The sequence below is a fragment of the Camarhynchus parvulus genome, chromosome 3, assembly GCF_901933205.1.
Source record: "Camarhynchus parvulus chromosome 3, STF_HiC, whole genome shotgun sequence".
In the NCBI taxonomy this organism is placed as follows: domain Eukaryota; kingdom Metazoa; phylum Chordata; class Aves; order Passeriformes; family Thraupidae; genus Camarhynchus; species Camarhynchus parvulus.
This window is the reverse complement of record NC_044573.1, coordinates 102,129,687-102,418,044: the sequence shown is the minus strand read 5'-3', so window position 1 is coordinate 102,418,044 and position 288,358 is coordinate 102,129,687. Positions and strand designations below refer to the sequence as shown.

Below are 288,358 nucleotides of genomic sequence, written 5' to 3'. Positions count from 1 at the left end.
TAATTTCAGAAAAGAAAAACTTTATTTGAACTACAGTTCCTCTCTCTGTTACAGTCTTGTTTTAAATTAAGAGTATTTTTGAAGTATTTTTCAGGCTTCCTGCTTCAAAATGAGTTGTGTGATAATACTGACAGTGTTACAGGTGTAATGGTAAGATAGGTCTGTTACTGGAAATTATTTCAGAATGTCTGAACAGAGAACTGTGGGTAGTAGTACTTCTAGTTGGTTTCTTTTCAGTATTTGGGTTTAATTTTTAATATTTTGATACTCTCCTCAGGACTTTGTGCAGTTATCCTGAGTCCATTTCACATCTCCTGATCCCATCAGAAAATTTTAACTGAGGTGGCACCAACTCAGCATATGAATATCTGCAGCCAGAATAACAATTTTACCAGTTTGTCTTTGCTTCTTTGTACTTGAGCCTGGGTGAGGACATGCTCAGTGAGAGAAAGTGCATTTCTAAAGCTGTGCTAGATAATGGAAGACATTGGAGGAGTTGTCCTCAGTGAATGCTTTACACAATTTGTTGAACTTTGGATTTTATTTTTTTTTTAATTTTTAATAGCATTGCTAAAAAGAATTTTAATGATCTTTGCATAGCCAAATTTTGCCATCACATTTCTAAGATTTTCTAAATTATCTGTATTCTTTTGATATATTTTAATGAAACACTGTGAGCTGAAAGAAAGATCCAATTTAGTACAGCGTGTGGATGTCTCTTCCCCAGTGTCGGGAATCCATCAGCACTGGGAGTCTGATTAACTAGTGGGGTCTGAATTGTATGAAATTATCTGTTTAGGGTCAACCTTTAAGCTTTAATTGTTATTTCAGCCATCTGTACTGTGTAACAAATTACTTTTAAAAGTGTAAACAAGAGTTTAGAGAAGAGGTGAACCTGTCCCGTCATTCTAATTCTCTGTCAGCTAAGAGTCCCACAGAAGAGCTAAAGGCAGGATTTTGGAAATTACCTAAAACTGGATTTCAGTGCTGGCCTTTCAGCACCATTTCTTGGCATTCCAGTCACACTCTATAGCTATTGTTTCTCATAACATTTTTTTTTTCTGATAAAAAAAGACAGTAAGGAATTGGTAAAAAAGACTTAGCTTGAAAAAATTCAGAAAATATGTTGTATCTGAGTCTGGGCTGTTGTGTAGCTGTAGACAGCTACATTTCATTGCCCTCCTGGTGTTCTTCAGGAATACAGTTCAAATAAATTATGTTGTATAAGTAAGCAGCATATTGGGTTCTCAGTAAAAGAAAAGCATTGACGTACCAATTTAAGTTGAGCAGAGGATGAACAAGATCATTAGGGGGCAGGAGCAAATGCTCTTACAAGGAGAGACAGAGAAAGATGAGTTTTTCATCCTTAGGAAAGGAGAGTAGTAGGTAAGATGGAATCAGATTCGTCACAAAGGTTGTAGGAATCAATGGACTGAGATTGTGAGGAAAGAAGTTTTTATTAGAAATAAGGATAACATTTTTACAGGCATTGGAACAAATTTCTATGACAGGTTGTAGATTTTCCCTACTTAGTTTATTGAAGATTGGCATTGCTTTGAGCCAAGGGTTGTACCTCTGGGGGTCCCTTCCAAAAAGGGTTTTGTCTGTGACTTTAGCTTTTAGTAAAAAATGCACAAAAGAAAACCAACAAGTGACAAAATTCAAATGGAAATCCTGTTTAACACAATGTCTAAAATGTGATGAACTTTAGAAGTACTGCTTAAATGGAAGAGTTTTATGAAAGATACCTATTTGCAATCTGCAGTTTGTCTGTTTATTAAGTAACATTGCTCATAAAAGCACTTGCTCCACACTTCAGCATTTCAGTTTCTCAGATAATCTGGCATTCTGATTCTCACTATAAATTATATTCATGTATGAGTCATTTTATGGTGATGTGGAAGGTTTCCATATGCCTTCATTGGGGATTTCAGCAAGAAATGCGCCCTTGCTACCAAGAATCCTGGTGGCATCCTGTGCTGCAGCAGGCAGAGCATTACCAGCTGCTTCAGGGGGGAACTCTTCCCCTCTGCTCATGGTGAGGCCACAGCTGGGAAAGCTGTGTCTGCTTCTGGGCTGCTCAATACAAGAGAGAGATGGACATATTGGATAGGGTCCAGTGAAGGGCTGCAGAGAGGATTTTGGGACTGGAGCATCTCTTTTGTGAGAAAAGGCTGAGAGAGCCTGGACTGGTGAAGGGGGATTTTATCAATAAATAGAACTGAGGGGAGGGTGTGAAGAGGATGGAGCCAGGCTATTACTGGTGCTCAGTGACAAGACCAGAGGCACAGGTGAGTCCCTCTGAACACAGCCAACACTTTTATTTTCATAGTGAGGGTGACTGAGTGCTGGTACAGGTTGTCTAGGGATATTGTGGAGTCTCCATACTAGGAACTATTCAAAAGCCATCTGGACGTGGTTGTGGGCAGTCAGCTTCTGCAAGCAAGGAGTTCACTCAGAAGGTCTTGATGGGGTTGAGTGGGTCTTTCTTTTGGTTATTTTGAAGGAAGATACTTTTTAACAGGGAACAAATGGTGCTAAACATATTAGCTGTGACCCTTGAGTCTTTCATTGTAACTGTTCTGCTCTGATGGCAAGAAGGAAGAATCATGGTACCAGCAGTGATGTGTTATTTTCATATAAACACATAACAGTTAACAGTTTCTGTTCCCTATGTGGCAGATATTAGAATTTATGTTCCTAATAAAGTCTGAACTTTAATAAATATAACCTGAAGTGATCTGGGCTCCCAGTTCTTTCAAGTATAAAATAGCTTGGAAACAAAATATCCTGTTTAAAAAACAACAAAAAAAAAAGAACTTTGGTCCATGGTAACTTAAAGTTACAGAAGTGTAATGACAGTTTCTCAGTTCTCTAAGAAATATTTTAGATAAAAGATTACTAGTGTTTTTTTAAACAAAGAAATTAACAAAATCTTCAAAACCAAAGGCTGAAGTGTCTCATGGTCAGGGGAGATCTTAGAACTTCCAATGATTTCTGTAAGCCTTCTCCTTCCCATCAGTGGTGAATGAGTATTTCTTTTGAACTCTAATTTTGTGAGGTGACAGAGAATTTATTGGAGAATTTTTTTCTTAATAAAGCTGATTGTAACGTTGCAAAAGATTTCTATTCAAAATAAGACTTTTAAAAATTGAATAGCAGCTATTTTAAGTTCTGTGATATGGCGATGATTTATAGATACTAAATTTTGTTTAGGTGGGGATTTTTGCATATATGAACTAAAAAAGGGGAATACAACAGCCTAGAATGGTATCAATTTCAGTGCAGCTTGTTACATTTTTTTTCTTTATTGTTCTTTGCTCTTTCAGTGGATTAAAAAATTCTGTGTCTGACTTATACTGAAAGTCTGCTTAGGGAAACGAAATGTCTTTTTATCTCTCCTTTTTCTGTTGTTTCTTCAAAAGAACTGAGCAGGCGCCTGTTCAAAGCAACAAGATGACTCCCAGGGCCTTGAATAGCGCGGAATCTAGGAGAGACTACTTGGCTGAGATCTGTGAATGGCTAAGCCCTTATGTTAAAATGACTACCTGGACACTCTCTCCTAGGACTTCAGATTTTGGTACAGCAAAGGGTCACTTTGTGTGCTTGTGCCTTCCAGTTTGTATTTTGCATTGCAGACACAAAGGAAACTGCAGTCTTAGCATATGCCTGTATAGTATGGGGAGAAGCTAGCATGGCTGAGCACCAGTGAAGGTAATGAAGGAAAATTGCAGTTGGGCTCAAATCAGGTGTCTGTTTTTCCCAACAGTATTCCACAAACTGAAATGTGAACTAGTTGCACTGAATTAACACAAGGTGCGTTGTCTTTGCTGCTCTTGCAACCTTATCTTTTCTAAATGTGATTAGGAAAAGAAAACAGCTCTCTAACACAAATTTGCTAGGGTGGCTGTGGCAGATGTAATATTCCCCCACAGCAGATCTAGACAAAGCAAGCTCAGGCTCTGTTGCTTGCATTTAAATTACGGTCATAACAACTTGTCTTTTCAGTGATGCAGTTAAACCCGCTGAGAACGGTTAAGGAAAAAGTGCTAAGTAATATTCTACAGCTTTGAATGTTTGGCTTTTCTGTACCTTTGTGTTTTAGAGCTGTGTGTCTGTTTTTGTTAATATCTTTACTTTGTCTTTGAGAATGGTAAGGATGTTGGGGATTTCTTGTTCTCCCCATGTATTTTAAAAGTATTACTGAGCACACACAACATGCTGTCACAGTGAACGCAGGGTTCTCTATTACTGTGCTTTGCTATAGAGAGGATTATATTAAACTCTGTAACCTTGCTGGAGCACCTCTGTACATTGCTGCTATATTGATAATCTTCACATGATTCACTTGCAGTTGAAAATATTTTATTCACAGCATTAACACTTTCAGTCCCAGTGAAGATTAGAATCCTTTATATCAGGAGATGAGTCCCTTGATGGGCAGATAATTTTTCTAATTTTTAAAATTTATTTATTTATTAGTGTGGTCTTGCAACTGTTGCCTCAGACATTTCTTCACTTAGGCATATAGAGGGAATAATCATCAAGCCTAGCTATTCAAAAATGGGTAAGACAATTTATTGATGAATGAATTAGTGGTTAACTATGAAGTTATTATACTGTTTAATTGTTTACAAAATAGTGAATATTTTGGAAAATATATGTGTTCTAAAAGAAATACACAACAACATTTTGGAGTAACTAAGAAAAACATTTCCTAGTGTTCCCCATCCACAAATTATATATGAATCAGTGGATTGAAGGAGCAACATAAGATTTGTTGACATTTTCTGTCATTAATGCATTAATGAATAGCTTTCCTCTAAAATCTGATGTTAAATGCATAGAAAAATCATTGGAACTTCTTGCCCCTCATCTTTATTATGACACATTATAAAATCAGAATTTTGGTGACACTTGTACTTCGTATCTTTAAAGTAAAGAGAATCCAGTCAATAGAAAAGAATTCCAAGTTTGATTTCCTTTAGTTTGTCCCTGATTATATTATGGTAGTTCTTTTCCAAATCCTTGCTGTTTCTTGTAATTTAGTAGGAGTTGCTTCAGGTAGACTGCTGACCCATTTCTCCATGTTTGTAAGACTTTCATCAAGCAATCAGTGGAAAGTTCTTCTAAGTGTTTATATTCATTTGGATCTCATGATTACGTCATCTCTTTGGCCTGCATCATTGCAAGTCTCACTGAGGATCCAAGTCTCTTCTGTTGTAAGTGCATGAGGTAAAGGTCACTGCAGGAAGAATGGGGTAAAAGAAGTGGTATAATACAGTAGGGAGAACAGTCTCGGCTTGACACTTCATTTGTGTGTTTTACATTTTTTTTCTTTCTTAGTTAAATTCTACTGAATTTGCTGTCTGTCCATTTTCCTCTTTGAAGAATAGCCACATTTCTTCCTGCAAGTTCATGAGTTTAAAAATACTGTCTTCTTTTATTCTCTTGTCTCTGCCAAGTCTGTAGGTGATATCTTGGGAACTTTCACTGTTGCTCAGTGAAGGGCAAGAATATTCGGGCTAGTACCACTTTGGCCTTTGTGCAACTTCTGCCATCCAGTAGGAAAAAAGTCAAGGAGTCTATATGAATGACACCTAGATTTTGAGTCTTTGTCACACCAATGTGCAGTTTCCTTCTAAAAGTCCAGAAGGTGAATTCCCAAAGAATATTTGAAGTTTCAAGGGATTTTCTGTGTTCAGAAATATTTCAGTTTGACAAACTAACATCCCTTACTCTGAATGCTTGGTTTGAAAATTTTGAAGAGGATTAGGTCATGGCTGCTTTTGCCAGTTTTAGTGATTCCTTGATTGGGAAGATCATTTAATCAGTGAGAACTTTGCTGGTTATATATCATAGCACATTATTGTTTTCCTATTGCTGTGGAAAAAATGACTGTCTTAGAAGCCTGAGACTTCCAGTTCAGTTTTTTTCTGTGGTACATACTGTTTGCTCTGTTACATCCAAATATAAATAATTCAGTGAAGAACATAAATATAGCAAATTCCTCTGTATTACTTTCAGACAGAGCCCCATTTCTTGAATTGTATTTCTGTAAAGAAGTAGCAGTTGTGTATTAAAAAATTTAGGAACTTGGACTTAAAATTTAAATAGCGTATGTTTGCCATTTGTTGTGTATTATGGGATCAGTTGCAATGGTTATGTTTAATGGGGGAGTTTTTTGTTTGTTTTGTTTTTGTAACCTTAAAGTTGGAAAATTATATATACTGGTTTTGATTTAATTTTATGTCAAAATGTAATCAATTTCTTTTAATTGTGTAATCCATAGACTGATTTGCAGAGGATGCATGAAACAAAAAAAGTTAAAAGCAGTAAAAAAACTGCTTATGAGAATATTAAAAAAATCATAAACACTAGATTCCTTATCTTTTGGTAGAGCAATTCATTAATTACTACATCTTGCATCATCTGTTTTAATGCCCTCTCAGGTAATATGAGAAAATATTACTTCACTATAACATGTAAAGGGGTCTGAAACATTTTCTCCTCTCTTCCCTATGTTTTAGTGAATATTTCAAGTAATGTCCAAGCAATTAAATTTGGCCCTAGTCTTCCAGTCAGCAGAAGGAAAAAAGTAGTGGTTTAAAGCAGTTAACTTCTTAAAATGTGTATATCTTCAAAGGGCTTTACGTAGTTTCTGGAATAGGTTTAGTTATGAGTAAGGATCATTTTGTTGAAGGCATTTTCTGTTGGTATTATTTAACTTGGGAAGGTGACCCTGAGCTAAATTGCAATGTGTAATTTGAATGCCCATGGGCTGCCCTTCATTGGCTTGATTGGGAGAGATTATCTGGATTTCTAATATACTTTAATTACTCTGCTTATATAAATTGTCACATTAGAATCTTCTTAACTGTTGAGTCTGTTCTGTCAATGATTCACTAACAATAGGAATATACTAGGCTCTTCCACTGAGATTTGAAGATTTATACCACCAATGAAAGAACTGGAATGGCTCTATTTAAACCTGCTGTATCTTCGGTGAGAAAGAGTATGTGATCTGCTTCTACACAGGCAATGATTGATGTGTGGTAAACTGAAAGGATCTGTAGCCTTTTTTATTTTGTTAAAAGACATTTTTTCAATTAAGGCAACACAATGCAAAATATGTTTTAAGATGTTTGGGGGTGATGTATTCCTAATGTGTGTGTGGCAAAAAACCAAACAAACACTGTGAGTGGGAGTTTTGGGTGGAGAAAGGTAGAGTGTCTTTTAGCTAAGGTTTTACAGGGAAGCAGTGGTAATTGAAATCATAGACTGGGTCAGGTTGGAAGGGACCACAATGGGGTTATCTGGTCCAACCTCCCTGCTCAGGCAGGATCATTGTAGAGCTTATGGCGCAGGATTGTGTGCAAGCAGTTTTTCAGTATCCCCAGTGAGAGAGACTCCACAACCTCTCTGGGCAGCTTGATCCGGTGCTGAGTCACCTATACAATAAGAAAATTCTTCCTCCTGTTCAGGTGGAATTTTCTGTGCATCAGTTTCTTTCTACAGTGTTGTGGTGATGTTGGCATCTTTTGACCTTTTATTCTTGGGTATCTCTCTGCCTGACAGCTCTGTTCAGGTGAGCTTAAAGGTTGCCAGCACTTGGAAGAACCCTGCTCTCAAGTGGTGTAGGGGTCTTCCAAGATACAATGGTTAATGACCTACAGTAACAGGTCCAGCTCACCAGCAGCACATTTGACACATGTAGTATGTATGTCTTGTACAGCAAACCACTCTTGCCTCCTCTCTGGGATTTTGTTTCCTGTTAACCTACAGAAAATGTAAAGAATTGAATCCAGCGTGTGTGTGGTGGGCCCAGAGACATCTGATTAGTGTCATGAAAACAGAAATCTGTATGTTTGGAACCACTTTTAGAGCCCAGCTGCTGAAGATGTCTGCTTAAGTGTCTTGGGGTTTTGTTTAGTTTTGTTGTTTGTTTGTCATTTAAATCACAGGCAGCAGCTGCAGTGATAACTGCTCTCTAATGATTAGTATGTAATATTGGGAGAGAAGAGTGTCCATTCCTTGTTCTGGGATTTCACATTTTTATCTAGTAACTGATTTAACGTAGAACTCAATCAAAAGCAGAGCCCAAAATAGTATCAAAACTGGACCCAGATGCCCTCCACCCTGATGCTGTGATTCATTGGTTGCTACATAAAGAAAAGTGTATTCTGTGTTTGAAGATACAAGTAGCTACTGCTGCACCTTATGCGAGCTGCCTGGTTTTTTGGTTTGGATTAGTAGCAATCAAATTTCTGGGCCCCAGTAGACAGAGATTGAATCAGATGCTTAGCTCAAGGCTTTTGTGTAGATTAGTTGCAGGCATCTAGAGAACTTTCTGGTCAAAAGAGGGTGATCTGACTAAGTGAGCCGTTTGGGAATTATTATTCAGGAGTCTGATATCTGTTTGTGCCCTGCTTTTTAACCATTACATCCTTGTATCCCTCTGGATCTCATCCAACATCACTTTGTGTATGCTTCCTGTTCCTGGTGAAGGTGTGCTGTAGTGCTGATACTAAGGGTTTTGTACAAATCCACTATGAAGAACTTGAGCACCATGAGTGAAATTAAGCATTTGATAAAATTCCTTTATAAGGAGTTGTGAGAAACATCCCTCTTCCCTACTTAGCCCTCCCTACTCTGTTGCATAAGTTAGTAATCATCATACACATTCATAACCAGGCATGTTATTTGGACTTCCTTTTTTGAGTAAACATTTAAACAAATGGTTTATTGAAGCAAATTAAAATGAAGGGTGAACACTAAAACATAATTTAATAAATACTGAACTGATAGGGGTAAGTTGATCTTTGATACTATTATATCATGATTTTTCCACTTCTGCTTTTACACTGCTGTACAGCAGTACAGCTCTGTGGTGGTGGTGCTTTTGTTATGACTTACACAGCGCTGATACATTATATAAACTGTGGGATCTTCTACCAAATGTTTCTTTTAATGGATGGGAAAATGTGGGTTTGGTCTTAAGTTTCTTGTCTTGCTTAGCTTTTTGAAATGTAGTTTTAATTCGACAAAGGTGGGTGAAAATTCTGTGCACTTTGAGAGCTCCTTCTGCAGTCATACCAGTCTCAACATACTGGGTGCTATATAAAAGGATATAAAATATAAACTGTATCCCAGAGAGCTTAGAAACAGATTTAAAAGAAGGCTTGGATGTTTGAATCAGACTTGGGTAGAATTTAGTCACCTTCCTTCATGCATGTCTCACTGAAACAGACTGAATATGGAAGTGTCTGACAGCATGTAGGTCACTCTGTTTTAAGCACCAGTTTTCCTAGGTACCAAAATGTGTGCCCAGAGGCATTAAGGCTGTTTTCATAGACCTTAGCTGTTTAGCATCCAGCTTAGGCACTTTGAGGCCATAAAGTAGATGTTCTAGCACTTAAAATTCTTGTAAGCATGCTGTCAGTGCCCTTACTAAACATGCTGATAACCAGGAGTTCAGTGTGGAGCTCTGCCACTTGGCACACCTGCATTCATAGCCGGGGCCAAGAGAAAGGAGGTTCACCTCTTCACACATGAGGTCAGATGGCCACAGTCATTCACCAGGGAAAAGAAAGCCAAAAGCCTTTATCATGAGATGCCTGAAACCCACATCTGTGACTTGCCGCCACTCTCTGAGCTGTACCACCATGCAGTTAGTGTGCCTTTTCTGTGAATCCAGATCCATTTCTTTTGCATGAATCTGCATTTGTAAGAGGTAGGATCCTACAGTTTGTTACTTGTATCTTGGCACAGTGCTATGATACTGCATTGAAAGCAGACTTGAACCTAGATGCAGCCATTTTGGTTTTGCCTTTTTGAGTGCCAGTACTATACTTAAGATTGAAACTAGCTTTTATTCTTTAATGTTCTAAAAAATCTTGTATAAAAGTATTTAACTCGCTCTAAAAGTATGTTTTTCTTTACACTTTGTATGATATTTTATGGTATCGGGAATGGTTGTAGTTCAGAAATGTTACATGTATTTGGTGTTAACTGCATATTTGAAGCACAGACAAAAAATAAATGCCTGTGAACAAGTTACTAAGAAGTTGAACAGTGAGTTTGTTAACATGAGAGCTGGTATCCATAGGCATCGATGAAATAGGTGCTATAGTTGCAATTTTCTATAATGTGTAATTAAATTACATAATAGTCAACTAGTTGAATATTCATACTGGATTTTTAAAGGTGTATGGAGGGCACACAAGGACCTTTTTCAGCTTAATCTTGGATAGATTTAGTTACTGGAAATGTGTGTGGCTTCTGCTGAAACCTTGCTTGCGGTTCTGGTCACTGTAAATAGCAGTTCTGGTGGTATGACAGGAAGAAGTCAGTAGAGGTATTAAAGAAGTATTGGTGTTTTATGGCATTTGAAGAAAGTGAAATTGAATGAGTAGTTTTTAAGTAATTCTGCAATGCTGTTTGCTAAATATTGTTTGGTTGCTAAAAGCTGAGTGTACTGCTTGTCAGAAATTGGATGTTATGTGTCTTGAAACACCTTGGAATCCCAGTGTCTCTGTCTGGTGGGAGGGGCGGGCCAAACTTTGCTAAAGGTGAGGCAGCGCCCTGCTCCACCCCCAGGCCCTCCCCGAGCCCTGGTTGAGCTGTCAATCATGGCATCATCTGAGGGCCTGAGCAGAGAATAGATACTGACCTATGGGAGCAAGGGCAGAGGAGGCCACAAAGTTGACAAGAGGACTGGAGCACCTCCCCTCCAAAGGCTGAGCAAGTTAGGGCTGTTCAGTCTGGAGAAGAGATGGTTTTGTGGAGACCTCATGGAAACCTTCCAGTATCTGAAGGGGCCGACAGGGAAGCCAGAGGGACTCTGCATCTGTCCTTGTTGTGACAGGACAGGGAGTAATGGGTACAAACTGAAAGAGGGGAAATATAAGTTACCTATTAGGAAGAAATTCTTTATTGTGACAGTGGTGAGACACTGGAAAAGGTTGCCCAGAAAAGTTGTGGATGCCCCACAAGTATTCAAGGCCAGGTTGGATGGGGCTTTGGGCAACCTGGTCTAGTAGGAGATGTCCCTGTCCATGGAAGGGCGTGGGAAATAGGTCATCTTCAATGCCTCAGCCAACCAAAACAATTTTATGATTCTGTGAACTGTGTTGGTAATCTTAATGATATAAAAGAGGGAGAATGTTTGGAAGGGAAATCTCAAAATTTAAAAATTATGCAAGTTCCATTGATTTGCAGAGGACACAAAGCACTTACTGCCTCTCTTTGAATCTGATTGTGAGGGTGCTTTGCTTCCTTTCACATTGCCTGAGTTTTTCTGGAAATAACTGATGACTGTAGTTGAAATTCTATGTACCAAAACCATTCACCATTTTAGAAATACTCATATATCTCTTCCCAATCTCCCTAGTTTTATCCAAGCATGTTGATCCTTCAGGTGGTGGGTTTTCATTATTAATTTGTTTCAACATCAAAAGATCATTCAGGTGCTTTAAAAAGACTTTCTTGAGCTTAATCTAGGCTGTACTGGGCAGCTGAGATGTGTAGATGCTGTGGCTGGCTTGCCTTGGACTGGGAGTCAAGGAACTGGGAATATTGTCTGTGAAGAAACCAGTGTCCGTATTCATAGCCTGTGAGACCCTGAGGGTGGTAGCCCCTGGCAATGCTGGTAGGAGAGAGGTCTTCTCTCATGCTGGGGAGTCTGAACCCTTCTAGATCAAACTAAATGACATTGCATCAAGTCTGGGTGCTATTATGCATCCAGTACAGATTACAGACTAGTAGTGACTTGAAAGTTTCCATTATACAGGCAGGCTGATGAGTTTTGTGTTTTACTCTCTGGCTTGACCTAAAGTTTGCCTCTATTTTAGTAATGCAGGCTTGCAAGGGCATATTTTATGATTACAGTATCTACATCCAGATAAATGGCTGCAATTCCTTACCCTAGGTGTAGAAAATAATCCTGTATGCTACTATTATACCTACACATCCAGCACAATCCTCATTCAGGTAGCACAAGCATTCCCTTCTTTAATAAACCCAGGGTTTATTTGATCTGATGGCAAAGTGAAAAAAAAAAAAAAACACCACTTTTTTTTTAAGAAATAGAAAATTCATTATTTAAAAAAAGTAAAAACCACACCAAGTTATTACCAATGTAATAAGGCAACTGGTGGTTCCAGAGTTCATAGCAGAATAGAAAATTAAATGTATAAAGTTTTAGAAATTGAGTAATGTTTTGATGGTATGTTTGTCTAGTGTTAGAAAAAAGTAGAAACCTCTATAAAAAGTAAAATTGCATTTATTCATATTTTAGTAGAGTTAAAAAATGTGCTAGTTTGTAGAAGTAGCTGGCTACTTCAGCTGCAGCATATATTGATGCGCCATCTATTCCAAGCGTTTACCTTATTGCCAGCATTTGTGTAGGTTACTATGAATAAACATAAATACTGATTTGTACCTGTTGCCCTTCCACTGACACAGAGATATATTACCTTACTTTGGAAGTCTGTACACCCTTCTACTTTGCATAGATGGCTAAAGGAGATGCAAGGCACCCGTCTTTGGAGAGGCAATTTAGAGGAGAGAAAAAGGTCTTTGTGCAGTTTTTACAGTGTTGTCTGGGTGTAAGTAGGGCAGAATTTGGTCCCAGAAGTTTTATTCTCTGCATTATGAGGCATCATGTTTCCTTTCCTAACAAAATAGAACAGAAAAGCCCTTTGTTTTTACTGTTAAACTTTTTCTTTTTGCAATAGACAAAAATAATTTTTTTAACTTTTGTCTTTCACCTTGCTTTTCCCTTCTCATCATTTGACCTCTACACCTCACTGTTTCTACACCCCTTTCTTTGCCCTTTTTTTCATAAGGGGATGCTTCCAAAGAAGTGTTGCTTGACTTTTTATGCTAATCTTGCTTCTATTTCAGTTCATGTTGACTTGGAGAATATGCCTTGTAAATAGGAATACCAACTGGCATACTGAATATAATCCTCAGTTTCTAAGCACTGATTGTTTTCACAGCATCCTTAAAGGGTAAGCTGTCTCACTATCCAAATATCATGGCTGGGAAACTGAGGCTAACAAAGGCTATATGATTTATGTGAAGCCACAGAGGGAATAAATGTTGGGTTTAGAATTCCTGGCTTCTGCTCCTGTGTTTGGACTCATGCCATCTCTCAAAGAAATCCTTGATTCCTCCTAATGCTGCATACCTTTCCTTGTCTGTTAAATGTAGCCATTCAAAAAGTAGCTGGTACTCAATTCTCTCTGTCTGTCCTATTGAAACTAATGAATGCCTGCAGGCAGGCATAAGGTATCGTTACCTTTGACAGCCAGTATGTTTTATGTTTTAAATTATGTGTTGGGCAGAATTTTTGGATACTAATTTGATATAATGAGATGCGCTTCTAATATCAACCGTAGTACGGGAAGGCCTTGCAGCCAACCTACTCTTTATTTAAAATTATTCCATTTCAGATGTCCTAATGAGTGCTGTGAGTTGTGTAATTCTTTCATAATTTTCCTCTGTTCCCAGAAGGGAACTAGGAGCTGGAGTTTTTTTCTGTTTTTGTTTTGGTCTATTTCAAATTAGGGTAAGCATAAAATAAAGATCTAGGGGAAGATTTTTGTGAAACACTTGCTATTGTGAGAATGGCAGTTAAGAAAAAAACATTGTAGTCTAGAAATGTTAGTGTTAAGGCAATTCTCGATGCCTCTGCGGTTTGCCATTATCTTATAAATATCTTGACTCTGACTTTACAGTGCTGTTTATAGAATTTAATAAAGCAAATGTAATAATGCTGCTTGTGCTTTAATGCACAATCTCAATTGGGTTGACCAGAAGATAAATAGGAACAGGAATGATAGTGCGTTCCTACAGATTGTTTTTAATAAGCATGTTATTTAGTTGATCAGCCTGCTACTATAATGCCTCCTATCCTGCTCTACCAGACAAATTTATTAATGTCCCCCCCCATCCCATTTCTCAGAGAACATTGATTCCCTGAAGACATATCTCTATTAAACCTCTAGAAAGTCACAACTTCCAAATTAGATTAAGTAGCAGGAATGGTACTAGAAGAATCAAAGAAAATTGAGTGTGTTATTGAATTCATGCCACATTGTCTGAGGAAGAGATGGGAGTTATGTGTAGTGGTAACTTTTGTCTTTACTGTACTAACAAAGCTGTGGGCATTGCTGTCAAACCTAATTGTCTGCAGTGCATCAGGATAAAATGAATCTTTTATCTAAACTCGTACCTAGTGAGATTGTACAAGTGAGAAGTAGATTTCAGAAGGAAGCTTTACAATTGATCAAAATCATTTGCCATTATTGGCTGTACACAACTCAATCCTAAAAATCCTAGTGACACAGTTTTTAAAGAAGCACCTGCCTTTCAATTGGAAGCAGACTTGCTTGTCATGCTAACAGTTGCAAAATGCAGATATTAATTTTAAAGCTGCCAATTTCTCATTTTGATCTGACATATTAAAAAGCATATAATTAATGGTTGACATTAGTAATTAACATTAACTTTATGGTGCTTAATATGCCATCATTCATCCATCAAATAACTGGTATGCATAATGTCTTTGCATAAAGGTTTTAATTGCTCAAAATGATCCTTCTCAGACTCTACGGTTTAAAGTAGCTGTAAATACTGCTTAAAAAGATGTGAATTTTTCATTTATTGTACGTAAACATTGTTTTTGTTTCTCCCTAGGTGCGTGCACGAACGCGTAAGCCAGGGACCTCAACTGGGAAACACAGCCCCAGATGCACAGCTTCCATTAGTGGCTAAAGAGCACCACCTTGCTGTTGCCAGTGCTCTCTGGAGAAATTTCTTTCCCTACTTGAAGAGCCAGAGAATGTCACAGATGCCGCCTTCCCCACAGCTTGCTGATACAGCTGCAGGTTAGCACTGACCCTGCCTGCGACCTACTGGGCTTGGTGCTATTCTCTGGGTCACAAACTTTCAAAGAGTTTGTACTTTGGGATATTTCTCCTTCCATGTAGTAACTGAAGTGCGTATAAATGAAAAAAGTAGAATCTGTGCTAAATGTTTTGACTGAAGGAAGTATTGTAGTGTTGAATTCCTTAATAGGGTACAAACACATGGAGAATGCTAAAGGAATATGAAGCTACACAAACCTGACTTCTTTTTCACTACTAGTCACAAATTATAATCAACATGCAAGTGATATACAGTATAAGTAAGGCTACTGTTTTTCATTATATTCAGAATTTACTTTTTTATTTGTGTTGAACTGTTCATAATGGTTGAGATTCAAACTAAATTTTCTAAAATATTTTTCCTTTGAAAGCAATTTTTAAAAGGTTAGTGAGTTGACTGTTGCTTTTTGACAAACTCTTGTGTTTGTGGTCATAAAACTGTTTCATGATTCATTCTAATTATTTGTCTTGCTTTACACTGAAGGCTTTTAATCTTGAAGTACAACATTCCATATGTGTGTGAGCTCCACATGCAACGAGTCAGCTTGGCAGTGAATAGAAAGATATCCCAGTTTGATCTTTCACATCAGTAGCTAACATGGCATTCTGCAGTTACAATGAAATCTTGTATCCAGTTAACTAAAATTCAGAAGAGTGAAACATAAAATATTTTTCCCATCATGATATGAATTAGATAAAGTTACAAGCTCAGGAGTACTGAGCTGGTAATAGAAAAGCTAAAAGACCCTTCATTTGAAGCAGCTCTGTGGTAGTTAGGAGGCAGCATTAATGAAAGAGGCAGTGTGCAACAGTAGTGGTCTCACACTGCTGAAACATGTGTGAGAAACAGCAATACAAATCAAAGGAGAAGGTTGTTAATGTCAAAACTTTCATTCATTTCCTACAGTGACATAGATTTTTTTCTATTTTATATTAGCACAGTGAAATAGCAAGAGCAGCAAGCTATTATAAACTCCTCTGAGAAGGAGGGGAGTGCAGTTGTGACCTGCTTTATAGAGATGTGTTAGGTAGCACTACAGAGACAGGCAAACCTTTCCCTGGCTGTTTGAGCTTCTTGCCTTAAGGTTGCAGCCCAGAGGAGAGAGCGAGCAGCTGTCACAGCTCTCCTACTCCCCCCTGCCAGGCAAACAGCCTGGGCCTCACAGCACTGCTCTGCCTCCCGTCTCTCCCCAGCCTCTCTTAAGGCTGATGCTGCAGAAACGAGGTGACAATCTGGAAGAAGACTGGCACAAATTGTTTCCTCACCTAAGGCAGAGTGGGGACTCAGTATGACCTTATTGTTTATTCTGAGGCACATAAGGAAATGGGAAGTCCTTCATGGCTGAAGGTAGTCTGTCCCTGTACTGTTAATTAAAACAATTTTATTGTTCTTTCTGAAAATTAACCTTTTCTGTCTAATTCAAAGTCACTTTGTCAATGCAGGTAGGTTTATATTTATTTGAATTGGAGAATTTGGGAACTAATGAGCCCCTTTTTCATTGCCCTCCGAAGTCAGTTTTCCTGACTCATTTTATGCTTCTCATTTCCTGTAAACCAATAACTGCTCAGCATTTAAGATTACATCAGATTTCTGAGTTTTTGTGCACTTGTCATTTACAGTATTAATAATGCATTATATTTTTATTCTGGTACTGTTGGGTACAGAATCTACAGTGGAATTAACAGAAACAGCAAAAGGTTATACTTCATTAACAAAGTTCTGCACAAAGTACTGCCCCAGTTTCTAGATCTGCAGCAGTTATATGGAGATCCTTTTCAACAGTAAATTTTTTCTGTAGTGCTTTATTTATATGGTAGCTTCTTCTAAAAATAGAGAGGTACCAGCTTTTACTGAGTGAATTCTTTCCAGATCCAGTTTTTCACTGTGAGAAGTGTGTAAAAACAACAAAACAAATAAATAAAACTCAGCCCTGTAAAGCACAGTAATACTTAAGTGTACAGGGCAAGATATAGTGGATGGAGGTAAGAAAAGGAAGTCAAGAAGATGGAAAAGCAGGTTTTAAGACATTGCAGAGGTGGTAAAAGTATGCCTTCAGGATTTATAAACTGTGGTTTTGTGAATCTGTTTAAAATTGCATGTGTTAGGATCCATTTTTCCTCCTTTGCCACCCATGTGTCTTCATGATTTACAAACTGCTTGGGATAGAGACTATATTTTTAACGTGGATACAAACAATCACTGTTAGAACAGTTGCCCTGTTCTAATTGAGATTTCTGATACTTCCAGACTGCACATTAGTAATTGTAATTAATTTTCAGTGCTCTTTGTGGAACAGGGATTATACTGAGAAATTATTAAAATGGTGCCATGTTTTTCTCTCTTTAAAAACAGGTTTTACTCTCTTGGCTTTGGATATACCCAGCAAAGCCCTGTCGGATCTGCAGCCACAGCCTGTTCTGTCGATGATGCGGCTGTTTGCGTGGGATGACATGGTGTGGCCTCAGCTGGTGTCAAGATACCTAAGTCATCTAATTGAAAACAGGTGAAAAGTTGTGACTATTTGTTCTTCCAGTAACTTTTCATCCTTCATTAGGCTTGAGGGAAATCTTGCTTCAGAATGTAATGTTTCATTATAATAGTGCAGATTCTTTGCATTTTCTCAAAGAGGATCACCTAGTCCAGATTGCCCAGGACAATCCAGTAAAATTTTTATATACCTGAGAAATTTTATTTTCACTAAGTAAGCCTCACTAAGTGAACCTAAGATGGATGGGTGGTGGTTGTTTTTGTTGTGTGCTTTTTTTTGCCTGCCTTGCCCGCTTCTGAATCAGGTTTTGGAAGCAGGGGAGGTGAGAAATGAAAGAGGGAATATTTCTGTGTTGGACTGTATTTGAAAGTGAAAAATGTTGCACATTTTTAGGGAACGTAGTGTACTAAGGACAGTAACTGTAAATCAAGATACGGTAAAGATTATTTAAGTGTGGTTGACAAAGATGAGGCTATGGCCTGCTTGCAGGGAGGTGTTAGAAAAGGTTGAATTTAGTTCCTTGTGTGTCAGTTTGGGACTTGGGAAAGGAATGTTCAATCCTCTGCTAAATTTCTCTTTTATGATTTTTATAGGGCGAGTTTCGTTCAAGGTTGCAGATACCTTGCATGTGCTGAATGAAATAAGAGGCACATTAAATTCCTTTTATAATTTGAATTTTATAATTTTGGATTTTGTTGGTCTTTGTGCAAGATCAAGAAAAAAATTTTGACTCCTGAACTTGAATTTTGGTATTATTTAGGTCTTAAGGTTAATTACCAATTCTGTTCACTCAAGTAGGTATCTGAAAGCAATTAAGTATTTGTCACCAATATTCATTAAGCACCTGACATATTGTTAACAATGTATACATAGATACATTGTTATCCTGGCTCAGTTTACCTTGTGTGTACCTAAGGTAAGATATTTTTAGTAGAATATAGAGGTATCACTGTTGTCTTGAAAGCACTTTTTTTTTAGCATGATTCAGGTACTTAATTACCTTACACAGTTTTATAGCAAAAGTTATCAAAGTATCCAAATGCTGTGGTCTTAAGACTTCATGGTTACTGTGCTCTGATAATTTTCCCTTCAAATGTTCTCAGTTAAAAAGTAAAAATATTCTTTTGTTTCCAATACTGTTATACCTTGCAAGCTCTGGCAACATGCACATGAGCTTTGGAATTTCTTCTGCAGTAGAGCCTAAACCTTCCTCTCCAGATCCATGTTGTGTAGTGCATGATAGTGTTATAACCTGTCCAAACTAACTTTGAGCATGTGAATAAGCTCACTATTTTAAAAGGACCACTTGCCATGCTTCCAGCAGGTAGTTATTGTTCCTTTCTTTCTAAGGATTAGGAGCATATTCCTTTCCAGTTCTAGGAAGATGCCTAAGTGGCCCACCTACCAGCAAGCAAGAGAAACAAGAGTGAGACTACAACAGAAAGTGGTTTTGTCAGCCTTTGGGACCAAGTACACTAGCTGTGTACATCAAGATTACACGAGACTGAATTTCTTTACATGATACTGCAAGTAGCATTAAGTCCATAGGAAACCTATTTGTTCTCTTTTGGTGCTGGAATTCAGTGTTAATTTTTTTATTTTATTTGCTTTCAATTGGTCTCCTTACTTATTTTGTCAATAGTACTTCAGCAGGAATGTTCAGACAAAATATACACAACAGATATCACTGGTTTTAAGTAAGTGAAGCAGAAAAACTCCTCAACTTCATTAATGTTGTTTAGTGAGAAGTAGAAACCAGTTTGGTTTCCATCTGGACCTTTGTTGACATTCTGTTGTAAGCATGAGTAAAAATGAGTTGAAAATAGGTAGATTTACATGTACACATATCAAGAAAGAGTACAAGCATTTTTCATTAAAGCTGAAGTATCTAGGACTGACCAGGAAGGAAGTCTCTCAAATAAAAGTGTAACTATTTTCAAGAAATATCTCTGACCTGAAGCACACATGCACCTCATTTGATAGTAATTGGGAACAGAGTGCAGCACACACCTGCTGTCTTTTAGCAAGGAGTTTCTCCAGAATTAATGATGCAAGGTTGATATGCTTGGGAAAAATGACTACAGCAGCTACTCGTGGCGGTGAGGCAAATAAAACTTTGGGAATACAGAGCAGTAGAGTACAGGGACTGTGCATTGAGTGACTCTGGTCTGACACCTGACTGGTAGAATGGTAGCAAGTGTTTGAAAGTATATATAGCATGTTTATGTGGGAATGGATATACCTGTGTGTGTGTACATACCTGAATGAATATGTAAGTGTACTGCCAAGTACAGCAGTTTCCTTTCTTATCTCCAAGGTGCCCTTTTATGTTTCCCTTTTGCATCTGTTTTGAACATGGCATATCTTTATTTGCTAAAGCAGACCTTCTCTTCTCCATCTTTAATATAGTTAGAACTAAGCAGACTAAAGAGTAGCATGGGACACCTGGGCTGGCTTTATATGAAAGGGTGGAGCAGCATGAGCACTGTCAATATGAAGTTCCAAGCTGATTCAGATGAACTATTTCCAGCACTGTACATTGTCAGTTTAGATAATACAGTCAAATCATCCATTGTTACAGCTAGGCATTTCCCATTGTGCGGATTTTCCTCCCTCTGTTTTTTTGTAGCCAAAACATATATACACAAGTATATGTGCATCGACAGCCAAATGAGACACTGTCACCTTTCTGCCTACTTTTATTAGATCTCTGTACCTTTTTTCTTTCTCTTCCACCTACACAGTTCACTGTGTGAAGCTTTTTCTAGCATGGGCTATACATCCTACGAAGCTTTGACAGTGCGTTCATGGTTTCGCTGCGTTTTGCAAATGTTCCTCGATCAACCAAGTGGCGCCTTGGCCAAGACAGATGCTGAGAGAACAGTTGGTAAGTGCTCACATTTCCCTCATGTTTGCAGTAACGGGGCTATATTGCAAAGCTGGCAAACATTTTCAGCTAATTACAAAATGTATTTTTGTTTGTATTCCTTTACTTTTACCTAATTACAAAATGTGTTTCTTTACACTGCTTGTGCTATTTATTGATAGTTTGCCTGCTCTGCATATGACAAATTTATCACAAACAAAGATAAAAGAGCTTGTTTCCTTGGAAGCAAAGAATAAAAACTTGCTCCCAAGGAGACAAGTTATTTTTCCCCCATGGAGAAACTGCTCTAAAAAAAGTGAAAATCTGAAGTAAACAGTCAGAAATCATGCTGTGAATGGCCTAAAAGAAAAAAAAAGGGAGGGGTGGGGGAATCTAGCTGCAATTAATTCTACCCTTTTTTTACACTGGATACTTTGCTTTCTTAGAGCAATACTTTATCCCTTCTTCTAAAACCACTGCAGTTCTAATTATCTGTAGAACTTGTCTTCCAGTCACTATTTCTCATACACATTTTGTGGATTTCGAAAAAGAAACCCATCAGCTTGGCTAGCCATACTTAAAACTCTATTTTCTTATAAATTATATCAGAAAAATAACTGGTTTGGAATTGTTTTATTTATCTGGAGAGATGCAGTTGGCTGCCAAATACTTGTGTTTTAGATATTTTAAAATAATGCTTCGCTTCATGATTTTGGGACTAAATTAAATACTGTATGCTGTATTTATTGATGTGCTCTCTTGTAATAATCAGGAAAAGCCTACATGGAGCAGCTGATGGAAATGACAAGACTGATTTTTAAACTCTCAGAAGTAGAAAACATTCTTTTAAAGGCTAATGTTGGACAGTCAGTTTTCAAGCAAGACCCAAAAAATGCTCTGGTCCAATTCATTAAGGTACTGTACATCTACTCCATGTTATTTTCATAAGACAATTTTAGTGAAAAGAGACTATGTATCAGATTTAGAGTGCTGAAAAAGAAATTACTCACAAAAGTCTCATGAGAGACTGATTTATATTTATTTCAATGTTTTTGTTTTCTCAGGCTCTTGGTAGAACTTACAGTGGTCTTCAGACGCTCCCTGAGAAATCTGCCATGGTAGCGAAGACTCTGGAGTATTTGGGTGATGTGTTAAAGTATGTAAAACCCTATCTGAAGGCAAAAGGACCTCCAGAAGGTCTGCAGCTTACATACTGGATCATAGGTAATTATTTTACACATCTTTTCTTTTAGGAAATTATTTTACTGATTCTTTAAAACTAACTTATGATACTTTTTTCCCCTCTATGCTATCCACACTTTTTTTCTCTATACTATTTAATGTTCAAAAAAACAAAGTCATCAATGCTGCAGTTAGATTTTTTTTCCCCCAGATTTTCTCTAGATCCTGATGTCTAACCTCCTTGTGGTTTTTGTTTATGGGGTTTTTTTTTATTACCTCTGCAAATCAGTATTTTCAAAAGTATGATGTTTTTGCATCTTTCATTAGTGAAAACCACCTGTTCTACCTAAACAAACCCAGAAACAGTGACAAGAACTGGTTTCTGGCTCTTTAGCTGTAGTGAGGATTGTTGTAAGTCATAGCAGTTCCTGAAGCTACTGCAATTTGTACCCACAGCAGATCTGCTCTTCCCAGAGAGGGTCACGAGATCTTTTTGTATGAGGTCTCTTACTGTTTCCTTCCTCTGCCCACTCATTTTAAACAGAAGTGATGAACTCTGAGTTCTTCCTGTGGAACATAAAAGTAGGCGTACACCCTTCTGAAAGAATTCCAAGTTTTGAGCCATGTGGATTGAGACAACGTGCAGCTTTGGTGTTAGGTATCCATGCTATGGGGCATAGCCTGACTCACCAAAGAAAACACTGTAGCAGTCACTTATTTGAATGGGTTTTTTCAATCACTGTATAGTTATGGTAGAAGTGGACGTGCAGCCAAGGAGTTGCAGAATTCAGCAAACTGTAGGTTTTGTTAGGGCCGACGTGGAGGGGTAAGGTAGAGTCTAAAACTATGGTTTTAGGGAGTTTAGGAAAAGGTTTTTCACCCAGAGGGGGATTGAGCACTGGAAAAGGCTCCCCAGGGAAGTGGTCACAGCTTGGACAATGCTCTCAGGCACATGGTGGGACCTTTGGTGGGTGTCTGTGCAGGACTGGGAGTTGGACTTGGTGATCCTTGTGGATCCCTTTCAACTGAGGATATTCTGTGATAAGCAGTATTATGACAGGCTACATCCTGTGTAGTGGAGTTATGTTAGTGGCCAAATTGGCTTAGGTATGTACTTCACTTCTTTTTTGGAACTCCTTCGTTGACAAGCACTCTGTACTTTTCTAAAATGCATTCTAGCATTTATTCATTAAATGTGGAACCACTGATAGGGTGGAAAAAGAAGAATGCTTTAATTCTCAATGAATGTGCCAGTCTGACCCACTTACCTTTAAAAACAGAGTAAACCTTATGTATCTTAAAACAGAGATAATGATTTGCATGCGCACACAATTTACATCATGATTCTAAGGAGCACAGGGAAAGCATGACCAAGATGCAGAAGATGCACCAAATGTACTGGAATTAGAGTTTTTAAAAATACTCAGTTTTTATATTGTGAGACCAGCATACTTTGATACACAGGATGTATATAAAATTAAACATTTTTAGATACCCAGATGTGGGTTGGAGCCTTGGAAAGTAATTTTAGATTGGTATTTTCCTTTTTAGATTGGTATGTTCCTTTTTGTTCTTTGCAGTAGGAAACGATTAATCTTCAGTCATGCTGGTGTGTGGAAGAAAATGTCCTTTCTTTTTATTTAAGAAAACATAAAGAGGGTTTAAAAGGAAAAAAAATCAAATATATTTCGATCACTGCTTCACATTCTGTGAGCTTGTTAAATTATAAGGACAAAGCACAAAACTTAACAAATCTAAACTCCTCCTGTCTGTAGTCAGATTGTGTCTTGTACTGTCCCATACATCACGGCAGTGATAATAGAAGGAGTACTTTGAGCTGGAATGACCATGTTTCTTTCAAAGCAGGAAGCTTAGACAACAATTATTAGAAGTATTGTTAGGTGATCATTCTCTTTCTCTATGATTGATCATTGTGTTTTCTTTCACTCCACAAGATTAATGTTGTTTTGCGTTGTTTTTAGAGATGATAATGAATGACGTTTATAGATTAATAATATCTTGTAACGGCCTACTTTTGATTTTCCATTATTTTCAAAGTCTTAAACATGTTTCCTCGGGATATTCCTGTATTTTCAACCCAGAAAACTTCCTGCCTCTAATAATATGTAAAGTTGAAAATGTCTACATAAGAATCTTGTTTTATTTAATGTGCTTTGAGTATTAACACTTCTGAGTACGGAGTTAGTTTTTCCAGAAAAATTACACCTCGCCTGCAGTAAAGATGTTTTTCAAAGTTGGGGTATTTACACATCAACACCTTTTTACTTTTTTTTTTCTGAAAGTCAAAAGAACAATCTTAAAACTGGCTCAAAGCTGAGCAAGTGATACATTATTGTGCTGAAAACAAGAAAGATGTTCTCTGAGGCTCTCAGTTTGTGAACTGAGAGCCCACAAAGACCTGGCAAGACTTAATGGAGTTGGCTGCCTCTTGTTCTTCTTAATCTGCTGAAATTAAATGCAATTGGGAGGATATTTAATGTTTTGCTAACATTAAATTGCTATGTGAGTAGTTGCTGACGTGGTGTTGCTACAGTGGTGTTAGACAAATGTAAAGGGAAGGCAAAGGCAGCATTTCTCTGCAAAAGGGATGAATGCACACAGCAAGGTAAATGTTCAAGGGCACGTGTACTGATTGCAGTAGGGTTATGGATCAAGTTTAATTAAGTTTTCTGCAGGGATCTAAGAGACTCATCCTATCTTTAGCATTGCTGTACTTTTCCTAAAGCATCTTCACTTGCCTAAAAACTTGTAACTGTGTTGTGTTGAATCAATATAGTATTTTATTTTGATGAAATGTAAATGGACTTTTGAGTTGTTTTGACTGGGATTTTTTAACAGGATGCCATGGAATGAGTATGTAGGAGTGAGACAATTCAGTTGCTTTTGCTACTCTCAGATTATCTAATTTAACATAACTGCTTCTTAAGGCTTCCTTAATTTTTTTACTAACTGTAAATTGGTTTGGGCTTTTTTTGAATTTTTTTCAACAGGATGTCTGGTAAAGTTCTGTGCACCAATACTGGCTACTTCCAAGGCACAGCAACTCCTGTTTCGCATTGTGGATTGCTTACTGCTGCCACACTCTGTGCTCCAGCAGGACAAGGAGCTGCCTGTGGCTTTGCTGTCTGCCATTCAGGAAAGCCTGCCTCTTTATCTCCAGGTAAATATCTCAGCTCTATTATCAGCCCACAAATGAATCTTCAGGAAAGGTTAATATTGCAGAGTATTTTTTCTTTTTCCCTAGTCAAGAAGTATTGACTGAATTTACTGAAGCAGTAAGAAAAGGTTTTTTCTCCTTATAGAAGTGAAAGGAAAATTGCCACCCATTTGGCTTTCCTCATTGCAGGCAGCTATGCTGTGGTACACTCCAGAGCTTCTGGTCTCATCACTGCTTATGGAAAACCTTTATCCAACCTGCTGGTTACACCGGTCTCCAATGTGACAGATTTCTCAAACAGTACATCAAGTAATCATAATATGGAGTAAGAAAATTGTTAAGTTGACAGAACAAATATTTTAAATCATCCTTGACTTGGCTAACTGTAGATAGTTATAAATAAGATACCCCTTTTTTTGTTGCTCTTGGGAACAAAAGAAAATCCTTGGTGTATTATGCCACTGGTTTGTCTTAATATTTGGAGAATATGTTTTGCTAAATCAGGTTCCTGCTGCTTATGATTGCATAACTAAAGCCTTCTTCCCTGTTATTCATCCTACTCTTTTCTCAGTTACCCTGTCACTCTTGAAACTCTGTAAGGCTTGTTGATGCTGTAGAAAGAGACTAACTTCTGCTGGTGAGAAAGAGAAAAGACTATATTTTGAAAATAAATAAGCTGACATGTTTTCCTTGTAAATCTTTGTGTCTTTTTTGCTTACCATTTTCCTTCTCTCTTAGTCTTCATTTTGATTGCAGTCTTAACTCACTCCTTTGCAGGATTGTATTGTGAAACAATGCAGTGGTGACGTTGTAAACATCACTTGAATTTATTAGTTTCAAAAGCAGCTCATTGTGATCGAAGGCATGTCATATGGAAGTGAATATGGTTATGCAATGCTCTGCACAATATGTTTTGCTTTATTGCTCTGTAGGTATTTTCAGAAGCTGTGTACATGTAGGGCCATCTGGACAATGGTATTAGCATGGACTGTGAGTGTCTGTTTGCTAATTTGGTGTTTCTGTTGTAGAGCCAGTTTCTCTGGAGTCTGCAGAGACAGATGTAGCCTTCAGATGAAACCACTTGAGTTGGTTTTGAAGTCTTGAGTGTTGTGTACCCTTGTTTCCTGTTTTATTTGCCAGTTTCTGACTTCCAGACCTCACTTTTGTACTCTTCATCAGTCTGCTGCATTGTCCATGTACTTTCCAGCTATGCTAGATGATCTTGTGTGACAAAATATTTTAGACAAACACTGCTTCTAGAAAACGAGTAATTCTTTAATTTGATAAACACTTCTGGAGAGAAAAGAGGAGATTTTGTGAGTTATTTTTCCTGTTTCAATATGACACTTTTTGTGTTTTATTACTTTTTGTTTGTATTTACAAGGTTCCAATATTTTTAAGTGTTCTAAAATGCTTCATTTATTCAAAAAAACTTCCTTCTCTTTTATGTGGAAAAGTGGGAAAATTCCAATTTTGAGTCAACTCAAAACAAAAATATTTCAAGATCAATTTTAACACAACAACAAAAAAATAACTCTTCTGAGATCATTTGAGATTGAATGGATTCTAGGCACTCTCTGACATCTCAGGTTATTGTTTCACAGTTGGGTTAAAGTTACATTCATTCCCTTTCACTCCAATACACATTCTCATTTAATTTGCTTTAATGATTCTGTGAATAGCAATTTGTTACTTGAATTAAATAGTAACTAGCCTCACAAAACAAACAAAACCCAAAAACCCAAATGGGCACATCAGAAAAGTGATCAAACAGTATATGTGGAAGGGAAGATGGAGAAAAGGAATTCTTTGGGAATAACCTCACCTTGACTAACCTAAACTGCAGGTGAAATGTGTGATGAGGCCACTCCTGGGGAGCTGCCCTGTGCCTGGTGCTCATTTGTGGAGATAGAGCACTGGTATGGTAGGGCAGGAGTCTTAATTCACCCTAATGTTAGACAAGCATTGTTCTATAGATCTGTCCCTGTTCATACTCCAGCTTACAACTTAATCCTTTCACAGTTATGTGAAAATACAGAAACAGGAATTTGGAGACCATGCAAAGCATCCTCTTATGCATGCGAGTTCTTTATTCATGGTCAAAGTATAAAAGACCTTGAGTGGAATTTCTACTCAGCAGCTTTTCCTTTTTAATTTTTTTTCTTTTGTCTTCTGAAAAGTTCCAGGCTCCATCTTTTTTTCTTCTTCAGTTCCTACAGTGTAGGCTTTTCCTGCTTTGCTCAAAAAAACTGCTTCAGATCTCAGAAAACATTTTCATTTTGCTAGCAATGACCTGGAAAAAGATTCCCTCTTTCCAGAGTATTTAACAGCTAATCTTAATCTGGTTTACGTGATCCATTTTTTGGGTTTTAAAGGGTTTTGAAGTCAGCCCTAGTAGCAGTTTATTTTACATATCCACTGATGCAACAATTTTATTAAATACTATAGAATTCCTGAATATTTTAATCTTTTAGGACAACATACAAAGCTCCTTCTCTTCACACAATGTGGTTTATTACTACACAATTCATCAGAACCAGTGGCTGTATTTCACAGTCCTTCACTACCCCAACCCTACAAATTTATTTGCTTCATTTTACACAAGCACACATAATTGTCAAAGGCACTAATTAAGACTGAATGTTGCATTTCTCTCTCATCAGTTCAGACTGACTGTGTTTACTTGTTATGTTTGTCCTTATATAGAACTTTGGGCTATATCCCTGCCTTTTGACAGTTTTTGGGCAGCTGGTCTGGTCTCTACTGTACAGGGAGCTTAGCAAGATTTTTTTTTCAAACTCAGTCACTGATACTGCTTTGCTAAAATAGCTTAGCTCTAGCAACTTTTAAGCTATTTTTTGGTTTTTATCTTGCCTTAAGGGTTACTGTCTGGGTACTATTCCTTTCACTGCACATGTGTTTTGGTAATACTTGATGACCTAAGAAAGATTTTTATTGAGATATAAAAATTGCCCTCAGATATGTTTGAATTACTGACTTTGGAAAGTAAAGCACAAAGAATATGAATGAACAGCCATTTTAGAATTGTATGGGACTGTTCCTAATTATGAAATAGTGAGGTATGTAAAATTTAACTGTAGGTATTTCACTACTGCAAAAAGAAGTTGAGTTGATTTGTGTGGTTGTGGATTGCTAACATCTATCATAGGAAGTTTCAGACCAGTATTGCTCTTGATGGATTTCTTGGAGAATGATTTGGAAGAATTTTAGTACACATTTACCAGTAATATGGGAAAAGACTCAAGCAGTGTAAGAAACTTGTTTTGGAGAAGAAATATTAGTTTAAATGTGTCTTGCAGAATACAGTGTGGGTGCATGGAATAAGCACTGTATACATAATGACAGGGAAGGTAAGATTTATCAGTATTAATTACTGCTTGATTTATCAGTATTAATCCTGTCCAAATACAGAAGATTTGTTGATTTCTGTCTAAATACTGAGAATGGCAAAAGAGCTTCATTCTTAGTAGTGCTTGGCCCATTCACTTCCCAGTGATTTTAATGGCTCTGTGCAGGCTCAGCATTTGTCAGAGATCAGACCTTGAAAGCCCTCCCATGAGCCACATCTGTGGTCCGATATTTGAGCAAGCTTATTAGTACATTTTGTGAATTATAATATGTGTTTAATAGAAATTGTACAACATTAATTGGTGGACAGCAGATTTATTCCAACAGCAGGACTTGCAGTGTAAGTCATCATTAGGTAGCTTGGCATTTCTGCAGTGAATAGTTCCAGTAATCCACACTAATCGGTTCTTTGCTCTCCACAGGTGATTTACAGATATACAGATAAATCAGAAGAGGCAGCTCTGGCCACAAAAGGTTCCTGCAGTGAACACACACAGGAATCCATTGCCTTTCTGCTAAAATGAAGAGCAGATGATGTCATGCTCCTCTGCTCCCCTTAAAATGTCCTTTTTTTTTTAATCTTAACCGCAGAAGATGGCTGAAGAGCATAGTTAAAGAAAAGAAAGCAACTCTATCAACCCTTTAAAGTCCATCTGCTTTGTAGGGATTGTCCTGGGGGTCTGATGTGATTGATTTCAAATCTCTGGTCCAGAATTGCAGTCCAGTTGCATGTGTGTTTCTTTTTTCTCTCATTTGAACAGCAGCTTCCTTTATCTTGCTTAATTACTGGTGGGATTTAAAAGAAGAAATTTCTGTGCGATTACCTTGCAATCACATCCCTGGCCAGCACTGCTTAGGGTGTTTTGCCATTGTAGCTGGAGATTTGCACCTACTGTGCAGTGTTGGTAATTCATGCCTTGTGCCACTTGGGATGTGGTGTTGTCAGACCTTGTGCAGGTCTGTTGCTCTCTGCACTTTGTAAGGAAAAAGAGGAGTCCAAAATAAAGAACACAGTGCTGACCTGAAGTCAGTAGGCCTTTTTGTCCAAGAGAGAAATCCAAGTTCTTTTCTAATTTTTTGGCATGCAGTTTCCAAATCAATTTATTTCAACCCAAAAAATTAAAATGCTTTTATGAAGGATCAGTGTAGGTTTGTTTGAAATGAAATTATTAGACCTGCAAAAATTAGTCAGCATTCCCTCAGATATCTAAATTCTAATATTCTTTTCTTTTTATTGCAACCATTTAATAGGATCATTCTTAAAAACAGTAACTCTTACTAGTTACTAACTGATGTCTTCTTGATACTGTGTATCATTTGTTGATCCTCAGTTTGAAGAACTGTCTCATTTTAGCAATTGTCATTGTGAATTCTTCAGAGAAGAATTAACAATGTATTCTTCATGTATTCCTGCAGGTATCCTCTGTAAGGTTGTGATGTTCTTTGTGTCCCTTTTATACAATAAATTAATACACTTTGTCATAGATGTCTGGGTTCTTTTAGTGTTAAAAACAGTCTAGAGTCTTAAGAGTGCCAGTTCCAATATTTGGATTATGGAGTACATTCTGTCTTTCTGTACGAGCTTTACTACAGAAAGCACAGGCAACTCTTTTTTATGCCTTCTGCAGTATCTTACTGAAGACATCAAACACAAGTTTACACACTAAATAGTCTGCATCTCTAACAGTCTCTAAGTCTGCTACTTGCCAAGAAGTATCACTTGACTTCTTTTTTTAAGAATTCCGATACAGCAGCAGCAGCTTTTTCCTACAATAACTTACTCTATGTGCACAAAAGGAGAAGAAAATGTGAAGTTTTACTCAAAGCCTCAGTTCAGAAAGTGTGGTTTTTTTTATCATTGAGATTTGCCAGAATTATCAAGGAGCCCCAAAAGTATGTGAGGTAAAAACCCTTAAGCCAAATCTGCATTCAAGAGACCCACCAAGTCTTCACGCACCTCATTTCTTGAAATCTCATGTTTCCTGTATTTGTTTACTGTGGAACCAAAAGTAGGAACTCAGCATTTCAAGACCCTCAGCTATGCCTCAGCCTGGTTTTTTTTTTTTTCTGAATGTTTTGTCATGTTCACACAGACAGGTATAGACGAAAATGGTTTTGGGGAGTCAGAAAATAGGGTTTTTTGACTCCTATACAAAAAGCAACAGAAATACTCCTTTTCCATAGCTGGGGAACAAAAGCAGCTTGACTTGATCTGTTCATTCCTATATTAGGGGCATTAGTTTACCTCAGCAACCATAAATATTCAGACAGATACTCCTCCTACCAAAACCAGAGTCTGGATTGCAATGCTAATGGAAATTTGAAGTACTATTGAAATTGCTGTCTAGGGAGCTCTGTGCTTGACCTTGTTTTACACCATTATTCTTGTTGGACAAAACTATTGTGAAAACTGAGTTCTCAAGAGGCTTCTGTTTGTGCTGCTGACTGTGACCTTTGAGATAGGAGATCACGGGACCTTTTTATTTTTTTCTTAGTGATTTGTTCTTCTTGCTCTCAGTAATCAGAGGAGGGGGAAGGAAACAAGATCTTAACTTTCTCTTATGGGAACCCATTCCAGTAAGAATACTCTTTTTTTCAGGGACAGACCATATATATGTTCTATAACTACAGGTAGAGTTCAGATAAGCACTTTCTGGGCAAGTACTTTCATTATAGATTTTTTTTCTGGATCAATATAGCTTATATTGGATAAATCACAGCAGTTTTAGCCTTATCTTAAACAGAGTTTAAAACCTCCTCTAAATCCCTTATAAATGGTGCCTAATTTACCCTAATTTGTTCATACTATGAGCAAATCTTCTCTTGTTGGAGCTCAATTCTCAGTGCTCATTTTTCTGCTGTAGCATTTATACAAAAATTTCACACAGTCCTTTACAAGCAGATAAGATTTTTACTCTTTCTGTCCCATCTTAAATCTTACCTGATTAACATACTTTGTTAGACCATGTACAGGACTGAAAACAGAAATGAGAAGCTTTTGGGTGCAGAAGCTTTCTTAGGTCTGAAATGCCACAGTTTTATTTTGAATTTGAAGGGGAGCCTGCATGTCCCAAAGCTTATCTTCCAATATATTAGTCTAGTGAAAGATTTTTCTCTGCTTTGCAAGCCTTGCCTGCCTATGTCTTCATTTGCAGATCATCATGTCTGCAGCAAATCAGCGATGCTTATTTGTCAGGCATAGTTACTCTGTGTGCAGCAGTTTACACAGCATGTAGTGAGTGTTTACCATACAATTGTTAAAGATTTAATCAACTGTATTGCTAAAAATCTATTTAATTCCTTTCTAAAATTTTCTTCCACAGGGCCTGTCCTTCATATGTTGTCAGTCCCAAACACAGGGTGCCTATTTAAATCAACTCCTTGGGAGCATTATTCGCCATTATTTTGGACGATTCCTGCCTTCCTCCCCGACTGTGCCCGGTGCTGGGCAGCATCCTCTGCTCACTGCCTTAGGCAGCTCCATCACCGCCCCCCAGCTGCTCCGCCTCCGCAGGACCACCTTGCATGTCATCAGGTAAGGACCAGTGGGGTATAAAGCATCACTTTCTCAGGTCTCAGATTCAGACTTCACAAATAGCTCATGAGCTCAGGCCTCTGATGGTGCGGCTCTTGGAAGAGCCTGGGAGTTGCCGGGCAGGGAGCAAAGGAAGGACAGTGTTTATATATCAGAAGAGTAAAATCAGAAAGATTTGTGAGAGATTAATTAAGGATAAAAGTCCTAGGCCACAACAAGAAATACTGCAGGAGGTCATGTGAAATGCAAGTCCTTTTCTAGAAAAATTATGCTCCAAGAGACATCATCATGTGTGTGTCTCAGGCTGTATTTAGGGGTGCAGTTGTAGTGCTTTAGAACTGCCACAGGTCCGTGTGCATTGGGGGCCTTGTTGTTCTCTAAGTGTCAGGGCATACACAGGTGTGCCAGCTGCCCAGGGGACATGGAAAACTGGGAAGTGGAAGACAGAGAGGCAGGGAGACAGTATTTGTTCACTGCGCTGTCACCACTCGCATGATGTCAACAGCAGTTACAAATCTCTGTCCCTGCTGCTGAGAGGCTGACACTTGGTTTTATGTACTGCAGAGTAGTGAACAATCTCTACTTTTTTTCCGTGTTGGGAAAGGATTTAAACCCCCTCAAATACAGGCCTATATCCATGGTAATTGTATCTTTATTTGTTAAAGAATGGGTATACATGTTGATCAGAAAAATAATGTCAGTGCTAATCTTGGGTAAATATGATAAGCAATCCTGTAAGTAAAGCCTGTATTATCACCTATTAAGGGAGTCAATTAAGATTTCATAATCTTAGTTCTGACATGTTTTTGGATACCCAAACTTTGTCATCTTATTAAAGTTATTTTTGAATGTGTGCATGCATGTGTGAACATGGGGATTAAGAGTGGAAAGTTCTGAAGGTGTAATGGCACTTGGTGATTTTTAAGATGTGCAACATTCCTTAGTGATCTGGGAAGAATGTGTTAGAACTGAGTAGCACTCGGGTTTGCAAAGTGCTGGGTGGTCATGAGGCAGTCACAGGCTCTGTACACAAATAGGTGCAGTTTGTTCACCACTTTGCCATATGAAAGCAGTGAATGCATTGCTGCTGCAGAGGGGAAGGGAAACCTCTATCAGGATTGTATTACCCAGCTCACAAAGCTGTGTGTTGTAGTGGAAGAACACACACAAAAAAAAACTGTGGGAAATTTTCAGAGTAATTAATGTGACAGAAGATTTCAGAGTTGCTAATATTAAAGTTAGACCACATGATACAAGAACTGTGGGTCACAGCTTTCATTGCACAAGTCACACCAGTGCTCTGAAGCAGTGCAATGAAGTACACAGAGCTCTGAAAGTCACATTTCATTTGAAAGTTGTAGAAGCATTCTTTACTGAGTTTTTAATAAGGATGCTGGTTTTTAATTGATGCATTGCTCAGCCAACATATGTGCCTTGTTTGAGTAGGTAACAATACCTAATATTAAATATCTTTAAATGGTTTTTTGAAGGTTCTGGGAGTGCTCTTGCTGACTGATAAATAAATGCTGTGTTCTCTTTCACCTGCAAAAATTATTGTCTTCAGATTCCATTAATTTGTGGTGCCAAACCAACAGTAGTTTTTATTCTTGTATTCTTTTGTAGAAAATTAACAAATCAATGTGTTAAAATTGGAACACTGCATGTGTCTGATGTTAAAATTTGTTCTTGTTGCAGATTGACAGGTCACCTTTTATCCTTGTGCCAGATTTTATATTGGAGATGTTTGTGTTAATTCTGACAGAACAAAATCAGCCACTGGCTGTCCTGTTACAACATACTGTTTACAAAAATCAAATAACAGTACCAGTGTAACAGCAGAGCTGTTACCACAAGTATGATTGTGAGTTTGCAAAAGCACATAAAGCTAAATAACATAATTAAATAACAGCTGTATTATGCATGTTGGTTTAGGATTTTAGAATCTTGATTCCTTCATTAATTCAATTATATTATGAAGCTACCTTTGTATTTAGCTTTTAATAGTCACACCTGGATTTTTAACTGTAATTATGATGGCTCTTATTTCTCACTCCTGTCTGAACAGAAGAGATCACTGTCCTCTGACAAACTGGGAGTCATTGCTACGACTAAGATAAATAGAAGCCATTATTTAAGCCTAGATAAAGATAGAAATCTATGTAATAGGCCTCCTGCTGAAATATCACAGTTATTTTAAGGTATATGGTCCTTGCATTACATGGAAAAAAAAACCCAAATCATAGACTTTGTTCTGGCTTGCTTTGTCTTCCCAGGGAAAACTACCTGCAGTTCAAAGGGCATGCTCCACCTCCTCGCTTGGCCTCTGTTCTTGCTTTCATTCTTGAAGTACTTCAGAGGACCCAGAGCACTGAACTGTGTGACATAGACTTGGTTCTCCCAGCTGTGTTGAAGTGCTTGGTGCTGGTTAATGAGCTGCAAGGTGAGCTGTTTGTTTGCATTAAGTACATCTCTCCACGCCTGCAAGATTTCTGCACTGCTGAGCATCTTTCATCCCAGTATTTAAGACTCTCAGATGAGGTGAATAAAACAATCTGGCCAGATAAACTGGATGAGGCTTTTTTTTTTCATTAACTGGTCTGGGACTTCTGCCTCTCAGGCAGAGAAATCCTGCCTCATTTAACTCTCTAATGAACTAATCAGCTTCTCAGGAATCTGAAGACATTTCCTTTTTTCCCTATCCTTGCCATATAATCTCCTCCATTAGCAATTGTGGAACTTTTCTTCCACCTAAAGTTTTGAGACCAAATAAGACTAGTGTTATGTTCTCCCCATAGAGGCATTATAAATGGATTAAAAGTAACATGTTGCTCTCTGAAGGTATCTTTGAGTCTTCTTTCAGCATGCTTTGTTTTGTAGCAAGAACATCTTTATTTTTAGGTACTTACAGAAGGAAGCACTCTTTTCACCCCACCATTGTATAATGAATGTACCTGAGCTCAAAATTTCCATTTCTTGCTGCTAGAGAGGCGTTAAGCAAAATTTGGATTCACCTCTGACTTCTCCTGGGAATTTTTTCTGATAAAGTACTGTTTGATTCTGGTCTATAATAGTTTCAGGGATAAGATGTGCTTAGGAAATTGGCTCAGTCATCACAAATGTTCTTCCCCCTTTTGCCATCACAGCCATATCTGCTAAAAGCTGAGTACTCACCTTGCAGTGTGTCAGTGCAATGAGCTGGAGGTCCTGTGCTGCTGTAGCCACCAGCTCCCTGACTGCCTGGACAGGGCTCTGCCACACCCTTCTAGAAAAGTCCTTGCAGCCCAGTTCCACCTTTATAAAGAGCTGTATCTTGGCAACTTGGGTATTTATTTGGAAACAATTATTGAGAAAATAGTGGGAGAGGTTGTTGGGGTTTTTTTGGGTTTTTTTCGCTTAATAAAAGAGTTAGAGTGCATTTCAGAACAGTCTCCACCACTGAAATTACGGAGTAGATCCACACAGCTTTGAGCACAATGTAATGCTGTGACTGCCTTTCTTTTGAATCAAATAGGAGTGCTTAAAGAATGTAAACAGAACTTAGATTTAAATAAAACCTCTATTTCCTCTAAATGTATATCTCTTGGCTTTAACTTAAAAAAAACATAGTGTATTTAAAAATCTGTTTAAAGGATAATGGTGGTGAAAATAAGACTTTTGCATAAACCCGTGACTCATTCTGTTCTTTGTAGCCAATCTAAGTGCTCTCACAATCATTCCACTTGCCTCAAAGAAATATTAAACCTTTTTTTTTCCTTATTTAAAATTTTTTGTCTTCATGAAAGACATTCTCCAGATGGTCAGTTCAAGAGCTCTGTGTGAATCCTGTGATTTTTTCTTTTGCAGTTAAAAAAATATCTACAGACATTGTACAGTACATGGTAGAAGGCTGCCAAGCAGGGTCAGGAGGAGAACATGCCACCCAGCTGACTTCTGTATTTAGGTAACCAGAAAATATGCCAACTGGCAGCAAAGCTGCTGCAAGCCAATTGACAACAAACATGTTTTTTTAAAATAACTAATTATCTAAAATGCTGCATTGTTGCTTGTTGATGGTATTTTAGTAATGGTACTTTTGGCACTGGATTTGAACATAGCTTTGCCAAAAAGCCAGAGCAGAAAAATAGAAGTGAGAGGCATACCTGCTTCCTCATGGATGAGGTACTATTTTGATAGGCATATAGTTTTTCCTGCGATGGGAAAAACTCCTCAGGAATGCTGATGGTGCTGTGAAAGATGTGTGTGCCTAATTTGAAATGCAGCTAATATTCATATAACAAGCTTAGCTTTTTTTATTTGATTTTGTGACAATAATAGATTATTATAATGCAAATTATCCTTATTTCATAGCTCTGCAAAATGAATCCTGTGTCTTGCATGGATACAGTAGAAGAGCTGCATGACCTGGCACTCAAAGACATTCTGCAAACCTTAAGCACTGCTGCTGTATTGGGCTAGGTCTAGGTGAAAGCCTTGAGAGAGATTCGCTGAAAAAAGGATGGGTGTTTGTGGAAATGCCATATATGTGATAGATCAATTTCATGGGATGTGTCATCCCTAGGGTGCTAATTTTGATTTGAATGTTATCTGTGGGCCTTAAAGTCCTCAAGTCTTCAGGATGGCAAATGGATATGCTTCCATCTAATGGTTTGCCCTATTTAAGATCCAGGGGAGCTTTATAAGAAATGCCAACATTGTTTCTGCAAATTTGAATCTAAAAGTCTTGTTTTGTTAGTCTTTTTATTACAATTATTATTTATTAAATAAGAAATGTATGGTTTAGTTTTGCATTCACACACATTAGGAACAAGGAAGTCCTGGTGAAACAGCAGCAGAATCTGTCAAATGACTTGAAAATAAATGTGTGGAAATTTTAGCATTAGGCTTCAAAACCATCCTTTGTTTAGAGAAAGTATTCCAGGTAGAGTATTCCAGTGTAACAAAATGAAAATTGCTATGCAGCCAGATTGTTTGTTCTGATTAGACTCTACAGTTGTTGATGGCATGTTCTCTGCATCTCGTTTTGACCCTGCATGAAATGCCCCTGTATCCCCCTCAGGCAGTTTATCCAGGACTACACTGCTGTCTATGATCACCGGGTTTTCAGCATACTGGAAACAGTGGCAGTCTTGGATCAGACTTTAGTTACCAGCCTGATTCCCACAATCACACAGTCTCTGAAGGATTCCGAGCACAAACAAGGCCTTGGAAGAAATGCTGCACAGAGGTTTGATTTTCATTTAATATTACTTTTGACAATGACTAGTAGAGGTTTATTCTGTTGAAGGAAAGCATTGTTAAGACAGCAGCACAGGCACTCAAAAATGAGTGATTTTTAAGTGTTTTCAGCCAGAAATCTCCCTTAACTCAAGCCTTTCATGGTTTAAAGCCATCTATATTTGCTAAATATTTCCAGAGATGTTTTGATACTAGGGTCCACAGACTAGAGTAGAATTTTTGTGAAGCCAGGTTGTCTCTACAATGTATGTTGCAAAACAGAATTAAGAATTCCTTATCCAAAGAATTTTCCTGTTAGTCCCTGTTTTAGAGGACTTTTTGGGTCATATGTGCAATTATACTATAATCAGGTATGGTCTGAGATGCTTGGAAGATAAATACCCCCAACTGAATATCAAGAGCTCTCTCATAATCTAAACTTAGAAGAGTTGTGGGTGTCTGGGACAGGCTGGCTCTGATAGGCACAACAGGCTCACACTTCCTCTGTTTGCCCCCCAAGAACTCAGGACAGAAATATTTGACACTTGAATCCAATCTGGCATTAGGAGAAAAGGCACAGGAGGGGAGCAGCTCTGCAGGGATGGTGGTGTCTGGGAGCTGCATTTGCACCCAGACACCACCATCCCTGCAGAGCTGCATCCATGCAAGTACTGTTACAGAACTCCGGGAAACTCTGCCTCGTGGGGCACCTGAGCCAAAAGGGCTCTTCTGTTAGTGCTGCTCACTGGAGGGCTGCCCATGACTCTCCTGTGGTCTGGGCAAGGAACTGGCCCTGGCCCCAGTGTTTGCATTGCTGCACATCCTGGGACTACTCCAAGGGGAGAATCCACTCATGCCTCACACTGGGGAAGTTTTGAGGTGTGTGTCAGCAGGGTCTGGGCTATAAGAAGTCCAAAAGACAGAGCTGTGCACGAATAACTTACGAGACACTGAAGGGTACTCACAGGGTATCCATCTTCCATTTAACGAAAAATGTATTTAATTAATTTGTAATTATATTATTCAGTTTTTACTATCCACTGCCAACAGCTGCATTTGCTTTTATTTAAGAGAATTTGCCCAGGATCAGCCTGAGGTACTGTTATATGTAGGATTTCCACACAACCTGCTTTTCATCCTTTGATAATGTGTTTCACAGCTAAAATTTTTGCTTGTTTTTCTTTTGCTAAATACTGTTAATATGGTAACATTCATCCCATTATCTACAAAATGCTGATTGCATGCAGGTTGTTTGAGCTTCCTGAAATGCAAGCTTGGAGATTACTGAAGAGCTCCATTTCCTTTATCCTCATCACTTAAACCATATATATTAGCTAATCTGTTGTCAATGTTTTCTATTAGTAATTTGTATTTAGAATGTGCTCCATTACCCAGCAGCCTGAGGTGATCCATGAGCATTTTATTGTAAGAACACTAATTTTCTCTCTTCAGTCCCAGACTCTAAATAACACGATATTAACATATTCAGTGCAATTACTGTAGACATTAAAGTGCAAATCTGTATCTGTAAAAGAAGTAAGGTTCAGAAGTTGCATTAAATGCTTATAGCAGTGATGTCCAGTGTTGTAATTGCAAAGAACTAGTACAAAAACTGCAGTTTGGTTTGCTCAAGTTAATATTTCATGACAAAAATAGATAATCAGAAAAGACCTAAATGTCAGAGGCGGTACTTTAACAATAATTACGTTGTTTGGGTTGGAGAGTATTAGAATGAACTTAAGGTGAAAAGTCTCATCAACACATATGCACTCTTCTGGAAAATCCACTTGAGTGACAGTTCTCTTCTGAAATTCAGGTTTATTTTAACAGTCATTGTCCTTGGTTGAGGATGGTGGTCTGAATCTGGTTGAGTGCTTGGGCTGCACCCAAGTGTGAGGGGCTCACATCCACATCATGTGCTGTGGTAAGAGTCACAGGGATTTGCTTAGGGAGAAATGAGAGAGCAAACATCCTCAAGGCTGAATGCTAATATCATCTGGGCCTTGGAAACTCCACATTTTTAAATAAGGAACTTGTATTTTACAGCAGTTTACTAAACAATTAGGCTTCTAAGCAGCTCCACTACACTTCTGGCTGTAAACAGTGCAGTCCCTATTCTTCCTCTGATCTGGCCATGCTGAAGAGTCACAGCAAAAAAGCAGTTGAATGGGGGGAAGTTAAAATGTTTTAATATCTCAATATCTAAACAATGTGTTTGGGAATTACACACTTTTACTCCTAGGATGTGTGAGATTATTAAAGTAACATGTTATATGTTTTGGTTTTTTTCCCCCAACAGGGAAGCGTATAAGAGACTCTTATCTCACCTTGCAGAGGCTGGACAAAATGAGATACAAAAACTGGAAAATGAGACAGATCAGTAATGTGCTGGTGATTAATCCTTTCCTCTTGGACATTATGACATTGTTGGTACCTAAAACTACGGACTACAACACACTAGACAAGTTCTTTATCTTTACAATGGAAATACATGTATCAGCTTTTGGTTGTTGTGGTTGTTCCACAATTTTTCCCCCAATTTATGTATTAATTAAAAAAAAAAACCTTTGGTATTTTATTATTGTCATGCATTTGAAGATTGATTCAATATTCTGATGAATAGCAATAGAAAGATTGGAAGCTATTTTATTCCAGATTCAAATGTCTGTATAAACAAAGTCTATATTGCAACATACAAGACAGAATTTCAAAGAATTTCACAATTTAGTTCATATTGGATGAGACCTGTCCCTCTTAGTAGTGTACTTTTGAAAATCTTATTCATTCTGTTCTTAAGAAAATAATAATTTTGTAATTTCTAATTTATTATTTTAGTAGATTGGGAAAAACATGTGCTCTCTAGTACTCAACTTGTTGAATGCAGTGCATTTACCAGGGGTTGTGCCAGCGTGATAAAACTTGTGTTAAGAGAAGAGAGTATTTTTTAATGTGTTTATGTTGCACAGAATGTATATAGCTGTCTTTAACTTTCACCTGTATTAAAACATTTCAGTATTTCATATTCCATTGTAAAATGTCCCTGTTTTCTTTGTGGTTAATATAAGAAAAGGCAGGTTTAGATTTCCTGTTCCCTTCCTTTTCAATGCTCTGTTCTTAAAATGGATCTATATTTTCCAGGGGTCCCAATGGTCTTTTAATTAGTCATTACATTATTAGTTATACACTTATACTAGGTGTGAAAGGTGGGAGGGAAAAAGAAGAGAGGACAGACTTCTAATTAAAATCATTTGATGATAGGCTAGTAATTATTCCTGTTTGCTGGGAAAGCTGGATCTTTCAAATATTTTGCTGTGTTATGGGTCTTTGCAGGGTGGATGTAGCTCTGTAACTTTTTCTACATTTTTTTCCCAAAGTCCTCAGGAAACTATGGCTATGTTATCCACACTTTTCATTTCCCTCAATAATCTGAAGCTTTCTGAAAATTTCTGAAACTACTTACTGGACTTTGGAGTGGGTTGGGTTTGCCATTAATGGCAGCACCAGTGACCAGGCTCTTACTTCTAAAGTTACTCAGATTTTAATTTTACAATGTTAACGGGAAGGAAAAAATTATTTTTATGTCTAATAGCTCCACAAAAATCCCTAAAATCTTGTTCAGAGCAGCTTCCCTTTCATTGCAGTAATCTTATCAAGTCGAACTAGATAATCTTCTTGCCTAAATCAGCTATCAGAACTTCAGATAATGCAGTAACTAAAAGCCTCTTTAGGCTACTTAATAGTGCAAAACATGGAGGTTCTTTTCATTATGAAAGTAACTTATTGAACTTGCATTGTAGCTTCTCGTAAGCTTATGTACCTGGGAGTTTTATTCATCCCAGGAGGATTCTGCTTCTGAAAAGCTTTTTTGAAAAAAATTAAAAACACCCCTCTTCAAGATAAATTAATTGAGATGCTTTTGAAATTTGAGTCCTACCACACAGTAGATCCCAGAACAGATGTCTGACTGTAGCATTACTTCCTGAAAGTAAAAACCGTGATTTTAAAGGATAGAACAGATATTACAATGAAGCACTTAATGATGTGTTTAGTAGGTTATTAAAGATATATTTAATACTATCTGTAGTGGCTGGAAGTTTCTGAAAAAGCAACAGGACTTTATGTAAATGCATAGCAGCTCCTGGCCCATGAGAAACTAATTTAAACAGTTTGGAAACTATCATTCTTCTTTGTCACAAAGTTAATGCAAACAGAAACAAGGCATTTTGCATCTTAGTGATCAGCCAGTGCCAAATGGGGGATCTGATGGGTGGTACGGACATTTGCAGATGTGATTGATAGTTCCAATAATATTAATGAGAGGAAGACTTGCAGAGTACTAGTTTATGCTGACCTACCAAGCATACACCAAACAGCAGTCCAAAACCAGTCAGAAGGAATGAAGAAAATGCTGGTTTTAACTAAAATATAGAAAAACCTAAAAGCTAAAAAAATATATATATATATATCTTATTAGATGCTGTCTGTATAGAGGCTGCTTAAGGCAATAAACATTTAAATTAAAAGTTTCTATAGTATTTTACACTGAACAGTTTGGTTTAAAAAAGGGTAGATTCAGACTAGATATATGAAAGAATTTTTTTATTATGAGGATGGTGAAACACTGGGACAGGTTTCTCAGAGGGTTGGTAGACACTCCATCCCTGGAAACATTGAAGGGCAGGTAAGGTAAGGTTCTAAGCAACCTCACTCATCTGAAGATTGCTACTCATTGCAGGGGTGTTCTACTTAGAGGATCGCAAGGATGTCTTCCAGTATGTTGTTTAAAAATACCACTGCTGCATGGATGAACATTTTCTGCAGCTGTAAATTCTGCAATGGATGGTGAAAAGATCCTGAAAATAAAATTGTAGCTAGAGTACCTAATTCAGAGAAATTTCATTGTTCATCTATATAATGAAAAGTTGGTGGTATTAAGCGGTTTTGAATGTTGTGATGGTTTAACCCCAGCCAGTAACCAAGCCCCACACAGCTGCTCCCCCACCAGTGGGACTGGGGAGAGAATTGAAAGGGTAAAACTTAGGAAACTCCTTGGTTGAGACAATTAAATGGGGAGGGTGCAAAAGCCATAAATAGGAATGGCATGCAAATAAAGCAATGCAAGGAATAAATTCACTGCTCTCCCAGGGCAGGCAGGTGCTCAGCCATCTCCAGGACAGCTGGGCCCAATTACACGTAACTGTAGGCATGTAGCATGGGAAGATGAAAACCACCACTCCAAATGTCTCTTCCTTCTTCCCTCACTTGATATACTGAGCATGATGTCACACACTCTGGAATGTCCCTTTGGTCAGTTTGGGTCACCTGTCCCAGCTGTGTCCCCTCCCAGCCTCCCAAGCACTCCAGCCCCCTCCCCAGCCTGGCAGTACAAGAAGCAGAAAAGCCTTGGCTCTGTGTAAGCCCTGCTCAGCAATAACAAAAACATCTCTATGAAGATAGAGTGAAGAAAATTAACTCCACCCCAGCCAAAACTAGCAGACATCTTAATTAATTACTCATTACTATAGGATCACTGTTTGTCAGTGGAGTTTTAACAAAATGTTTAATTTCAGTATGCTTTTCTTTGCCCTCAGTCTGTGACCAGAGTGTCCTTTCATTTGGAAATGCTAATACTGGTGATGGGGGACCTGTCTGAAACTGAGCCATCATGAGCCTTGCCAGAATCTTGCACACTTACCTCCTTGGCCAGAGGACTGTTCCAGAATATAAGAGGACACATTTTTGTGATGTGTGTGTATATATATATACTAAGCACCCTTTTTTTTTCTGCAATGTATAGAATTAAGATCTAAATAGACAGTATTTAATCTTTGTATTTCCCCTATTCCAGAATTCAGGATACCAATCACCTCTGACCCATATCACCCTTGTGATATGAAACACATGTCCAGCACATGATGAACAATGGCAGGCAGAGGGAAGACTGGCTTATCTTTCCTTTAGTAACCTTAAAAAGATAACATGAAAAAAATACCTTCTGTTCAGAATTCACGTGTGACTTCCATTAGTCCCACAAAGCTGTCCCTCTGTTTCATAAGAATTCTAAATTTGTTATTGTTATTGAAGAGCAGAAACATCCTAATTACTCTTTGCTTTCATTTTCAATGAAAAAAAAAGGGGGGAGGATACATGTTTTGATAAAAAAGAGGTTCTGAAATAGAAAAGTTCACGTCTTTTATGCAGGAATAGAGCAGCAGATCCATGGAAAAAACAAGGTCCTGGCCTATCTGTTGTAATTGAGCAGAAGAGGAGCTGCCAATAGCATAAACTGCTTGGTCATCTAAGGAACTTTGATAACTCTGCACTTAAGTGCAATATAGTTCCCTCAGGAAACAAAAAAGATGTTTTACTGCACTCTGGTTTTCCTTCTTTCAGAAGCTTTTTGAAAATTAGGTATGCAATGGGTATTTCCAGTTTAATCATATTTTAGAATTTTTAACTATTACTTAAAACTCAAATTCAGTGTAATCAGCCCATCTGTTAGCAATGGTTATAAAATTATGTTGAAGATTAAAAATCTGATGCAGTGTCAATATGTCCTAGCATAATTAAGCTTGTTTTATGATGAATGACTAGGATATGGCTTTTGTCTACTTGAGCAGCTTTAAAGTGATAAACCTTTTGTAAGCCTAATGTACAAAGTGCAAAGGTATGTACAGAATAAAAACAACAACAACAAAAAAAAAGCAAAAGCTCAGATCCTCTATTCATAGATGTGCTATCTTTACAGGCCTTTGGAAATGCCAGCAGAGTAATTCCACATTACAACCAAATTCACTGCATTTGTCAGTCCATCAAACACTATCTTGGCTCTACCCTTCTTGCAGAATAACACCAAAACAGGCATTAAAAATGCAAATTTGCTAAATTCATTATTTGTTTTAGAAAGGCCCAGCATGACCTGCAGAAGCACCGGTGGAAAAATTAGCACAGCATTTGCTTACATGAATTGAGGGTATTGCTAAAAATACTTACTCTGTTCTTCAGCACTTGAAGCATTGCAACATTAACATTTTAAGCATTTTAATTCTGGCATTACTGTGAAACTGCTATATATAATCATCTCTATTGGAAAACCATTCTTTATGTGGACACTTTATCCCTTTATAACGTGTCCTTGGAGGGGAAAAAACTCTTCATTTTGCAAAAATAGAACTGCATAAGTCCTTTATACACAATCTATGTGCTAAACTTCCTGCAGTCTTCTTCCCCTACAAACTCTGTCTGCAGATGAAGTGTTTTAACCTTGCCCTCTTAATTTATTCTACATTTTAATTTTCAATAAACAGATGCCGCCTCTTTTCGCGCCTGTTTCCACATTGTTCCACATTCTGCCTGGGTTGTTTATGCATGTGTGAATATTCAATTATCTGTTTCTCCACCATTCTGCAACTGATGTACTAAATGTCTGTACAGGTTTGGGGGAGGGTAACTGGGAAAGGCAAAATTCAGATGAAAAAGTGTTACAGAAGTTTCAGCTCTTCTGAAAATCAGGAACTTGGCTCAAAAGCTGCTAAACTAAGAAGAAAATCATAAACCACAACTAGAAGTTTAAGGATTACAAAAACATTACTGTACAGAAGCAGAACTACTGCACACTGGCTTATCAAATGTGAGTGTTTCTTTAGTCAGCACTTGGGTGTGAAATGCTCAAGAGACACCAAAGTGGCAGAAGAGGCTGTTAGTGCTGCTGCTGCTTGTGAAGTATATATTTATATACTTTAATTAAAGCTATATAAAGGATAAAATATTATTCTTTATGGGTGTGGCATGAAAAAGATCAGAGAATAGCTCTTCAGTACAGCTCTTCAAGACCTTGTGACCCAAAAGTCTTAGCTGCAGATATAAATGGCCTTAATGTGTAAATCTGAGGAATTCAGGGCACAGAACTGCACATTTTTCCGAACAAGACAGTCAGTGACTGCTGCATTATTCACTGGTAAGAACACCTCTTTCCCTGAAGCAGTAGTGAGTTCTCACTGGTTGTAACTTGTCCCCTTACCTTGCACACTCCTAACTGGATAAATGACTTGTGCTGGTATCTGCTCTCCCACTGCGATGATCAGACTCTGGCAACAGAACCGGCAAGCGTGGAAATAATATTCTTGTCCTGGACAGCTTTAAGGCTGTGTGGAAAAACTGAGCTAAACTGTGTCAGAGGTACGTACCAAAACCAGCAGGCTGGGTAGGGATGAAGGTTGGGTTCAGAGTTGTATGTCTGCCCAAAACAGTACAAACTTTAGAACATCACAGGTGGATCAGGAGGTCACGCACAGGATTCTGCGACCATGGCAGTTTGAGAAGCCAGAGACATTCAATGGAAGGATGGCAGAGTGAGGACATGATGATTCAGAAACTTCAGCTCACCAGGCAGCCTTTGCAGGAGTCCTGCCCAGCTGGAGGTGGCAGGTGAAGCCAGCCTTGCTCTCCCATCCTCACTCATTCCAGCTGAGATCCCTCAGCCACACAGGGTGCTCTCTGTCTGCTCTTTGCACCCACACTCCTCCCTTTTCTTACCTGGCAATAATTAACTGGGTTTTGCTCACCTGGCAAGGGCTATGAGGCATTTTCTGACTTCAGGTGCAGCAAAGCACCCTCCATTTGTCCTGTAGGTCCTGCAACAAAAGCAGAAAGACCCAGATAGGAAAGTGTGAAACAAAATCTTAAGTGCCTGAGAGGTTGCTGTGAAAGACCTCTGTAATCAGTGGAGCCTGATGATTAAGAGCCAGAGCAGGATCCTGACACTAATAGGAGCATATGTGTTGTCCTGAGGCTCTGTGGCAGACAACCCCTAACCAATATAATGCAATTGCACAGCTGTTTAAAACTGCCATTCACAGTGCAGACAATTGGTGACAACAACCAGAGCAGTAGAAGTGTCTAAAGGGCAGAACAAACATGATAAACAACCTTCTTGCCTTTCAGACCTCGAACCAAGAGGCACATGCTGCTTTGCATAAGGAAGCTGCCCCCCTCTGTTTCTCAAACCCAGGCCACTGCTGCCACTTTCTGCTGCTGCTCAGCAGTTGTCCTGATCCATCCTAATCCCTCCCCTTGCTCTCCAGAAACAGCAGTTTAGAAATGATTCCACAGCTACAGCTGTAGGAAGCTATGAGACCTAGGAATAAAAGTCTCCGAACTAAGCTGAGACACAGAAAACACACTTTGCACAATTATCCAGAAGTGTCCTGGGCTTTACAAACAGGAAGTGTCAGTTCTGCCCCCAAAACAAAAGCAGATCACTCACCTGGTGTGGTACCTCTGGGATGAGACTCAAAGCCCCTGCACAGGTTTTGATTATTTTAGCCACCCTCCTCTTGAAAATGAGACTCCGTTTGTGTCCCTGAAAGTCACACCTAAGTCAAAATTTGTACACTTGCCTGGCTTGGGCCCTGCAGCCCACACAGGAAAATAGTTTCTCTAAATGGACCGTTCAGAGAGCTGTCAGAGCATGCAGATTTCCAGGAGATCAAACAAACCAAGAAATTAAAATATGTCTTGATGTACAGCCTATCCAGCTCCCACATAGCATAGAGAAAAGTCCTGCCTAGATACAGGCGTGCTTGGTGCCCAGAGGGAGATGGTGTTAGCAACTCCAGCCAGTGTGCCAGGCAAAGACTGTGCAGCTGCAGCTCTGCTTGAGGCAAGGAAAGTGAGGAAGCTCAGCAAAAAAAGAAAAAACCAAAAAACCCAACCATAAAACATTCTAAACTGATAAGTATAGAAAAGGAAAGGGGATGTTCCACCAGTACACTGCTCAGCGGGAGACAGAAATGATAATAAAGTTACCTCCCTGTAATCAGACCCTTAAAAGATAGTTTTGATTAGAAAGTGCTGCTCACTGGACGAAGTCAAACCTGTTCCTGTCCAGCAGGTACGGGCTACTGCTGCAGCACATTCCTCATGTGGAATAGCAGGAGCATCAGCAGGAATTTGATAGGTCTGCTCAGGCAGCACAGTGGCAGGGAGCTGATCAGTAGGTAAGGCAGAGAAGTGCAGAGTATCCATAAATCAGAAATAGAGAAAGATTTAATTACATGCTTGGTTAATATTTACAAACATTGACATTTTTGTTCAATATGTAAATAAAACACAGAGATAAGAGACAGGGACTGCAGTAGCCAAGCAAAGCCAAAATACACCAGGTTAGAGTATTTGCTGTGAGCTGGCATATGCCTGGAGAGTGGAATGGAGACACGCTATATAAACTGAAAGAATAAATAAATAAATATTGACATTGTTCTACACCTGTTTAGCCTCTGGAGACCAGTGATTTGTGGGACCATATGTTGGACAAAATGAGACTGTTCATTGATAATTGTAAATGTGATGACCCCTTGCAAACTGGATATTAAAAATATTAAGTAAATGGCACATTTTAATTATGCAGTAAAGAGGCTGATCTCCACCATTAAAAGACTGCAGCTGTCAGGAAGAATTGATCATATGACAGAAGGTAACATTTATTTGGTAGTAGACCTTGGTAATGACATCCCAAACAATCTTTAGAGTCTCAGACAAACACATTCAGTTCAGACTTGAGTTTAACCGTGAGGCTTCATTTTCTTTGCCTTTCAGCTGAGATAATTTTTTATCTGTTCCTCATATCCTATAGGGCTTGTTTGTTTTTTATTTTTGTTTTAATCTGTTTTGGAGTATTTAAATTTCAAATGAAGTATTATTAAATGAGAAACTGTAAACGATGGAGTTCGGAATTGGAAGTCAACACATTTGTTATTCTTTTTGCCAAAGGTATTGAGTAAGTTGCATAATTAGCACAGTATTATATCATCTTTGCCAACATAAACAAAGCTTTTCTATTGTCTTTGAAAGCGCCACTGGTGAACAACTGAATGTGCAGACTCCAAAGAGCAGCGGCCCAGGAAGAGCTGAGAGCATCCACAATGCCTGACGAAGTTGCATAAGGAAATGAAGGAGACACATAGCCAGTGGTCACCGGCAGAACTGCACAACGCGCTCACGCATCCGCCGCCACCTCTGAGCCCAGGAGAGAAACCGCACACAGCCTTTGGGACTTCCTTCCTGCCTGCTGGGGTCTGGCCTTAAGACAAATGTGTGATGGTAAAGCAGCAGCCCAAGTGGATTGACTCTTCTCACTGACCCAGAGAAACCCTTCTATCAAACCCTGTGGGGTTTGATGTTTTCCTCCTCCACTTCCGATTCCGTGAAGCGCAAGGAATGTGTCACATTGTGCCGATCCTGTGGTGAGGCACTTGCAGAGTCTGAAGGTTGGGGCATGTGAAATAAGGAGCTGGAAGAAAGCAGGCTGCTATTCCATTGGAAGCAAAGGGGAGCGTAGGCCCATAGAATACCTCTTCCTTCCCCTCCTTGCTAACATCCAGCACCTGCATGGCAAAGCACACAAAATATTTTTGGGATCACAGAAGAAAGCTGAAACAAATTTGCTGACACCCACCTCATGTATTTACCATTAATCCCAGCATAAAGGTAGTTTCAGATAATTTTTAGATTATTTATGGATCTGGTGATCCATTTGCTGTTCTCATCACCCAACCCAAAACCTGAGTGCTCAGACACTTGGAAGCAAACAATGACATTGGATCCTGCTTGCTGGCAGGAGAATGTGCAGCCATGCACGTGGGTTATTCTGCACAGAAGGGCTCCTGTTAGCACAGAGTACAAATCGTTTGTCAGCTCCAAGGTATTTAGGGGGCACAGAAGGTCTATGGAAGATGGGAATGCCAAAAAATGAGTGACTTAAAGTAAATAAAGAAATGTAAAGAAAAAATGGAATTTTTTCCATTCCAAAGGAGAGTGCAACCTCAGATTTCCTCAACTGGAAGATAAAAGGGCTAGTTTTGCTGGTTAAAGCCAGGCACACTGCCAACAGCTGAGAAAGGACAGCACACACAGCTCTGCCAAATCACTCATTATATTTCTTTTCCCTTTTATGTGGGGACTGTGTCAGGCAGGCTGCCAGTTCACAACCAGTCTGGGGATGTGGACAAATGTTCATTTAAGAAAGTAAGATCCCAGGATTATTTTTGCTTGTCACTAAGCCATATTAAAACCCAGGTGCAATACTGCAGAGTACCTGTTGATTATAAACGAGCCCACTGGTGGAGCACAGCTGCTACCTCTACACGGTGCTATTACTCCATCAAAGCATTATATGTCAGCTATATCCAAGCCAGCCTGAATTACTTTTTCCAAGATTTTTTTTTGTGTGGTATCCAACAACTAGTGAAAACACAATTATACCAGTGACCAGAACATGCTTTTAACTGTTTATCTTGTGTTATCTTACTCTTTACAAATTTAATGCTACTAAGTGCTCAATGTAAGACCAGCAGCTTGGCAACCTAATATACTCCCTTCTTATGCTAAGACTAACTTCTAGTCTTATGGGACAGTTTGGAGGTGAAATTCTAAAATCCAAAAAGTTGGAAGCCAATAAAAATGTTGTTTATCAGCAAAAGTGCAGAAACTGAGATATAAACAGGAGTTTCTGCCTTTAACTGCCCAGCTGGTGACAAACCAGTGGCTGTGATGCAGAACTACTTCACTCAGAAACATGCAGAAAGATAAGAATTCCTAATTTCTTTACCAAAAATTTCAATACCTGAAAGCCATGGATCTGTGGATGAGTTGCTTTTATAAAAGATGGGAGAGCAGATGAGTTTGTAGGAGAACCTATTGCCTAGGGCAGGGATCAAAAAACTTCCATTGAAGCTTTAAGGCAGTAAGCAGTAGGGCAGGTAGCAGGCTGACTGCACTTGGTCAATGAACAACTCGTTAACTCTGGCTGCCCCTCAGAAACACAACTTGGAAAGAAAAGAAAAATCCCAATATGGGCTGAAAAATTCTTAGCCTCATCATCCATCTCTGCAACCCTTTTAATTTTGGACTTAATTGTGTAACTGGTGAATATATACATATTATTTTATCCAAACCTTGCCAAAGGAAAGACAATTCAACCCTGGTTTACTGGTATATCTTACAGGAATTGCATCTATTGGCTCATCTGGAAATACTTTTAATTTCTACAGTATTTCCTCTCTGTTTATGCAGGTTCAGTGGCTGCATAAGAAATATCCTTAATCTCTCCTCTTCACACATATTTTCCTTCTTTAATAACAACTGTGCAAAACTTATACTTGCAAGATTATTGGAAAAGACTTTAAAAGAAACCTAAATCGCTCACCTGGATACATGCCAAAGGCTCATTTGTCCAAATCGAATAGCCACCAACTAAATATATTCTACCATTGTGGACAGCAACTCCAGACTCATTTTGACCTAAAGCAAAGAAAGAAATAGAAACCACTTTCAGTGTTTAATTAACCCTTTTAACACCGAATGCTGGAGTTCTGAAATGGGATGCAAACACTCCTGGCAGTGACTTGACTGTTTCAGAATTCCCATTGTGTCGGGTGAAGGTGAGGCGTGGGGGCAGTTCCTTGCTCTCTACAGGAGCCCTGCCTGGTGCTGCCCAGAGGAGCATTAATGTGGCTGTGCAGGGGACCATCAGCTCCCTCCCCATGTGTGCCACAGGAGACAGACACCGAGTGCCCCTTCCTGTGCTGCCCACACCTGTGCAGTCCCGCTCCTCCAGGTACAAGGACGCTGAAAATCACAGGAGCTGCTGTGCAAGTTCATCCCCATAGCAACAGTCTCCCAACAAGTTTGGAAGTTTTGAAGGAAAAATACAGCCTAAAAAAAATCTGCACTACACAGTTCACCAGGCACATTTACTGCCAGTTGTACTGACAGAAAGGAAGGCTTAGGTAGCTTCTTAAGGCACAGGTTGTGGAAACAACCTGGAGGCAGTGGAGAGAGGAGGCTGGCTCACAGCATTCGGTGGGACAGGGTCAGGTCCAGAATGAGAGGGCATCTGCAGTGCCAGGGTTTTGCAGTAGCAAACCAGATGACATCCTTCTCAAAGGCTGTCAGTTTTCCACAATACAAAATAATTAACTAGTGAGCAAAAGACTCATGAAAAACTACTTCTGTTTGACCATGTGCAATTCCTTTTTAATTTATGCCTCTCTCCCTAGTGTCCATCAAGTACTCTGATGGGCTGACTTAGAAACCAAGCAACTCCTCTGTTGGTGCTTCTCTAAGAATGCATGACATGCCTGTCTGGAAGTGTGGCCAGCAGGTTCAGGGAGGTGATTCTGCCCCTCTGCTCCACTCTGGTGAGATCCCACCTGGAGTGCTGTGTCCAGCACTGGGGACCTCACTACAGGAAGGACAGTGACCTGCTGGAGCAAGTCCAGAGGAGGCCACCAAGTCAATTAGAGAGATGGAGCACCTCTCCTAGGATGAAAGGCTGATAGGATTGGGGTCTGTTCAGCCTGAAGAAGAGAATGCTTCAGCCTGACCTAACTGTGGCCTTTCGCTACCAGCAGAGAGCCTACCAGAAAGCTGGAGAGGGACTTTTAGAAGGGCATGTAGTGACAGGACAATGGGGACTGGCTTCAAGCTGGAAGGGAGTAGGTTTAAACTAGATAATATGAAGAAAGTCTTTATTGTGAGGGTGGTGAGGCTGCCCAGAGAAGTTGTGGATGCCAAATCCCAGGAAGTGCTCAAAGTTGGATGGGGCTTTGACCAACATGGGTGTAGTGGGAGGTGTCCCTGCCCATGGCAGGGGGTGGGAACTAGATGATCTTTAAGGTGCCTTCCAACCTAAACCATTCTATGATTCTATGTTTCTCCCTGACATTCAAGGGGATACTACATCTGGGAATTGTATCAGGTGGAGGTGAACTTTGGTGGACTGGGGTCAGTGAGCTGCAGTGTTTTGCAAGTTCCAGCTGTAACAGTTCTTCCTAATAAGTCAAGAAGTACTTTACAGATCCCGTAGTTAACTAAGCGCTCAATTAATTTCTGACTTGATGGAATTCTAGCAAAGACATGTCCTTTTGGGTAATTTATTAAGAAGATACTGTTTAGAAATAAGCAAGAATTAACAGATTCCAATGAAAGCTTTGCCCTATAATGCCAGCAGAAACCACTACAAAACAATCCTACACACTAAAGACACACCAGTCTCTTGTACACTCACACAGGGAGCTAAACCGATACCACAAGCAAGCTTTTGGAGAATTATAAATCAGTACTGGTAATATTATGACAAATTATTTTTGACTGCTTAATTAAATGTGATTTATCTGCAACTTCTTCAAAATTTAATGTACAATGTATGAAAACAAATGTTTTGTAGACCACGGAATGCCAGAACTGTAATGAAAAGTGTCTTCTTGGCTAACAGTGGTCCCTGAATTGGAAGCACTTGTCACAAAGTCATGCAGATCCACAGACTAAAGGCATCTAAAGGGAAAAGATGTTTTAGTTGCCCTTCTGTACAGTGCTCACCTGTCAGCATGTTGAAGCTGCAGCGGGTCCACTGGTCGGTGTCGATGCTGTAGGAGTCGATGTGACGCACCAGGATGCGATCGTTGTTGTAGTCGAGGTCGTTCCCCCCCAGCACGTACAGCTTCCTCTGCACGGCGGCCATGGAGTGATACACCCTCCTCTGCAGCATCGGGCTGCGGCTTAACCACTTGTTCTGGAACGAGAGAGGGCTTGTCCATCACTGCTCAAAGGCACACCTACAGCGCTAGTGCAGTGAACAGCGGCACAGTGCTGGTTTCTTCTTACCCTTAGTCAGGAACCATAAGCGCATATACTGGTTCTGGTCACATGCTAGACGTGGGTTGGTTCTAACTCTGAATAAGGATAGTGGACTTTCAACACGTGGTTGGTATAGTTCTCACATTTAAGTTCATTAATTTAATGGCATTTCTTGCTCTATTTTTTTTTTTGTCTAGCTCATCAGGTTTCAAAGGGTTTTTTCCCCTTTACAACTCAGTAGCAAATTCTCCTTAAACAGACTATTAACTGTCTCCTTTGTATACAGTGCTAAAATTATCTGTACCATTGAGCTCTGCTATGTGAGAAGAGAGATTCTTCTGCCTTTTGTTATTCAGAAGCTTATTTGATCTTATCCTTGGGGAATAAAGCAACAGGAAAAATAATTTCCTAAAGAATCTTCTCAAATGATTCATTTGGTTTAATGCCAACCCTTTATTTGTGGCAACTTACAAAGTTCCAACCCTTTGCATATTTTTCTTACTCATTAACAATATTCAAGAATTTTACCTTTTTAGGGGAGAGGCAGGAAAATATGGAGGACAAGGGATTAAAGCAGAGTATTTTATACCTGAGAAAACAATTGCTCCTGGTATGCCTACCAAATCAAACAACCTGGTAAGGGATAAGATTAATTTAAGTGGAGGAAGTTAAAAATCCATGAGGAAATTTTTTGCTGTACATGTGCAGCAACTCCAGAGTCTCTAAGCCTTCTGCCTTTTAACCTCCACAATATATAGCTATACATTTCAATGTGTAATAGTTGAATATTAGGCATTAATGTTTGCATTAGTAGTCCAGTCCCTTAACACCAGACTATAGACACCATCTGCTTTGCAAAGCCCGCCTGCATCCCCTGATTATATCTTTAGCTTCCTCCACTGCAGTGCCTGCCAGGTGAGCCTCAAAGCACTGCAAAGGCAGCGAAGCAGAGGGGCCTGGCAGGGTCATTTCTAATAAGGCGGCGTGTGAATACTAATGAGCGGTGGGGAGGCAGAGGTCAGTGCAGGAGGCTGGCTGGCAGGTAGCTGTGTGCTCGCTGGCAGATGGCAGGCATTATCGACGCGCCACAAAGGCCGCGCGCGGCAGCGGGCGCTGCGGCTCCGTGATGGAACTATTGAGATTCCGCGCGAGGTGCGAGCAGATGTGATGGTTTCCAGTACCCACCGTAAACAATATGCCAGCAGAATTTTTAAAGAGAGCTTCTGTGTACAAACACGAAGCAGACATCGTTTGAAGAATGCAAGTGCACAGTTCCTCTGTAACTCTTTGCACGCCGGGCTGGGCTCCTCGCCATCAGCACGGCACGCTGAGGCAGCCCCAGCACTGGTAACTTGGGGGGCAACTTTCACATCAGCAAGTGAAAAATCCCAAGTGAAAGGCACACAATAGAGACAGGGTATCCAAATACGTGTCCCACTCACAAGCAAAGTAGGATTGCTGCCTGTAATTGCTACTTGGATTTAGGACAGTCAGTGTTTGTAGTCAATGACAAAACTGCGCCTTGAAAAGAACGAGGCAGGTGTGTCATCTGCTGCTTTCTGCTTCAGGCCTCATATGTGCTATGCTTTAAATAGACAGTGGGAACCACATAGCAGCATCTCCTGGCACAATTTTGTTCCAAATACAGCAATCAAAGCCCCTATCCTACAATCAGAAAAGTCAATACTCTTCCACGTGGGTGTAAATCAGGCTATGCAACTCTGATTGCAAGCTTAGGACTTTTAATTCCTAACACAAGCAAGAGGGCATAACCATGCCCTAACCCTCTGAAATGGTTAGTGAGCCATGCTAACCTAATCAAAACACATACATTATGTATGAAATAATCCCTAAAAGATATTTTAGGTGCCTGGGTAATGAAATGATAGGCACCCTTGCAGCCAGCAGAGTAAGTCACAGCCAGCTAGTACAGTTCTCAAAGTACTCAGGAAACAAAAAGGCCCATATATGCAATTCAAAACAGAAATGCCAATGACAAGGAGCGGTTTTGGAACACTGACTTTGAGTATACATTGCCCAGGGCTGCTGGATTACAAAAAAAAGAAGAACAAGCAAAATAAATACTGATAAATACAGGGGATTTAAAGCACATTTCTGTATTTAACCTAGGATGTTTCTAATTCCTACAGGCTTAAAAAACATAATAAGTTGTCAGGGTCTCCATCACTCTGTTAAACTCATGCATCAGTACAAAGTGAATTTAAAACACCACTAATACAAATGGTCAGGACTTTTAGCCTCACAAAATCTTTGTATGTATTTGCCAAGAGATCTGTTTGAAGCAAAACAAAACATTTAACACAGATACTCACCTGCTTAGGATCATAGACCATGAGTCTATTTTGATATTGTGCAGTATTTGTTACTCCTCCTATAAAAGAGTTTATACAGGTTACATTTTTTCATATAGGCAAAGCCAGGACCAAGATCAGGTACAGCAGAAAAACCAATTCTAGAGTTCATCTGCAGATAATAATTACATTACATACCACCACTTCTGCTTACATTCCACTGCACTTCTTAATCTGGTTACAAGGGGAAAAGCAGCCCCATTTGTCAAACATAAAGCAACACAGAACAGCATCAATAAACAGCCCCCATATACTTCCTTTGTAGAGCTAATTCTATGGGCCAAAAATGAGTAAAAAATGGATCTCTTTATACATAACTGTGCATTCAGCCTTCATCAAGACACAAAGACAAAACCCATTCCTGTTCAAAGGAACACCCAGTGTGTGACAGGGTTTAAAGGAGGAGGAGGTGGGCTTGCATCAATGAGAAGGAAGAGGTCACAGAGAAGCTCTGTCTTACCAAAAACATGACAGGGGATAGCACTGCCAGCTAAAAGCACAGTTCAAGCCTGTGCAACTGTGCTTATCTGTACACTTGAAAGAAATTCTGTACTTAATTTGTACTACAGAGAACATCTCATTTAGTTGTAAACTTAGGTTGGAAGGTCCCTCCACAGTGACCAGAAACAGCCCTACCGTTAAGTTTTCAACACTGGTCAGGAAATCATGGTGTTGAGCACCTCAGAAAAGCTCAGAATAGACTGACCCAACTGGATGCTGCAAACCAGCTGTTTACTTCAACACAGTAAAGAGACACTTAATGCCCAATCATCCTCTTGTTTTGTTTAAAATGGCAATTTTCACTAAGTAAATATGGAAAACTCCTTCAGTCTGTAATCCTACCTGTGCAAACATGTTTTTGAATGTGCTCAAGCCTCCTGGGGACATGGTGTCACTGCAGCACTGCCACAGTCCCCAGTCCCCCTCTGTCACCATGCTGGGCCCATGGGAAGATGGAATCAGAAATAAGGCACAGGCAAACTGTGCCTCACCTTCATCCTGCCACGAGGTCTGGGCAGAACTAGGGCATGTCAGTGGCCATACACCAGTGACTGACACACAAACTATTTATATTACAGTTTTAATGGCCTGTACCAGAAGTGGACAAAATTCGCAGCAATGAGAGGAAGGATTTTCATCTTTTTACATTTCATTTTGTTGATGTTTCCCTTTTTGTCAGGGCACACCCTGTTTCAGCCAGGATAGCAGCACAGTGACTTACATTCCTGCTGGCTGAGCTATGGCCTGTCCCACTAAGGTTGCTGGGTTGGTTTCTTCACTTTTATCCCCAAGCTCTGTGCTTGGGAATTCTCATTTTGCCAGCATCTAGCTAGGCTGAGGGCAGCATTTTGGTTCAGAGCCCTATTGTGATTTTGAAGCAACTCTGCCACCTCCCCCATGCCATTTTAGGCTGTAGGCTGGGACTGGTGTGCATTCAAGTTAAACCAGAAGCTCTGCTCCAGATGTGCACCAGCTGTGCTCCAGTTCCTAATGGCAGCATAAGGGTGTGAAATAATAACTGGTCTTTTGGCTTTGTACCATCTGAGCACTGGGAACATTTGAGCCAGAGGACCAGAACAAACCTAGCCCAAAGCAAAAAATGTGAAGGGTACATGGAGTGAACACAGAGAACTTGGTGCCAAGGTTTACCTGCTGATCTGCTCCTACTGGGCTGACATAGAAGTACCCTCTGACCAGTCAAAAAAACTTGAGTGGGGCCAAAAATCTATAGCAGAAACTACAGATGCACCTATTTTAGAGTCTTTTCTTCAACTGCAGCAGCAAGGAGAAATGATGCTGTTACTTGGGTGCATCTCTGCAAGCACCGGCCTGTGCTGGGCACCCCAGAGGGATGGCAGCTCAGACTCCCAGCTCAGAGATGCTCACAGGCTGAGACAGCTGGGATGAGATGCAGTCTCTCCAAACTGTTTCCATCACACTATGCCACACCCTGCCCATCACAGCACATGTGAAATGCACACACAGGAACAGGCATTGGAAAGCAAAGACTGCTCCTGTGTCTGATCTCACAATCTGTTATTTGTCCCTACACTGTTATGCAGCCTTCACATTCCTAGTGGTCATCAGTCAGACAGACAAAACAATCTTTTCTAATATCTGTTTTGTAATTTGATTTTTTTTTTACATGTAGTTATTTTCACTCCCAGCACAATGTCTAAAATGAGACATCAGATTAGTACTTTGAAAAATAAAAATCATAGTTATTTGGATTATTACCTCCACAATGTTAAACTACAGGAGACACATTTGAAACACAATTTTGGGTCATACGTTTCCATTCTGAAAGGACACCTTAATTTGGGGGGAAAGATGTGAAGGAAGAAGAGAAAGAAGAGTGTTGTTTCCTCATAAAGTAATAAAACAAGCAAAATTATTTCCTTCTCTTCACAAAAGGCCCCTCACATCAAGTACACAGCTTACATCTTTTCCCCTGCAATATTGCTCATCTCTGGTGTTTTATCATTACATTCCCTTCACATACCGCTCTTCACTTTTAGATTAATCTGCCAAAATGAGATGCTAAGGATTTGCATACAGATTTGACTACACAAAAATAGATCTGGAATTAATAACAGTCTCTATATGTTTTAATTTCTTCTAGACTGGAGTACCCTTGCCTCCAGCAGTATTCTTGGCTTTGAAAGTCATCAAGCTGATTTGTCTGCTCTTAGGTTATGATGCCACATGCTGCTACACTGTCCCCTGCAATCAAAGTGCTCGCAGAGATAGATTCCATGCCTTCCCCTAACAAGTATATTTTATAGATTGGCAGTTTTGATCTCCCCTCCCCAGGGGGATAATCTGCATCTTAACAGGTTTCTATAGATACATCTGTCATTAAATATGCCATCTTATATCTGCATCAATTTTCAAACTCTAGTTCCTTCTAACTTTGAAGTGCTATAGCAAAAGTTTAAGATTTTCTGCCAAAATTCAGACTTAACAAGTTTGCAATGTCCTCTTGAACTATTTTTTTTAAATATTACAGACAGCTGGGAAAGGGCGAAAGAGCAGCAATATGTCTCTTAAAAATAAGAAAAGGAGGGGGAAAAGAGTTTAAATGGTACTAAAAATAATACATACGTTCTCAGAAAAGAAATGGGGTAGTTCTGAGAGAATTTCTTACACTTCTCTGTTGTGTTTTCTATGAGGAAAGGATAGAGAGCCATCATAATGAGAGAAAGTAATTAAAAATACAAACTATGCCATTAAATTTGATGTCAAGCAGTAACAGCTAAGGTGGTAGTAACCCAACAGTTAGAGAAAGAGAAAAAAAAATTCTGTCTGGTTAAATGACAGAAAATTTACAGTTTGGTCAGCATTTGCTGTTTTTATAAACAGAGTGATGATTACACCACTTTACATGAGCAGCTTGCTTTGAGGATTCCATTTCCTGGGAGGCAAGGAGTACCCTCAGGGCAAGACTTTCTTGCTCTTACAGACAGGAGCAAACCCTTCATGGAAAGGCCATCATGCAACCCATGGGCTCACAATGTTTTTACACTGCCACAATAACTATCTCTCACTCCCTTGTAGGCTGTAAGTGTTGCTTTTTAAGCCTTCCAAGACCTGTAAATTCCCAACTCATGCAACAGTGCCCCTCTACATGAGGAAATTGCTCAAGGATTCCAAAACACACCTCGTCCATCCCTTTCCCACACTTGATAAACAGTTTGAATTATTACAGTCCTCCCAAACACTCCACAAACCACATTGAGAAACACCTTCAAGACACACTTCTAAAAAGAGAAGGGTAGGAGGCAGTAGATTCAACGTTTTCCTCAGTGACAATTTATAAACTATACTTGTAACGTGGCCTAGCAAGGCCCCCATATGACTTGAGAAACCTGATCCAATCCAAATCCCCAGGAAATATCACAGCTCTCCCCGCAGTCCCCAGGCGCAAGGCTGCGTGCGGGGATCTGAGTTCACTGGGAGATGTGTCAAACTACACACAGGCAAAGAGCTCCCATGTGGGCTCCTTGCAGCAAATCCAGGGAATATATAGAAACCCACCCATGTACCCTAAGGTGCTCTGCTATTTTAAACGAGAAATCTCTCCTGTCTTAGGTGTCTGTGTGTTAAACACAAGATAATCCTTCCTCAACATGCAAAGCAAACCTGCTGCCTCTTAATGCAGCCAGCCCAGGTGCAGTGAGCACAGCTGAGCTGGAGCACATTCTCCCAAGGTAAGGAGTCCCCTGGAAGAGGCCAACAGCAGCTCTGCTTAGCACTCCTTGACTCCAGATGCAATCGAGCCACAAACAAGAGGCGCAGAAGCCCTAGGTTTGTTTAAATCATTAAAGCTGGATGTTTATATTCAGTCTAAGGAGAATCAATGGCATCAAACCAATAATGTCCTATCACTGAAAGGTATGAGATCGTTAATTCAAACACAGTAAAAATGAAGTTTGTATATATATGGAACATATAGAGACTAAGACTGGGCCACTAAGGCTATTTTTAGGCACTTGTTAACCTCCCATTCCCTGTAAATCCTGTGCCAGACACACTATAAAACTTGACTTGGATAGATTCTTGAAACTCCTATTATTCTAGATCTATTTTTCATAAAATAATTTTATAGACTTCTACTGCTGAGAAAAAATTCTTTACTTCACAACAGCACACTGATAGTAAGGCCACACTTTTCATCCCAAATCCCTTGCAAAATCAGAATTCTTCAAGCTATGTTATCACCATCATTTCCTTGGCCAAAATCTCCACCATTAGGGAAAAAAACCCCAACAGTTTAAAAACTAAAATAATGAATCTTGAATCTTGAAAAAAAAATTATCTCCTATATTAAGTACAAAGCAACTGTAGAGGGATGGCTTGTTTACCCCCTACCCCCAAGCTGAGTTTCTATGTGCACGTCAAGATGTTATTTTAGCTGACACATTTAAGGTCAGACAACTTGGGCCTCTTCAAAACACCAGTGTAACACTTCGTTTTAAACAAGACTTTTCATGTGCTAATCTCTGGAGCACCTAAGGCAAGGGGAAATGTCATTAGCCCAAGATGCAGGTGCAGGAGCTGGAATGCCTGGCAGAGGTTCCCTGTCCCTCGAGGTCCCCAGGGGCACTAGACCTATACAGGTGGAGGAAGGTTAACATGGATAGAAAAGGAGGTCTCCAGATTTGCATGTGCACTCCACAGAGGATGCTGGGAAATGGGCAGAGTTCAAGTCCTGGCTCTTATGGAAAATATCTCCTCGCTTTTATAGATAGTGATTGCTAGTCATGTTGAACTCCAAAGTGTTCAGTGTACTTAGTTTTTCTTTCACTGAAATACTTCACTTTATGAGCATTGTGGCATACAATTCATTTGTGAAATTGGTCATAGCACCAGATGTTAACTGGGGCCTGGAAGAATCACCTTTCTATAAAATTTCCAAACCATCTGCCCAATGCAATGTCAGTATAGAGAACTTATTTGTTGTGGTTTAACCCCAGTCAGAAACTCAGCCTCACACAGCCAGTCATTTGCTCCCTCAGAATGGGATGGGGAGACAATTGGAAAAGTAAAACTGAGAAAATTTTTGGGTTGGGATAAAGAGAGTTTAAGAGGTAAAGTAACAGCCACGCACACAAGCAAAGCAAAACATGGAATTAATTCATTGCTTCCTACAAGCAGACACCTGTTCAGCCATCTCCAGGAGAGCGGGGATCCATCAAGCACAATGGTGATGTGGGAAATCAAACATCAGCCCTATGAAGATCCCATTTCTTCCTTCTTCCCCCAGCTTTATCTGCTGAGCATGATCAGGAATAGCCCTTCGGTCAGCAGGGGTCAGCTGTCCTGGCTGGGTCCCCTCTCAAACCCTTGCCCATCCCCAGTCTCTTCACTGGTGGGGTGGGGTGAGAAGTAAAAAACACCTTCACTCTGTAGAAGCACTGCTCAGCAATAACAAAAACATTCCTGTGTTACCAGGACTGTTTCCAGCACAAATCCAATACACTGCCCAGACTAGTTATAACAACTTCTCATGTTTTCTTTTTCTTTAAATAAGAAAATAAAATGAGGACTGTGGGGAAAAAACAATAAATAATGACATAAATATGGAAATATGGAGCTCGAAAAACTCAAGGGCTGAACCCACTTGTGCTGAGCAGAGGGACTGACTAGTTCCAGTATGCAAAAGGCTCCCTCTTTTATTCTGCTTCTGTCAGGCTAAAAACCCCAAAGAGCTGGTGGCAGCTTAGGAGTCCCTCTGTCACCTGAACATGAGCCACCCACCTACTATTTGCCAGTGTGTAAGCTCATAACAGTGGCTTGTTTTGTCCATTTTCCTTTCCTGCTGCCTTTGCCATGATTTTATTATCTATTAGTTTTGAATCCTTGTCATATTTGTCCCAAAGGAGCATGAAAGCAAAGCTTAAAATTAATCCCAATAATAATAGAAATCCCTTAAGTCTAGTTAGCTTTTGATCAGCAAAGCCTTTAAGAGGGCACAGGGCTGCAGGAGAGACACTGAGTAAGTAAATGGTCAGTGTGCAGATCAAGCTTTGATGATGCTCTCCACAAATAGAAGGGCTAGAAACTTCTATTATCCCTATTTAATTTATTCCCTCACTAAAAAACTGAGCACACTTCCATGGTTCCCTTGCCAGCTGGTAGCAGCAGACTGACTTTGAGAGCTCTTTGCTGATGACCTGTATTCCCAGAAAAAGCAGCAGGGATACAGCTCAGAAACATTTCCAACTCAGACTAATTTTTTAATTACTTAATTTTAGGCCACATACTTCAAAATTAGGTTCCCTCCTGCATTACTAATTACTTTTATGCTAACATCTTATATTTAAAGATGAACAGTGGATTTTCCAGCAGTGACTACGATACAATAAAACATCTCTCTGTACTATTCCCCTGCCCCTGAATGTACATGTACCACAAGCTACATTCTGGTCCTAAGCAATTAATTAATAATAGAAAGCTAGCTATAGTTATTACATCTCCATCCACTTTTCTTTCTAAAGTAACTCTATTCAATACACAACCAGGTTTCAGTGTGAGAGGACAAAATTCAGACCAATATCTACTGAAGTGTAGCACAGTAAGTGCACTCTCATACTTCATAAATAACCTGTCATAATTAAGCAACTCAAAACTTTCTAAACATTTTCTCAGAACCTATCAAAATGAAAAGCTATGTCTACCTTATTCCACTGTTGGCAGCATTTTCAAATATAAATGGAACCATACTGATAAAATATATTTTGTTGTTTTGCCCAGTTTTAAAGAATTCATCCAGTAGGCTTCCACTTACCTCTTCCACTGATTCTACAGCTCTATTAGAGGCATATCCCTGTACACAGTATCACACTGCATCATTCTCTAAACAAAAGTGGAATTTAAAACACACAGGCATGCATGCATTTCACCTACATAACTAAGCACATGAATTAATCCTCAGGATAATTTCCCCTTTCCTAGCAAATCTGGAAAGATTAAATTTAATCTTCAACCAGCCCCTTGTTTGACTTAAAAACTGCTATCAAATACTTTCTTGAGTTTTGATTGTTTTGTTTTGTTGTTTAGTTGGGTTTTTTTTTCATGAGATTAAGACAAAAAATATTACTTTTTTCATTTATTGGAGGAAAGATTGCACTGATGGATTTCTAGTGCACATTCAATGATTTTATGTGAAAATGTGTAACACCATTTTTTAAAAGGTCCTACTCTTCATAAATACTGACAAATGTAAACCACAAAACAGGGAAAAAAAACAGCAATCAAGACACAGCAGTAGTAACATCCATGTATTTGAAGTACCCTCTGCATACACACATCCCTCTCTGCTAATAAAATAGGAAAAGTAGTGAATAAACACAATAACGGTCTGAACACACCCAGCTGGTAGCCTAACACAGAAAGCCTGTTCCTGTACTCTGGCTGGGTCCCACCTCAGGATTCACACAGCACAAATTCTACAAGACTCGCTAAATGATTGTCACTAAAGAAAATGACCCAAAGTACCCGCCAGGGATCTTGGTGATGTGCTGTGTTGTGTCCTGCTTTTAATTCCAAAGTCATCATTCATGACTTTAGTGCATATGTATTAAAAGAGATACCTGCTAATTCCCCTGCCAATGCTTGGGAATCCGTTCCCATGAGGCACTTAATCCATAGGGACAGAAAGGTGAATCCACCAGCCTATGTGATACACTTTGAGAAGCACTGAGCAGGCCTAAGAAGCTAACTTAATCTTCCATTCATATTCCTTCCTTTCACCACAGGCATTCCAGCCCATATTAAATTCTCCAGAGGGTATCTACGGTGAAGATGCCAATCACTGAACATTTACCTCAAGGGCTGGCCCCATTTACTCATTAGCTTCCTCAATAAATATTATAACTATATAACCTTCCGTGGCACACTTCTTAGTAAAGGGGGAATATTTTTCTGTCAAATCTTCTGTAGACAGCATTAGATGTATTCCAAAATAACTAACACCCACTATAAGGACTGAGGCAACTAAATTCTCCCACCCCCTACAATGGAACTCAGCTGTAAATGACACGTTCTTTTAGTATTATAGGGTCTATACATTCATCTATCTGTGCCGTAAAGCCATGGTTACATCCAGACAGCCTTGTGCACTTACTATGGACAGAGCCACGGATGATTTCTAAAAAGTCATCTCAGCATGTTTCAATATTCTGAAGAGCAAGTGGGAGCAAATCATACATTTGCCTTCAAGCCCCGGAACAACACAAGCTAACAAGCACTTAATTTTCCATTTCAGCATCAGGAATAAGTGAATCATAGAATATTCTGAGTTGGAAGGGACCCACGAGGATCATCAAAGTCCAACTCCAGGCCCTGCACATGCTCAGGAACGACACCATATGCCTGAAAGCATTGTCCAAATGCTTCCCAAACTTTATCAGGGTGATGTTATGTCCACCTCCCTGGGGAGCCTGTTCCAGTGCCCAATCAACCTGTGGGTGAAGAACCTTTTCCTGACATCCAAAACCTTATCTTGATATCCTAAACCTCCCCTGACACACTTAGGCTATTCCCTCAGGTCCTGTGACTGTCAAAAGCACCAGATCATATTACAATGTCCTTTTTAGTTTGTTTTTAGGAAGCACACAGAATTTATCATGGGAAATTTGTCCAAAAGTGCATTATCATTCCAGTTCACTGTGATTTATGAATGGCAACTGGAGATAGCACACATGGTATCAGCAGCTCTGGAATACCAAGCGTAATGTATAAGATACATTACGCTCCTATACTTCCAATGAGACTTCAGTTCTTTGTCCTCTCTGCAGAGAAAAGTTATCATGACATATAAACCAAAGATTTATTACTTTAATTCAAGACAGTATTTTGTTAGTACCTCAAACTGTGTGAAACGTTTTCTACCTGATATCCAAAGAAGACCATCCACCACATATCCTGCGTGGCATGAGAGCGACCGATCAAAGGACTGTACAAAGGTCCACTTGTTCTTCTTGGGGCAGTAGCGTTCGACCGTGGGCAGCACTTGGCGCAATTCGTTCCTGCCCCCTACGGCATAGAGGTACTCGTCCACAGCTCCCAGCACAAAGTGCTCCCGGCAGTTCTTCATCGGAGCTATCTCCGCCCAGGAGTTGGTGCGGGGGTCGTATCGACAGACAGTCCTCACGGCACACGTGCGCCCCGTGGAGTGCTCCACCTCTCCACCAGCCACAAAAAGGAAGTCTCCCATGACAGCAACGCAGTGGTGGCTCCTCCCCACAGGCATGGGCGCCAGCTCGCTCCAGTTAGCGATCCCCGCGATGTGGACGTTCTCCTGGTCCACCGGGTTGAAGTATCGCAATTCCTTCACTTTACAGACTTCTCGTTTTTTCCCACCAATGATATAAAGAGTGTCTGACTGGAAGCGGGGTTTTGTCCTTGCAGTTTGCCAAACGGGCTGTGCATAGACACTCTGGTGGTACGCCAAGGCCTCGTTAATGAGCGCGGTCGCAGTTTCACTGGCTTGGACGAGAGGATGAGTGAGAGCTACAGTGTGCAGTGTATCCACATCCATTAGGCCAAAGCGGACGTACTGGAGAAGTTCATCCAGATACTGGTAGCGGCAGTTGTGTTCCAACCACCTCACAGCCAGCTAAAAGTGGGGGGAAGGAAGGGAAAAACAAGACACACGTTATTTGCACACTATTCTGTCAAAACGTGGTCTTCTGAAATTTGCTTGCATTCCAAGAGCAGATATATATACTTGCCTCAGTCGTGGTATCTATGCATCTAAAAAGCAGCTGTGAAAGCCTGTTAGTCCACATAAAAAGATACAGTGTATATACAAAAGCATTGTACTGCACCAGCTCCCCAAAACAATTTCCACAGCAGTGTCAGCTGCTATGCAATACTCTCATTGTGCAATCTGTTGGTGCTGCTGGAGACCATATTATCCCTGAGTCAAGCTGCTGGAAAAATAATATTAACACAGGGGCTATAGGATCACTGGACACTAGAAAGAAGACTCATGTCAGAAGACTACAAAGAAAAGCCTTTTCTACCCTCCCTATTTCATCCTATTTATGACACAATATTGAAGAAATGTAACACATTACATACTGAATCCTTTAATATATTTTTTTCTTCTTCATTTATTTTATTTATAAAGTGGAGAAAGGTGTAAGGGGACAAAAAAGTTAAGTCAGAGAAGAGAGAAGCACAGAAGAGGCCCTGCTAGTTTGGGACAGGCAGAAAGCAACAATTCAGCAATTGCAGCTAGTATCAACATTCAAAATTAAACATAGCATTCAAATCACATAAAGCTTATTGAATCCAACTGGTCCTAAAAAGAGGCTAAGAATGGCCTAAACCATTTCAGGACTTGCTGTGTAAGTTATTTTTGAAAACGTCCAGTAATGAAGATACCAAAACTTCCTCAAGAAAATTATTCCCATGCTCTGATATCCTTCCAGACAGATTTTCCTCTTACATACGCAGACGCTTTAAACCCTTAAACTCACCACTCCATTTTCCACCTTTGAGTTTATATTCCAGAGCAACCCTTCAAAATTATTCATTTATAGAGGATGAAAGGTATTTTGTTACCTTTTTTTTCTTCTCCACCTCAGATGCATTTTAATATTGGTGTGAGTTTCGTCTTCAGTGAACAAAAAAAGTATTTCAATGCACCATAGGTCATATTTTCTAAATCTCTGCTGCTTGGCTCACAGTTCTCTGTTACTGAAATCTTTAATGTTTGCTGTTGAAAACTGGACATAAACTTCCTCTTAAGGCTGTAGTAGTAGTGAATAGGTTGGCAGAATCTCTTTGAATTAACAATCTATGCCATTCTTGCCTGTACATCACCACATAAGACTGTCAGGGCACTGTGATGTTGCTGATCCATATTTAAGCTTATGCCTGAGTACTGTTGTCACCTCTTTCTCTTTTTCTTTTTTTTTTTTTTTCTTTTTTGTGGTTGGTTGGTTGGTTTGTTTGTTTAGGATTTTTTTCTGTAGAACTTCCACAGAATTCATGCTTTCTCTGCCATTACCCAACTCTCTACTATAACTTTGGGTCACTGCTCCAGTCAAGATCATTCTCAAACCAAGTTGTATTTTCAAAAGTGCTAGAAAACCATTTCACCTTCTGACTTTCTGGAAACATAAATCCCTTATTACTCTTTCATACAAGTTATTATCAAAGACATTGACCAGTTCTAAATAAGGACCAACTCTACTTGATACTTTAACAGAACTCGTGGAGCGGGCATTTCTAACAAGCTGAGTGATAAAAAAATTTTCAGCTAAATCTTACGGCCCTGTACTGTTGTTGGGAATGTCACATAAAAAAGCTGAAAATAAAGGCTGCTCTAATTCATGGCTTTCATATATGATGCATTAATTTTTTTACTGTTTTTTTATTCTGTCAGAGAGGGAAGATGAAAAACCAAAACCACCTTTTTGCTAAGATTAATTTGAAACACTTTTTCCTCACTGTGAACCCCTGTGAAACAAAGAATCAATGAAGGGCATCAAAAATGCAACAGCAGTTCAGTCAGTTAAATGCTGTATTGAGTTTCAAATACATGCATTAGCTATATGTAATTTGATTTGCTAGTAAAAAAGACAATAATTAAATGCATTTGAAAATGTTTTTGGACTTGAAATCATTGAGCTTTATAGTCAGGTGTTCTAAATCCACCAAACCTATGTGTCAGGTGTCTCCTACTGAGTTGTATCAGGCAACTTCCTATTCCATGTCTTTAGCCACGTGAATGATTCCTGAAAGGCACTTAGCTGTCATCATTCAGTCACTTGAAATTGAGGAGAAATTCAGGCTATCTTCAGCATACATCAACTAAATGATATGTGGGTTACTATATTAAGATAGAAGAATTTACAAAAACTGAGTTCTTCTCTGTCAGCCCTTGCATCCAACAGACTGGTTACTTTTGGAACTATAAGTTCATGACTTTGCTCACATCTAAAATGGCATCACAGAGGTATCACTTGGGCTGCAATGACAGACATTACAGACTCTGTAAAAGACAGGCAGTAATGTAAACCGGGACTTGGTAACCACAAGCCTTTTAGAGGAAGTTTAATATTAATGCCTTATTAATATCTTAGGACTTCATCCATCTGCTTTTGTTTTATTGTCCTGCCTTTGGTCCCCCAATAAATACTGTACAAACACACGAGCAACACCACATACTAACTAACACCACATACACAACTTCAAAGAAATGGTACCTGCATTAATTTCTGGATATTGGATGTGTGATGATCTGCACAGAAGGCATGGACATCTCTGCTACAATACATTTTCTCTGCTGTGGGAAGTTGGGCATATGCAACTTGGTTCATACTGTTATGTCTCTACCGAGAAGAATCCTGGAATTGCAAAAAACTGTTCCACTGAAATGAAATGCTTAACTTGTCCCTAAACCACTGCAGCAATGGTTGTAAAGTGATACAAAGATTCTGCTGGCACTCCTATGAGATGTACAATCTATTCTGAGTGTTGAACCTAAACCTTCTGTATCCATTCCATACTATGTTATCCCCACTCATCAGTCCTGCATCTTTTGTTATGAAAACCTTTGAACCTTTCCAAATTAAGTTTATTGCAGCCTGCTTGGAATTCTCTATGTGTTGCACCCCAAGGTATCTTTGGAAGGGCTACTTCCCCCCTTTCCCCTCTGACAAGCAGCTGCAGCAGCAATGGGGAGGGCAGCGTGAATCCCAGGCTGTCTCTTGTGTAGGGTGCTACTGGCTCTTACCAGACTCCATGTCTGAGGTCAGCTTGCTGTGGAAGACTTCATTTTATTGTATGAGTTTAGAAAGCAGGGCTAAGAACTCTGCACACCACCTGGATGTTCTGTAGGCATTTGACAGAATGCAGAGAAGCTTCACTGAGTCTTAGGGAAGCAACAGAGGTCTGTGAACCACAAGGTGTTTAGAAGCTCCTGTCCAAATCAACTCATGCTAGTTTTTGAACACAATCTGACCACAGTGCCCTATGTGACCCACACCTAATCTGTGACACTCCAAGGCAGAAAAATGGCCTTAAGAGATAAATGCTATATCGTTTTTATCACCTTGTCTTGCTATTTGTGGCAATTACCGTTTTAAAATTCATTTTGGGTCACTACTTAAAAATAAATGCTAGGAATTTAACCTACAAATGTAGGTATCTATATCTATATTTAGAGAATACAGGACAAACTCCTAAAATGCGACACAAGGCTATGGAACAAGTCACCTGGTTTCAGGAACACTAACCAACTGAGCCTTAGACCTCTACACTGGTTTTGCAGAACATTGTTACCATGTTCTCTAGCAGAACGTGATGTCTCATTCTACGGAAGCATGGAAGAAAACTGGGTGTGAGTGAACAGTCTAGCAGCTATTGGAGGGCTGAAAAAGTTCAAAAGAAAGAAAACTGAATTCCCAAACACATCTTTCACTTGTAGCAGAAGTAGTCACTGGTGGACTGTAACACAGTTCTAACTTTCCTTCAGTGCAAAGGAGGCAAACATAACTCTCATCAATACATGGCAGACACAAACTTCCATGTACGAGACCAGCACACATCTGTACATTTATCAACACAATTTCTAACACCTTTACTCAGGTTTTGTTTAATCTAGACCCAAAAACCTGGTGCCTACATAAAAACTCCAGAATTCACCCCACCTATACACTGATTATTGTGCCTATGTTTATGCCTCTCTGGCAGCAACAATTAGCAACTATAATCAGCATTGACAAAATAAACTCAAAGCCATTACAGGCTTTATGATGCTGCAAGAAAAGGCATTCTTTAAGGCTTCTCTAAGGAAATACCAATAGCACTTGAAATTACAACTGTGCTTAAAATGCTAACAAGCAAGCAAACAAAAAAACCCCAACAACAACAAAAAAGACGATTCACAATTTTGAGGTTTAAAATATTTGTATCAGTACTAAATAATTTACAAAAATAAGGAAAGACTCCTACCGCCATATAGGCAAATTCTGTTTAAACTGCTAGAAGCTTTTTTCTATTAATTTTAATGTATGAGTGTGTGAGTAAAGGAAGCTACAGCCTAGTGCCTATATCAACTTTAATAAATAATATATTTTGCCATATTCATCTTCTAAACTAAGTAAATGACAAAAGTAGACCCTCAGAAGGGCAGGATTTTCAAACCAGAATAACTCCCTTATTCTAACGCCCTAACCCAAAGGATTTTTCTTCTCCAAGGTTACATTATATGATTTAGCAATGGAGTGCATTCTCAAAACAGCAGAAAAGAGATGGAAAAATATGTTGTGGCACAGTTGGAGCACACATCAAAGTACATCTGCATGTTGGATAGCGAGTTCGTTGTTTTTCCAACACCTGCTTCTGCTTCCAGCACAGTGCTTGAACAGTCCAAGTCACACAGGCCTGCAGCACAGTCCTTCCCTCCCTGCTGCTAATGGTGAACACACCACATATATCCCACAGCCACAGAGGCCACAGAAGTACAGGAAGTTAAAGCTGAACTAGGAATTTCTCTCCTGTTGAAGATAATCCTGCAAGAAGTGGCTACCTGGTCCTTTGGGCTGCCAGCTATCCCAGGGAGCAAGAGAGCCCATCGCGCCTGCGCCTCGCCTGCTCAGCATCCCCTGCAGTCCCTCTCAAGCCACTCTGCTGGGAAAGGTGCCAGACCTGCACTTGACACCACACCAAGTCCTCTAATCAGAAAAGCGAAGCCACTTCATGAGTGCAAAAAGCCTGACATACTCGTATTTATTGGACTCAGGTTCACTTAGAAACTAATCTAAGTCACAAAGCCAACGTCAGGGAAAGTTTCCGTTGACAGAGTTCCAAGAAAGAAAAAACTTACCTAAACCTGGGCTCTGTGAGGAGCCACAGGAACTCTATTAAAAGTCATCTTGGCCTGCTCTTTAGTTGATGTATTCACGTTGTAGCCCAATGGACTGCAAATATGCTACTTTATATCATCCAAGGCGTCTAGCAAATGAGATAAAGTCAAAAAGTGACAGCAGTGGAAAAACAAGGGGGTTGGAGCGTTGGGTTTTTTTGTGTTTTGCTTGTTTTAGCAACAACAAATAGAAGAAAACAAATTTTCCAAGGTTTTAAAACAATTCACACTGTCTCATTAAATAAAATGGAAATCCTAATTATAATAACCTAGTGAACGTTCTCATTTTAGGAGAAAACAAAATTTTAAATATGGAAACAAAAGTGGAAATATGCATTTTCCTGGACTGAGATCAGGTATGTGCAATACAAATGACTCAATTTGTGTGTGACAATCTGACGATGATATTAAATCAGGGGAAGAGAAAGAACTATAAATCTCACCTGAACAGTTCTTCTGTTCCTTAACAGAAGCAAAAGGTTTTGGCCAAAAAAAAAAACCCAAATGAATACCTTTGTATCCTTAGCATATTGGACAGTGCTGATTCTATTGATTTTTGAAGCCAAGAAGAGCCATGAAAGCAACACAGTTGATGCAGTAATCACCTTAAAGAACCACCAAGTGAACTTCAAAAAGCAAAACTTGGACTTTACTAGTTGGGTGTTTGAAACACAAGGAATATATATTTTGGCTGTAAACTCACACATAATTTTGCCTTTTATTAGATTTTATCTAACTCCGCAAGTCTGAGGTGCTCCAGACTGAGATCTCCTGTCTCAAAGCCACATTTCAGTTGGCAATTGTCAGCAACACTCTGACTCTTCAAATTTCAAGTAGAGGAGCAGAATCTATGAACAGACCAGGACATTTACCAAAGGTCTGAACAAAGTCCATGGAGGGCTATGGAGAAACTTTCAGCTAATCTAAAATGAACAGGGGTTTCCAAAGGGCCTGAATTTGGATCTCTAAAGGGTCTTTGTCATCCTCTCTCTGTCTCTAGAGGCTACAAGACAAAATCGAGGGGGTTTAGGATATTCATTGAAGCATTTTAAGCATGATGAACTAAATTTGTCTGTATCATTCATTTAGGATGAAAAATGTAAGAATTGTTGCTGAGTTAAAAAGTCCCACCACACAACAAAACACACGCACACAATTTTTCAAAGCCATGAGTTACACAGGAATATTTTTAGAAGTTAGTAACCATGCAGGCATAGCCTCTAGACTCCTGCAATTTTATCAGTCAGGTACTATCTTACATAGTTGTGGACAGCAAGAAAAATAAGTGTCTTGAGCCTAGATGCAAGACAGCCTTAAAGATAGAAATCTTTTTCTTCTTTTTATTTTGAATTTAAAATGTGCATAAAAATAAGACTCTAATGAGCTGCATGTGGAACAATCAAAATTATGAGGTATTTGCATTTCTTTTGCACCTTGAGCCAAACAACTACAAAATCATGCATATGATTCTCTCAATCTGAACACAGTAAATATTAATAATCTATGAATCAGCAATGAAATGCCTTTTGCCCTGAACCCTGAAGAGAGACTTTCTAACGCAAAAAGTTGCAGTGCAGTGACTGAGACCACATTTACAAGGCACTGAGCTAAGGCATATGCATGCAGCCTGTGAAAATAAAGCTGTGCCATCCCCCAGCCTCTTAACACAGAGACATTTTTAAATTACCTGTTTGTCAGTTTTACAAACGTGTGTCTACGTAAGCAGCTCCCTGTGTGGTGCTGTGTTAGCAAGCAGGCGTGCTTCCATTTGCACATTTGGATTCTACAATCAGAATTAAAACATTTGCTCTGTTTAGGGCGAGCTGATAAACAGGGATTTTAAATTTTACCTTTTTTTTTTTTAATGTGAAAAATGAAAGAAAAACGTTCCTCTAGATGTATTATGCCTTTGGGCTCCGTGTGAGGGAAGCGAAAAAAGACAGAGAAAGCTACTGTGAAGGTCACAGAGTGAAAGAACTTCCTCAGGGCACAGAATAAATTAAATCCCAAGGAAAAAATAAAATGTGATTTCCAGAGTGTGAGGCACAAACTCAAAATGACAATGATTGACAGCCAAACTATATCCGTGCAATATCGAAGACTGCACGTTCTCATTTACCTCAGTGTAGCCAGCAAGCGCCCATTAAACATCCGTCTGATGCCCAAATTAACCTTCTTGGCAAACTGAAAGAGGCACAAACTATCATAATCAACCTTTCATTATCACAGCAGCCTCTAGTTAAAGGGTCAGAATAATTGTGCCATCAGAGCCCTGATTGTTTTCAATCAACAGACGACTGGAGTGACAGCTCAGTGATGGAGTAGTTTGATGAAACCGCACCAGGCCTAATCAGAGCAGATGAAAGGAAGGCATGATTGGTGCAAATGAACAGTCGTGCCTCTCTTTTTCATTTACAATCCGAAATTACTCTTGAATTTACAGGGTTTTTTCTCCCTTATGAGTACCTCTGAAAGAATGTTTGACTTATTATGGGTTCTGACAGTGCAGAGTTATAAAACACAGGTAGGGTTTTCAGCCCAGGCTTTAAGTGGGTATTCAGCATAATTTTAACAAATTCATTCTTGAAAAGCACAAAATGACTAAAGACTTCCAATGACCTAACCTTTCAGTGCTGTTTGATTAGCAGAACAATTTATCACAGTTCACATTCTTCATGATAAGAGAAGATTTAAAAAAGATGGGCAGGGATCATTTTCAAATGTTTTCTCTTAGCCAATATATTTATTGTATTATTGCTCTCCTGTTTTCTCTCTCACACACACACAAAAGAAAAATATAAATGAAAGAACACTGCATTAATAACCCTTTTCCTCTTTGAATGAATAATAGAATCCAAGCAAGGGTTTGTTTGCAGATGAAAGCAGAGACCAATTATCATGCCACTGACAGCATCAATATTTAGTTTTCTGGTGGGTTGCGTTGTTCATTCCCACATTTTAAAGGATGGGAAATTAATCAATCCCATGAGGTGTTTCTTACCTTACTTATCAGCACTGATTCAGTGTCTCGTAAGTGAACAGGGAGAAAAAAAAAAAAGAAGGAAAAAATGTAGGGGCTGCTTACAGAAAATTTGAAAAGAATGAAAGATTCAAGTGTCCTGCACCTCCTCTGCTGGATTCACTTCCTCTCCCAGACTCACCCTGCTCCATCCATAGAGCTTCCCCTTCTCACAAGGCTGCTGCAAGGAAGGTGAGGTAAATAAAAATAATCTAATTGAATTGTACCTCTGAAAGAAGCAAGTATTTCAAGTAGTGAGGGGTAAATCTTTTGTTCTGTGGTCTTGGTCATCATCAGATGTTTTCTAGTTTGTTACGTATTCATATCAGTGTTCACGTCAGCACACCAAAGCACGAAACAAACAGCCTAGGAGCAAAGATTATGATTTGTCTGAAAGATGAGTGGATAGAGAAGTTTTGATTGAAACATCAAAGACTTTTAAGAAATTTAATGTTCTGTATCTCTTCTTACACTACAGAAGAGAAGTTTTACTTCCTTGAACGTTTGGGACTGTAGGCAGAACATTCACCTAAGTGGAAGTGCCCTCAGCAAAAGAAGCCGTGAGCAGGCTTGCACATCCTTACTGGCACACAGGGTGCTATTTACAATTATTGAAGTCTATACTTTTCCAAGTATAAAGACATTGTTTATGAAATACATACATAGAACTCTTGGGAATAAAACCAAAACATTCCTCACAAACCAGTGAAAAAGGGAAGTAAGAGTTTGGAAAGCTGCCAACATGTGTTTTGTTGGATGCAGCAGAAAGAAGACTCCAAAGCAAACATTTCTCTACATAAAGAGAGGTGTCTTAGATTCACATTGCCCCACCACAAGGGACCACTGCACACAATCTAAGATCCTGTCATCTGCAATTTGTCCCCAACTCCTACCCAGCCAAGTCTGCACTACTGCTAGAACTCTGCTTCAGCAGTGGCACTGGCATTGTGTACAGGGTGCCCCTGAAGTCTGCTCCCAAACTGAAGACTGAGATCACAGCTGGCAGGAAAGAAAAAACATGCATCTTTCCAGACCCATATATTATCACTGTGATGCAGTCAGACTCTCAGCTTCACAAATGGACAGGGCTTGGAGGACTGAGGGATTGGCTTAGGCAATAAAGAGGGAAGCCAAATATAAATGAATTGACTTCAGGAAATACACAGCCCCAAAGGAAGATTAAAGAACACCAAGGTTCATTGTCTCTGGAGAGTGAAAGCACTTGTTAGAGTATGTCCTCCTGACCTCTGATCAGGCTCCACAGAAGCTGCAGTGGATTTGTCCAGAGTACTACACAGGGAACTGTTGGCCTAAATAAGAAATGCTCTATCTCTTGGCTGGTTTGCTGGTTTGGGACTTATGTGATGTCATGGTGACAACTTCCTGCAACTTCCAGAACATGAGCCCTGCAGTCTGTAAGCCGCTTTGCAAGAAGCAGAAATTTGATTTTGATCTTTCAGCTGAAAAACACTGCAGCAAGCAGAGTTATTGGTCAAAGTCTCTAGCACCAAAGATTATGCATTTCATGATAAGCTGTAATTAAAGCAGAGACAGATAATGCAGGTGTATTAAAAACACACATTTATAAAACATTCACAGCATTAAAGCGAATCACAATGTATTAAAAATACTTCTCAATTTTTCTCAAGTGATAAAAATAACTGCTGATAATATCTACCTCCTTAAAGCATTTAAGCAGTAAAGTATCCATCACCAATTGTTGCTGGACAGAAATGTTGTCCTGCACAGTGTTTCAATAGGTGCAAGGAGGATAACACAACATACAACATCTTTGGCAGATTTCCTACTCATAATCAAACAGCTTCAGGAGTAACAACTTTAACACCTGTATTTCTGTCTCAGAAATTTTTAATAATTGTTTCTGCCCAGCATCCTTGTGAGATAGAGAGGAATTCTTTATCAAAAGACAAACTCTCCATCAACCCAGTACAGTCCCTTGCATTGTCAGTTCAGTGCTTTACTGCAAGCTTCCTTCGCCCCTAGTGCTACATAATTATAGTGGCCTTTTCAAAAGGGACATTGTTTTACAAAAAAGTTTTGAGAGAAAGACAATGCTAATTTCATCTTTTTATGTATGTGTTTCCTATGAAACACATAAAAAATTGCCAGTTTTGTAATAAAAGTAAATAATAGAATTTATGCATTCAGAATTGCATTCACTTCTTTTGCACACTTTCTCCATTTCTTATATTTACTGGTCATGAGAGTAAAAAGTTTACCTAGAAGACATCAATTAAATTCAATAAAGATATTCCATCTTTTTAGACTTACAATAAAATAACTCTGATAGCAAATCAGCTTTACAAAAGGCTAGCTGAACTACATTAATATATAACATTATATATGGTAAGTAATCCTATTAAAGCAATGAGTTTCTATAATAGAAAAACTGTTCTCATCTACTGGAGTCAAACTGGAGTAAGGTATAGACAGAAGGTAAACTCTCAGCTGTTGCAAATTATCACAGCTCATGAAAGCTTTCCATTTTACACCTTCTGGGGAATCTGAACTTCAAAATTATACAGAACATTCCTTCCAAGTATCTAAAAGCAAATTATAAGTAAAATTCAGGTTTCCCCAAGAGAAGTTTACATTTCAACCACTTTCTCAAAATGGGAACTAAGAGAAAAATTAGGTGTCTTAATCAAAATCTGTTCCCTCAGTCTGTCCAACTGAGTCTCTTTATTCCACTACCAAAAATCCAGTGGAAACTTTGGTGCTCATGCAACAGAACAAAGTCTGGTGATACGCAGGTATCTGAAAGTGGGGACAAAACAATTCCCAAAGTATCATCTGCAAAAAATACTTGAGATATTTTTGCAGCTGAAAAGTGCAAGGCAATACAGGCAATAAACACTGCATCCTTTCTTAGCCTTGGAGCAGCAAAGACAAAACTGTCCCACAGTGTGCTTCAAGAGAAGTCTACTCTTGTGTGATCAGGTCCTCAAACCACAGAGGAGTTTCCTCTACAGTCACTTGGAGCTTCTCTACCAAGGCAGATTTACAAATGGGCTTCTCACACCCAGCTGATTCTTCCACTGTGATAGAAGGGGCAAGCAAGGCCCTGTGCAACCCCTCTCAGTGACACTCCACATGTTCAAGAATGTGTTTAAAAGCTGTATGGGCTTGTGTGCAGCTCCTATTGCAACAGACTTCAGAGCCACCCCACCACTCACAGCCACTGTTTTCTGTGCACTGCAATGGCTGTCACACCTGGGAGTCTACACACATAAAATAAATGAGCTGGGAATGATCACATGGGAAAGGCTCTGCTTACTCTTGTAATCAAGGCAAATTTTGTTTTAACAAGATCATCAAAAAAGAGTGTGGAGGGTGACAATGCAAAGCCAACGAAACCAGAGCTAAGCAAAGTAATAAAACCAAATCCAAAATATGGCATCCAGAGACTCAATCTTGCTTTTTCCTTTGAAACAAATCAAGCCACAGCGTTAAAAATGACAAGGAAATCAATTTCCTCACCATAAACATGTTGCATCTAGGTAAAACCTTACAAAAGCAAGACCTGGTAAAACCATGGCTTAGGCCTGTTACTTTGGCTAAACAGAAAAGGGAAAGGGACTCAGCTGAATTAGAGGTAGAAAAACAAGTTCTGTAACCATTGTGAGTTCACATCATGGTGCATGGTGCTTGCTGGAATTGTGCTTGTTATGATTTAAAACTATGTAGCTGATAAAGGCCAAACTGTTCAAAAAGGCCAGGTTTTTGCAATAAAGCAGCTCTCCTTTGCACTGCCTGGGGACTCTGTGTCACTCTGCATGGTCACATCAACATTCCTAAAATGTAGCTTCACAGGTCCACAAAACCTGCCTTTCTTTAACAACTGGATAAAATGGCAAGAAGCTCTGGGGTAAAAACTTCTTGCTGCCCCTTTTCAAACGCATCAAAAAATGCTCAAGTTTGGATCCTCCATCATTTGTTGTGATGGTAGAACCAACATTGCTAGGTGCTTTATATCTGATAAGTTTTGTGAAGCTGTAAAGAACAGAAGCTCATCTCTTCATAAACACAGCTGTTTAACTAGGGCTCTTAACTGTGATTTGATCTCAGTTTAAGGAGATTAGGGTTTATGATAGCATTTGTCTTTTCTGAAACAGGGTAAAGACAGAGAATATGGGAGGTTGAAAAGGACCTACCTCCAGCAGACATAATTTCAAAATCTAGAATTGCTCATTTTTACTTTTAGAGAAAACACTCAGGTTGACATCAAATGCATTGGAACTTTACATAGCCACATTTAGCACTAAAACAAGTTGCTGGTACATAATTAATAAGTGGAAAAGACAATTTTTACAATCTGATACACACTGTTTTTATTGCTATTCCTCTCTTGCTATTTTTCCCTCTGAAATATATTTTAGAAGTGTAGCAGCTCACTCCAGAGACAAGAATATACAAGCTTTCATCAGTAAAAAATTGTTAGAAAATGAAATAGGCACAAAATTGACAAAATTCTATAAAAATGCAATTCAGCTCTGTGAAAATTAGTCTAAATGGTTCTCGAATGTAAAAGGATTCCTATTCCTTTCTTCCCTATTGTTAGGCTATAATTTTCTAGGGATTTAATAGGCAAATCCAACAAATCACAAAAAAATGTATCATTTTCTATAATAATCTTTATAACAGCTATACAGGACTTGTATGTCATCAATATCTTTGGTCACACACAAAAAAGTACTTCAAAGTACACGCTCTCCTTAGCTGGTTTATAAATATACATGTGTTCCACACACCGTGTTACTGCAAAACCTCTGAGGTCAAATTTTCCAACCAAAATCACAGAACAGTTTGGGTTGGAAGAGACCTTAAAGATCACCTAGTTCCAACCCCCTGTCATGGACAGTGTCCATTAGACCAGGATGCTCAAAGCTGCATCCAACCTCATCTTGAACACTGCCAGGGATGGGGCATCCACATCTTCTCTGCCAGTGCCTCACCTTGCTCACAATAAAGAATTTCTTCTGTATCTCTGATTCAAACCTACCTTTTTCAGTTTAAAGCCATTTCCCCTTGCCCTATCATCACATGTCCTTCAAAAATGTCCCTCTCCATCTTTCTTGTCTACCCTCTTAGACCCTGAAAAGCTGCTGTAAGGTCTTCCTGAGGCCTTCTCCAGGCTGAACAATCCCCACTCTCTCAGTCAGTTTTATTGACTTTGACTTAATCCCCACATGATGGACTTCAGATTAGCTCACTGCTTAAACAAATGAGTCCTGCATTAATTTTTCAAAATCAACTAATTGTTCTAAGAAAGCCATTTCTTTCAAAAAGTGACTTAAACACTTTGAACCACATTTGTAATTGCATTTGAGATCCTAAAAGCATCTAATGAATTGGGAATGTCAGAGCTTCCCCACTACAAGATTAAAACAAACATGAATTTATTATATAAACCTACTAAATAATACCTGAAGCAACTAAAACACCTGTAACTGCTAAAAGATAAACCTTGTAAAATTATGACCTATAGTTTCACTCAAACATTAAAACAGGCTCCACCCTAAAGGAGCACTTTGAAAGCTCTTCAGCACAGATTTTCACTTCAGAGACTGTGATCTTTGAATCTGTCATTACTATCCCACATAGACCTTTAGCTTGGAAGCCACTTCACAGGAAATCTTCTTAAGATCTTTTTGACAAGTGTATTTGTTGTAATTTCTTCCATTCCTCCCTGGTACAAGGGAGTCCGAAGTGATCAAAGGAGTAAAAGGAACCCTTTGTCACAAGGCAAGGAAACCCTCAGCTCTGCAGCTCACTTGCACATCTGCAAGCTGCCAAGAGTGTCCCAGCTGGAGTAAGAAAGGCTGTGCAGGAGGGACACAGCTTTTCCATCTCCTTGCCTCCTCACCTTCCTGGAGCCACCAGTGTCCTGATCCTGGGGCAGGAGTGGCAGCAAAGGGCACCAGCTATGAGATGTCAGCAGTTGTGCTCAACCAACACACCTGCTGCAGGTCTAGACACACAGGTGAGACTTCTCTACTTCCAACTGGGCACACTTTGGGCACTTGACCCCAGAATGAGATTCCAGCTATCTTAACACATTGATGACCACGTGCACGGGTTCAGGAAACATGGAATTCAATTTTCTTCCACCATCTTCTTTGGCTTTGTGGTTACAAAGTAATGCTTCTATCAGCTCCTAAAGGAAAATTTGTTGAAACACAGAGCTGGGAATTCTTAGAAGAGTTTCTAATTTCCTATCATTTTCCACAAGCTTAAACCCACTGGAAACAGTGTTAAACAGTGTTAAACAGCTTTACTAAGATTTTGAAAGAGTAAAGATTACTAACATTTATATTTCCGAATGGAAGACATTAACTAAGATAGTAACAACAGACTGCCATATTTGATCATCCATGGTATCTGTGGATATTAGACTTCATGTTAGTTTCTTAAACTTAAAAATTGATGTGTATTTTCAACCATATCTGGCCTTCAAAACAGCTTCAGCAATTTTTTTTATGTAACCGCATATATCTGTATGTTTATACAGTTATACTGCAGATAGTATCCAACAGATCTGAGCCACAAAGAGGGCAACAGCCAATAAAAATCCCCCCACAGCAGACAAATTCAAACATAGAATGCAGTAACACAGAAGAAGTCTTGCTGTGTGGACACCTTGGTGCCTTTCTAAATCAAAATGCACATCCACTGCTTAGCTGAAGAACTGACCTAAATCCAAGAGCTGTGAGTACAGCAGGCTTCCTAAATATGGGTGTGATGCTCTGTGCACTTCTGAAGGTAATCTGGGATAAATAAATTGAGGCACTATTACTGTAGGACAGCAAGACCAAAGTAATGCTCTCTAGTAATTCTCCAATGTTCACAACAATAGCAGCAAAATAATCAAGTTTTCTGACAGGTATCAAAAAGAACATTAGAAGAACACGCAGTTGCTCCTAGCACAGCTTTAATACTGGAAATCATTTTCTATACTGTTACACTGGATAAATATATTAGTAAATATATTAGCTAGCGTTCAAAAAACAGGAAACTTTTTGAAGTTCAGAACAAAAGCATATATAAAATTCACAAGATACACAAGATATTACTCTAAAGGACAAATTAAGAGCCCATTTGAATTAAACCAAACTAGACAAACGGGAAAGGTGTTTCATAAAATAAGGCAACAGGGACAGCATTCATTTTCCCTATAAGTCAAAATGCCATTACTATTACAAACGATGCAGAAATTATATCAGGAAAATAGCATGTGACCTGAGCACAGCAGCTGAACAGTGTCAGTTCCTGCTGCCTACATCCACTGCTTGACCCTCTGTATTGTACATGAACCCTGGCCAGTCTGCAATTCCAGTGGACACCAACCTCCTTGCAGACCTTGGGCCACAGCTACCAGCTTGGCCTACCTATAATGGATGTCCTACCAATTCTGCACATTCCTTACAAAAATTAATCCCACCCAGTCTGGAGAGATTGTGAGAGATACACCATTGCACAGAGTCAATTAAGGTGAGATACCTATGTTTACCAGGATTAGACTAAGGAAAAGGAAACCTGCAGCCCATCAGAGGTTATGTTTCCATACTAATTTTATTTGAGGGTAACTGTGTGATTTTGCTTGCTCAATGTGTCATGACACACATAGCACAACTATCACCGAGGTAGTACACTGGATACTGGTATTCACAGGTGGCTCTCTGGCACTTTTATGTAGATTTTCATGAAAAGGGTACAAAAGAGGAGGTAAAAGCACAGCAATATGCACATGGGTAATATGTTAATTTTCTCATTTAGCCCCACCAATTCACCTCAGCCTTGATATGCATCAAGCCCCTTTTTTCTCTTCTATGCCTTTCTTGATGAGAGGCTGACAGCCCCATTTTAGAGAGGTAGTTTTCTGCTTAGGGTAAATACTCACTAGGAACAAGCATTAGAGTAGACATTATTTCACTTATTGCCCAAGAGAGCACTTAAGCTTATTTCTGGAATAGTGAAAGGCTAATATACTGCTTAAACACAACATTGATAACTGAGATGCTTTCCTTCACATATATTTTATGTTGTTACTTGTTTGGCAGTAAAACATAAGTTCATATTTAGCAAGGCACTTAGGCCACATTTTGTTAAAATATATATATACCCCTGAGAAAAATGACTTATACTCTCTCCATATGAAAAATTGCTCTGCAATACCAAAAAATTGACAGAAGCAAAAATCAAGTACTGATCTGAAGGAATGGCAAGCTTGTACCAGAACATGACAATCCAACTTAGACACTGCTGTTCTGCATAGGTAAATGTGTGCACTATTGGAGGTGTATGGAAGATGTCTTTGGACCTGTCATCAGCACAGAACTGTTCCATCACAGCAGGCTGCCACAATGTGTACACCACCAAATTTCCTACAGCATTGAGCTGTGGGATTTCTGCAGAAGAAAAATTTAGGTCCTTCACAAATGCCATCAGGAAATCCAAAATGGAGCTCAAGCCTAACAAAAGGCTGAAAGGTTGAAAATAGGGCACAGAAGAGGATAAACAGGACTGTAATAAGAAAACTGGATTTGTACACTTATTATTTTTATAAAAGATACACTACAAGCTCATATTGACCTATAACACTGCAGTCTTCTTGTTCTTCATTTTTCTATTTATTCAAGCAAAGACACTTTTCCAATACAGAGACCAAATACTGTTTCTGCACATCCACAGGGATAAAAGGAATAACTAGCGTTACACTCTGACAAATGGAACATATTACTCCATGAACACAAGTTCAGAAGTTACACACAAGGAACTTAACAGGGCTAGAATATCTTAGGAATGCCTTGGAAAAGGCACAACACATTTGCATGCATCCTAACTGAATAAACCACTCAAGCAGCTTTATCTACCAGCTTTTCCTAGATTGCTCACTTATCAGTTGATTACCAAGTAACCAAATGGCTTAGCAAAAGGGAAAAAAAAAAGAAAAAAAAAGAAGCCAAAGAAAGCCAAGGGAAAACTTCCAACCTTGCTTCTGAAGAAGTACTGGCAAATACTGAAATTGACTTGCTTTTATTGTTAGCTGCTTAAAAATAATATGTATCCATTAACAACCTACTTAAACAGAAGCAGGGATGGAAGAAACTAATCTGTACTGATCACACTTAGGATTTTTTTCCAAATATGATTTAAGAGTCCACCTTGGATCGAGTGTGGTATTTAATACAGAATCATTTGACCAATCTACTGCACAGAGACAGAATAATCCAGTAAATATTTTTCTGTCTAAGCATTAGTAGGATATTTGAAATATGATTATTTAAGCCTCATGATACTGAAGTTTCTAATAACAAATATAAGGCATAATTATATCTAAAGCTAACATTAATTTTGTACTTAAATCTGTGGCTTGCTCTCTACTTGCTAAGGTTCCAATATCGAGCCCTCTACCACTATATTTCTCTGGCAAACTTGTTCCATCTTACAGGGTTGGTTATTTTTTCAATTACCAAGGCAAAGAATTCACCTGCTTCCTTAAAGTACAGCCAATGAATCTTTCTTGTAATGGTCAATTATGAAAATATTCACTTTTCATTTCATGATAAACTAGACATTTATGTCCCTGTCATGACTGCTTCCTGTGGAAAAAAGAAGGGTGCTTCACAGGTTGTGATGAAGAAGAACAAACCAGAAAAAAAAGTTTCTTTTCCTCCACCTTCTTCATGATTCTTTCCTTTGTTTTCCTCTTTTTTTTATTTAATTCTTTTTTTCCATGTCACTGACTTAACCTTACACATTTTAATGCAGCTGACAAATAAAAAATTTCTTATGTAAAAAATATTTCATAATCTCATGTGCTAATAAAATGTAAAAATCAACATGAAAACATATCTTATGTCAATGAATAATCATAATTACTGTCTTAGCTTACCTAAGAAAGACCTGATTGAAGAGGGTCATAAATTGATCCAATTTCACAGCCTACACAGGCTTTCTGGTGGGGTTTTTGGTTTTTATTTGTTTTAAGAAACACATCACTATAGTCCACTTAAAATAAGACCCATCAAGCCAAAGAGTCTGAAAAAGCAACAGGAATTTCTGCAGTAGTTGGCAGTAACCCACAGCCTAGCGCACTGCCACCAATATTAGCATTTAGCTTTCTCAGACTTGGTTTGTTCACAGTTGTATTTCACCATACTCACTAGAACTAGCCAATTGTGAATTGGTTGCCTAGAAAAATCTAAAGTATGACAGGTAAGAGCTGCAATCACTTCATTTAAATAATATTCAAGCGTCACTCCATGTACACCTTTTGATGCATTAAAATAACAACCTTAATCTTATGTGCACTAGGATCAGATCACCCAGCGGACACTGGGAATTCAAACTGCCATAAAAAACTGTGCTCTGCAGACAGTGGCACCCTTTCCAGAGGTTCTCTGAGGGAAGTTTTAATTTGTGCTTTGGGCCTCATGGCAGCCCTACTAGCAAAGGTGCCCTGGGGACATGCTGAATTCATATTGCTGTGACATGCAGCCATGTGTGTGTGCAGAGGCCACACTAGTCACAGGTAAGATGGATAAATCAAATGGTAGCATCCCCCCATCAGCTTTTCTATTATCTGCCCCACTTTGTGCAAATTTCCTCCAGCTTCCCCAACACCTCTTGCTTTGCCGTTCTTCCTCAATACATGGGATGGGGATTTGTCAAAGTCAATGAGCACTTTATTATAGTGAGAGTGCTCAGTAATGAACAATTCAGCAATTTAATGAGATTCTGTAGATCTGTCTCCAGCCTGTCCATCAAGTTTCACTTCTATAAAGCACCCTGACACTAATCCTCTGGCATACCCAATCTTCACCCTGGGCTGAATATTAGATTCTTCCATGGTATATTGCATTACCACTATAACCTTAGTAAAAATGATGAACTTAACTACACTTGAGGCAATATAGTTGGTCTGATTTGATTTTCTTCTATTGGGTTGACTATGAGGGAATTACTTATTTACTAAGATAAAGAAAGAAACCAGTTTCTTATTGCCTTCTGAATGCCCAAATTGGTAAATATTTATATGTGTCTTTTAATCCATTCTGGGAACCTGGAATATTTATAAATATATATTTATTCCTGGTTTTACAAACTGAATTAAAAAGATGCATGCACATTTTGCCTGCAGCAGAAACCTAGTTTAAAAAAATTCTTCGGAACAGCAGTAGTAACCTTTAGAGAGGCTATTATGATAACACTCAAATGGACAGTGTGGAGTTTGTTGTCACTCAGAAAGCAGCATACTACCTATCTCTGCCCAGTATACCCTGCAACAGAAACAGAGGCTTTGTCACATTTGCCTCATGAAGTGTTCATTGACTGGAGTGCACACAATTAAGAAAATTACTTCAGAGTCTGAGTCTTGCAGAACAGGACAGTTAGGATTTGAACACTCCCACTTCCCAAACATCATTATAGCAGGTTTGGAGCGAGTATTAAGTTATATTTGTATGGATTCCCACACAAACTCTTCTAGCAAAAGTATACCCAAGCATGTAGCTAGGGGATTCCACTGGCTCTGCAGAGAAATGATGATGAAACCCAATCAGCCAATCATCCATGCTCCATGCATAAACTTGTACATCAAAATTTACTTCTGATAAAGGGAATATGGGCTGGGACTCCAGAGTAGTGTGCCTTAAAAACCTAAACCAAACACAACCCATCATCATGTGTAGTGTCTTTCAGATTCTGCTGTACAGGCATCCTCCAGGGACTAGGAAAGGAAAAAGTCAAATTTCATTTGGGTATTTGCAGAAAATATCACCTTTGTAACATACTCTATAATGTAAAGCCTCAAAATTTTGGAAAAAAATATGCCTGCTACATAACTGAAGGGTTATGTTACATCTCCATGCTGGTTAACCTGACAGTTTTATTTTTTAAAGAATAAATATTTTATTCTGCATGACATTATTCATCCACAGAATGTAAAGCATCCCACTGATGAATATACACTTTACACTTGGAGAAATTGATAGCATCCAAATGTAGTTATCTCCTTAGAATAATCCAAAGGATAAACAGATAATAAATAGGTAATAGAGGTTGAAAAATAAATCGGTTTTCTGAATCACAGTCTTTTCTGTTGGACCAATACAACCCACTTCCTAAAAGGAATGCAAAGATTTCTTTTCAGCAAGTTTCCTTCTACCTTGAAATACACTGAAATACTTTCCTCTCTAAAACATGACAGCAAAAACGAAACAGAAAGATATCTTTGGGTAATCAATATTACAGAGATTTCCTTCCACTCCACAGTGAATTTTTATAGACATACGATGGGAACATTTCCAAGCACAAATTTTAGTTCAGTTTTTGTGTTTCTCTTAATAGGTTATGTGTTTTCCTCACATTAGGTTTTCTCCCAGCCCATATGCACTAAAGGTCACAACACAATGCTTTTATCTTGTTAATACTTTATGGCTAGCAACTTGGTCCTTTTCTAGATCCAGCTTTTTAAAAGGAAGTGATCTCAGGCTTCTTGCCACAAACCTTCCATAGAAGCTTCCATTCATCTTGGAGCAGTGCTGCCTGTGTGATGATTCCCTCATACACTTCAGGCAAAGTCAGCTGTGGTGGCCCAAACAATTTCAATGACTATTGAAGTTATACAGCTAAATTTGCCTGAAGTGAATGAGAGAGACTACAGAAGCAAGTTTGCCACCAGACTCATGGCACTAGCCTCATCAGTGGCAATTATAATTGAGCTGCATGCATCAGCCATCTCTTCCTATCAAAGAAGTTGGATCTGGAGGAAAATCTCTGTCTGTATTTAAGTAGCAGAAGTTAAACAGCATGACAAATTTCTCTCTCAAACAAAGTAATTGCATTAACACAACACAACATTTTTAGAATTTCGTTTAGAAATTTCCCTCAGTTGTTATTCACAGTTTTTGCTCAAGTGCTTATTCTCCCTCGAGATTGCTCCAGGGTTTCAAAACAACAGATTACTGCTATGGTTTATAGAGTGTCACACATTCTGGTTGTTCACCAATCCCCTTACCTGCCAGATTTGTTCTTCACTGAGTGAAGTGAGTCTATCGCTTTTAAAAACCTCTCGAAGAAGACAGTACGGGAGTGCCAGAACTTCTTCAGGATGACTCTTCAATAGCTCAGAGAGATGTTTTACTAAGAAGCCAATGACTGCATTCTCCAACAAAGTGAGGTTGAAAAGATCCGCAAGCTTGTACAGGTCCAAGTAATTAAAACTATTTAATTCCTAAATGGATGAAGCAAACAAAATACACGTCACAAAAATATCCCAAACATGAAACAGAGAATATAATAATACGCAGGTCGCAGATAATGAAAAAAGGTTATTTTTTTGGAGCTGTGGAGGAAGGAAGGCACTATAACTTGAAGTTAGTTAACACAGCCTCATTCAAAATGTATATGTGGTACTACTGCATATGCAAATATATATGATAGTACTAATTTATATTGCAACTCCTGAGGTTATATATGCATAAAGAATCTGTAAGAAATATGAATTAGTACATAATATAATAAACCAGCATGATTTACACTGTATGACAAGAGCTCACAGGAGCTAACAAGTAGATTAAAAAAATGCATTTTTTTAACTACAATGATTTATTACAAAGCAATTGTTTGTTCATTATTTACTGTTTTGATTGAACTAGAGCATCTGTACCACAACTTTTTGTTCTATGAAACCTCCCAAAATACAAGATGTTGAGCTACATTTTATTACGTATGAATTTTTCTTCATTGAACGAATGAACCCTTTTTTTTCTGCAATCACTGTCATCAAAATATAGTGGACTCTGGCTTCTCTCTCTCCTTCTAGCAGCTGAACATGTGTAGCTCAAGGCAGAAAGCTTTGCCCATCCTGCTAAGAGATGACCAATATTTATGGGCTAACGTTTTCAACTTGGCATCCCTCATAAATTAGTACCTAGACAACTAAGTACCGCTGTTCCAGACCACACTGCTCCCTTCAGGGAACAGGCCAAGATTTCACCTCTATTAGACAAAAGTACCCAGGGCACCTGGGAAATAATAATCATGTTTACCCATTTTCTCTGTTCTTGCTGCATGCTCACACCTCTATTGCTCTCTCCTCCGCAATCCCGGTTCTCATCTTCCAATTTAGCGCATTGCTCCCTATCAGCCGCCTTCCCCTTGACCAGCCCCATGTGTGAGAATGACAAGGAGCCTCGTCAGTCTCACTTTGCTGGTGAGTTAACACGGGGACTGGAGCAAGGAAGAGAAACAGACTAAATTAAGTCAATTTCACTTTCACTGCTCTGCTGGATGGAATGGCAGCACCAAATGAAACTGACAAGAAATCTTGTAAATGTCAAATGAGCTGCACGGCTGGCAGATAGAGCAGAGCAACAGGGAAGATGGGAAAGTGCGAAGAGGGGTTTTTTTGGAATGTTTTATGGACTACATCTTGAACGTGTGAATTGGGTGCCTGTCCCGATGACTGTGGAGCTGTTTATGCATATGCAATGGAGAGTGGAGAAAGAATTTTTTAACCTGCTTAGAGGAGTCAGTACTAGAGGAAATGGAATCAAATTCCTGTGGAGGTTCCTGCTTGTTACATAATCTCCCAGTCTGAACAGTTCACCTTCCCCAGCAGAGTTGTACACTAAAGATAAATCTTACTCATTATCTACTTAGATTTCTGCATAAGAGCTTCCCATTGTTTTTCTTGGAAGAACAAAGTTCTTTACATTGTCAGAACAAGCACTAACAGCCATCATCCCAAAAGCCACAGCTATTCTAGGGTCAGCCCCTCCCCACATTAACACAGAGGGGGTAAGAATAAATCTGCAGTTGCAGAAAGAAAGATAAAAGAATGAATTCTACACAAAAAGTATCTGGTCTTTATGCATGCTTGGTGATTTAGTATCTTCAGATCACAGATGGCACCTCACAACCCCACTCCTGTGATGGCCATGCTATGGTGACAACAACGCATAGGAGTCTAATCCAAGCAAACATCGCAGTATTTGACAAGCAACAACCATAGTTTATTGTCTCTGGCTCAGAAAACTATCTTTTCAAAGAACTCACTGATTGAATAAATCCCAAATGTCAGAAAGAAATTTAGAAGAGCTCAGCATGTATTTATTGAGCTCTTTTGTTGTCAATGGCTATGTCTAGGGACATAAATAAATAAATAAATAATCAAGCACTGTGAGCTGAGGATCAACAGTCCCAGTAAATATGTGCCTGATCAAACCCCACTAAGTGGTGGTTGAGAAGGAGAGGTGGCTTTTAGCAGACTTCAGAGGAGGAAAATACTGGAGATAACATAACAGGATCCTTATTAGAGAGAATCAGCAATGAGACACACAAATGCAATCCACCCCTGAAAAATCTTCACATTTTCAGTGAAATCGGAAAGACACTGGTATGCCTTCATTTTAGGTTTGGGTATTTTTCATGAGCTCCAAACTCCCCTATCCTCTTAAATCAGAAGCAATCAAAGTTGTTTTTATGAAAGCTGTCTTACAGTTGAAGAGGTCAAATATACTTATGGATGTATAAATAAAATTTCACCAGTTATTTGTACTACATGTAGTGACTTATTTCAGATGCTTGTTTATGTATGTGGGTTGGTTTTTTGGGGAGGGGGGGTTATGTGTTTACTTATTTTCATTGCTGCGTTTCAGATGATTTTGATGCTTCCTAACATAACATGTTAGTTACCTGCTGAAATTACAGTCTACTTGTCAATGAATACTGAAAGTGTGTTTTGTTAAAAGTGGCCTTGGCCTGGAATCAGTAATGTTCATTTCTGATTTTGTAAGGTTAGAGTTGATCTACAGGTTTGTATTTCACAGACAAAGAGGCAAATATTTCATTAGGTTTTACAAATGAAAATCAGGTTCATACAATACTATACACTACTGCCTCAGTTATGATCTTAGAAGGCAAAAATGTCACAATGAGATTGTTCAATGTATACCCCAGATCACATAACTTTGCTCTTACAAGCGGTAAAATTTCAAAAAACAGTCTAAAATGAAGTATATAAAATTAGCTGCAAGAAAAATGCACCTTATCTTCTAGCTTTAAAAAAGTCCCACAGGAAGGATCAAAGCAATCACTGTCAGCTCAATCTCATTTGAATAAATTTTTCATGCTAAAATCTTAATTGAATTAAAAACTTTGGTAAATGGTGAAATAGGTTACTAAACAGGAAATTTAGGTGTGTTCATCAGTAAGAGTACTGGCAGTCTCTGCTTTCCACAGATTTTATTATATTGCATTAACTGAGCAACTACAAAATTTTGAAGTAGTGTGTGACTTTCTTGTGGTACTATATTGCAGTATATGTTCTTTGAAAACAGGCATTACAAACCAGGCTTATGTAAATTTTTGAAACTTTTAACCCCCTTTTTATTAACTTTTATGTGTATGCCGCTTTTCTTTTTTGAACTGAAGGATGAAATATGGACACAAGCAGAACTGTCACTAAGAGCTGAAGATAGTGATCTTATCTTTTCCAATATGATGCATGTTACACTGCTGAAACACATTCAGGCTAAGAAAATATGTATAAATTTACAGGTACAGCGCTGAAAACTAAGTTGAAATAGTTCTGAAATCTCACTGTAAACTCAAACCAATTTAGTAAATTGTCCAAATTATTTATCAGTGTCTACTTCTAAAATAAGAAACTACCTTAGATCCCCCATGCATTCTACTTAGTGTGCATCCCCCCACTGAAGCAAGGGAATCTATAACTCCACACTAAGGGTCTTCTGATTCAGTAGTACCAACCTTTAGATGCCAAACCAATTCAACAATGAGCTGACATTTAAAAGCCTCATAAAAGAAAATATATTCTACAAACAAACATAATCTGAAAGATGACAAACATTAAATATTCAAAATAAATGATGTGACATGTGATATTTTGATACAGAGGTGTATTTCAATATAGAGATATGATAAATTGTCAAACAGGAAAAATAGATATAAACATTGTGTTTAAGTTGCTTCCAAAACCATCTTTATTTGTTCGTTTCTTAAAGAATAATTGCCTTGCACAAGCCACAGAAAAGGATGTAACAGATTGATAAATTAGAGTTAATCATAACCAAGTACACAGCAGACTACAATACACCTCTATTCCTGTGCTTCGTGTTATAAATAGCAGAAAAAGCACAAGGAGAACTAAGGGGAAAGAATGCATTTCTTTATGACCTTATTTGAAAGATAAACTCCTTGGGGAAATACAATTTATTCAGATTATCAAGACCCTGCTGTGCAAATCTACAGTCTGGGAGCACACTATGGAGATCAAACAATATTTACTTTATTCTGTTGGGTATAAAAGCTTTTAATGAATGCATAATTAAAACAGCAAAAGTATATACAGCTTTAGAATTCCACTGCCAAGCCAAGCCATTAATATCCAAAGTACCGTAACCAGTTGTAACTCCACCTGCTTCCTAGATTACAATACTGTTATAAATCAAGGAATTAAATGACTAGCCCTGCTGCTGTAGCAGGGAGGAGTTGCATGGTGACACTATTTCCCCCTTTTCTAAAATGGGTTCAGCCTCTTTAAAGCAAAAAAAAAAAAAACCAACCCCAAGCGTGAGGTCTCTGAGAGAGGGACATATTCAAAATCCTTAAGCAGCATGGGTCTTGACCCTACACCTCCAGGTTCTCTGCCACATTAAACACTATGAACCAGCTGCACCATTCAGAAAAAATCCTTGACAAAAATCATAGCAAAGATGGACCCTAAATAGATCAGGCATAGTAACAAAATGAAAAATTGTAATGAGAAAAAAGGGGATCAACACCATTTTAAGATAAAAGAAAATCAGTTCTGCTCGGTCTAGCTGTTTCTTTGTATATCAAAGGTTTTAGTTTTGCAAAACCTCACACATTTACTTAAGAACTAACAGACCAGGCACACACTCAACAGCACAGCAACAGACACAAACATTGCATAATAAGCATAAGCACAAAAAGTATATTTTAGATCTTATTTGAAATTTGTCTCTGTTAAACACCAAAGTCATCCAAGTGAGCCATTAGAAGCATTTTGCTGAAGGCTGGTCACAGTGGAACAGCTGGCCCAGAATTTTTCGATGTACTAAACTGATTACTCTTATTATGAAATAAGTGCAGGCTGCAGATGTGTTTATATACAAAGTAAAAGATGGCTTTAAGTGACTCATTTATACAATTAATTTTTCTGATAGATCACTGTTTTCTCACCACTTCCTGTAATTCTTGAATTTGTTTTCTCCTTTGAGCATGAAAAGGTAATTTGCATCCTTGCTGCTATTTCAAAGTAGGTCTAGAGCTAAGTAAAAGACCAACAATATCAAAACATTTCAGCCCTATTATTTTTCCTTTATCCTATGAGAATTCATTTCCCTTCTCACTTATTGTTTTTCTATATCCGCTCAGTTCTCAGGTTTAATCCTGCTGGCTGGTGCTAGTGAGAATCCACTTTGAAGGCACAGAGGAGGCCTGTGAGCTTCACAAGCACAGAGGAAAGACATGACATTCTCAGATTGCTCATGTGACGACACCAATGTGTGGTATTCAAAAAAAGAAAGTGAAACATGCCATATGTAAAACTAAAAAAAGAAAACATTTTCTAGAAGCTCAGCTTGATCTACATTATTAAATAGTACAAATATCTTCAACTGCAAATCCAATTAAATATTTTAGGTGACACTGATTATATATAACTTTTATAATCTGCATACACAATTATGTGTATCATGGAAAGAAATAAAAAAATGGAATATTAAGACTACACAGTTAAATTAGTACCAGTGGAAGAACTACAGGTAAGGTTCTGCAGAGGTTTCAATAGCTGCTTTCTCTTGGTTATCAGATGCTGCAATAAATTTTTTTAAAATTATTTTAAGTGTCCCTGGCATAGGAACCCCCTAAATGAAAAGTCTGACATCTTACCAGCTACTCCTGGTAATATAATTGTAGCCATATATTGTATTTAGCAAATAAAAGTACAGGGATGAAGGAACATGGAGACCCTTGACCTGGCACTTTTCTATCATTTCACACAGTAGAAGCACAAAGCAAGGATTTGACGAGATTTATCAACACTTACCATTTTTGCCAATTATGGGAGCTTGCTTCTTCTTCAAAAATGTTGTGAGGAATAACATTTCTCATACACATTCATATATTCTTTACTCCAGCAGAAATCACAGAATATAGTCTCTACAGATGATTTATCATTTTACATTTTTGCTAGCTCTTTGGAATTACTACAGTGTAACATGAAAGCTGAAAACTACTTGGCTAATGCATCAACAAGCAGTAGTTTTTTATGGTAAGTGTTCTCATTTCTTTGTTTTTGTTGCTAATATTGACAAATCCAGAAACTGTTGTCCCTTAGAAACCCAAAGCTTACAGGAGAGCAGCCAAAATAAATAATTACAAACCAGAAGAAGAAAAAAGCTAGGACTGTATGATACTATGACTTCCTTTTTTTTTTTATTTTTGTTTACAGGCTTCTATTTAAGGCCATGAGAATACAGAAGTGGGAGTCTATTCCTCTACTAGGCCACAAACTCATCAAAACATCTTCAGCATAAATTAAGAAAGATCCATCTTGTTCCAAACTAGTATTACAAGAAGGCTCCGCTGATTTTGAGACTCCATCTCCTAATTTCATTTAATTTACTCAAACAGTTTATATACCTTTGTTTCTGTGCCAAAATGATCTTTTAGATTTAACAGCACAATGTTTCTCCCTGATCCCTCCACTCAGTATTTACTCCCTTGACATATTTACAGAAAACAATGATATTCCTCCTCAGCCTTCATTTTAGTAGACTAAAACAAGAAAAGGTCTTCTAATCTCCTCATGTACAGTAGGCCTTCCTCATCATCTTAGCTGACCTTTTCTACACCTCTCACAGTTTTGATTTCACTTACTCTTCTGCATGGACAAACTCTTCCCAGTACTCCTGATTTTTCAGCAGTACCTTGTAAAATGGCATTAATACTTCCTTAGCTATATAAATTAACTTGTATGAAAGTCAAACTGCCTTTTTCTTGATGCCATGACATTAGTAGCTCTTAGTAGCTCATATGATATAATACATGAAAAGTCTCTGTGAACTTGGTCCTCAAGTGAGACACAGAAACAGTCACTCAGAAACAGCCACTCTGGCAGGCAAGACAGAACTAATGCAACATATTACAAATGGGAATTATGATGCAATAGATTCTACTGAGGATGCTCAGAAACTATTTTCCAATCACTTCTTTAATTGCATTCTGTCTTTGAGTAACAGATCTTGTAATTGTCCAGCTCCATACCAGTTACTGGGGGGAAATTATTTCAATGATTATTAAAGACTCGTTTCAAATTGTATCTGGATCAATGGGCTGAGGCTGACAGTATGAGATTTAACAAGGCCAAGTCCTGCACTTTGGCCACATCAACCCCATGCAGCACTACAGGCTGGGGGCTGCAAAACTGTGCAGTGGAAAAGGACCTGGAGGTGCTGCTCAACAGCAGCTGAACATGAGCCAGCAGTGCCCAGGTGGCCAGGAAGGTCAATGGCATCCTGGCCTGGATAAAGAATAGTGTGGCCAGCAGGGCTGGGCAATGTCCCTCTGCTCTCAGCACTGGTGAGGACACAGCTCGAGTGGTGTGTCCAGTTCTGGGTCACTCACTACAAGATATTGAGGGGCTGGAGAGAGTCCAGAGAGGGGCAACAGAGCTGATGAAGGGTGTAGAGAGTGACTGATAGGAAGAGTGGTTGAGAGAGCTGGGGGTGTTTAGCCTGGAGAAAAGGAGGCTTGGGGGTGACTTTATCACTTTCTACAACTGTCGGAAAGGAGGGTGTTGCCAGGTGGAGGTTGGTCTCTTCTCCCAGTGACAGAAGCAATTTCCTCAAGCTGCAGCAGGAGAGGTTCAGGTTGGATACCCGGAAGAATGTTTTCATAGAGAGGGTGGTTAAGCATTGGAACAGACTGCCCAGGGAAGTGATGGAGTCACATTCTCTGGAAGTGTTCAAGAAACAACTGGACATGCCACTTAGCGCAATGGTTAATTGACATGGTGCTGTTTGGTTAAAGGTCAGACTCGATCTTGAGGTATTTTCCAACCTTAATGATTTTATGATTCTATTCTGTGAAAAGCAGGTAAATAAATCCTCCTTAATATACCGAAAACCAAAGTCTTAAATCAGTATTAAGTATGAAAACTTTTAGACATAGAAAATAGAAAAAGAAAAATTATTTCTAATTCACAGTACATTAAGGTGCAATTTTTACTCTTAATTCATATCTCCATTACCAGCATGGAGGACAGATGGAGACAGAAAAAAATTAAAAATCAACATTCCTGATATATCTGTTAATAGAGGTATTAGTGTACCTGACAGTTTCCCTCTCCAATGGCTTTTTAAAAGTAACTTGCTATTTTGCCAACATTTAATAAGTCAAGCTGAAGTTTTCCAGCTTCAAGATGAATCACTTGAAACCTCTTGAAAACATCCCTAAAAGCATATTATACATTATTAAGAATGAGCCTGACAGGAAAAGACCATTGCTCTTCCATATTAAAAATATCCAGAATAGAAATAGATCATAAGAGTTGCCATCCCTGTGAACAACTTCTACTGGCACCCCTCATTAAGCCTCTAGAAAAATATTTTGGATATGCTCAGTAACACCTTGTTTGAACTTTTCAGTCCAAAATCCCATCACATTTTTAGAAAAGGGTAGCTATAGTGAGTTGGTCATCTAATAACATCAGAGAATTAAACAAATTGCCTAAAATACGTGGAATAACAGGTTATTTAACGCAGATCAATTCAAGTCTCAGAAATGTTTGCAAAAGAACCCAAAGCAACAAAACTTCCTTAGAATTTTAAGGCAGTATTTGACAGTCCATCTGTTGAAACCTGAATCCAATGCAGGATAACTCAATAGTGAGTATAACTTTGATAGACAAAAGTCCTCAAGGAATCCATTTTGATCCAATACTGTTAACAGTTTAATTGAAGTAGTGAATGAAGTTTGGTCTGCAGAGTCTGCAGAAGACTCTGCAAGGACAGCATGAGTATTGTCAGGCTATCTGGGAACCAGTAACATAATATAGAAAATATACCAGGCTCTATTTGGAACAACACTGACAAACCATCAGGAGGCACTAAGAAGCAGTCATAAATAGTAACATCAGTTCTCAGAACAGTGCTGTGGAAAAAAAGAAAAGAAAAAAAACTCACATCATAAAATGCACACCTAGTGCTGCACAATAAAAGAAACAAGCCCTCTTGCTGCTTCAATATTACATTTTAAATCTAATCTTCAATTATTGGTCCCAGTTCTGAAGTCCAAACTTTAGGGATACTTAAAACCTACAGGTTGGAAAACCAACCTTGCAAGATTTCAGGTGTTCAACTTAGTTTTTTAAAGAAAGACTCCTGGAGGATTTGATCTTGAGCAAAGATATTTGTAACATGGAGAAAATAAATGAAAGGAAAAATAGCTCTGACTAAATTTTCAGAAAATAGTTTCTGGTGCATGAATGTAGGATCAGAGCTGCCCTGGACAAGGAACTAGAAAGTACAGGTCTGTTTGCATTGGCTTCATGGGATTATGTACATTTTGCAACTCTGCATTAAAAAAAAATGACTGCAATAAAACTAGTTTTTTTGACAACTGTCTGTACAGGTAAAGAAGGAAATATTTGTGCAATTTGACTGCTGGGATTATAATGGTTTCTCATTCCTCTCAAAAGCAAGAGACTTGTTGCAGCTGCAGGAAGATATGAGAGTACTCAGCAGTTAAAACAACCTGACTGTAAGTATGTGAATGATAAAAAGGCAACATTTCCATTTTATTTGGAAAACCGTTATTTGTTCAGGTATCTCTGTGCTCCTGCAATATCTGACCTCAGCTCAAAAATCACTAAGAATTTTATTTTTGTTGCTCATAGCACTAAACCAAGGCAAATTCTCATTTTACAGAGGAGAAAAGAAAAAGCAGAAGAATAATTTAAAAATATTTCCCATGATACAGAATATACAAAAAAGAGAAACTCAAATGCCTGGAACCTACTCCAGTGCTCTAGTAGCTTGATAATTCCTGTCTTCACCAACTTTAACAAAATTTTAGCTTACATATATCGTTTAGTATATTAGCAAAATGTCTGCAACGTGTATTGTATAGGCATTATACCCCAATTAAAAAAAAAAAAAGCAAACAACAATTCTTTACAACTCTTTCCCCAGATTTATGCAGCGAAAAGAGCATCTATTTTTCCCACAACTAGGAGCAGTGTTATTAGTAGGTTTACAATGTATTAATCAGAACCGATTTCAGGAGATATACAGCATTAAAAGGGATAGTGGTAGGCCATAAATAGACAGAAAAGTAAAAGAATGAGAAAAATCTGGAAGAACCACTGAATTTAAAAAAAAAAATCTGGACATGTGAAGATCAAGAGGAGTTTGCTTGTCTTTCACAGAATCCCAGCATTAACTAGGCTGGAAAAGACCTTTGAGGTTATCAAGTCCAACCTATGAATTAACACCACCCTGTCAACTAGATCAAGGCACTAAGTGCCACATGCAGTCTTTTATAAACACTTCCAGGGACAGTGACTCCACCACCTCCCTGGGCAGCCCATTCCAACAGCAAATCTCTCTTCCTATGAAGCACTGTTTCCTGCCTAAACTTCCTCTGGCACAATTAAGACCGTGTCCTCTTGTCCTGTTGCTGATTGCCTGTGAGCAGAGATGGACCCCCAGCAGGATACAACCTCCTTTCAGGTAGTTGTAGAGTGTGATAAGGTCTCCTCTGAGCCTCCTTTTTTCCCAAGCTAAGCACATTTTAAGCATTATTGACTAGGGATTTATCTGTCATTCTTTTAGTCAGGAATTATTTTAAGTCGGACTTTCAGAAGTAGAAAACCTGGAAAGGGTGAAGGCCAAATGAAAAAAAATGAGCCATGACTCAACATCCAGTTTGATTTCCAACATCTGACCTTCAGTAGTGCTAAACAAGGCACAAGTGCTCCCAAAACTAATACATGTGAATGTTCACATGCTGAAGGTGCCAAGCACAAGTAGGAATGCCTGAGCCTTCAAAGATCATGATAACTCTGGTCCATTTGTTTCTAGCAGTTCTTATCAAGAATAAAAAATAATTCAATCCCTCATTTCCAAATCTCAAACAGCTTACAGTCAGAGTCTCTTGTTTAGCATAAGGCCTTTTTTCCCCACAAAGATAAGAACACTTAATCAATGCACCATACATTTAATACAACCAAATGACAAAATTCTGACTGACATCAAGATTTCACCTTAAAGACATCACCTTTATAAGCTGAACAACTCATTGTAGGCTCAGTTTTAAATATTCACAAGTTCAGATACGCGCCAGGACTTCAATCCTGTAGAGTTTGAAAGGCACCTCTCCAGCATTTCCCTTTAAACATAAAAGAATCAAGCAAAGCAACGCTCTGTGGATAATGACCTGGGAGTCCTGGTGGACTGTAAGCTGTCCACGAACAGCAATGTGTCCTGGTGGCCAAAAAGGCCAACAGTGTCCTGGGGTACTTCAGGAAGATCATTGCCAGCAGGTCAAGAGAGGTGATCCTATCCCTCTACTCTGCCCTGGTGGAGCCACATCTAGAGAGCTGTGTCCAACCCTGGGCTCCACAGAACGAGAGAGACATGGAGCTCCTGGAGCGGGTTCAGCAAAGGGCTACAAAGATGTTTAGGGGACTGAAACATCTCTAGTATGAGGAAAGGCTGAGGGAACTGGGTCTGTTCAGCCGCAAGAAGAGATGATTGAGAGGGGACCTCAACAATATATCTGAAGGGATAGTGCCAAGAGAACGGAGCCAGGCTCTTCCTAGTGGTGCCAAGCAATAGCGCAAGAGGCAATGGGCAAAAACTTGTGCATAGGAAGTTCCACCTGAATGTGAGGAAAAACTTCTGTACTGTGCAGGTGACTGAGCACCGGAACAGGTTGCTCAGAAAGGTTGTGGAGTCTCCATCACTGGAAATATTTGAGAACTGTCCGCACACAATCCTGTGCCCTGTGCTGCAGGATGACCCAGCTTGAGCAGGAAGGCTGGACCAGACAACCCACCACGTTACCTTCCAACCTGACCCATTCAGTAACACTCTTCCACAGAACCTTGGAAGGGCATTTAAAAATGAGACATGGCTGAGCTGCTCCAAAAAGCATGTACTTCTGCAGAAAAGTCACCGCTTTCAAAAATTAACTACAGCCTACTGAAGTAGTTTTTAGCCAATGACTGTTCCATGCAGTGTTATAAAAGTTAGTCCTTTTCAAATACAAATTTCAGTAAGAAATGTTGCTAAAACATTCAAATTTCAAAGATTTCAACCACATTTATAAGCAAAACCCTACCAACAGCTTATAAAAGGTTACATATGTCTAATACTGTTTGTTTTCCCCCCACCTCAAAATACTCACACATTGATCATTTTTGCTACTTGCTTTGCTCCTTTTCAAGAAATTTTTTTAACCTGTTCAAGTTTTGGTCCAGGGCTGAATGGTGCTATGTGAGTCCAGAACTTGATTAGGAATACATGGAAGTTAAGACTCATAATAGTACCTAGGAAAGTCAAATAATTCCAAGTGTTTGGTTACAGTAGACTTTCAGTAGCAGTCTCAGGGGTCCTGGACATCATCATTGCATACACGTACTTCCTACATACTTCAGTTCCCTATGAAGATGGTAATGCTTCAAATATGAGTAAAAATACTGAGAGGCAGGCAAACCCAAATACAAATACTGATTTGGGGCATGGTGTATGACAGTAGGCCTGTCCCCCTGGTGTTTTTCATGTCCACAACATGCCAAGTCAGCTGGATTTCCAATCCTAGTGACCACTGGCAACTGAACATACCTGAGGTTACTACAATACTTTCCATGATAATCAGGTGTGCTGAGATGCCATGGAAACTCAAGGCCCTTTACTTACATAATTAGAATAGACAGTGCTTCCAATTATCAAGGACAAAACATTCTACAAGGAAGAAAGAATTCTATGTGTTACCAGTTCAGTTCCTACTGAACTGTAAATAAAAGTCCTGGTTTAAGACCTAATGCTGCTTATACAGCTAGACACACTCTGTAACAGAAATCACAAATTCCATAGAACTGTTTAAACAGATGGGAAATTTAGCAAAAATTTCCTCCAAATTAATAAACAGATGTTTTGAATACATTACTCAAGAAAGCAGGTGATCGAAGTTACAGGCATTTCTGATGTTTTTCATGTTTGAAGTAACACACTCACAGGATGTTATTGATGGTTAATAAAGTTGATGGCACTAATCTTTAGGCATGGATCTTTAATTTTTAGAATTAATGAGAAAAATGAGGACAATTTATAACTTTTAAAGCTCTGATCACATACTGGCTGAAGATTCAGTAAGTCATTACAGCATGTATACATTTATATTCATTCTGGTTTCAAGGCCTATTCAATATCTTGGACAGGAAGAATGTCTTTATTCTAAATGGAGTTATACTCTAAACCAAAATACAAATTCTACAGTTGTGCAAACAAGACACCATAAATGATGGAATGTGCTAAAATGCTGCTTCATTTACTGCTGCTACAAGATCTACTGGAAAACATCAACTGCCTTATACGGAACTTGTTTCTTTCCTTGTGGTCCCCTATAAACACAAACAGTTTAACAGTATTTAACAGTAATTAAAAAGAGATTGTAATCTGGAATACTTCCATTTCTAGAGCTACTTATACATAACATGGGCTTAGGTTATTTTCCTTACAAATCTTTCTTCTTAACTAGCACAATTAGTTGAGTATGTTGTAAGCAGTTCAGGTAGATGGATCACACAATAACAATTAAGCCATCAGAAAAACATAAGAAATGGTGGGGCAGGGTGTCAACTGCTAAATACATAGGTTTGTAGCAAGTCCAGATTTCTTATGCCTTTAATGAGAGATAGGCTACAAAAAAGACTAAAATGCAAATACTGCATAACTGGAGAATGTATCAACTTGGATCTTCATTACTTCAGCCCTTCTTCACCATTAAATAAGCAAGGCTTTGCAAGTCTCTTCTATTAAACTGACTGAAAATTAAAATTAAAATTACAAGGTCTTTTTGACATCTTTTAAAGACAGAGCAGACTGAATCATTCACTATTTTTCTTAGCCTAATGTTTCAGGTGCTAAGTTGCCTCCTAAAATTCCATCAAATAATAAATTTTCTCATTAATTTTTTTAAGAAAGGTTTTGCTACTGCATTTAGAATTTGAAAGTGACTCCCATGAAAATAATAATAATAGTGTACCTAAAAATACAGGTAAAAAAGCAGAGAAGAGGTAAAAGATATTTACTTCATAATGAAGAATGAAAAATATCAGTTCTGTTTTGGATTAGCTAGTATAGAGGAAAAAAAGATGAACAATTAGTTCTCTACCACAGTGATACTTCAGAGATAAAATCAGATTGCAACTCACTTGAAGCCTAGTGTTCTCTTCAGGTTCATAGGTTACAAATGATTTATAGTCACCATTTTGTACTTAGCATTCTGGTTTTTCCCATATTGTAAATACTTTATAATCAAAGGATTTTCTTGTTTCAGAAATACCTTCACTAAAATGGCTTAATACAACTCAAAGTGCTTTAGATGAAAACGAATGTAAGTAAAATTTTTCTCTGTTTCTTTCCAGGAGGTAAAAAACCCCTCTCTATGTCTGGTGCCTATATTCCTCTTCCTTCACATTAGAGCTGTAAGTCTCCTCTTTCAGGTCACGTCTTCCACATAAAAGTGCTAAACTAATGCCGCTTAATGACAAATTAATGTCCATGAATAAAAAATACACCTCTAATAGCATAGAGTAATTTGCCATTACAATATCATCATTGGACATGCCCCTGGTTTAATACGATGTATTTAATTCATAACTTAATGAGTGATATATAAAAAGAGAGAGATGAACCCTGCAATTACATTTATGTGAGTCTGTCACCTTATTTGTAAAACCTTAGAGTCATTTACATTCAAATTAGAACAAATGAGTGATTTCACAAAGTGCAGTGATAAATGACCATTGCTGCACAAGACAGAACTGTATTTCCTTTGAAAACATTAACACTTTCCTATTATTTGTTAAAAATTACAATGCATATTGCCCAGTGTTGTGTGAATAATGACTTTTTTACTGATTAGGTCAGAAGACTAATACGGAGTAAAAATAAATAATTTTTCTTTTCATTTTTTCTGATTTTAGCTTGAATTTCTCTGCTGAAACTGTTACGGACTCACACTGCCACCTGCTGCCCAGGCCCGGGTAGGAAAGCCCTGACTGCCTTATTTCAAGTCCAGTTCAGCCATTCTGGGTGTCATTTCTTGCAATAAACTACATTTTCCTCCAGACCTCTAAGTGGATATGTTGCTGAAAACACAAGCAGATAAAGATAGCTGCACTACCCAGTAACAAATACTTCTATTTTGGAAGTGCATCCAAACTGCCTCAACTTGTAAGGAGAATTTAAAGTGAAATACACTGGGGACAGGGAGGGACAGAGAGAACATTAAACATTAGCATCGATCAGATGGCAATAAAACCAAAGAAGAATTTTGTACACTAAGCATTCTGGCATTCATCAGGCCCTGTTTACAGCTTTATAAAAATACGGGAAAGATTCCAGAAGCAGAAATCATTCAGGGAATGATGGACAGAAAGGTCATCTAAAGAGTCCACACTGGCTAGAATGACAACATGAGAAGGGCAAGGAGGGAAATTGTGAAGCCAGACAGTTTCCCTGCTCCTATTTAAAACACACACCAAAGCTGCTTGCCCTTCCTGACAGAACCTGCAAAGAGATGTCAGATCCAGCACTAAGTGTCTCCTCCCAACTTGTGACCTCTCCTGTAACCTTGCTGCAGAGGACTGGCAATGTGTATCCATACAACCACCTAGACAGCATGGGAGCTCTGATCTTGCCAGCAATAGTTAACCTAGATGCTGCAGCATCATTTTTTCACACATCCATCATCAGTTTCAATACACACTGCAGATAAATAGCAGCAAGTGGATTACAGTAAGAATGGGATTCAAAGTGACTGGGTATTGTCACTTTGGCATATTTTCACCTTCCTCACTGATACCAACTGAAAAATGGAAAAAAACACACCATTTTTTTCCTGAGTCCTATTTTAAGTTGGAATCCTCTCTAGTGCAACCACATTTCATATATATAGATTATTATCCCTGTAATGTATCAGTATATTAAAGAGATAACAGAAAAAAAACCCCAAGTTATTTTTGAGTTTTGTCCAAGAACTGTTCTAATGACTGTCAATAGCTCAATGACAACAGCTGACAAAACTTGCTCCTTCAAAAAATAGCAGGCTAACACAGCAACAACTGGTTGTGTAACACTTAAAAACAGGGAAATGTAAGACATTATTTTTGTCTACTTTGTATTCTTAGCATGGGAAGGTTACTTCACCACAGGATAAAGTTGGTAGACTTAAGCTTGCTGGTGGTGACTAATTCTGGGGGATTGAGGGGAGTGTGCAGAGTGTGCATGCATGTACTTAGATTAAAAACTCAGTATTAGTTAAAAAAAGCAAGCCTTGGTTGCTAGATGACCTTTAGATTTTCTTTCCAGCAGTTTAATTCGCTGTGTATGAAAAACCCAGGAGCTAAAATCCCAACTGATCTGGGGCTTCTAGCAATACAAAGGTGATGCTCTCAATCTCTGGTGTATGAATTAATTCATCTCTGAAGGAGTTTATCTTAGTTGGGATTGTCACTGGCACCGTTACAAATGGAGAAGTTTGGTTTAAGAAAAATAAATAGCTTTGAAGCTCTGGTTTACCCACAGACATAAACCATGCACACTACTCCTTTTAATCCACACACAAATTCATTTGTAGCTTCTTCCGTTTACAAACAGCAACATATTTCAATCTACAACACTTTCAGATAGTTTAAAATTAGAAGAAAATATTTAGATAATTGGGAATTTGTACACCAGGAAAAAAATTTGTTCTTTAAGCCTAAATTGACCATTAGAGTAGAAGGTTACAAATCAAATGCCCCTACCCAAGACAATTTGCCTGCTTCAATTATTGCCATTAATTATTCCAGAAGGATTTGTCAGTTGATTAACCATTTTTTGTATCCCAAGTCTGATCCTCCTCACTGTCTGCTTTTGTATACAAGAATCCAGAGCAGGACAGTACAGAGGCAGTTCCAAGAAATTTCCAGTTGACTGCTGTTGTACGATGCTGGGCCCAGGCTTATTTTAGTCATTCACCTAAAATTTTCTTTTCTTTTTATCTTAAATTAGCTGTCTTCAAAGATGGCATGACTGACATCAATAGCAAGCAAGAAGAGCTCTATTTAAAGTAATGGAGCTTCTAAAAAGTAATCTGGTACATTTACCATTTAGCAGGGAACCTAATGCACTTAAAACTAATAGGAAAATTGGCATCAAAGCTTCAAGTTCACCTGACACAAAAAACATTTAGGATCCCAAGAAGAACTTTTACAAGTCAGAATAACTTCAGTGGCAATCAGGATCATCACTGCTCATGTCTACTATACCTGCTCCTCCTAGGAACTATGAGAATAAAAAATAACTTCCAGAATTAAGTACAAGTACAGTCACTTCAAATAAGTCTGCAGTGAAACTATGCCACTGTCCAACCAATATACATAACACAAATTATACCCCTGACTCTGTCCACTGTGTAAACTTAATTTGTTCTTCAGAAAAGGTGCCTAATCTGGCAGCAGAAAATTAAAGGGATACATGCAATCTAACAGTAATGCCACATCCTGCTTCTCAGAAATGAGTCTAAGCTTTGCTTTGGATTGCTCTGCAACTTCTAAACTCCTCACCCACGAGCATCATACCTTGACTGTAATTCAGGATGTACCTAGAACTCCACTGAAAAAAATACTGTACTTCAGAATATACATAAAAATCACTTAGCTTTGAGATTTCAATTATGGGCAGTACAATATCCCAGATCCCTGAATGCCAGTGGAAATCAACCTCTGCTTTAAAAACCAATTACTACCCACACAATACTGAGCTGTTGCTGATCAGTAGAAGGAAATTCCATTAAAAACTTATATTCTCAATAGCATTCCCTCCTTATCAAGACTCTTTGATTGTTGAAATAATTTGCAGTTTGTGGCTCTCTGGTACTGAATACACAAACAGTTGAGGAAAAAGACAAAAAATTTCTTAGATCTACAAGCAGTTATGTAACTCAGACATACTCATGAAACAAACATTTTTATGTTCTGAATAAATGTTTTAACACATTTATTCTCTTGCATAAGAATAAAGTTGTCACGTATCCTTCAGAAAAACATTCACAAGCTTTAAAGTGCAAAATAGGTCATCACAAACACATTACCTAATACCATGTTCTGTACAGTTCCATTTAAAAAGTCCATTTTCAGATGGCCACCACATTTAATGCCTTTGATTAGTTATCTCTTGCTTTTTCCTATATCATATGACTAATATGGTCCACTTTTAAAAGGCAAAGGAGATATTCAGATAACCCATTTTTGTTATATTTCAAAGTTTGCCTATTGGCTGCAGCTCTCTGCATTAGCCCTCTTTGAAAAACCTCAGCCAAAACTGACAATCAACCTGAGCTGGAGGAGGAACTTGGGAAACAAGAACCTAAGAGAATTGGATGTGCAGGCTGCAAGCAAATGCTGTGTGAGTGATCACAGACCTCAGTGCCACTGAAGGAACACAAAGTTCAATCTTTAGCTCTCCCACACCTCTGTAGCAGTTAAGAAAAACGCATTGCCTTACCGTTTGTTCAGCCTGAGACAGATGTGTGCTCTTACAAGCCTTGTTTCAATGTTTAATGTACCTGAGAATTATGCAGATGACATGAGAGATTCATGAATATGTATGTATCTCAAATAAAATACATCAGCATGCTTCAAAAGAGTCCCCTTCTACAAATGAAGCTAGAAACAAAACCCCCAAACAGCAGAGGTTGTGGAATAATTGTAATTCAAGGTATGACCATGCTGATATGGGGGGAGAAGTCTGCACTACACAAAGCTGGAATTAAGACCAAAAGTAAGGAATACTTGGGCATTTCTCTTGTTTGCAAATAAAGAAAATACTACTTACCATAATAATATTTTACAATAAAAATATTATTTACCATAAAACCATAGTTTAAAATGAAAACTAGTAAATTATCAATCTGAGCCTGAGTTTTCAAATGAAAATATTGAATCAACATTAGATGCTACAGAACATTTGATAATGAGAAGTTTATAGATGATAAAATGCATTTAATAAATTAGTAGTGTTGTCAGAAACCTCCATTGTATTGCCTAACAGAGTAGGGAGAAAATGTTCCTCTCCTTTTTCCTGTCTTTCCTTTGATTGAGAACTCTTTAAAAAAATTGCCATAGATGCAATTTAAACTATTTTTTAAAGAATTCTTTTTAAATTCATAAAAAAATTAAAGTCCTCTAAGCTGTTTAATCTATAAAAAAGAGGATCTGTCATAGTCAAAATAACATTTTGTTTATTCTGAGACAACCAAGAGGAAATTCCTTAAAGACCAGTCAATATAAAAGTCAGCACTGGCTGGAAATTATTCTGTCCTCAAGGAACTAGAAATAATTCTTGACAATTAGACACTTCAGCAACATCTTAGATGAATCAGATCATTACAGTATTCTTTGGAACCTCATAGACTACCAATGTGCCTTGAAAGAGATCCATGAACAGGCAATGCCAGTTGCATTTGTAGCCAAAAAATCCCATCCTTATTGAAATGCATGGCATTATTACAGGTCCCAGATAAAAGTATCAAAAAGAGATGAAAGTGTTCAAGACAGTTCCAATGAACTGCCAGGCTGGAAGATCTAGAGAAGAGCTGCAACAAGTGCTAACAATAAGAGCAGCACTCATACAGGAAAAGCTTGGTCTAATCAAAACAGTTAAAGGCAATCCTAACAAGTTAAAACTCTGTGTCATCATTACACAACAATAAATGACAGCTAGATCCCACACACTGTAACTCCTGAATTCAGGCTAAACTAAGCTACGTTCATGATATCTGAACAATTCAAAACAGCATGAAAGAAACTCAGTAGCACTGTAAATGAAGAACTCTGGCACACTCATTCATCAGAGACAAGAGAAAGGGCAAGCACTATTCCCTTTCCAGCACCTGTATCACTGCACATGGGGTGACAAGACACCCCAGTTACCAGCTGCAGAGAAAATAAATGGTTTTAGGGAAGTCTTCTTTGTCTACTTGGATTTTATTTGCAGATAGTACTAAAATAAAGCAAGAGCTATTTTTTAAAGTCACACAGTAACATGTAGAACATAAACAGATACTTGATTTAATTAGTTTGGACCTGTAAGATATAACAGTTTTAATGTGCAGTACCTTGTTGACCTCTGTTAAAAGGACTTGCAGCAACCACTCAAGGCTGATTACTTGCATGGACTGCAACCATACAAAACAAACAAGACAGGTAAATTCTTACTGTGATCTACTCAGACTGAAGATCTGTCTACATGTATGCCTTGATGAGGTGAACTTGGTAAAAAAATACTGTAAAAAGAGTAAAATACAGCCTAAATCCCAACGTGATATAAGCTGCAGCCACCTCACAGATGTGCGTGCAGATTCCAAACTTTTGCAATGAGATCCTGATTCAAAAATAGGTTCCAGAACTTGCACTGATCTTTGTCTTCCAACACATATTCTCCTCTTTATTCCCCTTCATCCACTACCTTATTCCCTATCTCCACTACTGTAAATCTGGACACTGGGTCCCACTTCCTCTTAATTTTTACAACAGTGTAGCTCCAGTTGTCCCACCCTGGCACACTACTCAAGCCACAACAGTGCTTTTTCACATCTTTCACACATCCTACAGCAACTGCAGGCCATGAAGTTGTGGTTTCTATGACTCATGAAAGACGCAGTAATCTTGTAAGTTGTAGAAATGGAAAAAACATGCAAATAAACATATGCATGAGCCAAATGCATCAAAAGACATGAGATTAACAGGAAAAGCACTAGCAGGAGAGGAATTAAAATGCCTCTGATTCTTTTGCAAGTTATTTTGTGGCTCGATTTCATCTTAAAGGGCTTTTCCAAACTAAAGGTTTCTCTGACAGTCATGTCCAGAAAATTTTTAGTGCTCTGTTAATTACAGAGTAATTTGGAAGAAACATTCACTAACTCCAAACTGTTGGGTTTTTTATGGAACTAGTGTCATTTTGGGGTTGATTTTTTTTTTATTACTCATTAGCAATCTATTGCTAAATAATTGACTATAGCTTGCACATGAAGGCCAAGATTCAAAGCACTGCTAACTCTGTAGCTGTCTCTTTCCCCTGCAATGGCATTTGGATTAAAAGTATTAAGATGGTACTAAGAGAAGAGCTACAAATACCAGACACTACTCAACACAGGTAATAGAAAAGAAGTTTCAGTTTAGCCTAAACACAAAAAGTTAGCACAAGGGTTTATGTTGAGTATATACCTACATCCTCTCACATCCCTACCTGATGAGCACAACAAACAACCTTTTTCCTACTCTTTAATATTTTCTGTAGCTTCTTTGCTGCAATAGTCTCTTTAGTTCAATTTCTGACAAAGTAAGAGCTACATAAGCAAAGACATACTTACTCTGCTGGTTTGTTTGAAGACCATTAAATACATTGTATATGACTACATGTGTTAGATATAAATCTTTCTCATTACAGTAACTCCTTCCCATGCCTGCCTGACAATCAGTAGGTCAAACAGTTTTGTGGCTTATTTGATATCTCACAGTTCTTATTTCTCAAACCTACCATTTTTCCCATCACAATCCATGTCTTTTCTCTCAGAAAAATTAAATCTCTTCCTGCATTCCTAAAAAAAAATACCAATTGCAGCCCTCTGTGATGTCCTTTAACTTTGTAATCAATTAAATAAAAATTATATCAATTAAATATAAAGCACAAATTAATACCAACTTATTAACTGAATATACATTTTGAAGGGTTTCCTAAGGTTAACACTCAAAGAACAAATTCTTTCTCTGTAAGACACAAAGCCTTCAAGTACATCCTGAAGTTCTTAGCACGAGATGCTGCATGCCCTGGTGCTCTGCAGCTCAGCGTGCTGCCAAGCACACTCCCACTGCTCAAAGGCAGTTACCCTGTGGGAAGGCAAGTGCACACTAAGAGCACTGTGCTGATGTGCATCTCCATGCCCAAGTGCTGCCCAGGTGCAGTTAACACATTCCATTTCAGAAACAGTGATGAAAAGTTACTGACAAGAGCAAACAGTTCTGTAGAACTGCTGTTGCCGTTTTATTTTTAGAAGGCTTTTCACAGATACCCGTCAAAGCCGTGCTCTTGCTACCATCGTACTTTCATAATTCTTGCTACCATTTCCTATACAAGCCAAGCACAAAAAAAAAAATCTTTACCACAACTCAAATTTTTTGTTTGATAAAGGCATTGGCATTACAGGCATAAGGCTCGTTAAGAATAAGGTGCCATTAAAATAAGCCCTATTCCTTCAGTGAGAGGTTGTAGTGCCCTGGAATACACGTCAATATTCTGCTCTGAATTACATATCTGAATTTTTCACAATACTCATGATCCTAATAGGGAAATAGCTTCACATTTGGTACACTGAAGTAGAAGAAAGCAAATTTCCTGGTAAAAGGGGGAAACAAATTCCCATGTGCTGATATTATTCAGTGGATCATTGTTGTTTTCAGGAATGAAATGGACAAAATGGATGGAAGGATAAAGCATCAACCATAAACTGAAATCCAAATTACACCCAAAACGCAGATCTCCTGAAATCCAATTTTTGCCATTTAGATTACATCAGGTATTGTACTAATAGTGAAATTAGGCTTGAAACAGAAGTGTACCAAACAGAAACAGCTGATCAGGCCAAAAAGCCTCACCTCAATGAGATAGTGAGAACATAAACTGAGAAGCTCCAGCAGCTGCAAATGACTCCCAGCTGCTAGGACGTCCTGTATCACCCCTGGTTCCAAGAGGATCTGTAAAGAAGAAAACGGAAGGTTTGTCATCTGGAAGATGTATTTAGAGTACTTGTAGAGTATATTAATGGTCTTTGTTACTTCAGATATTTAAGTCCACATAAAGAACAGAATATAATTAAGCATATAGGGAAGTCTTTACAGAATAGGGACAGATTTTCTAAAGTTCATCTGAATTTCCCAAAGGATTTTTAAACTTTTTTTGTTATTTTCTTTTTCCTGTGAGAGTCCCAAAGTCACAATACTCCCTAAATCCTTTGAAACTAAATGTGTGCTGTTTAAGAAGAAGACTTTTCAAAATAACAGAACCTTCTTTTGTTATCTATATACTTAGATCCTTCCACAGATACCGATGAATCAGGCCAACAGAACTGACTCACAAGTCTCCACTAATAATATTATTCATACATGTACAACATTTATAGACTAGGAAGACCCTGCCTATTCTGCATGGTGCCACTTAATAATTTTCCTAACCACTGTCTTCATTTGAGAGAGCAGGGCTCTGAAAGCACAATGAGGATGTTGCTGGGGAAGTGCCAGAGAGGGCCAGGAAACCAAGACTGATTATTCAGTTACTTGCTCACATGAAACTCCTTCTCATTTCAATTAAAATCGTGTACAGGCAGCAGTAAGGATAATTGGGCCACAGCTCATAGACCGCTGTCTTGGGGTCATCTTGTTAGAGCATCCCTTTTGGGACACAAAAATGTCTTTGGGAATATGGACACTGGTCAACTTCTTATTAGCAATCAGACTACAAACTATCTATATTAAAATCTTTTAAGTAGCACAACATCAAAAAAATCAGAAATGCATGATAAAAATTAAATTTTCAAAGCTGCTTGCTATATTCAATTTCATCCTTGTACTTCCCCTGGCAACTTTGGTTTCACACCACATGAGGTCAGTCTCTCACTGCTCCACAGGGGAGTAAAGCTTGCTTTCAGATTCTTTTCTTTCTGCTCACACAATTCAGTTTTATCTCACAGCATCATTTGTATACCTCAAGTGCAGTGGAATAAGGAAAATGGAAAACAAAAGCAAAGGTACTCAACTGCATCTTTTGTAGTTTAACTATTTTTGAGGGAAATGAAAAAAAGTGTATGCATTTCTTCAAGCAAAACCACAAAATATCTCCAACATAATGGATATACTAGGAGGAAGAGAGAAGGGGATTGATCCTTGCTTACATCAAGAACTCATTTACATTGAGTTCTGGCAGCATATGAAATCCTTCATGCTTGTGCAAATCACTGCATTTATTAATGCTAGGTTTTAAGTGAACATTATATGTCATTTACATACTATATAAAACATGAAGGTTCTTTATCTAGCCAGAAATTCATGTAAGGATCCTACTACAAATGCGAATCAGGCCCAGCACAATCCAGGTTTTTGGTTGGTGCTACTGAGGTTGCTCTGAATGATGAGAGGTAGTTGAACAGAACGTTAGGATGGATTTCAGTAACAAAATATCTCCAACAGACACAGATATTAAAAACAAACAAACAAAAAAATAAAAGCATGCCACTCTCAAGTATTTTCAAGTGAGAACTCAAGGTCAGACTAAACAAGCTGGTATAGACCCTGCAGTGTTTTTTATTCAGACATGATTGACACAGAGGAAGCTGCCATCCTCCAGCACATTACTTACTGTCAGCCAGAGAACCAGAACCCTAAGCAGAGTAGTACCTTGTAGGCATGGACAAACTGTATCTAACTGCAATAATATTCATGCATTTTAAAGCTACAGCAATCCCTTTAGAAATAATACTAGTAGCACTATGAGATAAGAAGTAGGACAAGAGACAAGGAGGGTGGCTGGCTACGTCTAGAGACGATTTGCACAAAGTCAGCAACAAAAGCTCATTTCAAGGTGGCAGATGTATTTCCTACATGGTCTTCCATTTTTACAGCCCTCCTTACCATGCAGGCTGTACTCTACTGAGAAAACAATCACTTTTGTGCTTCACAAGATAAGGGAGGAAAGTCTAGATTATCTTTTCACAAAACTTTGCTTTAAACTGAACTATCTGAACTTTTATTCGATATTCATTTGGATATAGGCAAAAAATACTATTTTACCTATGCTAAATGTTCGCCATTGGGAAACTGCACGCTGGTAAAATCCACAAGGATAAAGTAAAGAAGGAAGAAAATACTGCAAGCCTTCCCTCTACTGAAACTGGGGTAATTCACAATTATTCCATACCTTTGAGCTTTTATACACTAAAGCAATTGCTTGACTTTTATTAATTGCCAGCATAAGTGTTTATATGTTATACAGGCCTTCCAGCTTAATACTAACAGTAAATGCCCATAAATACCAAATATTAACAGTAAATGCACATAAATACCATCAAATGCACACCACAAGTACACACAGTGACTGGCTCTCCTCTGCTTGTCTAAATCTCAAAACAACAGATCTGAGGTCAAAAGAATGATGTTTATCGCAAATTAAGGATAGTGAAACTAAGGTCTACTTTGGATTCACAACTTCAAAATTCATTAGAAATTTTAGTGTGAAAAAATAGAGAGAAGCTTAATCATTTTCTGTAATCCATCCTCAACCCAAGTGTTATGAGGCATAATTACTGGGGCAGAAACTTAAAGAGTAATTTGGACTCATCGAATTCAGACAAAAACTACAACCTTCTCCAGTGAAGAATGTGCTTTTTTCATGACACAAGCTATATTAGACTGGTCGCTGTACTATTTTTACATTAAGATTAATTAGATGCAATTCAGGTATTGCACCTGGCTGCACCTTACAATCACCCCTCTATTCAATCCTTATTTCGAAGGGTTAATTTTCATTCTACTTTCAACTTCTCTCTGGCATACGATGGTACCCAAGAAAATCCCCCTAAGCACTCTTTCCCTGTATACAACAGGCAGATCTTGTGATACATGAGTAACTTCCTTTCCTAAGCCATCAAGCCTGACATACTGCTCATTTTCAAACTGATTTATTTGACAAACTACTTTGCCCTTACAATGGCTGTTTTCAAACAGGAAACCTGTTCCTCAAAGCTGCCTTTCTATTCTCCATCATGCCACAAACCCTCCAGAGAGGATGCATAAAATACAGTCTGGTCCCTATTTTGGTCAGATCCACAGCCCAAGAGATTGAAGCAATGCAAAATTTGTCTGTTTGTAACAGAATGCTGAGGTCACAGCATCCTGGTCACAGAGCCAGAAAGGCAGATTATGTAATTTCTTAGATCCACTATTTTTAGACATAGAATATTAATCTATCTGGAAACTTACCCACTTATACTTCATGGATATATTGCAGAAAGTTTCTCTTCAAATGCAAGAACTAGAAAACGGTAAATTAAACCTGACTTTGTAAATCACATTACTGAGGCAGAAAAGGGAATTTTATAACCAGTCCCATTGTTATAGAAACACAGGGGCCTTAACACCCTGCCCCATATTTTTACCCTCCAGCCAGCAGTTCAAACCTAGAACTTATTCCCTCTTAGCCCAAGATTTCTTTCTACCTTTCCCAACTCAACCTGCATCCCCTCCAACACCTTAGGACAATGGGTAAGCAAGAGAAAATACTTAACTGGTATCCATGTATCTTTTCTCTCTCTTCAATCTTCTTTGAGACTTGCGGCAACAGAGTGTGTAAGAAACACCACCCTTTCCTAAGAACAACTACTAAGGCCTCACCTTCCACATTGTCCAGATCAAACATGTCCTCCTACGCTTTCAATGCCCCCTGAACCCAACCTCCTACAGCCAACAAAGCCCTATAGGCCTACAAAAAAAAAAACAACACAAAAAACACAAAAAACCAACAAACCAACAAAAAAAAAAAAAAAAACACCAAAAAACAAACCAAAACAAAAAAACCCAGAAACCCCAGAACTGTAAGGTCAGAGGAAAGCCAAAAAAGAATGAAAAGGAAACTCCTTCAACTGTTCTTTCCAACAAATCAACTTAGAGCCTGAGGGAGAAGGTAAAATCCAGATTAACTGTCACATCTGTGAAGTCTCATGAGGTTTATATCTGGAAAGAACAACTAGAACATTCTATTCCCTGAATACTGCAGGCCACTATATTTATCCACACATTTTTAAAGACACTAAACAATAGCTGCTTTAGGCCCAAGAAGGCTAAACTGCAGGTTGAAGATGCACTTCTATCACCTTCATTCCAGCTACTCATATATCCCCCATATTTTTCTCATTTCCATATAGCTGTTTGTGGGACAATGGAAAAGTGAGATGGTGGCATGATTCACATTAAAAATACACCAGTATTATGCTGTAACAGTAAGAAAATATGCAGCCATATTTAATTTGGGAGAAAATAACTTTCCAATGACAGCACAGCACAATAATGGCTTCTTAGTGCTTAATACCAAGTTCTCTTAAGTCCCATTTTCCAAGAATAAGGAAAGATGCAGCCCTGTCAGAATATTCTAGAAAGTAAACTGTATGGAATTTAACACAGAAAACAATAAAAAAAATTTCTAAGATTCCTGCCACTCTGATGAAAAAAAAATCCTCCTTAACTCCACTTGCAGTGATCAGCATTTCGAACAAGACAGGCATCAAACACAAGTATCAGTTGTTTTTGCCTGATGGAGATCATTCCGTGTGCTTAAGAGCAATCAAACACCTTAACTTTTCTTTTAAAGTAATTTAGACTGCATTTCACTCCCAACCAGATAGCACTTCTGCCTGTCTCCCTGCTCATTCATGATTCAGTTGAATACTGAGCTCCTTGCACATTGACAAGTGCTGCTTCAAAAAAGTGAGTGAGGAAAGAATGTTCTAGTCCCCTGCAGGCAACTGCCCAAAGCCCTGGCACACAATGTTTGGTAGCACTTGCTACAAAATCCAGATGTCTCATTAGCCAATGCCAGAAAGCATCATGACCAGCATTTCTCTGATGCATCATAGTATTTTTCCAGAAAATTAGAAGAAAATCCATGCTAAGTGCACAGCATACACATCATAAAATCATAGAATATTTCAATTTGGAAGGCATCAACAAAGATCATCTAGTCCTATCTTCCTGCTAATTGCAGGACTATCCAAAATTAAACATGTCCAGACATTCCTTGAACTCTGACAAGCTTGGTGTCATGACCACTTCCCTGGAGAACCTGCTCCAGTGACCTGCCACCTTTTCATCATGTCAGCCTGAACTTTCCCTGACATAGCTTCACACCACCATTAAGTATCATTACTATAATTAGAGAGGGTTTGGATAAGCAAGACTCCAAGCAAATTCACTATTCTTTGAGAAGATGTTACATTACTTTAATCACTTTCAGCACTAGAAAAGCTCTCTTGTCCCTAGCTAAATTCTCATCCAGAGGAGAAAAAAGTGAAGTATTTAATTTTCTCTACAATGAACTGCATAAAGTGAGTTAAGTAAATCTCTGTATTAGTCTAAGCCTTTTAGACAATCTGCAGCAGAACTGTGAACATAGGACCTAGTAGCTGTAGCCCCTAGTGCTAGATACAGAAAAAAGATTATTCTGAGAGAAGTGAAAAAGGAAGTGTAATCTAAGTATCAAATTCATATTTTTTGCTTTGAAATTGCATTGAAAAATTATATTAAGTATTTACAGTAAGACACAGACCTGTTGCATTCAGTTATCCATCACTTTGGCATATTGTCCCCCAGGAGAAAAGAGCTGAATTCACTTTTGCTAGGGACAGCAGGTAATTTAATTGAATCATTTTAATCTAAAAGCAGCCAGTGGAACTGCTGTGCACAGGATGCAGTGGGTCACTTACCCAAGAAAATCAACCATCACAATACACCTCCACCCACAAGAGAGGATCAACACAATAAGGGGCACTAAGATATTGACAGCTGCCTTACCCTGGCCTTAACTAGAAATGGCAGATGAAATACTGGTTGATCACTAGAAAAACTGCCAGCATCAGATGGAGAGGGGAGCAGATGAGAGATGAAAGACAAGATTCTACAAAGGAACCCAAGAAACCATAAGGAGAAATAGTTGTACTTAGAAATAATAATTATTTCTACTATTTCTTTACTATCTAAGAACTTTTACTCTTTCAAGGCTTTTTTAAAGAAATAACAAAGCTAAAAGAACAATTTTGAAAAGGAGATGTAAGACAATACTTTAACTAATCAGGGATTTGTGTGCATGAATTTGAAAAATCACGTGATGGTACTCTACCAATACCTGAAACCTGTTTGGTAAAGTAATAATAGCTGTTAGAAGAATGAGAGTTTTCAAACTAACTGAATACAAAATAAAGGCAATAGTTAAATAGGATCACACTGGAAATGCATTGAAGTAATATTGGGAGCAACATACCTGGAAATAACATGAAGTTCTAGATTTGTAACTGGAATAATATACTGATATTACCTTTATTGAAACACTGCTGCTACATTAGCATTTTGTGAGTAAAAGAAAACCTGTTAAATATGCTAATAACAAAGTTTAAAGCCTATTTTTGAATCATTGTAAGCACAACTTTGTATGTGGCTTTCAATAAAAGGAAACATTTCACCATGCCATAGTTAGGAAATAAGGCTGTGTTAATCTTGGGCTAAGAAGGCATCACAGGACAAATTACCCCAAAATTCACTAGGGGGGAAAGAGCTGAACATAAAAAGCCTCATGTATAAGGGCTTCTCCACTAATTCTTCTTCACTAATTTCTGCTTTACTAATTCAAGATAATATTATAACTTAAGGAAGATGTAATTTCTACTAATACAAAACCAAAATATTAGAGTTTAGGGGAATAAACAGACCAGCCACTTAGGAAAATGGGACTTAAGAGAACTTGGTATTAAGTACTAAGAAGCCACTAGTGTGCTGTGCTGTCATTGGAAAGTTATTTTCTCCCAAATTAATTTCCTGCCTGTGATGCAAAAAAATAAGGACAGGGATTACTTGCTTTTGTAATGTGTTCTGAAGTCCTCAAATAAAATTCTATCTAAATACAAAATATTTTTTGCCATAGATTAAAGACATATGATAGAACACATATTAACAAAGAAGAAAGATGCAAGTCTGAAGCATTTCAGTACACATGGGACTCTATCTGTATTTTTGTTGAATTAGGATCACAATCATCCACTGCAAATTAAAGCCAGTGCTTCCCTGACTTCTCAGCCAACTACACTGGCCTGTTTAGTGGCTACCCCATCCTCCAAGTAAGATTATGTCTCTTTCTAACAAATGAGTTAAAATTTTAAATGGTAATCAAAAAGAGTAGACAACAATGCCCATGAGTCTCTGACACAGTGACTTAGGCTCTTATTTTGACAGCAGGAATTGTGAGCTCCAAACTCTTTGCCTAGAAATGCTTCTCTACATGAGTATTCTAAAACATATAGTTTGTAAATTGATTGCACTTGATCCATCTCCCTTCCAAGGCACGTCTGACACTCACAAAATGCCCTTGTGAGAAGAAAGGGAGAGTAATCTACTCACTGAAACTCTGGCCTGGCCTTACCACTGCCACTTAGGAAGTAAAAGAGAGAATGACCTAAAAGCCCTTTTGGGAAGAAAGGATACAGCAATTACAAAAGGAAAAGAGTCATCTAAAAAGAAGAAGAGCTGTATCTCTGAATTCTGAATATGGGGATTACATAGTAAAATGCCTATGGACAAGACAAAACATATGCAAGACATCTTTTGCTGAAGATTTTTTTATTAAAGTCTTAGTGAGAACATACATGCAAAGAACAAAATCAAAGTCTACTGCATTCCTTTTGTCAGTGTTTATTATTTCTGTAACAAAATTTCTTTCTTTGTAATTATTAAGGACCACAGTTATAGATTAGTTCAGTTGGAGTTATATTATGTATACTTAATTTGAATTTTGATATATTCTTTTCTTCTGAATAATCGATTTTTCCTATAAAGCAAAATATTTTCAACAGTAATTACAATAAGGTACTGTCTGCCTAAGTGGACAGGAAGATGAAGGTTGTATTTGAAGTCCACAGGAAGATTTCAAATTAACAAAAAGAGACAAGGATGACTGAGTTTAATCACAGATTTCACGGTCATTCTAAAAATTAAATTTCTTCATTTTAATAACTCTCAAAAACTGCAGATACCAAATATTGCCATCATGCAGTATTAAATATTTCCACCAGATGTCTCCAAGCATATTAGTTTACACAGAAAGTTGCACTCAATTTGAAGTGTAATGTGTCAAATATAAGTGTAGTATATTAAAGAAGTAAAGAGAAGAAAGCTGCAACTAATTACTTATCTGTTTAGACATGGATATTTTAGGGAGTTCCACAGTGTTACCTAGGCAAATACCAAGGTTTTGAACTAACATTTTGGCCAAATATGTCTGAAAAAAAAAAAAGAAGAGAGAGAGTTCATGGTTTTCACTTTTCAGAGGCACTTCACATCTTGATATCCATATTTTCAGAGCAATGTAAGGTTATATTTGGCATGAGTGACTGTTGTATTACTGAGAAATATTTTTTTTGTCTTATAAAAACAGGGAGAGTTTGCAAACCAAGCTAAAGGCAATTCTGTTTTCAGGACTCTCTGATATAAACATGGAGTAATCCAGTTATTTATTAATAGCCTTTGTGGATTACTCCCACTCACTACCTTGAAATGCTCACTCAGATTCTGTCAGTCTGAGTCAGAGCACAAGCAATGCTCAAGACAAACACAGCGCCAGAAGAGAATTCCATGGATGAAAGGGAAACCGGACACTGCTAATTCTCAGACCCACACTTCACTGAGTTGTGCTCCAAAGGCATCTTTGAACAACTCCTACAGAATCCTTCTCATTTGTCTGTGCATCCAAGTAGGACTTGGTGCATCTGACAGACACGACAGAGCCAGCCTCGCCTTATAAATCACTTCTATGTATGAGCAACTTCATACGTGCACATCGATATTTAACTCAGGAAACCCACTCACTTATTCAAAGTAGGTTATGTCTGAAAATGAGAGACTCAAAAGTCTCTAAAGGACCAATGACAGAAGGTACAGAATTCCTAGGGATCTGAGGATTTTATCCTGGAAGCAACCTGGGGTCACTTGCTGGGTTACATAAAAGCTACATCCATCCTTTCAAAGGTTCTCAATGTATTTTACATGGGTTTGTTAGACTTTGAATTTTGCTGAAAGATGGGGAATGCCTCTAATCACAGCAGATGGGATGGGTCAGATAGAAATCAATTACGACCTGTCTTCTAAAATGATACTTTCATTTAACCAGAGTTTTTTCTTCAGTATAATCAACCTATAGTTTTAAATTACTAATATGATGATGTATAGATACCTAACATTTTCATTTTAATCAAAGACAGTCCATTTTTAACAAAAGCTTTCAACTGAAAGAAAGAAAAGCATACCAATGACAAGTCATGTACTGAGGTCTTCAGCTAATTCACTAATATAGTATGGCATCTCTGTTTATCATTTATATCAAAGATATCTTTGAATAAACAATGTTTTCCATAGCAGCACAAACTCAATTTTCCTTCAAAGAAATTCAAGTGCTAGTCTCCAAGACCAATGCTAAAGCATAACTGTTTTCTGGGCTGGTGACAAAAATAGCCCCTTTAATTTTTTTCCCCTCTTATTTCTACTTAGTTTCCTTTAAAAATAAAAACAAAACAAAACAAAACAAAACAAAACCAAAAACCCACATAAGGCCATATACTCAATTCACAGTATGGAAGCAGATGCCTTAAATTTTTATAACCCAACAACTCTTCAGAATATCATAGTATGGATTTAGGCCTTCCTTTTCAAAATTAACTAATAAACGTCACTAGTGCGTCAATGGACTCAACTGCTGTAGTGATATTCCAGAAATAGTTTGGTTATCTAGAATTTTAAAGTCCAAAGCAAAAATAGCTGAGTGTTCTGAGCTCACTATCCATGAACTCTGAACTAAGACAAAGTCACACAGCAACACTCTCCAAGCATGCAGTGCAGAGATATGGCAGGTCATAAATAGTACTTTTTTTTTTTTTTTTTTTTTTTGGTTTTTTGTTTTGTGGGGCTTTTTTGGTAAGAGGCAGAGGGAGAAGGAGCATCACTCTGCATTTTCTGAAGTACCATAATGAAAGGGCTGAAATGAAGATGCATAGTACCTATAAGCATTCACAAAGATGCCTCAACTGCATCTGTCCAGAGAGTAAGAGACTATTTTTCCCCTCAATTATGTTATTTGTCAAATACAGCAGAGTTTATAAATATTTATTGTAAGGGAAACACTCTTCTTTACATATAATTTAGCAAGAAGATTCAACTCACATTAAGATTTTATGAATAGTCAGGGAACCATAAAAAGGGCTTGCAAGCCCTGCATGGTTCCCTACCTGACAATGGTGCACATAAAGCAGAGTTTTTATTAAACAATCCTTCTAAAGAAAAAATCCACCACAGTACATGAAAATGAAGAACTGTTAAATCAAAATAGCTTGTACTGAGCAGTGCACAAGAAAAACTTTTTCTAGTATCTCTAAAAAGGTCATACTCAGTTTTTAATGCAGTTGCCTTTGATCGTGTTTCTTAATTTGAAGAACTGTACAATACCTGTCCAGTATATGCAAAGTCCAGGGCTTGTTTTAAACCAAGGCTTGTGACACCATGTAAATTCACCTCATCAGCTTCACTCTCAACCATGCAGAGACTGAACATTGCCTATGGGAAAAAACATAAATGCCATTAAGCAATTTTGGATAAGAATTCCAAATAGCAGCAGCCTTGAGAGTCAGAATGAGATCTATACCAAGTTTTCAGTAACACCACAGCAATCAATCTTGTAACTGAGTCCTTTTATTATTAAAGAAATATAAAAATGTATTCTAGATAAACTGAGAGAAATCATTTTCTTCAATATACATATACATCTTAATTGTAAGTGATTCGGGTGAAGTCAATGAGAACAGTCACACAATAAGGTATTATCCAATAAAAAAGGTAAATGGGCTCTGGGAAAAGAATAATCTACACAAGCACCACTAAAAGCAATACTTATGTATAGTACCACTGTATGTAAGAAGGAGCAATAGGCCATACACAATCACTTGAGAAGAAGGGGCAGTTAAAAACATCTTCTATAAGCAATCCTTACTTTCCAGATCATTTGTCTTCAGTGTCTCCCTGGAATGAAGCACTTGTACTCAGTCTCTTGAATCCTTGTGAGAATCTTTTTCTTCTCGTCCCCATTAAACTTCTTTGCCCTTCACTCTTCCCTCCCAATCTGCATTCCTGCTGCACTACCTCTGCTTACCACTCCTTCCCTAATTATCAGCCCCATTCTCCATTCTTTGACACCCTCACACAATTTTTTAACAAAATATACCACTCAGAGTTTTTAAACAGTAAACTGTGAACAAATAAACTGAACACTTCTGCCATCTGCCATTACTAAAGAAAGTCTAAACTTATCCCCAGTAGGTTTAGTGCTATACTCAATGTCTTTAGGGAGGCTACCCAACTACACCTTGGGGAACTCCAGTAACAAAGCCCTTCTCATGGATATAACTGCATCTGCTACCTTCTTTCTTTACTCTGGCTGATACCTGCAGAAGCTGAGACAGTCAACAAGCCCACTGGATTTCATCTGTGCAACCTGTCCACCAAGCAGTGCTGAATTTGAAGGGAAAAAAATAAGCCCTACCCTGTCTAACTATTTAGAACATATGAATGACTACATCTCTTTACCCAAACTATTCCATGTTTCACCTAGACTCAGGTGACTTCAAGAACTGAGTGCTTCCGGCAAATAGGTAATTTCTTCAGAAAATGTTAGTACTTTTCATCATTAAAACACCATAATTTGGCATAAATACGTTTCCTGGAAATCATCCAATATAAACAAGAATGACATTTATCACACAGTCATTCCTTCTGATTTCGCAATTTCTGTTGAATTAAAGTGATACCAGGACTTCTTCCAAACTGGCAACAGAAAAGAAGCAATAAATAGTTTAAAAGCTTTATCAAACAAATACACTAAGACACAGCCATGAAATATACCTAGGGAGAAAAAAACCCCAAACTTCTAACAAGTTCAGCCACTTTTCTTACCCATTAAAAATGTAGTATTTTCTTGTCATCTAGTAGCTAATGTGAGGCTTCAGAGCTTGCCAGGAGCTGCAAGGTACTCATCAGCCACCTACTCTTTGGAAAAGCCAACCTGCAGTCGCTGTCTGGGAGAGATAAGCTTCTCTTCTCAGAAATTCACTACTAGATAAATATTTTGGAAAATATTCCTTTCACACACCAATTCCTGAATAAAGAGAGTAAAGTCTCAAAGGAACACCTGTCTGCCCAAGGGTAGATTTGCACACCTTCTGTACCCTCAACCCCGACACCAACTGCCGGCAGAAAGGCTGGGAATGCTGAGAGGTAAAAGATGTTCTGTGTATCTCGTTGTGTCTTCCAATCATGCTACAGTCACAACCTGTACACTACAGGGCTGTGCATAGGAACCATCTAAAGACAGTGTGGTTACTAATACAGCCCTTATTCTGGTCAAGGGATAATATTCCATGCAATGAGTTAAGCTTACAAATACAAAGAAACACTTAACTGAATCCTATCCACAAACCAGGAATCATTCCTATATGACTTCTGTGTACGCTTACTAACTTTACCTTTAGGAGATTATTTTAACACAGAGATTCCAACATGGTCTTTACACAGGGTTTATAACTACACATAATTTAGTAAACTCAGCAGGATCAGACAACTGTCCATCATCACCCACCGTGCATAAGCAGCACAGCTCCAGCACAGCTTTGACCCCTGCCAACTAGCACTATCCCAGGCAATGCACAGGAGACTATGGTCCAGGAGATAACTCAAGCCATGGCTGTTCCAAATAGGCAGCATGGACAAAGCCGAAATGTTCACAGAGGTTTAGCCATATTGTCACAAGCCATGTTATGCCAGTCTTCTTAGGGCCAGAAAACAAGCCCTCATTCACCTTATCTATAACTACAGATATAGCCTAAGAGTGCAGTGAGCTATCAGAAGCTGCCAGTAAGACACAAAACTGTGGCTTTGTGGAGAATCATAGAACAGTCTGGCTTGGAAGGGACTATAAAGATTATCTAGTTCCAACCCCCCTGCTATGGACCGAGGCACCTTCCACTAAACCAGCTTGTTGAAAGCCCCACCCAACCTGGCCTTGAAGACTTACAGGGCCAGGGCACCCACTAATTCTCTGGCCATCCTCACAGTACAGGATTTCTTCTAATATCTAATCTAAACCTACTTTCTTTCACCTAAACTGAAAGCCTTCCCCCTTATCCTATCACTACATGCCCTTATCAGATGTCCCTCTCCAGCTTTCTTGAAGAGTCCCTCTACACAATGAAAGCACACACACTCTGAAACCTTCTCTTTTTCAGGCTGAACAGACACAATTCTCTCAACCTTTCTTCTAATCAGTTTGGTGGCCTTCTTTTGGATTCATTCCAACAGGTCAAAGTCCTTCCTATACTGAGGACCTCAAAGCAGGATGTAGCACTCCAGGTGGGGTCTTCATGAGAACAGAACAGAGGGGAAAAATCCCCTCCCTCTCCCTGCTGGCCATGCTGCTCTGGATGCAGCCCAGGACATATCTGGCTTTCTAGGCTGAGAGAGCACATTGCTGGCTCATGTCCAGCCTCTCATCACCCTCAAGTCCTTCTCAGCAGGGCTGCTCTCCATCTGTCCATCCCCCAGCCTGTCTTAATACTGGGGTTGCCCAGACCCAGGTGCAGCACATTGCACTTGGTCTTACTAAGCCACATGAAATTCCCATGGGCCCATTTCTCAAGCTTGTCCAGGCCCCTCTGGATTGCATCCCATCCTTCAGGTGTGTTAACTGCAACACCCAGCAGCTTGGTGTCATCTGCAAATCTGCCAAGGGTGCACTCAATCACTTTGATTAAGGTATTAAATAACACTGGTCCAAATACAGACTCCTGAGGGACACCACTTGTCACTGATGCCCATCAGGACTCCAAGCCATTCACCTCTGGAAGCAACTGTCCGAACACTTTCTTCTCCATCTACCAGTCCTCTCATTGAATCCATCTCTCTCTAATTTAGAGATAAGGATGTTGTGGGAGACTGGGTGAAAGGCTTTACAGAAGTTCAGATAGATGATGTCTGTAGCTCTTCCCTTGTCCACTGGGGTAGTCATACCCCAAATATTCTGTGAAGTTTTTTGAAACTGAGTAGGAACTACATCTATTTTCCAGGAAACAAGGCCAAAGAATTTGATCAAAAGACAAGGCCTGCAATGGTCCTCAGACAGTTCACATTCAGCTGAACTTGATTAGCCTCCAGGAAAGTAACCTCCCACTTAAATGAACTTTGTACTGCTCACTGATCCACACTGCCTTCACCAGCAGGCAAAATTCCTTGTTAGCCTGATAGTTTTTGAGGTTTAATTCAGCATGAAAAAAAAATCTGTTCTACCATAGGCAGAAGTTGAACTCAAACTCAGCCTTTAATTTGTACTCCCTGTACCTGAATATTGTAGTTTCAGCTGAAAAAAAATATATGGACCATTACATTCTCATTTGAGACTTCACCAATACCTGGAGAATGAGTTACGGTTGAGCTGTTAAACTCCAGTTTCAGATGCATCCCTGAAAACACTCTAAGGTTTTGTGAGTTTATACAGATACATCAGTCATGCTTTTAATGCAAGGCTACTAGCCTACTTTATTTTTCCCTTGGGTACATTAAAAACAAGGCAATAAGATAAATATCTCAGATGAATGCAGAAGTGACAGACAAAAAAAACCAAATTAAATACAAAATATTTGGACAAATGCACAACTCAAAGTCAGCCCTATCAGAAAAGCTACCAGATTTGACTAAGCATGAAATGTAATAATGTTATTTATTGGCTTAATTCAACAATGCTATTATACTTTACTTTAAAACATTTCAGCTTGAAATAAAATCTATTTGATTATGCCTCATTTCTGCTTCAAGACCTTCAGAAGACTTGAAAGTACAAGCTGCCACTGTTAACCAAAGATCCCTTTTATAATAAAACCCACTGATGAGAGGACTTACATTTTTTTCTAGCTTCTTAATAATCCAGATCTTGTTCTGCCACCCAATCATATAATTAGGCAACATTGTGGTAAATAGATTGATTGTTTACATTCTGATATTTCAGTTAAGATTTTAAGTAAGTAAACCAAATCCCCCAATGCAAAGTAAGTACAATCCACTTATTTTTTGGTAACTGCTCCAAAATTTAGGTCTCAACATGCTGACACAAATGGATGTATTCCATTTGTAGAATTCCACACTTATTTCAGATGCTACAGATTTGGATGATCTTATTTTTGTGAGGCAGGCAGATACTTTAATAGCTCCTCCTTTGGAGGAAGGAAGGAATCAACTCTCCATTCTTCTTCTAATCTTGTCCTGAAACAGAAACAAAGCTACAGAACAAAGCTTTTTCCTTTTCCCAAAGGAAAAAGAAAACAAAACACACAGTCCTTAGACAAAAATATTCAAGCCATAAAAAAATCCTCAGACTCTTGAAAACTTGACTTCAAAGAAATGTGGCAAGCTGGTGAGCATTTAACACAGAGCACACCTGTAGTTTCACAACTTGCTTGGCCCTAAGCAGTCACAGGCACCTTTATAAAAACAATTTCTTCTACAAACATAGAATACAAAAGTGAACAAGAGTTCAAAACTGAATGACACACAACCACAGGATGTACAGACTTAGATGTGAGCAGATCTGATGCAGCCAGGCAGAATTGTCAAAGGTGTTTAGCACAGTCATTGTGTCTGACTTTCCATGCTCAGCATGTTGTTTAGCTTTTAAAAACAAAATGCACAATAGCTGTAAAATAACACCAAATCAGAATAATGTATTACTGTTAAAATGTCCAGACACATTGATTTTACCAGTCAGGCAGCACTGCAGCAACATATATGGACTCCTTCTCAACATACCACTTCAGGAACCCATACGTGGGTAACAGACACACAAGATGTGCGTCAAAATCCCCAAAATACAAATTGCTCACTGTCACAACGGTGACATACAAATTGCTCCTTGCCTTTGAGTCATTTTCTTACTTACTCAGATGTTCCATATCCATGAGAGTAATGAGCTTTTCCTCATTTGCACACAACAGCCTTACAGCCATGTCAGTCATAGCAAATGGTCACAAAACAACTTAACGAAGTTGTACTAATTTTAAATAAGCAAATTTTGTCAGTAAATTCCACATACCTGTGGAAAAGGCCATATATAGTGGCCTTTTAAAGGCAAGAAACAGAATCAAAACATACACAGTGTCAGGAGACAGGTAAATTACATAAAATGAACAAATGGTTATGCCTTATGCTGTTCAAAAGACAAGCACTGTGACTGAAATCATAAGTAACTACTTGCTGTGACCTGAGGCTTTCAAGAAATACCCTCTTTCTTCTAGGAGTAAAGAAGTACATGGTACCAGTGCATAGCAATAACCTCTACAATATCTCAAAGTTCCCTCAGCAAGATTGCAAAGAGATGTTCATCACTTTCCACTTTTTTCGATTCAACTTTAAATGCAACATTCAAAAGAAAGCTAAGCTTTCAAAAACAGGCAAGTAAGCTGAGCTTGCTACAGCAACCTACAGTAACTCCAAGAGTAACATTTCCTCCTTCTGATTTCTCAAACACAGCTTTGGTAACAACCAGCAACCCTAGATCCAAGTCTACTATACAAAACAAACATTTGGAACTTCCCACCAAAGCATTGCTCTGACCTACACAAATTCTTGTTCAACCACAGACTTAGCTGCACAATAATAATGTCCTAGGATACTTTAGAATTACCTCCACTTAGCAAATTAATTGCTAAAGAACTGATCAATGAAGTCACCAAGATTCTCCTTAGCTATTCATCTTGTTGCATTGAATTTTCTAAGTAATTAACACTATCTAGTACTGTTTTACTCTGGAAAGAGCTGATTTGTCATCTCAAATTTCTGCCTCCACAATTAAATGATACTGTCTTGTGTTCTTTTAAAAATTATTTTTAAATAGATAGGCAACTTCATTAAGGGCAGTATTTTATTCAAATTTACTTCCCACATCATACAGGGAATGCATTTAATTCTACAGTCATCTTTTCCATAGCCTTTTTTTTATGAGAAACTGATTGTACTTCTCATCTTGGGCATCAGAATAGCCATGAAAAAAGTAAACCAACACTTCAGAGATCTCAGATCAATTTCCCACACTGCTCAGGGAACTCACTTATGAGGTGATATCTCAAGATTGTTTTCATTTCATGTATAACTCTAAGCCTGTGAGAAATCTTACTGGCATCAATGATCTGTTGATCAGTGGCACATTCTTTCTGATTTGGGACCTCAGCTTATCTGTCACTTGGGCTACTAAGTATCCAGTCCTGACATACTCTTTTCTATCTGGGCTATAAACACTTCACAGTTTGTATTAAAAATATCAATTCCCTGTTCATGTAACAGTAATATTAAATAAATAAATCATAAGCCATTTCATCTACTTTGTTGTATCACTCCTGAAATAACCTTTGGATGTCCTCAGCTTCATGTTCTTATTCTTCATTACATAAGCCATGTCATTTTTCCTTTGCTGTTTTCACCTATCACAACAAAAAAGAATACATTCAGAATCTACGAACAGGAGTCAAAACACTGCTTTGACAGAGACCATGCCCACATCAAATATCAACTATGCTCTAGATGTGCAATGTATACTTATCCAAATAACTAATTTAATATGTGAATGTTTCTTTACAGCATATAAAAACGTGCCTTGTTCTTCTCATAACTAGCTTTGTTTCCCTCCCAGTTCAAGCCTGTCTATCCTAAATCAATCATCAGCCAATCAGCCATGTCCTCTGGAGTCTCTTGAACACTGAAAAACATATCCATCAATACCAATTGCATGAAATATGATTAAGAGGCTCATTACACAATTCTTCTGAAAAAAGTTCCATATAAATTCACAGAGAAAATGTCACACAACATCAGTCACTGATATCTGAGCCTACAGTAATTCATCTGCTCTATGAAATTTACCTAAATATTGGTTTTTAAGCATTTGCCAAGCAACTAAAATGAATCCCATGAAACTGAAAGGTCAGCTATCATTCATAGTTTAAGAGAATATATAGTTAAAGAAATAAAACTGAGCAGCAAACTATACAATTTTATGCACAGTATTCAAGTGTCACATATTACCGTTAGTAAAGCAAATTCCACTGAACCTTTGGAGTTTCTTTGAGTACGTCAGTGTCAGACAGTGATACATAATTACACAGCCCCAAAGAGCTTACCAAATCAAGGATATGTACAAGGCGCTTGTACATATCACACTCTGGATACAAAAAGATATTCCTTTCTTGGTATTTTTCAGAATAAGTACTGAAATTTGCAATAAAGAACTACCTCACTCTTTAGAGAACCTAAGGATGTGAGTTTTTTTCCTGTTTGTATATTGGACATTCCATCAAGAACAAAGTGATTTTCTTGGTTGTAACAAGGCACAGGGTCTTTATTCCTAGTCAAAATAAAAACTTCAAGATAAAAAAAACAAAAACCAAAACAATAACCTGAAAGAACAACAACAAACCAAAAGCAAACAAACAAAAACCTCAAATTAAACAAAAAATCCCAAAAATTGTGTTACTAGCAAGTTATATCCTTGATTGAACCTGCATCAAACATAATCCATGTTTTGATAGTCAGAGCTTAACAGTGCCATGTGTCTTCCCCCAAGCTCTGCTTAGGTACACAAACGTCATTTAAGCCACATGGAAAAAGGAATTCTGTAGCATGCTACTCATAATGAGTTACTGCATCATCACTAAAAGACTTATATTCAAAATCTAAGTAATTCAATAAAAACAAAATAATTCTACAATTTCCATGTCCAACTTGGTATCAGAATAAAAAGCCCCACAAAACTGTGAAGTATTACAGATACAATAAAGTTATTAGTTCCAATATTTCAAAATGAATAAGTTACCACAGGTGGTCCTGAATATCAAGATTATTGTTTATTTTATGGCAGACGCAAGAAAACTGAATTGCAAGGACACTGCTGTGCAAAGCACTGCATAAAACTCAAATAATGTACAGTCTATCCTAACAATAGACACCCATAAGCAGGCCTGCCTTTTGGAGAATAAAGAAAGCAGCATAACTAAAAAAAAAAAAAAAAACCCAGATTTTTTTTCCCAGCATTTCCAGTCAAGCACAGAAAGGCATGAGTCACATTTGCAAATTTTGGCTTAAATTGGTTTAATGCTTCCCAGTGAATGCATAAGCCTATTGTTCACATCCTTCGATGATTTTAGCAAGTGATATCAAAAGCAAGCCCAGAATAAAATTGCAATAAAAGTCACTTAGCTTATGAACTAGCATCTTAACAACCACAATACATTTAACTCAGGAAGGCAAAGCTTCTTGTGATTTTTTTTCTCTCTCCAAGGAAAAACCATGATCCAAACTTGGACACCTTTAAGGAACTTCATTTTAAAAACATACTTCATACAATACCACGAGAACAAGTGTTCCACCTTAGTGAATGCAGGCTCTAATGTAACAGTTGTACAGCAAGGCTTAATCTAACAGAACTGTAGTAACAATCTTAGTTGTTATTATAATTACCTTTTTAAGAAACCATTTATATAATGGGATGTCAACGTCATTAGGCACTGACATCCAAATGTTCCAAGCAACAGTAAACTATGGCAATTACTTCTATTCTGCATCCTAACTGCAAAAGCACACTTGTTATGTGAAAAGTCTAATGCTGAAATTTTAAATTGTTCATTTTATGAGAGTTTGCACTACATATCTTCCCTATCTGGCCCATTTTATGAGGGTTTGAACTAGATAACCTTCATATCCTTTAAAATATTTCTATTTTCTATTATGGTTCTAAATCTTGTTTTCCATTAAAAATACAGTACAATTTTGCTCAAGTACCACCCTTAATTCCCACCAATATATTTATTAAACTTTTTTATACAAAGTCAAAGCAATAAAACCAGCTTACTGACTATTTTTCTTTGTTTCTTTCACACCCTTCTACTGATAAAAACCTAAAAAACTAAACACCAACAATTTGCAAAATAAAAGAAGAATGATTTGACTAACCAAGCTTGTGTTAATGTTGGAGTCATTTGTCACAGTAGTTTTCATCATCAGCTAAGCTCTACCCTCCATCAGCTACTTCCTTTGGAACAAATGCCTCTATAAAATCATCTCTTCACTTTATTTTTAGTTGTCTGCACTTGACCATGCTCATTTATCCTCTGGCTCTTCCTTCAACTCTAACAAACAAGCAAACAGAGCTTCTGAGCTAACAGACCACAACAACATAAATTTAATTATTCCCATGAATTCCCAGGCTTGATACCTATTCCTTCTCGGCTGAAATCTAACCCTGGCATGGTAGATGATTAAGTGCCAGGTACAAGAGCTCCTGAAAATGCAGATGAACACTTAATACATTGTCTTAATATTCCTAATTTTCATAAAAAATGGGCTTTGTGTACATTTGTTGCCTATTTGCAAAACTGGCACTCTGTGGCCCTGGAAGGGCAGGTTATTTCATCAGTAGCTAAGAATGTTCCACATGTCTGAGGAGATGGTAATTTGATTTTTGCACACATACACACACAAACTTGTGTTCTATACATATAGAAGTAATGGATGCAACCTAATGGTGAAGAGTATGTTATGCTGGGCTGTAACCATTACTTTTTCACAATGTGGATTCACAAAAAGCTTTTGACAGAGGCCTTTAAATGCCTGGAAGGCAAACTAGGCAAGAGAGAAAAGAGGAGAGATCTTTGCCTGGGTACATAATGACTGAATACATAAAACAGTGAACAAGGAAAGATGGGACAATTTTCACAGGGAGTGATGATTCCTGTGGAGCAACTCATGTTTAACATATGCAGAGCAGTTCTGGAAAAGGGCAAGAGCACTGCAGGTAGAAAGTCCATCGAGGCAAAGCTGTGCAAAGTAGTAAAGGCATGGATAATGTGATAAAATGTAAAAGGATTGCATGGATTAAGCAGCTGGCTTCTAAAATGGCAATTATAAAAATGAACATATGGGTTTAATAAAAAATCATCCCAGTCCTCAGCAATCAAAATTTAAAAAAAAAATTAAAAAGGTAATCAAAGCTTAGAATTTTTTTTTGCAAGAGACAACAAAACAGAAATCAACCCTATGCTCATACAGAAATTTACACCTTGCCTACTGCATGCAATTCCCTTACCCTCAGCTCACAAAACATATACCTGAGCTGTCAAAACTTTGGAGAAGGGCAAGAAGCTTCCTCAAACATCCTGCACAGTTTACATTTAAATAGATCTGATTAAGACAAAAGTTTTCAGGGAAAGAGATGACTGAGTGACATGAGAAGAACCAATGGTTATTTTTCCAATAGAAGAACTAGAAGGAAACAAATTAAACTGGTAGAAATCAGATTGACTATAAACAAAAGTAGATCTTCACACAACAGGCAGTTGGCCCCCCTGTAAGGTGGATGAGAAATCTTACACAGGCCCAATGGGAAAGAAGATAAAAGCTTAGAAGAAAGACCTATTAAGGATTGCTGAACAGACAGGAATCACAGCCTGCTCTGAAATATCCCTGAGATGAAAACAGGTGGGGAATTCTCTGGAACACATCACATACACTTACCCTGGATTTACTCTTTTTCACCAGACATCACAAAGAGCTACTGCTAAAGCAAGGAGCCAATGATCCAACTCAGTGTGGCTGTTCTTATGCTCTCACCTGAGGCTGCTAAGGGCATCTCCCTCCGAGGTATTACCTACCAGGTAGCAGATTGAGAGGCAGTTTGATCCATTCATCACTCACACATTAGGTCATTCAGTGAGAGGACTGGGATTTAGAGAAGTTTTTGATGTCTAAAGTTTGCAACCTGGCTGACTCAAGCAGACTAACTCCTGCCAAAGATAAGCAACAAGCAGCACTTTACAAAGCTGTTCAGGACAGTCAAATGCAAAGGTTCCACTGCTTAAATCCAACCTTCCACAAGATTCACTGGCTACAGTGACATGAATTCAATTAATCAACGTTATATTTCAGTCTACTAAAATGAAGGTGTTAAAAGGATGTAAAATAATGGCACTGTTGACAATGAAGCAACTGAAGAATTTATTAAAAGATAGGTATCTCCTCTGAACTTCAAACAAGCATGTTGTGCAACACAAAAGCCAGAATTGCTTCGTAAAGGGTTTCTTATACAAACAGAGGAGACTGGAACACTTCCTGAGGGGGTATCCAAAAGAAAAATAGCTATTTCAAGAATGTTAAAAAATTCTAACACCTCTCTCTCTCTTTTGTTGGATACTTCTCATGTTGTCAAAATGGTATGTGGGTCCTAGTCACTGAAGCTTAAAGTGATATGCTGCCCAAATAATTCCCTCGGGTATTTTCAGCTTCACTACACCCACAGAACAATTTTATTTCTCCCGAGGTTGTGTAGGAAGATACTGACAGAGACTACAAGATATACAAGAGCACCTACTGCATCCAGCAAGGTTCTGAAACACAAGACTCCCTCACCAGACTATAGGGACTGAGAAGAAAACAGGTACGAAATGCTTCTCTGCCACAGGCCTGCCCCAATAAACTGGTTTTCACAGACAAACACTAAGCCACATAGAAATGCAGCTGAGCCCAGCCCAAACTCAGAATACTTGTTATGGTAGCACCGCAAAATTGAACTGAGGTAGCCTGAAGCAAGCAAAGAACATAGTTAAGAAAATGGACAACCAGAGGAACACGGCTGTAATGACTCCTTTCTCTCCTGGTTTTAAACTGAGAGAATGCATCAGCTCAGTAGCCAAACACCCCATGTTGTTATCACACCAATCTGACACACTGAGCCACAGTCTGCCATGGCCTATCTCACTAATTGCACAGTTGATTTTGCCACATACAGCCATGGTGCACACACTTACCATATAGGCTCTTCAAAAAAGGAAAAGGAAAAAAATCCCAAGATGATACCACCACATATTGTCTACCATCCAACACAATTGCAATGAATTCATTCGTGAACTATGAGAACTGCAACAGAAACATATCTACGCAGGCAGAATAAAAACTGTTGGGAATTTGAACACAGAATTCAGAAAGGAGAAGATTCTTGTAGATGTTTTTGTCAGAACCAACACTGCTGAGCTGTGGGAATTCTGAATGCAGCAAAGAAAAACTGCTTCAGAGCCTCACAGAATAAAAACTCATTAAATACAAAGATATGGATGAACAAAATAAAATAACCCAGATACATATCCTTTTTTTTTCATTTTGAAAGAATATTAAAGTATTTATTTAAAAAGCTTAAGAAAGTTTGCAAACCATTTTTGTATATACTGCAGAAGTAAAAGAGTTTGTTCAGACAGACATTATAAAAGACACCTCACACCTGTCCATGCTATATTACTTCCAATGCTTTGATTTAATGTAGTAAAACAATTGAAATGCCTATATCAACCAATATTTTGAGAAGTGAAAGAATGTGCAGCTTTCTTGACACTTAACTGTAACTGGAATAATTGAATAATTAGTAGTAACATTCTAATTTATATTTAAACTTTCATAATATCCTAGTAAATTAACTCAATTTTTTCCAGGCCTCCTCCTATTTTAGACAAGTTCCCTTCCTTTTAATGAGAAGCAAGCAGCACTGAGTTCTCACTCTCAACAGGCGGCATATAAGTAACATGTTCACAAAACCAGACAGATCCAAGACCTCTCTGGACAGCCCATTCCAGTGCTATGCTACTCCCAATGTAAAGTTTTCCTCAGGTTGAGGTGGAACTTCTCTTATTTAAATTTCTGGCCATTGCTCCTTTTCCTGTGTTCCAGGAAGGAAGTTCAGAGGCAGCCACACCTATCCATATGTGCCTTGGGGCTAGGGAAGGACTGCAGGCAGAACTACTCTTTGTTTGGCAGAACAGAGCTGATTTGGCCCAATGGGAAGAGCTTACATTTTTAAAGGTTATCTGGAAAGACAATTTCTAAGTAGCATCACTTTCAGGGTATGATAGAAAGGAAGATACTGTTTTTTTTAGTTGACACATAGCAATTGTAAAATACTGAAAGACAAAATCACATTATACTGCAAAAGCAGCAGGTAACACTGATTTCTCAGAACTAGGTCTTTAGATCTATCTCTAAGACATATCAGGGAGAGCTTTTTCTTCTTTATTATTAATATAACAGGACTTCAAAAGCTATTTGCATCAATCACCCTTTCAATCCTCAGGGATTGGTTTATAAAAATTAATTCCCTAACCTTATCATGAAACAATGCAATATACTGTCAAATACGAACAATCAGCAATGTTGTGGACAAAGGAGGAAACTATCCGACAACAGGCAGGAAAGAGAGCACAGAAAAACCCTGAGAAGAAACTGCTTAAGAATCAACTGTGGCAGTTAGTAGTACAAAGTCTGTGTGCAAAATTATTATCACTAGTTCATTTCAGATAAGAAAAATTCTTCTAAGAATTGAGCATGCTCCTTGTGGAAAACAAATCAGAATATTATTGACATTTAAAAATATATTCCAGATAAATGATATAATTGTTCATCTAAATTACATGGAAAATCTGCATCTTTTTGAGAAAGATCAAAGTCCTGCAACTAAAAACCCACTCAAATGAAAAGCAGGGAAGAAGAGTTTTTCTGACTGTAAAACCAATGCATTCTGTAGAAGAAAATGTTGAGGTTATATAATCACCTGCCAAAACTGTAAATGCCTACTAATGAAGTCATGCAGTAACATTTCATCTTGCTCCCAGAGGGGAAAAAAGCAGAGGAATCTTTTAATTGGAAATGACTTAGCTTGCTAGAGCTATCACAGTTACACATATTAACTCAACTGCCTTGTCTCAGTGCAATAGATTGAGACAAATGACAAATCACAGCATGTCAATATGGAAAAGTTTGTCTAAAATGATGTTTCTTGCTTAAAAAAACCCACATAAAAATAGAAGTTTACTATTCTTTATAGTAGTCCTTTAGAGTATGGAAATAACTATTATATTCCTTAGGTCATTTTGAAAGAAGTAGTACTTCAGGAGCAGAAAATTAATTAAAATTCCTAAATTTCAAGTGTCTAATCTTGCAGTTTAACTTTGTGTACAGAGTCTTTGTATCCAATTCCCTAAGGGATTTTTTTTTCATATAGAGAAAACCCACAAAATTTTGGTGTACAAATGTAACAAACTTCCAAACCAGGAGCTACTCTTAGGATTTAAACTGCCATGTTTCTGCACAGCTGAAACTGTGACACTAACTATACCAACAGTAAGAATGTAAGGCCTGCTGGTGCCCTAGAAGGCCTTTAAGTATTTTGCTGAAGCTCAGGTCTCCAGCTTGTCTTAGGAAAGCAAAAGATTTTACTCCAAACTGTAATCTCAAAAAACATTTGGTAAGGAAACTTCTGGCCTTCTCTGTCCACTCTTCCTCACACAAGTGGTTCCAATTGCCCCAGTCTGCAAAATGACACACATTTAGTTATTCTTCTAAAGCATTAACAAACTTTTCTTTCCAGCAAAAGAAAGACATAAGTATCAATTTCTAAGAAAATATACTGCTCAAGAAAACACTACAATTTAATCAAAGTAGACACAGAACAAACCTGCAGAAAATTATACAATCCCTCCATGGAAAGTTAACACCCAGTCTCTTATAGAAGTTATTTTACGATAGTGGCAAAAAAGTAAAAACAAATTATTCATTTTGATAGAGTCCTGCATAGAACTGAACATATTTTTGGAGACCTGGAAAAAAGACTGTAGTGGACTGATGCTGGCTGGATGCCAGGCACCCAACAATGATGTTTTCTCACAAATGGACGGGGGAGAGAAAATATAATGAAGAGTTCATGAGCTGAGATAAGGAAGAGAGAGAAGGAGAGATCACTCAGCAAATACCATCATGGGCAAAATAGACTCAAATTGGGGATGTTAACGAAGTCATTACTAACAAAATCAGAACAGGATAGTGAGAAGTAAAATAAACCTTAAAAACAATTTCCCTGCACCTCTTCCTCCTTGTCAGCTCTCCCTTCTTCCCCAGCAGGGCATGGAAACAAGGAATGGGAGTTATGGTCAGTTCATCACCAGAGGTTTCTGCCACTGTGCAAGGAGTGGAGTCCTTCCCCTGCTGCACTGTGGGGTCCCTCCAAGGGGAGACAGTTCTCCAAGAACTTCTCCAATGTTAGTCTATCTCACAGACAACAGACCCCCTCAAACTGCTGCCATGTGGGTCACTTTTCCATAGGGTGCAGTCCTGCAAGGACAGGCTGCTCCAGCCTGGATTCCCCTCAGGGTCACAAGTCCTACCAGGAAATCTGCTCCAGCATGGGCTTCTCTCTCCATGGGTCTGCAGGTCTCTGACAGGATCTGGCTCCAGCACACCTTGGTGTCTGCACAGTTGTTCCTCCCCCATATTCTCACCCTGCTCTTTTCTGGCCACGACTGCACCTGTACAGTAACTTTTTCTGCCTGTTCTTAACAGATTACAGAGGTGCTACTATCCCCTGCTTGGTTCAGCCTGGGCCAGCAGCAGGTCCATCCTGGTAAGTTTCACATGGCAACGAGTACTTCATAAATGACTTTAGGGTTAGAATTAGAAAATCTGAAAGTTTTGTCTAAGGATTCCTCCAGAAAAAAAAAAATAAGGGTAAAAGTTATATAATAATAACAGCTAAGTTTGAAGCACATGACTCTGGCCTTTATGGCCACTTGAGAAAGATCCAGCACTTCCAGATCATCACTCATGTCGTTCTGAAGAAATCTGCTATTTTCCTTTATCATCCTCTGGAAATGCCTCCTTCTTTTTACCAACTCTAAAATTAAGCTTGATTCTTCTAAGTCTTGGAAAAAGAATACCCAAGTAGCTCAAATTAGGTAAAATCTCCCTAGATATAAAAAGATCAATAACTTCTCTCAAAACATTATTACTTTTTAATTGACTCTTGCTTTTTCTAAATTATTAGAATTAGGAACAGAGTGTAACTTTCTTGCCATCCTCCTCCAGAATTCAGATCTTACTTCACAATATTCTAAAACAATTTTTTTGTCTATTAATAAAAACCTGTTTGCCTGATTTCAGAAAGCACAGGTTCCATATTTATAGCTAATATCTAAAGTCTGAAGAATGCATCCTACCAAACCATAAGAGTTTAGAGGCAGATCAAATTACTCAATGCTGCATAAAGCATTCTCTCAACATTTTTAAATAAAAAATATTTATGTAGCAATAAAGGACATTAAGATTTTAACTTGCAATTACTGTTCAGTCTTTACCAAGTAACTCAACTGGAAATAACAGGATAAATCACAGTGCCCCAAATCTCAACATCAATCAATAAGTGACCAAAGCAGAAGCTGTTCCTACCACACTGTTGAAACACTGGGCAGAGCTGCTCTTTCCATGATGTTTCTATACACAGGGAACAATAAGCTCTGGAAAGAGTGTCACAGGTGCAGATGATATGGCACTCTTATGAAAATATTTCAACCAAACCAGAATAGGAGCTATATTTATAACTGGCAAGTTATATACATAGCAGTTGCTACAAGTAGAAAGGTCCAGAATCCCTCTCTGGGCACTGGGGTTAAAGGAAATAAAAATGCAAAGCAGCCTCTGTCACAGCAGGGCCTGGGCATCATTATGAAGCAACATCAGCAACCGTGGCAGTACAAACCATGCTGTAGCAGAACCCATAAGCATTCAGATAAGCTCAAAAAATGAGCAATCAATTGGCTCAACACCATCACAGCAAAAGTCACATCAAGGTTAATAACATTTCTTAAATACACAGAATAAATTAAGTCTAAATTCTAACCAAAAGTCAGAGAGAGTTGACAGGAAGATAAAAACCCTGCTCAGATAATCAAAGATATAGAGTTGTCATACACTGTATTACTATTGTAACAAGGCAAAAAGATCCTCATAACGAAGTTCATCACACTACAATTACTGTGTAGACAAAATATTTAATAAATTTACTTTGTAAGAGAAAATAGACCTTTAAATTAATTTCAACTTTAGTCTCTGATTAACAACAGGATGATTCACACTTAAAAATACCAGTGAACTACACAGCTACAGATGGTCCAACATTTTGAGTGGGCACATTGTAATAAGGGTTAGTAGAACTGCCTCATATAAAAGATATTTTTCCTATGAGCAAACATGATTTTTCAGTTACTCCAATTCTAGATTGGAATTAGACTGGAATTCTCTGAATCAGATTTCCCAGGGAATATTTTATTTTACGTCTTGGAAACACTTGTTTCTGAAAATAAGTTTTATCACATTAAAGAAATTATTATAGCTTCCTCTTTGAGAGCAATCACTTACATCTGACAAAAATCCAATCTCAAGTTGAAATAAATTGCATTTATCATGGCATCATAGAATGGCTTGGGTTGAAAGGGCAAAGATCATCTAGTTTCAAACCTGCTGCCACAGACACCTCCCACTAGACCAGGTTGCTCAGAGCCCCATCTACCCTGGCCTTGAAAACTTCCAGGGATGGGGCAGCCACAAGTTCTCAGGGCAGCCTGTTCCAGTGCCTCAGCAGCCTCATAGTAAAGACTAAATTTAAACTCCCTCACCCCATACTTCCATATTCTAATCATAGAATCATAGAACATGCTCACTTGGAAGGGGGCCACCAGGACCATCAAGTCCAACTGCTGGCCCTGCACAGGACACCCCAAGAGTCACACCACGTGCCCAAGAGTATTGTCCAAATGCTTCTTGAACACTGTCAGGTGTGGTGTTGTGACCATTTCCTTGGGGAGCCTGTTCCAGTGCTCAACCATTCAGGGTGAAAAACTTGTCCTGATATCCAACCTAAACGTCCCAACTCAGCTTCATGCAGTTTCCTCAAGTCTCATCACTGGTCATCAGAGAGCGCACCAGTGCCTGCCCCTTTGTTTCCCCTTGTGAGGATGTTGAAACCACAGCGAGGTCTTCCCTCAGTCTCTTCTTCACCGTCCTCTAATTACAGCTCTCACGTGTTCTACAAAAATTTCTACATACTAAAATATCTTCCACTTTCTCACTTTACTGGGGCATTACATTCATAGAAAGATGTGCACTGACTAGCTCTGTTAGGGGCAGAGGGAGGAGAAGATTTACCATAAATAATTATTAAAAAAGTCTGATTTATGTTCTCAACATTTCTTTCCTATGGATATTTAAAGTTGTATACTCTACAGAGTGTGCAATAATCCTGCATTTTCCAAAGGTTCAAATCTAAATCTTATTCAATATGATATTTATAATTATCTCCATCCTCCACAATGACAATTTTTAATATAATTATATAAATAGAAATATCTTGGGACTTACTCGGAAGTAGTCACTGCAGGCTGCCAGGACTGCTTTGTGTGCATGGAATTTCTGCTCTTCAGCAATAAGGGTAATATCACAAAGAATGCCATCACTTCTTTGTTGGTTCAGAGCTGCCAGGACAGCATCGTTGTGGGAGCTAGACTGACAAAGCCTCTGACCTGTCAGCATTTCCTGAACACTGAGAGGGGAAAGGGGAAAGATTCTGTCAAAAACAACAAAAAAAATAAAGTACAAAACAAGCACATTCTGTCAGGAATACAGAACAAGACAAGATAGTTTGATAATTCTTGGAAAGCAAAAAAGTCATGAACCCTGTCAGGCAAAAACCCTTACACAGCATAGACATCAGAAAAAAAAGGTCAATATAAAAAAAGCTTTCATAAAGCATTATGAAAACTGATTATATACTCAAATTTAAAAACCTCAATGGTTCTGATTTCTCATTTCCTGTACCATAAGTCAGCCGAACTCACAGGATTAATTAATTTTAGGATTAAATGAGAACAACAGAGGTCTTAGGTCAATGGACCACCAGAAAACTTTTAAGTGGTTCAAACTGAAGCACTGATGAAAAGGAGGGTATTTGTATGTACGCAAGAAGTTCTACTAAAAAGTATGATGCCTCATGATCTCAGGTGGCCTGTTTAAGTCTGATGCTGAATGTTTAAGTCTGAAAACTGAATGTTTTCAGACCACCTCAAGCTATTCATATTTATGAAGTGTTGTAGTGGTTTTTTTGATTGTCTGTTTTGTGTTGGGGAAAGGGAGAGGATGTTTGCTCTATTTTAAAATGCCAGTGCCTTCTCCACCTCTGAATATTTCCATGTATGAATAGAAGATTCACATATAATCCAGGCTAGGACTGCCTGATTGCAGCTTCCTTTCTCTGTAGTAAAAGGAAGAGACAAGATAACTGTTGATGCAAATGGAAACAAATCAAAACATATCAGCAAATCCTCTTTGGTACAAAACAATGCAATTGATTTGAGCTCTGTGAAACTACCAATTTAAATTGCCAGAGAATCCACATGTGTGTTTATGGAAGGTGAGTTACAGAGAGTCATCTCAGCATAAATCAATGTGAAGATTTTTCTTAAAGGGGTGAATAACCCATCATCTTTCCAGCACAATCATGTAATTCACTGCATACATGTACTATGCAGCAGCTGTGTGGCTGTGATATTCTCCTTTCTCTGCCCATCCTACTCCTGCACCTTGGGCACCCGTAAACTACTGCAGACCTGCCTTGCAGAGTGTTTGCTCTAATCTAAGCTGCTTTTTTAGAAAGACAACAACTAAAATATTACTTCTAGAAGAAGGCTGGCCAAAGAGAAATAACACAGGAACAGAGTGTTCAGTGAACAGAAGAATTTTACTTCTTCTCTGACAGTTCAGGTTTCACATATGGACATGCCCTAAATACATTTCAAAAGGACTCATTCAAATTACTCTTTTTTCTTCAGCTGTTCTGTTCATGGAACCCAACTCACACTCTAAATGACAGTTATCAAGAAATCTAACTTGCTAAACACAAGAGAATTGTTTTTAACGGTTATTTCTCTTCTGTAATTTCTATAGCAAAGTGACTAAAACTAGGGCAAGTATAATACATTAATGATACCCTGAGATGGTTTCTCTTTATTTCTGTTTTTATTAGCCTCTCTCCCAGTGTTGTAAATCAAGACCTTCTTTCCTCTTGCTTTTTTTCACCATCATCCAGAGGACTATTTCATTCAGTACAGAACATATCTGGGATTTTAAACTGAGTTCTATCATAATCCATTTTTCAATTCAGTGACCAAAGTGAAAAATCAATTGCCTGTAACCCTTGTGCTAATAACATATGAAGAATGCATACACATGAAAGGCAATTTAACTGGAATTTATGAATGAAAATACATAGAATAATTAAATATAACATGACTGATTATTTGTAGTGATATTGTCAGTTGATAAATTCAATAGCTATAAAAGCAAGAAAGTTCTGATTCTCTCCTGCTGCAGAAGCATGGCAGGGAAAGGGGAACAGAACTGGAATGATAAGGTGTCCCAGTCACATCAGGGAGTTTTCTGAGCTCCCAGATCAGAGTGTTAACTACTCTAAAACAGAACCACCAGCATTTCACACTACTGCAAAATTCTGCAGAAAACCAATTCAGTTAATAAATTCCGCAGAGTGTTCTGTCTGAAAGAACCATGTTCTGCTCCCAGAAAGTAATTAAATTATAAATTACATATTCTCTATTGCAAGAATGGGTGGTACAAACAAATGAGAAAGGCTACACTGGGAAGGAGACACAAGGGAAGGCAGAAAGATGAATTTGGAGAGAATCTTGGAAGACATTTCATGTACTGGAAAAGGAATATTTCCCGAACAGTGGAACACTGCACAGACCCAAAATTACCACCAGCCACCATTCCAGATGCAAAAAATGCCAGTTGCTTCCACAATCAAAAATTCCAAGTATAGACTAAGGCATAAATAAAATAGGGTATGAGGAGCCTGTGGGCCTCCAATCAATCCCAGGCACAGATTTCCTTGCCTGAGATAAGAAGCAACAACAAGGTAATATTTTGCAGATTATAACATGGATATGTATTTAATAATGTGAATTCCTATCTAATGAACAAAACTAGTAGTTTTACTTTTTCCTACTTTCTTAACGGAATCTTTGGTAAACATCATCCTAAATGTTAATAACTTCCTACACACTACCAAGTACTATACCTCAGGCACCTCTCAGATGGCATCCTTCAGTCTTCTGAATATCAAAACTTATAATCCACTAGGGAAAGCTGTGAGTGTTCCAGCTAGAAAAAGAGAATGGAGAGGAACATTAAAATTCAAAGCATACACAGTCTCACCCTTAAAGATCAATACTTTCAGGATGTGCAATTCAAAAGCAACTTTCACTGTCTAGATTTGAGTAGTCTTTCTGTAAGGAAAGTGGCCTCTCCTCTAGTTTTTCTTAGAGATTCACACCCTGCCATCTGAACGTCCTCCACCTGCTGCTCTTGAGGAATACTTTCCACAAACTCAGGAACACATACAATTTCAAAAAAGCTGAAGAAAGGTGAGGAGGAAAGTAACTGTACCAAAATTCCTTCAATATGAAGAGTAAGCCAAAGGCATGTATTAGTGTTTGTTTACTTCCCTGAATAACACACAGTTTTTATGTTCAATGATTCTAAGGGTCTTTTCCAACCTAAATGACTCTATGATGCTATAATCATTCTGGCAAATAGAAGCAGTATAGTACAATCATTTTTATAAACACAACAGCTCTTTTTCTAAAGGCAAAATACTAAAGTGGCCTTATAAATAAACACAGAACAGCTGAAGTGTCCAAAGACCTAAGTTATTGAAAACAGGGCTGTAGAGCAGATTTTTAACTGGTGTAGCAGCCAGCATAGCTGACATGACATTTCAACTTCATATAAGAATTATGAAAGAAAAAATAGGTTTTAACTGAATAGTCAAAAAAGAAAAGTACACTACTTTGACTGCTTATTTAAACCATGTGTGAATTGTTTAACTCAGTAACACTGAAGTATTACAATTCAGCAAAATCTGAAGAATTTCCATATTTTTCTCTTTTCCAAAAAGACTGCAATTCTGAGCAAATGGGTGAGGTCATAGAGAACTTATTCTGATGATTCAGTAGGATACTAAACAAATGGGTTTGCAGGGCTTTCCAATGGTGGTTTCAGAACATTTCACTCTCTCCCTCAACAATCACCATTCTAGTTCTGTTAAGACAATTCACCTTATCCTTCAAGAGACAGAAAAACACAGCATATTAAGTTGGTATTGTCAACTAAGGAAGCAAAACCACTTCTGATCTATGTACCTGCTCTTGTATACACCCATACATCAATACTGATGCCTGCCCTTCAGAAATCCTACACTATCCAGAGACTGGTAGAGAATAAATTCAACCTTTAAGACATGCAAACTCTCTGGCCCACACACAGGAAAAAAAAGAAAAACAAAACAAAAAACAACCACAAACAGCAGTGAGAGCAAACAAAGGAAGGATGAAGACTTGCAGGGAAAAGCATTCCTTCTACAATAATTAAGGCATATGCATCAAAGAATTAACAAGATATTCCAACAGTCCCACACTGCATTTAGTAGTTTTACCCTAAGAAAAAATCAATCTTCCCTAAACTTTGGCACTCCTTCTTTCTCTTCCAAAGCTCTAGTACTGCGTGCCTCGCTTAAATGTACACCATGTACAGTGTGTAAATCACTAAACTAATACTGCACTGATTATTTAGCCATATAGAATTAAGGCAGTGAAACATCTTTAATAACAGGAAATTTGAAAGAATTATTTATCCTTACCCAAAAAAAAATTAAGGAGGCACTTCCACCTGTTGTATACATCTGCTGTGCCAGAACAGTTTTAAACCATTTGCACCAAGAGTTTATTTCTATTTCAGACAGCTGGATACATGTCCATTATATAAACTGTGATTGGTACCTAAGAAAACTCTCTGCATTAGAATGTTTAAGACATGTCTTTCTATTTAACTACTTTAAGTCATCAAATCGGTTTAAAAGATTAGTTAATAAACTTAAGGATAAGACTTTTGGTTTAAATGGAAAACTTTAAATCCACATAAATCCTTCTGTTATAGTGAAATACTCCTTAATGCTGGAAATTAACAGGAAAAATATAGGCCAGACAGAAAATGCTCATTACATCCTAGGTTTGAGATACATGCTAAAATTGCCAAAAAGCATTTTTTAAAAATAATATATTATTTCACTCTTTATGATTTTGTGATAAACACTATTTCCCAATAATATAGTATTCCACAACTAAAATTTATTTCCTTATTGCTTCATTAGTTTTTCCACATCCTAGAAAAGTGCTAAAATTAAAAATTTGCAAATGAATAAAACTAGCAACAATCTAGCTAGCACTGGAAGAACATATTATTTTGGTAGGGAATGGTGCACCATTCCTAAATGGAAAAAAGAAAAACCCTCAACAGTAGTTTCCTTATGTAAACACAGTGTATCTAAGGATTTCAAAAGTAAGCAATTCAAAAGAAATCACACTGTCCATGCAAATGATTATGACAAACTAATACACCAAAGCAGTGTTTGCTCTGTTTGCCTGATGAAATGTCAGTCTTTCTATACATATTTCTGTCGCAGTCTTATGACACAGTAAAATAAACAGTAGGTTTTGTGCACTCTCAGGAAATCTTGGAATGAAGTGTCACTCTGTCTCCACTGCACAGTTAGGCTATGCCACTTCTTTAATCTAAATTATCAGTGGACTTCAGAAATTATTTGTTCAAATATCACTAAAAAAAAAGCATTTAAGCACGCAGTATTTCTTCCCTTATTTTAATTGGATACAAGACTAGTTTGGAAATGTTAGACAAAGTAGTTTAGTATCCAAAAGTATTTATTGACAGAATGCATGTTCCCTTTTCCAGAAAAAGTCTTGTGCATTTAAATTAATCTTGAGGAGCCAATATCATGTTCTTAGTTTACACAGAACGCATGAGGCATTACAGAATTTCGGTTACACCTTTTCTCATCCTTTTGGTGGGTTTATTTGTTTTTCCTGTGTCATTTAGAAACAAACTGAAGGCAAGAACATATTTTTGATTAATTCTTGAAAATACAAACCACCAGAATACGGATTAGATTAAGGGGGGAAGAGTGTAGGAGATCAAAATAAAATTCATATTCAATCTACTTTCTGAAAATAACTTAAATGTCCCAAAATTCACCATTTCCTCCCCCTTGATGTAGCAAGTTTTTTCTAGTTCACATATCTGATTTTACAGAGTTGCCCAAACCATAGCCCAGATCATCAAAAAACTTATTCTGTTGCATAAACAAGCTCTGTATTTTATACTGGGTACCTAAGAAACATTTCTTCCACCCTAATTATGCTTCCTTTGTCTTGCAAACTAGTAAAAAATGCATATTCATAATGGAAATGACAATCTATTAATAATGCCCGAAAACACACAGGTTTTCTACACAATTCAAGCTTATATGAAATAATTACCACCTCAGTGGCTTCATCAATAATTTTCCCATTTGCTCTAAGTAAATAAGAACTGAGTTACAATGAACTTCTGTGTGAACTCACAAAACATGATATAAGCATTATTTCTGTAAGGTCAAAAATGAAATTATTTAAAAACTCTGATTTTAAATGTGTTCTTAATACAAAAATAAAATAGCACTGGACAAAAAGATCATACTCTTTTCTTTACTAAGGTAGTTACTTCTTAGGCAGGAGTTACTAAACTATCCCACTCCCACCCCCTCAGCCCCAGCCTAGGTTTAGGGGAAAACAAGGGTTCTATTACCTACATAGGAGTCAGAAAAACCCCATTTGACTGCCTCCATGGTTCTAGGTAACACACTGTGCTGTGGTGGGAGGGGTGAAACTCTGCCCTCCCCAGATATCTGGCAAGACTGACATAAAAAGGTGAGAAAAATCAAAGCGAAACACAGGCAACTACCACTTCACAAAGTTCAGCTTAATACAAGATTCAAGAGATACTAAAAGATGCTTTTGTAGACAGAAGAAATGTTCTCTTGCAAACATGGCCATGATCAGAACACCTTTAAAAGACAGGGTGGCAAATTACAGAGCATTTGGTGCCTTTTATCCCACATAAAGAAAACAGCTTAACTGTGAAAAGCTGCAACATAAAATTTGAGCTAAATATCTTTCAAACTGTTCACTGAGATCCAGGCAGCCAACATACATAAATCTCCACTGCAGCCAGAAGCAATCTCTGTTCATATTTGGAGGGAGGTAGAAGTACCAAGAACCCCTGGGGATGTCTTGAAGCAGCCCCTGCTGCTTCAGAGCCACTCACAGAGTGACAGGAGACTGGATTTAGGAGCTGTGGAGTCCTTTACACTGGGACCACTTAGGGCAACTTTCACCTAGTTGATCACAAATAAAGTTATTGATCTTCTGTTTACCACTAAACTTCACAGAATGGCACTGCATTATTAAATACTGTTCTGCCTTTGAAGTCCTCCTATGTTGTCATCTTATTGCAGGGGTTCCATACTGTTGTCTCCTTATCACAAAAGTTTCATACCTTCTTGGTGTTTCTCATGGGCAGCTCCTCAGAGCACTGACTCTTTCTTCTTCACAAAGCAGCCTAGTGACTCCAGTTCCCTTCCAAATCAGCCACCCCACTCTTATATAGCACTCTCCTTCTCATTGGCTACAGCTGTGGCCTGTTAAAGTCAGGCCTGTTCCTAATCTTTCATAATTAGCCCAGCTGCAACTCCTTAGAGGTAAGATTACTTCCTACACTATCTTTATTTTCTTATATTCTATCGCCCTACACTCCAGTGTATGAAAAGCCTTCTAATTTCTTTAAGTTTTTACTTTGAACTAGGAAAGCTACTCATTTATCGATTACCACATTACTTCAAACAATGCTGCTTATCAAAAATATATTTCAAATAATTAATTTTAACTCACACAAACCATAAAGCCAAACCCTGAATATTTAAACACAGTTTTTAATCTCATTTCACATAAGTAGCTATTAGTTACATTCTGAAACTTAGTATTTTACTTGTCAGTAACCATAAAAAGCTGCTGATTCATAAAAATTCACATTAAATGTGGGGTGTTTTTCCATTTCCCTGGGTACAGATAACGTATCTTTTCCGATAGCAATATTTCATTTTGATATATTTACTAATATTCTCAATTATGACTGTTGTTATGTTAGAAAATAGTAACTCAACATTACTTATATTAAATTTGCTGTATGCCAAACTACTTTACATAGAAAATTATTTAAATTCACATGCTCAAGAAATGGTTAAAAAGACTAAAAATACTGAATATATAAATAATTTAAAAGATATATTGCATTTTCAAGCAGTTATCTTTAATTAGTTATCTTTGCCTCCAGTCACTCCTTTTCCAAGTGTGTATTTTAAGTATTGAAAAACACTTCCACTTAAACCCACACCAGATGCATGGACAAACTGAAGGGACCATGCAAAAAAGTAGAATTTTGAACCAACTGGATAAGTTGTGAAGATAAAGCATTTGTATGCAATGAAATGGTATTTTCACTTTGATAGCTCAAAAAAAGGTTTAAATTTGGCCTTTTTTCAAAAACAAAATACAACATTTAGAAGCTAACAGAAGTACACTATATCAATTTCATTCCAGAATGGCATCACAGCACATCCTGACAGAGGCTGCCATGGATACAGAACTAGACCATTAAGATTTACCCACGGCAATTCTCTGCTCTAGCCTGGCTCCTTATTCATAGGAGCTTCTGCTTCTGCCTGTGGTTTTACTAAGTCAAAATAAATCATCCTTTCAAGCCATGCTCCACTTTCTCTCAGAGTCTCTTCAGAAACAAAACTATGGATTTACTATACAGAGAAAATAATGGACAACATTATCTTCTACTTTTTTAATCACATCTCTGACAGATTAATTTATCAAAAGGAAAACACTTGGAAACAGATTTAAAGTTTGCAAACCTGCTCTTTTGATTATATTAACACACTTTTCCCACATGCCTGGGAGACAACACTTTTTCCTCTTTTCATTGGGATCTTTGAGAATTGAAATATTTTTCTCATTCCATAAAAAAAGTTCAAGGACGTCAAGTGTGAGAAAAACTCTGCCACTATTTAATGTTGTCAGTGAAATCATCACTCAGCTCAAACACAAGCTGCTCAACAATTTAGTGCCTCAATACAGTGAATTTAAAGAAAAAGCTTTCATAGTACTGAAAAACCCCCTAGATTTAATGTAAATTACAAAATTAAGGGAATAAAAAAATTAAAATCCTGGACTTGTTTGGGAAAACAGAAGTCAGTCAAAACACCTCAAGAAAAAAATCAGCAAAATAAATACAAAATAAAACCACAAAAAATTCAAACTGTTACAGTCTTCTGATTAATTATAAACTAGTTTCTTGTGAGACTGGAAAAGTCATTGCTATCTTCAGGCCATCAGCTATAGCCAATTTGAATAATGAGGTTTATTTTCTATTACTACCAAATTACCATCTGACTTCACAGAATAATTAAGATTTTAAGCCACAAAAACATAAAATGAAATAACAAGGCTGAAGGCTGTATGAGTAGAACAACATCTTTATGTCTTTATATCTTTGTGGCATTATATCTTCTACATATCTCAATGTACCAGCATTCAGAAGATTTTTTCTGAATACACCTTCAGATAAAATAAAAAGCCAGTCTCATGGTCAGCTGTGTGACTTAGGCACATTTTACCTAAACTACCACCTGAGAAAGAGGTTGGTGCATTCCAGTGATAAAACCATAGACAATCATCTAACTAACTGGAAACTACACAGATGAAGTCTGGTGAATTTGAAGACAAGGTTTACTTCCAGGATGTGTGCACACAGTTTCGCTCATTTCATTTGAAAAAAGACGACAATTTTATACAACTGTAGTAACACACCTTCATGCACTATCATCTTAGCTTTTCAGAGCACCCACTGTTGCTGTCATTTAAGCCATGATACTAATTACTCACCTGCTGAAAGGAGCAGGACATAACTTCCAGCAGATTCATTTATCATGGTTAGAAGAACAATACTACAACTTGATCCTGATCTCATTGAAGAAATCTCAGCTCATGGCAGGAGACTGGACTAGACGGCCTTCAAGGATCTCTTCCAACCTAAATGATTCTGTTTCTCTATCAACTTATTTTCTCATCTTTCTGGAAGTTAGGCAATAAATATGCAAAGCAATCTCAAAATGAAGTATCTAATCCATATACTGAGTTCACAGTTGTTATAAGGGACAAGCCAAAAGGTCTCTGGTCAGTTTTAAGGCATTCTGCTGCTGGCATAAGCCAAAATCTTTATTACTTTGCAAAACTATGCTTTCAAGATTTTTCCTCTAGACCTTATAAAAAGGAAATAAAAGAAAGGGTGACTTTATTAGTTTGCAATCTATAATTGCATGTTATTTTGGATTTTGATTTGCATTTTCATTAGATTAAAAAATCCAAGAACCCCAGTCTTCCAGACTAAACTTACTTTTTTAGAAAATTTTTCATGTTTGTTGCAAAATCATAGAATGGTTTGGGTTGGAAGAGACCTTAAAGATCATCTAGGTCCCATCACCTGCCAGGGACAGGGATGCAACTCTCTAGACCAGTTTGCTCAGGGCCCCATCCAACCTGGCCTTGAACACTTCCAGGCATGGGCAACCAGAACTTCTCTGGGCAACCTGTTCCAGTGCTTCACCACCTTCTGAGTAAAGAATTTCTTCCTAGCATCTAAAATAAACCTGTTCTCTTGCAGTTTAAAACCTTTTGCTCCTTGTACCTTGTCCTGTCACTACATGCTCTTCTAAGAAGCCCCTCTCCCACCCTCTTACAAACCCCGTTTTGGTACTGGAAGGCTGCTAGAAGGTCTCTCTGGAGCTTTGTCTTCTCATTGCTGCACAACCCCAGCTCTCAGCCTGCCTTCATAGAAAAGGTGTTCCATCCTTCTGATCATCTTTGTGGCCCTCCTCTGGATCTGCTCTAACAGATCCACAAATGTGGAAGGTTTCTCTAAAGCAAGTCAGAATGTTTTACAGTGGAATGCAACAGAAATTTAACTAGAAAGCTCATCATTATTTCTCCTGATAGAAACAAAATGCTCTAGAAACAAACATGGAAAGGGACATACAATAGTGGGGTGTGTTTGGAAATGGGGTCAACCTCATTCAGATAAGCCTTAGATTTCAACTTTCACAACCATCAAGATGCTTTTATTTAACAACAACTACTCCTTTCTAGAGTATTAAGAGTCCAAAATACATAAGCATGTTTTTGAAGTGACTTCAAATCTGCATATAGACTACACCAGATAGGAATATACAGTACTGTAGTCTAAAGTCTTGACAACTGGGCCTTTTCATATCTATGACTGAAGCATAAAAAAACCACATAAAAATACTAAGTGTGATTCCTTAATAGTGTATAGTCTTGCATGACTGAGGTGATCAGTTATGTGTCTACATGGCATTTCCAGTGAAAAACTATTTATGTATTTCAATAAAAGCACAGAAAGTTTATACATCTCTATAGGACCTGCAATAGCCCTTCAATTTCCTCTGTGAAATAGCTTTCATGAAGTTAGAAGTAAAAGGCTGTGACTACCAGCAGTTAAATAAACATGTACCTTTTAAGAATGGCCTTCAGTAGCCACAGGGTGGCAGAACTATACTTCAATATAACTTGTACTTCCAGGACAGTGACTGTATTTCAAAGAGCAGGTTTTTCCCCCCTTAGAGCATAATTAAAATAATATAAAATACTTGCTCAGTGTCCAAGGGGTGCTTTTAAACCAGAAATCAGAAAGAAAAAAAATGTCTGCACATAAAAATACAACTACACAACAGTTCTATAAACATCAAAACACTGCAACGGGTTACTGACCTCCATGTTTCTATTTTGAAAAAATATTCAAGTCATAGAGTAACTGATCACTAAAATCCCTATAATTTTTACCCCATATAGAATCAAAGAATCACAGAATGGATTGGGCTAGAAGGGCCCTTAAAGATCATTTAGTTCCAAACCCCCTCTCCCATGGGCAGAGTCCACTAGACCAGGTTGCTCAAAGTCCCATTCAACCTGGCCTTGAACACCTTCAGGAATGGAGCATCCACAGTTTCTCTGGGCAACCTGCTCCAGTACCTCTCTGCCCCCTGAATAAAGAAGTGCTCCCTGCCATCTATCCTAAACCTTGTAAAACCATTCCCCTTCTCCTATCATTACCTGCCCATGTAAGTCAGTCTCCCTCCTTTTTATAAAGCCTCTTACTCTAAGGCCACTGTGAGGCCAGGCTCCAAGTTGTTCTCCAGGTTGAACAATCCCAACTGGCTCAGCCAGTCTCTGCAAAAAAGATGCTCCAGCCCTTTGTGATCCTTCCCTGGACCCTTTCTAACAAGTCACCCTTCCTTGTGCTGAGGACCTCAAAACTGGACACATAATTGGCTTATGAACTTTTCCCCCACTCTTCCAATGTAAGAGAACAAAGATATTTGCAAACTCCTTCCTATTATGAGAAAAGGCATCAAAAGATTTCTGATAGCTTTAAGCAAATTGGGCAGTGTGATTCACCTTGATAATGAAACACATTTCAATGAGGCCAAGAGGGAGATGTCAAGTGGGAAAGAAGTAGGAAGAGGAAACAAAAACAGAATGGAGGAAGCTGGCGATGAAGACCAGCTACAGTTATTTCCTAGGCTTCTTTTTTTGCAAAGGGGAAGTGGAAACAGGGGAATAGTACACAGTACTAAAATCAGATGAATATCTGAGAAAATAGAGTAGAAATAATGGATTTTTCTACAGTGCAATTGTAGGAAGAGAAGCCAGAGGTCATCAGGGAATAATTCTAATTGCTGGACAAGAAGACTGAATGCTGAGGAGAGCAGACTGTGAAAGCACATGGAACAAAGGCAAAGAGACAAGGGCAGGGAAGATCCTGGGCTAAAATGTGTGCATGACAAAACCATCAGATCTAGAAGAATGCAAATAAAAGAATCAATGTCCATTAAAGCCCATTCGATCTAGATTTTAGACTAGAAATCAAGATCACCAAGTTTTGCACCTTTTTTTTTTTGTGGAGAAACAGCTGCAGAATATTTGCTTTCCCTTTCTGCTGACTGTGATGGATTATAGTGAATAATTCCTGACAGTTTACTTATCTTAGTGCTAATGGTTCCAATCATGCTGCTCTTCCAGTCAGTTGGTACAGCTCTTCAAGATTTTTTTAGTTTATGTTTGAAAAAGTGTCAAAGGGTTACATGCCCATGAAACTAAGAATGCTAGAAAAGGCAAAAAGCTATGTGCTCCCATACCAAAACTGAAGTTCCTTACAATCAGCTTACTACAAAAAAAAGCACAGGTATTTCTAATTCCATCACTTCTTGAAACATGAATGTTTGAACTCCCTTAGGGCCCTGCTTCTACACTTAAATTGCATCAAAACTTCTAAAAGCCTGGCTAATGCCATTCCAGCATAAACTCTTGTATTACAAGGATGCCTGTATTACTGTTTAGCTTTAAAGTCCTTCAAGTATAAAATTAATTTCTACATGTAGCTTTTCATAACTGACTTAGAAGTTTAAATAGGAGGACCTGAAGTTAGCTAGAGCTCTGAAGTGAATCCATCGAATTTAGACCTTTTCCTTACAAGAAACTCAGATCGATTGAAACACTTCTTTACTAAAAAGATATATTTGATTTAAGCATTAAAGAAATCTAGATTGAAAGAGAAAATCAAAACTAATTAGATGACCAGAATAAATAATATTTACAGATAAATTCTGTTTGTGGGTGAGAGTGGAAAGGGTTGCCCGTCTCCAAGTTCTATTATACACTGCATTTACAAAAGCCATAACCATTGAAACCTGCACAGTCACCTCTGCTTCTAGCTCTTTACCCTGTTTTACACTGCCTTCTCCAGATTAAAAAAAAAAAACCAAAAACAAACCAAAAAAAAAACCCTTGTATTTTAGGAAAGATAGAATTTCCATCATGTCCATATTTTGTAACTGTAAGACCACGATTCCTTATATTCATCACCAGCAACATGCTTACACAGTCACTGCTACCTCTCTAACCTCAATGAGCCTAACTAGACAAGTACACAGATAAGCCTGCTCTGGGATAAGCAAAGAGGCACTGAAGATGTCAGACGGATTTTCTGACCCATAGACAAAAATCTGCAGGAGCTTTGCTATACACACGGGACTGTGCAAACCTTACTTGGACAAAGGAGAAAGCTCCTACCATATTAGAAGGAAAAATGCTCTCAGCTCAAGAGGGATATCAATGGGCAGATTTACTTAGGGAACTGCGGCCTTCTCCCTGCTCCCTGTGAGTTCAATCTGCTAGAGTGTGAGCTTTTGAAGCATTAGGACAGTTGGGAATGGTACAGTTCCTACCAGAGGAAGCTGTGGTTCACATATCTGCTGGGAACACAAGAGAAAAAACATCAGGACACCCGACCTCTTGTGCTGGAAAACAGCTGAATGCCCTGACCAAGCTGATGATAGAGTTAGTGGATTCTTTTTCTCCAAGGATTTATCCAGAATCTAAATTTGATGTTATAGTATTTTACTGAAACAGGAGATCTCCTTTTTTCTCTCATCCTTTACTCAACACATTTCATTTCTAACACAGACTTTATTCAATGTACCAGACCAGCCACTCAGAAAATGTTCTGATATTGACCACTGTCATTAAAACCCAGTGTCAATAAATAAATAAAACAACAAATAAATAAAATAAAAACAACAAATAAAAATTCCCTCAGAGCAGAAGGGACATACCAGATAGGGAGGGGAGGTGACAGGAAATACAGTCTAAAAAAACTCACAGTGAAGATGCATATATTTGTAGCATGAGTCACAACTTTGACATCATCTTAAGAAATTCAGTTTAAGGAAATCCTTTTTCCTAAAGAAAAATATTACTCTAATTAAGCTCTATCATATAGGTTAATGGAGAAACATATAAGTTCTTGTTTGGAAACATCAGATTTTTAAATGTGCTCTATTCTCTGCTTTTCAGACACAATCCAAGAATGCATACTTGAAATCCTTTGGGTACACACAGATTTAAAGACAGACTCAGATCAATTTTTAGGCAAATGTTGCATCAATACTTCTTAGATAATTTAAACAAATGAAAAAAAGGCAAAACAAAATGACAAAACAAAAAAACCCAACCAAACAAACCAGAAACTGCATATCAAAAGAGAAGTAAGAACTTTTATTTTTAAAACAAGTTGCTGTTTAAATTCCCAAGGGCACCTATGAAAGACCGCATAAGGCTACAGTTAGGTGCTTACTTGCAGACGTGAAGAATTTAATACTTGTACACTTCTGATTTTATCAGTTAAATTGACATCTTGTTCTTCCCTTTATATACATGCAAGCAACTTGCAGCTTGTTGAGTCGTTGTTCTGAAGCATCTATCACGACCAGGACATTAAACTGGTAAACTCAGCAAGTCTCTAGGGTTTGTGACTACTGCTCCTAGAACCAAACATCAGATGATTTGTTAAGACAGACCTTCATGCCTAACTGAAGTTTGTGAATTGAATGCAATCACTAGAATCCCATCCTATTTGAGAAAGCTAAACAGCGCCAAGCAGGATGAAAACATAAAAAAGGCATTTGTTTCCTTGTTTCTAAAATAACATTATTTTTTAATTTTAAGGGCAATAATTACCTTGTTAAAAACCACTGAAGTGCTACAAATAGCCACTTATATTTCAAGTTAAAACACTGTTTCTTCTATAACTTAATGGGCATACATTAACAGACATGGAATTCCTGTTGAACACTAGAAAATACTATTTACTGTGAGGAATTGTTAAACATCAGAACAGGTTGCCCAGAGAGCTTGTGGAGTCTTCATTCTTGGACATATTCTAACCACCTCTGGACACCATCCTGGACAATCCGATCTAGCTGATCCTGCTTTGACTAAATCATGTCAAGAGGTCCTTTCCAACCTAGACAATTCTGTGCTTTGTGAGATTCTCTGTGGCACAGCTGAGAAGACTACAAACGTACTGCATGCATGCAAGAGCATATTAGTCCCATATGACCTATTTATTCCAGATTCCAATCTTCTTGAAGACATTTTATCTCATAAAAGGAAACAGAAGGGGCAAAAGGGGGAAATTCTATCAAAACCACAGCAAATACACATGCCTCCCCATCTCTGTTAGGTGTCCCAGTAGGGCACATTTATGAGTTTCAGTCTTCTCCATTTATTGTAACTGCCTTTAAACTCCTTTAAAGTCCTGTGTAGAAATAATACCAATCCAAACCAAATGTACTGTAGCACTAAACACTTCTTTCACTTCTTTTGTCATAAGCAAGTAGTTTTTCCTTTTTGGTTTTTTTTTTATAGGAAAATTTGGTAGAAATACATGTACAACTACTGTATATGAAGTTTGATGATTATTTCACTTGATAACCAAAAATAATACTCTGTAAGCAATATATGCATGCACTTCTAAAAATTTTTTCCAATTAAATTCAAATAAGACTTTAATTCAGTTGATAATATACAGAAATTTACGGTTATTTCAGACCCCTTAGAGTATCTAAGACATCTTCCTGGGTAGATAAGAAAGATTACATAGTACACACAGGACATCCAGTCCCTTCTGCATCAGTATCTCAAGTGGCACTAGACATTCCTATTCCAGAGAATAAGCTGAGCCCTGAATGACTCCTGACAAAGTGCAAAAGTATTTATTTTCCTTAACTAAGGTGCAGCGAGGGTATTTTCAAAGTTTTCCAACAGATGTTCATCAACCAAAAGAAATCCAAGCAATTTAAAGCATCTTGAATAAATTTCCAACAATCAATAAAATTTTTGCTTTTAAATGTAATGCTTCTGATAACCAAATATTATGGCAATAAATTAGAATGCACCAGAATCAAGTCACACTAAGAAGCCTTCTGGAAAGATAATTCTGCTAACTATGATGTCTGGGAAAGCCACTGCTCCTAGAGGCCACAGTGGACATCTCCATCAAAACTACACTGCCAAGTAGAGAAGAAAATCAAAACAAAATGAAACTATGAATTACCAAAGGGACAATAGTGGCCTACTGCTGTTACTACCATACCCCAGAAAACAATGAATATTTTCCAGGACTCTCTTTTAGAGTCCTGAAGAGATTTCTTCCTCCAAATCTCTTCTTCATGGACACTTGTAAGGCTAAAATAATCCCTTCATTCCTAAAAATGTTACTAAAGTACTCAAAGAAGTCAAAGCTCTAACTAAAATTGAAATATCCACAATATATTTAGCAGATCACAGAGTTACCAAGCTTGTATTACACAGGTTTGGGCAGGGGTGTTCACTTCAGTGTTGGCTGGTTTGGGATTTTTTTGGTAGTGGAAGAGAACTTTCATCAAACAATTCATTTGACTAGATCTTACATTGTTAATTGCTTTAACTGTGCACTTTATGTAGAAGATCTCACATTAGCATTTTAAATTATTTAAACGACATTAAATATTGCTGGTACCAGCAGGACCAGAGATTAACTTCTTAACAATCACTCTCATTTGAGAGTAAAGCATTTGATTCCAGCTGCTATGAACTTTTCAACAAGCAAAAGCAACATTTGCTGACATAAAAGGGACAACCAACTCTAAAAAAGAATGGTGATAAAATTAAGCTGCCTATGTCCAACAAAACAATATTATTCTATATTACACACCTGGCAAAATTTAAAACAGTTCATTTGCTCGGGAGGAATCTGAATTACTGTATTTTCCTATATTATTCTGACTTTTATTAGAATCCGATACATCAGAACACTTCCACATCACTTTTACTCCAGCAACTCTTTCATTAGTTTAGACTCCCAGCCTCTAACCCACATGGAAGCCGTCTGGGTTGCTTTTACATTTAGACCACAGGAAATAATAAAATTTAAATATCTCATTGTTAGTACACCTCTATGGGACAGGATCCTTAATATCAATTGCATTTCTACATCCAAATTAGACACAGACTGATTTAGGAAGGAAAATTCTAATTCAGGCTCTAACACTAAAGAATTGTTTTGTTGCAACCACAGGTAAGCTGTGATCAGAAAATAAACACATTTTAAGGTATGAAATAGCTAAAATAAACCAGTCATGGTGGTCTCCCTCCCTGTCACCAAATGTTTCTCCTGGAATAAAACTGTACCTGAAGCTCTCACCTTACGTCACCAAAAAAAAAAAAAAAAAAAAAGGTTTATAGGGCTGAAGATTACTGAGAGAAGCTTGAAAACAATCTAACACCAGGCTTATGACTCCTACTGGGGAATGTCTGATCACTGATGTGATGGGCCTGATCTGACTGTCTGATCACTAAATGTGATCACTGATGTCTGGGAACTGACTTTTAGACTTTGAATGCTTGAGAATAACTGCTAAGATTAAAGCTATTCCATGATATAACAAGTAGAAGGTATTCATCAGTGTCTTGAGCTGGGAACAGAGACACACTGGCCCAAAAAATGCTGACTGGCTCAAAGATGGCCTGAAACACCCCCTCCTTCCCTCCAATGGCCCAGCCCAAGGATACTGCAGAGACATCCAAGGACTAAGAGGATAATTAAATTGTGCTTGATTTCTCTTTAAAAAATGGCACACACACACAAGAAGCTGGATTTGAATCAGAGAATTTGCAGGGGACAGACTGCTCCTCACCTTGCCAAGGAACTGAGCCATTGCATTGTACATGATCCAGCACTCTAAGCACACATTCACTGCTTCTTTTCCATCCTTGGACAGTAAGGTGCTTAAAGCAGCCAAGAACTGCAGGACTACTTCAGCCAGGTTTATTCATTTACCTCAGTTATTCAACACTACAGTCACCCCCCAGAAACAATCAGGAGACAACTGATCTCCAATAAATAAATAAATAGATAAATAAATAAATAAAGTCTGAAAGATCTCTCCCCACCTTGAAAGCACCTTAACCTGTTGATCTGACAGTGTTGCCAGTCACTGAGCATACAGAAGCTCTTGCATCACCACTAGGACTGGCTTCACCATTAGCTTGCTCTGAGGCTAACTCTTGGTTATATTTGAAAAACAGATGCAAGTTTTTTACCTCTGTATTTATACCAATTTCAAGACAACCAAATAAAGGCTCTTGCTGCCTTTTTTTCAGGACAGAAAAAGCACAATCTGCACACTACTATTTATGAAATTCCTTCAGTAAGCGCTACTGGCAACACAAACCTTCTCAAAGATGAATCAAAGTCTGATGCAACAAGACTATTAGGACTCAAAAGTTTCCCCAACTTATTACCATGTAAGTGTGGTCTTTGAAGTCTATTTCTCACAGAGAGAGAGAGAGAGAATGAAATTTCTGAATCTAGGCTAGAGTTTACTGACCTGCAGTTCCCAAGGGATCACCACCTCACCTGCATTCAACACAGCCCAATGCAGAGACCTGCAGACATACAAGTAATTTCTCAACATATTACTCACACAAAATACTACACCACAAATAGTGTTCCTACATATTTTGCTAATTTGTTCAGAGCTTAGTGGGTATCTCTACAGAGCACAGTCAACTTGTATGCCCTAATGTTGTTCATCTCATCTCTTCCTTCTGTAAAACATACTTCTTTTTCCTACCATCACAGGCACAAAGACATTTGATTTGAGATATTAATACAACCTCTCTGCCTACTTGGCTCCAGTGGAACCCTACAACCAAGAGATCCTACGTGAAGACCCTAAGATTGCTGAAGTTATATTTCCATTCCACACAGGGAATAACTAAGAAAAAGATCCAGCCTTAGCCATTATTTTTATTACCATTCTGTCAGCTTCATTCCAAGTCTGAGTCTAGTCTATCTTTTAAGGCTAGAGATTCTTTGGTATATTGCTGTAGTTGTATGAAAACCACAAGAAAATTTGCAAAAAAGTCAATATGAGTTATCAGCTACTAAGATACTCAGACTTTACTCAATCACAAAAACTATGTGTACAAATATTGATTTTGGGGTTTGGTACTATTTAACTACTTTAAAAAATCCATAAATCTATCCTTCAGCTACCCAACTGGAAACACCCTATTGCCTACCTATCTCATTATACTGTAATGTTAGACTCAAAAAATCCCAAGAAAACAAAATAATAAGGAAAACAACTTCCTTGTAGTGGCTAATGATCTCATTAAGTACTAAAAGAAGAGCTTTCCTTGTGGGAAAAGGTTTGTTAGGGGATTTTTGAAAGAATTCTTTCCTTTAGCTAACTACAGCATATTAAGTGACTGCAAGATTGTTAACACTCAGAAACAGGGAGCAAATGTTCTTGGGAATATCTTGGGGAGATACAAAAGACTCACAGCAGTATTGAATGCAGTGAAGATTTTCACCCTTCTCTGAGGCTGGAGTTAGTTAAAATCATTTGTCCTTCTTTTCTTTAGATTTTCTAAAGATTGAAAACAGGAGAACATGAAATGTTACGAAAATTCATCCCAGGTACACAAACAATGTTTTTCAGTATTTGAAAATTACTTGCTTCTTTTGTTCACAGTCTCTTCTGCCTTTGCAAAGCATGAATAACACCCCATCTTTTATTTGTTTTCAGTTTCTCACAGAACCAGTTTGTTATGACTGCTCTCTCCTACACAAAAGCTGGTCAGGGCTTCCAAACACCCTTCTGTTTATTTATGGCAAGCTGCAGTGTAAACATTTGCTTACTACAAATCAGTGCCAGAAATTGCTAAATAAACCCACTGTTTTAACACCTTTTACCCCCGACTATATGAAAGAAAACTAAACACTTACAGTCCACATGCCTTTCTCTAGTCTGCATGTATTCATCACAGGTCAAAGCAACTTTCTCTTCTTTCAAGATAGAATGGGTACAAGCTCAGCTTCCATACTTCCTTCTTTTGCCTGACCTGGTTTAAGAGTGCAAGAGAGACTTCTGTGGGGCTGCTTTTCAATTTTTAGGGGAGGGTTTTTTTATTTTTTCTTAAAGCTCTAAGAGACATGCTGGTGATCCAATCCCCAATGCCCCTGCACAAACAGTGATGCCAGCAAAGCACACGAGCAAGAAGCTGCAGCAGGAGGGCAGAGCGATCAGGAGCACCTCAAGCCGGTACAGCTGCAGAGTTTCTTCTGTCAAAACAAGATGCATAAGGTGTCATAAACCCATTAGATGGAATTTTCTGATAAAGTCTGGTTCTTCTGACAGTTTTCAAATGTGTGTAACAGAGATAAAGAGATGGAAAATAACCTCAGCTGACAACAGATAGAGGGGCTTTTTTCCCCCTTCAAATAGAAGGTTCTGAATTTACAGTTCAAGATTTTTATTCCCTAGCCCTCCTTAGTCTGAGACACAACTTTACTTAAAGAAAAATTGCTCTTTCAAGGAAAAATACCTAAAATTAAGATATTAAATAATTTTTAATCTTTGGTCCTTAATTAGGAGCAGAAATTGAATTATAAAAATAATGGCCAAGTGTTTAGACTTCTGCGCCTTCTCCAGGTCTAAGCAAAAGAAACACTTCTGTCCACACTTTTTTCTTTCCTCCCATAGACTATACCAACTAGCTCAGAAAAAAAACCAAACAAAACAAAAAAACCACAACAATAAAGTCACAAAACTCCAAACAAACAGCAGAACCCCAGCCTTCTCTCTGATATCTTTAGATCCCTGTAGCTATATTATCACTTTTTTTTTCTTCCTTTTAGGTGTTCAGGGCTTGATCTGGTTTGCTATGGGCTACTTGGTGATCACACAGTAATCTCCCTCACTACCAGGGCCAAAGAATAAATATATTAGGAACCAAAGACATAGCCTATAAAAATTCACTCCTTGGGTTTCCCACAACAATTTTCAACACTCAAAGTACACAGGCCAGTGACAGGACAAAATGTAGAAACAATGTGTAATTCACAGACCCAACCTATGCCACTGAAGATGCTTTGACTCCTCTCCCCCTGCACGCCCCATGCTCTGCCACATAGCATTGCCCTAGAGCACAGGTGACACTTGCCACTGGTGTCATGGTACAAACCCAAAGTGACATCCCACAACAGTACCTACGACCAGACAAAATGCAGGCACTTGCTCTACTCCTCCAGCTCTGCAGTATGTGCAGAGGGAGGTGGAAGGCTGGAGGTATTTATGTCTTAAACTGCTACAAATTACAACTGACAAGGTTCTGCTACTAGAGCCTTAACTCTCCTCACCTACCCAGCAACACCACTAAAAACCAATGCAAGTCCATAGTGCAAGAGTTAGTTCTAATTAGCAAAGACAGTAAATCCAAACAGCCTGTCATAGCAGCTTTCCAGCCTTTAAGGTACAGTTGCACTATGGTGGATTGGGAAGCCTGGGGTAATGTGAACAGCTTCAAGGAATATAAACTCCACTAATTTTGTGTATGACTTGTTCTCATCTGCTGTCATTTACATCCAAAGATGTGAAGCCTGGAATCTGATGCCATTGTGCACGATGGACCTGATCAACAGGTCTTAAAGAAACTGAACTAATCTAATAAAAAGAAACAAAACAAAACAAAAAAACTAACAACCAAAAAAAAAGAAATGGCATAATTCAACCTACCTGAGGACCCAGTCACGCTGGTCCAGGAGAGCTTCCTCCTGTAATAGGTAGTCGGCCCTGGCTACCGAAACATTTTGGAGTTTGACTTATTCTCTAATGCTGAATTCCTACTTTTGTTTCACCTCCATTCATAGTTATCCTCCCTAAGTAAGCAAGCAAAGCACATCTAGTTCTTCTATTCACATTTCAGCAACATGTAAGTTTCTGCAATTCTGCGAGCGTGTTTGGAGGATGGAGCCACATACATGAAATGCAAACGGACAAGACTTCACTTGCATCGCCATCATTCAATTTCCTACACACTTTCTCTACAAGCAAAATACAGCATTTATATGCAAAAGTAACCCTAGACCACAAGAAATTCTGAGTGCACTTTAATGTAACCTCACTGAGGCTGGGAAGCCCAGCACAGCAGGGGCGTGGCACACTCTCCAGTGCACTCCATCCACAGTGCTGATGCACTAAGGCCCAGGCAGAAAGGAGTTCTGCTCCTTTCCTGTTTGTTTGTCTGAGTTTTCTACAGAAACAGAAAAAGTGAAAAAAAGGAAGTTCAGCTAAGGAATACACCAAACTCACAAAACAGGTACTTTTATCCCCACAAGAAGGCAGCACATCAGTTCAGCCTTGCTCTTGAGACCTCTCTTTTGATCTCCACAGATCACTGAAGTCAAAGTCCCAGTTCTGTTCTGAAAATATCACCGCAGTTCTTTCTTTTTCGTTGTTGTTTTATTCAACTAAAATATAGGTCACTGATTGAAAGGGGGCTTTCAAAACTAACAGAGAAAAGGCAAAAATCACCAGAGATGTATGCCCTCAAAAGGAGAACCATCTTCTTATTGCTTTAAAGACATAATTTTAATATCTATATTAGATCAGGAAAAAACTATTATTAAAGACACTGTCTTATAAAGTAGTTGTTGGGGAAAAAAACATGAAGACCAATTTTAGAAAACTTCAAAAATAAACCTGGAAAATATACATTCCACATATCCTGATGACATTTCTTCAACCACGGGTTTTTATTTGTTTTGTCTTAATAGGCCAGGTAGAGGCACAGTTTAGCTTACAAAGGGCAGCAGCCCTTTTACTTTATTTGACCTGAAGTGAAACCTGATGGAAAATGTTTCAGACATAATAAGGCCATAAGCTTGCTCACATCTTCTTCAAAATGTGTTATTAATCTAAGCAATGCTGCTTTCACTTAAGCAATCACTTTAAGAAAACAAACAAAACATACAGGACGGAAATCAAGCCTTAACAACAGTGCAGAAATGGACCTCAATAATTCTGAGATATGATACCTTCAAAACAACCCCCCCCCCCGTAATCCAAACTAGTGATGCCAAGAATTTTTTCCAATAGCTTTCTTAGGGAAGATTAGAATGAAAGGTTATTCTGGAGCCATAAGGGGTTAAAAAAATTGACGAGTTGACTACTGAGCGGAAAAATTCACGATCTTAAGATCCATCCTAAACAATCACAGCACTCAGGAAAAACACAGAAGTAAATTAGGCTCCAACATTACAACATCTATACTGTCAAATACCACCACTACATGTATCATTCCTGGAAAAACAAAGACAGATGGTTGTAGAAAAAGACACTCTTCCGAACAACCTTAACTTTCACGTACTGACGAATCAAAATATTTACAATATTTATCCCCCTACAGAGCTCATTCCCTACAATTAAAGCTCTTCTAAACTGCCACAGCATATTGCTATGGAAATTTTGGCAGAACAAATCCTTAATTTACATAAATTCTTGAGAGTAGTCCCCTAACTTCGAGGAAGAAAAATCATGCATTCTCAAATATTATTGATGTTCTGAAGCCTCTGATTTATTTTATTCATAATTGTTTACATATTTCATTGCTTTCTCATCAGAGGGAAATATCCAGCTGTCAATAGCAAGGTCAACAGCTTCCAACTGGCATGAGTGTGACAGGAATTTGCACAGCATTCACTACTGGAACGTCACTTTCTGAAACAGCATCCTTCTTGTCTCAAGCCGAAGGAGAGCTGTATTTCAAAGATCTAACAGTGGATGTAGGAGCACAGAGACCCCTTGGTACTGCCCCATTTTCCACAAGCTCTCTGCCCTGAGTGCCCTCACTGCCACTAACAGCAAGGAGCACAAAAGGTCTCCTAATTTGTGTAAACCCTTGCCCCAGCAAGGAAGATGAACATTGCAGGTCCACAGCAAGCCCAGCAGTGCTGAATCTTAGCTTAGAGCAAATTTTTATAGTTAAAATGCAATTAAAGCATGTCTGGTAAATCCTGACAGAACATTTTTCTAGCATCTAGAACACAGACTAGCAGCTGCCCAGAACCTGCCACAGCTTCTTTCTGGCCTACATTAGACATTTCCCTTTCCATAAAGGTCAGGCAGATTCAGGGTGGCTGATCCACATGGGAACACCCAGAACCAGGAATTTCAAAGCTCTCCTGGTCTCCCAGTTTAAACAGTCAAACTCCAACATAATTGCTTCATTTTCTTCTCTTGAAGCTACCTCCCAGAGCAGCCTCTAGTCACTGAAATTTCTTCAGGCTTAGCAGGAATGCCCCTCGAAAAATGGTCTCCTAAGTATGTTTCTTCTCAATTTGAAGGTTCTAACTGTTCAAAGTCCAAAATTCAATCAGGGGTAAAACCCACACATAAGACAAAATTAAAAAAAATTAAACTAAAACAATCACAAGACCCTGTGAAGGGTTTCTACTCTTTACTTATTTTCAGTAATCAGAATTTGATCCTAAAATTTCAAAAATCTCTTGGGAATAAAAGCATCCCATCTACAAGCAGACAGTCATGCAATATAGTATGCGCACGGAATGCTAGAGCAGCAGACCTCATTTTATTTCACAAGCAGTCAAAAAGCCATCACAGTCAGAACACAAAGAAATGAGGGTTTAGAAATCACTATGTCAAGGATCCTGTCTTTCACTACTAAGTATAAGCATCAAATAATTCAACAAATTTGAGGGGATATACTACTTCTACCAGCTAGTAATATGAGGGTGGGGTTGGGCTTTTTTTGTGTGTGGAATAAACTGTAAAAAATTAAAAATTAGGTTTCTAAAAATTCAATAATTTCTTAGGAAAATCTTACAATTTTTAGCTTTTTGGCTAAAATTTGTTCCTCTACCTCCAAAGAAGAGAGATTGAAAAAATTCAAACATAAGACTCTCTCCACTTCTACAATCAGAATAGTCAGAGTAATGGAAGTCCTAAGAGCAGAGAACACTGGCAAGTATCATATGAAAGTCTTAGACAGATGAGAAATATGAAGGATAATTCTTTTTTTCAATAAAAGAATTAAAATGAGACAAATATGTGGTTGCTGTAGCTACGTATAATTACACTGCATGATATTTTTGTTTTGCTAGTTTTTCCCAATAACTGTCATCTGTTCTCACACAAGTGATTAAATTAATTTCATTTTTCACTTAATCCAATTTCCACTTCTAGTTCAATTTATAATCATCACTTCCCCATGCTAGTGTGGCATTAAATCACCGTCATTCTTGACCATTAAGCACATCATATTCCAGTCAGCAGAATCAATCAAAAATACCACAGCAGTGCCATGGATTTCTTATTAAATACATTCCTTTTTGGTGCTTTGTAGAAGCTGATCATCAGTGTCAGAAGCTGTTACACCAAGTTCTGACTTTTCAGACAAAAGAAATATATTCTGAATCAAAAACAGACAACAAAAAAGTCCTTTTTTTAAATGAACACAGCATTTTCTCTGTTCAAATTGCACTTACTTTACTTTGTAAGTGCCCACTGAAGAAATGACCCATGCCAGCATAAATTTCCATCTGCTACTGATGTTGTAACCATACTTCTCCTTACTGTAAAATCAAGAGTTACTGCTCTCCTTAATAAAAAGAAAGGGAAAAAAACCAAAACAAAACCATCTCCCTTGATGCTACTCAAATTTCTTTGTATGTTCAAATTCAAATCCTGGGTGAAATTCACTTACACAATCGGCAATACACAGACTTTTCAACAGAAGTTGCCATCTTAAACACAGTTGTTCATGTCCTGTTTTAAAAAGAAGACAAGACTGAAGAAAGATTACAACTCCACTAGAAGATCAGAAGGAATCTCATAATTCCTGTCCAAGGCAAGATTCTACACTATTTTTTCAGAGTCAGTTTGAAGCACAGTCACTTCCAAGCTCTCTTTCATAAAAATACATCCATAAATTAAGTTTCTGCTTTGTCATCTTTACTTTTAAAATATTCCATTGTATTCTGACAGTAAAACAGTGGTTAATTTCATCTTGCATGTGGTTTGTGCTGAGCTACAAAGCGTTAAATAAAGAACACTTCAATTTCCATATTAAAATTCCCTTCCCTAACAGCATTTTCTCCCGTTATTGAATGAAAGGTACACCTGCCAATCTAACTGGAGCATTTTCAAAGAAACCCCAAGGCAACTTCTTTCCCTCTTGACATATTAGGAGTACAATCTTTGCCCCATCTGCCAATTCAATAGCTGCCCAAATGTACATTTTGTCCATGCATGCCCATACAGGAATTAACAGGGCCTTTTGTTGCTCATATGTACAGTATAACACAGTATTTTTATAAACATTGTAGACACCTAAAAAAATTAAAAATCTTGTGCTTAGGAGATGTTAATTGGTACAACTGCATTATTTTTAGTGTCCTACAAATCAAGAGCTTATTATTCTCTAACAGTTTCTGAGAATACCCATACCTAGCATAGTACTTTGTACATAATAACTGTAAAGTGCTTTGTGTCAAATGTGTCACAGTGTCAAATTATTCACAGTCTGAAAAACAGGCAAAAGATTAAAGGAGTTTTTCTGGAGCACTTTCAAAGTAAAGAAAAAATTTCTCAGTAATCATCTGTAAACTTGAATAATACAAGGAGATGTGACTGAGTAGCTACATATATATGGGTGGCTTTTTAAGCATCTGGTTAACTGTATTACTTAGTCAGCACATCACTGGATTTCTGTAGGATCTATTTAAACAAAAAATACGGTTTTCAGATAAAAACTCTGAAGAATTGAACACGCCTCAGCAGTCTTGCTCCTGCCAACTGCTTTATGGAGGCAGATCCCAGAATCAACAGGAATTGGCAGGGCTCCAGTAATCCTTTACCCTATGTGCTACAGTTAACAGGATTGTGGCCTCTGGGTCTGCTCCTGGTCTTTTCACGACTGAGCAAATGCTGCCATGAACATTTACTCAAACAAGACTAACCCCAACTTTCTTTTGAAACGTTTGCAAGATACTTTCCTAGACCTACAAAACTGGAAAAAATTCGTGACAAGCTTTAAAAACTACAGTCACGCGATTTGCCATGATCAACGTCTGTAGCTTATTTCCCCGTGGTAAGACTTACACCGTAATTCCGTTTCTTTCCCATTTTACTGCGGTGTCTGGGGCCAAGCACGCTGCTTCCCCGCGTTCGGTGTGACAGCCACGGCTCAGCTGCCACCCCGACCCCGCTCGCTCCGCGGGCGGAACCCACCCCGCGCCCATGGCCTGGGAGAGCGGCAGCAACGAGCTGAGCAACCTGCAACCCGCGGCATCGGCAGAATTGCTCCCGATCGACTGAACTCGAAATTTCCTGCCGGGAACCGAATCTTTCCCCACCATCAGCTGCAACCACCCGAGCAGCACCTTTTCATTCGCGAGGGCTGCAGATCCAATGTTCCAGCAATCAGGGTGCCTGGATCATTTGCAGCTGCGAGCTCCCGCATATTTAAACGCCAGAGAGGAGCAAGAGCTTGATTTTTGTCAGTCAAACGAGCAGCTTCGAGTGCCGGCACACGAGAGCGCAGTTCGCGCGAAGCGCCGAGCCGCCTCGCAGCGCCCGTGTCGCGGCGGCAGAGCCATCCATGTTTCACCGAGCCGCCGCCAGCCCGGCACCTGCAGCACGTCCCCGCACAACCCCGCGGGAGCGGCACTCACGGCGTCCCGGAGCCACCCCGGCTCGGGCTCATCCTCCCCCCACGGCCGCTCCCCGCCGCCTCCTACGCGGAGCCGAGGGCCGGCGGGAGCGCCGCTCGCTGCCCGGGGGCGCCCCGGCGGCCGGAGCGGCCGCTTGACCCGTCTCCCTGGCAACAGGGACACTCGCCCTTGCCACCCCCTGCTCCCCAGCGGAGCCCTCTTCCCCAGCGCAGCGGGGCTGAGCGCCCGGGGCCGCAGGGCACGACCGGCGGCCGCCCCCCGCCCCGGTCCCGGTTAGGTAACGGGGGCGCCGCCGCGGGCCCGGCCGCTCGCTCACCTCGGGCAGGTGCCGGGGCCGCGCACGGCGGTGGCGGCGCCGCCTCTCCTCTCCTCTCCGCCCCGCACCCTGCGCTCCGACGGCAGCGGGGGGACGAGCTGCGGGCCACCAGCTCCCGCGCCGCAGAGCCGCCGTCCCGGCTGTGCCGCTCCGGTGCCCGAGCAGGAGGAGCTTCCCCGCCCCGCCCAGTGCGCAGCGGCGGCCCGGGAGGGCCGCACCTGCCGGAGGAGGAGGGAGAGACGGTGTGTCGGCTGCTCTTGGGGCCGTGGAGGGCCGCCCGCGCAGCCCGCGGTGGCCCCGTGAGGTGAGGGCCCCCGCGCTGCTCACCCGCCGGGGCCACGGCCCTGCGGGAGCGCTGGGGGGAAAAGGCCTGGTTGAGTGAGCCCTTTAAGTAGCGCTAAGTTCGTAGGAAGAGCACCTGCGAGGCGGCATGACGACGGCGTCAGGAGGGCTGTCAGAGGGCTCTTTGGAAAGGAAGATTTTGGGCCAGGGATACGGCTGGAAAGGATGAGGTCTCTGCAGGGTCAGGATTAGAGCACTGCATCCTAGGATATTAAGGCATCACGGATTTATCATCCTGTTATGGGGTTTAATGTGAATTTTTAAAAATCTTAAGTGCAAAAGTGAGGAGGAATATCTGTTTGAGATACAAGTGCTGCACCATTGTGTATTTTTCCAAATGCCATCTTTGCAGAGACACAGGACTCAGTGAAGCTCAGTAACAATGCTGTTTTTTCAGCCTCGCCTCGTGAAACTGACAGGTGGTGAGGACTTTTCTTCTAGCACCCTCTAACTGATCCCATGGTTATGAACAACATTCAGGGAAATTAAAAAATAACTATGATGATTTGCAATCCACTCATAATCAGCAAAATTGGAACGTGCTTTAATATATAGGAGAAAATACGATTTTGAGAATTGCACAGAGCACCTTTACTTTTGAGCAGTTTTCGTCTTGCTGCTGGATTTTCTTAGGAGTTTAGTTTCTGTTTTCTGATCTGTGAAGTTAATGCAAAACCAGTAGATCCTAAAAATCTCTGCCTCCATCTCCAACATACCTCCATATTATATTTTACATACATGTCACATCAGAGGAGTTCAAGTCTTTTTCAGATGATAATTCCTTGAGACACTTTTACAGCATGTGGGCCTTCAGTTAAGCCTACTGACAGAAGAGTTATTCTGTTGTAAGGTGTTTGTGAAAGGTATCTAGAAATGCCCCAATTCCTCATCTGCAGAGCAGACTAACATCTGGAAAGTTAGTTCAGAAAGTGCACCAGATGCAATCTATGGAGTGTTTTGGGTAGTAATGCAAAGCTTCCCCAAGTCAAGGGTCAAGCAGCTTGGTCCTTTGCAGTGCAATACCAGGCAAAGGCCCTTTTTTGTTACAAAACAGAGGCATAAAGGCAAGGCCAGTGCTTCATTAGAACCTGTTAATTCATGTGCAACACAAAACTGTTATGGCTACAGTACCTTTCCTTGATTGCATCCAAGTGGGTTTCAAATGTCCCCAGAGAGGGATACTGCTTGACCTCCCTAGGCAGACTCCTACAGGGCTCTGCCACCTTCAGTGTAAAGTTCTTCCTCTTGCTGAGGTAGAACTTCTTGTGTTTTGGTTTGTGGTCACTGCTCCTTGTCCTGTGGATGGACACCACTGAAAGGAGTCTGGCAATACATCATGTAAAATATTACTAAAGTCAGAGATTGGCAATGATTTTTTTGTAAAATTCTCTATTCTGGAAATAGATAATGAAAAGCTTTTTTATCTTACTCCTATTCCCAGCTCTAGAGAAAGACTGCAGATGTTTGATGATCCCATACACAAGACACGTGTAAATGTGAAATGCTCCAAAGAAATACCTGAAAACAACAAAAATGAAGCCTACCAGATCTTGGAACAAGGTGCAGCAAAAAAATCTATTGCTATTACATGAATGCATATTCCAGTTGATCCTGTTTTTCCTTTACCATTTGTAGGAAAGTAACTCAAGCAGATGAACAAGAGCTTGTTAGAACTGGGACTATAAACTTGCAAGAGGTAAAAACACTTCAGTTTGGGGCAGTTGATAAAAGAGTTTATGAAGCTGGAAATACCAAGTGATCTATCCTGAACCATGAAAGACTTACTGCTGCTCTTGTGGAAGAAGACACAGAAGACATCCTAAGAGGATCCTTCAAGACTCTAAGAGAACAAAAAGGACATCACTAATAGCCAGAGTTTCTCCCACATCTATAAATCCCAAGGGAAAACAGAGTACAGTGGAGTATGCTCACAGAGCAAAGAACATGATGAAACCTTAAGTTAACCAGCAGCTGCCCAAAGGAGCTGTTATTGAGGAAGATCCTGAAGAGATTAAGCACCTGAAAGGACACCTCATTGCTGCACAAGAGTAAAATGGAATCTGTATTTTCATTCATGTAGCCCTTAAAAGGAAAGCTGAAAGTTTGGGAAGAATAAATTACAGAAGATATTGAGATAACGGGCACCATGCAAAAAGTAGTGAAAACAATCACTAAACCATTCGGAATTAATAAAAGCAATGAAACAATGAAAACAGATCTGCAACTCAAGAAGAAATAACTGAAATTAAGCACAGACAGATCTGCAAGAAACCAAGATTTCTCTAGCTCAGAAAGAATATATGGTTTCAGTTCTGAATACAAAAAAACTTCATGGCACAGCTAGCCATTTGGTCAGTACTGTTAAGATAAATCATGTTTTGCTTACAAAACTGTATCATAAGAGAGCTGTTGATAGCAGTGCTATCATCCAAATAGATTTGCAGGAGAAATTCATGTTCTGGTCAATAAAGTACAAGACTCAGTTAGTGAGAACTATCTGAAGCAGCAACAGATGTTGACATCTTATGCATAATTTATAGGTGTCCTCCTATCTATCAGTTGTTCAGCAGATAATGTATTTGCACTAGTTGTATCAAGGTCTTTTAGCTCTGTTAAAAATTGCTGACCACTGAACTTTCTCAAGTGTCTGAAAATGTGTAACAAAATAGGACTGTGCTATTTGCTAGTAAAGCTGAGCCATTCAGTCAAGTTGATTGAGAAGCAAATATCTGGATCAGCAGGAGCATTAAATATCTTGACAGCAATGGTAGAAATTGTCCTGGAACTAAACTGTTTGTTTCAGAATAACATAAGGAAATTTTCTGGTTGATGAGATCCAGGACCATAAAAACAATTAATATCTTCTTAGGAGATCTTTGTCTCACTCTGAAAAATTACAGAAACAGCCAGTGGTTTTTTTGGTTTTTTTTTTTTTCTCAGATGCAAAGTACTGTGGGAATTTAGGAGAAGTGGAAATGGAAAAGTGTGTATATACAAAGAATGCAAATGAATTAGTGTCCTCACTTTAAAGCCAGCTGAACCTGTTGGCACAGGAGATGCAGAAGAACTCTAGCTTGTATCCTGCCAAAAAATGTAAGTTTGATGACTACCATCACTGCTGGGCAAGAAAATGTTTATCTGGAAACTACTGACCTAGCCAATAGTAAAACTTCTGCTTCAAAACAAATTTATTGCATCTCTGGATAATTTCTTTCAAAAGCTCAAGGACATAAATGGTAGTTTATGGCCATATGTTTCGTGGACATGAAAGAAGATGCTGGCGGAATCCATAGTCTGTTCTCAGTAACTTCTTAGCAATCTAAAAAATGCATCTCAGGATACTGGTAAATGGAGGGAATTTAAAACTGCTCAGATAGTCAGCTTTATGGATCAGTAACAGTCCTTCTTCAGCAACAAGAAACAGCAGCTTCACTGTTTGCAGTAGAGAACAGAAGGTTTATGATTGAGATCTGTATTTTTTATTAGATATTTTGTTCTGCATTAAGATTTCAGTAGATGCAGTTTGGAACTACTGCACAGTGCGAACATATCCTACAATACATTTTATCATATGCATATCAAGAATACAAATAGTTGTGTTCAAAGATCCTTGACATACTGCTGGAACTAAAACAAACTTATTGCCAATTTTAAAAGCATTGGAATTCACCCGTGAGAGCTACAAACCAATGGCCTATACTGACCTTAAAAAAGGAGAGAGTATGTCATGGTGCTGCCAGCTAGGTCCAGGGTCCACATCCCTGCTCTCATTTAGAGGCCTGCCTGAATAACTCCTAAAAACAAGGTCTTCTTATCGATTTCCAGTTTGTGCTCACTAAAAGCCAGTCAATAAGTAAGAACTTATTCAATGAATGGAATTGTCCTATGGCAATCGAAAGCTGGGAGCTAGACAGCAAGCAATGCTGTGCAATGGGGAGATGCAATGGATTTATTTATTATATACAACTTCTCTCAAGAACAACAGTGAATTATGACTTGCAGCATTTACTGTCAAAGAGACAGAAAAATTATCATTAAATAAAGGCTCGTAAAGCTCTTTTACTCTCTCTCTCTAAAAGCTTATATTGCCACAAATATGCTCTCTTATATATTTTTTAGAAGACTGACTTCAGAGATTGGCATCAGTGTAATTTTTTTATCACTGCAACATATGGCAGTCTTCCCTGCTGCCAAAACATGGCCATGTTTCAGCCTCGGGGTACAGCTGGCTTGAACTTAAAACTGAGACTGCTTTCAAACATAAATACAGTATTTTGTGTTACCCCCTCAGACACTATGAAGAAAAGTAAATATAAAATTTCTGTTGCTGGAACCTCTATGAACACTACAGTGCCTTGGGATTCCAGCCACCCTAGGAAGTAATTTTTCTTTATAGTTTTTGGATAACATCTAAAATTATTAACAGTCACTGTGTCAGCATCATGTTTCACTCGGCTATCTGTACTGAAAACTTCTGCAGTTCAGATTCCAGTATGGGTTCACAAGATTCTCATGGTGATTTATGATGAGTTCCCCACATAGCCACAAGTTACAGCAATCTCTGATCATATACAATCAATGTTTGTGTAAACCTTCTCTTCAGAGATTTTTTACAACTCATCTGTACTTAACCCATCATTTCCTCTTACAGTGCTCTTCCTGAGTTGCAAAGCTGAATGTAAACCTGCTGTACAGGTGGTGCATGTTATCTCAATGTTCCGAAAATTAGCCAGATAAACACAGGCATTTCATGGTTACATCTGAAAGTATACCCAGCACCACTATTTTGATTAAAAACACAAAAACATCAAACACTACATTATGTTCTGTGCAGTTCTCTAAGCTGAACATTTTCTAGGTTACATGTCAGTACCACAAACATCAAATGTCAGTACCACAAATAAATGTTCCTAAAAAACCAGAATAAAAGTCCTTAAAAAAGGAATGAAACATAGTATCTGCAATCCCACCCTCTATTCTCATCGCAACTGGAGCTAGAAGAAAACCCCTAAGTGCCTCGGGTTTTCTGCTTGTTGATGGAGCTGACAAACACAAACTACATGAGAGCATCTGCATAAAAGAAGCCTGGTAAAAGAAAATTAAAAACAGATAAGGGCAAAAGAAAATTAAAAGAGGTAAGGGAGTAACTATTCCCCTATCAGTAGAAGCTATATAAATAGTAGTGTTAGCTGTAACATTGAAGTTGTCTAGGTTACTGCTTTGACCTGGTTCTTTCATTTGGAACAGATTTAGTCACATGAGGTGACATCCCCTACAGGAGGAAAGAAACTTCCTGACAGGTAGCAGGGTGTGTAAGGTCCTGCTTGAACCTTGCAATGCTTCCTCTGCTACATATGTTTTTCTGAATACAACCCTGGATGCAGCCCTTAACATTTACAGAAAGGGAAAAAGGAAATGGAGGTTAGACAGGAAACTAAAAAACCAGTTCTCTAAGCAACTTGTGTAATACTTTTGGTAGGTAAATTGCTGGCCACTGAATGTTAACAATTTTCTTATTCCTCCATCTCCCTTTCCCAGATCCCCCTATTCCCAAAGAACAGTTGAACATGGTTCAGCCTGAGGCTGCTTTAAACAAAATCATTCTCAACTTCTAAACTGTTGAAATCAAAATAGTCTGGCACATTGGATGTGATACTCCACAGATTTTATTTCTGTGAAGTAGGAGGTGTGTTTCTAACATCAAGGAAACATTTTTACTGCCAGTACTCTGAAAATGTAGCTGCTCCATTCAGCATTTGGCTGCTGAAAGAACATCAGGCTGGAGACTCGGATGTGTGAAAACCTCTATGATGAAAGGGATCAGGTGAACGGGATCATGACATGGCTGCAAAAGAAGAGTATGGATAGAACCTGGGGTCAGGAAGAGGGAGAAAGACCATGCACTCCTGCAGGGTTTTTACACTGTGATGAGCTTGTATATGTAGCACTTTATGGAGCCTGTTGCAAGCCTTGGCACTGCCACTCTACTAACAAAAGCGTAGGCCTTTGTCTAGAGCACTCTGCATGTCTTTGTTTTCAAAACCACTGAGTTTTTATTTTCTTTTTTTAATATTGGACTTCTGCTTGTATAGCAGTGCCTTTAGATTACTCTTCCTTCAGCCTTTTCTTACATTCAGGTCCTTTCTGCAATGGAAAGTAGAATGGGCATACTGAAGATCTAAAAGAATGACTGAATGTTTGCTTCACTTTTAATTCTAGGACAATTAGACAACCAGTCCTCCTCCTCATAAGAGGGAGGGTGCAGGTGTTAGAAATCTGCAGGGAGAGGGAGAGCTCATAAAAGTAATTTATTGAGCTTAGTCTGTCTGCAGAACCAAAGGATTTTCTATCATCCCTTCCACAACTACAGCTGTCAGAGCTGACCTCGCTATGCTAACTATGCACAGCAGTAACTCCTTCCTCATGCAGTTAAAAAAAGTTAACTGTTTAATCATAAAACTCTCACAGTTTCTAACCTCTGAAGATGAAAAGAATAAGAAGAGCCAGTAGGTACACATTAGAAACACAACACGGGAGAGTAAGGATGTGTAGTTTCCTCTACCTGGGACTATTTCCAGGCACCATCCTGAGAACAGTTGATTCCATATCTGATCAAGGACTTGCAGTATTTCCCCATGCAAAAGCACCTGCAGAAATCAGTTGTTTTAGGCTGTTACTCACAGCACTTACAATTTGAGGTTTATTACTTTCTAGGTTGTTTGAGCAAATGTTACCAGCCTTTTATCCTTCTCAGTATGTGTTCTAACATTTCTCTGTGGTTTTTAGGGCATTATTGAAGGTTCTGTATGGCTTCATGTTGTCAAGAGCATGAATTCATAGACAGTGGCAGGAAGGGCTAGGTAGATATCCAAAATAATGAAATTCTGTAGATACCAGCAATACAAGGTCACAGCTTACTCAGCTCCTCAGTGTCTGAACAAAGACCCCTGCAGCTCTGTCAGGATTTGTGCACTGGAAGCGGAAGATATTCTAGTCAACACATTCACAGAATAGATGAGTCCACTCACAGTGGTACTTGGGTAATATGAACACCTTAGTTCTGAAAGCCTCTTATTTTCATGTGCATGACTGGTGCTGTTAAATCAGTGGAGGAAGAACTTTCTTAGTCATACTGGTGGCAGAATAGTGACTACACATATTCAGACCAAAGATTCACCTAACACAGTGTAACTGAACCCTCAAAGGTTGACATTCCAATCCTTAACTCCTTAGTTAAGGAACAGTAGAAATCACGAATAGTTTCCTGAAAGAAATCTTGAGGAAGATATATGTGCTATGCTTCTTACCTTCTTAAACAAGGGGTATCTGAAAAAAAAATAGAATGAAAGAAAATCAAGTGAGAGGTTTTCTGCACAGTCAGTAGGTTGAGCTGGCTTACATGCAGGCAGAGGAGCCCTTCTTACCAAGGGGGCTGAGGGGTGGCTACTGGCAAAAGATTCTCCCTTAGAGACAATGCACTGTTAGACTGCAGACTTAAATTGCTTCTGGTAAACACACAAAAAAGATGTTTGAAAGTAATTTCAGGATGATGGATTCCACTCTGGGAAGCAGGCACTTGTCTTCTCAAGTAGACAGAAAGTCATAATGGTGCAGGAGACACTAAAAGGCAGATTGCAACTAATTTTCACGAGATGCACTTCTGACTTGTGAAAAGTCTAAATCCTATTTAAGGTTACTAGGAATGACAGCCTACTTCCAAGTATAGTCAAATATCGTTTTGTTGGGGTTTTTAAAATTTATTTTATCCAAAACAACTGAAGTCACTGCCCAATCATTCACCAGAATGAGAGGCATGGAGTGGAAGTTGAATAATCTGGTCTGAAATCAGGATGGTTGGGTGTTGTCTGGGGAATCACTCTGTAGATCTGAGATGAAGATACAAAAAGCAGCATGGAGGGAGACAGGTTATTGAATCATTAAATGAAAAATCAGGGTTGTGACAGCAAGGGTTATAGATGACAACAGCCCCTCCTGACCACAAAAGCAACAACAGCATACAATTGTGTGTCTGTGTACATGTGTGTGTGAATGTTGCCTGGTAGGCCTGACACTGAACATGGAAACCGTCTCCTGTTTCCTGCTGTGCCCAGACAAAAAAGGGTTTATGTATACAGTCTGGAAGGAGCAGAACTCAAATGAGCAAGATGCCTTCAGAAGAGTCGTTGAAGCCATCTTCTGTGGGAAGCCATCCCATCTTCCAGTGGGAAAAACCTGCAAAATCAGAAACATCAGATAAAATTTTATCATTAAACCAAATATTGTTTCCATTTAAGTCCCAGTCTACGGGGGCAGTTAAGAAAACATATGTATGGTCACCTCTGGCAAACACACTAAATACATTAATAAAATGCTAAATTGTAAAAAGTATCAAAATTTAAACCTTTCAGATTTCCCCTATTATTAGGAAACAGGAACACATTTTATGAATTTTTCATAATTTTTCATATTAGCTCTTATACATTTGCTGGCTATACTTTAGCCTTTTACTCTCTATTTTCAATTTATACACTGCACTACAAAAAAAGTCACCCCACACCTTATTTATGGCTCAGAAAGACAAAGCATCTGAAAAAAATGATTTAATTTTAGCAAAAATGTGACTGTTCTTTTAAAATATTGCAGTGTTACTTTCCACTCCATTTTTCAGAGCCTGAAATACACGTGAATCACTAGAAAGAACAAAAGGCAGTGGCTGAAATAGCCCATCCATTAAAAAGAGAAGAATGTATCTTGCTTTGTTACTGAGAGCTGCAACAGCTTGTGGAGATCACTGGTATATGCATTTCAGCACTTGAAGAGAGAGAGAGAACAGATTCTGAAATCGATGCTGTTCTGTCTCCCATGTGAAGAGGCTGTAGTTCTGCTTCTTGACCCCCTGTCCAAAAAACAGTGTAGTCCATCCACAGGGGTGTCATAAAAAACTGAAATCACTTCATTGTTGTAGCAATGAACCACTACAAGATGACACACATTTTCCAAGCAGATTAAAGTATTAGACAAGAACAAAGAACTTAGCATGTTTCCTCTGATGTATGAACAAAAACTGAAAGACTACAGGAGCAGCTTGCAGAAATCTAAAAATCTCAATTGTTCATGGGGTGAGAGGTGAATTTCCTTATGCTGCAAAGAGAGATGCCCTGCAGGGATCATTTCTACAGTCTGACAGGAGATTTGACACCAGGATGGAACTGGCCCATGTCACAATCCATTGATGAGAGTCTGGCAGTACTTCTGACAAGAAAAGCTTTGCTGCCATAATTCAGACAGGCCATCAACAGACATTTCTTCTGGAGTAACCCAGTGTACTGAATTATTTAAAGTCTCTGTCATCCACAGGCTGAGACCTGCTACTTGTAGGTACAGCAGGGAACCTCCTCTTCCAGCAGTTCTTATATGCTGACACCTAATCCCACAGAAAGTTACAAAAATCTCTCTGAGCACCTAACTTCTACCAACTTTGTGCATGTGAAATTTGTCATGTTATCACTCATCATATATCCTGTAGAGAATTCCTTAATTTATATTAGAAAAACATGAGACATTCTGACAAACTGTTTATCAACTGAAGAAAACATGACCATTTTCAGCATTTTCTAGCCAAAAAAGTACCATAGTACCTACAGAGTTCCTGAATTAATGCTTGAGAACACTGGTTTTGTATTTTATTATGCATACAGGAAAGTGTGGTAGCTTCACCATGATCACAAAGACATCTTACATAAAGAAAGAACTCTGCCTTCAAGGAGTCTCAGTAAATCTACATTAAAATGCTGGAGCTTTGAAGCTTAATCCTGTCCTTATTATACAATCTAAAAATGAACTTTTAGTATATAGAGGTAGTACTTTAAATATTTGGGGACCTCTTTAATGGTCTATTTTAGTAGCCCCCAGAGCAACCTGACACTTGCATACTTAACCACTGTATCTCTTTATATAATTAGTAATTGTAACTGTTTACATCTGTGTCCCACATGCTGCCCCTAGATTTTTGACGCTGTGGGAAGAAGAGGCACACAAAAGGGCTCTCTAACTTCAGTAACTATTTCCACTTGAACTCTAATACTGGTAGTCATGTGTTGGTATCATTGAAACCTTTTCTTGTCCTTTAATGCATTTCCTACCAGCACAATTTGGATATGTAATCACTCAGGTAAATGGGGATACACACAAATGAAAATGCTCAGAAGAACTGTAGGAAGCATGTAATTAATTTTTTGTATTATTGTACATAGGTTGCAGCGTGTTGCAATATATGCCAATTACCATTGAGCATACATAGATTATTAGGGAATAATGCAAAATTTACTACAACAATGCAGCATTATTTGTCTTAACTATATCCTTCTCTGTGACATACATTTATGGGTACTACTGCATTAGATGTAGACCAAATCCTTTGTAGTGGACATAATTCCTGTTACAACACTGCTACAATAGTCCATACTGCTATAGTCCTAAATCAAATAAAATGTAATATTTTATGGTAAATAAAGTAGATAATAAAAGTAGATAATAAATCTATTTTCCCCAATCATCAATACTGAATACATGTTATCTAAAACTGTGTCTCTAACAGGGACACGGTATTTCACAGTGAGGGGTAAAAGAAACAAAACCCATGTAGTAGACAGAACATAAATTATGAAAAATCTTCCTTTGTGGATTTCCTTTCTGACACTCCAAATTTTAAGAATTTTTGATTTATTTCAAATGAAGAATTTGTGTCTAGAATTTTTGTCTAGAGCTTTGGATTCTTTCCCAATATTTTCATTCTTATTTATCCTGTTCTGTATAAATGTTATTGAAGTCAATAGGATTTTATCTGTTTTATATGTTTTAAGATCAGTTCCTAAACTTAGAGTTTAGAATAAAGTTATTTCAACCAGAAATTTAAGGAAAAATTGTGCTTAAATCAGCCAGACTTTAATATTGTAACTCTACTGGAGACTGCACATCTCAGAATATTCATTTGTTTCTTGGACTAAATGTTAAATGAATTTAATGTATTTCTCCAGTCTTCTGGTAACGCAATTTTGCACATCCATCTTTACTTCAAGGCCTTTAATTAAAGGTTGTAGGTTGTAATCCTATGGTCACATTTTCTTTGCTCTGCAGTCTGGTATCTTCCCCTGATAGAATCCTCTTCCAGAATTAGTGTAGATATACTTGCTTTTTAGAAATTAGAGGACTTGCAATGGCTTGTGGAAGCCACCAAGAAAGAAATGTAATCTCAGTATGGTATTCCTTGAACATCTGCAAAGAATCCTTTGCATGTGTCAGGCAGATTTTTAGCTACTGCATCTAAAAAAATACAGGTATAGGACATGGATTCAAATGCTACTTACCCAGCATAACACCGATTAAGCCACTGAGCTATTAAACCACACTGTAACTTCTCCAGCTTCTTAAGATCTATATATAAGCCTTCTTTAGGACTGAGATATATATAAAATGGTTTTAGTAGTGTTCACTGAGGTCATTTTGGCTTTCCTGTTCTACACAAAATTTGGCTCCCCACAGGTAAATAAAAGACTTGAGTTTTTCATGTAATTCACACCTACAAATACCCAATTTGTAAATTGCAGATGGATGCAATTAAAGTGTAAAATGAATAAATAAAACTGGTTCTGCAACTACTTATAAAAGCATGGAAAATCAACTTGATACATCAAGTCACAGACAATACAACTAAATTATAAAGTTATGTATACAAAAATGCATCACTCCTGTGTAAATATGTATGTATAATCATAAATTAAAACCATATAAATAAGACTAGAAATATCCTTTGGGGGTGGAAAAATATTACATTATTGTAGAAGAGCATCTTGCCAGCACACTTAGGTTATATATTTGCTATTTTTATGTGTTATATTTCACAAAAGAAACTCCAGCAGATAGCTAATATTCTGAATCTATTCTCCAACTCTCTTCTGGACAATCAGAGAGCTACTGCAGTGGCAGTGCAGTAAAATCGTGGCTACTGTTACTGCCTCAAGTCAGTCCAAAGGATGTTGTTTGTTTTGGGTGATGCTGGAGCACCAGCAAAGCCAGCCCAAGATGAGGCAGCCACCACTCCATTCCATCCAGGCTCTCCCTGATTTACCTCCTCCTCCTCACTGGGGCTGGTACAGTTGTTTCTGTCACTGCTGCAGGGAAACAATCTGAGAGCAAAGTGCAGACTCAGAAACAAACCAACCAAGCATCCAGGCTGCAAAACCAGTTCACAGTATTTACACTCCTCCTCTCACAGGCTTTTTTTTTGTTGTTGTTGTTCCTCCTGTGTGATTGATAGAGCTTAGAAAAATTATTAAATCAGACCATCTGTGTGATGCTGTTTGCTCTGGAGGTGTTCCTACACCCCCATGCTGGCAAGAGGGATGAACTGAAGCCAGGGTTACAAGAAATAATAGGGATGTCAGCTGTCTCAACTACTATTGCAGCTGAGAAGAGAACAGGGGTACTGAACCCTGTGAGTAAAAATGAAGTAAAAAGGCATGTGTAACTGATGAAATTCATTAATTCCAGTACCAGGCTGCCTCATTCTCAAATATGCCGGCCCCTACTGTGCATTTCCAAGTCAAAATAACCTACTAATTGAGAAACAACAATCAGACAGGAAAAATATGAAAGATGATGTCAGGTGTATCAAGCCATAGTCCATCAGAATTTAAATGCAATGTCTTTGAAATTAGTATTATCTGACAAGGAGCTAGTGATCTTTCTGGGCTGGTGTGTGAGTCTGTAACACTGAGCTTGCTGCACTTGCCATAAACTTCATCCACATAAGGACTTGATAAAAACTCCTTTAAATAAAGCACTGCAGCCACCTAGCCTTGAAAATATGCAAGTGTTCAGGAACACTCTGATCACAGACTGGAATTAAGCAAAATCCTTCAATGTAGATCCTTCTGTACATACTTCAGAAGCCAGTAAAAGATGAATCAGCTGAAACCAGTAACAGAGAAATAATCTGAATTAGGTAACAGAACAACCAAAAATCACTGAAAGGTGAAAGCGATCCATCAGTAAATCCATCTCTCTTGAGTTCATCTTTACAAAGTGCAGGACAGTCATTTTTACTTGGCTCATAATCAATTCTTGCTAATGCTATGTTCTCTGGTTCTGCCTAACACTGATGAGATAAGAACCAAAAGGATCAATGCTTTCATTGTGTTTACTGGTAAACCAGTAATCAGGATAGAGGACTCAATTCCCTGAATCCTAATGATACATGAATTTGCTCAAGTACCCATTTAGACTGCCATCAATTATGAACAAACAACAACAGAAAGATGAGAATAGGAAAACAGTTTCAGAGGTAGAAAATGTGGACAGAATCAAATGTAAACCTGTGGTGCTGCTGCTGTATGAGGGCATTCCTCATTTCCCTCTGTGGTCGACTGCTGTGCCACTCCCAGACGTCAAATCACAAAGCAAACCTCTCCAAAATTCTCCAGCTGGGCGCCTTTTACCAAAAAAAGACTCTTATTTCACTGAGATTACCTGCCCATCTGGACTCATATTCTGATTCCTGATCTTCTGAGTAGTAAAGGCAGCAAAGAAACTTTAGTAGTACCACACAGTAACACAAATTAACAACAGACATTCCTCTTCTCCCTTCTCTAAAGGGAATTTTCAATAGGTCAATCAGACTTTTGATGTTAGTTAAATACAAAAATTAATTTTTAATTTTCCACTCAGCAACAGAACTAGCTGAGAAAGAAAAAAATACAACATATAATCAAAACTGAGATGGAAAACCAAAAAGATTCAAACAGTCACAAATGTACTTTTTACTTCCCAGGTACCCAGTAGCTTTAGAAATTTCTCTCTTAAGAGGTATGGAAGGATTACAAGGAGATCTAGTGTGGCAGCCTATGGCACACATATCATGAGAGTTACAGTATTTTTCTCTGAAACAGCTGCTGTCGAGAACAGGCGTGTATGAATCCAGCTGGATAGTCTCTGTTCTTCTCATGGGCTGTTTTGTTATTTTTGCATACCCTGGAAAAATTCAGACTCCTCGTTCAAGAAAAATGCATCCCATCTGAAACTCTATCTAAGCTGAGTACACATACATTCATTTTTAAATCATCTCACTTGCAGATGCTCTATATGGAAAAAAAATACAACCTCTTGATTACTGATATTTAATATTAACATGGTCAAATTGATAAAATACCAAATTGTATTTAAAATAGTGTTTACAATTTCAGTTCTTCTGCTTTCAACAGTCTAAAAAAGATTCTTCAGAATAAAAACCTTGGACTTTTGATGCATCTTTATACATGAAAAGAACAGCCTTGTGCCATCCTCAGTCGTAGGAAGTGACAGGCAGAGCATGACATCACTTTTATTTTTAACTGACTGCTTTCTGGTGAATTTATTTTGCTGTCAGTACATATTACAGCAGTGTTACTCACATTCAGGCTTTACGAAGACAGAAGCCCTGTGCTGAGTTTGATTCCACAAGCTGGGAGTTCTTAGCTTTTGAATGAGAAACTTTATTTCAAATTTGTCACAATAGCTGATCTGCAAACAGATCAGAAAAATTACAAATCTAAAGTACCTATGAAAGGTCTACAAGCACCAAAGGCATCCATGTGGATTTCTCCATTATAGCCACACCACACAGACTCACCACTTACAAAAGTATCAAATCCTGGATACAAGAATACAGGTTTAGGCAGCAAGTAATTGACTATAGATATTTAATTAAACTTATCACCAGTCTGACTTCAGCAGATTTTAAGTTTCCTATTATCACTGTATCACTGGTCTCCTTAATTCATTCGTATGCAATGTGGAAAATAAGACAGGGTCAGTAAGCTTATTACAAGAGAACAAAAACATGTTTCTATCCTCCTACAGACTGTAGAGTCTGTAAAATAAACAGGTGGAGAAACTGCATCTTCCTGATTCCCAAAGAGAGCAGAAATCCAGCACACACCATGTTTATGCTGCCTTGTCTCCACTGCCTTTCTAAGTCTATTTGGCGTCTCTCTAAGAAAACCACAGCCATTCATTAATCCAGCATTAAAGCACACTGTAGCCTTGACAACTATCACATCATAATTGTTATTGATAAATAATGCTACTAGTAGGAGACCAAGTTCTGAACCCTAGGTTTTGTATGCCCACAATAATAAGAAAAACTAGGTAGATGCAAGGGCAGAAAAAAGATGTTTCCAACCTAAAAAAAAAAAAAACAAACAAACAAACAAACAAAAAAAACCCCAAAAACCAACCAACCAACAAACAAACAAAAACACCCCAAAACCCCAAACAAGTCTTGTCTTTTCTCTGTCCTTCATTAACACTCCCACTCCAGGTGACTTCATTACTTCATTCAGGCAACTACTACCATGAACTAGCTAGTGGCCCAGAAGGCACTAAGACTGCAAACAGCACACACACAATTTAAAGCTATAAGGGAATTACTTATTGGCTAATTCACACAGCAGCTGGAATGAACGAATCATTAATCTCTGTTGGTGAGACACCTTATCAGTAGTGGCTGAATAAAGTAGTCAACCATCAGGCTTTATTGCTTTTTGTATCAGGCCAGTAGCTCTTACTCTTTCTGCCTTCCTTTCTCCGAGGATTCTGTTATCTTTTCACACTTCTTGAATCTATGAACTGCTGACTCCATCCCAACAATTTCGATTCTGTTGACAAATTTACCTTTCATGGCTAAGGCCTTCTCAATATTTTCTCACAAGTAGTTTTCGGAATTTTTGCCAAGTCAGAAGAAAGGTTATTTGGCTGAGCTGAAAAATGAGGGTCTGTACCCTGAATGCATTGTGTAGCCTACAAATTCTCAGCAGTACTGGGGAATTGTCCTTGGCCGCACTTTCGACCCGCGCCCATCCTCGCCGATAAATAAGCAGCCCCAGTCACGACATGACGTGCCCGGGGGCGCATGAGGCGCCGGCTGCTACGGCTGAGAAGGAAACTCCGGGGCAGCCCGCGGCTTTGGGAGCATTCCTGGCGGGATCTGCCCGACCCGGGGCTCCCCTCACGAACGCCTCTAGAAAAGCCCTGGCAGGACCGTCCAAGGCAGCGCCGAGGGCAAGGAGAAAGCGCCGCCGAGGCGCCGTGAAGTGCAAAGCGAACCGCGCTGTCTGTGTTCTCGTTCACTCGTCTATTTGTTTGTTTGTTTGTTTGTTTGTTTGTCCGCGGTACTCGGTTCATCCCCTTCCGGTGCATGTCCGGCGCGGCACACCGCCCCTGCCCGGCGTGCCCCGCGCGCAGGCGCGGCCGGCGGCGGCGATGGGCGGGCGGGTGACCCGCGTGTTCCGGAATTTCAACGTGGAGAACCGGGCCAGCCGCGAGATCAGCAAGGAGAAGCCCACGCCCGCGCCGCGGCACCGCATCGCCCGGCTGGACGCCATGGCCGGTGAGCGCCGGCCTCGCCCGCCCGCCGGCTCCCGGTGCGGGACCGGTGACATTGAGAGCGGCGCGGGGCGCGCGGGGCATGCCGGGAGCCGCGGCGGCGGCGATGGCGATGGGGCGGCTGTGGGGCGGCTGCCGGGGACCGGGAAGATTACAGCGGGCAGCAGCGTGAGGGAGGCTGGTGGAGGTGGCCTGGTGGGCTGGGACATGGGGGCGGTCGGTGGAGGTGGCTGGTGGGGACAGGAGCTGGGGACAGTTGATGGCGCGGGTGGTTCCGGGGACAGCTGCTGGAGGCGGTGGGGTCGGTGGTGGCACGGAGCGGTGGCTGAGCAGCACCGAGCGTGTGGGTACTGTGTCCCGCTGTGCTGTGATAGGTGACAGGCCCAGCCCCACTATGTGAAGCCGTGTCGCTGAGGTCAGGGCTGTGAGAGGAACGACACCTTCCCAAGAAGGCAGGTGCATTTGCGGGAGCCATGCCGTGCCGCTGGGGAAGAGCTAACACAAAGGAAACTATTTGACTCAGATCAATCTTTCCTCCTTTTTTTCTCCTCACTTCCCTTCTTCTTCTCACTTTAGATAGTCCAGAGATAAAAGAAGAAGTTCTCAGAAAGGACGATAGGTTCCTCACCTTGCTCAAAGACGTTTATGTCGAGTCCAGAGATCCACCGGTGCGGGTGAGTGCATCTCTGTACCAGCCATACCAGTATCAGCTTTGTGGTCTTCAAACTCAGCACAAAGTCTGTGTCAAGAAAAATGCTCTTTGTACATAAAAGCTACTTTTTTTCAGTAGATAAAAGTGGTGTTTTTATTACTCTTCTGTACATCAATAACACTGAGCGTGTCTGACCCCAGCTTTTGAATGTGTGACAAATTGTAATTATTATGCAAGTTCTAAATGCTGACACAGTCTTGCTTTTTAACATTGTGTTGTTCTTATATTGTTTTTCACCTAAATTCCTATTTCTGCTTCCTATGAGGCAGGATACTTCTTGAGCCTTTTGCAAAGATAAAGTAGTTTGCCAGAGATCATTGGTGGAGTTGTTAGAAAAGACTGGGACTGCTGAGGGAGCAGGGATGCAGTGGAGGACAAAGATGTTTACTCTTTAATGGAGTCTTTAACTGCATTAAATATTATACAGTGCAGAGACTTTTTTATCCAGGTCATGAAGTTTAGGTTTTCCTACATAATCTTGTGGGTTGTGTGGTCATAATTTCCTTATTGCCACTGGCTGCAGTCTTTTACTTGAAAGGCAAAGCATACTCCTTCATAAAATGCAGACTGGGGTTCAGTGTCCTCTTTTCCATCACATTGTGCTGTGGCCTGTGTGTTTTACCTGTTTCATACTAGGACCACTTTATTCCAGCTGCTTTATTCAACAGTAAATTTTTTTATAGTCATCTAGCAAAATCCCTAAGTCTCTTTAATTTGCCACTTATATGGTATTCAAGTCTAAAAATATTTTAAATGCAAATAGATTTCCTCAGTCTTTATGTGAAATTTTCAAGATCCTTAATTTCCATCACAGAGGTTAGGCCTCTAATCTTGAAGTGCTGAAGGTCTAATTTCAGTATCTTTCAATATTCATGTATAAACCTGTCAAGAGAGATTTAAGAAAAAGCCAAAGTGGAACAAATCTTTGCTTGATTCCATGCCTACTCTGAGTTTGCTGCTACAGTCTTGTCCTTGTGCTGTGTCAGCTTGCAGCTGTTAGAGCACAATTGAAATGTAATCACAGAGACTTGTGGCAGAGCAATACAAAAGCTTTCTCCCATTCCTGATGTTATCCTGATGACTTTGTGCATTGTGTACATCATGTGTATACACCTCTGTGTATGTTTGGGGTGTCTGCCTGTGGTAAGTGGAAAAACACCAGCTTGGGAGCCTTGAAGTGGCAGATTCCCAGAAACAGATGTTCTAATTAAGAGTTGAAAATTCATTCATTATCCAAGCACAGTTTTAGCAAAAAGTAGAAGACATGGAGTACAGGCCAGACATTCCTTGTAGCTCAGAAACAGACATACAGGTGCTGTAGGATCCACATCAGTCTTCTCAGCATCCGAGTTAATACAGAGTGTCTGTGTAATAATCAGTGGTTGTGGGCTCTGATTACTATATAAATACTTCTAAATTTAAGATAAGATTAATTGTGTCTTTTTTTTTCAGTGTGATTCACTGATTAAATGTTAATAAAAGGAAATATGAGTAAGTGAAAGCTGAAATATGAAGGGATTTTAGAGAAGACACTTTGTGTGTCGATGTTGCAGTAGTCATGGCAATTAAACTCCATATGATGCTGCAAAATAGCAGGAAAGCTTGTTTTCTAGACAGAGCAAAAGAAGAAATTTCTTTTAGTAGGAAAACTAAAATTTGAAAACAAAAGGAAGGGGAGAGAGACTACATGAAAAAGTTTTCCAGTGGTATCAGAAGGATACCAATTTGTTGTATGATTTTTTGTCCCTTCCAATGAATCAGTACTGAATATTAGGTTATCTGGATTTACATTTTCCTACCAGAATCTGTGGTTTGCCTTGTATGAAGGGCTGCCAAGCCAATACAACACTTAGAGTGCAGTGAATAGGAGCTTTTCAGCATTTGGTTGGGATTTGACGCTCTATGTAGAATGGCTGTGGAAGAAGTTAGGCTGGCTAAGCTTTTTTTAAAAAAATGGGGAAAGCTAACAGGAAAAGCTAAACAGAAAAAATATTTAGGAAAGCAGCTTAGCTGCTACAGTATGCGTAGTAAACAGAACTGCTGTTGAGCTCTTTGTGTTTTCTTTCCCTCAATTAGGTAAAAGATGGAGGTGGTGAACATCTTCCAAGTAAACAGGAGGAAAAGAGACTTACAAAATTAGGCCACTTGGAAGGTCTAGATGTTAACAAAGTTCCCAAAGGCAAAATTTCCCTTGTGGAGGCTCTGACACTTCTTAATAATCATAAACTTCAACCTCAAATATGGACTGCAGAGAAAATAGCAGCAGAATACAGTCTGGAACTGAAGGAGGTCAACTCTCTTCTGGAATTCTTCATTCCTTTCACTGTGCAGGAATTTCCTAAAGAAACCAAAAAAGCTATAACAAGCCATAAACCAAAAAAGTTAACATAAAAATATTTGCCAGAACCTTTTGTGATCTCACTCGTGTCTTCATTTTACTGTCAAGTATATTCCATATCTGAAAATTCAGTCAATAACGTGTCATCCAGCAGGGCTACTTCCTTATGCCAGTGAGATGTATTCAAGCAATTCCATTCGGCATTGGATGGCTTCAGTGAAATGCAGCAACTACAGTTTGTAAACCAGAGTATGACTAATTCATGGTATGACAGCATGTCACACAGTTCTGACTACCCCATTCAAATGTTGTGAACTCAGTTAAAGCATTTTACTTTAAGAGATTGCCTTTCTCAGCAGAGACTTCTGGCCTGCAGCTAAAGAGGTGCTTTGTGGGCGTTGGCTCTGTAATTTCATGTTGCACTGCTCTTTCAAGGAATTGCTGTCAAGGTGTGTGTACATAACAAACAGCTGTATTTCTTTTGTATAAGAATGGAATGGTATTTATACTTTGTAAAGAAGGTTAACCACAAGGGCATTTGGAAAATTCAGCTGTGTCAAACATAAAATAAAAAGAAGGTGAACAGCAAGAAGGCCTCTTTCTGGTGCTGGAACAGTAATGGCTCATATGTAACTCCTTTTCTACTCTATTCTGATTTAGCTTAAATACCTGCACCTCTCCAGGTGCTGTGAGGGAATTTGTAGTGTTGATCTTCTGGCATAAGTCTCTTGCAGCAGCCCGTGGCATCTGCTGCATGAGGAGCAATGCTTCATATTAATAGGTAGCAAGGACATACAACTGGATGTACTAATTAGACCCACTAGGAAAACAACTGTGAATGTTTGCTCATCCTGTTACAACAATCCTTTTTCCCTGTGGAAGCCTTGTCTGATCCAAGTGTGGGCTAGATCAGGTCATGTTTACCCACAGCATGCATCTATACAGATGACATGAGGGTAACACAAACTCTGAGGTAGTGGTGGATTTTAACCCTGATACTGTGACTAGTCATGTCTGTAGGTAAGAAGTTTTGCACTGATGGTTAATCCTGTAGCAAAACGTGGTCAGATAAGCTGGGGAGATGGGGCAGCAGATAATCAGAATTGATATTTAAAAATGCATTATGGTTGCCTTCCTTTAAAAAACAAACCCAGAATCTTAAATTTTATGCCAATCACCAAAGAAGGTGAATTTAAAGGGTGTAAGTCCATGCCAGGCTTACATTGTAACTTTCAAGAACCTTTCTGCCAAGTCTTTGATTTGGAGTCTGGTAAATGTCTTACCAAGAAGATGATCAGCTTTGTTATTTCACAGCAAGATTCCTTCACCTTCTTTGAGTTGGAACTTGGTATCTCCAGTACAGTTTGCCACAGTGTATTTGAAGGTTATGTTTGATTCATTTCTGAAGTACATAATGCTGTACAGTAGTGGAAAATGACACTGTGCATTGTATAAAAATTCAAAATTGTTAGTCTTAGGATGTGTGGCTTGTCATTTGTCCTCTAATACAATGGGGTACAGAGCTGCACTCTGAAGCTATTATGTACCACATTAAGATTGCTTTGCACAAAATACTGTTTTAGAAAATGTTATAACAGAAATACTTAATTGTTTGAGTACTGTTCATCCTAATGTAATATTTAAGGTAACATTCAGAAAACAGCTGTGGAATGCATTTGGTACAGATACTGTTGATATTGAAGATGCTGCAATTTCCTGTAAAATGAATTTTATTATGGATTGAAGCTGATTAAAAACGCACTACAACCAGCACCAGGCAAAAGCTTAACCATGCCCTTTGACCACCTTGATACATATTTTGGCATCTTTTGTCTGCCTTCATGAAAAGTCTTGTGATGTGGCTGCACCATGACAGCGCTCTGTTTCACTTCACGGTACACTACTGTGTTGCTTACACCCTCCAGGAGCAGGCATGTACTTTGGGATGTTTGGTGTCATCACATTCAGTGCCCCAGCCATGCCTTCAGGACAAAATCCTATCCACAACTGTGATGATTGCAAAGCTGTTCCCTGTTTTGTGGAGCCAGCATCTCTTCCTCAGAATATATTATCCACAGTGGAAAAGCAGATGTCCCACAGCAGAGTTGGTGTAGGGATCCCATCTCCCTGCAAGCAGGTGAACTTGTGGCCCAGAAGGCTTCTCTGGAGCAGGGTAGTTCTCTGGCAGAGTGTATTCACCCCAGGAAAATTAGATGCAATGCAATTTGTCATCAAGGATTCTTCTGCTGGTCACCTGCCCCACCTGCTGGGCAGTGTCAAACCACTATTACAAGGGTAATACTGGTACAGTATTAATATTATAATAATGGTGCAGGATCATGTAAAAATTGGTACCATTATCTATTCAAATCATCTGAGGTCTGAATGTTTAGCTTTCACTGTGTCTTCTGACATGGAGCATGTCAGTTCCCCAAAGCTCACAAGGGCCAGGAGCATGGATCTTTACTCTGGTGGGAAAGCCTGTCCCTGATGAAGCTCTCCAACACTACTATCTTGTCCCATGTAGGATACTGACCACAGCATGTGTGTGTGTGCCTACAGTGTTCCAGTATGTGTTTGAAGGTAATGCTGTCTTTAGGGTTGATGTATGGAGCAAGACTGTTCTCACTGTTTCATCTTTTCTAGAACTACTTATATCCTTTCTTCCAGTTTCAAGGGACATTTTACTCATCAGTTATCTTGCCTGGTTACTAGTTTCTAATTGAAAGACTAATGGTATTTTTTTTACACTTGAAACATGGTTTTGTCTGTGTCCCTTTATGTCTATATCCCTTTCCTGTTTGGCTGTGAGCTTAAGAAAGAGGTATTCTTCAAGCAACTGTTTTGAAAAGGTAATTATGGGGAATTTGTGGGAACCTGCAGTTCAGTTTTCAGGTACTTCTATGTGAAGAATTTTTCGTGTCTCATTGCCATGCATATGGTGAAACAAATTTAGTTCAGGTGGTTTTGGCCACCATGCAGAAACATTACATTTGGTAGGGAACAACCTGTCTCACTCAGACTGCTTTGTTATTATGGAATTAATGCAATGTGTTGCAAGTACTTTGTGATCCTGCAAGGGATTTGTTTCATTTCTAGTGTGGCACATGGTTGACAAACTTCTTACATGTGACATCCAGTTCTTCAAACATCACTGAATAAACCCCAGACCACTTTGAGCACCAGTGCAGAGTGAATACACAGGAGCAGGCTGAGCCTCATTTGATAATGAGGGTTACATTCCTGGTGAGTCATAAAATTGACTGTCTTCAAGGGAGTTCCAGCAGGTATACTGGAATTCCCAGCTTTTAAAGAAATTTTTTTTTTTTAAGAAAATTTCTTTAGGGGGAGTCAAATAGCTAATTTACCTGGGTTTTCTTGGACATAGTCCTGTTTCTCTAGTCTTGTTCTATCATTAAGTCTATTCCCAGCCTTCTGCAGCCAGTCTTTGCTGCTGTGAAAACTTCATGCAGTTGCATTCTTTCTCTGTTCTAGATCACATGCAAATGTTGGTTGTATTCAACCCTTTCAGTTACAACTTTTATTTCTGCAGAGCTCTCTTGCCTTCTGAGAGTAGCACATCTGCTAAGATAAAGATGAGAAGACTGAGCACATTTTGCACTGCAGATCTTATGAATAGGACAGGTTTTCAAAAGGAATTTAGCTTTGACATCTTCAAAAGCTACTCTTTAGGGATATGTGAACCTAGTAAGTAATCTGTCTCACCATATATGTATTAATTGTAGCTTGGTTCCTGCAGACTGATGGCAAGATAGCAAGGTTGGAGCTGTGAGGCAGGAGTGAGTTTTAACTCTGCTCCCCATGCAGTTTACTAAGAGGGACCTTCTGTACAAAATGTGAATTTTCTGTAGCCTCCCAGCACAGGGAACTTATCTTTTAAGCTGCCTTTTTTTGCTTAAGGAGAAAAGAAAAGTATATGTGTGACATGTGTATTAAACTTACAAAATGGAACATCTTATTTCTGTATTGGAAAATCAAATCAAAGCTCAAGTAGTCATACAACAGGATCAAAATGCAAAAGTTAAAAAAGGGTGACTGTCTCACTTTGTTACATGTAAGCATCATGCTTGCATATTTGAGATTGCATGAAGCTTCACATTTCACAGCTCTTTCTGAAGCCCTTTTATACAGGAGTTTCCTGGCTCTTAATCAGATGGTGCCACGGTTAACTGACAGGGCAGGCATGACCAGAGCAGGGGAGCTTCAGGTGCAAACAGATTTTGGTACTTGAGATTGTAGCAAGTTGAACACCAACTGATGTGGTACTTGCAAGCAAAACGCCCTTTTGGTGCTTGTTATTAAATCTCTTTCCAGCAATCTACAAGTCTGATGAATTCTGTTAACCTTTTACAATTTAGGTACTGCTGTGTTGTTACCAGAGCTAAATTTTTTCTCCTGAAAAAAGCCACAAATCCCATGGATTAAATTCTCTTAGAAACTTAACATTGGTTTTCTTGGCCTGAAACAGAGACTTCGATGTACACAGCGGCAGTGGTAAGTAACAACAGCACATCTCCTGTATCGTGCTGGAGGGAGACACTGTGGTGCTCTTGTGCCTCTGCAAGGTGGAGTGGGATTTGATGTGTCTGCCACCAGGAAACTAATTTAAAAAAATAAGTCTGCCAAGGTGGTTCTTTTGTGACTGTTGTGCAAAATCTCCTTTCAGTGTGGGTTACTTCAACTGCAGAAGCTGTTTTTAGGTGAGATGTTTTGGCCTCCTGAGAGGAGTAGTGCTGCATTGCCCTGGAGGGAAGCAACTGGGGACAGACAGACCACACAGGTATCTCCTATCAGGATTTCTCACATGGGAATAAAAATGCATAATGTCTTGTAAGCACGTGGCCACTGTTTTTAGTAAGCGGAGGGAAATGATGGTGTGGTTGCATCAATCTCTACTTTTTCAAAAGTCATTCAGTGGCACCCACACCTGGAAGCTGGGATCACACAGGAACTGAGGAATCCCACTGCTGAGTGGGATGAGCTGCATGTGGTGCTGGTGAAAGCTAGAGTCAGTCCTGCCAGGGCTGCTGGAACTGGAAGCCTGAGTGTAAAGTCACAGCTGGAAGCTCTACTTACACAGAGCTTGGGGTCTGGAGAAAGGACAACAGATAGCACTGGTAACTTAGGTGCACTGGGAGTGCAGAGCTGGTTATAATTGCCTGTGTTGGCAGAGTGAAAAGAGATAAAAGTGGAGTCTCTTTGAGACATTTTCTCTGACCTAAAGTATGCCCTTCTGTTAACTGCACAGGGCTTTGCTCCAAAAAAAAAAATCAACACAGTTCATGACTGAAGTTCAGCAATGTGTGGAGTGTGAAATAGAGGCAGAGCAACGCAGTAGGGGCAGAGCACAGTAAGCCTGGACAGTCAGATCCTTGTTCAGCTGCCATAAGTACAGGAGTTGTGCATTGCATGTCACCCTTCACTGCCCTCTCTCCCAGCCTCTGGGGTTCACAGCACGACACTGTGGCCTAAAGGATGCCACAGGCTTGATGGCTAGGTGTCCCCTTGTAAAGTGGGGTTGTAGATTTCCATCCCTCTTAAGGCCAAGCAGAAATGGAATGTTAGATAGAGCCTATCGTAGCAGTCTCCATGCCCCCTAAAAGCTGGAACCTGTGTATCTCAGTTGCATAATTCCTCCACACCATGAATTTTCTTCATGAGAACCAAGCATAGCAGGGCTCAAGTCCCTCTTGGTGGGGCTCAGGTGGGGCAGTGGTAGGGGGCTACAGCCTGGTGGGAGGGGGAAGGAGCTCACTGCTGCTCAGGGAGGGAAGCCTTCTTTGTTCCTTACCACCCCACCCCTTTCCCAGTGCTACAGCCCACTACAGCCCACCTCCTCTCTTTTTGCTAGCTCAGGCAATTGTCAGACCACTTGATGAACCACTTAAATTCACTAAATGGCAGAAAACAAAGCAAAAGAGATATTTTTATAACTGAGAAGAAAGTCTTTACCATTCTCAGCATCAGTGGCTGTTCTTTGGCTTGAGCCACCATATATTCAGCTTACTTGTATTATTGGACATATCTACATGGAGAAACAAGTTATTAAAATTGCGTATGTTTTTCTTACACAAAATTTAGGGGCAAAAAGCTGAACATGCAGATGTACCAAAATGCTGCTATGAATGCATTATCCCTAGGTTATTTTTAAATGCATTATCCCTAGGTTATTTACTTGAAAAGCATACTATTGAAACCTTTTTTTCTTTTTAAATTTTAAAAGCATATTTAAGTGTGGTGGTATAAGATAACATTTATTTCTAAGAACAGTTCAAACTGAAGACAAAATATTTTATTCAGACACCTGTTTGTCGTTTTTTTTTTTTACAAAATAATGAGGCTTTTTTTTTCCTTTGGTCAATCTCCAAAATAAATGCTAAGACTTGTATTAAACAAAGTTTGTCACATTCTAGTTATTACCATTCCTACCCTTACCTAAATCCAGTCTTCCTCATACCCCTCTAGTTTGCTGAAAAGCATCATCTGTAGGTTTCTAGTCCTGTTTCATAGATAGGCAATTAATTGTGTACATTGAGTGAGGCTGATTTACTGACTACCTAAAGCTATAGTGAAACTGGAATAAACAGAAAGCAAGTGCACTGAATAGCAATGAATCAGTGTAAAACAGGCTACTGAAGATGTCTTCAGGAAGAAATAATGCCAGACTCTTGGCTTTGCTTCTCTGCAGAGGAGGAAAGTGGAAATAAATTTCATGCTGTGTTCTGCCTTTCTCAATTAGTTGTCACCAGTTAAAGATTTCCTTTGCAGGAACAAATTCACAGCTGTCATCACTTAACAAAGATAAATTCTATCAGCTCACTTCAGCACATGCAATTCTTCAATATTAAACCCTTTTTATATTGCAAAGTTGTCATTAATGTAGCAATTTGAGAAATTGAGCCATTTTTCTTGTGACTCTCTTAATAGGTTGACATTTAATCATGGCTTCTTAACCCTTTGAAATAAATGTACTGCTGAGTACATTTTGAATATAATTCTTTGAATTTTACCATGGGCGCATAGCTATGATTAAAAGCTGAGAAGATGCTACTAAAAGCAAGTCTGTTCCTTCAACAGATAGCATAAATACCTGCTTGTGATGCATACAGTCCATGACCCTATACATACATACATAATTCTCTGACCTTCAGAAAGCAGTGAAACTGCAATGTTTGGGAGATAGGCTAAGGAAATAGGCAGTTTTACTGACAGAGCAGTATGAGAAACCCTTGTTAGACTTCTAGGCTCAAGAATTTGTGCTACCATTCTGCTGCTGTGGAACTTGTTACAGACTGCAGCCCTTGCTACAACATTGCACTCTAGCATAACATGTTTCATGTTGCCAGAAAAGCGTAATTAATTCTCAATCAAGAACAAAAGCTGAACAGAGTGTAAGCCATGCTTACTCAAATCCTCTTGAGATTGCTGCAACTTAAAACACACTGTGAAAAAATGAACTGCTTCTTCTGTCTTAGCTGCTCAATACTTCTGAAAATTAAAGATGAAAACTTAAATGTAGTTAAAGTCAAAATGCAGGACATACAGATATAAATTACATAGAGCTCTTGATGTGCTACTACTCCTTTCTGTCTAGAATTTAACACAGGCTCTGTGACATTTTCCCTTGTTTTTAGTTTTTAACAACAGGAAATGCCTTTTCTAAAATCATCTTTTGTCTTTGGTAAAATGATAGCATCTCCTTCACCTTCTGCACAGATAATCTTGGCATCCTCAAGAGAAGAGAGGAAAATGGTAGATAAATATCCAAATGTCAGGTTGAAGAATGTGTCAGGAAGGATTTTCAAATGTTATGTCCTTTCTACACCGGCGCTAGACATGGATACACTGTGTTTTTCCAGTCTTCATCAAAGGTTTGTTTCAAATGGAAGACAGCTTAAATCTGAACTACCTTCACATTCTATTGGTTTTCAAGCTATTTTCATGATAAGAAAAAATGGTTACTTAAGAGATAAAAATCCAGTGTGCATTCCAATTGGTCAAACTGTCTCTGGAGTTGCGGAGTGGTTATCTAAAGATGCAGCTGAAAAAATGTGGCTTAAAGATGAGAAAACAGCTTATCTGTTGTGTCCCTTCACTAGATACACTAGACAAAAATAGTTTCAGGCTGTGGAGGAGATGCAGGCAGATGGTTTTGTTGCTGAATCCTTGCAAATAACCTCTCTCTGCAAATCAAACTTTTCCCCAAAGTCCTGGCAAATCTATATATGCTGCAGGTGGCCAGAGATTTTTATAAGAACATCATTAAATTTATGCATGGACATCTCAATGGACCTGTCTGGATCATTTGGGACAGGATCAACTACTAAATGTAAACTATGATAACAAGAATAATATTTGTTTTCTCTGTTTTCTGCAAGGACGCTTCACTCCATAGCTCTGGGATAAGTTATTACACAAAACATTACTTGATTTACTGCTATGTTTTTCTCTGTTTTGCTGTTAGGAATACTATTACCTATTTTTTTCTGAAGTCTGCTAGCAGCAGAGTAGGAATAAAAAATTACAGGTATGAGAAATCAATATAGACTTTTCCTAGGCATGTTTTTTTTACATATGCTATGCTACCAAAATATATCTATTTCACTTTTTAATTTTGCTCAGAAAGTTGCAGATCATTAAAAGCATCTATAAGGTCTGTAATACTTTCAAAGCTTGTCCTTGTTCCATCAAAGTTATACAAAGGCAACAGGAATAAGGAGCACTGGGGTCTTACTGACCTGCAGGACCCAGGTGACAGTTTTAACCATGGCTGGGCAGCTTCCAAGTCAACTGCAGGATGCCATCTAGAGATGTGGGATCTAATGGCAGGAGGAATGATCTTGGAAGAAGAACTGAGCATTTCATTTGGGAATGAGGCAGACCACTTGCTACCCCAAAACACTGTGCACTGTGTTGTAAACATTTTTGAATTCATAGAATCACAGAGTAATTTAGATTTTAATAACTGGAATAATTTATCTTGTGCAGCCAAGCTTTGAATACTTCCAAACCTGTAGATTCTACAACACAGGCAACCCATTCCAGTGCTTGTCGTTGTGGGAAAAGAAATTTCTGTACAGCTGGGCAAACTTTCCTGTTGCAACTTGTGACTGTTGCCCATTGTCGTTCTGCTAGAAGACTGGAAGATGGAAGAGTTTCTCCATATTGCTTATGACTGGCCAAATATCTTTCAGCATCACCAGAATATTAAAAATTATCGGAAAGAAACTTGGTTCCATCCATCTGTGCTTTACTCCTTTGCTGGGAATGTCATCTTTCCAATTCCTGTTTCTACTGGGAGCTAACTCTACCACCTCATCTATAAAACATGAATAGGTGGAAAAGGCACTATAATGTAGCTTAAAAGACAAAGAAATCATTCAATAGAATATAAACATACAATTTAAGGATTATTCCTGCAATAGTAACACCATCACTCTTCCTGGCAGCTTGCATGTTTTTTTCTACATATACTTAGTACCAGGCAACGCATTTGTCTCTGGAAAGCAGCAGCCAGGGCTGTGGGTGGGTGAACAAGGAAACGAGCAAAAATCCAGGCAAAACTTATCCCTGTTTTGTCTCTGTGGTTTACCAATGGAAATAATATTGCTTTATTTTATTTAATGAACAGTAATGTAGAAAAATTATACATAAGCTCACAATTGCTCCTCTTCTCTTAGCAACTCCTCTGTAGTAACATTTTTCTGGTAATAAGGTTACAGGATCCACATTACAGTCTGAACACTTTCTGGAAATTGTTTCCATTTATTACATGCTTAAAAGATCCATAGCTGTTATTCATTTTCTAAGGCATCAAACTTAATGAGATATTTGAAAACAAATCTGTTACAGACTGTTAAGATGCCTTGATTCTATGTTTTAATGGTACTGAAAGGCATAAGTGAGGTGACATTTTACTTTCAAGTTCTCCCACATTTTCTTAATGACACAACACAAAAAAATCCACAATTTCTTAATGCCTCAGGTCTACATCCGACACATGAAGAAATGTAGCTGCTATTTTTTGATCAATGCCTTAGGAGCATACACCAAATTGTTGTCATGTCACTTAAATCACTCCAGGAAGACTCTCTGATAGTCCTGTACCATATACACATTTGTCTTTCTGGCAGGTGTTTGAGTGCAAACTAAAGGTAAAAGAAAGCCAAAAAATTCTGACCTGCCACAAAAAGGCTGTGGGAGAAAAGGTGAAGTCCAGCCTGTGCCAGTGCAGGGGTGCACCATTATCCTCGTTAAGTGAATGGAATGACCTAGACTCTCAAGTCCTGATTGTGCAGCTTAGATATGAGTCTTTATTTACATAAATGGTCAGGTTTCCACCAAAAGAAATGATGCATGTGATCAAAAGTATGTACAATTAGGTCTTCAGATTAACACTAAGGTGTCTACAAATTTCTCAGAGATAAGCTAGTTCTGATTTTGTTGTTCAGGGATTTTTCTGGCTGACAGATAAAAACATTGAAATACGCTCTTCTGTGAAAGTGTGAAGTGGTACCCTGTGAAGATTTCTGAGCAGTAAAAGGCAAAATAATGTTTAAATCATGTGCTATTGATCTGACCATGTGAAACCACTCTTAAATTACAAATGATGCTAATAAAGTCAGTCTAACACCCCAGAGCCTTCCTTTTAACACATGGTGATATAGCATTATGGTTATGAAATACTGTACATCCTGAGTCAGTAAATGTCAGTGAAGTTTAAAAAGAGAAAAAAAGATATGTTGCTTACAGACAAGTATGATTCATTTTTGCACAACAGAGAAAGACATATACAAAAAAACCACATGGTTTTATCAATGTTGTATTAGATTTTGAGAGCAGTCAAGCTTACTCAAGTATGCTAAGCCACATTTGGAAAGACATAATAGTCCTGTTTTTTTTTTTACAATCTCCCAAGAGAGAGATTGTAAAATCTCTGGATCGTCAATTTGTGCTGTGTCATACGCTGGCACTGGTGTGTGGGTTGGTTAGATCCCAGCTAAGTATAAAGACATTTCACCTGCCTATACTGAGGAAAATATGTGTATGTGAAATGAAAAAGAAGCGAGGCCAGCAAGTCAAGGGAGGACTCCTCTGCTCCAATCTAGTGAGACCCCACATGGAGTACTGCATCCAGCCTGGGGTCCTCAGCAGAGGAAGAACATGGACCTGTTAGAATGGGTCCAGAGAAGGACCATGAAGATGATGAGAGGGCTGGAGCTCCTCTCCTAATGAGTAAATACTGAGAGAGTTGGGGTTGGAGAGGCCTGGAGAGGGCTCTGGGCAAACCTTATAGGTGCCTTTTGGTACTTAGGGAGGGCCTGTAAGAAAGAAAGGGACAGACTTTTTACACAGGCAGACAGTGATAAAACAAGAGGGAATGGTGTTAAATTAAGAGGGTCAATGTAGATTAGATATAAGGACATGGGTTGTGAAACCCTGGAACTAGTTACTCAGAGAGGTGGTGGCTGCCACACCCCTGGAAACACTGAAGGTCAGGTTGGATGGGGCTCTGAGCAACTGGATCTGGTTGAAGATGTCCCTGCTCATTGCGGAGAGGTTGGACTAAATGACCTTTAAAGGTTCCTTCCAAACCAAACTATCCTGTGATTCTATAAAGGTTAGCATATTTCACATGTACCATCACCAACAAGAAAGTAGAAATACTTTATCTCTTCTCACTCATTATTATAAATAAACTGGATCTCCATCCAGATTTACCACATAGGTAGATATCTAAGATTTGTGTAACAATATTTAATATTTATAAAATATTTAAATATCATTGTAGAATAAAATTTGCATTATTCCAATTTTTCATGCCAACATGATTTGTAAAGCAGTCAACATATGCTAATTAGAGAATTTTCCTAATTAATTTCTGAAAGTGTGCTGCCCTAACATGACTTAAAATGTACAGCTTAATGTATTAAATGTATTAGGATTGCTTATACTTCCCATTGTAAATCAGGGAGTAATATGCTATTAACAGCAAGTGTTTACAACAATCTTTAGATGCACATATCTAATTAAAGTGAACATCCAACATGTTGGGCAAGGATGAGTCATACCTCACAACAGCTCTACAGGGAAGAGATCTGAGTTTTGTATTCTTCTAAAGCAATAGCCAAAAAAATTAAATTACTTTCTTTTGTGTGAAGTGTATTTTCTGCTGCTTATTGAATGCCTAAAGGCTTAATGAACATGAAAGTATGAAGCTTGGGATACATACTGCGTAGGACAAGGGTGGCAGCTGTAATGGAGGCCTAGAGGTAGCTATTTGAAAACCCAACCTTTTTGTTGCTAAGCCCAAAACCTACTCTACGTGCATTTTTATCACTCAGGAGCAAGGTACCAGCATTATCCCACTCTAGTTACCATGGTTTCCACTCAGCCACAGCGCCCTCTTGGAAAAGAAACAACTTTAGTTTTATATTCATTACATATAACTCCTAGGTATTTTAAAACCAAAATTACAACTCAAATTATCTTAAAACCAGAATTACAACTTGACCTATCTATGGACAGATCAACATGATTTTGTGTTTGAACACAATATACTTTCCCAGACCCTGGGAAAGCATCTCCTCTCACTACAGCAAGGTTTGAAAATAACCACACTCACAGAGACATCTTTTTTCAAAGAGAGCCAAACCTTCTGAGATCACAGGTTTTGATGAACCCTGACAGCCAATGTGCTTCCCAATCCATCTGACATGGTACCAACACCATGGTACCATCATGTCACTAGTGGGCAGTGACGGAGCTGAGAGCTGGAGGAGGCTGCTGGGAACCTCTGACAGCACCAGTGCTGCTGCCGCTCCTGCCCCCCAGCCAGGAGGGAATGCTCTGCTGCTCTGATGATCTGCAGTGTGAGAGCAGAGCCCTCTCAAAGGGAGTAGTTGCTTGTTGTCTCATAAAAGAACGGAGGTGTTTTGAACACAGTATTTGTTCTAAAGGTGTCAGGCTAGATCAACAGCTTCTGATCTCTGCACTTTTCAACAGCTGCAGAAAGTGCAACGTGCACTGACCTGCTCTCTAGCAAGGTGCCTTGCTGTCTCTAGGCATATTTAAATCACACAACTTTAATTGTGATCCTTCCCTAGGAGGATCTACAGTAATTTAGTTTGGGTGATACAGCATACATGCAAAAAGCAAATTATGAAAGGAATTAATGCTATTAGAACAATAGCTTATGTTGTAATTTTGTTCTGTTTTCACCTTTTCTATGCAGCTGTGGTATTCTGAGATATGATGAACAAAGTAGCAGAAGCTGGTCTTTAAGTAGCAAACTGCATGCCAGTGACATCTGAAGTATGCTAAGACAGATGGGATAATCTCGTTTTTCAATGTGGCTATAGAAATAACCAAGAATGAAATAATTATTCATACAAAAACTAATTTCAGTAGGCTTCAGAGTCAGATCAAAATCACTGAAGAAACCTCTTAGTGATCTTCTGACCCATCACCATTTTGATTCCTACAGATCCCAAAATTCTTGCATCATGAGGATCCACTTGTTACCAGAAAACTGCAAAGAAAGGCACTCCCTACCCCAACTGTCCTTCATTCTCCTGCCTCTGTAGCTGATTAGAGCTGTGGTAAATCTGTAGTAAATAACCATTGGAAAATGTTGACAAGTTAATTGGGGTCATAACTGCTAAGGCAATGAGACATTTCTGCAACTGTTTAGATCAGCTTTGTCAGATGTAAGTCAGTTACAAAGGCGACACATTTAATTGTAAAAAGAACACATGGAGAATAAATCAACTTTCAGGCTTGAATTACAGTGCAGGAAGGATAATTACCAGAGCAGAACATGTACTTAGAAACAAAAACCTTTTGTAGAAAACAAACACCTGGAAGAGAATTACACTGAAAATTAATGTTGAGTATTAAAAAAAAATAAGGAATATGAGTATTGGATAAAATAATTTTACTATTTTTAACTATGTGAATTCTCAGTGGGAGTGGAGAAGGGCAGCTTTGACCAGACTTCCAGAACTTATTGTGGCAATCCTGATGGTTCACTAGGCATCCATTTTTTCCTCCACGTCAATGCACAGTTGTGGAAATGCTTGTGTCTTACTTGCTCCACAGTCCCCATATGCCTGGTAGGTGGATTTCATGTGTGTGCAGTCTGGGAGGCTTGCTTCAGTTAGAAATGTATATAAATCAGAACCACTTATAATGGTTAAAAGTATATAAAAAGCCTGTGATGAGCGAGATCTGGGTCAATAGAATTGAGTTCTTTTAAGTAACTGCCCAGTACCAAATTTTGCCAATTTTGTGTTCAGCTAACTACAAACTGGCAATTTATTCTTCTTGCTACATATATTATCAGATATTAAAAACCTGAACCTGGTTTAAAACCTAGCAATAGTATATTCTGTGCTAATTAAAATGTGTATAACATTTCTATCTAAGTAAAATAAACTCAGGCAGGTGATGTGATGAATTACTGAGTTTTCAAAATTTTATTGGTTACAAAAGGTTTTTATCTTTGTTCAGCATACCACTGAATGTTCCTATTAATTGAGAGCATTTTGGAACAAAGGATATACATTTGAAAATAAGTAACATCTTCACTTTGGTCACTTCATCTGTATGAGTTTGTTGAAATGCAAAGTGAGGCTATAAAACCATCTAAGTAATTTCTCATTACAACAAATTCCTACCTACAAAGAGGTAGGAATTACAATATTGTTAAGTCCCAAGCACGGTAAAGTCTTTTGTCCCAGTTGTCAAGAATTGTATTACTGCCCTCAAGCATCAAAGAATTTTAAAAGAAGTATGGGAATCCTAAGGTTTGTTTGGTTTACAATTACTGAACCTTTGCTGCAGGTTTATATTTTCCCTACAATCATAAGGCTTAGAAACTTCCACTTAAAAAAGGATGGAAATAAAACTTTTCATCCAATAACAGGACTGAAGGATTTAAAACTTCCTGAGTGAAAAACCCATAATATAGTTTTCATCTTTGAGAGAAAAAAAATCTGTGTTAATGTAAAATCTAGGATATCATAATCAAATATTGAGGATTGATTTTGAGGAATAGTTTTTAGCATATAGTTAGGCATTTTCTTCAATATTTGTTTTCTATTATTTTCTGAGGAGGAAAATGGACAGCAGCTCATATATTTTGCCTACAGATGGAATTATCCAGATACCCAGAAGTCACACTGCTGATCCAGAATACAGTGTATTATTGTTGATAACTACAATTTTTCTACTCAAGAAGAGATTTTTTTAGAGATGTATGAAATAGTCCCATACATCATCTGTATGCAACTTTGGACTGCACTAAATTAATGTATTACATAAATCTGCAGTGTTGATGTTGTCATTTGTAAGGAAAAGCTCTCAGCAGGTTACTGAAGGAGTTTTTGTTTAAACTAGCTGATCTTTATTTATTCTGAATTATTCCAGAGGAAATTGTGGTTTTCAATCATTGATGGTTATTCTAAATTCTTATTTTGTTTTTATTTCATAATTTATATAATCTTAGACGTGACCACTGTGATACTCTAATGTGATCTAAAATAAAGTGATGCAATGCTTCCTTAATTTCCCATTTCTTTTGAAATACAGAAGAAGCTTAGGGGAAAAATAAGACACTCACTATTGATCAAGTAATTTCCAGTGAGAAACAATCCTGCATAATCCTTAGAAAATTGCCATAGTGAGTTACTACCTTCATTGTTTCAAGACTGAGATCTACTTCCAGACTGTTTGTGGTAAACTGTCACCAATTTGTTGCCTCTTCTTTAACCAATGTTTATGGTATGGAAAACTAACTGTATTCCCCATGAAGATACTTACAGTCTGTGGTTCATTAATACAATAATGTAATTTCTGTACTACCTATACAAGGAAATGCACACAGTGTTAGTCTAGCAACTGTTGAAGAAGGACAGGAAATATCTTTAGAAATACAGTGGTGAGGAAAATGACAAGCCTACTCAAAATATCAATTATTCCAATAGAGATGTTCACAGCAGCTCTAGCCCTATTGAATGAATCCTGCCCTCTTCATTCTGTTGAGGAAAAACACCCTGGGGGCTGTAGAAGTCTTTGTTTTCACACCCTGCAGACTGTTCTGAGACCTGCTGTATCTTTTAAGTACATTGATGTTATCATGTCAAGCTGTGACTGAAACATTTTCTATTAAAGCTGGAGCTAGCACTGTGATACAACAGATCTTTTCCATTTCTAGTTTCCCTGTGTGTCCCTGTAGGCTGGAACTTTGCAACAAGGGCACTAAAATGGCAAACAGACTTTGAGAAATGTGTAGCTACAGTGCATTGTGAGTCCTGCAAACCAGTCCTTCTTTTAATGTGTAATTAAATTGTGGAACTCATTGCCATGAGATGTTACAGAGGTCAAAAGCATAAGTAGATTTAAAACAAAGTAGAAAAACGTCCCAAATAATCAACACTGAAGTAGATGTTCATGTGTTAATAAACACAGCAGTTGGGATGTAACTCCTAGGAAGAACAAATGGTTTAGGAAGTTCATAAATCACTAACTGCTGGAAAGCAGATGTTATCATTTGGTACATGTTTCTTACTTCTTGCTCCTGTAAAGTTCTACTGACTTTTATTGGTCAAGGTGTCAAGCACCCCTTCAGCAGCATTTCAGCACTTGCAAGGACCAGCAGTGTGGTACAGAACCATCCAAACAGGCCCAGAAGAAATGGGCATCAGGGCAGCAAGGAAGCAAGCACAAGTCTGCATTGCCCATTGATTTTTCCTTCCATCTATCAGGCATTTCTCAGTGCACCACAGGAAAGCATCTCAGAATGCATATATCTGGAAGCACAGCGTTTTCAACCTGTCCAGAAATGTTACAAGCCTAATATTTCAATGGCCTCTCTGCAAGGAGACTGTAATTCAGATTGAAGCAGAAATAACTGGTTGCATGGATACAGCTACTGAGCTGTGTCAGTCACCACAGAAAAGGCAGAAGCTATCCTTTCCTTCTGAGTTCACCTGTCTCTGGAGCTCAGTTGTGGAATGGCCTTTGTGGGCACTCCTAATCTACTTCTGCACAAAGTCAGCTGGCATAGTTTAACCTACTGTTTAATGTATTTTGATCTAATCTTGGCTGACCTTTTGCTGAAGAAAAGAAGAAACTCTTGTATGAGTCTTTCTGCCAGCTCTACTCTGATGGCAGTGCCCTCCAGCAGAAAAACAATCATGTCTAAAACTTCCACCGATGCTTTCACAAAAGTTATGTTAAATAATCCACAGCTCAGGAAGAGCTCACAGGCAAGGTGTAGTGGACAAGAGTGTGGATTTTTTTTTCCTTTCAATCCCTAAATTAGAAATGCAGCTATGTCCTACAAAGACAGTAGGATGCTTAGGCTGTGGAATTCAGGATTGGGGTTTTTATTTTTCGGTTCTGCACAAGAAATAAAGACTGCAGGCTTTGTTACAGTCTTGTGATTAAGTTGGCAGAGCTGGAAATCACATATGTCATCTCTGTACTGAGAGATCATCCCACCAAGACTTTTGCTGAAAAACTATTCCAGAACCTGATTCTTCTGATTATTAGAAACGTTCTAAATTTATTCATAGCTCTTCTCCCTCTTTGGTGATTGCCATCTCACTGCCTGTGTACTTACAGGCATCAATCATAATACTATAAAGGACTTTATGTAGAGCAATCCAGAGAAATATGCTTCAGTAGACATGATCTGAAATTGAAAAAAGGATGGCTTTATGAAGTTTTTTAGTTAAAACACAACTTTGCTGTAATCATTGTCTCCCTGCATAAAAAAAGAAATAAGATCTGGTGTCAGCTGGTCTATTTGAAGACAAAAATGGAGAGGGTATGCTGATCATTACTAAAAGGTTCATTCTTCAAACTTGTTTACTTTTAATAACACAGCGTTAAAACACAGTGTGTCTTTAAAAGGACACAGGACTTTCACATTACCAATCCTTTCCAGTAATCAGCATTCATAGGAATAGAACAGTGTGAAAATATTAATTTTTAAATAGGTATTTTATGTATTTGAATATTTTACAACATGCCTTAAAACCCCCTAAAGATAGCACCTTCTTTTATTTGTTATAAAATGGGATTTTAAATGTCTGAATTTTTAAAATCCAAAACTAAAACTGCAAAGAACCTTATAAAAGAATAGTCTGCTGTCTGTGCAATTGCCTTTACAGGTGTCCTACATTGCTATTTTATATGAATAGTGAATTGATAAGAGCTAATGTGCCAAGAAAAATGTAATATGCAAAATGTCGCATTTCTAGAAAGCAGTTACTTTAAGGAAAATATATTTAAAAAAAATTCTTTCCTCAGCTTTTACCTCTTTATTTGAGCTCTATAGCAAGGCCTTCAAGTCAAAGAGTGCACCATATGAGGGATATCTCCACACATACACATACAACCAGCTCAATATCATAAAGTCTCTGATAAAAACCTCTCCTAATTGTTCAATTTTGGCACTTCTGCATCTAAAAATTGGAAATGAAATTAAGAAATAAACCCAGAATCTATGAAGACTTCAATGATGCTTAAGGAACACCCCTTCCTCTCCTCTTTCCATACTCAGCATGGAGATGACCAGCCCCAAAATAAGCAGTTCACTTTTCAATCTTAGGTCTCAGGTACTGATCCAAAGGCAACTCTAATTTGCTCTCTCTACTGTCTTCCTAGCTAGGACCTACTGTTTTTTCACCTCATCTACCTTATAACAAAGATATGTTTGAGCTTATTTAAATAAGAATTCCACTTCAGGTAGAGCTGTTCCTTTGGAAGACTTATAGCACTGGGATCAATAGACATGTTCATGCATTATACAAAAGATGGTAAAAGTTCACAGGACCTAAAAAGAAATTGGTGTCAATATCTGGAATAGGACATGAAAAAGGCGAAGATACATAGAAGACAACTGAAATTATTAAAGGGATTAAAGGGAGAGGCTGTCTTAGGACATCAGACTCAAAAATTTTCAACTGGGAGAAGGCAGTGGTAAAACTTCTTCAAGCTTTATGAAATCATGAGGGTGGCTATAAGGATGAATATTTTTCATCAAATTTCAGAGTTAGGCTCATTCAGTAGAATTAAGTTAAAACAGATAAAAAGAACACATTACTTTACAGTGGCTAGTGTATTTCTGGACTTGCTGCCAAAAGATGTTGTGGAAGCAGATCCCAGCAATAACAGGATATTTCAGACAGGAATTGGATAAGTTCATGTACAACAAGTCCAAAAAAAGGACAGCGAAAGGACTAGGCAAGGATTTACCTTTGTAAGAGCCATAGAAGCTAGGAAAGTACAAAGAAAAGAGTTTGAAGATGGTGGCCAAACTTGTGTGCACTCTGTAAATAGTTTCTCCTACTGCTGCTGTTTCTATTTACTTTTCTGTTTAGAAAAACAGAATTTTGTATAAGCAAAACCTTGAAGACCCCCAGGGGAGGGAGAGGGCTATAGGTAATGAAAACAAGGACAAAAATAGACAACAACAAACAACAAATGATAGAAAGGGAAGAGTTACAGCATTGAAAATACAGAGCTAGGAACTGGAGGAGGGCATGAAGCAGAGAAACCCAGACATCACTCATCACTTCTTGAAGGTTAACCAAGGAGCAGGTGGATGCTGCCCAGTGCTGCTCTGCCTGGAGAAGTGGGAGAATGATGACATGAATATACACAGGTTCCACTGTCACCAGGATCCCTCCATCCAACTTCCTTCTTCTGGTGACACAAACAACCAACGGGACCTGGAAGCTGTTGATGAGGAGATTCTGCAACTTGAAAGGGAGTGTATAAATAGGTTAGGGAGTGTATAAATAAAAAGTGCAGAGGGAAAAGCACAGCAGGAACTTCAATGAGCATATCTGGAGGAGCGATGGCATTTGATGTACACTCAAAATACCTGATGTCTGGTAGGGTCCCTTGCCACTCTCTGAGAAAAAAAGATGCACAGTCCAACTCAGTAGGGCATTTTCTCCACTCATGGATGTTCTCAGGACTTTGTTTCCTCTCTGAGGGGTGTGAATTGTAAAGGCCTCCACAGGTGAAAGTCACTCTTGAGTTAGTAGTGCTATTCAAAATATGGTATGGCATATTTAGGACAAAGAGAACTTACAGAGAATTTGAAAACTTAGATAATCCCAGGTGCAATTAAAATAGGGTAGCAACTATTTTAAAGAGAGAACTAAAACTTAAGGGCAACATCTCAGTAAAATTCTTATATTTTCATTAAACTGACTGAACAGAAAATTTTGTTTTGAAGTACTATTTCACGTTCATTCTTTGCTGAAGTTACTTACCAGTTCAAAGGGGATTCCAACACAGGTATTTTCCAGTGGTAAATGGGCATAATGTCTTATTTAATGTAATGCTCTCTTTCAATGATAAATGAGTTTTCACCATTATTTTTATTTAACTGAAGGATCTGTGAAGGATTCCTCATTGGCTTTCAGTTCAGAAACCTCTTTTATTTTATAAAGATAACTTCAGAAACCTCTTTATTTTATAAAGATAACTTCATAAGATTAAGTTCATGGGGCATTGATTTTGGTTCTGAATAAAAAGAAAAGAAAATGTTTCTAATAAACATCATCTATGCTATCCATCTTCACTTCTAGCCTCTTCTAAAAGTCAAATTTGCTGATGAATGAATGGCAACAATTCTAATATGCACAGAATTAGATTAACAAATCTGTGCCATCACAAGAGAAAGGTGCTTGTGGCAGAAGTCCTATTTTGTTACTCTTTTCTTAGAGTGTAGTTGAATAAAAAACTGGACACGCTCAGACACTACACTGTAGATACTCTCCTTCACAAAGACATTGGAAAATCATTCCAGCCAGCTTCACTAGACTGTCTGTAATGTAAGGATCCCAAAGGATCTGCTGAAAACTAACATTGCTAATTTTAATTCCTAGGTTATCAGTTAAAAAAACTGTTTTGAAACAGAGATACCAATATGTATCATAGAGATCCTACTGAAAATTATATCAAGTAACTAAAGTAGATATAAATCTTGGTTGAAAGTGACACAATAGCAAATTTCCAAAACCAGGCACAGATGCAATTGGAATGGGAAGACGACTACACTTCTTTTATTCACCCTAATCATGGAAGCATGGGAAACACTGAACTGGGAGGAGGGGAGGGCAGAGAGAGGGGAAAGAAGTTTATAGTTTCTCTCTAGGAATTCCAGGAAATATTATTTGCCCTTGGTTCCTGTATGACAGAACAAAAGGAAACAAATTAAAAAGAGTAATACTGGATGTAGCCTCCCTGTCCAGCATATTAACTGCAAGAAGAAGTTTGCTGGTTCTATTATGGGAGAGTTCAAATGAAGAGAAGTGTTGTGAGTCTCATTCCTTTCTTAAAACTAGGATATGGGATGAATATACACGGTTCTCAGAACTGAGCAAAAAAATAGGAGCAAAATATCACATTGGAGACTATTCTGTGCTATGTCCTCTAATTCCCCAAGCTCCTTAAATTATTATAATTACTGAAGGATTTAAGTTACTTAAGTTACAGCCCAAACATTACAGGGTCTTGTAGATTGGAAATTGAAAGCTGAATTTCCTCAAAACATTCCTTTTGTGCTGATGTGGATGGTGCACAGATGCAATAGAGCTTTGGTTTATCTTGCTTCAAAGGCAAACAGTAGCAGCTGAAGCAGCAAATGGCCTTTGAGAGGCAGGTGAATTTGTGAGGTTTGTTGACCAGCTTTTCATCTTTGTTATAAGAAATAAAAGAGGAATTACTTCAATAGCAGTCAGATGGGCAAAAGAGGACAAGAGACTCTGAATGTATGGCAATACCTGAAATTGTATACTAAACTATCTCATATTTGCTTGGCAATGAGAAAAAAATGTGTTGGTATGCTTTCTCTTTCTCTATTCCTCTCAGAGTGAAAACAAGATAGAAAACAAAGTAACAAAGCTGTGAGGAGTTGATATGTGCTCCATTGCAAACACAGCTCTAGAGGATTTAATTTTCTAGACAAAAGGTGTGAAAGCATTTTCGTGCTACATTTCAAACTCAGCTCCAATTCACCAGCCTTCTGCACCAGTGCTCAGGTCAATGTCATAAATTTCCATTTCAAAATAGCAGCCTGTTTTTCCACTATAATCCTTACTCACCCAGTCTTTCTTCCCTTGCTCCAGTTACTGTGGCAAGCAGAACAAAATACTTGTGTAACTTCAAGCACATGAATAATCCACCAAGGTCAGACCTCAGTACTGTCTCTCCCTTGTTACACTATACTGTGTTTTTTCATGTCTTCAAATTCATTCCATTACAAAGAAAAAAGCAGGCAAAAAGGATGATAAGGGTTTTTTTTATGTTGCATATAGCAGAAACTACATTTTGAAATCTCTTCTCTCCTGGGCACAGAGTTCAGAGGCAGTTTTGAAACTCAAGACTCTATTGGGATTGTGTACAACTCTCTGCTTAATCAAATAAATGCAAATATAAATTCGTTTAACATCTGACTTTTGTTCTGTTCATCTGCATGTTTTCTTGCTACTGTTGGAAATACCCCCAAACTTAACTTCATTGTTTTATCATCCATGTTGAATGCTTTGAAAAAGTAGACTTCATTTTGAGGAAATCTTCCCTGTTGGCCCCGCCCCAACATTACTCTTGGCCTGTTCTGTAAGAAAATAAAATGAATCTGTGAGGCTGAACTGGAGTGAATGCTCAAGAGCAGTAATGTCCTGATTTCCCCTCACACAATACTAGTGGTTTCACAAATAGGTCTGGTTATTTGCTCCAAGTTTTTACCTACAATATCTAAAAGTATAATCTGAAAGAGTCTAAATAATACCAAAATGCTTGTGTAGGTTTCTTTCAACTGAGGACTGTTACAAGAATTCTGGCAGTTGCGCACAAAGTGAATTAACATAAACACTGTGTTACTTTCATTGTAATAATAATAACAATTTAAAGTAATCAGTGCAGTGATGGAGTAGTGACTCATTGCTTTAGGAAAATGACCAAGGAGTCTGGAAAAGGCTAACAAACATTGTAGTCAATGAAGATTGCCTGCCTTTAGTATACATCAGGAATTAATGAGACCTGTCTCCACTATTAGAATAGTAGACAGAGACACTCCACCTTCAAGGCCTTGTTTGCACCGAGGCATTAGTTAAATCAATTCAACCTTACTAGACAGCTCACTCTGGAGCAGTAAAGCACAACACCAGCCTTCAGCAAGTTGTTGTCCAATCCCCTCCCTGGTAAATGATACAGGAAAGGCCAGTGCTTCATTGCTGCTACTGCAAGAAATGGGAGAGTTATGGGAGAGAAAAAAAGAAAAAGAAAACAAAAAGCATAGTTCATGGCTGCTAATTAAGTTCAGTCTCCTTGTGGAACCTACTTCTGGGGTGAGGTAATTCAGAGGATCCTCATTTGTACAATAGAATTTTCTCCTAAATCCTTCCCATGCAAGACCTGTTTTTCTTTGGGTCTGAATGACTAAGCTTTTCTACAGTCTTTTTTCAATAAAACCTTTTTGCTTCCGCCCCAGGAACAGTTAGAATAACTAGCCCTTTGTATTTTAAGTTATTCATTAAAGTTAAATGGCTTTATCTTCAAGCTTGTCCTAGGGCAACTATTATAAGGTTAACCTTTTTATAGCAGTGAATTCAGATAAGTTTCTCAATTTTCTCTGAATCTGGTCAGACACGGGTATGTATGACTATGCCCCTGCTATGGTTCACAGTTGTTGCCTCAATACCTATTTTGATTTCCCAAAGCAGCACTAGACATCAAGGGGAAAAAGGTCACAAGCCATGAAAGGCAGTTTCAGAAATACATGAGTGAATCTCATCACTTTTTTTTTTTTTGGTAAGACAGTGATCCTCAAAACAGTGTCCAGATACAACTGGATTATTGTACTTAATACAGGGGTAACAAAAACCCACCAAAACCACACAGACCAAACCCCAAACCCAGTAAATTCCCTACAGAGCAATCTTGCTTAGCAGAGTCTTTACCCCAGCCACATATTCCCAATGGATCACTATACCCAAATCTCTCCCAGATCTGGAGTGTTCCTTGGCAGCTTCACCTAGAAAGCAGAGTCTTTTCTTCTTTAGTTCCCCTTTTCAAATTAAGCTCTTCGAATGCTTTCCTAAAGCTCCTTTCCAAAACAGAGAATAAGTGAAGCTCATATCGAAAACCAAGGGACATTTACAGAAATCCACTGGGTACAATCAGGCAAATTAAGACTTAAGCAACTTCTCATATCCATTGCTATATGTAATTCTCTGCTTTGGCAGTACAAACCAAACATTGTTAGGTTTAATTACTCAAACCACTACAGAATCATTTAAAAACATGTTGTTGTCTCTTCCACAAGATGGAGTGCAGTGATAATATCTGAGGATTTTCAAACTAAATCAATATATCATGTCTCCCCATGCTAGAAAAATCCTTTAAAAACTTTATCCAACCACAGCAAGACAAATCAGAAGCCCCTGTGGGGCAGGTTAGTTGTGGCTATTTCAGACGAGAGGAGTTCAGAGTGCATCCAAAAAACAAAGCCCACAGGTTCCTTCAGGTCTTTTCTTTTGCATTCAAAATGAGCAGCAGAACTTAACAGTGATGAGAACTGAACTCGGCTCTGATGGGAAATTGCAACTGAAAAATAGTGCTCACAACCATTTGTAAAAGAAAATTTAAGAATAAAGATCAGTCAAGAATTTTGTGAAGAAGACAGAAAGAATTGCTTTTTCTCTGCCTTGCAGTTCCCAGCCATAGCCTTGTGGGTGCAGGGCTGCTGAACTCAATCAAGAGTTGAACTCCTCAAAAATCAAAGCAGTATCAGTGCTTTGATTAGATGTAGCTGCTAGCATTCTGCTGACATCCCATCAGCTGTGTGCTTAAGAGATCCATTTGGGAGAACGAGAAGCTTCCTTCTTCTCTTCTTTAATGGTCTGAGTCTGCTTTGTGCAGTTGCAATCTGATGTAGAGAGAAAGGTGTTTGCTGGCCATCAGGTAAATGCACTTTGAATAGGAATAAGGATCGTGAAAGATTCTTCCTTCAGACACCAGGCTTTGTAAGAAAAGATATCTTTCGTATCAGTTTGCATCCTTCTATAGCCATTTAATATGATACAGTGAGTCTTGGCACTAATACATACTAATATATTAAAACAATTACTTAAAATTACATTAGCTACCCTGAGCCATGTAGATTTTGGCCTGAAATGACCATCTATGGCCTTGCCTTTCTCAGAATCAGGAGTCACCCTATCCCCGTTTGGAAGTGATATGGCTAACAGTTCCACGTACTATACAACCTTAGCATTGCAACTACATCCTATTTGGAAGATCCCCCTTACCAAGTTAGCTGCGTAGACAATGAGGAGACACAACACTTTGTGTTGGTCCTTAAAAATCAGCTGGAACAACTCTATGTAGTAAAGCCATGCTTAGAAATAAATTAATTTTCCCTTTATGTACACCAGGACTGCAGCACCACAAAGTGCATACCATATTTATGTCCCTGCCCGGCAGGAGGCTTGACGCCCCTCTGCATTTGTTAATCCTGCTCCTCAGCATCTTTTACCTGGATTTTTAAGGAGATGCCCTCAACTTTACAGGAACAGCCTGCTCGGCGCTGGCCGATGAGAAATGTCACGGGGGGGTTGCGGATCTGCCGAGCGCAGCCCGCGGCTGCGGGGCACGGGGGCGACGCGGCCGCTCCGCCGGGAAGCGCCCACGGCCCCCGGGGGCGGCGGGAGCCGCTCGGCCGGAGCGTGCGCGCGCCCCCGGGAGGCGGAGCGCGGCGCGGGCGGGGCTCGGCGGCTCTGCTGCTGCGGCGGCGGGCGGGACGGGGGCGTGCTGCCGGCGGGCGGGCAGGGACGGACGGAGGGAAGCGGGGGAGGCGCTGGCTCGCCCGCCTGCTCCTCGGTCCGCCGGTTCCGCGGCGCTGCCCGGGCAGCAGAGCCGCCGCCGAAGCGAATGGGGAGGCGGCGCTGAGCGGGCTGCCCTCCGCGGGAGTCGGCAGCCGAGGGCAGCGGCGCGGCGGGCGAGCAATGCTCCTCACTTCTCTGCTTGCGCTGCCCTTCCTCCTTCTCCTCCCGCTCCCGGCTCTGAAGCTTTTGTTTTCCCCGGCCGCTGTGATGGCAGGAAACTTCCCGGAGGGATGGGCTCAGGCCGGGCTTGTGCTGCGCCGGGCTCCGCAGGGCTCCGGCCACACCGTGAGGTGAGGAGAGGCGAGGCGAGCGGCGGCGTCGCGCCACGGCCGCGGCAGTTCCGCGGGACCGGCTGCTGCTCCGCCCGGCCGAGGGCGGCGGGACGGGCGGCGGGAGCGCGGAGAGAGTTGCGGCGGGGACCGCGGGGAGCGCCCGCGGCTGTGCCGCTTCCCCCGGCCGCGGTCCCACCACCGGGACGGCGTCCTAGCCGCGGGGATCCGTGCCCGTGGGCCAGGACTGCTCGGGGGTCGACGCCCCGAGGAGGCTGCGTGGGCACCGGGCGTCTCTTCTCCCGCCGGAGCCGTCGGCGGGCAGCGGGGGGCAGGAGCGCTGCCGGAGCCGGGTGGGCGCGCTCGGCCGCGTCCGGGGCCCGTGGAGCCGCCTGTGGGGCGCTGCCTCCTCCCCCGGCGGCGGGCGGGGGCCGCGCTTCCGGCCGGGGCTCCGTCCCGGGCGCTGGTCGGGCTCCCACCGCTCCCGGGACCGGCTCTCCGGGACACTGCCCAGAGGCACGGGGGAGCTGACTGCTCGCTGTCACCTGCTCATCTGGCTGCTGCTTCTGCTCAACTCCTGAGCCCGCCGGTGTCGGTACGGTGTGCGTGTCGCTCCTGCAAAAAAGAAATAGAAACGCCTCGCTTGGTTTTGATTGTTTTCATCTACTTAAAAGCGTATGTGGTTTTTGTATGGGTGTGCAACATGGTATTCCAAACTTGTTTTGTAAAAGTCAAATGATACAGTACAGCCTAGTATAGATATATATATATATATATAGATATGTATATATACATATATATGTATATAACAAAGCGTGCAATAAACTTTTTCTTGTAAATTAACAAAAACACTTCTTCTTGTAAATTAACAAAAACACTTTTTGAAGGAAACAGTTGATTTACAGAAAGATACAGATTACATAGGAATTTTCAATGGTCAGAGCTAGGCACGGCTGGAAAGTTAGGTCCGTGCCCATGAAGCTTGTTAAACAAAATTGTTTCTTCTTACTGAAATGGGTAATGAATGCTTAAGCAGTAGCAAATGGGTTTTACATAATGCATTTTCTGTGGGACATTGCACATTCTAACATTAGAGCAAAGGCATTAGAGGCATCAGATTATGAAAAGGGCAGTTTTAAATAGACCATTTCAAGTTAACTGAAAAGGTAAAGAAATGTCAAAGAGAATTGTTTCAAGATTGGTTACATAGAATACCTGCATATTGTCAGGTGTCAAAAATGGGGTTTTTTTGTTATCTGTTATAAAAAATGTATTTTCCAATGTTGCTGTAGCTCCAGCATAACAGTAAAGACCCACTAGTAATTACATTCTTAGTCTACAGAAGCAAATTTGGTAATGACTAATAATTAGAAGTAATTTCTAAATAACTTCCCTTTGAAATATCTACTGACAAATGATCAGCACTCTAAAGTACATTCTCTTAGCTGTTCTACCTTACTCCTTTTTTAGAGAGCAGCCTTACTGTAAGAACATATTCTAAATGTATAAAACTTTTTTTTTAAGTGAGAAAATAAATGAGACTCTGGAAATTACTAGTTCACATGCAGTGTCTGCCTACTCAGAGGAAACAGGAAGAAGGCAAGATGAGCTCTCCAAGTTTCTAATTTTCTTCTTGTGTGCTACAATGCGTAGGTGACTTTTGTCAGGTGCTGCTGATCAGGCATTGCTTGTGTGCTTCATCATTGCATCTGCCACTTTTAAAATATTCCACTAGGAAGAGTAGCAGATAAAGCTTGGAGAGGCTGTGATTGCTTCTCTGCAGTTAATGAAATGCACCCAAGACCATTTTCTGGTTCTGATGCTAAGTGCTGTGGGTTAGCCCTTGTCAATGCTGTTTAACTCTCTTGCCTTCCAGAACAGGAAATTTGCATGAGAGACATGTAGCTGCCCTGTGTTAGAAGGATGCTGCGCTGGTGTGTGGCAGCTCAGCAGTCTGTGTGACAGTGAATTCCAGGGAGTGATTCCTGGCATTGCTTGGTTTACTGGTGTGGCCATAGTCTATCTGTAACATTGTCTATCTGCAGGTAGCCTCTGTTAACTCTGTACTCAATGGTGGACATTTAATTTCCCTGCATCGAGGATCTCTGGCACTATAAAATGCAGCTTTTCATAGTCAGCTGCTTGGAAGTGCCAGGACTGCTTTCTTCTTTTTTTTCTCTGCTTGCGCATGTGGTTGAAGACTGAGTAGGTGAAGGCTTGGTGGTTTTCCCACTTGTCCATAAGAGGCTTATGTGCCTTGTTCTGGTTGTCTGGGAATGTACTCCTAGGGCAATGCATGTCCATAAGAACTCCTGATGGCTAGATGTGAAACTCCTTGGCCTGCAGTCACATGGAATTTCCATAATTATTTTGCTACAAGTAGCAAGTTGGGCACAGCAAGTTGGGTTTGTTCTTTTTTTTTGGATTTTTTTTAATGCTTCAAAGGATGTCAGACTTAGTTGTTAAAAATGAGGTGAGGCTAGAGGAAGTGTATCTATCATCTAAGAAATACTACTTGGAGTATCCAGAATTCAGGTCAAAAATTGTCAGATCATGCTGCCTCTCATAGACATATAAAATACTTTAATAGAATGGTCTACTTTTTATCTCTGTAATGTGTTGTCAATCTTTGTTTTGCTAACCTAGATAGTAGCACAGTTTGAACTTGAGTAGTGAAATTGTTTAACCATCTCATTTCCAGCTGAGGTTAATACTTAGATACTTATGTAAGCCTGAAGTATGTGATGGGACTGGGTTAATGCTCTAAGTACTTCCCCAAACAGGCAGCTTGACACAGTGAAATTCCTGTTGATTTCATTAGAATGAAAGCTCATAAAATACAATTCTTAATATTGAGCTATTTCTGTGTGTAGTTTAGGAGAAAGGTGAACTATCTTTTTTTTTTCCTCCTTGCCTGTGTAAAAGCACTGTTTCAGTAAGGTGTAGTACACTTAACGTTGGAGGTATCTGGGGAGTCCCACTGGTTTGAATGGCACTTTGAGAAATCTCTTGCATAACTGTAACCTAATTTACCTCAATCTAGATGTTTATTATACACAAGCTGTGTTTAAAAGAATATTATCAAGACCACAGAAGCACAGAAGAGTTTGGAAATTTAAAGCTTTGAAGTAGTGATGATGTGGCCTGTGGGAACTGTGCCTTATACTATCTAGGACCCAGGGTTTTTTTCAGAATGCTTTGCATCTCGAGTAAGGCAACCAAAATTAGTGACTGGTTATGACTTTTGCATCTCTCCTGGATTTTCTCCTCCTTGTAGTTACTAAAGCAAGGCTTGAATCATGTTAATTAAATGTAACATGGTGACATACAATAATTGTGGAGAAAGCAAGGTTTTGAACTCTTGTTTTTCTTGGTGACCTTCCAAAAGAAGATGGATTCTGTGTGGATAAGCAGAATTTAGTCACATAGTTAAAGCCTATGTCACAGGGTTTAATTGAAGTCACGGAGTTTAACTGCTACTTCTCAAGTCTTCAGAGCTTGACTTTTGAAGACTAATTTTTTAACATAATTTTTGGATGTAGTTTTGGGTGTAATTCTCTCAGTCCTTTCAGTCCTTTTTTTTTTTTTTTTTTAAATCCCTAAAAGAAATAGAAGCAAAATATGTATTTTTTTCCTGGGGTATCTTTGGCAATTTCTGATATCATTAGCAAAGTGAGAACCTCTAAATGCCAGCTCAGGCGGTAACTGTCTAAAATGCAGCAGTAGGTCATGATCCACAGGTGGATTGACAATTACGAGAGATAGCAGCCTTTATGCATTTGTTAAGAAATAATCCTCCTACTTTTTATGTAATACAACTGACTTGAAGCTTTGATGCCCAGTTCCAATTCTGTTGGCCACCCATTCTGTGGGCAGATCTGTCTGGTGACTTTACTGTTGTTTTCCCTGCAATAGTCTACTTACCTTTTTCTTCCTGGGCTATCTTATTGCCCTGCTGTTTTCTTCATTTTTCTGATGCATCATTTTTTTTGTTGGTTTAATAAATTGTAGTTGCTAGTCACTTCATTTGGCCAGTGTGACTATTTTGTCCTAATCTAGCTTGCAGCCCTCTAGTTGCATGGGTCAGGTCAGCTGACCAAGCAGATCAGGTCTAGAAAGCAAAGAGGAAACTGGCTTTCAGATCCAGTGCTTGGCTTTTGCAGGCTGTAGTGAGGAAATAATCACTTTATAACCTGGGTGAACTGAGGCTGGGGCACAGACCTACAGAATAACTGAGATTGGAAGAGACCTCTGGAGGTCATGTAGGCCACCCGTCTGCCGAGAGATGAGTCTGGTTAGATGAGGTTGCTCAGGGTCTCATCCACTTGGGTGTTGAAAATCACAAAGGATGGAAATTGTACAGCCTGTGTGAGTGACCTGTTCCAATGTTTGACCACTGTCACTGTGAAGTTTTTTCCCTACGACCTAATTGAAGTTACCATACTGTAGCTTGTGTCAGTTGTCCTGGTCCTTTGCTATGAACCTCCAAGAAGAATGAGGTTCTTGTGCTCTTAAAAGCAACAGATGCTTTTCTAATGCTTAATAGTTCACTTTCTGTTTGGAATATAGATAACTTTTGCCAAGTACATAAAAAACAATTCTGTTCCAGCCATGGTTGCACACCTTATTCAGTAACAGGCTGATCAAATCAGTTGGATTACTTTTTTGTTTATGGGGGCAAAACAAGTCTTTTGCTAGCCTTGCTTTTTGAATCAGATGAGATGTTTGGAATTTCTCCTTTCTTACACATGACCATGCATTGTATTTTCCATCAGGTGAGTACCTCATTGTGTGTAGTGAATAGATGCCAGTGGTTAAGGAGGTAAATTTAAGTCTTCAGGCTGTGATTCTGAAAGACAGCTTTGTCATCCTGTGATTTTTTTTTCACCTTATTAGGTGTATGGACCCCCTGCATAGCAAATTTAAACCCACTGACTACTTTTGAGGGCTCTGTTAGAAATCATCTATAGAGTACTACATTGACACTGAAGTAGTCTCAACTAACCTTTCAGGCACAATCAGTGGGGAGAAAATGAGCCTGTTCAGAAAGTGGTTTATTCTACCTATGGCTGTATTATTTGCTCAGTGTCTCTCTGCTTTGTATCATTAGAGTCTCAATGGCTCTTAGCCTTTCTATCCAGCTACGTTAAGGCAAGGTTAATCCTTAATGAGCACCTTTCCAGTCCTTTATTTTTTTGTCATTGCTCAATATATGATCACATGTCTTACTTGCAGCCAGTTCTGAATACTTAATAATTAACTTCAATGTGTATTTCTTTTATGGTGATGTTCATCTCTGTATCTCAGTTCTTCAGGAAAAGTTAAATTATCTTCGTTACCCTACTGTCTTGTGCAAGTTATCCTGCCTTTTAAAAAGGCAAAAAGTGATGGGACGAGGGCAGAAAATTTCACAAACAAGAGATTTTGATTGCTTTGAGCACAAGGGGAAACTGTGCAACAAAGCAAACGCATGTGTTTTTAATGCAAATTGTGAAATAATAATCCTATCTTTCTAAAGCTGTCTTAGAACTTCAAAACCTGGTACTACTTAGAAGCGTTTATTGCTACTAGTTTTCCATATCAGTAGTGTAGTTCATAAAATTATCCCTTTCAAAGGATTGTACAAGGTTCATTTTGTATAATGATAGAAAGAGACTGATACCTTGTGAAAAATAGAGATTACTTTCTTTGACTTCATCTTGATTAAGTTCTTATTTGCAGTAGATGTTCCAACAAGCCTTTTATTATGTGATCATTTTGATTTTGACTCTTATCCGTTGTCACTTCTGAATTTTCTCTAGACTATTTTCTTGAGTCTTAGGTGAGACTTGTGGGTGTGTTTAAAAGCACTGTACATCATATACACATATTTTGATATTACTAACTATATGTGCAAATGCTTTTGCATTATATAAACTTCAAAGAATAATTTAAAATTCATACGCAAATTTCCTGTGCTTCATCCTATTTCCAAAATGACTTTAAGAACCAAAGAAAATCTCCAAACAAAAATCCAGACTTCACACATCTAGCCAAAGACACATTATGAAACGTAGAAGAAATGAGTGTGTTGTATTTGTGCTTCCATTCTCTCAACAGTGCACATGTACCCACTAGTACCCCAGACCTTCATATGCTTGAGTATTCTGGGAAAATCATGTGGCCTGGAAAGGAACTACCTCTTTATTTTTGAAGCAAAATCAACTGAATTGCAGTAGGGCCTCCCACCACATGCCTTATTTCTGGTTTGAAGGGTTTGTGAGTTGGTAGAGCTGAGAAAAGCTAATTCTGTTCTTTACACAACTGAATTCATTCAGCATGTCTGCTCAAGCTCCAAGTGTGTCAGTTATGATAAGGAGGTGACATTTAAAAGAAATTTGGCAATGTTTAATAATGACTCATAAGGCATGTTGAGAGTATTTATAACAGGGAGAAGTTGTACTATGCATTACTGATATTGGGACATCTGCATCTGCTGTCAGAAATTTCCATTGCATTTATTATGGCAATAGGGATGGGGTTGAGTGCATTTGCTGACTGAAGTTAGGAGTGTTTTCCCTCTCCATTCCATTCATTTTGATAAGAGGGCAATTTCCGACTGCATTCATCTTTTCTGGAGATATCAAATCAAAGCATGAAATCTCAGGTAATAGCACTTATGCTGTTAAACTGTGAGATCCAAATGAACTGGATTAAATGTGTTTTCAAGGCTGCCACAAATGATAGACTTGAAAAAGCATCTTCATGGTACACTGCCAATACGGTGATATACTTCAAGTTATTTTCAGCAAGGCTGAAAATAAAATAGCCCTGGAATATTCTCTCTGTTTTTTCTGCACTGTTTGCAAAGTCTGTCTCTGTTCTTGGATATGGAGCTATTTGAATAAACAATCAGATTCTTTGTTTCTTGATGCCAGTATAAATGAGTGTGAATTAGGCATTGGTTCAGAGACTCACCTGTCTCTTTGGTGGTCTTCCAAGACTTCACACATGTGAAATGACGGGAAAGATGGGTTATCTTGATTCAGTTACAGTGTTTGTGGGATCCTGGCAAGCTCCAGAGCACACTGAGGATCCCAGCATCTTAACTCCAGGGAGGGGGGCCCTGGTGAATCACTCCTTGGGGAGGCTGGTGTCAGCTGTTGACTGGGCAATTTCTGCAGTTTGCTGAAACTACAGAATTGCAGAATGTACCTATTAAGCATTGTGTTACTCTTATCCTGAGAGTAACATAATACTTAATCCTGAGTCAGATGTTCAGGCAGATGTGTGCAGACCATTATAGGTACCCAGAGGTGTTCATATAGAGTACTGTTACAAAACAAGAGAAGTAAAATAGGTACATGAAATGATTTATGTGAATTCACTTTCCAGAAATGCATGTTGTGTCTGAATGCTGAGTAAGCTTATGTGGTTACCTCAAAGCTGTGCTGAGTTTGGTGAGATCAGTCTCAGGCCTAGTAGGAAGAAAAGGATGAGGGAGATGGTGTGTGTAAAACCAGATGCTGGTAAGGAAATGGAATTCCCTAAGGTCTGAGGGGGGCTTCATATTGATAAGCACTTACTGATTTTGTCACACATTGCCAAAAAGTGCTACCCAGTTCAATGCTCAGCCTGCTCAAATCTCTCTTCATTGCTGTCTGCAGGTCAGGCAATGAAGACTTGTGTGCCACCACTGTACAGCTGAGTCATGCAAAGTTATGCAGAACTGAAATGGTTCACTGCATGCCAGAGGTATTCTGTAGATTAAAGACTGGCTTGCTGTTGATGAGTCTTTGAGATAGAGGCAGTGGTGGTTCTATTCTACATAACTCTGCAAGGTTGAAGTTGCCAAATTCATGCAAAATGGTGTATGTTTAAGATGCATTCTGTGATTTTAAGTTGTATCCATTCATCTGTGATAGAAGGTCTGATGTTATCCAGTTTCATTGGGAAATTGCTAGTTACCATCCAGTTCTTCACCTGGATTTCTTGAATATTTTGACCCTGTTATTTATACACCATTACTGTGTGGACTGCATTTTTAGTTTAGTTTGTATAGATGATGCTTATAGTTTTAGATGCAAAAAGTTAAAGAGAGAGTACTTCTAAGACAAGTGGCTCTACTTTGTAATGTGATCAATTTTCATCAGGTTTTTTTGGCCGTCATTAATGGCATTGCATTCTAGGTCTTGCAAATTACTTCGCTTTGAAAAGTGTAAGAGAACTGATTGACCAGGTGCAGTTCTAAAGGCCTCTTCAGCTGGACATGGTGAAACAAAGAAGAAGTATTTTCATTTCTGAAACTCTTGGTGGAAGATATTCTCAGTATGGGAACCAGCTTTTCAAACTAGAGCAGTGAGAATTTGCGTGTGTCTTTTAAGGACATTACTGCCTTTTCAGATTCATTTATATGCTCAGTAATCACGATGACTGTTTAAAATATAAATGGTTTTGAGCCTATTTCCGGTGTACGGGAGGATATGGTTTGAGATTTTAGCTTTCTGCAGCCAGATGGATTATAGTGTTGCTAAGGAAACCGACTATAAATGAAGTGGCAACTGGGTGTCCCTAGAATATCAGACTGCTTGAAGCTGGTATTTTAAACTCATTTAGGTGGGTAGCTAGATGATGTGATGAGAAGTTAATTTCCTGTATTTTATGGTTCGATAATTTTCATTGCTTTATTAGTATTTACAAAAGGTACCTTAACTTCCCACTCACACTACCTGGCATGTGGGTCACTGAACAAAAAATTGCTGTGGGAATTAGAAAATGGACAGAAGCTGTACAGAGACACAGGTTCTAAAATAATCATTCAAACTACTGACTAGTGGATAGGTAACAGTGTATAAAGACCGGGCAGCAGTATGGTCTGACTGAAAAACTGATACCAGGAAGTGAGCAGAGTTGCTTCAGAGTACTTGGGAAAGAACAGAGCTTCTACAGACCTGGTGAAGTTACAGGTTTTGAATTTCATGTATAAACATATACATTATAGCTATTTGATACACATACATGAAGTTGCACAGAGTAAGGGAAGTGAGTTGTGGTTTTGATACTTGCTCTGCCCGAGAAGATACCTGGCTCTTTTTTTCCTAGTGCTTTTGCTGAAAACGTATCAGATTTCCAGACCAGGGTTAATGACTGACACATCAGAGGTGGTGTTTTTGGTTTTTCCTTCCTTACAAGTGAAAAGGGCAAGCATACCTGAACCATTCTAGCTAAGCATGCAGCTAATAGATAAAGACTTAAGTAAGCTGAGCCTGCAGGACAGACAGCAACCTCTCCTGTTGATAAGGTGGACTGGGAGGAGGACTCTCTCTTTAACTTTTTGCATCTAAAACTATAAGCATCATCTATACAAACTAAACTAAAAATGCAGTCCACAACAGTAATGGTGTATAAATAACAGGGTGAAATATTCAAGATATCCAGGTGAAGAACTGGATGGTAACTAGCAATTTCCCAGTTGTGCAGCTTCAGAAACTTGCTTTAGCTGGTTCTGTAACAAAAAGGTCTGGAGAGCTCTTGGTAAGACTGAAAATGGTAAGAATTTGTCAAGCAAAGATAGTTTGTAAGCTAAATATGAAGTGGAAGGCTGAGGAAGGTTTTCAAGTATGAACAGGTGGTTGTAGAATTTCCATTCTGTGTGTTGTGAATTGAAATTAAACTGTTTCCAATAAAACACATTGTCGAAAACGCGTCTTTCTTCAGCACTGTTAAACCTTCTCAACATGCAGCATTTGAACTGTTATTTAGAGTAGATTTGAGAGAACTGTTTCTGGTCTTTTCTGCCAGGTAGGCAACAGAGGTCTTTGTGGAGATGGCATTAAAGCACTATAGCTTTTCCCTCTGTGATTGTCAAATGACTGGGTTTATTAGATTTATATGAGTGCTGTCAGTTTGCGTACAGATCAGGATCTGCCACTGTCTTTTCACTGAAACAGTAGCTAAGCATAGACTAGAATTTCATGGCATGTAAAACATGACTTTTCCTCTAAAATCACTCCTTTGCTGGGGGGCTTTGGAGTGGAGCCGGTTTAATTGTCCTGGTGGCTGGTTGCTCCTGATGCCTTGAATCTCCCTGTGTCACTCTCTCTGTGCTCATTGTGTGGTGGAAGGAGCAGTAGGACCCATGGGAAAGGTGTCAATAAGGAGGTTTTTTTCTTTTTATCTCCTGAGCTGGAAATACAGGAGAAGCATCACTTCTGATTTTATGTGAGTTGGTTTTTGATGTCTTAGGCTGAATAGTGTTAATTTCAGCAGTATCATTATGGTCTGTAAAGAGGTTTACAGAGAGCATAGAGACAAGGATTTAGTTTTCTGGTCTCATGGCAGATGTCATTGCACTTGTTTTCCTATAAATCATGCCTATAACTTTGAGTTATTTCTAACTTTTGTGTGTTTTAAAAGGTTGGTACAACTCCCTTGGTCTGAATTTTTCAGCTGTTACTGAGTAGCTGTAATTGAATTAGAAATTATATGTTACAATGATATGTTACATTTATGCTATTCAGAGTCATTCTGGTTGCAGGATGATAAATTCCATACAGTATTTTCTCAGGTTCAATTTCATGTCTAAAGAGAGACTGAATAAACTTCTCTGTAACAGAAGAAACATTGTTATTATTTGCAAAATTCATTAGTTGAGCATATTTATTTGCTTGAGTAGGGAAATATGATCTTTAGCTACCAAAGTGGAAGACAACAGGAATTAATGGATTACACCTGTCTGGTAAGGTAATACTTTGTAGGTTGGAGGGATTTGGGATGTTTTAATTTTTCAGTGTTTTGTTTTTGTTTGTTTGTTTGTTTGGGTTTTTTGTGTGTGTTTTGTTGTTGGGTTTTTTTGAGGTTTTTTTGTTGGTTTGTTGTTCTTTTTGGAGGTATGTGTTTTTTCAGATTTTTGGATTTTTATTTCTCTACTTTTTAAAAGTAGCATGAAAATCTCTGACTTACTACTGAAGGAGCTTTTCCATGGAAAGAAACCTTTCTTAAATATGAAGTTTGTGAACTCAGAACTGCTGTAACTATCTATGGAAGGCATTTGATTTGGTCTTCTGTTTGCTTAAAAGATCCCAAGTAGCACAGAACTAATTAGTAGTACAGAGTCAATTCGATTAACTGTTAGTTTATTTGTAACAAGGAATTATAAGGTACTTTAAAAAATCGTTCCTAGAAAGGATTTGAATTCTTCAGTTGATACTTGTTTATGTTGCATTTTTATGATTAAAAAGCATGGAAAAAATTGGAGTACTGATCTCTTGTATTGCATGAAAAAAAGTGTGCTTTAAAAATCATTAGACTAGCTCATTTAAATGTTTTTGGCTTGCAAATGTAATCAATTTTTTTATCTCTTAGGGAGATATGTTACGAGCCTTGCTTGTTGGTCTGAACAGGAATTGTTAGTGCCTGTATTGCACAGGGTCTGAATGTCTGCAATATGTCATCTCACCCTGAGAGGTGTCCAGATGGGAACTCCGAATTTAACTGTCTTTTAATTCCTAGCGTGAATAGATTTCTGACTAGGATTGTATCTCCAAAATAGCTGCTGTCTGAAAAGTTTTATTTCAGTTGGCTGACATGACCCAAAAATAATTCTGAAGCTATCAAATGAGATGACACAGATAACTACCAATAATTTGATTGATTTATTTATTCTCCATTTCTGTATTAGGAAAAATAAGTTACTATTGTAACATGCAGCTGATTTTTAATAGACTAATTTAGACTAAAAGCAAAGTATAGGGTAAATCTGGGGAAAGAATCAAAGGAACTTTATGACTTAGATGACTTTTTTGTATTAAACATTTTGTGTTTGTCTTTGGTTGAATAGAGGTGATAATAACTATTGGAAATATATGCACATGTGTGCATATGTATGACAAGAAAGGTTATAATATAAATAGGCATATAAAGTAAATATTTGCTTAGTTCTCAGCTGAATCTTGCCATTGCAGCCTTTGAGCACTCTCAGAGCAGAATGCTGTGAGTGGGAGTTGCCTCATTTAACTTGCTACCAGCATCTCTTCCATGGAATCCAAGAAGTGAGATCCATAACACCTGTATTGCAGCAGCAGGACTCCTGGGCAGGCACAGAACTTGGCTCTGTCATGGCCTGAATCCCTGAGGGAAAAGCTGAAGCAGGGTTGATGGCTTTGCTCTGGGAGCTAAATCAAATCCTAGGAATTTGTGAGCAGCACACTGTCTGAAGAGTGTACACATCTGGCCATTCTAATCACTTTTTCATTAGCATCTCTGCATCTTTTCGTAAAGAGATTAATTTTTGTTACAATAAATTTTGTTTCAAGAAGCAGATCTGTTTCTGTGGGAGATACAGCTTAAATTCCACCAGTCTAGAGTGCTGCTGCTGGCATTACCATTTTTATAGGCTGAGTTTTGTAAGCCCTTGCTTACAAAAGAAGACAGTGTGCTAACAGCTGTTGTCCAAACTACTGACAGAAAAATTCATCTTCCCCTGATTTTAGCAGAAGGCAATGCAATAGTGTTTGTTGGGTATACTGGGGCAGTACAGAGGAAATAAGAATGATGTAATTCAAGGAGCCTTTAGATCTTTACCTTAAGGTATATGAAGGTGGAGCATTTTCACAGAGCTCAGAGAATATAGTTGAGAAGTTTCTGTAGTTGAAAAGCCAAAATAGCCTTAGGACAACTCTTAAAGCTTTCTGACTTGAAACAGACTTTTTTACTTGCTTATTATCTTGTGATGGACTGACTCTTTTGTGCAGGAAGTAAGCTTTCAGTATTTCATTTCATTGTTGCCTGTGGTTTGACTTAGTATCTCAAGAAAATGTTAGAGAAACTTGGTAAAATATGGCTATAGACTAGGCATGAAGAGAAGTAGAGAATTGTCAGTAAAGTACATAACGAAATTACAACTCACTTGAAAAGCAATTTCATAATATTTCTGATCTTCTCTAGGCTCTTGCTAAGTCTTTAATGTAATCTGGATATTTGTGGGAAACATCTTTAAGTTTAATTATGTGTAAGATCTTTGAGATTTTAGTTCCACTATTTCAGTTCTTTGTAAATGGCAGCTCCTGATTTGGGGAATCAAAGGTGCAGATTTTTTTGTGATCATCTGTAAGTACAGGTTTTGCATCGTTCTTACTTGTGGCACAGGACTGACTGTTAAATTAAAGTATCTCTTAGTATGTAGAATCTAAATCTACATCTTAAGCCTTGATCTGTGTTCCCCAGCATCTCACAGCTTCAGGCCAGAAATGTGAAGCTTTTAAATTTGCTTGCCAGGGTCAGTTTTAGTTCAGTTTATACCTTCTGCTTTGGGACTGGGGAGCTGGGTTCCGGAATGAGTGGATGAAGAAGGAAAAGGTCAGGACTACCCTTTCAGTAGCTCTGCCAGGTCTAAATGCTGATATCATCAAGGTTGTAATTCCACAGGTAGAGCTCTTTGCAGGGTCAGGAATCCTTGCACTCAAATTTCATGAAGGATTACAAAGTTTTTCCCTCTGTTCTTAGAAAAAAGCCTGATTAATAATTTGTAATGGAGTGGAAAAAAGGGAATTTCATTACGAAACAGTTTTAACCCCTAACTGTCAACAGAAAACTACCCAAAGCAATCCTGCCCAGCAAGCTCTGCAATGTACTCCAATTTATTAAAATTTTCCAGATTTACTTTGCAAAAGTACTTGTGTTTTTTTTCTTCTTGGAGGTTAGAAGTGAAAGAATTTCCTAGTTCATCACGGTGTTTCAGACGCTTGTCTAAATTGATTTTAAAGATACTTTTATTTTAGTGAGAGTTGGGAATATTTTCTATGATCATGTAAGTAGATACTGGAAATGGCTCTTGTGTCAGAGGATGAGCCTGTCTGATGGCAAGATCTTAGAGGTTATTGGGGAATTTAATCTTGTTCAGGCTCCCAGTTCTCTGCCTCCTTGCAGACCTATTCACTTCTTTGATACTTCAAAAAGCAGAAGAGGGAAGAGTACCAGTTTATATTACTTACCTCACTAAGTAGGGAACAAACCAAATGGAGAAAGTCTATAATAATCCAATGGCTACATTTTATCTCTTTATACATAGGTATGCCTGAGAATTGTTTTCCTTCCCTCTTTGTTCTGTGGAATAAATGCAAAGACCAAATTTTTGTGCACATGGAAAACAACTTGTATTAATAGATTATGAGAAAAAATCTTTCAGACACCAGCTTCCCTTGTGGCTAGATAATGTGCTCTGCAGAAGGCAGATGTCTCAGCAGTCTCCAGTCTGGCAAATCAACCCTTATGTTTTGGGTGTTTGAAGTCCACGTTGGGTTGGCTGCAGATACAGAAACTCAGCACTGAATGATTGCAGGGGTCAGTACACTATGGGAGGTCTTAGAGTGCAGCTTGTTACTGCTTCCCTTGCTGAAGGCCATTGTAAACTCATTGGCTGGTTTGTCCTTCAGCCCCTGTGTGCATCATTTATTTAGAAATCTGTTCCTGAAGGATCCTGATATCTTTTGTTCCAGTGTGGAGGTGACTTAGAGATGTTCCTAAAGCTTATTCTTGCAGAAATTAAAAGTTGTGTAGCCTTTTGAAAGCAAGTGTATAAATTGTCTCATATATTTGTCCTTTTTATATATATCTATATATATAAAGCTGTAGATAGATATAGATTTCAATATATAGATATAGATATATAGATATTTATAAATTAATTAGGTCACTTAAAATTATCAGTGTGACATAAACCCAGTTTTCAAGGCTCACTGAAATTTTATGGCTTTCTTCTAAGAGTATCAGGAAAAGCCACTTCGAAAATTGACATTCTCAGATAAGAACTGATGATATCTGATAATAACTGATTCTGTCATGAACTCATGATAGAATATGCAGGTTTTTAGATATGTTAGGTCCAGTTTGCAGAAATAATTTAGCTATCTGAGGTATATTAGCAGTGTGATGATGATTGATTGGTACAATCATTCATAAAGGTAGTGCTGAGATCCTGCATTGAAACTTTAATGATTTATTGTTCTCTCTAGACCTGTTTTCTTGTCTTTTGTTCAATGCTGTTATCTTTGCTGTTTGGGGAAAATTTATTTGTCTTCTTTATGATGCTCAGTAGTAGATTTAAATGTTATTGTTTTGAGCTCCTTTAGGGATTTAAAGATCAGGATCCTGATGGTTAAGGGTAAGAATTTATTTTGATAGATGCAGTAAGACTTACAGCAGCTGTTGCTTGTGTGCTTGTCTACATGTGAAATAAACATAGCTGAATGAGACCTGAAACAATGTGTTACTCCAGCCCTGACAGATCCTAGTATGAAATGGTGAAATTGTTACCATCCATAGATGACATAGCTGAGGATTTCTTTGGTTTGATGAAACTTTGATGCCTTAGTCCTTTCTATACCTTCTGCCAGAAAGGGGGCATCCAGTCTGCCTTCTGTCAAGAGACAGAATATTCTACTTCTCCCAATAAAGTTTTGTTAAAGGAAAAATTTTGCTATTTTGCTATTCTGCTCTTGTCCTGCCTTGAATGTGAATGTCACTTTTTTTTTTCTTTTTTTTTTTTTTTTTTGCTAGGTTATTTGGGAAGAGAATAATTAGCTGAACAAAACAGCACAAGATGACTTATGATTCCTGTTCTTCATGGGAGCCTGTCTGGATTGGTATGCTTTGAGTTTTTTGAGTTTTTTGTGTGGAGTTGTTTTGGGGTTGGTTTTTTTTTTTTTGGCTACACTGACATACAGTGATTACATGTATAATTCAAAGATCCACTTAAAATTTAGGAATTTAGGAAGCTTTCAACTTGTTAGTTGCATGTTAATAACTAGATGGAGACTATGAATGTTTTCAGTATGTTTTCAAAAATGTTCAATGTTTACTCAAGGTACTACAGTACTCGCTCAGCTCTTCATCATGATGATGGTTAATGTGACCATTGAACTGGTAGAAAAGTTAGAAGTCAGGGGAAATATGACAGAACTAGAAATGAACCTAGAACTGCCCAAGTCCTTTCACATGATCTGCAAATTGAGAACATGATTTTTCCCAAGAGCTAAGAAAATAGAATTATTTTTTACATTTTGAATATTTGGGGTTTATAGTAGTGATAATGATTGCCATGACTAATGTTTCTTGACAGTTAATGGCTCTCTGAATGAAGGTCATAAGGAAATATCATCAAGAGACCAATTAGTTGTACTAAATGACCCAAGGCAGAGGTGACTGTTTCCCACAGTACTTTCCTATGAAAATTGCCACAGCAGTGTTTGTAGAGTGGAAAAAAGAACAATTTCCTAAATTAAAGTAATGCCTCTTGTGAATAGTTTTATGGGTCATCTGCTCATGCAGTGTAGTTGATTAGTTTCAATTTAGATTATATGTAAATAGGTATTAAAACTGAAAACTGCTGGTTTCTTTTAGGTGAGTAAGAACATTGTCCCTGCTGCTTTGTGCTCTGACTCATTCTTTTTACTGGTGTTAGCAGAAAGGATTCCATTGTGACATGTTCCTGCCTCTACTTAATTGCAAGGGAAGCAATGCTTGATTCTAATTTAGAGGGGTGTGCCCTGGGCTTATTTGTACAATAATGTGGTGTCAGAGAGCACATACTCGAGTATTTTCTCATGGCGCATAAATTCTTTTGAAAATAAAATAAGCCCATGTCCTTCATGCTTCTTTTTATTGTTTTCCCCTAAGAATATTTTGCTTTTTAAATGTTTTTTATGTTGTAAAAGACATTTTTTTGCCAAGTTTGCCTGTAAAATAAAACCATTGATAGTAGCTATAAAGCATGCAGAAGCCTCTGGGACCTCTTAAAATATACGAAAGAAATAGGGTCACTGTACCAGGCAGTGCTGCCTTCAGGTTTCTGAATTATTTTTGTGTGCTGGATGAAATCGTGGTGGTGGTCAGTATTGCCAAAATATGCTTGATTTTAGCAGATTTTAGCAAATTGATGAAGTCATTGAACATTTTGGCAGCTGTTCATAGTGTGTTCTGATCTGTGTTAAACTTAACTGTTATTATGACACTGTTATGTTCCCTCTTTTGTCTTTTTTGGAGTTCCTGGCTTTGACTGATGTCAGTTTTGCATATAACATATAATCTTTTATTTCCATTTGAGCATGCTATCCAGATTTTGAACAGGAACCTTTTAGCTTCTAAAGCTCTTATAAACAGATGCCATAGTTCTAGCAATAATTATATTTGATGAATGGAATTTGTGTGTTATTTAGCTTTAAGTATGTACTTCATTGAAATAATTGTGTCTATTATGTTCCATAAAAAGAAAGTTGTATATGAGTGAGAACCTTGCTAGAGAGAAAATGTGCATACACAGTAAATTTCAGCACTGAAATTGAAAAAAGTGATTGTATGAAGCTTTTTTGCATCTGAAAAGAATCTGTGAGAGTGCATGTTCCAAAAGTGAGGTTGTTGTGACAAAAAGGTACCTATCTACCTCTTGCTTGAGTACCTGACCATCAGTAGACTTACCCATTTAAACTATCAAAGCATGGTTGTCTTTTACAAGCTCTGTGATTACCATTCAGCAAGGACTGGGGCTTTGAAATTACAGGATTTCCCTTTCTCAAAGAGCGAGTGAGGACTGAAATGCTGTTGCTGTGAAATTGTCTTATTGGTTTCTTTCATCTTACATTTCTATCTTTACATAATTTTGGAAAAGTTGGAAGGGTAGGAAGAAGGGTGGAGGCACATGTTCAATAATCATGTACATGCTCATGGAAGAAGACCTTTAAGTAGGGAGAAAAAAAATAGAGAAAAATTTTTATGTGCTGGCAACAGACGGGAACCTCTTGAGTTTATTGGCTGAATTGGTCAGTCACTTCCATGAAGGATGATAGCCAAGAAAGAGGATTGTCTGCAGGTTAAATAAGTGTAAATCCAAACCAGTATCTGAGCATGCTGATTCTGTGTGCCCTGCAAAAGATATTTCATACTCAGAGTGATAAACAGAGCCTGGAGAATGGTGCTGCTGGAAACCATCAGGAAGCAAGGAGCACAGGAGCAACATAGGATCCAAAGCCTGCAGTTCTCTTACTAGGTTAGGTGTCTTCTTTCCAACAGCTGATCACTGCTCGCTCTCTCATCCTTCTTGAAAAGATAGGGCTGATGACTTATGCAACAGCCAAATGGCTGGTGCTCTTTCCACTTAAAGCATTAGGCTGGGTCCAGGCAGCAGCTTGGATGAGGTCATTCTCCTCCTCTTCTCTTAATGCTGCATGAAGAAACATGCAAACATCACACAGAAGGGACAAAGCACAAAAGGGAATGTAGCTATTTGCATAGAGAGCTGGGATGATGAGAGAACATATGCAAGATTATTTTTCTTTCTTTTTCTGTGTTTGTTAGGAATAAACTATAGACCTTGTGGGTCCTTTGTCCTTTGTTTTATACTGTGTGCTACTGACTTGAGAAATGCAGGGTCGCACAATCTTTTCAGCTGAATTAAGGATGCAGAACACTTTTACTCCTTCTCCCCTTGTCTGGTTCCTTCTGTGTAGAAGGAAAATTTAGGATATAGCAGTATTTTCTGAAGCTTTGATTGTTTACTATAAAACATTAGCAGTTGTTTCTCTAGTTTTTGTTTGATTTGTTTTCCTCTTTAAAGCTTTTATGATAGATGTTATCATCTAAGCCTCTGCTGAACTTCATACTTCAGAGTGTGAGGTTGTGTGGCATAATGATGTAAACTTAACCTGAGTGAGCAAATTCTTTTATGGGTATTTAAAGCTAGTCAAGTAACTCCATGTATGTGCTCAGATGTCTGTATTCAAATCAGAAGGCTATGTATCCTTTGCAGTCAGCAGAGAGAGATTCACCTCTTTCTACATGGACATCTGTATAATGATATGAAATATGTCCCGAATGCTGTCTGAATTCACAGAAGCTCTATGACATCCACAACATCCTGTAATAAGTGTTTTCATAATTACTTGTGAAATAATAATTTCCAAATGTGGGCTCCTCAGTTTGAGAGAGACATGGATATACTGAAGAGAGAGTAAAGAGTTACAAAGATGATGAATAGGCTGGAGCATCCCTTGTGTGAGGAAAGACTGAGAGAAGTGGGACTATTCATCCTGAAGTAGAGAAGGCTCAGGAGGATCTTATAATTGTTTATCAATACTTGAAGAGAGGGTACAAAGAGGACAGAGCCAGGATCTTTTCAGTGGTGCCAGGCGACAGAGGCAGTGGGCAGAAACTGAAACAGGAAATTTCCCTGAATGTCAGGAGACAACTTTTCTCTACTGTGGGCCTCTACTAGGTGGCCCTGCTTGAGCAGAGAGGTTGGAGAAGATGATCTCTAGAGGTGTTTTGTGATTTCTTTGACTTTTCCTATTCTTTTGTTATGGGGGAGCAATCATTCACTTTCCCTAAAGTGTCACTAAAAACTTGGTAGACCTCTATGATAGCTTTTTTCAGTTGCTTTTTAATATCAAAGATATTAAAAAGATCAAGTGGTGCAGAACTGAATGTAGTAGTGAAGAGATGCCATAGATGTGTATTGTAGCAGGTGGTGTATCTAAATATACAGTGTATATAGCTACCTCCTGGTTTTCTTCTCAGTTCCTTTGCTAACAATTCTGAGCACATGGCTGATGTTTTCATGAGCAGACTATGAAAATTTGAAGATCTGTTTCTCTTCTGGATGGTAATGATTGGTTTAGCATCTGTTATTGTGTAGATAGCTGTTTTCAGTACAGGCATAGCATTATACCTAGCACTGAATTTTATGGGGTAGACTGTTGGCTTGCCACTAGCTCTTGAGAGATCCCTCTGTACCTTTTTATAGTTGACTTTTTAAAATTAAATTGACTTAAAAAACAGTTCATGTTCATCATCAGCAAATGTCATGGTTTTGCATTTCCCTCTTCTATAGATTAAAGAGCTTGAACCCCGGTAAAGATTTTATTTTTTAGGATCATTCTGATGACCTCTTTTCTCTACAAAACTAAACACTGCCTTTTTTTGTTTCCTATTTGAAACTTATTATTGTCTGTAGAAGGGTTTTACATTTATCTAAGGGCAGATTAGTTTCTTTTAGAGCCTTGGTAGAAAGACCTGTACAAAGCCAATCAGAAATACAGAAGTTACTTTTGCTGACTTATTGCTTACATAGCTCTAAAAGATACTACCCTGGGGATCTAATTTTCTTGCTCCAAGATTTTAAATCCAGGATTATTTGTTGAATTTATGTTCTTTTGCAGTTCCTGCAGAATGCTACAGCTTCCTTTCCTTCATAGTGTTCTCAGCTTGCGGAGTCATAAACCTCAGTGGAACTTTGGGTGAGATTTTCTTGTTCATTGCTAAACTATTTCTTGTTTATTCTGGAAAGTTCTGCTAATCTTTTTCCTGTTGGTTACATACTTTATTATAAAAAAATGTTAAACAAGACTAGTAGAGGAAAAGTTTATATAGATCAAAGAAAGAAGAGCTTTGGCTAGTATATATGCTTTAGCCTGTAATTAACATTCAGGTTTTCTCTAAAGGAGTTAGTGTAAAAATACAATATAAAGAGAGAGAATGGGGGGAAAGAAAAATCTATGGTAAAGTTAATGGAATGGGTTATTTTTGCAAAATGTCAATGTACATAGCTTTGTATACTTCAGATGAGTTATACAATCTTTGAAATATAATAGGACAGAATAGAAAATTATACCTTTCATTCAAGCAGTAAGACCTCTAGAAAGTGGAATTTGTGTGACTCTCTATTGGGTTTGTGTAACAAGGTTTTGGTAGCAGGAGTGGCTTCTGTGAGAAGCTGCCAGAAGCTTCCTCTATGACCCATAGAGCCAATGTCAGTGGAAGGGACCCACATGTGAGTGTTCCAAGAAAAACGGCAGCCTGTGGGAAGGACTGTATTGGAGAAGTTCATGGAGGACTGTCTCCCATGGGAGGAATCCACACTGGAAGGGAAGAGTTTGAGTCTCCCCCCTGATGAGCAAGGGGCAGCAGAGACAACATGTGATGAACTGGCTGCAGCCCCTGTTCCCTGTCCCACTGTGTTGCTGGTGGGGAGGAGATAATTAGGCAGATGGTTAAACTCAGGAAGAAGGGAGGAGTGAGGTAAAGGTGTTTTTAAGATTTAGCTCTATTTTCTCATTACCCTACTGTGATTTAATTGGTAATAATTTAATCTAATTTCCCCATGTTGAGGTTTTGCCTGTCGTAGTAACAGGTGAGTGATCTCGCCCTGTTCTTACTTGAACGTACAAGCCTTTTGTAATACTTCTTTTCCCCTGGCCAGTTGAGGAGGAAGTGAAAGAGCAGCTCTTGTGGGCATGTGGTGTCCAGCCAGGATCAGCCCACTACACAAGTAAATTAAATTAGGATGTTTATAAATATATCTTTTGTGATACCATTGAAAATTAAAGGACACAGGGAGGTTAATCATTTATCTGAAATAAAAATGCTGATGGTAGTCTGGCCCTGGAAATCATCTAGTGATAGAGCTTGTAGATAGTCAGGGAATGAAAGGAGCAGGTCATAGTGCTGATTTTAGTTGATGAATTCCTGACAGCAGCCTCAGCAGGTTTGCTTTCAGACTGCCAGAAGTCCAAACTGGGGGCATAGATCAGATTTTGTTATCTTACAGTTAATTTCTTTGTTGGCGAAGTATTATCCAGCAAAAGGTAAACTTTTTATCCTACACAAAACATGTGGTACTTGTGTATATTCATAAAAAACATTCTTTTCTCCCTTTATTTTTGACTGACATTGATACTAAACAACAGAACCTGTATAAATAGTGTGGGCAGGGTTTGTTCTACCGTAAGCTGCTTCTGTTAGTAGCCCAAGCTTGTCATCGTGTGCAGAAATGGAGGAGGGAGATTGCCCTCTGAAGATGCCTTTATCCCTTTTCTAATGATAAACATGAAAACAGCCAGAAGGGACTATTGCAGTCATGCAGAATGAATGAGGTGAAGCCCACTTTATGTTTCTGGCTGTAGTGATTGTTTTTGAAAAGGGCATTGAATCCTTCTGGTTTCCAGCTTGATCAAATGCCAGTGTGCTCTGAGAGTGTTTAATTTAGTAGTCCAAGACAGGGGAAGAAGCTAGCCCTGAAAAGGTGAGGGAGCTCTCAACCCCTTTGCATTTTATTTGTTAAGAATATGTACATACAAATATATGTAGCAATACAATACTTGTAGTAATAGTGCAACAAGACAGTGCTTGGAACTAAAAGGAAATGTTGGATTGTGTCAGTACCTGTAGGGGGCCTGCAGGAAGGCTGGAGAGGGACTTTCTGCAAGGTCATGGCAATGGTCTTAAGCTGAAGGATGAGAGATTCACTCTAGATATTAGGAAGGAATTCTTTACTGTGGGACTGGTGAGGCACTGGTACAGGTTGCCTATGGATGTTGGGGATGTCCTATCCCTGGAAGTGTTCAAGGCTGGGTTGGATGGGGCTCTGAGCAACATGGTCTGGTGGAAAATGCTGAAAGAGCAGGGGGGTCAGAGCTAGAATATCTTTACAGACCCTTCCAGCCCAAACCAGTCTATGGCTATAATGACAAGGGAGGGAATTCAGCAGCATGTGTGAAGATTAGATTTACAAAGAAAAAGAGAGTGCACGTGGTTAAATTATATGGGATACCAAGATGAATTAACAAAAACATGCCCAGACCAGTGGAAGCAGGAAAGTTTACTGCCAGTGGAAGAGTTGTAGTAACCAAAGTGATGGTTTCCTGCACCTGAATGTGAGTCAGCCCCTAAATGAAACAAATTGAAAAATTCTTTTATCCTGTGGACAAGTTATTTCATAATAACAGGTTAGGATATATTTTGCATGTTTTTCCTGAGGTGTCTGATGTAGATGACTGACATGGAACTAAGAATTCTGTATTATGTGCAATAACTTGGATAAACAGGCTTTCAGTGCTTACCAAGCAGGCAAATAGGCAATATATTGATACCATTTAAGCTATTTAGAAATGTTACTAAAGTTTCTATCTGTAGGCAATTTCAAAACAAAATAAAGAAGTTAGTTCAAAAATTACGAGATTCAAATAAAAATACTTTTTTGATTTATTCATTCTTAATCAGTAAAGTTTCAAGTACAGAAGTTCTCCAGCCTTGGTTATGGTAGAAAAAAGCGTGGTGACTTGGGAGTATTGTACAGTATCAGCAGGACTGCAGGAGTAGGACCTATGAGAGAAAGGCCAACTATTATGAGATTCCTATATTTGGTGCTTAAGTAAATTGTGTCAGCCTGAAGTGTAAACATATATTAAGGATACTATTCTCATTAAGGAAAGCTGAGCAATCATTAGGTTACCACTGGTTTCAGAAAGTTTTATATTGTGTATTTACATTTATTTCTTCTTTTTCAGATGGAAATACTGACATGAACTTAAGAACTTTGATGCTTTCAAACCTTGAATTTTGATTGTTAAATGACCAGTTCAAAATACTGCCTGAACAAGATGAAATGCCTTGAAGACCTTTGGTTCTGCTTTCATTTTTCTTGAAGCAATGGTTTTCTCAGCAATGTTGACGCTGGCCCACTCTGGGACCTCAAATGCTACTTTCATTGTTTATGAAAATGCCTATACGAATTTTACCACTCCCCAGTTCTTGCTTCATAGTGGCACAACACAGCCATTGAGATATGGTTCAGGTGGTGTGCTCACTACTGAGAGAAGTACTTTCCTAGTAAACACCACAGCTACCCTGCCGTCACAAGAAGTTTTCAGGAGCTTGAGTTTGCCACTCCAGATCATTCTTTCTGCTGCTATGATATTTATCCTATTGGTTTCTTTCCTTGGAAACTTTGTTGTCTGCCTGATGGTCTACCAGAAGGCAGCTATGCGATCTGCAATTAATATCCTCTTAGCAAGCCTGGCTTTTGCAGACCTGCTGCTGGCAGTGCTGAACATGCCATTTGCTCTGATAACAATCATTACCACTCAGTGGATTTTTGGGGATATATTTTGCAGAGTTTCTGCCATGTTCTTCTGGCTTTTTGTCGTAGAGGGGGTAGCCATTCTTCTTATTATTAGTATTGACCGATTTCTTATTATAGTTCAGAGGCAAGATAAACTGAACCCCTACCGTGCAAAGATTCTTATTGTGATTTCCTGGGCAGCATCCTTTGTTGTTGCTTTTCCGTTATCAGTAGGGAATCCTAATCTGCAGATACCCTCAAGAGCACCTCAGTGTGTTTTTGGCTACTCTACAAGCCCAGGTTACCGAGCCTATGTGATAGTTATCTTGCTAATTGCTTTTTTTATTCCATTCCTGGTAATGCTGTATTCTTTTATGGGCATACTCAACACCGTCCGCCACAATGCAGTTCGTATCCATAGCCACCCTGATAGCATATGTCTCAGCCAGGCCAGCAAACTTGGTCTCATGAGCTTACAGAGACCTTTTCAGATGAATATTGATATGAGCTTTAAAACTCGTGCCTTCACAACCATCCTGATTTTGTTCCTTGTCTTCATAGTCTGTTGGGCACCATTCACCACTTACAGCCTTATTGCCACGTTCAACAGCCACTTCTACTACAAGCACAACTTTTTTGAAATAAGCACTTGGCTCCTTTGGCTCTGCTACCTCAAGTCTGCACTGAACCCACTGATTTACTACTGGAGGATTAAGAAGTTTCATGATGCATGCTTAGACTTGATGCCCAGATTCTTCAAGTTCTTGCCACAGCTCCCTGGCCATACGAGGCGGCGCATCCGGCCCAGTGCCATCTACGTGTGTGGGGAGCATCGGTCGGTGGTTTGAAACTGCAGTTGTTTGACAATGATTGTTGTTTGCTGGGGTAGTTTGTTTTTTAAGCTTTAGGTTGAATTTTGTTTTGTTTCATATGGCTTTTTCAGTGTGGCCATATCTTATAACTTGATTAAATTTTTAGTACTTTGTGCAATTTTGGGAAGATAGAGGGAGAGAACGTGATTGGCTATAGTTGGGTTTACTACCAGAATACAATGTAAGCAGAATAACAAATGTTACCTCTAGGATTCCATGGAAATCCATTCTTTTAATGAAAACTATATTTGGAACATCTTGTCAGGTTTATGCTTACTAGACCTGCAATTTTACCTAATTGTAGGAACTTTTTTTATGCTGCTAAGATACGGTGTATTTAGTTGGTGTAATTTTTTTGAAAACTGTTGCTGCTGTCTGCCAGTATATTAGAGCCAAAAAGTCTCATTAGATTATTTCTATCTAATTTAATGATATTTCAGAAGTTTTCATGGTAACATTAAAAACCTGGTTTTTTAATATTTCCATTAATATTTTGTGCACTTTACAAAATTTACTATATAGTTTATTCATTTGAATATTTTGTTCTGTATTGAAGATGTATTATTATTGCTTATTATTATTTGTTAAGTTGGTGAATTTGAATGAAAGACCCAGGTAAGCTCTAGGGTGGTGATTTATGTTGGTATAGCTACATGTACAGTCGTAGATTTTCTCGTTTTCTAGCAACTGATCAAAATTACCTTCTCAGTTATCAGGAGAGTTAGAAGGAGAAAACAAGAGGAATGAAAGAGAAAGCAAGAAAAATACTATAACCTGAGATTTAGGCTCACACATGGTTTAGAAGAATAGTGTTCATGTTAAAATTGTTACAGGGTAAAGGGTGACTGCAGTTGTTATTTGAGGCTATTACAAGTCATCCAAACCTCATGGTATGCCTGAAAACCTGTCTGAAATAGTGATTTTTGGGCCTGCAATTTATACTGTGTTGGTGTGATGTTGTTTCTGCTTGGAGCTCGTATAAGGCTAGGTGTGCTCTACACAGCTGAAATCATGCTGTCAGGCATTTGTTGGGATAGGATTAGAAATAGTAGGGTAAACCAACACATAGATAGCAAATGAACCATAGTTGAGTTTAGCATTTAGTCTACATAGTAATTGCAGGGAGAAAAAGAGTTCTTGATGCGTTTTGCAATTTAAGTATTGGATCAAAACCATAAACAGTCACAGAATCATAAAATGGCTTGGTTTGGAAGGAGCCATATATATCATCCTGCTCCAATAGCCCTGCCATGGCTTTCACTAAACCAGGCTACTCAGAGCCCCATTCAATTTGCCCTTGAACTCTTTCAGGGATGGAACATCCACACCTTCTTTGGGAAACCTGTCTCAGTGCTTCACCACCCTCACATGGGAGAATTTCTTCCTATATCTTTTCTAAATCTACTCTCTTTCAGCCATTACCCCTTATAACAGTCAGCCAGCAGAGTTTGCTGGCGATGTAAGTTAAATTCCCCTTTTCCCTCTGATACTACTTCACATTGATTTTTTCATTACCTCTTTGTCTCTGTAGTGCCTGCTGCCTCGAGGGTTTACTCGCTGTTCTCATCTATTAGGCATCAGCTTCTCCCTAAAATGCCAAACTACCTTTCTGATTAATGTCAGACTGTGTTGGTATCCTGGAAAGCAGAAGAACGAGGATTTTCCTTTATGATAGCAAACTCAGATACTTTTTTTTCCAATTAGCTAAATAAATATTTATTGTGAGACAAGTAGAATTAAGACTTAGGTTTGGACTTTGGAGCCAGATCCCCAGTTGCTCTGGGGCTGGGAAGAATACCTGCAGAATCAGCTTTTTGGGGCTGTGACCAGGAGCTGGAGGGATTGATGTGCAACAGACAGCAACCAGAGCTGGGTTTTGGGCTTCTCTTGCTTCCATCAGTCTTTCAGGGCCCCAAAGCATGGGGAGCTCTCTGTTCTTGTACTAGAGGAGCAAAAATAATAGCAATTTTATCTGCTTCTGTGTATCTGCACAGTACATGTGTGTATGAAGGAAATGTCCCGTGTGGGTGTCCAGGGACTGCTTGCTTCCTGACAGCAGCAAAGCATTCAATCCCAGATTTTTTTTTAAAGGTCTTCAATAAAGAACTAATTTAAGCTAAGGTAGCTCTGTTCTTCTCATTGACAGCTGTTCGTAAAGCTGTTGTTAAATTTTAGGAGTAGAAAAGGAACAATTTTGAATTCTGTAATTTCATTTAAAAAAAAACCAACAAACTGCCAGCTGAGACTGTGGATTACGTGTAAAGGCATCTGGCAGTGGTAGTGTTATTGATAACCATGCTTTCCCTTTCTTGTCAGTTTTACTGATGATGGTATAGATTTTTCTGATCTAAAGGAGCTCCACTATAAAGCAGAATGTTTTAGTATGTCTTTGCAGTAAAGCTTTTATTTTTCAATTACATTTACATTGATAGCACAAGTTTATGACCTGGTTAGTATGAATTTTCTGTTTCAAAGCTGTCATACCTGTTTATCTCTGAAAGCAGCAAAATTGTGCTTAGAGTTAATGTAACAGAGTGTGAGTGTACATTGTCTAAATGGCAGGAACAGGTATTTTTGCTGTCTTCCAGCTCTATGATGCAAGAGATTTGAATGTTGTAAAACACAGTAATTCAAGAAGGAAAGAAGATGAGCAATACAGGAAAATTAATGAAATTACATTCCTGAAGGAGGAGGGAAAAGCATTTTGTGGGATTTTTTTGATCTCTGATATGTACTGGCTGTGAAGTATAAATTGTGAACATCTGACAGTTAATTTGTCTTGATAATTAAACACTTGTTTACACTGACTGCAACAAGGTTTCTGGTCAAAGCTGCATCTACTGATCCTTGGAGTAAAGAAACCCAAATTGTGTGGTCCAAATTCAGAGGTGATTTCCATAGCGATACAGTATTCACACTTGCCAGGTTTTTTGAGGTGATCAAAGCATATAGTGAACAAAAGTGTGTTCAAAAAAAGAAACAAGGTGTGGTGTCGAAGTATCCCCAGGGTGATTATGTGTTTACAGAATCATTTGTGCTATTGTGTCTATGTACTGTCTTGAGAGCAGTGCCTTGATAATTACAACTGAAGTCCTAGGACCAAGTTGAAGACCTCTGAACTGCTCAGTCTTGCTGTCTGTGATCCTGCCAAGAATCCTGCATAACCTCACTGGGATTTGTAATGTTAAAACACATACATATTGGCAGAAGTGGGTCTCCTGAGGCAATTTAATGGTCTTGACCAAGACCAAGGAATTTAAAAACTCAGACTGATCCTTCTTGACTTTAAAGGGAAATTATCATTTTCTTCCTCTCCAGAGATGATAGTCATTACTAATCTGTATTCCCTCATGTTCTATTTTCAGACATCTTTAGTATGGAGGATTTAAATGAATGTATTTTGAAGTATGTTGCAGTTTAATTCATTCAGTCAAAGCATGCTGCTTACACAGGTCTCAATTGTACAAATCTATTGCTGAAATGATTCTTTTGTACTCAAAATTGTGTATTTTTTGACATTTCTTGTTACTTATGTAAAAATATTTCTGTATATAGAGAAGAAAATTGTTTTGCCTCTTACTGCTTTCTGTCACTATTTTTTTCACTTGTATGCTTAATGCTTTTATATTTTATTTTGGATATATGCATAAGTAACTGTGAGATTTCAGTGATCTTTCTGAACCCATTTGAGATTTTTAATTCTTAAATCATTCAACAGCACCCTCCTTGAAAGAGATTTTAATTTATTTTAGCATGAAAACTACAAATTCAGAGCACAAGTTTATTGTGGTTGCAATGGTGAGAAATATCTTGAGTCCCATTTTCCAGGAGCCACTACTTTGCCACTACTTTGGTTTCATTTTTTTTTTTGGCTAGTCATTTTCTGATGTGGAGAAACCTTGAATTACTGTTTTAAAAAAAAGTTAAGTAGAATTGCATTTGTCTTTTCTGTATATAATACACCCATGAAAATACTTGAGAAACAACAAAAAAAAAGAAAATAAACATAAACATTCTCAAAAATGTGGCAAAAGTCTTTAGAATTGACTCTCTTGTTAGTACATGAACTTGATTCTTGTATTTAATGCCTACCTGCATAGTTTCAAACACTTATCTGTCTATGAAATAACCAGGATTGCCTAATGTAGGGGGTTTTGTTTAAGCCAAAATGTTTCTTGTATAAAGCGTTTGCAGAATGCTCTTTTCTGAGACACTGTCAAGATATCTAGAACAATTGGAATAGTATCCAGCAAGCAGAGAGAGAGCCTAATATGAAAGTAACTTTCCTAAAATACTACCTGAACTGGGTGTCCCACCTTTCAGCTTGCATTAAGTAATTAAGATCATCTTGCTGTGCAATAAATAAAGCAGGCAGTAGTACTGTAGGGCATGATCCATATCAACACAAGACAGTGACCTTTATGATTCAAGTGCTGCATGTCTGTATGTGATGGATTATTCCCCATATTAATAGAGTGAAAAAAGTTAAGCATCTCAGCTGTTTTTGGGGAAAACTTTCAGCTTGACGATGACTTAGCAGAAATGCTGCTGGAGTAATTTCTCTAAATGAAAAAAGACGTCCCCAGTGAGTGCCTGAGAGGGGATAGATACTTCTGGTTGCTTGAAAATGGCTGTGCTCAGCTACTGGAGTGCCTCATTCTGAGACTCCACACCTCTGCAACAGCAAGAGGTTCCTCCCTCATCCTCTCCTGGTGCCCCCCCATGCCCCCAAGGCGGCAACTTCTGCACCACTCTGTTGCAGCAGGTTGGTACAGTGGTGGCAGGAGGAGGTGGAGGTCCCTGTGGAAGCAGCAAACCTCTCACCCTGTGCCACTCTTTCCTGTCTTTGAGTTCAGCTTGGGCCATCACTGACAGGCTGAGGATGAGTTTTACCCCCTCTGGTTCTAACATCGTGCCAGGGTAGGAGAAGTGTTACAGGAGCACATAGACTTGCGTCTAGTGCTAGTGCAGGATCCTTGTTTTATCCCCAGTAGTGTTAGAAATTTTACTCTACCTCATCTTTCAGCAACTGAGCTTCATCCATCTTCAGCTAGTTCACAACTGAATAAGAATCCCTGAGCTGACCTGTGTGTCTGTGAGTATTCTGGGCACAGGATCTGCCTGTGAGCTTCCAGCATAACAAAAGTTCCTGCAGCTTGCTCTCAAAACAAAATGGCATACATGGAGACAACCACAACTCTGCTCAGATGTAAGTGGTAAAACAGTCATAAGTCAGTGGCTGCACTGTAGGGTGGAGGAAAATGTGAGTTGTGATGGGACTTCTTAAGTGCCCCTTAAGTGGATGGTGTTTGTTTTTAAAATTGATGTATGGATATTTATGCACAGACTCTTGGGTTGTGTTGTTCTGCCTCATTGTATGACAGTGAATGCAGCTTATACCAAATCATTACAGTACTGCTGGTAAGTAACATAGTGGTCATAAATACCAAAGTAGAACTTGTTCTGGCTTATATTATTATCCTGACTGCATAACCAACTTTGGCAATGTGCAGGCACAGAACATAGCAATAATGAGATATACTCCTCATTTAATCGGTGCTCTGCCTTCAATAGGTTACTGCACTCCAAACCTCTGTGGTTGACCTGAAATAAAATTAAGCCTTTTTGCCATCATGAGTTGAAATTCTACTAGCATTTCGCTGTCTTTTGAAAGAGAAGGTCTTGTGAAATAAATGACAGTTCCTCCAAGAGTCAGTTAATCTGAACTCCAGAGGGGATGTAATCAGAACTCTAATAAATTTAACAATATCTTCCTTTGATTTATCGGGGTTAGACTCTGTGTCAAAGACAGAGGGAGGTTTTTGGTGGCTGAGGGTATTGTCTGAACACCCAGGATGGTAAGAGGAAGCCATTGAAGCCTATGTGAAAATCTCACTGCTATAGTTTGAGCCTCGCTTCTCTTTTGGGTGTCAGTACTGCTTTTTTCTTTAAGAGTAATTCCTTTCAAAGGAATAGAGATGAAATGGCATCTCTTACATAATTTCTTGCTTCTTTACTAACACTTTAACTGTGAGAATAGTAATTTTGAATTTGGTTCCCTGGACTTGGTTTTCTTTCCCTTCCTCACTGAAGGGGAATTAAAGCTGTCATTTATCAGCCTGTGTTCTGCATCTGATCTAGAGGAGAGGATTGGTACCATCAGCCCCTCCTGTGAACTCCTTCGCACTTAACAATCCTTGGGCTGGAGAGAAAGGGTGAGTGTGAGAGGAAAGTGGGAGGATGTGCTCCAGCCACTCTTTGGTACCAGATGATGTAGAGTTTCACAGTTTGGCTGTCGGGAGAGCAGCAGTGGAAGCCAGACTCTCTCCATTAGTACAGGAACTACCCCAGCCCAGGTGTCTCTCTTCTGCTGAAGGTTTAAGTAGTCTTTAAAACTGAAACAGCTCTTACAGAGGTGAGGGAGGGTGCCCTTTCTGTTCCTAACTGAGATTAGGTAATAGGATTATCACTGATTCAAGAGGTGAGGAGAGACTGTTGAAAATCCCCTGTGATCCTGAGAACATCTGAAACCACATCTTCCTAGTATTTTCACTACTGAATTATTAGGTTAAGGGAGTGGTCTACCAAGACTTACTGTTTAATTTATGGGCTTTTTTATTGCAGCCTAAGCTGTTGTTTGAGCTCTGAAAATGCCTATGGCTGGATCTTCTCTGTGGCATAGATAATGTAAAGCCTGTTCTGTAAATTCTAGTTTGGGATGGGCATGGCTTACTGCCATCAGTGCTGCAGCACTTCAGGACATATTCAGAAGCAGGTGTATATGATGAGATACATCTCTGATACTTTACATATCTATAGCATAGATAGTTCCACCAATCACTTGAAACTCTTTTGCAGCCAGTGGAGATGAGTGGATACTTTCAGGTTTTTAGGAGCTCCTCTGGAAGGCTACCTTCCAAAAGGAGTGAGAGAAATGGCATGAAAAAAGTCCTAAACAAATTTTTTTTATTTCTGGTGCTGACTCTACTGGAAAAAAGCTTGGGCATTGTAGAACTTGATTCGCTTCTTCTAGTGCTTCTTTGTAGATGAGATGTAAATTCCTGTACTTCTAACCGTGATGTGGATTTTCTCCTGAAAAATTAAATTTGGCTTGGTTTATTCCAATTTTTCAGCAGGAATTAGAGCCCTTTGCTTCTATGTGAGAACCCCTACAATAAGAGTTAGTATTGTTCAACTAGAATGCATTGCCCTTGTATGTTTAATTACTTGGTCTTTGATTTCTTGTGTTCCAATGTAGACAAAACTTTATAAAGTCACTTCTAAAATTACCCAGCTTTCTAGAATGAGTTTTTAAATTATTCCATTTCCGTTACGTCAAATTTAGAAATCCTGAAGACATCACTGCATAGGCTGAGCTGCTCTCGTATCTATTTTGTTAGACTAGATAGAGGGAGCAATGGAAGATTTGTAAGACTAAATTTAAGTAAGAGTGAAGCCAAGGGACTCTCTTGAGGGGACCTGACTTTGCAGCCTATTAATCTGGGCAAGTCAGAATCCTTGAAGATAGTCTTAACGGCCCATTTGATTTCAGATTTTGTTTGGCTATTACCTGATGTGAACTGCAGGAGCAATCCTGTAAATGTCAGTGGGAGCTGAAGCTTTATATGTCCTGATCTCCAGGCACCAGCATCTCATTCATTCCTGCTCCCCTCATTCTGTCCCCACGAAGTTTTGTGGCCTCCTGCACTGTGCTGTGCCTCCCAGGTAAGTGGTGGGAGAGGCACTTGGATCTTGCTTTGCATCCTCAGCAGCACGTGGTGAACCATCCTGCTGAGAGGTAAGTCCTTTTCCATGTGTCTGTGTTTTAAAAGAGATGAGTTTTTTATCATTAGATCCCTGCCTTCCTCCACATGAGCTGGAAATGTAGGGTTTCAGGTAGGTGCTGTGGGGGATGGAGACCAGGACTTCAGCAGGAAGGTGTCAGTCCTGCCAACTATTTCTGCTGGACAGCTGCTTTTCTGTCTCCTGGAGGACCTGAGACAGCCTTCAGGGGTGGCTGACTTCTTCACTCACAGGGCAGCAGGTGTAGGTCCCTACCTCTGACCCTCTCAATAGGAGGCTGCAGCAATTCTGGTGCCCTTCTGGTCCTTCATGTCTCACCTTTATCACACAACGGGAGACTTTTTAAAAACTAAAGCAGGTCTTCAAGAAAGAAAATTTCTATAAGTATTTTATATTGAGATAATTTGAGAGGTGCTTTTGTTAGCAGAATAATTAATTCAAGTGATTTATATTAGAGAGGCCAGACTAGATGACTGTAGTAACTTTTTCTGGCTGTATTCTATATGAGAGCCTGATTCACTTACAGGAAACTTAGTTTTATTAGAACCATTGTCAAGGTAAGCCTGACTATTGATAGAAAGAATTTCAAACATAATTTAAAGAAGACAAAGAAATTGCACTTTCGGGAGGCTAATTCATCCTAGGTCAACATTGGTGGCACTTGATTCTGGAAAGTTTGCTTTTCTAATCAACTTTCTCAGAGGAATTCATTAACTGAAAACCTGTGACTAATGAAAGATGTTTTGTTCTTTTGAAGTTCAAGCTAATTTCCATGAAGGTTACTATTACTAAGCAACAGATTCTGCAGAATGTCTCTTGGGGGGCTGAAAATGTAATATGTACAAAGAGTAAAGCAAAACACAGCACAAAAAATGATGAAATACTATCCCCAGACACAGAGGCCACAAATAGCACCATGGCCAGGGCCTGTTTTGGAGTATCCTTCCTTGAAAGCTGTTTTTTGACCAATGGGAAAGCTTCTGCAAGAGCAAAAGATCAGCATAAGCCATATCACCATCTGTGGTGAACGTAATGCAAGGTTCAGCCTGTACTCAGATGTAGAGGTACACCAGAGCATGACCAAGGGGAAAAAAGAACGAGTCTCAAATACATTTCAGCATCCATTATTCTTTGTAGAAAAGCAATCACCTGTAATATACTTTAGTGATATTAAAAGAAGAATTATTATTCCAGCTGTGAGAACAGAGGGAAATGAAATACCGGAGTGCTTTCTTGAGTCACAAAAGATGGTGTCATCTTCTATGCAGCTTTGTGTCAGAGTAAAATATGCATTTGCACCTTGCTTAAGTAAAAAAAGCACACCTGGATGTTCAGCTTTGGGGATAGAAATTTCATTCTGTCCTCTTAATTTGCCTTTATCCACCAGCTTAGCTAAATACAAGGTACAAATGATAAAGAGGGGAAAACCCCAAACCCCTCAATTACTTCCAATAACCTTTTAAATGTTTGAGTGAGCTCATTTGGTCTTTTCTTTCTTGTGTTCAGTTTGGGTGACTCTGTAAGTGGTGTAGTTTTCTGGCATAGAATTTCCATGAGGTGAATTTCAATATTTGATCAATAGAATTAATGAACTTTACAATATCATGCAACTTGAACCACTAATCATGGTATATGTAGGAGATGTACAATCTGGAAATAAGTAAAATATTCTAAATATTTGAGTTAAAAATATCTCCCCAAAGGTAGGAACAGAATATACAAAGCAGTTGTTAGCAGAGAAACCCAAGTATTTTCTAACTGCTCTGATTATTACATTCAGAGTTTTTTCAAAATATATCTTCTGAGACCATGAAAGAAAGGTTTATTATTATCCAAAATTTTATTAAGTGACCAGTGAGGCACAAGAGACACTAATTTTTAGAGAAATGAACTAAACATAACCTCTAGCTAGATGCTTCCTTGTCGCTGGAGGTACTGAGGGTCAGCAGGTGTCTACACTTCCAAGCTATGTGAAGCAGGTTCTTTGGACATTTCTAGGAGCAGCTGTGTCCTCATCTGGCTATGGTGGAGGTGCTTAAGTCACACCAAAGCCCTGCCAATGTCCAGGCATTTAATGCAACTCCTGCCTACAGAGGTGGTACAGTTACCTCATGCCCGCTCTTTTCCTCAAGAACCCAGGACATTAATAAAACACATGTATTCATTACACAAGGACTTAAATACAGGTCTCTTTCCTTCCACTGAAAGCCCCTGCAGCCATCACACCTTGTAGCAATAACTGGTTTTGGGCTTAATGAGTATCTCAGCACAGTTTAGTACTGCCCCAGGAATTCTCTGCAGCTCATGTTTGGCTGGCTGTTCTGGGAGATGCCTTGTCACATGAGAATGGCAATACCACCATGAAGCACTATCTCAGTACTCAAACAGGCAAATAAATTGAAAATAGAATTGGACTGACCTGAAGCTGCAGATAAGGGCTATGCTCAACTTCAGGTCTGTTCTCATTTCAGACCTGAAATGGCTCACACCTTTTCCAGAGCGTTCTATATCTTGTACATAACTTTTGCATGACGGATTTTTTCCAGATGGCTGATTCTGAATGTTAAACCTTACTCAGTTTAAAGGGATTGAGATTTTAGAAAGGGCAATCTGCTTCCCCATGACTTCTCTGTGAGAGTATATGAAGTAAAAATAATCAGGGACAGAATGCCTGGGAATCTGAACCTGTTATATCTCTCCCACCCCAATCTATGCAGAAATTTTGTAGCTCAGTTTGAAGATCACCACTTTGCTTCTATTATGTGTATCAAGTGACTGGATGGCTTTTAAAAATGAGTGTGCAGTTAGAAATAGATTCTCTGCTTTAATTGTATGTTCATTTTATGTTGTTGGCTGTAAATCATTCAAGCAAGGGTTTGGAATAAGTAAGTTGTGAGAAGTCTGATTAATTGATTACAGTAAGTATAGCTTTCAGTCTTACAGCAGTAAAGATTTTGTAGTGCTCCCACAGGTCAATTGCATATCTAGAATGATGCTTATATTTTATAAAAATGTTGAGAAAATTAATGGTTTTCAAAATTTTTATACTAGCACTACTTTAAAATTGGTGTTACAGTGACATAGAGCAGTTATTGTTTTTACTGACTTCGGTACATTTTGTTATATCCAAAATTATAAGGAACAAAGAGAAATATGTAGTTAACGTAGAGGGAAGTGCATAAGCATGCATAATCTGTAAACTGGGAAACAAGAATTCCTTAGTTCTGCTGCTGGTGGAGTAATTATTCTCAAGAATAACTAATCCTCCTTAAATGGAGGATTTTGGGTTATGTTTCTGCAATAGACCCTAGTTTTCTGAACTCCAGCATAAAAGGTATAAAAGGTATGACACTCTGCAGAACGAAATAGTTTTTTGGGTGATTGTACACAGAGCATGGTGCTAATAACACCAAGATTGTGGGCTCAATCCTCATATCAGCCATTCACTTAAGAGTTGGACTTGATGATCCTTGTGGATCCCTTTCAAATCAATATTCTGTGGCCTGTGCTTGAGTGTGTATGTGTACTTACATATTGTTGTTGTCAATGTCATCACTGTCATTTGTGTTTACAGACTTCTCTACACTAAGCTCCATGAAATTAATCCTCTCATTTAGAATTGGTCTTCAAAGATAGATACAGCCACAGTGGAAAAGGGAAGGCTCTACTGCTACACATTTCTTACTGCATCTTGAATATGTAAAAATAATGAGATTACTATAGTCCTTTGTACTGGCCTTCTTCCCGGCTGGAGTGGAAAATGACAAAGTCATCATTCATGGTGATGTAAAATGCATGTCTTGCCCAAGGAAGGTGGTACCATTTTCAAATGACCTGATTTGCAAAGCTCAAGCTATTTTGGGGTGGTAGGTAAAGAGCCTGAATCGTCATATCAGATGAATCACTATCACATAATATCATGATATCATGATATGTCGTGATACATCATCATATCATGATCACTGTGCTCTGACCCCCTAGAAGCAATCTTCTGATTGAGGCCTGCCCTAGACAGAGGGACTAAAAGCAAGCATGCTGAAGAAAATATAAACCTGAATATTTCTGAAATATAGAACTGAGTACTTCTGACATGGAGGTATAATGGGTCTTGTAGAGCAAAAAAAAACTGGTATTTGTAATGCATTGATGACCTATATGTCACTTTTCTTATCCAGACTTCATAACAATTTCTTAGTGAACAAGTCTCAAGAAATCAAATTTTCGATGAACTTATCTAGCTGGTGCTATTTTAATTTAACTCATTTCCAGTCAGGAATATTTAATAATAGGCTTCTATATGAACTGTGCTTCAAACAGTGAGATATTCTGCTGAGCTCTGAGTGCAATAGAAAACTTTGGTTTACAAGTGTGTAAAATAGTAAAATATGCATAGTAAAATCTGTGCTTTTATTGCTTTTTTGAACCTTTATTTCATACTAAGAATGCAATCATTCCTGGCAAATGGAGAGTAAGTGCAATTATGGCTTAGGTAGTAATGTGCTTGAACTTCTGGAAAAATAAACTTTTTTCTAAATATGCCTGTCAGAACATACTTTTGCCCAGAGTTTCCTGCTGTTCCCTGATATTCCCCTGCATCTGAGAAATTAGTTTAAACATGGTTGCCAGAAATTGGGATTATAGACTTTCAAGGGAGTATTAAAAACAACAAATACATGACTTTTTAAAGTCTCTGCTCTTTTCTTGCCACCAGAAGGACCAGTATAACACAAGGACTGTGGCAGCCTCTTGGTGCCAGTTCACTCCTGTCCCATGAAAAGAGTTGCATGTGGAATGAAACCTCTTCCTGCTGAAGAAATAGTTCAAGACACACATTGCTATGAAATATCCTCGTGTGAACCTAATACAGAGGATGCTTCATTTTGGGAACAAGGGCCCATTACTTCCAGTTTCTCTATATTATATCCTGAAATATTTTGTTTAAACAAAAGGCCCTCTATCTTCAGTAGGGATTAGGAGCTGGGAAACATCCACAATTGTTAAACCTGCAGGAGGTGTATATTCAGTTCTACCACTTCGACACATTCATTTGACAAGGCAGTGAATTGAACTTGGATTTTTTTTTCTTCACTCAGTGTAGGCTGGTGGGTTTTACAGACAGGCTGGATATTGCTTGAAGTTCTCTAGGTGCCAGTGTCTTGGACCAGCATGATTTTGTGCTGGTTTCTGTCTTACAGAGAAATGCACATTACATTAGGAGGTTTGTATTTGGAAGTTAATAATAGGACTCATTATGGTTTCCTGAACTGTGTGCCTCCTTTCCATAGTAGCAATGTGAGAAATAAAAGAAACAGTAAAATCTTACTTTGTTACTGAATTTATCTGCTCAGTACATCTTTTAACAGCATCTGCTTTGAATTTTATCAAGAATGAACTGTAACTATTTGCCAGCTCTGAAAGGGAATGTAGGTCTAGGAGAGTGAGGCAAATTAATGAGTCTTTAGTGTTGGTTTGGGGTTTTTTTTAATTTTTTATTTCTGGATCTGTCAAATAACAGATAGTTACTGTATTACGAATTCATTTTGCCTAACTTTCAGCACTAAAAGATTAGGCATCTAATCTAAACTACTCCCATGTGCTCTCTAGGTGTCTTCAGGTGGTGAATCATCCCTTCTACCCAAGAAACTTGTTTTAGGAGCATGAGTCATTATTCAGAAATGTCCACCTGCTTCCAGTGACCCTTGAGCAGGGTAAACTTAAACTGGGGGGTTTAACTTTTGTATCTCCAATGTGTGGTAGGATGAAGTTAAGAGTTTGGTTGTCTTCATCTGTGATTAATTTTATCACAGTGTTCGTTTCAAAAAGAGAGAAGCACAGAATTACACCGTGATTATCCTGTGGTACTTAATTAATAGTTTTACTGAATCAAGTCCTATGTGAGCAGGCAAATGAGGTACCTGATATGGCATTCCCACTGTCTTTTGAATATATACAATAGCTCCCTCTACTCAGAGGTATAAAGAGGCAGTAGATTGCTTTAGTTCAAATTTTGACTGACCGGTGTTGTCTCATCGTTGTTTTTTCTTGCTTCTGTGTCAGCAGCAGAAATAATGAGCACCTTGTTTTCCTCCTGTATGACATTACTTAAAGCTTGCAAATGACCCCTCAAATTTTTAGGTGAGAGCTCTGACTCTTCAGTGTGATTCTCATGACAGGCCTTGCTCTCACCCTCACCCTTTTTTTCAGGACTCATCATATTTTACTTTCTTACAGTAACTCAATCCATTAATTTTACCTGTGGCTAACTTAGTGTATCTTTGCATCATTACCTTAAGATTTTGACTCTCAGCTGCTAAAAAAATAAGTCAAAGCTTCTGTTATGGCAGATATTTCAGCATTATAATAATAACAAAAATGTTGCTACTGTCATGTTCTGTATCTAGTAACTGTGTTAGTGACATTTAGTTAGGTTGTTTTATACTACTCCCTGTTATAGTACAGTTATGTGATAATTGTAAAAAAAATATTGATATAAAATACAGCACAGAGGAGGACTTGTCTAAAAGTTTCTCTCTTAGCCCCAAGCTGTGTCCAGCCGCATTTTTCTCTTTCATCCACCATCTCCGATGATATTTTTAAAATCTTCAGCAAATCAGTCTTTCAATTCCACCTACAGAGGATTGTCCTCACAATGCAGGACCTAAATATAGCTACAACACAGCTTGTGATGTACTGTGGTACAAGAGTACCATAATAGTTGCTGTAATGTACTCTGGGGCTGTGGTGCTCAGCCCAGGTTGCTTTAACCCAGCGCTGTGTTAAACAGGGAGGAGAAAGACTGTCCAGTGTCACAGCAGAGAGTTATTCCCAGCAGCGTGTGGGGTGAGCAAGATGAGTTTCCAAGAGCTCCTTCTAAACTTTAACAAGCTGCTATCAACACGTTTGCAGACACATCAGAAGGGTTTCCTGCCAGGTCTGTCCAGGGCACTGAATAGTTCTTCATCTGTTGATTAGAGGTCAAAATGGGGGTCAGTGACTAGGCAGGAGCTTCTTCCTTGCTACAGATGCTGAAGGCCTAACTGGTTTTAGGCCTTGCAAGAACTCATGCAAGAACTGGTACGATTATTTGAAAAGTGTGGAAGCTGCAAAAAGTCAATTTTTTTGAAAGCTACTTGTGCACGAGGAAGCAGTTTCTGATCTGTCACTGTAGCTTTACTGTCTGAGCAAAGGTAAGTGTGAAAATGGAAATTATTTATCCAGAAATGGAGATTATATTATGCTTACCCTGCTATATGGGAGAATCATAATAAAATAGGATAATCAGTGTTTCTGTGGGCACAATCCTATTAGTGAGTGTCAGCCGTGGGAATGTGTAGACAAACCCACTTGCCAGATATTGCTGCACGACTCCCACTGAAGGCAACAAAGTCACACTGCAGGAATGCAGTGAGGAAAGTTTCTTAATTCCAGACATTGCCATTCTAACCTCACTTATTACACTGTGTCACAGAAAACATTTCCATTGGTCATAGTCTCATCAGGAAATGGTGGCTGTGTTTCTAATACTCAGGCTGAACAGAGTTTAATAAAATTTTAATGAATTTTATTGGATATGTTTCATGGTTTCAAAGTAGATTTCTGAAGTTATCAAATAACAGGTGGGCATTTCAAATGTAACATCAATTTATTTTTAATACTCATTTAATATATAGATTCTGTAGCCAAGTAGAAAGTACAGCAGTGAACTTGAGATGCACTCATTTACTACAAACACATTTATTTCTTAACACTTAGAAATGCCATTGCCTTTGAGAGAGCTTGAAAGTTGCAGAAGTGAAACAAAACTCTAATTAGGATTATAGATTTGAACCTATATGAACAGTTTAGATTAGAGGCATCAAAGACCAAGATAAGGAGGACTTTCAGCAACCACTAATGTTCTCAGAAACTGATAGTGAGTTTCAACTATTCATACCAGAAAAAATCCTAAAATGGAATTTTCATACAGTTTTTTCCAATCCTTGATATGGGCAAGAGAATCAACTCGTCTTGTTTCCAACCTTTAATATGTTTCTACTAAGAAACAGACTCCAGCTTTTGCTGGAGAGTGAGAATGATCACAGATTCTTTAGCTGCACTCTAAGGTCTCTCAACTTTATTTCACTTGTGGTCTCCATTGAACATGAGAGTGCAGAGTCTCATGTGAGATTTCATATGCTTATGAAGCCATTTGAGACACAGAGTGGATTGATTTGAAGATTGTTGTGACCTTAACCTAGCTTTGCTCCATGCAGAGTGAAACTGGATGTTTGAAAAACAACATTCAAAACTTCTTATAATATCCCACAGATATCTTATTGTCTAAGTAGAGAACTTGATACTGGAGAAAGAATGTTGTTTGGAGGTTTTTTCCTACATATTCAATATACTGTGTTGTCATTATATGTTACTTTTTTGAAATATGATGCCTTAAAGCAGGTTGCCCAGCAGTTAAACAATGGTCAGTGTGTTTACACTGATCTGCCAAACAATGACTTAAACACTATTGCAGATAAGCATTATTTTTCCCAGAAGTATTAGGTAGGTCTCTAGGGAGATTTCTTCAGGAGAAGTATTAGATAGGGCTCCAAGGAGATTTTCTAGTCTTTCAAGAGCTGCCAAACAGGAAACAAATTTTATTCTATATTAAACCTGAATACATTACTGTCAAAGTGGTTATTACTGGTTTACCTCAGTGTACTTCTGAGTAGAAATTGGCACTATAGATTCTGTCTGGGTGGGTGCTAAAGATGAACAGATGGATGCTTTTGGCCACATTTTCTCTTAAGCAGTGAATGAAATGGTAATGACGTATTTAAGTACGGCAATCTCTGTAATGGAAAGTCTCAGAAGCAAAAAATGTTAAATCAGTGCATATGTCTTCCTAATTTATAAGCTATTCTGGTCTGCCTCAGGATGACTGAACTTTTCTGCTTTACATGCTAGTCTAAATTTACTTGTTTTAATATCCCCATCTAGGCTACACTTGAAAAGCAATAATTATTCCTGTGCTTGAAACCACAGGCAGTGTTTGTCATTATGCTGGAGTGATTTATCTCCCTTAGATTAAACTGAATATTTTGAGTGAACACTGGATTGTCCAAATCAAATAAGAAGCAATCACATTGTCCTGAAATTTGGTGGGGGGTGGTTGTATTGTTTATGTTTGTTTACTTAGTTGGTTGACTTTTCATCTATTCATTTGGTGGGTTTTTTAAAACAGCAAGTGAGAGTACAGGACTTCCCAAAGGAGGAATAAGAAATACAAATGCTGCTTTGGTAGAGAAACACTAAGCAAAATTTGCAGAATAGCTGTGCGACTTTAAAGTGGAAGGAACTTTCCTCTGTTAAGATTAAGATTAGGTTAGGCCTAAAAGATTTTCAATGCCTCATTGTTTTATTTAATTTTAGAGTTGTATTTTAATAAAGCAAATTAATGATTAAACAAAACTGCAAATTTACATTCTGTTATACTTTTCCTTAAAATTGAGTTAATTATCAAATATGGCTGCCATCAGTTTCTCAAGATGTTTATTAATGTATTTTTTTTAGTTAAATTCATGGAATAGCCTTTAATGGTTGTTGTTCTAGATTGCATGTAAAGGCTCTGTGTTTAACTGTTTGTCAAAGTGTCAGACAGATGATATAGATGATGCAAATTGTGCAGAAAATGTGTGAGGGACTAATTTGACTAATCTCTGCTTTTGATATTTTTATCTCCCATGTGTTTCAATTTTTAAAGAGTTTATTAGTTTTGTTGGAATTGGCAATGACAGAGGGTGACACCATTACCGAAATAGCGGTGATGAAAAATATCTCCTTATTTTAGCTATCTGACGGTGTGGGATTTTTTTCTTGAGGTCCATCTGCTAGCACTGGCTCAGGAATCTTATTTAGATGCATCACAATGCCCTTCCATTCCAGAAACTGCATAAATGCAGTACTGAATCACAGTCTTAAATCTAAGTGGGTGGAAAGTGCATTTCATTACACTACAGCTTGAATTCTTCAATTTCCTTTCTCTATCTTCTGGAAAGCCTGGGTGCTTTGCTATTCTAGCAGTGAAATTAGACATAAACCTTAAAAAGCCTTTTTTTCTTGAGGAGAGCACTACAGGTTGCCTGGCTTTTGCTCTGGTCTCCACTTGCTTTAATCACAGCCATTTATCTCCAGCTTGCTTCAGTTGCATGCAAAGCCTGGCAGAAGTAAATCCCATCTCACTGTTTCATGGACTTCTCATGTCTCCCCAACGCTGGTTTCTCTACCCACACTTCTCCCTCAGCTTGTCTGCATCACCTCTCCAGCGTCACTTGTATCAGCTCTGCCTACTCTTAATGGCAACGGTTCAAGGGTTACAAAATTCTCCCTTTGACTCACTGCTCGAGGGGTGGGCACCCATTGCAATGGAAAAAGGCTATGCCTAAACTTGGGACACCCATTCAAACTTCGAGCAGCCTGCCCTCCAGCCTGCCCTCATTGTCTGGAGCTCAGTGTTGATCCCCTAAGTGCAAGGGGAAGAGTTGTTCAGGGTTTCTGTAGAGGACCAAGAGTCACAAACCTGTCTCCTGTGGTGGATGGATGCCTCAATTGGGCAAGCAGAAACATCAGGATCAGCTTGCTTATGAGCACTAACATCTTTTGGCCAAATATGAGTCCCATCTTTTTCAGCGCCAGACCCACAATCTCTTCCTTCTAGTGGAGTAACACCGATAAAACCTGGCTATCAGCTTGTGATGTGACACATACTACTCTGTCCTTTTTCCCTGGTTTCCTGCTGTAAAAATAAGGGGTCTCCATGTTCTCTGTCTGGATAGAGCATGCATTTAGATGCTTACCTGACATTTGATGGACTTTCCTAAATGTCCTGGATTCCTGGATGGCCTGAACATTACATTGAACACCACAGAACCAGCACCAATGGGGCCACTATCCCGTGAGTGTCCATTGTCTGTATCACCCAAGGGCAAGGTGAAGGCAAGAATCTTGTCCTTGCCTCCAGAATCAATAATGACTGTTATCACTGCCAATGATATCCTGGGGCAGAGCCAGCCTCTTCATTTCTTTGCTCCCTGACTGTCACATATTGCCACAGAAAAGTCCTTTCAGGACATTTGGGTCACAGCAGAAGTCTGTCTGTGCTAGTGGAAACAAGCACCTAAAATATCTCTTGCTGTCACCTTATGTCAGTTTCAGGTCTGACTGGGAGAGGGAGCTTTGGTGGTGTCCAGAAGGGCTACAGTGACCAAAACTTGACTCTATAGTTAAAATTTTACAGGGATCTTTAAAAAAACCGCTTAACATAAGCCAGCACTGTAAGCTTACAGCCCAGAAAGTCAACTGAATCCTGGGCTGCACCCAAAGAAACGTGCAGCAGCATGAGGGAGATGATTGTCCCCCTTCACTCTGCTCTCACGAGATCCCACCTGGAATTCTGTGTACAGTTCTGGTGTCCTCAGTATGAGAAAGACATGGAAGAGTTGGAGCAAGTCCACAGGAGGCCACAAAATTGCTAAGAGAACTGGAGTGCCTTCCCTACAAAGACAGGCTGAGAAAGTTGGGATTGCTCTGCCTGGAGAAGAGAAGGTTCTTTGGAGACCTCAAGGCAACCTTGCAGTATCTGAAGGGGCCAACAGGAAAGCTGGAGAGGGACTCTTCACTAGAAACTGTAGGGATAGGACAAGGAGTAATGGGTACAAAGAGAAAGAGGGGAAGTTTAGGTTAGATATTAGGAAGACATTTTTGAGGGTTGAACAGGTTGCCTGAGGAGGGTGTGAATGTTCCATAGCTGGCAGTGCTCAAGGCCAAGTTGGATAAGACCTGGAGCAACCTGTTCTAAAGGGGGTTTGAACAAGGTGACCATTAATGTCCCTTACAATCCTTAACATTCTATGATCTTGTATCTTAAAGAAGCAGATTTCCTGTCAGACTTCTTGAGTGGTTTCAGTGGGAGAGTAGCGTCCAAACTCAGAACAGGAAATGTTATCCTAGCCCTCAAGATGGGAGCTATTTGTATTTTACTACTTAAATCTCCTTTGTCACTCTGTCTTAGTGTGCCCTACTTTAATTTATCCAAGATGTAACTTCACACTCCTTTTCAGACACATTCTGAGTAGGAAAAAAAGTGTTCTTGATGGGTTTCTTCCTGACAACTGGTATAGTACTGGAGAAGAAATGGCTCTCCCCCAGTAGCAGGTAGCTGAAACCAAGCATGTATGGAACTATGAAGCTTGCTGGAGCCAGCTCAAGCTATTTGGGTGCTGAAGCCTCCTTTTAGGATGTAAATGACAGCCAGAACAGAGCTTGAGTAACCTAGAGGTGTGCATGTGCTGTTTGGGCAGGTGGCTACTACCAGCCCATATAACACACCACATCTGACCTCTTCTCATTCTCTTTTCAGTGGGGTCTTTTTTTTTTCTCTGTGTCTTTCTCTAGCACATCTCATTGCTTTGCGATATTTCCAAGTCTAATTTAAGCGCTTCTTCATAAAAAATCTCAAACAGTGAATATAATCTGACAGATCACGTAACAGAATTTCTGAAATAAAATGTTTATGCTGACCAAGGCAGCCTAATACTTCCCATTGCAAGTATTATTAACAAGGTTTACCCCAAAAAAAAGGGCGCTTGCCCAGCTGCTCCTTCAGTCCACACAGTTAACTGGTTTCATTAGAAACCAAAGGATCACAGATCTTCCCAAAACCATTCAGAAACACTGAATTAAGACCTTTGTGATTGAAAAGAAAAACTAACATTGCTTCTTCATGGAAGAAGTCTGATAGATAGATGACCTGTCTAAAGGGTTAGTCAAAGTTTGAAAGCAATTGGGAAAATCTCTTAAATATGTGCCCCGGTTCATCCAGCTTCTCAGAGAAGCAGAAGACAGTGATTGTGACAAAAGGCCACTGAAGTAGTTATATGAATTTCCCCTGGGTGCTCCTGAAAGTCAGAGACATGTGCCCATGGCCTCCTTCAACTTATCTCCAGCCCTGTCTTTTTTTTTCCTCTTGTCTTCCTGCAAAATGAGAACAGGTGAAATTACAAATGCTGTATAGTAAATCCAAAGATAAAATGGGAATTGCCTTCTGTTCTAAGTCTAATTCTGGCTGCTTCATCTTCATCCAATCAACAAATGATTACCACTTTTCTTGTTCTTTTTTTAAAGTATTTTCCATCTAAAATTGGCAGGTAGAGTGGAGCTGAGGCCAGAGGCACATTTTTTTCTGGGAAAGTTTCAACATAATTAGACAACGCTTATTGTGCAGAGAAGGGCCTATAAAAAATGTGGCTGCTTCATTTTTTGAAATGCCTTGTGGTATATTCTATAAAAATCTTATCTCAGAACTGGCTTGACCTAGAAATGCCAGCATGTTGGAGACCCTTACTAGTGTGGATTTTGGCAGTCCAGTGTCTCAGCAGGCTATAACAACATTGCCAGAAGTCCTGCAGAGAAAATTAATCTCTAGCAGAGCCAAGTTGCTTCAGGAGATAACCCAGAGGCTAAGTTGATTTGCCATTGTGAAGTAACTTCAATATGAATATTCTGCCTTGCTCCCCTCTCATGCCTTTCTGAGTGTGCACTCGACTCAAAACCATTTCCTATGTCTGGAAACCCCTAGCACCATCACATCCCTTGTATGGCTGAGTGAGTGTCAGAGAGTAAAATCAGGATGATTTTTGGTAAAGGCAGGACAAATGTCACTAGAGAAAGGTTACAAAATTGGGCAGACAGTTTTTGTCATTTTGTTGCCTTGCTACATCAAAAGTGAAAAGAAGAAATCGAGATCCCATGTGACATGTCAGTAATAAATAAATGGAGAATGTGGCAAGACAACAGGTGACTGTATCAGCAAGAACGTACACGGCCTTCTGTGTTCCTCCAAGTTTCTGTTTCACAGAAAGCCCTAATCATTTTGGATAAATAGAGCTGTAAGCTATAGATAGACAAAAATGCATAAGAAGGAAATAATTCAGCATGCAGAGAAAGCAAGCCTGCTCTCTTCAGCTTTTTTCCATCTGTTGCTGTCCATTAAGAAACCAAAAAGGCAGCTGCTGGGAAGTCCTGATCTTCTGGCAATCCAAAGTGATTATTTGATTTGTTTTCTCACTGTTGCAGTGCTACTTCTGTGTTCCAGCAGGAGCTGGGTTTATTATTTTAATGCTTTTTTAGCCTTCACAGCCATTGGTTTTATCCTAAGGCTTTAGTTTCCAAAATATGCTGTAATCAAACATAATGTAAATCTAAAAATTATCAAAATTTAGATAACTTTAAACTCTGATGGGGTAGGAGAATGATACAGCCATTTTCAGTTTGTGCTAGATTTTTTTGCCTTTGAGTTGCAGAAATAATAACAGTGTTTAAAGGAGTCAGCAAGGGGCTATATTAAGAAAAATGCCTTTCCTGGCTATGAACACACTACGTACAGTTGTGTGTGATTCATTCAAACTCACCATGTGACTCATTTTTTTTTCTCATTACATTTGTTACAGTTTGCAACTGTTCTTTCTGTCAGAGAAATCCACATATTTACTTTCCTGAGGCACTCATTTCTGTGGACCTCTAATACTAAATTGAAATAGATCAAGCTGGTCTGACTGATGCTCATTTTCTCTGCTCATTTAATGAACTTTCTCTTCTCATTTCTTACTGTGTAATGGTTACAGCGCAACCCCATCCCACACACCAAACAAAGATACATTTAGAGACAACCACTTGAAAGAAAAATGTTGCCTTTCTCTCTAAACAGCATCTTATCTCCTGGATTCATACTTTTAAAAATAAAGAGGATAAGCATACAGTGGCCTCATTTTCTCTTATAATATGAGTAGACTTTGACCTCTTCAGGGATCTGCTTGGTAGAGAAATCCTGGAGGAAGAAGAGTCCAAGAAATCTGGTAAATAAGGGTCACCTCCTCCAAGCTCAGGATTCATACATCCTGAAGATGCCTCCCAAAGAGAAGAACAAGATGCTTCTGGACAAACTCAAACACTAAAAGGAAGCCCACAGAGGATGGAAGCAAGGAAAGGCAGCTTGGGAGGAATACAGAGAAATTCTCTGAGCAGACAGGGATCAGGTCAGAAAAGCTAAAACTGTAATAGAAATAATCCTGGCCAGGGCCTTCAAGGGCAACAAGAAAAAGCTTCTATAGGTATGTCAATGATAAAAGGAAGACTAGGGAAAAATTCAGCCCTCTCTGTAAGGAAAGAGGAGAACTGGTTAGCTGGGATGTAGAGAAGGCTGAGGTACTCATTATTTTTGCCTCAGTCTTCACCAACAAGTGCTTCAGCCACACCACCTGAGTCACAGAAGGCAAAGTCAGGGACTGGGAGAATGAAGAACTGCCTGATTTAGGGGAAAGCCAAATTCGAGATCATCTAAGAAGCCTGGAGGTGCAAAAGCCCAATGGCACTAGCAGATGACAAAAATTAACCATTTAGAAGGATAAGAAAATTCTGGAGCAAGTCTGGAGGAGGGCCACAAAGGTGATCAGAGGTCTGCAGCACCTCCCCCACAGCGACAGGCTTAGAGAGTTGGAATTGTTCAGGCTGGAGAAGAGAAGGCTCTGGGGAGATCTTATAGCATATTCCAGTACCTAGGGGGGCTTACAGAAAGGCTGGGGAGAGACTTTTTACAAGGGCATGTAGTGATAGGACAAGGCATAATGGCTTTAAAATGAAGGAGGGTGAGTTTAGATTAGATGTGTGAAGAAGTTCCTTACTGTGAGAGTGGTGAGGCACTGGAACAGGCTGCCCAGGGAAGCTGTGGATACCTCATACCTGGAAGTGTTCAAGGCCAGATTGTATGGAGCTCTGGGCAAGCTGGTCCAGTGGAAGGTATCCCTGCCCAGGGCAGCAGGGTTTCCTCCACCAGGAAAGGATTTCCTGGGAGTCCACCATGATGGTGATGATAGGGTTGTGTTCTTATGGGTAAGAATCACGGAGAGGGCCAGCAGGGCAGATATCACAGTGGGATATATTAGGGACCACCCAAACAGGACATAAAATAGACCAAATATTCTATATGCAGCTGGCAGAAGTCTCACAATCGCTAGCCTTGTACTTGTGGGGAATTTCAACTTACCAAACGTCTGTTGGAAACACAGCACAGCAGAGAGGAAGCAGTCTGGGACATTCCTGGAGTGTGTGAAAGATGATCTCTTAACACAACTGGCGAGGGAGTCAGCTAGGGAAGGCTCCCTGATGGACCTGCTGTTCATGAACAGAGAAGGGCTGGTGGGTGATGCTGGGCACAGAGATCACAAAATGGTAATTTTCAGTTCTCAGAGAACTAAGAAACTGAACTGGTTCAGTTCAGGGTGTCAGCTGAACTGTGGGACAGGCATGTCCTTAGGAACCTGGCTGACAGAGTCAGACGATAGTCCTGAAAGGCAAAGGAGTTCAGGAAGACTGGATGTTCTTCAGGAAAGATATTTTAAAAGCACAGGAGCAGGCCATTCACATGTGCTGAAAGATGAGCCAGCAGGGGTGACCAGCCTGGCTGAACAGAGCTTCATCTGGAGCTTAGGGAAAAAACCAAGGCTTTATGACCTTTGAAAGATGGGGCAGGAGCTCAGGAGGACTACAAGGATGATGTGAGGTTATGTAGGGAGAAAAGCCAAACTAGAATTTAATCTGGCCACTGCTGTACAACACAATAAGAAGTGTTTCTATAAATAAATCAGCAACACATTGAGGCTTAAGGAGACCCTCCACCCCTTCATTGGGTATGGGGGGAAATGTAGTGTCAAAGGATGATGGAAATGTTAAAATACTTAATGTTTTCTTTGCCTCAGTCTTTAACAGCAAGACCATTTGTTCTTTGGGTATCCAGCCCCTCTGACCTGGAAGAAAGGCAACAAAGCTGGTGAAGGGTCTGGAGCAAAAATCTTTTTAGGAGCAGCCAAGGGGGAAAAGGAAGCTCAGGAGAAACCTTATTGTTCAGGTAACAAGCAATAGGATGTGAGGAAACAATCTCAAGTAGCTCCAGGGGAGGTTTAGATTGAATATTAGGTAAAATTTCTTCATAAAAGGGGGTTGTCAAGCACTTGGAACAGGCTGCTCAGAGAAATGTTTGAGTCAGTCACCACCCCTGGAGATATTACAAAGACATTGACTTAGGGACATTGTTTACTGGCAAATATGGCAGTGCTGGGTTAATGTTAGATTCAATAATCTAAGAAGTTTTTTCAAACCTAAAACATTAGGTGGTACTATCAATGGATGATTAAGAATTAAGGGGTCAGAAATGCTTTTGTTTTCATGTTTGAAATAGGGAAATATTTAAAATTCTCCATCCCTATCTAAATTATAAAGTTCTGTGATTTTTGACAATCATCTAAGAAATTCAGGATGAAAATACATGACATATCTCAGTTATGAAGAATAAAACTGAGAAAAATGATGGATGAGTCTTATGGCAAGATCTGGGATAAAAAGAGGGAACAGGAACAGAAACCAGCTCCTGGCAGTACTGACAGTGGCATCCTCTTGACTCATAATGACTGAATGGGAGCTCCAGGTTGCATGGTGGGCTTTGCACATGTTCACTTCATCAGCTGCAGTCTTCATCCCCTGAGCTCAAGTTGTGAGTTGAGATGCTGATCTAGGACTTAGAAAATCATAGGCAGCTGGCTTGAGATATCCATTTGACTTGGCCAAAGTCTTCTCATGAAGGCCAGGCACTGTTGTATTTTGCTGTTACCATGGCCAAGGACTTAATAGATTGTCACTGTCTGTGCAGTGAAGACTTTTTGTAAGAAGGGAAGTGCTTTTCTTAATGATGCCAGATATGCAGGTGATGTGGCCAGGACCCTTGAGAACATTCTGTGCCTAAACCCAGCGTCGAGAAGCCTGAATTAGAAGCTTAATCACACAGCCTGCCAATTTAATCAGTGTAGAGAGACAGACGCCTCCAGAGAATGGTATAAATCTTAGTGCAAGGGCATCCTAAAAATAGTTGTGAAGAATCACACCTGAGCCTGCTATATCTAAGAGTGGCTTTTCTGAACTGGACAAAAGGAAATGTAGTGAGGAATTTAAAAACATAAGAAATTAAAATGACAAAAAATTACTGTATGTGCTGGGAACAAAGTAATAGCATATTCAAAACATCCCCCCCATTTTTATCTCTTAAGTAAATCCACACATGCATAATATTTGGGGAATTTAAATTTAAAATTAAATGAAAACTGCAGAGTGTTATAATACATTCGCATAAAATAAATTCAAACAAATAAATATGCAGACCAGAACAAAGGAATAATAATTTACTTCATTTTGAATTTTAGTAATGAATTATGACAGCTGTACTAAAAATGGGCAAACACCAGAGAATAACTAGGATTTATACACACCAATGAATACTGTGTGAGTATTTTTTTGTGAGTATGAATGCACAATCCTTCCTTACTTCCTCACAAGATAACAAAGCAATGAGATAACTAAGAATACCAAACATACCTAGAGGAAGGTACCTGTACACGTGGCTGCAGAACCTTGTAATCTTATGGCCATGTTTCAGATACCTTATCCAGATGAAGTTATTATAGGCTTTTGAGTTTCAAGAGGAAGTTTGGTTGGATTTTTTGACACAAAGCCCTCAGAATTTAGCACATTTTTCTTCTATTAAGTGTACAAGAATATTTTTATGTGCAAGTAGTGGTGTTTGCAGACAAGCTAAGGCACTTAAAAGCGAATGACAGCAAGGTGCAATGAGCCCCAGGAAATCAGTGGTTTCATGTACACAGTTTTTGTGTTCTTGCAACCGTTCTGTTTCATTTCCAGTCCTGGATTTCTTTTGTGTTATGCCAGCTAATAAGCTGTTCTCAGTCCATTACCTCTGTGCAGACTTGAAAAGTAATATTTTAAATTAGGATAGGGAAGAAGAGAAGATATAAATGGCATCTGGTAATGCAAATCTCCTGCTAATAAAGAGAATCTTTTCAACTGAAAGAAGCACACTGCCTTGATATTTTTATTCTGAGTGAGGTGTCAAGTCTGTGGCTGACAATCACACAGGAAGTTTCTTAAGGCTTATGTGGGCTTCACAGTATTCAGGGAGTTAGGAATGAGGAAGAAAAAATGCCATGCCATTAATGATGCTTCTGACATTTGTTGATGCATTCCTATGTCCAGTTTTCATGCAGCAAAGCTCAATATTCATTAAATAGCTTTTCGTCTTACTGTCACTATTTCATCAGAGGCAATTTTAATGACACATACGTGCATATATGTTTTTATTGTACATAAGGCAGTTATATAAACTTCTCTGACATGTTTTATAAATTCTTGACATTTTAACACCTGAAGAACTTGAATAAAGTTGGCTGAAACGGTACTATTTATCCTGTGTGGTTTTGTTTTGCACCTGAAATTCAGCAGGGTTGCAAAAGCTCTTGAGGTCCCAAGATAAGCAAGGAAACTTTAGGGAGTCATAAAGAAAAGTGACACTTTGTTTTCTTCCAAAATTAAGATTTTACATCTTTTTCTTGTAATAATTGTCTTCAAAATAGAAAATTATACTAACTAGTAGCTAATGAATTGCACCTGGGCTTTATTTCTACATTAGGAAGATGAGGGTGAGGCAGAACAAATACCATTGCCCTGGAAAAGCACTTTCAGGGCTTATAAAAAGACCACAATCCAAAGCCAGGTGGCAGTATAGTGAGAGAGTAGTGGAGAAAATCCAGCTATAGTCTGGGGATGTGGTGAGCCTGGCCAAGCCCCAGTAAAACCCTGCCCTTTGGTACACAGCCTGGACCCTTGGCTTTGTTCAATGTCCCCACTGTTAAAGGTTCATCCTGTTATCAAAGGCATTGGCTGCTGTTGTAAGGCCCTCAAAAGAAGAACCCACTGAGTTAATTCCTTTCCCGGGCACCTGTGACCCCCAAGGACACAGGAAGGTTTTTCTCCAACACAAAAATGGCACAAGAAAAGGAGGGAGCAAAGGTGGGGCCAAGCTTCCATGATCCTGAATAGTGTTTCCCTTTTGAATTGGCACTGTGTTGGGTAGAGCTGTTTGTATCCTCTCTCAGTTGTGTCCTTTCAATAAAAGCATTCTAATTTAGTCAGTATTTCCTTGTCAGGAATCTATTCCAAAGCTCTTAGGAAAGTATTTCCTATCTTCCATAGTTTCAGTCACACTTTCATCTACCCTTGCCTGTTATCTTCCAGATGAAGTGACAAAAACTATACGCAGTGTTCGAGAGAAATTTAAGAGATTTTCTTCCTTTTCTTCTCAATTATTTCTACAATAATTCCTCATCTTCTATTTCCAGAATGTTGCATTGTTTGAGGAACATATTTCAAATGATTGATAGATTTCCCTGATTACCAATAGTAATTTATTAGAGTTCATTAAGGTATGTTTATAATTACAACTGCAGAGAAACCATTCCAGTCTGTCTGAATTTTTATAAACTCCTCTAATATTCTTGGGCATCCCTCCCAGACATGGTCTTTGCTGTTTAAACCAATCTTCTTTACATGGTTTAAGACATGGATTTAAATAGCTGATGTACATTATCTTTGAACAGATACATTTATTCTGTAGTAAGGTTATAAGACAGAAATAATAGAAAGCCAATATTCTCTTGGTACCCTGAGGTAATTCCACAGAAAAAAGAAAATGAATTTCCCAGTTCTCTTAAAATCAGTCTGGAGCATCTTAATAAACAGAACCAATGTCTAATTTGTCAGACTCCCATTTTCTAATGCAGAAAAAAAGGGGACACAGTTATTAGACAGGATTTTGCAATAGGCATCCATGTGAGCTAAGCTGGATACTTAGATTTGCGTGCCAAATACAGATCCTGCAATTTAACAGCTCAACATATTAAAGAGTATTTTAAGCTGCCTTGGTAACTGTCTAGATGTCTAGATGTAATTCATTGAATGCCTAGTCTCTTTATATTTAGAGAGTTTCAGTCTGGATAAGCATATCTCAGTGTTCTATAATTTGCAAGTCATGAACACTCTCCAATGATATGTACCACCTTCTTGTTGGTTTTTTATTGGTTTGTTTGTTTGGTTGGTTTGTTTGTCTGGTGGGTTTTTTTTTTTTGTTTGTTTGTTTGTTTTTGGTGGGTTTTTTGAGGAATGAGTTGTTTTTCTCTTTATAGACCTTACCTGGAGTTTACTTTAGCTTTATGCAGAGCTCCTGTTTGTGTAGTGGTACCATCTTTAAAACAAGAACTGAGCATTGCTTTGAACACTGGCTTGTGTCTTGCCTTAGATTTTATGATGACATTGAAAATTTTTAAAGTGAAGTGAGTTCCAGGCTATGAAATCAAATGATGGAATTTTTACAGGGATGTCATGAGGCATGCTTGGAAGGTTTCCTTAACCCCCTGTGGAACTGTCATTACTGGAGGTGCATCAGTGAGCAGATGCTAACTCTGCAGTTCTGCTCCCCTCCAGATGGGAATAAGAGCAGAGTATCAGTCTGGCACCTCAGGACAAGTTTTACAGGCTTTTATGGCAAAAGGTGCAGACAGACATCTGCCACGATGCTTAGGAGGAGTCAGGTGCTCGACACCTGAATTGTCAGGCACAATTCAGACTTAGGCATATCTGGAAAGATCAGCAGGTGCCTATCCTCAGACCTGTAAAATCCAGCCCTTGTTTGCTGTGTTTCACCCATATCTGTGCAATGGGGTGGTGACACCTCCCCACCTCAGAAGAGGGGCTTGAGAGGCCTTTTCAGTCTTCTAGCCGGATAGGCAGTGGAGCATGGCATTGCAATGCAAGATCAGCTCTCACGTTTATCTGACTACAGCAGGTTTTTATCAATGTCTTCCTTTACTAAGATCTGTGAGCAATCACTGACACTTAAACTGAAATTATGGATTATGTAAAGGCTTTCACATAATATATAACATTTTCCTTTGTATTTTATGCAAATGTATCTACATCTCTTCTGGCAGCTAAGCAGAATTCCCCACATGAAAATCTTTTAACATAAAAACATGCACTATTCTTCTTCTCACTAGATGGAGGTCCAGTGCCATTTAAACTTTAGCTTTCTTGATTTTTCCTGCTCTTGGTGAGATTGAAATAATTGCCACTGTGATCTAGACAAAGCCTTACAGTGGAACTGTGTTCTCACTAGAGGACACAGATAAAGGAATGCATATTTATAAATACCTTAAAGCACAGAATATGCTCTGGTAATAAAACATTTAGAAAAAGAATGTTAAAAATGCCATAAAGTTGTGAAGATTTAGATGCAGATGTTTAGATGCAAAGAAGATCTTATAAAATCCAGTTGTACTGAATTAATTCCTTCTGGCAAAAGCAGAACTATTTAATAGATCACATCTGCCTGGCTGCTGCTGCATTAATTGTGACAGTAAATTGCTGTAACTAAACTGTTTTAATTAGGGAAAGTAAGGGCTGCCATTTATTTTGCTTTTCAATTTTTTACCAATCATTCTGCAGTGCCAGTGCATTTAGGACTCGTCAGCTCTGGTACTAGAACTAAAGAAAGCAAGACCTTTCTTGAGTGGTACTTCCCAATTGCACAAATGACTCTCATTTAACCTACTCTAATCTTCTTTTCAAGCTTTGTCTTTCACTTCCCAGAAAATCTGTATCCCTTTTGTACTCTTTAAACCTCTTTTATATAGTTAGACATCTCTGAGAATCATTTCCAATACAAGAAATATAAAATCAAAATAAAGAGTCAAACAAATAGGGATTGGGTTGGTATTGCTAGGATACTGTTTTCCAGGCTAGTGTCCTGTAAGGTTGGATGGGCCAATGCTTTAGGTGGCAGAAGAGAGAGGTCCAATTTCTTCCTTTCCTGCAGATGTTCTTTATGACAAATCAAGTCATTTTGGCTCAAGTATACAGATCTTCCTTAGTTTGTCAGTGCTAAAGCAAAGTCTTACAAAATTCTTCATGTCCACAACTCTCAGTGTGGGCAGTATCTTCCTGGTGAATGCTGGGTGAAACATGCCCACTTCATGCCCAAACCCTATAAAATTTCACAGATTTTGAGTCCATTAGTACTTTTTCTCATGCTCCTGCCTATTCTGGCCTTTTTTAAAAAAGATATTTTAATCTCACCTATGCAGAAATTCCTGGTTCTTGTGAATTCCCCCATCTATGGTGGGACATGGATACATAAACATAGGTGCCAAGTGCCAGCGGAGATGGCCTTGGTTACCAAGATGTCAATGTGGAGCAGACAGATATAGCACAGTAGGTTTGGAGGTGGGTTTCTTCCTGGAGTCCACATGGAGACAAGGTGGGGTACCTAACACATTTAAATGCACACTGTCTGCCCTGGTGTGGGCGCTTAAATTGCTCAGCTTTGCAGAACAAAGAAATCAAGGACCTGCTGAAGAATCATGTCTCTTTAGGCACCTGACATCTGAAAATGTACTGCAAAAGTGCTGAAAGATTTTTCAGTCATCTCCCTTGGTGGAGGTAACTTTAACAAGTATCTTATGTGTAAACTAGGAGCCTCTGTGCTTCACAGGGATGAAAATACAGAACTTGCAGTTTATGAGGTGCTGAGCTACCAAAGAAATATTGGCTGAGTAAATATTGTCATTAAAACAACCTAGGTAGGCAGCTCCACATTTCTATCCAAGACGTTTCAACCCCACTGAGTCCCGTGGGGCTTGCAACAGACTCAGCGCTCACTGCAGGTCAGGGCTCAAGTTATGAGCTATGAAAAACTTGTTTACTTCAGAAATTAATCAACATCTCATTTTTCTGCATTTGGGATGGGTAAAGAACTACTAATAATAAAACAGAGCATGAATGCTTCAACTTATAATCCTTTTAGACCTGAATTTCTATAAAAATAAATTTTAAAAAGGCTTTTCTATAATTTTCACATTGATCCCTTTGCCAAGTCCCTTCCCCCATTATTTTTGATGTTGGATAGTTTTAACTGGCTTTGAAAAATGGTGGAGTACTCAAAGATGCTTTCCTACTAGTCTAATGGAAACAAATATCAGGATAAAGGAGAAATTTATGACTCCTCTGAGGAAGGCACAGCTCAGTCATTGTATTCCTCTTTCATAGCAACCTCCTGGGTAATCAGGCATGCACGTAACAGGTTGGCCTATCCACATGGACCCTGCTCCAGATGAGTCATATTAACTGATCTCTCTTTCCCAGAGCATGTGGGTGAGCTGGGGTGAGAAGCAGGGCAGGGGGAAGAGAAACAGTGTAGATTGATGTTTGCAGGCCTCTTCTGTCTCTCTGTTCATGCAGCATTTTCTTTTGTTATTGCTTCAGCAGTTACTCATAAATTTTTCTCTCTCACTGATTATACTGTATTTACTTATAAACAGTGAATCTTTTCAGTGATTTGAAATGTAAATTTACTTTCAAAAATGCAGATGATGAAGCAACTACTTGATTATGAAGGCAGGCTCAGAGCTCTTCCAAGTAATACCTCAGTTATCCTTACTGCTATATGAATTAGTTTACCTGACATATACCACACACATGCCTTTAAAACAGAAAAATTCAGAAGTTTTTTAGAAATAGTCAAGGTATATTAGTTTTTATGACCCATTTCCAGTTGTGAAGATTTTTTCAAAATTTTCCTGAACCCATTATGTCCTTTTTCCAGATTTATATTGTAGCCAGTGAATATGAATTATAACATTGTTTTTATTAAATAAATTAGTCATATCGTGCCAACCATTTATTAAAACTAATAAAAATTTATGCACATCAAAGCCTTCATTGTGTTTGGCTCAGCTTAACGAATCGGTTACTCAGTTATGAGAACTCTTAAGTGGGGTAGGATATTTTTAGGATTAATATTAAAAGGACTACCTCAAACAAAAGTGAAAAGAAAAATCTGTGCAGTGGAGCAAATTTTGATTACTCCAAATATGAGAGTACAAGATTATTAATTTTAAAGATCAATTTTCAAAATCTCTTTAGAATATGCATCTAATCTGAGGTGTCTGAAAATTATTATAACCATCCCAAATCTCAGACAAAATGCATGATAAAAAGGGAGTTATTGCATCAAAGGCCATCTGAGATAAATACACCCACCTCCATGAAGCATTCCCTATATATATAGTTAATAATAACAACCTTAAAAGGGTTTTTTTTTTACATAAGAAGTCATTGCAGGGCACACATGTGGAATTTACATCACCGTCTTCTACTGAGATCTGAATGCTGACAGAAAAAATAAAGGATGTAACTCATATTTTTGGAAAGCAAATGAATTTTCTTTCTGTTTTTTTTTATGGCAAAGTTCAGCAGAGTGTTATGAAGCTAGAGGGAATTGCCAGAACCGTGAGTGGAATCCAGACCTGAAACCCACACAGTAATAATGGAGAAAAGGGAGATGTTTTTCTTCAGACAGGTAGTGCTATTTTTTTGGCATAATCTTTGACACATAAAGGGGAAATCTAGAGTCTGGTCCCTAGTCCCAGGAAGTTTTGGAATCCAGGTATTGGAGTACCCTTTAGCACACTTTTTGACAGACTAAATTCTCTTCATTGAACGTTTAAATGGGTAAAAGAATGAAAGAAGAAAAAAATTATTGGGACTTTAACATACATACAAAAATTGTCATGCTGTCAAATGAAACTCCATATCCTGTGGTCCTTCAAACACCTACCAGGGAATACTAAAGCTGGAAACCAGAAAAAATCAGCATTCAGATCTCCCTCATGCCTTTTACAATGTGATGAGAGTTACAGTAAAAACTGTGAAACAATTCATTCTAAAAAAGAAGCTATATGATTTACACTGAAATAATGTTTTCATCATAAACTCTGTCATGCTGCTTCCTACTCTTCTTCAGTTCACTTTAGGCCAGAAAGGTTTAATTTTCTCTGTTGACACAGAAAGAGAGCTAGCCTGTCAATGTATGTGCAAGGCGAATCTCCAGGGAAGGAAATGCAATCATGCTGAGTAACACTGGTTTACTTTATTTGTAATAAATAGGAAGGTTTATAATGCCAAAGGACTGTGCTACAGTTGTCTAAAGATTGAGCATGAATGATAAAAGAAGAAGAAAATGTAGCTGAGTTATATTCTGAGCCTGTTTCTCCCCAGTTGCTATAGTAATGTTTAGCACCTTAGTTAGTTATTCCGGCATGCTCTGTCCCTGGGAGATTTGTCAGCTCAGGAAGACTGAGAATGATGAGCCTGCCTTGGATCTGGAGACAGACCTCATTAGTTCTGAGGATTAGACACAATACCTGCTGCTGGCACAGGTAGCCAGCACACAAACATGGAGAGGAATCCCTGGATGCTTTTAATGGGGCCCCATGGCCTGGATGTTGGATTGTTCTCGGCATTCCAAAGGCAGGTGGTTGTGAGGCTGCTGGGTGACTCTGCTCGAGCTGCCACCCTGACAATAGCTGTTCATTTGTAAGCCCAGAAAAACCAGCTCAAAGCCTCCTACATCTCAAGGGAGGTTACCTTGCTACTCAGAGGACAACAAAAAACTTAAGTACCAAAAGCTTGCACTTTGGTACCAAATCAAGTCTTTGGGACATTTTTGCTCTGGCAAGTGTAACTTGCCGAGGACTTAAAAAGGACCAACTCTTTGCAGCTTTTGATTCTTTCCTTTTGTCTTTTCACTGTCAGTGTTTCTATGTCTTTCTGGGAAGGATGAGGGAAATGGCATCAGTACTGCCACAATTCCCATTTTCCGACCTGGTTTGTGGTGTATATTTTTTCCTTCTTAACCAATTTTTGTTGATTTTTTTCCTTATTAACCAATTTTCCTTATTAACCAATTTTTGTTGATTCAGTGAAATATCAGATATATTAAAAAAGATAAGACACATTTCAGCTTCTCTGTGCTATAGACAAGTGTCCTACCAACTGGAATCAAACTACTGGAGACCTTGAAAGCTGAATACTAACAAAAGCTACAGTAGTAACAAAAAAGATCTTTTAGTTCTTCCTGTTGCTTTTAACTATTTTTAATCTCATGACTGAGGTCTTAAAATTTTGGACTCTTTGACATTGAACATACTTCATAAATTTACATTTTTTTAAAGTTCCTTGGCAAATTGACAGAAAGATCAGTGAGGGAAAAGGCATTTTGAAACCACTGCTGTCAGAAATGGCTGCAGTTTCACTCCTTTCCCCAAAAACTTTCATCGGCTTTTGAAATTGCTTGTGTGTACACAAACCTGCCTGGAGTCCTAGTAAATTTCTTGAGAAAAGCTGAAGTGGGGAAGTAGAACTCCATAATCAGATACAGATATTAAGCCCTCAGTCACTCACAACACTGAACTTGAAAAACAATGCACCTTTACAAACCAGCTTCCAAAATGGGATTTCTTGTTGCACAGCCAGTTTAACAGAGAAAATAATTTGGCAAATGAATGCTTCACATGTGTTGGATTCAGCTAACTCTGAAGATTCTTAACACCCATTTGGAAGCTGGGTTCCACATGGCTTGGAGAGCATTGCAAGAAGATGCAGGAGGAGCGAGGGATGGTTAGATATGGAAAGATACAGGAAGCTTAAGAACACCTGGGAGCAATTCAGTTGAGGCTGGAGGAAGGTGTAGGAGGAGAGACAGAGAACTTTGGTGGATAATCAGAGCTGTAAGGCTTTAGTATGAAAGTATTCAGTGTAGTCTGCTGCATTTGGTATAATTCAGCTGTATTGCTCTTGAATTTGTCTGAATGTTTTAGGAAGCTCATACATTCTGGACGAGTGTGTATTTGTTTAGTAGAGCTGAATAAGGTACAGAATATCTTGTTTGACTGAAATGAGGTTTTATGTTCTATTTAAATGTCTCCCTAGAAAAGTAGTGACAGCAAAAGCCTCGTTTTTTTTTGTCCCAAATTAATTGTATTTGGGACAGGGTTGTAATGATATTGTCCCCAGTCCAGAATTAGAATACAGTTAAGAAACTTGGAAACAATTATTCATAGGAACAAATGTTCTCATATAGAGAAGAACATGAAGAATTATTTTTCGTTTTATTTCAGGTGTATTTCAAATATCATTTTATTGTGGCATTTTGTTGCATCTTTCATTAGGAACTTTATAATAGAACTCCTTTATTAAATTAGGATAAATGTCATTGTAGGTTAAAAGGTAAAATTCTTTGATTAACTGGCTTTAAAATGGCTTTCATTAATTTTGGTGTGAACTGAACATCAATTGCCTCTGTGAGTCTTGCCTGGAGCTTGGTTATTCTTGTCTTATACCTTTTTCTCCTTGATTGTATTAAACTTACTTTACAATTTTCAGAGACTAGTCATCATTTTTCAATCATTATTATTTTCTTATTGTAACAATTATCTGATATTTTGGGGTTTTTTGTTTTTTCTCTGCATGCTGAAAAATACTAAACTACATGAGACTTTGAAGGGGGAAAACACACACCTCAGATTTTAAGATAAAATATTATTGCACTGCAACAGGTTTTTTTCTTTAGTTAATCTTTCTTCTTCTTAATGAGAATGCCAGATTTCTAGATACCAAATTGTGGAATGGTTGCATTGGCTCTAGAAAAGGCCATTCCCGCTGTATTAGCAATAAACTGATGACTTTCAGCTAGAGCATGTTCTATTGTCTGCTTCAGAGCTTTTCTGCTTTTTTTTTCAAAACATCTGTGCTATTGGTTTAATGAAAGAGACACTGGAATTAACTGTCCTAATAAACACAGGATTAATCACCAGAAACTAATTTTGGCGATGATGTAGTCACCTTCCCTTTAGTGAGTTCTCAGGTCCAAGACTCCGTTTTTCTTATCTACTTTTCCAGTATATTGTGGTTTTTTTGGCTAAGCATAGGTACTTAGTGTTAGTTCCATCATCCACCAGGCCTCAGAGGTCTATTTCCCTGCAGTCTTACATGGGGTATAGCAGTGGCTCCAGGCTGTGGTTTAAGCAGTAGGATCCAGCCAGACAATGGGAATTTTCTTTTGCTTTAGTAAATATATGGGTTTGTTTACTCAATACCACCTAAACTGCATCCAAGCAAAACTTAATTAGATGCTCTGCCAGGAAAAAACTGCGAGAAGAGAGGAATGGAGAACAGCTGTTTTTGTTATCTGCTTCAGTCCTCAGACCTACCAAGGTAAGAGAAGTGTGACTGGCTTATTTCCACCAAGAGAGTAAGTAGGTGAAGAAGCAAGGGTCTTTCACTCATATTGTCTTATCTAGTAAAACAGGAGGGAAGACGAGCCTATTTGCTGGTAAGCCAAATTGAAGCTCATGTGCTGGGTCTAAATCCCTTGCAATGTTGTTATATCAACAGATTTTTTACCACAGAATTTCTCCTATGTCTAGGATATTTGTTTTTAAAAAAAAAAGTCTTAACACAAATATATTTACTAAATTGGTTTTTATTACTTGGGATGTTATTGTTCTTGTTGTTGTTCATACAGGCCTAAGATGTGTTGTATTCTGGGATGCTCGTTTTTTGCTACTTGTACTTTACATATTTTTGCTATATTTAGATCTAGGTGACTGTTTAAAAGAGCTGTTTATGCTTCAAACCTCCTTTTTCTTCTTCTTCTTCCCCAAAACTTACAACGGCAGCTGCTACTCTGACTTGTTTTTCCCTTGGGTGTGCTGCCACCCCACCCATTGTTCAGCCTGGAGAAGAGGAGACTGAGGGCAGATGTCACTGCAGTTTTCAGTTTTCCCTCATATTGGAAAGAGGAGGGGCAGGCACTGCTCTCTTCTCTGTGGTTACCAGTGACAGGAGCCCAGGGAATGGCCTGAAGCTGTGTCAGGAGAGGTTTAGGTTGGATATCAGGAAAATCTTCTTCACCCAGAGGGTGGTTGGGCCCTGGAACAGGCTCCCCAGGAAAGTGGTCACAGCACCAGCTTGTCAGAGTTCAAGAAGCATTTGAACAGTGCTCCAAAGCACATGGTGTGATTCTTGTGGCTGTCCTGTGCAGGGCCAGGAGCTGGACTTTGAAAATCCCCATGATTCCCTTCCAATTCAGAATATTCTGTGATTCTATGATTTTCAAACTGTTTTGTCCTTTTAATTTTTTTTTATTGCTCCAGAATTAGCATTAGTAAGTGCTGTTCAGCAGTGAGAAAACAAGTGGTTAAAACTCCATAATTTCTGGTGCAGTAGTGTCAGTGCAGCATTGACATTCTGGGTTGGTGCAGATCAGCCTCCAAGCCTGGCATAGCTGCAAAGAAAGCGTCTCGTATTATTGACAGACTGGCTACAACTGAGATTATCCCAGGGATGGTAACTGAGAACATCCAATGTAAACATGCCACAGCGGTCCAAAATTATTTACTTTATGGCTTGCCCCATTCTTCAGTCAATCCTATTGTACTTCTGCCCCATTTTGGTTGTCACAAGCAGCCTCTTGACTGAAGTTTAAGCCTTTGGTAATAAATTGATTTCTCCCACGTGTTTGTGCAACTGACTCACTCTACAGCAAGTTTTTACATTATTCTGCAATGTGACAAATATGTTAATGTATGCAGAACAATGATTCTAATTCTGGCAGACAGTTGCTGTGTTCACGTCAATAAAGACAATATTTTTTCATGCTGTAAAGTACTCTGATATGACTATAATGCCACAGCTCACTGAAATTGCTTTAAATTGACTTTCAGGCTATCGATTAGATTATTGAAACCCAAAGAACTGCTCCCTTTGCTTTCCTGTAGCAGTAATTTAAGAAGGCAAAATACCATTGAGTTCAATGAGGCATGATTATCACTCAAACACACAGAAGTGAGAAATCCATAAAAATGTGATCTTGCACTTAGCTATTATGTCTCACAGGTATTTAGGTAGTTTGGAGAAAATTATTTGTGAGGCAGAAACTGGTCATCTTTCAGCTTTTCTATAAAAATCTCTCCCTGATATTCTATTTTGCAGCCGAATACTGTATTCACATATAACTGTTGCTGTGATTTTCTATTTATGGCCATATATGTTTATCATGCCAAGCATAATTTATATCCTTGTGTTTTGCATATTTAAGACAAAATCAAGTTGACAAAGCCTATGGGAAAAAATCTCAATCAAATTGTGTTTCTATGTTGGTAGAATAGCCCTTGAGGAGACAGAGTGTTCCCAGAAGATGCTAAAACAAACATGCAAACAGAACTCTAAAATAGGACCAAGGCAAGAGTTCAAGTGCTTTATTTTCTTTCTGAGACAGGCAGCTTAACTGTTTGCTCCAAAGATACAGATCAAATAAATCTGGAAAGTTACGTTGCCTTGCTGAATCACTGTGTGAAAGGTTATTTTAAAGATGTTGGAACACAAGCTTGAGGTCCCATTCAGGGTAAGGTTTTCACTGTATAGATGAATGGCAAGGATAAGCCTTATACACTGATAGAAATTAACTAGAAAAGTTTAATCATGGAAGAAAGGAATGTCCATATTAATGGGCACCAAATGGCATCACTTCTGCTTTATCAATCGTGTTAAGGATATTTTTATTATAAAAGGTCACAAATATGGTGTTAGATCATGTTGACTGATTTAGATTTGCAGAAGTGGCTCTTGAAAACATAGGAACTCTACATTGCCCATATTTAAGCACTTTGTAATGAGAGACTGTGGATTATGTTCAGCACAGAAGCAGTTTTCATGGTCTTGTTTAGAAGTCATAGATGTTCAAGCAATTTTAACCCAGTGAATTTCAATGTGTGTCTGTACTGAATGGCACCTGACATGCTTCACCAACATCTACAGGAGCAATATATTTCAAAAAATATGGGAATGCAATGCATCAGCCTGTGAGGGCTAATGCCATCTGCCAAAGAGGGTCACCAGACAGCTGCTGCACATTCACACTTGCTGTGCATGACCACGTGCACATGTACAATGATTAATCTGGGTCAGAGTCAGGCTGTCTGGCAGCAAACTGAATGCAGCAGGGCTGACAACACAGAAGCCATTTCTCTAATCGTGGGCCTTGTTCTCAGCTTGTTGAGGGCCCTGTACTGCTCCTGCCTCTCTCAGTGCATTCTCATGAAAGAATCAGCCCCAAGCTGACCTAATTAAGTATCAGTGGTGGGAGGCTGTTGCCTCTGAGATGTATCTGGAATGAGCTGCTGGAGGAAATGATTCATCCTATCTGTAAGCAGAATGTTGTGTGATAGTCACTGGTTTGTCAAAGCTTTCCTATAGCAACTTGAGTTTGAGAAACAGAAGAGAACATAAAGAGGAGGTTCTGGAGAACACTGATTAAAATTACATTTTCTATGCTTTCTACCTTAGACTATTAATTCCATTATGTGATATAGTAACTTTTTTATTTATGTAGGGGGAAGGAATTGAAGGAATTTTTCCATGCTGTTCCAAGTGTCTTCATTTCTAGTGTCTGTTTCAGAAATAAGAATGGGATATTGACCCATCCATTCCAGAATAGCGTGGTCTCTCTTGGACTGGGAAGCCCAAAACTGGACACAGGGCTGTGGATGCAGCATCACCAGTGCTGAAGTGAGGGCAAGCATCACACCCCATCACCAGCTGGCAGTAGTCTTTCTAATGCAGTCCAAAATGTGTTTGGCCTCCTATTCTGCAAGTGTGTATTGATGGCTCATGTCCAGCTTGATGTCTGCCCGGCCCCCAGATCTTTTTCTACAAACCGCAGTTTGCAGTTCAGCCCCTACTGGTGCGTGGGATTGTTCTGGTCTATTCTGCATTCCCATAATTTGATTTCATCAGGTTCCTGTTGGCCAATGTCCCCAGCTCCTCTGGGCTCTCTGGATGGCAATCCAGCCATCTAGCATGTGAATTACCCCCTCCAATTGCATGTGGTCCAGAGCCTCCTGGGGTACTTTCTCTCCTGCTACTTGGGTCATTAGCAAAGTTAAGCAATACTGGTTCTAATGTCTCAAAATGTGTCTACATGGTTAAATGAACTGTATTTTTACATGTTGCTTTATTCCCACTGTGCTTCTAAAGATTTTGGCTTTGTTTATCTTGCTTGCTGAGGTTTTTATGATGGTGAGATTTCTGTTTCACCCCAGAATAAAGAACTGCAGGTACGTGCCCATTTTCCCCTGCTTCCCAACTGCCCATGACTATAAATACATCAATCATTTTATTTAGCTGCTATTCCGTACCTTTAAAATGTGGTTAATGTTTCTAAAGCACTGTAAAGTGCTGTGGTGAAAAACTGCCAAATCATTAAATAAAGATTTGTGCTTCTGGAATTTAAAAATAAAAGCCTAATGTTTCAGATGTGAAAAAAAGAAAAATCAAAGTTAAATAATTTTATGAATATAATTCCAATTCTAAATGCATCAGTGTCAGAAAAGCCTCCATCTTCTCTCTTATGATGGTCCTAATGAAGTATTTTCTCTCCTAATTCTGAGTGTTAAACTGATTCATGAGCATTTGCTGCTGATGATCTTCAGAAACAACCCCAGACTGGCTAGCCAGTACTGACAGGCCTAATATAGAAATTCTCTTGATCTTGAGTAGTTCTCATCACAAGGCCACAAATCCACAGCTTTTGGAGACAGTCTCCAACTGTATTTTTTCCTTTACAAGCAGAACACGCAACCAGATCTTAGATGTGCTGACAGACTGTCAGTGAGAGTTCATGCTTGAAGAGGAGATGTACTCCTAGTCAGTATTAGCAAGACCTTAGCTCCAGGCAGAGCCAGAGCTCCTGACTCAGGATAGATTTATCTTTGATTTTGTCACTAGAGATGCTGAATGTTACTCACCAAGTATTATCGATACCTGTGATAAACCACTGGCTGGATTGACAGTCGGTAGGGAAGTGAGAAATATTGTAGTTTTTCTCCACACAATCTCATGCAGTAAACCTGTCATGGCATTTTACTGGCTAATTACAGATGCTCTGGGGGTGATGGACTTTCTCTGACAGAAAGCATCTCTCCTTCTCTATTCTTGCCATTGAATCTGTAGTGACACTTAGCTACTACATTTTGCAAGGGATGACTTTCAAGCAAATGTAGAAATGGCAAAGGTATGAACTTTGAACTTCTTCTTTCCAAGAAAGTGGAATGTGTTTTGTGATGAACTTAATGAACTCAGTGAGAATTTCTTGCAGTTGTCTGGGTATAAATGATGGGCTCTATGAAGAACCCTTCGTGAGAAGTACCATGGCTGACCTGACTGACACATGAATGACAGATTCCTGTGGTGGGAAAGAAAAGTACTGCACTGCAGGTGATGTTTAACCAATTCTGATAGACCATCCTTTCAACAGCTTTCTTTAGAAAGTTTTGCATTTCTAAAGGATAATGGCAAATGAGCTGCTTCTTCATGCTGAAAGTTGAGTTTCCGGTCATTCCAGAGGGCTGAGCGTAAAAGGCACTTGCGCTGGTTTTTCATTAAACCTGTCAGAACTGCCACCTCTCTTTCATGACCTGACAGCTCAGGATTTGGAGTTCACTGGAGAATACACTCTGGAAGGCTTGTTCAGCACCAGTCTGATGTGCAGGAGGGTAGGGGGGGCTGCTGTGTGAGCTTCATCTGAGGAGGTCAGGGTGGGTGTCTTATCTCTGAGCCATCTCATGTGGCTGGCACATACTGTGTGACAGACTACACCTGTCACTGCAGTGGTAAATAATTTATCATAGACTCGTTTGAGCACAGTAGAGGATGGATTACAAAGCTGGATTAAAAGTGGCTGTCCTACCAACTTTCATGCTTCTCTGGGTGCTGTGTAAGCGCAGAGAAGCTGTTCAAGCTGCTTGTGTCCTGATGAGCCTTTCTTATGTGCAGTGAGGTAAGGCAGGCTTATTGCTGTCTGACTGAGATCTTCCATATCTGAATGAAGAAACCAGCTCTTCCAAATTCCATAGTGCAAAACCAACTTTTCTGCTGTTTTCCATGTCACACAGGACTGAGTTTCTAACTGGGAGAGTGGCCGTAAGATAGGGTAGCAAAACTGTTTTAAAAATATTGTCCTAATTAAGCTGGACAGGACAAAAAACAGCCTTGAAGGATTTGCTTTTCATAGATTCACTTCAACAAAAAAAATTCCCTTGTTTTGTTGATGGAGGCTATGGAACAAGTGAGAAATAAATATGTGCACACATTTACTGTTTCTCCAGTTAACAAGATAAGGAAATCTGTGTGGTAACACAAAATGTTTTCATCAGGTAAAAATAATCTCACCTAGCATGGATTATAATAATAGGCTTTTACACAGACTCGACTACATGTGGCCTAAGTGGTAGAAATACTAAGTATGCTGAAAATATATAAATTATTTATAAGGAGAAATGCATTTAAATTGTCATGGCACTTTATTAACTTTTCACCCAGCTGCAGACTGTTCTAACAATACAATAGACTTTTCTTGTGTTTTTTTTTTTTTTTTTTTTTTTTTATGGTTTGTTTGGGTTTTTGCTAAAGATTACTGATTCATGTGGAAAGTCTTTAGATTTGACATCATCTTTCCATGAGTAAATTGCTACATAATTTTAAAATAAGAAAGTTCTGCTGTCAATACTGATTGATGCATTATTATTATTTTCCTATATTTCATTTGCTTCCTTTCACTTTTCTGTTGCTATGCTTGTCGTTCTTAGAATGTGTTCTGCATGTTTAATATTTGATATTCAGAGGAATTGCACCTATGCTTTTGGTTCAATACTTAAAGGCATTATTCTCATAAATAAACCTGTAGCTAACTGCAACAGACCTGTTTATTTATTTTCTGTCTCATTCTGATAGCTATTGCTGCATTTATTTTTTCATTAATACATCCTTCTTTTGTTGCTTACACCACATCCTTGTATTTGGGAAGCTTTCATCCAACTATTACTAGTTCTATCCCCTTTAGTATCCATCAGGGACTTTAGTAAAGACAGTCTCTTTTATCCAATCATTCAACAGAGTAAAATAATCCTTTTCTACCCATCAATTCCTCCTGGAACAGGACAATTGAGTGTTTTTCTTGAGAATTTTCATTCTATATAATTTTTAAATTCCCATCTGGCTGCGTAGAATGAGAAGCAGAAAGTAAGTATGTTTGAAAGGTTTCCCAATTGTCTGATAAAATGTATGATTCTCCACCTCCAGAGTGCACATGGGAGCTTGGTCTAAAAGGAGCTCTCAGGTCCTTTTGTCACAGGTAGGTCATGACAACCTTCTACCCCTTTCAAGGGACCCACCACCCCTTGTCCTGTTATTGTCCCAGCCTCTGGGAGTCCAGCAGCATCTCTGCAAACTCTCCCCTCTCCTGCTGCTCAGGAGAGAGACAGTTCCCATCAGGACTGGTATTTGAAACCATGGTGTTATTGATAGTATCTATGAATGAGCTAAATTTCTTGCTTCCCTTGTTTACTATTCTGAGAAAATAAAGTAAAATGCTCAGAGTATTACAGCAAATAGTACTGGATAACCATGGCTGTGTGCCACTATGCTGAAACATCTTCTATGTTTTTTTGGAGAGGTTTTCTCAGCTAAATCCATACCATGATGTCCATAGTGTAGCCTTGAGAGGACAGAAGTTAAAAATGCCCCCACCCTAGTGTATGAATGTCTGCAGAAGCAGCCTTTCCCCTGGAAAATTGCATCCCAACTAATTCATGTCTGATTCTTGGGGTTGGTAGATACAGTCACATAGAGAATTGTCATCTGCTGCAGCTGGAATTGAATATTCCAGATTTCCCAGCTGAGCAACACGATTATGTATGGTAGAGGTCTTCTCACATTGTATATGGTAGAATGTTTAATTCATCTATGGAATAGGAAATTTTCTTCAGAAAGAGCTGTGGTACTTGTCTTGATTTCAGAAAGCACAAATAACCAGCGCTCAGGACAGGACAGTTTCTTAAGGAAGCTCAAATCTTCAATTCAAACTGGATAAAGGAGTGAGTTTTTCACATTCCTGGTGGCCATGCTCGCTGGGACTCCCAGCACTGCTTCCTGTGTGGCTCCATGCTGGACACTATTTTAATGACAGAACTGCGAGCTCAGCTTAGAGGCTGACCTCATCAGGTTGGTCACCAGCAGCCTGATGTGGCAGTGCTTTAATGGATCACTTCTCACAGGTGTCTAACTAGATTCCTTCACGGTAGGAACTGAGACGTACCCATCCTCAAATGCTTACAAAGTGACTGTCACATAGTAACTGGACCCCATATTTGCCTTGGAAAATGGGCAAGTGCAGTTCCTTAATGCAGAAGAGATACAACTGGGACAACTGGATTTTTTGGCAGGAGACACCTCCATGAAAGAAATTTTTCTTTTATGTTTTTAATTAGGTTCCCGAGCCACAATCAAGTGAAGCACCTGAACTCTTCAAAGAAAAGGTTCAGGCTTCTTTAGTATTGGGAAAAGATTGCATTTTTCCTGTGGTTTTTTTGGTGAAAGTTAAGATGGTTTTGACTGAAATCTTCTGAGGATGAAAAGCAAAAACACGAAGAAGAAAGCAGGACATGGCCTGAGAAAGTCTGGTACAGGGCTCAGCACAAAGTGTTTAACACTGACAGTATTTTATGGGCAAGTGGAAACATACCCTGAATCAAAGACCTTGGTAACCAATCACAGACATTGCCCCCCCAGTCAGTCAGGGGGGGTTTACTTTCCAGTGAGTTGAGAGTTAAGATTACAATAAGAATTCTGTAGCATTTAAAAAAGAATCAAGCTAACAGGGAATAGGATGGCTATTGTGAGAAATTCTTCATGTTAGTAGCCTTTTACGGCCATCTGCATTCATAGCCATAAATTTCTACTCAGATTGCTGTCCTTCCAATGAAAATGTTTGACTAAGAGCTTGATTTGCTTTTTCTATAAATCAAAATCTTGTTCTCAAGAAATAAGTAGCATTTTTTTTTACTTTGGGAAACAACAACAAAAAATGCAATTCAGCATTGGATAAACTGCATTCAGAACTGGATAAACTGTTTGCCTTACTTTACACTGTAGTTTGAATTTTTTTAATCCAGGCAAGTTGGGCTTGGATGGAAGAGATTTTATTTATTTATTTGATACTAGGTCTAGCAAGAGCTATTCCAAAATCTAAGGTGAAAACAAAGATGTTAAATGAGGACTTTCATCCAGGAACAATTGGGATATACCTACGTGAAGTATGTCTTTGCTATGAAAGTACTCTTAAGACGAGCATTGGTGTTTAAATGTGAGAAATTATCTAAGGCTGGTGGGACTTTTGTTACCTCCAGCTGGGCCTGTCCTCTGTTGAAAAAGTCACTCATGAGATTCTTGAGGCTGAGTCATTGTGCCAGACTCTGATCCTTTTGCAGTGGTCTGCTCTCCTGGTTACAAGTGGAAATTGTGAGAATGCCCTTGAGGACAGTTAGGACATGAAGTGCTGGGTGTGTCAAGTGACTTGACAGAGCACTGATACACTGGAGTGAAACATCTCAACCCCCAAAAACTTGCTCAGTTGTTTCCTGATTTTGGTAGGTAATCTTCTGCCTGACAGTTCTTGAAACATCTGAGGCCATGCTCCTTTGCTTGCTCTATAAGCGATCTTATCTGAGTGTTTTCGTGCCTTTGTATCTGTGCCCAGGCTACAGAAAAGAGGTGAGTGGGGTTGTTTTTTGTTTGTTTTAATGTGATTTGTTCTCAAAGTCTCACACACATCGTGCATGAAAGGGATTCATGGTTCCTGTTTTTCAGGGATGTGGTGATAGTACAGCTTCTTGTATTCAATGACTTACAATTCAGTTGGTGCTATGAAAAACCTGCAGTGAATTAGGTGAGTGCCTACAGTCTTGAATATCTTACTGGAGAGGACAGTAAAAGAAGTACAGCAGAGGATCAAGTTAATAAAATCAGATATTGAATTATATTGAAGACAGAGATAAGGTTTATTAGCTTGGATATAGTGCTGTGCAATGGTTCTTCTGACATGGAATTCGTTTACACTGAGAAAATCTAGGTTCTTATGGGCATTGTGCAGGTCTGTGCGACTGTGCTTATGTCTGGCCTCATTTTCAAGAAGCTCCAGTAAGGATTTGGGTAAAAAATGCAGATGAAAGCCTACAGAAGTGTTTAAGTGGATGCTATTGGAAAAATATTCTTGCAAACAAACTGAGAGAAGCCTAATGATCCAGGCCAAAGCTGGTATCTCTAGATCCTCCACTGCAGCTGTGTATTGCCATTTGGATAACATACCAGTGTCCCTGAGCGCAAACATGTCTGTCCTCCAAAGCACTTATCTCTTGTGTTGAACAACTCATACCTGGCACTTTTATCTATTGTATTGAACAACTTGTACCTGGTACTTCTGTTCAAGATGTGGTACTTTAGAAACCGATCAACTGAAACTTTGTGGTTGTAGTAGTCTATAGCCATGCTAGGTATTTTGTACTTTGGTTTAAATTGCCAAGTTTCCCATGACTCAGGCCATTCAAGCTTTGGCAGTTCCAGGGTGAATGAGCATGGATGCACGTACACATGTTTTCTTTGAGATATTATTAATGAGAATGTAGAGGATTTATTGCAGCTTTCCTGCTTGATTGATAAACAAGTTTATTCTGGCTATACATTTGGATTCCAGACAACTTTTTTGTTTACAGAAATGATCTCTCAGATTCCACTTAGGCAGTCATTTAACATTATTTTCCTTCCCCTACTGTTATTTGTCATTGCATAAAAATCACAGTTTTTACTTTCTAAAATACAATACAGTGCTTTACACCCATTCTGTGAATCAAGTGAGATTCATAAAACCTTGGAGCAGGTGCTGAAATTGCTGGTCAATTCATTGGGGCTGAACATGTTCACACCCACAGACACCCCGCATCAGCCCTTCTTGTGACAGGCCTGGCCCAGGAAGTGTTTGAAACCACAAGTTTAGAATTCCTTGCAAAACCTCACCATCCCCTTGATAAAGCTCCTCTGGTAGCACTGAGCCATGGTCAGCATGAAGAAAACCTGGTACCTGTCCACTGGCAGAGTACAAGAGCCAGCTGCACTTGCATGTGCTGAGATACTGCAGAAAAACTTTGGTGACATCCACTTCACTGACATGGCCAGGCTATGTCCTGGCTCTTCCCCAGTCTAGGCCCACAGACTTTCTCTCTGGAGAACTAAGGCACAAGGTTAGAGAATGAAAAACAACCGGGCTTCATCACAGACATAAGCCATGACTTTGGAGTGCACGCCTTTGTTTGGAAAATGCAGAAGTGGTCCTGGGTTCCAACATTACTACAGCTCTGTGTTGCCTGCCACAACAATTACCAAAAACTTGCCTGGATTTTAAAAGTAATTTTCCAGGAAAAGGCTGATACCTTGCTCTCATAATATGACCTTGCCTCAGAGTAAAAAATGTGACATTCAGAAATATGGATAGAGAAGGGTCACTAGATAACAATGCCTCAGGGCTTGTCTCTATTTTAAGCACATTTTTCTTGGAGAGTTCTCTGACAATCAGGCAATGGCTGAGGAACTTAAACCTGAAATGTTGAAGGAGGTAATAGGGTCCCTATTGACTCCTAGTTAATCCCAAAAGGCAGCCTCTCTTCTGGTCCCCTGGGATAGCTATAAGTACAGCAGAGATGTGACCAGGGCACTAGAGACATCACCTCAGGGTAATTTAGCTTGATTGTAACAAAAGCAATGTGATTATCTTAGAGCTGGGCTGCTACATACACCAGGAAGAACTAGATATATTTTTAAATTAAACAGTACAATGTTAAAGAAAGACATATGACATTTAAAAATTTACTTTAAAATAAATATCTCAAATTTTCCATCCTCTAAAGTTTATTAAAGAAAATCGAATTGTGCTGGAGTCTGTGTCCTGGTCATCCTGCAGTAAATCCAATGTTAGCAACACAGACTGAAGCTGATAATCAGGTTGATTTTTTTCTCATTGCTTTTCTACACCAGGCAATCATGTTCTATATGACATTTAACACACACCGATCAGGCATCACTTTAAAACTGCCCACATGGCTGTTTCCCTCTTTGTTCTGGAAAGCAGCAGACATCACCTCCTAATTTCCAGTTTCCAGTGCTGAGGAGTTTAGTTGTTGTTGTTCTGGAACCAAATGTAGTCTCTTGACTTAGAGTAGCCACCTATCCCCTTCATGATCTGCGGTCCTCCACAGAGACACACCGTTCCTCCTGCTGCCCTTCTCTGCACCTTTTCAAGTCGGGTACATCTACAAAAAGTACAAAAGACCAAACTGTGCAGAGTTCCCTTGGGCTTGTGTGAGCAGGTTTTGGTAGCAAGAGGCTCCAGGAGAGCCTTGTGTGAGAAGTTGCTGGAAGATTCCTCCGTGTCTGACAGAGCCAGTGCCAGCTGGCTGCAGGTTGGACCCACTGCTGGCCACAGCTGAGCCCATCAGGGATGGTGGCAGAGCCTCTGGGATAACAGATTGGAGAAGGGTGGGGAGGGGAGGAAGGAGAAGGGCTGTGGAAACAGCAGCCAAAGAGAAGAGTGAGAACATGTGAGAGACACCAAGGTCACCAAGGTCAGTGAAGATGAAGGGGGAGGAGATGCTCCAGGTGCCAGAGCAGACTCCCCTGCAACACATGGAGGTCCATGGTGGAGCTGGTATCTGCCTTCTGCCCCTGGAGAATCCCATGCCAGAGACATGGTGCCCGAAGGAGACTGTGACCCTGTGGGGAGCCTGTGCTGGAGCAGACTCCTGGCAGGGCTTGTAGACCTGTGGAGAGAGGAGCCCACACTGGAGCAGGTTTGCTGGCAGGACTTGTGACCCCATGGGAGACCCACTGGAGCAGTCTCTTGCTGAAGGGATGCACTCCATGTGAGGGATCCCACACAGGAGCAGTGTTTGAAGAACTGTAGCCTGTGGGAGGCGCTCCAATTGGAGCAGTTCATGGAGGACTGTCTCCCATGGCATTCCCTCCAATGCTGCGGCAGGGAAAGAGCGTGAGGAGCTCTCCTGCTGAGGAGGAAGGAACAACAGACGCAATGTGTGATGAACTGACCACAGCCCCCATTTCCTGTTCCCCTGCATCACTGGAGGGGAAGCAGGTAGAGAATTCAGAAGTGAAGTTAAGCCCGAAAAGAAAGGAGGGTTGGGAAAAAAATGGTTTTAAAATATTGTTTTATTTCTCATTATTCACTCTGATTTGATTGGTAATAAATTTCTTTTTCCCAAGTCAAGACGGTTCTGCTGTCACAGTAATTGCTGAGAGATGTCTCTCTTCTCCTTACCTACACCCACAAACCTTGAGTAGTGTTTCTTCTCCTCTGTCCAACTGCAGAGGGGAGTGACAGAGGGCCTTTCATGGGCACCTGGTGCCCAGCCAGGGTCAGCCCACCACCAGAGTATCACTGTACTTATACTTAGGTATTGGTAGCTGGTGACAGACACTAGGAAAATTACAATTTGTATCTGATACAACTTCTATTCTATTTATAGCAATCACATTTATTTCTTACTATTTTTCTGAAGTGAAAATGATCAGTGTCAGGTTTGACTGTACTGTATTTACTGGAGAAGAAATAAATAATTCAGTTGGTATTTCTAAAAAATATAATTAGTTGATGAGTCAGAGAAGAATTTAATTTTCCTAAATGTTAAGGCTGGAAGACTGGGATTATCATGATCAGTGTGTCTGACCTGTGACTCTCTCATGTCTTAGGAGGCTGCCTGGTAATTCCTGCATCAATTTGTAATTAAGATGTATGATTCTTCAGAGGAGACTGAATAAAGGGCCCAAACTACATTCTTGAGATGTGCTGAATGTAATTTCACACAAAGAAACAAAATGTACACCCCACAGACAAGCCTGAATATTGTGATTCATCATTTTAATTTAAAAATTTAAGACCATTAACATTTACTTATCTCTGATATCTCG

The 288,358-nt window shown here is 38.9% G+C and overlaps 4 protein-coding genes and 1 pseudogene across 6 annotated transcripts in view; 4 read left to right on the top strand and 1 right to left on the bottom strand.

The window, feature by feature from the left end:
* The window catches only part of MMS22L (MMS22 like, DNA repair protein), an 88,651-nt gene extending 48,860 nt beyond the window's left edge, over positions 1–39,791 (top strand). For both annotated transcript variants that reach the window (XM_030944989.1, XM_030944988.1), the window contains exons 15-25: positions 14,704–14,894; positions 17,287–17,437; positions 20,167–20,309; positions 21,061–21,203; positions 21,353–21,512; positions 24,482–24,651; positions 31,341–31,552; positions 33,826–33,992; positions 35,396–35,492; positions 36,609–36,776; positions 39,066–39,791. In XM_030944989.1, coding sequence (XP_030800849.1) covers positions 14,704–14,894; positions 17,287–17,437; positions 20,167–20,309; positions 21,061–21,203; positions 21,353–21,512; positions 24,482–24,651; positions 31,341–31,552; positions 33,826–33,992; positions 35,396–35,492; positions 36,609–36,776; positions 39,066–39,150 — 1,687 coding nt within the window. In that variant the 3' untranslated portion in view covers positions 39,151–39,791. The remainder of the gene's footprint in view (positions 1–14,703; positions 14,895–17,286; positions 17,438–20,166; positions 20,310–21,060; positions 21,204–21,352; positions 21,513–24,481; positions 24,652–31,340; positions 31,553–33,825; positions 33,993–35,395; positions 35,493–36,608; positions 36,777–39,065) is intronic.
* Positions 39,792–47,551: 7,760 nt separating this feature from the next.
* On the bottom strand, positions 47,552–167,267 carry KLHL32 (kelch like family member 32). Its single transcript, XM_030945382.1, has 11 exons — positions 167,114–167,267; positions 141,422–141,504; positions 138,691–138,871; positions 119,833–119,940; positions 109,186–109,284; positions 86,224–86,439; positions 64,171–64,897; positions 54,736–54,794; positions 52,145–52,337; positions 49,971–50,065; positions 47,552–48,150 (listed from the first exon to the last, which is right to left on the bottom strand). Exons 2-11 carry the CDS (start codon positions 141,442–141,444, stop codon positions 47,989–47,991), a joined length of 1,863 nt encoding a protein of 620 aa, XP_030801242.1. The 5' UTR covers positions 141,445–141,504; positions 167,114–167,267; the 3' UTR covers positions 47,552–47,988.
* Positions 162,775–170,723, top strand: LOC115901812 (annotated as a pseudogene).
* Positions 170,724–183,717: 12,994 nt separating this feature from the next.
* On the top strand, positions 183,718–187,516 carry NDUFAF4 (NADH:ubiquinone oxidoreductase complex assembly factor 4). Its single transcript, XM_030946452.1, has 3 exons — positions 183,718–183,878; positions 184,451–184,548; positions 186,663–187,516. The coding sequence occupies exons 1-3, from the start codon at positions 183,752–183,754 to the stop codon at positions 186,975–186,977; spliced, it is 540 nt and encodes a 179-aa protein (XP_030802312.1). The 5' UTR covers positions 183,718–183,751; the 3' UTR covers positions 186,978–187,516.
* Positions 187,517–213,010: 25,494 nt separating this feature from the next.
* GPR63 (G protein-coupled receptor 63) lies at positions 213,011–242,228 on the top strand. 2 transcript variants are annotated; one of them, XM_030946152.1, is made up of 4 exons: positions 213,011–213,148; positions 228,662–228,747; positions 233,314–233,391; positions 236,440–242,228. In XM_030946152.1, the coding sequence occupies exon 4, from the start codon at positions 236,582–236,584 to the stop codon at positions 237,839–237,841; it is 1,260 nt and encodes a 419-aa protein (XP_030802012.1). In that variant the 5' UTR covers positions 213,011–213,148; positions 228,662–228,747; positions 233,314–233,391; positions 236,440–236,581; the 3' UTR covers positions 237,842–242,228. The 2 variants fall into 2 exon arrangements, with proteins under 2 accessions (XP_030802012.1, XP_030802013.1); XM_030946153.1 differs by lacking the exon at positions 228,662–228,747 and having other exon boundaries at positions 213,014–213,148.
* Positions 242,229–288,358: the final 46,130 nt, after the last annotated feature.

What these genes read in the sequence shown, in the direction of transcription:
- KLHL32 (XM_030945382.1), bottom strand. Translation starts at nt 141,444, where the DNA reads ATGCCATCTGAGAGGTGCCTGAG. An exon ending in CCTGCAGTGACTACTTCCGA is followed by an intron (nt 119,941 to 138,690) that starts GTAAGTCCCAAG and finishes TTTTTCCCATAG; the next exon opens with GCAATGTTCAGTCTCTGCAT. An exon ending in AGCCTTTGGCATGTATCCAG is followed by an intron (nt 48,151 to 49,970) that starts GTGAGCGATTTA and finishes TTTGCCATGCAG; the next exon opens with GTGCTGGATGTTAGCAAGGA.
- NDUFAF4 (XM_030946452.1), top strand. Translation starts at nt 183,752, where the DNA reads ATGGGCGGGCGGGTGACCCGCGTGTTCCGGAATTTCAACGTGGAGAAC. An exon ending in CCGGCTGGACGCCATGGCCG is followed by an intron (nt 183,879 to 184,450) that starts GTGAGCGCCGGC and finishes TTCTCACTTTAG; the next exon opens with ATAGTCCAGAGATAAAAGAA. An exon ending in CCAGAGATCCACCGGTGCGG is followed by an intron (nt 184,549 to 186,662) that starts GTGAGTGCATCT and finishes TCCCTCAATTAG; the next exon opens with GTAAAAGATGGAGGTGGTGA.
- GPR63 (XM_030946152.1), top strand. Translation starts at nt 236,582, where the DNA reads ATGGTTTTCTCAGCAATGTTGACGCTGGCCCACTCTGGGACCTCAAAT.